This window comes from Cygnus atratus, chromosome Z (assembly GCF_013377495.2).
Source record: "Cygnus atratus isolate AKBS03 ecotype Queensland, Australia chromosome Z, CAtr_DNAZoo_HiC_assembly, whole genome shotgun sequence".
In the NCBI taxonomy this organism is placed as follows: domain Eukaryota; kingdom Metazoa; phylum Chordata; class Aves; order Anseriformes; family Anatidae; genus Cygnus; species Cygnus atratus.
Genome location: NC_066396.1, coordinates 67,377,864 through 67,666,221, shown reverse-complemented (window position 1 = coordinate 67,666,221; position 288,358 = coordinate 67,377,864). Strand labels below are relative to the sequence as shown.

The 288,358-nt window shown below is 39.0% G+C and overlaps 5 protein-coding genes across 7 annotated transcripts; 4 read left to right on the top strand and 1 right to left on the bottom strand.

The window, feature by feature from the left end:
- Positions 1 to 6,690: 6,690 nt before the first annotated feature.
- Positions 6,691 to 10,311, bottom strand: ATG12 (autophagy related 12). The gene is made up of 4 exons (XM_035569031.2): positions 10,146 to 10,311; positions 9,847 to 9,983; positions 8,277 to 8,339; positions 6,691 to 7,925 (listed from the first exon to the last, which is right to left on the bottom strand). Exons 1-4 carry the CDS (start codon positions 10,309 to 10,311, stop codon positions 7,866 to 7,868), a joined length of 426 nt encoding a protein of 141 aa, XP_035424924.1. The 3' UTR covers positions 6,691 to 7,865.
- Positions 10,312 to 10,419: 108 nt separating this feature from the next.
- AP3S1 (adaptor related protein complex 3 subunit sigma 1) lies at positions 10,420 to 44,906 on the top strand. The gene is made up of 6 exons (XM_035569030.2): positions 10,420 to 10,563; positions 13,629 to 13,720; positions 15,497 to 15,608; positions 23,617 to 23,688; positions 34,702 to 34,809; positions 44,261 to 44,906. Exons 1-6 carry the CDS (start codon positions 10,495 to 10,497, stop codon positions 44,387 to 44,389), a joined length of 582 nt encoding a protein of 193 aa, XP_035424923.1. The 5' UTR covers positions 10,420 to 10,494; the 3' UTR covers positions 44,390 to 44,906.
- A 32,474-nt stretch (positions 44,907 to 77,380) lies between these two features.
- Positions 77,381 to 118,782, top strand: LVRN (laeverin). The gene is given in 22 exon segments (XM_050716543.1): positions 77,381 to 78,015; positions 86,502 to 86,644; positions 87,874 to 88,013; positions 90,210 to 90,336; positions 92,287 to 92,441; positions 93,832 to 93,945; positions 96,153 to 96,296; positions 96,616 to 96,681; positions 96,817 to 96,882; positions 97,985 to 98,157; positions 99,622 to 99,698; positions 103,240 to 103,379; positions 104,927 to 104,982; positions 106,451 to 106,604; positions 107,413 to 107,507; positions 107,996 to 108,103; positions 112,283 to 112,453; positions 114,447 to 114,587; positions 117,119 to 117,194; positions 118,418 to 118,498; positions 118,500 to 118,564; positions 118,737 to 118,782. Coding segments are annotated over 22 exon segments (2,973 nt in total).
- Positions 118,783 to 128,562: 9,780 nt separating this feature from the next.
- Positions 128,563 to 132,904, top strand: ARL14EPL (ADP ribosylation factor like GTPase 14 effector protein like). The gene is made up of 5 exons (XM_035569051.1): positions 128,563 to 128,652; positions 129,751 to 129,861; positions 130,268 to 130,387; positions 131,813 to 131,952; positions 132,129 to 132,904. Exons 3-5 carry the CDS (start codon positions 130,277 to 130,279, stop codon positions 132,349 to 132,351), a joined length of 474 nt encoding a protein of 157 aa, XP_035424944.1. The 5' UTR covers positions 128,563 to 128,652; positions 129,751 to 129,861; positions 130,268 to 130,276; the 3' UTR covers positions 132,352 to 132,904.
- Positions 132,905 to 143,883: 10,979 nt separating this feature from the next.
- On the top strand, positions 143,884 to 247,319 carry COMMD10 (COMM domain containing 10). Of its 3 annotated transcripts, XM_035569046.2 has the most exons (7): positions 143,884 to 143,992; positions 144,101 to 144,191; positions 145,699 to 145,809; positions 147,387 to 147,542; positions 162,402 to 162,512; positions 246,077 to 246,136; positions 246,770 to 247,319. In XM_035569046.2, the coding sequence occupies exons 1-7, from the start codon at positions 143,961 to 143,963 to the stop codon at positions 246,806 to 246,808; spliced, it is 600 nt and encodes a 199-aa protein (XP_035424939.1). In that variant the 5' UTR covers positions 143,884 to 143,960; the 3' UTR covers positions 246,809 to 247,319. The 3 variants fall into 3 exon arrangements, with proteins under 3 accessions (XP_035424939.1, XP_035424941.1, XP_035424940.1); XM_035569048.2 differs by lacking the exons at positions 246,077 to 246,136; positions 246,770 to 247,319 and adding an exon at positions 227,249 to 227,680; XM_035569047.2 differs by lacking the exons at positions 246,077 to 246,136; positions 246,770 to 247,319 and adding an exon at positions 178,334 to 179,376.
- Positions 247,320 to 288,358: the final 41,039 nt, after the last annotated feature.

Here is a 288,358-nt window from a genome sequence, read left to right as displayed (position 1 = left end):
GCTTGGGGAAGAAGCATAAAGGTTTAAGGATTTTTTTCTGTATTTCACATTAGGTAGCCCTTGTGAAAAGCACAGAAACTTGGAGGGTTCACACAGAAAGTGAATCATTCTTGCCTTCATTACGACATGACTTCACTGGGAGGCAGAGAGGAAACAAATAAACCATTCCTGTTGATATCCTGACAGTTAAAACCCTATCTAGGAAAATGGGAGTTTGAAATACAACCACAGAAATGTTTCTTCATGGACAAACGCCCAACCACTCAAATCCTATCCAAGAGTCAAGTGCAGGCACTTCAAGCAATCACTGGACATGATGCCTAACTGGAAGAGAGATTTACACCAGCTTAAGTTCCAAGCAGGTGCTGGCACCTCATCTCCCATGGGGGTGTAGCTCACAGGTTTTTTTTTTTTTTCCTGACTCATTCAGGAAAATCTTCGATTAAGAATGATGGAACTGACTGAAGATTATACAGTGCATCTTGTTATTTCAAATGAAATTTGTGGTCAGTCTGAAAAGAAAGGATCCAAGGTGCCTGAATTCTCAGATCATTGTGACAAGCAACTATATTGTGCTTATTCCCTCTGGTCTGTTAGCCTGAAAAGATAATAGCACTTCAACCCAATAATGTGAGCTAACACTCTTCCTCCACATGTTATAACTACAACCATTTATTCACTGCTATTAAGTCTCTGTTCCCCTAAGTGCCTTTGAATCTGCAGAGGGGGCTTCTGTAAGAGAATGTTTGGAGCTACTGCTGTTGTGCATGTGAATTGTGCCTTGCAAGTTTTGGGACTACATGACTCAATGACAGTACCCCTGTAAGAAGGGCTAAGAGAACAGGATATTTTGACACAAGGTGGTCATAGAGATAGGTTTAATTACCTGCTCCATGGAAATTCACCTTACTGAAATATTTTGCTGCGCAGTCCCAAAGCTTTACAGTCCAGTTACTACCTTTTTCTTCAACCTTTGTATGATTTAAGAAGGACCGCAGCCTGCATCTGAAAACTCAAAGTGACTCGGTGATACCTAGAGCTCTGCACCTTCTATTTCACATGAAGATCTTTGAACTTTTGGGTGGATGCCATTTGCACAGAAGAGACCTTCTGAGTTACAATCAGGAGGAAACGTAAGTAAACATTTGTTGCAAACGTCACTCAGATTGCTATTTGGAAATACACAGCAATGCACCACCTGAAGTAGCAGTTCCCAAACTCTGATCTGGAAGATCAAGCTAAACAATCAGGGGGCCCTACATCCAGACAGGCTGACTCATTCTGGGGCTGTGGAAAAGCACTCGCAGCCTCCTCTCCGCCATATAACCTCGTGAGATCCAACCTTCAGCACCCAACAGACCTTGCATGAGAATCTGCTGCTTGAACTACAAAAAAAAACCAAAAAACAAAAAAACCTGCGAGAATAAATCGTATCAAACACAGATCATACAGTGAAACATAATCAGACTACAAAATACAGTAATGTGAGTGAAATGTGTGCAGTACATACCAAGTCACACCACACTTTAAAAACATTAACAACTACTAAGCAATGTATGTGCTGCTGAATGAAGCAAAGTGCACAAAGAGCTGGGTGGCATTAAACCACACAGCCTAGAAAAGACTCTTAAAATAATTTGATTCAGTTTTGGTGGAAGTTAGCATGCTGTGCAGAAAGTGCCTATGTTATAAATAAAATGTAAAATATTGACATCCATATGGTCTCTGTGAGAAAAATAAACTTTTTAAAAATATTATTTGCTGTATTCATTTGGGAAAGCTAAATAAAGTCCTGCCTAGACTTCTCTGCACTGACAATATTTGCTGTGTAGTTTTGTTTGGAGCCCCTCTCTTCTTTGAGGTTTCCTGTTTCAGAGTTGGAGAGCTCTTAATGCATTTTAATTCTGAAGAGTTGCCAAAGTTGTTAGTTCTGTTACCAAGCTGGGCTTGAGGGAAAGACATTTTTGTCTACTTTAACTTCATATACTGACTTCTGCAACTGGAACATCTAACTATAGCCTCTAACGTTTTTAATGCTAAAGCCCTCTAAAGAATGGTGTTTTAACACTTTGCACTCTGGTTGATACATACATATACATAAATAATACTCATGTGGAACAACTCCATGAGAAGATGTAGAGCAAGGACATAGACTCCTGCAATTTTTCTGAAATTTTACTATTTAATATTCATCATGTACCTCTAAGAAGGAGAAGTATGAGAAAATTATGATTGTGTAAGTAGCATTTTTGCACCATCTATAACCTGCATCTTTAACAAAAAATGTTACAGCATCTAGCTGTCTGCAGACATTTAGCACAAATATCTGTTACATGGGAGAGCTGGAGAACCATTTGAAAAACTTGTGAGACTACTTCTCAAGTTCAAAGAGCAACTTTTTTTTTTTTCCCTGAAGTTTAATTCTTCTCAATGTGGACACAAGGGATCAAATCTCACCTGAAATTGGGACTGTGTATCTACTAGCAAATAACCCAAGGACTACCCTCCAGCACAGAGGCCAGCTATCAAAGTGCAGCCTGCATCCATATTATTAACCTGTTAGCAACCAGAACAAGACAGTAACATACAAAGTACGTACCAGAAAAGGCACCTTGGTAACTCACTGATCGTGTGTATGCCAAAACCTATGCTAGCAACTGCTCTACCAATTAGCTGTACACATGACTGAGCTACAGTGCCTCAGAAAATTTCCTGGCACTACTGACTCTAATAACATAGATGTAGTGTGACTGGCTTAATGTTAAGCTTCTAACTTATTTTGGCTTCTCTTTGGTCAATAATGTGATTCATTCAACCTTTTTTAACCATCTATTTTAGGATAAAACAACCTCTAAATGTATTCTCATCTCTCTAGATAGTTAGGCATCAAATCAAAGTTTTCTGACAACTAAAAACTGGTGAGAAGTACCTGACATCTCATGGGCTTATGGTTATTGAAGCAAGAGCAAAGCAGGAGCAAGAAAAATACCTAGGATCTTATGATGTTTACTCTTGGGAGCCTATTAAGTATGATACTAGCAAAGCTGAAGTGTGATCTCAGAAAATCAGAATTAACATATTTAACTTGCTCTGTTATCAAATGTTTTTGTTCTCTTGATGATCCAATACAAAACAAAGCCAAAAATATTTTTTAATGCATATGGCATTTTATACAAAGTTGTAACAGAGTCATAATCATCATGCAAAACCCAGAGTTAAAGGCATTTCCCCCCATTTCTTTGTCTCATCTCTACATATGAAGATGTCGTAGTATGGCAATGCCTTGCATAGGCAATATTCCCCAAAGAGTAATGAAGACCTCATGATACTCAAGAACAGTGTAAGATAAAAGCTTGTGCAAGTAAAAACAGAGTTTGATCTGCAAAGTGACCACAAACTGCAGCAATGCATCAACAGAAACTGCTTGGGAGCTAAGGATGAGTTTAAAGAATTAAAAAGTGAAAAGTCTTCCTTCATTTTACTGTAGATCAGTACACTCAAGATTATGTTGAGGGGATAATTAACACAGACATCTTTTCTGTTAATAAGTTAGCAGTAATTCTTCAAGATTTAAAAGTTGGCATTTGCTCAATATGGCCATAGGCAACATAATTATGTGATTATTTCACTCCTGAGGCAACTTCAGTTACACTTAGCTCCTTTGTTTTCCACATGCTTTTAAGATTAGTTCAAGCTACAGATTAGAATTTTATAATTAATCTCCAAACCATGATCAGAATAATAAATCATAAACAATGCCTCCTGGTTTAGAGGGTTTGAACTCTGTCACTGTTACCTTGGAAACAGGATAACAATTTTGCATAGCACTATTTAGTATCAGAACACTGTGAAGCACTAAACCTTTCATGAAAACAGTGTAATCATCTTCCTTTTAAATATTTATCCTTACCTCTCAATATTTAAAAATAGTTTACTTTTTTTTTTCCCAACTTGCATATTCTGTTCATTCAATTACATAAAATCAAGTGAATAAATTACATTGCAAATATTGTTAGCTCAGTCCTATATGGAATAGTTGTGCAGCATCTTTAGATGGAAGACAATACTCTTCTAAATAAGTCTACACTGTTGCTCAAGGTATACCGTGTACAGGGGAGATGGTACGTCATGTTCTACTTAAGCTTCTGATGCTTTCAATTTAGTGGAAGTATTCTTTCTTAAAAAATAACTACAAACATTTTAAAGAATTTCAGGATCATCTATGCTTTTAGATGCTACATCTTCACATTTTAAAATATCAGATTTAAAATGTCTTTTACAAGATTTGTCTTTTGCAAATTCTACAAGCCATGGACTGCTAATCTGCTGTATTATGTATCTGAGACATCTGCTTTCTAGTCTGTTACTTAAGAATACACAAAAGGAAACGCTCCTGCCACTTACAACAGGGATGACCATACCCTGACTACAGAGAGAGGCTGTGGTCCCCAAAGGTACCAGACCGACACTAGATGACTAGCTCCCTGACATGAGACAGTAGAAAACTACAGGGAAAATTACAAAAAGGAGGAGTCACATTACATGAAGTACGGAAGCTACACTGGGGAATTAGCAGAATCAGAACTGGTAGTCATTAAAAAGAGAGGAACATAATAAAGGCAGCCACTCAGAGCATTCATTCACTCATCAGTCAGACAAGGCAATAGCTGGATCAGGTGAGCAGTTACTGTATACCGGTAAACTAGGAGCCAATATATAATACAGTTATGGTTGGAAAAAAATAAAAGGCAAAAACAGTTCAGCATCTTCCTTTCACTCCACAGAACACCGGGACTAATTACAAAAACAGATCTTGTCTAGGTGACACTTCAGCTAGGGTGCTATTACCTGCTTAGGCTACGGTACCTCAAGAAAGGTCACGGAGACGTGACAAACAGAAATGATCATGTATCAGGAAAAACACTGCATGTAAAACAAAACAGCAAACAACAACACAATACTGATGTTGCAAGTCATACATATATATTGGCAGCAGCAAGGCAGTAGGAAAAAACCCTCAAAAGTGATATAGTAGTACTAATTAGAAGACAGTGCCCACAGACTTGGTGAGTATTCACTGTTACTGATGTTTTTCTAATCAAACACGTGTCAGGAACAATTAAATACTATTAGCCCTTCCTATACGTAGGGAGAGAACTCCTTTTAGCTTTCTTTCCTGACTCTGTTTTTGGCTGTTCACCATACACATTAGGCAGTCCTTGCTTTGTCCATCAGGAGTGTATGCATGCACATGTATATGCTTCCGCTGGATACATCCAAAACCCACATCAAGGATTTTTTTTTTTTAAGGGTAACATTATGCCTTACGGCTTATTGTAGATAAAATGAATTCTGCAAGTAGTGTACTATTTTGACATAGATTCAATGTAGTCCTTCAACTGCTACAAGAAAGGGAGTTTAATGATTTCTGAGTCTTAGAATCTGACAAAAAATCAAAATAAACTGGAATTAAAGTCTCTGAGGAAGTTTCTTAAATTAATGAAATGACTAAATACCTGCTAATACCTGCATTAGAAATTGCATTAGAAAGAACAGTGGTGGAACAAGTAATGAGTATGGTACAAGGAACATGCTGAATCTTAAATAAATGCATAATTCAAACCTGTATGGTTAAGTTGTCCAAATTCAGAAATGAATGTGGTGAATAAAAGCAATACAAACCACTTCTGTGGGTTTTACTTTACTGGACTGTTACCTCTGAAGGAATTGAGGCAAACAACTTTTTTTTTAAAACTCAAACATAAAATTTATCTACAGATTCAACATGAAGGACAACCCTCTAACATTAGCTGGCAAGATAATGACCTACAGTCCTCCTTTTCTTCCAGATCCCAGTGGATTTTTATTTTATTAAAAAAAAAAAAAAAAACAAAAAAAAACTAAACACACACAAAACAAAGTTCTTGCATCAATCCTACAGAGCACATTTGCACTGCATCAAATAGTTTCATTTGTTAAGATCAAATAAGGTAAAAGGCACCAACAGACCTGCCAGACTATTGGCTTATCTTAGGCAAACATACTGCCACACAGGAGAACAAACTGCTTACACATTTCTAAGGTAGGCAAGTGGACATATTATGAAAATGATTTGAAAAAAAAAATCCAGTAAAAAATAAGCAAATATCTTTGTCCTTGTGTACCCTCTGGTGGCTGTACAAGGTTACACTGGCTTTACAGTAACCAGTCAGGCAATTTCTTCAGGAGGATGGAATCAGAGTGCTCACCTCTGCACTAGTTCTGTTAAATCAACAAAGATTCATGAGATCAGGGTTCTGAATGGGAAAAGGTACAAAATTCTGCATTGTTAGCTGAATCCAATGGATTCTTATGTAGGTTTTCCATCAAAAAAGTCACTATTCTCATAGCAACTACTACACATCCAAGGCACGTGCCACATGCTTGGCTGCATGGAAATAGCAGCAGCACCCCTAAGTTAAACCAAGCATTAGTTCTCCAGAATTCCTCTAAGGGTGGAAACAATTTGGCACAGTGGTTGCAGAGACCACATAAGAACCACTCACACTAGACACACAGGTTACATGAGACAGCAACAAGTAGCTCAGGCTATTGGACAGGCCTGCTTTAAACATGCAGAGGCTGCTCTGCCCGCACGTGCTGAAGAAGTGGATTGCATCAGGGACCAAAACTGCCAGCATAAGAACACTCTGCACGCAGACAGCTAACATTTAATTTAGTACAGATAAAATAAACATAGAAGATAGCACAACCAATTTAAAATAAATTCACAGAAATAACCCAAAACAAAAACAGCAAACGTAAAAGAAAAAAAACCACCAAACCCACAATACACCACCACACCTCCTAAACCCTCCAATAAATAAAAGGAGAGGTTGGCACCCTAGTCAAAGTACCAAGTCCCCTCTAAGGTGAAAAAAAAGAAAGAATCCTCATTACATTATGGCTTAGCTAAGGACATTAGGACATTAGGCTAACCATTAGGACATAAAGTGAATTCTATTTTGTTGATGGAATATGCAACTGGTGAAGCAGAAAAACAGCAGCAGCCAAAAGGACTAAATATAAAGCAAGTTTTTAGCATCTCATGTCTATTCCTTCATTAACACAAAGACGCAACAAGTTTTGCTACTCATTAAACAATGCCAGAAATTAAATATCCTGGCAACTGCTGAAGTGTTCAGCCTTGTACAAAGTTCTACGCAGTTTGGCAGAAGGACATATTTCTGAGGCATATTGTATCATTATGCTGTGCCATGTAAATAAGATACTTAGACTGCCAACGTGAAAAAGGCATAGAGCAAGGTTATTTACCAATTCCTGCATATTAACTAACAGAAAAAAAAACCAAAATATTTTCTTGAAGTGAAGTGAGATAACGTATGTTCAAGGTGAAGAGTTCATAACATACAGAATGTAAACAACAGATGTACAACATGCGAGAAGCAAACTGAATATCAGGCTGTATGTGCAATTTACATCCTTTTTTAATTAAAAGGAAACCTTATCTTCCACACACCATATACAGCGACAGTGCTGCCCAGTCCTTAAGACAACTTTGAAAAAGCTTCCCTTCATATACAGCAATTGGGAACTCAGAAGCAGGAGAGCTGGCTCCATTCTACAGACAGCAGATGCAGATTTTTTTTCTGTACCCAAAATGTACATTGGAAAAACGCTACAAGATTGGATAACCTTGGTAGCTCTTCTTTCATGCTATTCAACTGCTGCCATTTTTATAAGCATACAGTCACAAGCATAAATCCAAACCCCCTTTTCTTCTGTGCATTTACAGGTGTGTTTAAGAAAGTTAGTTCCTCTTCCATTTTTGAAGATGACACCTATGCAACTGTATTGCTTGTCTTTCACCCCCATGCCTGGGTTTTGCAATAATGCAGCACCAGCTTGCCATCACTTCCAAAACACTGCAATAAAATAAAAACAAGAGCTGTTAGGTTATTCACAGACTAGCATATGCACAAAGCAAAACAAAAACAAGCCAGATGAATGCATCATGAAATAGTGTTGTTCATAACAAAGGTCTCCACCACAACTGAAGGCATGACATACACAGGTGAAGGACTGCTCTTCCAGAGATTGTATGAAGTCATGTCTCTTCAAACCTTATTGATACAGATCTGTGAATGGCAACGCTATTACACTAAATTCAAGATATTACCAGCGTAGCTAGGAGCAATAACAGATTTAAAGTGCCAGAATCATATGACAGACTCTGTTAAGCACATTTGGAAAGAATATTTTAAAATGAAAGTCACCTCATAGAGGGTTCCAACTTCCTGGTCTGGAGATGGAGCAAAAGACTGGTTTACGTATATAAACTGCAAGAAAAGAAAACAGAAGATGGAGACTTGACAAGTAAGGTACACAGAAGAAATGTTCTTCAGCCCGGGATAGGTAAATCTGTCCTCTGTTCATTACTTATTTAATAATCTTTACAGTCTGCACCAAACTACAGCTAGTTAGCATCTTCACTGCAGGGTGGAGGGGCAGCATGACTTCCAAACGAGCCCCAGCAAGGTGCTGATCGCATTCTCCTGCGAGCTGACCCACTGCTCTCCCATACGGCAGCAGGAAGTGAACTCACTGGTTTAGTTCTTGATCTGATTTTGAGTATCCAAACCACTCCCACTAACCTAAATTTTCTCAATTAGAACAATGCTCACAGAAACAGATCTTTTTGTTTTTGTCGCCATTCTTACTTCCTGCTCCAAACGTAAGTACACAGTGTAGCTAGTCAACAGTGTCAAAGAGGCCCTTGGGCTCTGCAGCATAAAATGGCCATATAGGTATCACGCAGTTTCCAAAGAAAGCCCATACAGTTCCTAGGGTTTTGTTCCTGAAGCTAAGCTTTAAGTTGAAACTATGCTGGAAGAGTCCATGCCCCTTTATTTTCTTGTTGAGACAATGAGTTAATGAATTAAACTGTTGATAATGAATTGATAATTCATAGTTAATGAATTAAACTGTTGATAATACCCACCAGCAGTAAAAACTGTAACTATTACTCTTCGAGACATTATTAGAGTTACCTTATCTGATACTTCAGTTGCAGATTTCAGTATTGTAACGAGTCTAGCTTTTATTTTATATCTAAAAAGACAGCTTATATTAAAAAGTGTAGGATGTTGAAAGTAAACTGTTAATTTCAAGGTAGAATAACCTTATTTCTGCATCAGTTCCAACTTCTACATTATCAGAAGGACTTTTAGGCTTCAAGGGGATTAAGGAACAACATTGGCACTGTGCTGCCCAACTGCGAACATTCCCACACTAACCATTTTGAAAAAGGTATCAATCTTATGACAGTACCTTTAAACTGTCTGGAAGAGAAATTCTGAAGGAAACAAGTCACCAGTGTTCAGAAAGTCAATCCCAAACGCTTCAGAGTTTTTCCTATATGCTCCTTCTGTACACCTGGTTTTTAGACCTGTGCTGCATGTATGAATCTCTCAATGAAGGGCACTTTTGCACAGCATGCGCAGAGCTGTGTGAGGTGCACGCTGGGCTGTAGAATCATAGAGTCATTAGGATTGGAAGACTTTCAAGATCATCTGGTCCAACCATCCCCCTACCACCAATGTCACCCACTAAATCATGTCCCTAAGCACCACGTTCAACCTTTCCTTGAACACCCCCAGGGACGGTGACTCCACCACCTCCCTGGGCAACCCATCCCAATGCCTAACCACCCTTTCTGAGAAGAAATGTCTCCTCATTTCCAACCTGAACCTCCCCTGGCACAACTCGAAGCCATCCCCTCTAGCCCTACCACTGGTTACCTGCGAGCAGAGCCCACCCCCGGCCGCCACCGCCCCCCTCAGGTACCAGCTGCTCGGAGGCCATCAGCTTGAGGAACTTCTTGATGAAGTCGACGAGCCCCTGGATGGTGCGGGTGCGCTCCACGGCCCACTTCTTGGTCCTCATGATGGGGGTGTCGCCCACGGCCTTCAGCAGCACGTCAACTGGGGGGGGGGGGGGGCACCATTAGCAATCGACCGCGGGGTCCCGCCCCCGACGCGCCCTCATACGCTACCGCCGCCCGCTCTCTCGGCCGATTGGCCCTCCCGGCCGCCCATCACCGCCCCCCCCCCACCGTCTCCACAGCGGGCTAGCCGCCACCTTACTTTTCTTCTTGGCGTCGGCGGCGGGTTCCTCGGTGCCCGGCGAGCCGGCCGCGGGAGGCACCGGGTCGGCAGCGCCCGCTGCCGCCGCCGCAGCCCCGCTTTCCGCAGCCTCCTCCCCGGCTTCCCCCTGCGGCGACACCGCCGCCTGCTCCCCGTCCTCCGCCATGCTGCTGCGGGCCGGGCGGAAGCCACGCCCCGTCCTCGCAGTGCGGCGCCGCGAGGCGTATTGTCCCTCGCGGGACGCCGTCGTTCCCCCCGGTCCGGTCAGGCGCTGGGGGCGGGGCGGGGCCGGTTGGGTCGGCTAGCGGCTGCGGGTCGGTGGGGCCCGGCACGCGGGGGCGGCCGCACCATGATTAAGGCCATCCTCATCTTCAACAACCACGGCAAGCCGCGCCTCTCCAAGTTCTACCAGCGATACGTACGGGACGGGAACGGGAACGGGAACGGGGACGGGACAGGGCTGGGCTGGGCTGGGCCGGGCCCATCCTGGGGGGCAACACTGAGGGGGGTTTGGGGGGGAAAAACGGGGTTTGAGCTGTGTGTGGGGGCACCACCGGGCCCCTGGGGGCCCCTCCAGCCGCTCCCTGTCTCACCCCAACGTTTCCAGGTTTCAACAACAAAAGCCGTTTTCCCACCAACTTCCTTATTTATTTATATGTTTTTATTTAATAGCTCATTTCTCGGTGGTTCTAAAGACGAAGGGGAAAGCCCTGGTTCAAAGGCAGGCTGCATTCCCGGATTTTTATTTATTTATTTATTTATTTATTTATTTTTATTTTGGGAGCTTGCTCCCAATGCTGCAGTGGTTTTTTTGGCCTCACAGCGTTCCCTGATGTGGCGCTACTTGTCTCCATGCGCCGTGGCAGAGGTGCTGGAATGAGGAGGGTGTTCCCGTGACGAGCGTAACTAGTTAGCACTGCCTTTTCATTCGAAAGCTTTCAGAGTGTTAGAAAAATGCAGTTCATCCAGGAAAAATAGAAATCACTTGCAAAAGTATATTCTCTTACATGGGAGAGGGAAGGCTGAAGCAGCTCTGAAAATGCAGTGTGAGGACTTGATCTGAACAGAGGGAGAGTGCAGTCAGAGGGGTCCAAGAAACAACGTGACAACGCTTAATTCAAGGAGAAGAGATTTTAAGATGGCAACGCTTGACTTAATTCAGCGATAAGAGGTTTTAAGATAACACTAATTGTGTGTATGGCTTTTCCTAGCAAACAGGCTAAGCTCTGCTTTGGCTGACCTTGGACAATAAAATCCAAGAAAACAGCTGATGCTTCCCAGGATTATGTAAACAAATTATTCTTTTTAAGTAGTGCTACTATTTATCTGTATCTGTGGCCAGTTACTTAAAATTCTGCCCACTACGGAAGTCATATTTAGCTTTACTGGAAGGGATGTGTCTTGCTTCGCACACCTCAGAGCAAGAATTATGACTGTGAGGCTTCGGTTTGCACTGCAAGGCTTTTAATTAAAGGAGTGTAACTGATACAGGTCATTGCTGTGGGCAACTGAATTTGATCCTTTCTCATCAGAAAGTCGATACTGAAAAACTCTAATATATGTCAGTTAATCCCTTTTTCATCTATCTCATCAATTCTGTGCTACCAAGCTGTTGTCTTTATTTCACTGTTCCTAGTTTAAAAATTCAAATGAAGTATTCTCACCTACCTATATTGATAAGCATTCCCCTTGTGTACATCTGTGTTTCTTTTTGGATAACTCTCATTGCAGAGCTTCAGTAGCTTCTGAAAGATGTCTCTCCCTCATCCCTCCATGACGGTGGGGATATAACAATTAAATAGGTAGATGAAATATTTTGGCAAGGTGTGCATCTCCATCATCAGTGTGAAGAGCTTCAATTTCATTTTCATTTATATTCAAATGTAAATATCTTTTTGTATCTTTTGATACTGTTGTGCATTTGCAAATTTCTGTGTGGGAAAAGGAGGAACAGCGGAAGGAGAAGTAAATGAGAAGAGGATAACAGATTTCTCTTAGGAATTCCACTCAGCCCCTGTCAAAGGGAACAGATCCTTAATGCATAAAGTAGGATAATATGCCTATGTAAACATAACACTGCGTAGTGTTGAAAATGTAAATAGCGAATGGAAAATATGAAATGATGTCACTATTATTATTTTTAGTTGCCCGTTGTTTGCAACCTTGTCTTGATCATCCATTTCTGTGTAGCAGTTCTGTGTTTCACAGTGTAGACTTGTGGCCATAAATTCAAAGTTGAAAATAAGCTTCAGAACAACTTTGAGAATAAGGGCAGATTCTGAAAATGGAAGTTATTTTAAGTAGTCAAAGTACTTATCTCAGTTTCTTGAAAAAGACACATCCTCTCTTTCCTGATAACCACAAAAAAACACGGGAAGAAGCTGAGATTACTGCAGTGAAGGAAGGCGGGCACAATGTAAGAAACAGGCTATACAAGCAGAGGAGCCTGCACTTAACTTGTTCTGTGTTTTATAGAGCAATTTGTCTGCTGAAGATTTTTGTTAATATCTCTGTTGGTTGTGGAGGTTATTTGTAAAGTAACGCACAAATTTAAGGTGGTGAATGCAAACTGCACTGATGCCAGGATTTACTTGCTTAGCAGCCATGAAGGGGACTATACCCATTGCTAGTTGAAGTCACTTTTAACATGCATGCACCAGTATTTGTGGTGTAAAATGCTGACTTCCATCATTGTTCAGGGATTGTTGGGGCTACCTCTGCTTGCTGACTTCAGGGTTCAGTGCTTAAAATCAAATGCAAGAGTAGAAGAATTATTTGTAAATTTTTTGACTGCTGAAGTATAGACTTGTGAGGAATGAGTCTGCCCTTACAGAAGGGTAGCAGAAGCAAAGGTGCAGGAATGATGGACAGTCGCAGTGGGGACTCAAGAAGAATGCAGTGAACTCAAAGTTAGAAGCGATGTTTCTGATCAGTAAAAGACTGTCAGAAGGGAAGTTAATAGCTTAAGGGAATGCATGGCTCATGAAGCCATTGTATTTGAACCTACTTCTGAAAGAGTTGTTTTGTGGTATTTTTTTACACATCCTCACCATCCCCCTGTTAGAGCTTTGAGACTGTGTTTTCTGCCTGCTAATGGATGAAGGTAGTTACAAAGGATGTCTATAGCTGTTCAGGCTACAGTGGAGATGCAGCTCCTCCTGAATATTTCACAGTACTATTTATTGAATAAGCTAGTTTTAAATCATGGTACTTCTAGAATTTTATTAAAAGCTGTCACATTTTTCACATTTATTTCGCAGTAACGTGTTCTTCTGCAACTTAACTTTAAAAATGTCTTTTTTTTAACACAGGTGTTAAAATGACAAATAACAAATTGCATATTGGTTTGTGCAGATTTAAGGCATGAGAGGCAGATAGTTTGAGGATACTTGTATGCTTTGTGTTCTATTTAATTGCTGTGGGTGCTGTGCATTGTTAGTTAATCCATTTTAGCTTGATAGCAAAATATGTTTTCTTTTATAGAGTGAAGATACGCAGCAACAAATTATCAGAGAAACTTTCCATTTAGTATCCAAACGTGATGAAAACGTCTGTAATTTCCTGGAAGGAGGCTTGTAAGTATCAGGTTTAAAATAAACGTTCTGTACTTGCAAATACTTCTGCTGATAGTAGCATACTTGTTTTTACAGTTCTAATGTAAGTGCCATGTCACTTGACCTATTTAATACACCAGTAATGATATCATGCTGATGCCACGTGTATACATATTCCTTACTAACTGGAATATACACTTATGTGTGTGTGTGTATGTATCAAAATTACTTAGGCACTAAACCGGATTTTTTTTATAGTACTGTAATTGACACAGTGCTATATCTAGTCTTAAAAGTGATTCAGGCACAAGATGGGGAAGAAACAGGCAGATGATACCTAACCAGTTTCCCTATAATCCAGCTAAAAATTTCTGGTCTTGTTTGGAGATGCACTGGCTTTTGCCATACCCATTGAGAAAATTAAGATATTTCATAGCTGTTTAGGCTCAAGCTCCAAAAATTTGAGTGGACAGCTTCTGAGAGTAGGACTCCCCATACTTTTTGTCAGGGTTCAGACATGCTGTATGAAGTAGGAAGAAAAAAATATTTTAAAAAATACATTACTGCAGTTGTAACTAAGACTTTTTATTAACATAGGTAGAGTAGAGTAAGAGAAAAGCCAGACTTGAGTCCTGCATCTCTAGAAGACAGGTACAAAATATTATTTCTTGAATCATGTCAGTTGTTTTTTTTGATGCACTCTTACTTTAAATGAAGAGAAGAAATTCTGACATGGAAAAGTGTTTTGTTTTGAGATACTAGTCATCAAGATCGAATAGTTATGAAGGAAAGGAGTCATAGTTGATAGAGTAAGCTCATAATCTCCAGTATAAACGTAGATTGTCATAGTCTGGTAAACGTTTTAATAATGGAAATCTTCTGATTGATGAAAGCTAGTATGTTAATGCCTTAACTTTTTGTGTGCAGAGTCATAGCTAAATATCTAGCTGTACCATGTCAGTTATGATGTCTTTTTCTTAGTCAAGGTGATCCCTTATATATATACATGTATATATATTTAAAACAAAATGCTTCTCTATTAACTGCTCAACTTCTGGTCTTATCATGAGGTTCATGAAGATGGTTACAAGCTGGAAATATGCTGGCTTGAAATCTCAAAGCTCAAGAACTCATTAGGAGCCTTAAAAAATTACAGGGTACGACAGAAAAGCTAGACACAGAGGACACAAGTCTGGCTTCCTCTTACTGCTCGGTCTACAGTTGCCATTTCAATCTATATATTTTTTTCCAGGGCAGGTATGACTTTATAGTTTGCAGTTTGGCCAAAGGCCTCAGGATTGTATGGATACTAGCTTAGTATACTGAAATATTTGGAAGAATTTAGGTAGTTCAGTTCTGGTATAGAGTTAAAGGAGAATTGAGAGATTTATAGCCATGTAGGTCCAGGCTAATTTTATCTGAGCAGACATCCTCTTGCCCAAAGTGAACGTTAATAATCTGCCAAACATCTCTCTTCTTGATTTATGTATCTTATTCAGGAAGGCTATAGCAGAAGAGAAATACCAATTTAAATATTTTCTCTTCTTGTTGAAATAATTAATACCCATATAGATAACAATAACTGTGATTGTGTGTTAAATGTAATTTGTGCTGTCTTGGTGGTTTTTTTCTTCCATTATAATTATATCACAAAATAAAAGTTGTAACATAGTTGGGTTTGGGAAAGCTCCAGCCAGCCATTAATAACAGGCCTCCTATTAACTGAAATAACTTTGGGGAGTTGTCCAGCGTATCCTGAGATGCTAACTGAGCTTTCATGTTTTCTTTCCATTGTAGATTAATAGGTGGATCTGATAACAAACTTATTTACCGACACTATGCCACCTTGTATTTTGTGTTCTGTGTGGATTCCTCAGAAAGTGAGCTTGGCATTTTAGACCTAATACAAGTAAGTTAGTCTCATTGTTTTTTGTTTGTTTTTAAAGTGGAATTATAATTCTAAGTACCTTAGAAATTCAACTCAATATTTAGCCATGTCTTTCTCTGCAATACTCAGAAATGAAGCTAACTATGAATACACTCAAAGCGCATAGTATTATTTTTGGGTCACCTGCAGTTTTCTGGACTTTCTTTGAAAAAGTGAATTCCCAAGTTGATTGTAAAGAAGGGAACGGTTCATCTGGAGCAATCATCGGTTATTTTTAGTTGCAGCTTTGCAAGGCCTTGTTTTGGCTGCAGGTCAAAATGATGCAGTCCAACCATTTGCCAAGACGATTTTGGATGATAGAGCTTTGACACATAAAGCTGCTTGTGCATGTGTGTGTATATTTACTACAAACATGTAACAGATTAAAGCATCCAGAACCTCTTTGGATGAGAAGGTCCTTGTGGTTTAGGAGCTTTTATTCATATATGCCTTAAAAGTTATTGTTAGTGCTGTTGTTTACTGGGGTGGGGAGAGGAAATGAAGACAGAGGGAGCTGGTACAGGTTTCTTTGGGTCTCCATAGGAAAGCATTGACAACAAAGCAGCTTAATTAGATAACGGTTTAATAAAATAGAATAAGAAGAGGAATGCAGATGCTGAGTAAATCTATGTTCATTCAGTTGCAGTGCATATTGTGTTCATGCAGCATCAAGTGGAGCCCAGGTGGATTTTCTCATAGCACATTGTGCAGAGTAGATCCTGGCCATGGAGAGTTGTTCTCCCTTTTTTGGGACCTATTTTCAGATAATAGATAATTTCCTCACAAGAAAACAACTCTGTTCCTAAAGGATGATCTCATGAGAACTTCTTGCTGCAATTTTAGATAAAGACAATGCCATGCAGGTGGTGTAATTGCCGCTATCAAGCAGGTGCTGCCTACAAGCTTCTCTGCTATGATTAGCTGGCAGCATTTATCCTGTGGCCAAGAGATTTCTGCAGCACGACACTGTTCTGAAAGCCACAGGGTACGTGCAGTATGGCACATGCCTGGGGCTGCTTACGTGAAGCATTATTTTAGGATTGCTAATTCCTGTATGTTCAATGGTCTCTTGGTCCTTGATCAATACATTCCGCTCCTTGATCCATGTACAGTTTACCTTTCCCCACGTTGCTGTAAGTTATAGGTTACATTAATAACATATGGGCTTCTCAAGTCCAAAGTACAAAGCCCAATAGAGCATGTGGCCTGTTCAAGATCAGTTAACTCTTTGAATACAATGTCTTCCACAGGGCTTCTAGCACAGCATGTATGATTTAAATTGCTAAGTAGGTCTTTATCAACTCAGCAAGAAAAATCATGTCTGGTAATACAAACACTTGTATGTTAAGAGAACTCTGACTACACCAGTGATTTTGAACTTAAAATTTGTGCATGAACAATTTCACTGATGATTGTTAGTGTAGTCAGATGTGTTAAACAAAAAATCGTTTCACATCCTGAAGTGCTCTAGGTCATTACATAAAATTGGGTCTCAGCTCAGTGATTCACTTACGGTTAAGCATTTTAAAACTTGATTCAGTGCTAATAAATTTATTAATGTGCTTGAACTGTGTTTGCATTGTATACTTGTGTTAGGAATATTATTGCCCTTAAAAGTTTGTGTGTCGAGAAAATTGATTTTATTACATGATCACTGGTGTCCTGAGATGTGGGCCTGTATGTATTGACTATTGCATTGCAGAGAGCCCTGTGAGCCTTAAAAGCCTCATGGTTCCCTGCAGACCTTTCTTGGAGCTGAATAGCTTCTCATAGTTACCTACAAGTGTTCAGAACAGCTCTTAACAGGTGTGAAGTGCTTTTCTGGACTGTAGATCAAAATTATCTTTGCAGGTGGGTGTGTGGATAACAAGGAGGGAAACCATTTTTCTAGATTCTTGTATCGTTTTTGCTCATACAAACATTGTGCAATACCTGAATAATGCAAGTTGCTGAGGGCAGTGTATAATGGCCTTGCGTGTTTTTAGCATTTTGTTCTACATGGTTGCTTAGTTGCTTGTCGCTTAGTTAAGTCTTCTAAAGTACTTTCAAACTGAGAAAAGAAGCATGTTAATGTTTCATGTGACTTAGAGATATTTTGCAGATAAAGTGGTTATTTATAATACTTCCTGTTTAATCAGATAGTAAGAATAGGAAAGACTGTCTACGTAAGTGTCTGACCTGCTATATTTTACCAGGCCGTTGTCCAGATTCAACTAGCTTTTTATTTGTAATGTTATATTAAAAATGACACACCGGTAGCTTCCAATTATTTCCAGTTACATAGTGTGAACTAATTTTACTTTGAGGTTCTGCAGCTTCCTACTACATATATAGGGCCATCAAATTCTCTGAATTAGGCAGTGCTTAATCTTTCCTCTAAATTGTGTTGCTTCTTGTGCCAAAAGTTCTTCGATTTCCGTCTCCAGTTCTATGTATTTCACATCTTTTCCATTAAGCCCTAGTGTTTATTTACATGCCATTGTAACTACTTGAAGGAAGCAGAAATAATAAAAATGCTATTTCTATTTATAGCAATACTTGATTTTCTTTCCTGAACCATATGATTTTGTTTATAAATACAGTCTCACCACAGTACCTGCAGCTGCTTAGTGTTCCTGTTTCTCTAGATCAGTGTAATTAAACCATTTGATTATAGTAGAAACTATACAGAGATTAATTAAACATTTTTTGATTTCCAGTATGGCTGCCAGAAGGATCTGTTTAATCCTCTTACTAATAGCAATCATGGAGTTAAATGGATCTTACCCTGCAAAAACACCCTCAGAATGTTTATTATTACATCTCAATCCCATGTGCAGTGCATACTAACAGTATGTACATATACACATGCATATATACACTAGTAAATAAGCTTAGTTTTTGTGTTCAGAAATGTTGAACTTTTGCATATGTCTTTGTTTACTATATTTCAGAGACAACAAGCTAAGAGTAAACCATCTGGAGGTTGTTATGATTTATACATGTATTGAATTGTTAAAATAAGTACTTATGGAGAAGGCCAGTTTATTATTTCATGAATATAAAGTGGTGAAATGAACCTAAACCTTTGTGTAGCACTTAAGACTTACTCTGTTTTGTAAACTGAAAACACCATAGTAGATTAGATTGCACATAGTGGTCATCAGTTCTTCTCAGCACAACATTTTTGCTGTACCTAGTAATAGTTGAGATACTTCTGTGAAGGCCACTTAGGTCACCATTAGGTCTGAGCTGTTCCATGGGTAAGTCTTCCTGGCTCTGGTTTAGTGGATGCACTGTATGTGTTAAAAGCCACAAGCTCTACCCCAGTATTTATACTGAGTACAAACTAGAGACGTTTGAAGATAACAGTAGGAATTTGCTTGAGATATTAATTTTGGTCTTTCTTTTGTTTAACGTGGACACTAGCAAGATTTTTTTTTTGATTATTGGATAGTAGGTCAGCATCTGTACCATATTTTGCAGTCTTTTGGATTCAGTGTAAGTTAGATGGTAAGTTGTAGCTCTGATAGACTCTTCTTGTTGGTCTTTAAATGTAATGTTATAGCCCATGGAAATAAAGTACATAAAAATATAACAAGCTGTGGACTGGCATGAGAGTACAATTAGTGACATTTATAATGCAGCCTAATTATCCTAAGGACCTAAGTGTCTGTCAGCTCTAAGCATTTTTGAGGATTATAGCCCCCTGCTACATTCCCAAAGCATGTTGTCTCAGTAAGTAGCTAAATCTGTGAGATTGTAATCTTGCATGAAAAGTCTTATATAACCTTGCATGATACAATTGTTCAGTAAGATGTATATGGGAGATGTAGCGCAGTTCCTTTTGAGACACAGTTTTTTCAGTTCTTAAGGATAGGTAGATCATCCAGACCAGAGATTCTTTTATGCTAATTAAATAAGAAAGAGAGAGACATATGACTGAGAAACCTGTTTTGGAAAAAAAAAAAAAAAAAAAAAAAGGCCAACTAGTTCTCAGTTAGCACTATTAGTTTACTTTAGAGTTAGGTGGACAATTGAGAGCAGGAACGAAGACCAAAAAGAACATTTTGTTTGACATTTCTACCTAAAAACCCTTATTGGTAATGCATTAAGTTTATTGGCAGGTTTGCTTGAAAGCTAATGCACTTCTGTTTTGACTAATAGCAAGACTTCAACAGTCTTTCCCTTAGCTGTAATCTTGGTGTTCTCTGTAGAAGCTGTGAGTAACTGTTACTTAATTTATTGAAAGAAGGATGGGATGTCAGTGCTAGTGTGGGTAGTGTAGTGGCTTCAGATGCTTGCAGTGCTACATGAATGATGATTTACTACAGGCCACCCTCAAAGCAGAAGAGAAACCAGCTTTGTTTATAGAGGACTGGCTATATTGTGGGACTGTTATGTTCCAAAGTAGTTGGGAGTCTCAAGTAGCATTTGAACAGTAAAAAGCAGTGAAGGGGAGGACCCTTCATGGGCAGATGGAATTAATTGTGTATTAAAGTTTACCATTGCTGTTTAGCCTAGGAGGGATCCCTAGATGGGATCTTCTTGACATGAGTTATGCTTTTTGGTTTTGTTGCATTTCTGTACATACTGTTTTTTGTTGGTATTTGACTTTATCTACCTTCAGATAGTTGCATTTAAGTGATTAGGTATTCTGCTTTTTCTGCCATCTTTCGTATCTTCCCAATATTAACCTATATTTTTTTCCTTTGTCTTATTATTTGCCTGTTTAGGAAATAAGGTTTTCTTGGTAAAGGTGGTCTATGTTTTTGACATACTAATGATTATGGTGGGCTCCTGGATTCTGTTCTGTAAATATAAGCAGCAAATTCATACTATGATTCATATGTTTTACTCTCGAATTATGTACCTGGCTTTATTAAAGTGTACTTACTACAAAAGAGTTTTTTTTTTTCTATTTACTTTCATGGAGGTATGCATTCTTTTTTTTTCTTTGAATTGTAAAAGGGTGTAATTTCAAAATTGAAGCACTAGGGGGAGCTAGACAGTCATTGTGAATTCATTCTTAAATCCTTAATTTCCTGCTCTGTAGTTGACTCATTCATTTGTTTCTTTTCCCTTTTCTTTTCCAATAATATCACAAGGTAAATTTAAATTGGTGGATTTTTTGCTGCTTTGGTTTTTTTTGCTTCGCCTTTTTTTTCCCCATGAAACAATTGGTGTGTATTCTCTTCTGTTTATTTTGATCTGCAAGTCTGCAGTATCTGAGATATTTATTGAACATAAGTTCTGGCACTGCTTGTTATTATGTGCAGTTCATTCAACTCTCAATTAAAATTGCAATGAAAGAAAAGTGGCTGTAATTTTATCTACAACATCAATTATTTGAAGATGTCTTAAATCAAGAAATGTTAATGTAAAAAAATATCTAGTTTGCCGTGTAGATCAATGCTTTGATAGACCAGTAGTTTGTGATGGTTCTATGCCTTGTCAGTGCTGGCATTACTCTGAATGAACGTTTCATCATGAATGGAAAATTGAAGAAATTTCTAGGGCTTTCATCAGAAGTCATTAGTTGGTGAAAATACTCTCTGAAGAATACTCAGTTCCAGCTCATTTCTTTATAGAAAAAAAATGGTTAGTGTATCCCTGTGTTGTGGGCAGAGATTTATGAGTTCCTGCACAGTGTACTGTTGTCACTGTGCAATGGGTAGAGGTGTGAAAGCAACCACTGTAGATATGAATCAAGAGGGTACTTTTATGGGAGAAGCCCCAGTTACTGGAAGAAAAATAAAACTTCTATGTTTCTGATGTGTGGGCGTACATACTGCTATTAAATAAACATCTTTGGAGTCTTCTGAGTTTTTTTTTTTATGTGGAACATTGTTTCTCAAGTTACTAGATGGATGTCAAAGTCAGGATATATAAATTTATGTGTAAACTTGATGATGTATATGAGGAATATTTTCTTTCAAGAATGGTCTCAAAAGAATGGTCTCAAACTGTGAACTCTTATAACTAAAACCTTTAGGTAAGGGTTACATTTACACTCTATTTTCAATCTTCTTCCTGCAGCTGATCTCAAACAGCACTGTCCTTGTATTCACATTCTCCTAAGGTACAAGGAAAGTAAGAGAACGTCTGTGGTTATTTGTTTTGCTGCACATAGTTATGAGCTGTGTAGTTTGTTCTGCTTAATATATAATTTTATATTTGCTTGCCTCCCTTGTTTATAGAAGACTTTTATTATCACAACAAATTAACACCTACTTGAAGAAAAAATTCTGCTTTGCTTAGTTTCAATAAAATTTAACATAAACTTGTTCATTTAGGTAGTTAACTTGTTAATGATCCTCATTGTCTTGAGTCTGCCTGTGAAAATGCTCTGCGTTCCTGGTTTAAATTATTCACTGGTATTTTAGTATTTAAGGATAATCCTTGTTTTAAATGCATGGTACATCAGTTAGATGTAGTTGGACTTGAAAATGGGAATTAAAAATAAGTTACTAGCAACAGTGGTATGCAGTACTCTTCTATAGTATAAACAGGTTCTGAAATTGAGGGATTGGAAATAGTAGTAACCTGAGCTATTATGCAGGGTAGGCAACTGGAAATGACTGACATCAAACAGACATAAATATGTATATGTAAAGGCAGGCCTTTTGTCCACTTTTTTTTTTTTTGTCATTAGAAGGTGTCAGCAGAAATCTCAATTTCTCTGGGCCTAGGCATTTTGAAATCTGGTTTCTCTTGAAGACTAAGGTGGAATTAATAAACCACATTGAAAAGACAGAGAATCAAAAACAGGTGTTTCACTTCTTCCATATTCCTGCTTTTGGGTGTGAGTTTAGAGTTGGAAAAAGTAATTTACGTGCAGTGACAACTTAAGAAATAGTATTAAATGCATATTGTGACAAAATAGCCCTGAAATATAGAAAAACAAATTTTTTCACAGGTTGCAGTTTATTTATTAGTAATTAATGGATGATCTGTAAATTCTTACAGAAGTTCTTTCTAATTTTGAAAACCCTAAGCTCTCAAACCCAAGCATATGTTTCACTTTGAGGTCTTGCCACATCTCATGTAAGTCAAACAGGAGTTATCCCTTGCATAAAGGAAATTCTGCTTATATTTCTGTAAGACCGGAGTCTTTGTCAGCACACACCACAAACAGATGGTGATTGACACTCAGGAGTAGAAATGTAGTCATTTTTTCATTATGCGGCCTAAATGGGATCTTAGAGGCTTGGAACTGGCAAGTGTGCCTGCCAAGGGTTCTGTTTGGAAGTACCAGAGTGGGGTAACCTACAGCCCATAGCTGGCAGAGATCATCTGTGGTTGGACTTGAATTGGATTTTTCTGCCCTGCGCCCTTATGTTCTAGATTCAAGGAGGGGTTTTCTGCCTGGGTAGAAACTGCTGGACCTTTCTGAGTTTAGGTGGTGATATGCCTGAAAGGATCGAGAGGTGCAACATTAAGGCTGATACCTTTTACCTTGGTCTTTCCTGAATTCGGCAGGTTTGAACCATGTGATAGCTGCTATGTTGTTCCCTGAACTGTTCCCAGAAGCCATAACGCTGACATCTTGCTTTGGATGTGTATCTCTGTGTAGGAGAGTTGATTGTAGACTGATAACTGGGAGATGCCTGCAATGTAGTAATTGGTAAACATAACAATAATGGAAAAAACCAGATTTTTGCTTAATAATTGCATTTAAAGGAAATGGGAAGGAAAGCTTGGAATGACAGCTGAGAAAATTGTAGTGTAGATGGTGTTACTCTTTTTTCAAGATTCAACTATTTTCACAACTGTTTGTGATTTTTAGCAGTTACGACATAAAATGACTTGTGCATACAGTTTTTCCTCTACAAATAACATTCTATTAACATAATAATGATAACCACCTATTTTTTTGTGGATGCTTTTATTGTCTTAAAATCTGCCCATTGTTTATTTTCTGCATTTGCTTTTGTTGAACCTCAGACATAATAGGTCTATTGAGTTTATGTTAAAGCTTGACCTTTGTTTTTGTTTTTCCTCTATGCAGGTATTTGTGGAAACATTAGACAAATGTTTCGAAAATGTCTGTGAACTGGATTTAATTTTCCATGTGGACAAGGTACTGTGATGAGCTCCTGTACTATTTCTTGCCAATCGAAATGTTTGGTTCAGCCGATACTTGGTATTAAAATCTGCAGTGATTCTACTTTTATTGTAAGTGAAATCTAGACAGATTCTGTCAAGGTGTTATTTTTAAAACTTGAAACTACAGGGGAACCCACCTTTCTAAGAAAAAAAAATGTATTTGGGAGAAATTTTCAAGAAATAATTTGTTCTATTTTGTTTATGTTTAGGTGTTACATTACTGACAATTGGCAAACAATTGGCAATTTGGCAGTTTTCCTGTTAAGTCTGGCAGTTGCCTTTCAAATACGATGTTTACGTAACTTAAATGCTGTGTGGATCTTTCCTAAATCTCAGACGTTATGTCTTTCTTCAAGAATTTAAAAACAATCTTCTTTGAATATTCACAGCTATCAAGTATATCATTTACTAATTTAGTTTTGAGAAAACCTACTATTATAGTAATTTTTATTTAAGAAGACATTGCCACTTCTTAGTATAAGTAATACCTAAATTGCTGAGAAATGAATGTATAGAGATCATATTTATTCCTTCAGTTGCCTTTTCTGCCTGTGATTACTTTCTGTGCAACTGCCTTCCCCATCTCTGAACATCTTTTTGCATCAGCAGGAAAAGACATGAAAATAAGATGAATATTACTAGAAGTCATTTTCAAATAGTAACAAATATCTGAAATAACCCCTTCAACTGACTAAATTTATTTCAAAATTAGGAAATTCTTTGTGGAAGAAACAATTGTACCTTGACCAGACACTGAAATGCAAATGACCTTGAGTAAGTGTTTGAACTGATAACATATTCGTGACAAGTCATTAGGATTTCCAGCCTGCCTGGAACACCTTGGCTGTTTCCAAAATGACAGGCTAAAGTTCAAAAACACTTATAAAATGAGTGGCTTATATATTAGCTTCTGAGCTTAAGGAACCCAAATCTTGCAATACTTTTGTGGCAAGGAGTTTGATCTGTAGCTTAAGCTGCAAAATACTTTGTGGCTGCTGTGCAGTCCAAGCTTTAGCTCTGTAGCATGTTCTGTTCAGTGACATTCCTTAATGTAGGTAGACTTTTACATTGCACAGGAGAAACATCTCTCTAAGAAAATGTAGAAAATTTTTGGTGCTCCACCATGTTAAATTTCTGAAACTATATTTTACTTTGTGTTGTGTAAGTTACTAGCTGCAGAAGTTACTAATGATGAGATTATATTTTCTTGGTGAAAAATAATTGTCAAAGGGAAGCTAAAAGTGAAGTATTTAATTTGATTTAGTAAAAATAAAAGAAAATGCAGGAGAATCCTATTAAACGTTAAGGCTAGAATTTTAAATTGTTAGGAAAATGTGAACCCTCTATACCTAAGTAGATAATTTAGTAAGAGTAATCCATTTCAAAAATAAAAGATCAGTGGAACCTTGAGTTCAAAAGTTTTTGAAAATGACATTTACCAGCACAGTGATTTTTAACTTGAGCATAAGTCTGTAAGAGAATACAATACAGAAAGTTGAACTGCAGGTAATGCAAGGCTATCACCAACAATACAGTAACATTAGTTGTACAGTTCTGTTTAATCTGATGTCATTTCCATTCTTTTTTTTTTTCAGTGTTACTGGTTTGTAAGATTTACTGAATACCATTATGTAGGATCAAAAAAATGTTTCTGATACAGTTTAAGTTCATTAGTATTCTTGTAAATCTATATTAAAAAACAAAGGGGTAGATGAATCAGCAAGAGAATAACATTACAGATGAAATTTCTCTTTAGACTGCTGGTAAAGCCAGCTTGTCAAGAGACAAAATGCATTGAATCTTCTGAGTTATAACATGTTAACTTTTCTCTTGTCAGATATTTGCTCATAAATTATATATAGCTTGCTCATAAATTTCAAGGGTGCAATGGGAAAAAAACAGCAACTGTTGGTGGATGTTGGTTATAAATGGAGTCTTAATTATTGTATGTATTTGTTATGTGTGGGAGCTGTTTGGGGTGAAACATCAAATACTTGTTTTCCATGGTCTGGTGTTAAGAACAGTGAGGGTTAACTAATTACTTTGGGTAAAAGTTGATCTGTGTCTTCTGTGCTTGGGTTGTGGAAGGTGACTTCCAATCTCTTTGCTAGAACTGCATAAAAATACAAGAGCTACCTCTTATTGTAAGAAATGATGTAGCAAGTGGAAGACGTAAACCATGTAAACTCAGCAGCTTGACTGTTGATTCTTTAGCAACTGAACTTTTTAGGTGGCATTTTTACAAGGATATCCGTTTTCAGGACCCAATCATGACTTACAGTACTCTAGAGCCAAGAGAAATACTTATTCATGACAAGTATTGGTATAGTGCTAGAAATTCAGTTGGAGAATGGAATATAAGAGGGAATGAGTTTCCTTATGTAACATAGATGACTTGAAGGGGCTGGGGCAGAGTAATTTCTGTAGGAGACAGGCTTCTCTTTTTCATGTCAGCTGTATTAAAAAAAAAAAAAAAAAAGCTTGCTATAACTGGAGTGAAACTTTATACAGCAGTGGCAGTTTGTTTCAGTCCTGTACATACTGAGTCCAGGCGTGTAGCACTTTCTGATGGAAAAGACATCACAGAACACAGTCTTAAGCGTTTTTTACAACTGAAATACTAGAATACATTCAGGGAAGTAAGGAAACACTTCTATTTTTCCACGAGTTTTCTAGCACCTCTTGAAAAGTCCTCGAGAATACCATGATCTTGTTTGAGAGTATAGTATCTGGCCAGAACAGTGAAACCTCCAGAATCTGATTGTAATTTGAAGGCAAGAAAATATGTGCCTGGAAATACTGTTCTTTCGTGATGCTTTGCTTTTCCACACTTGTTAATGCACAAATTCATGCTTTTAGACTGAGCCTGGAACAAAAGTGGGAAGTGCTCTTGATTTTTTTTGTAAAAACACCTGAAAATTATTATTACAAAATAGCAATTTCAGATTTTGAAAAGTTGATGTTCTTAACAGTCTAACCTCCTTCAGAAATGTAAGATATGTATTCCATGTACCTTCAGTCTTTCATTTAAACAGGCAGTATTTTACACTTCATTGCCACTTAATGCTTTTTTAACTTAGAGCTTTTTTATTTCTGTAGAAAAAAATAACGAAATTTATAAGTAGAGTTGAGAAAAAAATTGTATTTGCTAACGTAAAGTGTATTTGTACGTTTGTGCAAAAAGTAGTTAATACTAAAAATGTTAGTCTTGCTACTGCTTGTATCTGGACAAATTTTTGCTAGTACTCTTTTATTTGTGCAATGTATTTAAGAGAAGGGAAGTAAGTGGATTACAATATTTGCATAGTATTACTTGTTATCACCATATTTTCCTTCCATTTCAGATCAACAACTAAAAACATCTGTATTCTGTTATTTAGAAAAGCATCCCTTTAAAATGGGGCAAGGAAAAAAGTCATCAATTACTGTGTCAATCCATGGTTTTTAAATACTGCATGTTAGAACTGCATATTGCATACTAAAAGTGGGAATGAAATTAGAGAGAAACATAGGAAGCATAATTAAAACCATGGAACTTTTTGTGGGAACTTCTTGAAGGAAGAGGTTAAATATTCAAGATACTGGAAGTAGAGAAGGAAAAACCATTAACAATAATAAAGTGTTGAAAGGTCTGAAGAAGATGAAAAACTGTCATTGGCAAAAAAAAAAAAAACAACCAAACAAACAGAACAATGGCATATCAGTTAAAAATTTGCAGGAAATAAGTTTGAAACAAAATAATGTATTTTTTATGATTTATAATTAAATTACGGAACTCCTATAAAATTGTCCCATTTTATTGGATTTACCAATAATACTGTAAATAGGTTCAAAAATGATAAGACATTAACAAAAGAAAAATCTGACAAGGGCTGTAATAATAATTCAGCAACAAACAACAAATCTGTGTTTCAGGAATCCTTACATAGGAGATATTTTGAAGGAGAGAGAATATATCAGGATAAAGAGTACTTTAAAGATTTCTTGCCTAATTTTTTTAAGTGTCAACTGATGAATTTTTAGAGCTAGATAAAGTGCTGGATGGATTTTGCATCTGATTAGTGTATTTAAAGCATCCATGAGCATAAGTAGTAGTTTTTGCTTTCCAATACGCAAATTGTTTTAAAAAATATGAAAGTTAAATGTTATGATGAACGTATTCTGTAATGTGAAACACCAAATGTGAAATACTGAATCATCTGTTCAGCAGTAATTCATGGTGCTTTAATCTGAACTGTGTATTCAATACTTTTTGAGATCATAATGATAATAGAGCAATCCTGTAAAGCACCAAAAGCTAGAATAAAGAAATAGTTTCTTTATGACTGTAAAGATTGAGGAGGGTGTTTTCTTAATGTTTTGATGCATTGTGGAATACTGAGGTTTCATCTGTATATTAGTCTGTTTTAGAAAAGAAATATGCCTGTTTTTCTGCCTGTCTTTAATGCTAATTGTATATTCAGATTTACAAACATTACAGTTTCAATTATGAGCTTCTGTGTGTGTGTGTGAAGATGTTGTATTCATTCTTTTTCACTGCATCCGTCATAAGAAGGATAAGGGCAGTATCCACCAAAGGCTGGATATTAACAACTGTCATACAAGTACATTGCTGTCCCTGCCCTATGCAGGCATACTGGTGTCCCACACAGTTATAGCATCAGTGCCATAACTGGTTAGATTCCTGAAGTTTGCCTTCTCTACCCTTTTCTATCTGCATGTAGTGCTACCTTTTCAATTATTTCTTTATCTGTACCTTACTTACATGTTGTGGACTTCTTTCAAAATTTATATAAAGGGCAATTGCACTGGGAATGCTTTGATGAGAGGCATTCGCCTAACCTTTTAAGTGAAATTCTTTCTCTGCGTCGTGCAGCAGTTGCCATGGTTTGTTGTTGCAGTTGGGCTGCATCTTTTTGTAAGTGGACTATGTGTTCAGGAAGCATTTTTTTTCTTTACAAGTTATAAAATAGAAAAATGGCTCAGCTTCTTCATTCTTAGAATTACATAATAATAATAATAATAGTAATAATAATAATTTGCTGAATTGACTCCAACTTAACTATGTCTTTCTTGCACTGGCTATTCCCTGAACTGGACACAGTATTCTAAATGTAGCCTAATGCATTGCTTATTTACCATGTCAGCGCTCTAGAAGAAAAAAAATGATTTTATTATTACTGACAGGACTACAATTGCTTACCGTTGTATTTTAGGAGGCAAAAATAGTCACCAAAACTGGCATAATTGAATTAAACTTTTTTTTAAAATATACTTTGTAATCTACTGCAGAGAAACCAGACCATTTGTGAAAGCAAGATCAGATACTCGCTGTCTTTGGTCATTTTGGAGATTTGATATGAAATTCAATCTGTTATCTCAGAGTTTGGCATCTCAGGATGTCATATCAGTAAGCTGTTTGAAACAAATTGTCTGAGAAAAAATATTTTTTAGTAATATCATGACTCACTTTTTTTTTTAAACAGCAATGAAAAATCTGAAAAGACCAAGACCTACTCGTTTGTGTTCTTGTTCTTTTCTGCTAGACTTCCATTGCTTGTTCTGTGAAGTTCTCTGCTGACTAGCAAAATAAGAGGTGTCATTTCTTCCCTCTTCTGTCAGAAATACATATAAGTTTTTCCCATGCTTTAGAAGAAAGGCCAAGTTCTAGAACTTACCAAAGATTTCAGGAATATTAAGAGGAAATTAAATTTCATTTCCTCACCAGGTTGTAGGCTGGAATTTAGTCTCTCATGTACTTACCAATGCAGTTTCAGGTGTCCACTACATTAAAATGTATTCTTCAATGATGAAAATATTGTTTTGCTTCCACCCTCCTTGGCTTTAAAGTGAATGGTGTCTGAATTTTAAGGATATTAGTTTGGGCTAAAGTTACAGTGGAATTTCTTTCTTGACATCACCAGCTCTGCCAAAGAGAGCAAAATGTATGGTACTCCTCTGAAATCTAAAGGTAGGGACTGTACTTGCTGTTTTAGAGCCAAGTACATTTTAAAAAAGAAAATACAATTCAGGTCTATAATATGCAATAGTAAGTGATGGTATTTACACTGTTATGCTGTATTTCTATTGAGAGAAGGAAAAGAACAATTTAATATATGGTTAACGGTTAAATGGTTAATGTTGGGCTTAGGTAAGACTAACCTGAAGATTTCTCCCTGACTTGTGTAGGGAGACATGAATTATGTATTAGTCCTACCGTAAGTCTGTACAATGCACATTCAGAAACTAGGAAAAAACCAACAACACTATTTACATAACATGAAAAATACTTGCTTAGTAAATGGTTGATGAAATGAAATATAACTAAATACATAGAATCATAGAATGGTTTGGGTTGGAAGGGACATTAAAGATCATCTAACTCCAACCCCCAGGCCTTATCTTGGTCTCATTGGCAAACTTGCTGAGGGTGCACTAGATCCCACTGTCCCTGTCACCAACAAAGATGTTAAACAATACCAGTCCCAAGACCAACCCCAGAGGAACACCACTCGTTACTGATCTCCACTTGGACATTGAGCCATTGACTGCAACTCTTTGGGTGCAACCATCCAGCCAATTCCTTACCCATTCAGTGGTCCAGCTATGTCCAGCCATGTCTTTCCAATTTCGAGATAAGGATGTCTTGGGGGATGTTGTGGGGGACAGTGCCAAACTGATTGACTTGATTTGTTGATTGACTTAGAACTCTGATTCTGTATCATTTTTTGCAAGACCACTTTCAAGTGGGCAGGCTTTATGACCACCACCAGCGGCACCGATGGTTTTCTAAACGTGGTCTGTTACTTGTTGTTGTTAACTTGTTAAGAAAAAAAAAAGCTCTATCTGTATCAATTTTAATATTATGTTTATAATGGTTTCCGAATTAATATCTTTGATATTCTTCATACCAACAATATCTTAAGTCAATATTTTGCATCATCAACTTGTATTATCAAGCTTTCTGTATGAGTAAAATTGAGAGTTGACTGAAAGAGCAGTTTCCTTTTCAGTTGATTCTGTTGAATGCACTGTATCTTCCATCAGTTGTCTATGAAATCATTCTTTGCAAATTTGTAGCCAAATGCAACTTCACGTAAGTGTTTAGTATTGCAGGTAGCCCATGCAATGTGTATGCTAACTCCTGTTTGTTTAGGGCAGTAAACTCTTTTTATACAATAAGTAAAAATGAGACTTCAATAAAAGGAAGTAGATATTGATGGCATTTTTCAATGCATTTAGATTGTCAGTGCAGAATATATTAATGCTAGATTACCATGTTTGTATCTTTTCTGATTGTGATGCTAGAAAACCTTTAAATTCACCTCATTGCAAACCAGAAGAATGGATTCTTTAGCATCACTTTTGTATTATACTTACCATTTTGGTATTTTGGGAGGAATATATACATACTAGGAGTGAAGCTAGTGCTTTATTAAGGATTTTTAATCTTTCTAATAAATATTTGATTCTTAAAGCTTTACTCAGCAGCAATAGACAGAAGAGAGCTGCTTCCTTCTGAAATGTACTGATGATTTGTTTTTGAGGTATGGCACAAAAGCAGGAAGTGTGGTAGTTTTTAATATATTACCCTCAACTCCTCTTTACATCTTTGATTTAGAGATTTACCTTTAATTCACAGGGAAACTTCATGCATATCCAAAATAATAGCACAGTTACGCTTTGAAGTATCAGGTACAATGTGTTTATCTCAGAAAAGTGATCATATGTTCATATGTTCCTGGTCTTCAGAAACACAGAATTATAGAATCATAGAATATCCTGAGCTGGAAGGGAGCCATAAGGATCATTGAGTCCAACTCCTGGCTCTGCACAGCCCCATGCAAAAATCAGACCCTATGTCTGAGAGCGTTGTCCAAACGCTTCTTCAACTCTGGCAGGCTTGGTTTTATGACCACTGCCCTGGGGAGCCTGTCGCAGTGCCCAACCACCATTTTGGTGCAGAACCTTTCCCTAACACCCAGCCTGACCCTCCCCTGTCCCAGCTCCACGCCGTTCCCTTGTGTTCTGTCACTGACCCCAGAAAGCAGAGCTCAGTGCCTGCCCCTCCGCTCCCCTTGTGAGGGAGCTGCAGGCTAACATGAGGCCTCCCCTCATCCTGCTCTGCTCTGGGCTGAACAAACCAAAGGACCTCAGCCACATCTCATACATCTTCCCCTCCACACCCTTCGTCACCTTTGTAGCCCTCCTTTGGGTACTCTCTAATAGTTTTATGTTCTTTTATACTGTGGTGCCCCAAACCTCACACAGTACTTGAGGTGGGGCTGTACTGGAACAGAGCGGAGCAGGACAATCCCTTCCTTCAACCAGCTGGCAGTGCTGGGCCTGATGCACCCCAGGGTATGGTTGGCCCTCTTGGCTGCTAGGGCACACTCCTCACTCATATTCAACTTGCTGTCAACCAGAGTGCCTAGATCCCTTTCCCCAGGGCTGCTCTCCAGCTTCTCATCCCCCAGGCCGTATGTATAGCCAGCATTGCCCCTTCGCCAGTGCAGAATCTGGCACTTGTTCTTACATTGTTGGTGATTGCCCAGCTCTCTAATTTGTCAAGATACGTCAAGCTGCAAGGCATGTCTGCTCTCAGTGGAGTCAAAAGCTCCTCCCAATTTAGTGACATCTGCAGACTTACTCAAAACACGTTCTAGTCCTACATTTGAGTCATTTGTGAAAACATTAAAGAGAACTGGCCCTAAAATGGAGCCCCAGGGAGCCACACTAGTGACTGGCTGCCAGCCTGGTGTAACCCCATTTAATATAACCCTTTGAGCCAAACCTGTCAGCTAATTGATCATCCATCATCATATATTATATTTCATCACACATTTCATCATCATATATTATGTTTTTATCTAAATGTATGCTGGACATTTTGTGCTGAAGGATACTGTGAGAAACAGTATCTAAAGCTTTGCTGAAATCCAAAAAGGTGACATCTGCTGGCTTCTCTTGATCAACTAGATGGGTGACCTTTTCATAAAGGAAGTTAAGGCTGTTAAGCAGAAATTTCTCCTCATGAACCCATGTTGGCTGTGGACAATGACCACATTGTCTTTCAGGCGTTTTTCAATAAGTCCCAAAATAATTTTCCCCATAATTTTACCAAGCACTGACGTGAGACTTACAGGCCTGTAATTACCAGGATCTTTCTTGCCCTTCTTGAAAATTGGAACAATATTTGCCAGCCTCCAGTTGACCAGGACCTTTCCAAATTCCCAAGATCATTGAAAAATAGTGGAGAGAGGTGTTGCAATGTCATCAGCCAGTTCCCTGTGTACCCTGGGATGAATCCCATCAGTCCCCATAGACTTACATGCATCCAGCAGGAGCAGCAAGTCCCGCACAAGTTTGGGCTTGGCTGGGAGTTTGTTGTTGCTGCAGTCACGGTCCTCCAGTTCAGGGCACTTGGGATCCCAGAGCCCATCACTGGTGTTGAAGACAGAGGTGAAGAAGGCAGTAAATGTTTGAGCTTTGTCTATACCTCTATTTGTGTGGTGACAGTCCTCATCAAGTAATGGAGCAATGTTTTCTCTGGTCCTCCTTTTGCTGTTAACATATTTAAAAAAAAAAAAAAGCAAAAAGCTTTTTATTGTTCCCCACAGTACTGGCCAGTTTCAACTCTAATTGAGCCTTGGCCACATGAATTTTCTTCGTTCAAAGGCAACAGCATCTTACTAGTCCTCCCATGTCGCCTGACCTAGCTTCCAGTGGCTGTACACTTCCTTCTTCTGCCTAAACCCTAGAAGATCCTTGCTCAGCCAGGTCAACCATGCCTGCTTGATTTCTGACAATTTGAAATTGCCTGTTCCTGTGCTCTTACTTAAAAATTGACCAGTATTAATGGACCCCAGTGCCTTCAAAAGCAGTTTCCAAAGGGACCTTATTAACTAGTTCTCTGAGCAGCCTGAAGTTTGCTCTCCCTATATCCAAGGTTGAAGTTTTGGTGACAATTTAGGTGAAGTTTTTGGGATTGCAATATTTTACATTATATATTTGCTCTCTGTAGGTACCTTAAAGGAGGCTGTAGCGAGGTGGGGATCGGTCTATTCTCCCACATGCCTGGTGACAGGACGAGGGGGAATGGGCTAAAGTTGCGCCAGGGGAGGTTTAGGTTGGATATTAGGAAGAACTTCTTTACTGAAAGGGTTGTTAGGCATTGGAATGGGCTGCCCAGGGAAGTGGTTGAGTCACCATCCCTGGAGGTCTTTAAAAGACGTTTAGGTTTAGAGCTTAGTGATATGGTGTAGTGGAGGACTTGTTAGTGTTAGGTCAGAGGTTGGACTAGATGATCTTGGAGGTCTCTTTCAACCTAGATGATTCTGTGATATGAACTCGAGTTTCAGTAGAAAGTATGCAAAAGCAAAGAAATTCAGAAATCAGGATTACAGGGAAGAGGAATTTTAGACATACCCATTTCATTAATGTCACCAATTGGCTTATTCAGTCTTTCAGTTTGAGTCCAGGCTGTCAATCCCCATCCTAGATGCCGACATCTCCATGTTTGTGGTATGTATGTTCAGTTGTGTTACAGCTGTGCCTGAACCTAGTCCTGGTAGCCATGGGTGAACATCACTCGGTCTCTTGTCCTTCATACGTGTAGCACAAAGTAGTTGTGAAGTGCTCACAACTGTGAGCAATTTAATATTGTAGAGCTTATGCTGCTAATTAGAACTCCTGTTCATAGTCCTTGGACAGAAGACACATACTGAAAGAAAGATGAATGACAGTTTCTTCTCCTAGCATTGGTAAGAAAGGTGGTTTAGATGATGAGATTGTAGAAGAACTATGAGCAAAGAGGATGTTGCAGAAACAAACAGCAGGTGATGAGCTTTTTATCCCAAATTGTGTTAAAGAAATTGATTATGTTAATTTACTTACAGAATATATGTGTTCCTGGATTGATAAATCTAGGCATCATCCGTCCAGATATGTATTGAGCATTTAAATTTTTTCTCATGTTCTCTTTTAGGTCCATAATATATTGGCTGAAATGGTCATGGGTGGAATGGTTCTGGAGACCAACATGAATGAAATTGTCACTCAGATTGATGCTCAAAATAAACTGGAGAAATCTGAGGTAAGAATCAAGCAGCACTGTGTAGTGTCTAAACTAAAAACATGATTGCAGTGAATGCATGTTATATAATGCTGCTTATTCTTCAGTAGCAAACTATATACAGCTGCTTGCTTATAATGCTAAAAGTTCACAGTGTAGCACTAAGTATATTGTACCTTTCATTGTAAGTAATAATTGCTTAGAAAAGTAGCTGTTTAGTTTTTGCTATTTGTATCTAACAGCAGTGCCTGTCATTGCTATTGGGATACATCTGTAGTTCTATAAGTTTCTCCTACAGAAAGCATTTTATTTCCAGTATATTTATTTTGTTGGAAACCACTGATGACTGTAACAGTTGAAATAAGAAGAACCAAAGTATGTAGACAATATATTCCTGTCTGCTGGTATGCTTCTGGCAGCTGAAATAAATGGAAGTATACTTAGTGTCACAAAAACACTGTAACATGAAATAATAAATTGGAGTTAAATGGACTTGATAGAAAGTAAAGCCCAGTTTTAGGCCCTTTGAAGTTAATATGAATTCTGTTATATTGGTAATCTGAACATTTGGTCATTGGTTGAGTAGATTCCAGTGAGAAGATGGAATTCTCTACATACCCATATTAGTCTGAGCAAGGGATATTTGCATAACTTGTGGAAATCTCTTTTCCACTTAGTAGTGGAAAAGATATACACTTGTGGAAGAGTGACAAGACATACCTGTAATTCCACATCCAGCTTTGGAGTGTGCAAATCTGGATATTAAAATGCTTGTCTTTAATACTGTTGAATGTTTAGGAGAGAAGTTTAGAAAGAGAAGGGAATTTAGAATTATTTTAGCCATGAGACAGAATTCTACTTTTTTAAACATCACCAGACTTGTCATGTAAGCTAAAATGCTAGTAGTAAGTCTATAATTCTTACTGATAAGAGAGAGAACATATCAGAAGAACATATCATCTGATTTTCAAAGCTTTTTCAAATTTGTAAACAAACTTCTGCTTGAATTGGAGACTCTTTCTAAAGCTGAGGTCAGCTGAGTGGATTGAAATATTACAGGTGGCATAAATATGAACTAAATGACATTTGCGGGGAAGACACAGAGAACTTCCTAGTTTTAAATCGAGTACATCTTGCAAAACAGAGAGAAATTAATTCTTCAGCTTTTTTGTGGTAAATGTATACTGTTCTCCTAATTCTGCAATCTCACACTGCATCATCTTGAGTGTTTTGATACATTTAATTGTCTGTTTTACACAACTTGCAAACTGTTCCCAAGAACAGGACAACACTGTGTGAAAAGCAGGAAAAAGCAGTTTGATAGGATATTGTGCATGGCAATACACATCCAGAAAGATTGTATTACAGATTATGAAGATGCTCAGTACATTCATTTTAACACTTTTTCAAACACTGAATGAGTTGTTGTTCATAGAGATGAATACTTGGATTTATTCTCATGAATTACTGCTATATTTGAATAATTTCTGTATACATATATTTTTCATATATTGATGGAAGAGTAGTGTAGTGTCCCAAAAGCTGAATTTACTAAGCAAGTGTGTTCTACTGTGTGTTATGCACAAAATCAGTTTCACCTAAAAGCATTTAATGAAGGAGTTTTTTCTTAATTATATTTGTTCTGTTACCAAATCCACTATAAACCAGTCTTTCACTAGGCGTCTGAAACACATAAATTCAGTGCAGCCAGCTGCAATTTTTGCTGTTTTCCATTATCCATCAGTAAGTCATTCTTTCCGTTAAGGTACTTTTAGAAGAAAATCAGATGGTAGAAGATAAAAACAAAACAAAACAAAAAAAAACACATGGAGAACTCAGAGCATAAGCAGGGAAAATAGCAGATAGCAATTTATTCTTTTACATTCGGCAATGAATTATGGAAGGTAAAGAAGTAGCAGTAATAAATTGAAACACTTGGTGACTGGGATGGAGTAGAACATTTCACAGTCTGCTCACCACAAATTAATTTTTTTTTTAGTTCAGTGACTGTCTCTTCTCGAATATAACAATTACTGAGATAGTTCACAATACCTGATAAATATTTCTGTAGATCATTAATTGGTTGTTTCATGTATATCCTCAGATGTTTCCTGATTGCTATTTCTTTTCCTTTTGTCTTTTTGATCAGGATTGTAAATCTTTCAATATGTCTTTCCTAAACATGTATTTAGATAGAAGAAAATCCATTTTGTGTAAATCAAAAATAGTAATACAATAATATTTTTATTGCTGGTCACTAAGAAATCAAAACTAGTGGATCCTCTTAGTTTTGTTTCATCAGAAAGAAAATTTATTTTAAAAACAAATTATTATTATATCAGCTGTAGTTCATAGGACTGCCACCTATGCCACAGCACTCAAGCTTTAGTCTGTTCCGCTTCTTCAGCCTCAGTCATGGTTGTGGCATCTATAGCTTAGCTGTGTTGAGGTTGAATTGCCTTTTGAATTTTGAATTGCCTTTTTGAATTGCCTGCTGAAATGATGAATCTAATGAAATTGTAACTGAGCTGCATTTACAGAAGCGTTCTAAATTCTGCAGTATGCCCATCCAACTTTCCCTTACTACACAAAATCCAGCCATTTGACATTGAGCATTTGATTAGTTTTATATTAGGTTTCTAAACAGGCTTTCAGTTGGAATTTAGCAAATGAGAAAAAAATGTGTTTAATTCACAAATATTTCAACAATGTTATCAGTTCAAAGTATTAATTAATCCTTTCAACAGAGGTTATTTATTTATATCATTGTGATTGAGTCCCTAGCTTTGATTTCTGATTCAGCTCTTAAGTTGCGTGGATGAGCTAAGAAGGAAATTGTATTTGTACCCTGCAAAATGTTGTCTTTACTGTATCTCCCGACCTTAAAGTTTAGTGTTTACCTGTGAATGGATTTCTGGTCAACCTTTCTAAAGCCAAAGGATCATTGTGATTAAGGGAGGGAATTGATGGGAGAGGGGTCACTGGGATTTTATCCAGAGCTTCTGGAAGTATTGTAGGTAAACCTGGGCTACCTTTTCTCTATTTGGAGTGTTCAGCTGCCTGTGATTTAGACTTTTAAGTTGGACCTCATTTTTTCCGAACCTCCTGATCTTTTCTAGCTCTTTCATTCTTCTCTCTTACAGACCTTTATCTTTCAGTCTCCCAGACAGGACAGGTAGACAAAGGTATTGCTGACTTTGAGAAAAAAATGTACTTTTAACAACAAGGGAAAGCAAAATGATGTCAAAGGCAATAAATTATGTAGGCCAGACTCAAAAATTATGTGTAAAAATACCCATACTAGTCCTTGTAGCCTACTTTTTGTGCTAGTTTCTTCTTGTAGCTCCCTCATCTTTTTATTGGCTATAGTGTATTTTACTAGCTTTCCATTGACATCATATTTTTTATTTTATTTCTCTTCCTGCATTTTAGAATTTAACTTTTCTTTGTATCATTGTTTAAGAAACAAAGAAGTATGAACTTGTATGATTTTTTTTTTAAAAAGTTGCAAAACTAATCTGAATAGAAATTGAACACACAGTTAGCAAAATAGAATGTGATGATATAGTCGATATAGCTTCCTGATTGGAAAAATCTAAAATAGGTAATAAATGTCTTGCTTAGTACCACTTAATGCTTCCAGATGAAAACAAACAACTTACCTGCTTGCAAAGAGAAGTGGAGTTTCAGAGTAAGTTTCTGGTAAGCAGAACTTAAAAAAACCCCAACAAATCCAAACAGTTTTATACATGTGAAATAAAATTTTCAGTATAGTTTATAAAAGTGATGTAGAAATACCAAAATTGTTCTTTCAATTACTAAGTGTAACAAACATAAAATGAAAAGGGCAGTAAGCTTGTACTAAACTTCAGATGTATGTTTGCAGTGCTGCCCTTGCCATGAATCACTGGATTTTGCTTTAAGATACCTTGGTAACCCCAGTCACTGAACATGAATATTAACAAGAGTTGAAAGAGGAGGAGGAAAATATATGTTTGAAGTTCAGTTTATGTTAATTGTCCCCCTGTCACTTGCTATTTGAAACATTCAGTTGAATTCAGCCGTTTGAATGTCAGTCAATGTTAATTACACTATTTCAAAATTCATTTCCATTCATTTTAAGTATGTATGTGTTTGAACTGTAGGTAGTTTAAGTAGCTAGACTCTTAAGGAGATGAAGTTTATTTAATTTATAAATAGCTTTGCTCTTGGCTTTTTACATGATTTTTCCATGAAAAAAAAAAGTAATATAATATCTTACTTTAAAACTTAGAAAATACAGTTCTGTAGTTGGTTTTACTAGCAGTAAGTTTTAAAGCATTAGCTAAAAATATTTTTGGGTAGTATGAAATATTTTACCTAAATTTGGAGTTGTTATGGCACATGAAGAAAATCAAGGAAATGACCTTCCTCTGCCTAATATGTCAACACTTGTAACATATAATCCGTATTTCATTGTAACAGTAGGGAGCTTGATTTCAGTTTTTTTTTAATTTGTGCAAAGCTACTTTTTTTTTTTTTCTCTGTTCTGCTCACCCATGTTCTGTTTTTATTTTTGGGTCTGGCAATGAAAAACAAACAAACAAATAATTAATCATTCCCATCCATTACTCTTTGTGATTCAAGTGCTTAAAATTTCTAAGAGTATGTCTTAAGTCTTCTTATCTGTTTGGCCTCATTTTGATATACTTGCAGACTTCATTTTGTTTTTTCTCTAATTATGTTCATTTATTTAACCTCATAAGCAGGGGACATGATCATTCCTTTATATTATGTATTGCATCTTTTCATTCTTTCATAACCCTGCTGCTTTGAAGTCATACTTGTTCTGGAAAGAAGCATTAGTATGAAACACCAGCAGCAGAGAGGTCCTTGTACCTCCAGTGTATCTGGAAAAGGGTGGCTTCTTTTGCAAAGCTTTAGCCTGAATTACTTTGTTTTCCAGTAGGCTGTATATTTTTACATGTTTGTTTTAGTGGTAGCTAGCTCTGCGTAGAGTTGCTTGGGATGGCAGTCTGAATCTTTTTTTTTTTCTTTTTGGTATATGCATATTAATTAAATTTGTGATATGTAATTTTCTAATCTTCTTTCCAAAGGATATGAATTTCTTTTTTTTTTTTTTTTTTGAATAAAACAATGTTTTTGGGATTACTTTCGTGTAATGTTACCACTGGGGTATTATAAGAAACGATGATAAGGAAATTGATTCGTACAGTAATAAAAAATGACCTAAGTAAACTAACAACAGTTCATATTTCTCACTTCATAGACTAGGACCATTAGAATAAGTTTTGTTATTAAATGCATCTACTTCAATTTTTAATATAGCATCATTGTTTTGCATTTATAGAATCGCTTTTTCACTCTAAAAGCGTATGAACATGTTTGCAATAATGTTTTGCAGTAACTGAACCTAAAATGATAATATAGAGTGTTTCAAGATTCAAGTACAACTTTGATAAGAAATGAAATTGAGAATACAAAGCAGCTGTGGCAAAAAATAATCTGGTGTATTGGCTCTTTGTAATACCAGCTGTATGCAATTCGTACTGTATTTCTGAAAATTCATTAATGTGTCTTAAGAAGTATCATTTTCACTTGCTTAAGTCATTTGCTGGCTGTGACAGACAATTCATCATTCACTGCATGTTTAAAGCTTGCGTGTTTTGATTTTTTTTCAAGTGAAACAGTTTTTTCTTTGCACCTCACCAAGTTACTTGCTGAATTATTTTATAATAAAGGCAGTTGAAACATGTCCAATGCAGTGTTACAATGATGGCTCTTTTTATCAGGTACCTCTATAAAACTGCTTAAAGCACACTGGTCTGGAAGTATTTCATGTACAACTGTTGTTTATAAATATAGTTCACTTTCTCTAAAAGATGATAAATGGCAGACTACATACTAATTCACTGTTTGACATGCTAAAAAGGAATGCAATCACATTTGAAATAATTTATTAGCTCTCCAGTTTTGAAGTTTAAGTACTTTTCAGTCATTTTATTAGATATTTTTTACAAACTGTTTGCTCTGACTTCAAAATACAGTATGACTCTCATGCTTTATATAATCAACATTAATTTTAATAAACAGCATTCTGCTGTGCATATTATATATACATTGAATTACAAAACCACTTAATATAGAGAATCATGGGAGAAGAGATTGTAATAGTTTGAAATTCTCTACTGCAGTATGTGGTAGTGAAAGACAATCTTGCTGGCAAAAAAAAAAAAAAAAGGTAAATTGAAATTCCTAGTACTTTCGTTAGGGATCTTTGTTGATCCTGATCCAAATGATCCTAATGAAATGTGACTGTTGGAAGTCATGACTATATAGGGGGGTGGAAGGGAAATGGTCATGTCAATTGTGGTATTTTGAATAATTCTCAATTGTGTCTCCATTGTGTCCTATGCCATTGGGGCGGGAGGCAGGGACTATAAATCTGTGTAAAGAGGATAGCTGCAGGTAGGTAAAAATAGTGACGAGTTATACTAAAATTTCTATTTGTCCATTAAGAATAATTAACTTTCATTAAAATAGGGTAAGGAATCTCCATCCTAGTCACCTAGAAGGCATCTCTCTTTTGAATTGCCAGTCATGCCTGTTTGTGTAGACCAAGTCCATCACTTATGGTATTTTTCTGGTTTCCCATTTTTTCAGTTACAAATTGTATATAATTCATTGCTTTTGTTACTACTTTATTATTATTTTCATCTTCTGTATGGAAAACAGTTTACATTGCCCCATTTTTGTTTTTTCTTCAAGATTTTTTCTTTGGTTACTGAATATAGAATTTAAAAGATAGAACCAAATAAAAAGGAAATGCATTTATTGGTTTATCTGGTAAAAATTCACTGGTACTTACTCTTCATTTAAAATGAATAACTCCAAGTTCTCAAACAGAAAAAAATAGTGACAAACATCAACATATCTTCTCCACTGTTTTTGAACATGTTAAATAACAAGAAATTGCAGTATCTAATGCTGCATCTTTAAGATATTGCAGATTAAGGGTTGTGCATTATGGACACTTACTTTTCTTAATACTACTAGTATTAGGTCCGTACATTCCCCTTCAAGAAGGGATTGGAATTGAAATGGCCTCCGAAGTGCATGACACTTGCTGACGTAAAGGGAAACCAAGGAAAAAGAGGCTTTAAAATGGCTTTTTTCCACCTTTTTAGTTGTAGTTAGCCATACAGTTGAGAAGTGATAATTTGGATTATGTGAGGGGCGAAAGCGAGAGCAAATTACTTGATTGCATTAAGAGACTGAAGATTTCTGGAGCTTTCTCCTCTACCCCCACCTGCCTTTCTAAACCTTGGCATGTATCACATAGGAGTCTTTGGCAGGGGGGATTTTGTAACAGATGACTCACAGCTTTCTGGTCTCTGTTCCTGGTACTGGGAATCCTCCTGTGGCTAACATCTAGGGATTTATGATGCTTAAGCCTTTCCACATAACGTAAGTGGGTTAGCTCAAAGTCAGAAACTTTAATAGGTTTTATTTTGACTATGGGTTATCTTTTTGGAAGGGAGAACAGACTATATACATATCTACAGCGGAATTGTAGGTAGGATTTAAGGTGGAAACCTTATGTTAATTTGACCGTACATTTGTTCCTTTATTAAGAGAGCAGTAAAAGGGGAAAGTAGTTTTGCATAGCCTTCAAAAAGTAGAGTTGTTCTCTGAGGAGTGTATGAGGTGTCTACCTCCTTTTGTGCATTAGTGCAGGTGGACACGTCAGAATTAAAATATTCTCCTCTGTCTAAATATACCCTGTAATTACAACGAATTTCAGCAAAAATTGAGAATATGAAAAGGTTATACTAAAAGCAGTAATCTACAAACACTAATTAATAATCAAATATGATATAAACTTTTTCCAGAAGTTTTCTCCTTTTGAAATGCTGTATTTCTTGCTCAGAATTATCTTATGCACAAATGCACTGATTTCTTCAGTCTTTGATTCCCTTAAGTAAAATCATTCTTAATGAAAGACCTTCAATTTCTACAGGTTTAGTTTTTTTTTTTTTTTAAACAGTTCTTAGCATGTTGCTTTGTTTCTTATAGATCTCCCCTTTTTTACTGGGCCTGTAAGATGCCACAGTGTAAAACCATAGTAGTTTTGAAGATCACTTCATTGTGTTTTTTATCTTTTGCAAATATTTTTAAGCCTACTTTTAAAACAAAAAGTCCTTTTTTTCCCCTACCTATTCACAGAATTTCTGCAACTAATTGCTTTGTTTTAAAAATCTTACAGGCTTTAACATTTTATTTTATTTTATTTTATTTTATTTTATTTTATTTCATTTTATTTTATTTTATTTATCTAGCAAGAACAAAAAAGACTTTTGCACTTCAGTGGCAAGTCTGAAATAAAGCCACACAGCTAATTCTATATATACTTAGTGAATTTGGATTTATAGGAGAAACAATTCCATATTTATAATGAGTGCTACCTTTTCTACACAGTATCAAATACAATAACAGTTATTGGTCTTTAACAGTCCTTAAACTAAGGACGTTTTGAAAGCTGTTCTTCAGAAGCAGTTGGGAATGATCATGTTCTGTATGTCTTCAGACTTACAAGTTGCAAATCATCTTTCTTAGTACTTCAGTAATAAGCTCTAGTGTGTAAACTGCACAGTTATTTTATCTAAAAGGCAGAACTGAATGGAAGTCAGTAATGAACTTACTTCTATATTGCTAAATTTTTATATTTATACAGTAGAACTATTGCTTTAAATGGAGAAACTGCAGTAGAGGAATTTATTACAAAGTAGCTAGTACAGTATTTAATTTGGCATAATCAGATTATATAATGTTCCCCTGTGCCTAAAGGCTGCAGATATGTTAGCAAATAATTAGATACTAGGGGTAACAGATCAAATCATTTGGTCTATAGAAATAATCTTTCTACATGCTCTTTATCACTCACAAATGCAAGGTTTTCACCCTTTTCATTTCAGGATAAGCCACCTTGAATTACCTCATACTTGTTTGCATTTTGATATGTAATATGGTTCAACTGGCTTTCAGTAACTTGCTACTTTGAGGTTACATATTCTGAACCTGTAGCCAATATTGGTCAACTCTGAACCACATGAACTCTTAGAATAGGCGAGAGACAAAGACAGTACGTTGAACTTAAGTGCCTCGACATTGTCTCTTCAATAACCTGCATATTACACACATGTGGATGAGCCTCTTATTCCTCTCTGCATACGTTTCCATCAAGTTGACATTACATGTTTTACCATATAAAAAGGAACGTGTGAACTGTTTTCTCTTTCTGGTTTAATATTTCCAAATAACCCATTTCATTCCAAACATAATTACCATCTGGTCTTTCTAATTGTGTAAAACCATGGAAATACTGGGAAAGTTAGTTGTCTGTGTATACTGCTGTTGAATCTTTTTGTAACCAACTTTGCCTGACTTACATTTTTCCTCACTTTGTACACAGGCTGGTTTAGCAGGAGCTCCAGCCCGGGCTGTTTCAGCTGTAAAGAATATGAATCTGCCAGAGATCCCAAGAAATATTAATATTGGCGACATCAGTATAAAAGTGCCAAACCTGCCCACTTTTAAATAACATGGCTACTCCAGGTAAAACCAAGCAAAAATGTAATAGAGGTTTACCTCATAATTGTTTACTAAATAAACAACATGTCTAACTTTTACTATTTGGATAAAACTCAAGGTACTGTATAGACATTATTTGAAAAATCATTGTGTGGAGTTGAATGTTGCTTTTGTCTTGTTTGTGAAATTAAAGGAAATGGGTAGTTCCCATGTGATTTCTAAATTACATTCCTATGCCCTTGTAAGGCATATCACTGTGTCTTGGCTGCTGCAGTATTTTGGGAAAGTATTTAAGATGTTCTTTACTTTGTATAACCTATAATGCTGAGTTTTTTGTATGTTCACTAAGGTCTATAGTTAGTGCACTCCTTAACTACTTCTGCTCTTTGTCATGATTATTTAAGTGCAAATATTGCATGAAAACATTAAACCTTTGTTTTGTTTAAATAAAATCGTAACAAACTGGACTTCTAAATACCTGTTTGTCTGATATCTACTCATTGCAATAAATCACTTTTATTTCCTATTCATTGAGCCTATTGACTACACGTAAATACTGTTGCAGCAAGCATTAATGTTGTTTTTTAATCTCTGAAGGTATTACACTGGAGTGTTGTATTGAACATACTGGCTCTTAACATTTCTCACAAAAGCTGTTCATTGTTGTCCTGAAGGAAAAACTGCCTTTACTGAAGGTCTGATGACTTCTGTTTACATATAGATGTTGAGAAGATACTTACACAATCTGATAGACTTTTCCTGATGGTCTGACAGAAGGGTCTCTGCAGTTGCCTGTGTGTGTTGTGGCAAGTACAGAACGGGCTGAAATGGTTGGGTAGCTCAGAACTGTAAATGTAAGTGTATCAAGAAATGTGAGAAGGAAAAGGACTCTGCAAAGATACTTACAAGGATACTTTAATAGGGCCTCTGTGTCTTGTGGAATTTGCAGTTCTCTACTTGGAGATTTATGAGATACTTAGTATTGTCAAGACCTCAGAAAATCTAAGTACTATCACGTCTGTGTAAGTTTCTCAGCTCTTCAGCTTTTCTGTGATTTAAAAAAAATAAAGGAGGATAGTGATTAGTTTTTATAGTCATGCTCTTAAGCTCTGTGTGATGTACAAAACTCTTCAAATGAATAATAAAATCATCATTCGCATATTTAAGAATGCCTGTAAAGTTTTCTTCTCCAAAAACATGTATGCAATTGTAAATATATATGAAAACACAATAATATTGCATCAAGGACAACACATTTCAGGGTTAGTCTGACTATGTTACTTTAGAAAGTTGTACGTTATGTAAGTGAAGCATTCCTGTGAGTTGAATGTTAGACATACCCTGTAGGATAAATGTGGAATCACATCGCATTCTCAGCTTGATCATTTGTAATTACCGTTGCTACTTTTTGAGAGCGTATGTGAGAGGGGAAAAAGAGAGACATTAATTTTGAAGTATAAAATCTGATACAATCTGAGGAATTTAGATGTGTTTTTTAAGAAAATAAAGGAACTTAATTTGTATTGTTCTTATGACATTTAATAAGCATCAAGGAACGCTTACTATTTCGTAAGTGCATTTGAAAGAAGAATTGCCCTCTCCATCTTTCTTGAATGTTTATTCTTCCAAGTTAACTTTCTTAGTTTTGAGTTCTCAGGAAATATCCGGGGGGGGGTAGGGGGGGGCGGGGTTAAATAGAAAATGGACACTTTGTCATTTCCACTTTAAAAAAAAAAGAGAATGAAGCATGCAGCATTTTTCATATGATGTAGAGTATCTTTAGTATTCCCAAGTTACACAGCTTAGCTAAAACAAATCTGGAACTGTTAGAGCTTCACCTGCTTTTGCCAACTTCTGTTTTTCTGCTTAATGCATAGACCATGTGACATTCAAAGTAAAGATGTTGAAAATTTTCCACATTGTTCCCTTCTGAGGGATTAGTCTGTGCTGCTGCTGCACAATAAATAGGAAACTTTGAAACATTTGGTACTCTGACCTAGAGATAGTTCTTCTTGCTATTTGTGAAAGAGTTCATAATTTCAGGAATTCTTTCAAGTCCTCCACTTCTTGTCTCACTTTTCTCCTTCAAGCTCATTTTCAGACTTATAAGTTCACATAGTTTAAAAAAAATAAAATAAATCATTCCCTACAGTGAGGTGTTTTCAGGTTGTGTTTGAATCAAACATTTTTCTAAATTTTCAGGGAAAATATGTCTGAGATGCATCTTGACGTGAAGCATATTTCAGTTGAATTTCTCAACTCTCAAGGGAGCCTAACTATTAACAAATTATTTTAGTGAACTAGAACTTAGCTATTAGCAATTATGTGACTGTCTTTTTTAAAGCTTTTTTTTTAGCTTGAGTATTGTTATTTATACCACCTCCCTCCTACCTGAAAATGTGGCTTCTGCAGGAAGGTATTCTTCTGTGGACAGCTTTTCTATAGACATCAGACTTTTCAAGAAGCTTCTCTGCTTGTGACTGGCTAGCAAATACTTAATGCAAGGATGTGACTAAAAGCCACAACTGGAGCTCCAGAAATCCTTGGATGGGAAGAAATTCTTGATTTTTGACATTAGAATTGCATTCCTTTCAAAGAGAATTTCTCTTTCTCATGCACAAAAGAGGTACACTGCAGGAAGCCTGAATGGTAATAGTTTTGTCTTCACAGATGACATGATAACATGGACTTTGTCAGCACAGCTGAAGCTAATTGCCACTCCTCTTCCGGAGGAGTGTCATTAGTTTACCGGGGGGATGTTACCCTCCTACCATGTCACTTGACTCTGCCAGGCATTAAAATAAAACCAGTCATGGGAAGATGGGATACTTGATTGACAGGAATGATGAGAATTTCATCATTGTTCTTGATCTTCTAGGTCTTGCCTTGTGTTGCAGGTAATCAAAGGTTTTCTGTGATGGTGACCTCCCTGCATTCATTGCCTTCATGAGAATGATGTGCCTTTTGAATTCTTTTTCCTAGTGTGTCCTCTTATTTGCTGCTTAGGATTTAAAATGGAAATAAGCTGGCAAAGTAAATGCGCTCTAAATATAAATTAAAAAAAATAAATTCTTTTGTAACTACAAAAAGGAAAGAGGAAAGGAAAGGAAAGAGGAAAGGAAAGGAGAGGAAAGGAAAGGAAAGGAAAGGAAAGGAAAGGAAAGGAAAGGAAAGGAAAGGAAAGGAAAGGAAAGGAAAGGAAAGGAAAAGGAATCTTAGTGAGTTTAAAATCAGTCTTTTGCACTAGCTTTTGTTTAGAAGGAGAAGAGGTCATCTTGAGTCATCCCTTAGCTGCTGAAGCCAGGTGACTAACTGGCAATACTCCACTCCAGAGGACTGCCTTTTAAGTGAAGTTCATCGGGATGCCAGCATGTTTAAATTAATACTCGAAAGCCATTTATTCTAAATGGGCATGGTGAATGGTGAAACGTTATTAAACAGTAGCTGAGACTGTTTGGTACTAGTGTTATCTGAGACAACACCTCGTGTGTTGATTTCCCATGTTAGATTTTCCTTCATACTCAATTGTGTTTTACTCTGCTACTGAAATTTTTAATTCAAGTGATGGGTTTTGGGGAGAAGCTTTTTCATATGATTGTAGCAACTGAACTGTAGTAAGTATTATTTGTGCTACTTTTTGGTAGCCCTCGGTAAGTCATGCACAGAGATAATTTTAAGAAGATTGTAACATTAATAATACAAATGAATAATCAAGCATTCAGGGTGCCTTAACTAATCCGTTTTCCTGCCTTTCCCCACACCTTCTCCTTTTTTTTTTTTTTTTTAAATGCAAAATTCCCTGTATCACAGGCCTCAGTATTCCAGAAGGTAAGCATGTTCCACATCTGTGTTCTGGGGATGCAAGGGGAAGTGCCTTAAGCAAGTTTGAGGCTGCTCAGGTTGCTTGTCTACAAACCATGGTTGATCATTCTTTTGTTACATGTTCAGAGATATTTATTGTAAAACATAGTAATTGGAAGGAGATTAAACCTGACTAGATGGCAAGAGTAAGTGCTAGCTGTGACAAGTGATTTTTTTTGGCTTGTTTGTTTTTGTCTTTGGGAAGGAAAATTCCTTTCTGTGCTAGAATCACAGAGCTGTAGAATGGCTTTGGTTGGAAGGGACCTCAAGGACCACCACCCAGTTTCAGCCTCCTGCCATGGGCAGGGACACCTCCCACCAGACCAGGTTGCTCAAAGCCCCATCTAGCCTGGCCTTGAACACTTCCAGGGATGGGGCATCCACAACTTCTCTGGGCAACCTGTGCCAGTGCCTCACCACCCTCTGAGTGAAGAATATTCTCCTAAAATGTGCAGACTACATCTCAAGTATTGAGAGGAAAGGATATTGAAGCATTTTCCTTTCAAAAGCCAAAGACTTTGTGTTAAGGACCCTGTGGAGCAGAGAGATTATTTTTCTTTGTTCTTGCAAGATGGATCCTTCTAAATAAATGGAGAAAGAGCAGAGAGGTTACAAGTACCATCAAGAAAGTGGGTGTTCCCAGTAAACTTGAAACAGTGAAACTAGTTTTCCCAGTGAGGCAGGGACATTAAGTACTGCTGGAAAACCTTTTGACTTTTTTCCCCAGAGGAGAAGCGTTATGTTGGAATCAGCTGAGAATGCTGCCTGCAGTAGCACAGATGGTACAGGTACTGTGTTAAATGTACTCCCCTCTTCTCCCTGAAGTCACTGTCTTGAGTATGTTTTGGGAAGAGGGAATATTTTACAACATTGAAAGTGTATAGAAAATTCCTCCTCTTAAGCAGATGTTGCTTCTCTGATTTATTCTTCCTGACAAGAATGGGTGGAGGAAAGGGTCACTCGTGTAAAAGGGAGAAACAGGTTCAAGCTGGAAACTCGAGTTCGCTCTGCCTTCCTGTGAGCACATTTGACCTTCTTTTTCTAGTAGCACATTCAAAAAAATGCTGAAATTAATCCTAAGCTTTACTTGTGCCTACTCTGACAGCTGAATGGGAGCTTGTTCTAAGAGTTACCTAATAAAAAAGCTCATTGATACTGTATTCTAGCATATGCAGGACATAAAATACTGAAGGAACTGGAAATTAAAATGTCAGAAATCAAATAATTGTCTGTCTGTAATTGTTAGAGAAAAACAGCCTAAGTCTTGCACAAAATGTATTTCTCAACTTCTGCACAGAGCACTTATAATTGTACCAAGAACAAGGAAAGCACCAAAGTACTGCCAAAAGCAACAAATGGTGAATAGTTAATTTCATAAAAGATACTATCTTTTGTTACTTATAATTATCATAATAGAAATTGTAAATCCTTCTTCATCTCATCATTTAAGGGAATGATCTATCCTGTTCATGAATACTTGAGTACTCTGCAATTTGTGACATTTATTGTTTAACCCCAAATGCTCATCAAGCGAAAGCTAATGACCACCTTCCATTCCATGGGTAGAAATGTGAAGGCAGGCACTTGGCTGTCACATTGGCTATCAGTTTTCTTGTCTGCATAGATTTGGGCCTTGTGGTACATCAGGAGTGTTGTGACCTTGTGGTCCAGCTCGGGAGGAACCTCTTTGCCTATGCCTGGAGTGCTCTATCTGAGCAGGACTATACAAAATTGCATCACCAGAGCTGGAGCTAAAAGCAGGCCTGTGATGGTGACTGTGAGCTGCTTAGGTGGACTGGTGCATAGTCTCCCTGTTTCCTTTTGGCTTTCACAGGCCAATCCACCAACTGTTCTGGTATGATTTTCAGTGTTCAGCCAGCAGAGTTGCTGCTCTGAGTGCTGAATTTCAGAATAAATTTCACAGCTTCAGCTGTTTGTAGGGTACCTGCATGAGCAGTACTCTGTGTGTGCACCAGAAAATTCTGGTTTCCTTGTAGCCCTGCTATGGCACCCACATCTCTCTACCTTCTCTACCTAAAACCCATCCCAACAAATTTGAGCAAACTGTCTGAAAGGGTGCATACAGAGAAGCAAAACTGGAGTGAACTCTACGCAAAATAGTCTTTAAATAATTTGTTATGCTGATGTGTGCAAAGACAGCAAATATCTTTCAAGGCTCAAGCAACGATCCCATTCACAAGTGAGGTGCTGTTTTTCGTGACAGGTCAAAAATTGGGTCACCCCAGGACAGAATTCATGGTTCTGTTCCTCCCTGAGACTCCCTGAAATCTCATGTGTCATGGTCTAGCCTGTCTGTGCAAAGTCTGCTTCCCAGGAAGGGCTGGCTACCTGTCATTCCATGTCTCTTCAGGACAGATATCATCACTGTACACAGAAGTATCTGGACTACCATCTCTCTGCGAGGTGTTGTGCACTCAGGCAATGTGCGACTGCCCTGGGAATACAGAGTATGTCACTATAGAAATAACTTAATATAGATGTATGCACCCTGGTTTAGGTTTCCCCAGCTTGCTTTGCACCATGGGCAGATAAACGCTGGGTAGGGGCAAGCCCATGTATAGACTTGCAAGCTGGAGTTGTGATACAGAAAAAGCAGGGGTAAAGTAAGTAAGAGAACCTCTTGACAGAGGGTAACGTAAATTTGTAGTATAGGACTGGTTGTCTGAGGAAGCCCCATGAGGTGTTAGAGCTCTTTTAGGTGATGCAAGGCCATCAGAATGGCCTGAACTGCAGCTCTCCAGCATGCAGTGCTATCTCTGAGATAATCTTCGGGACCAAGACAAGACAGCAGGTAGGAATAGCCTTTCACAGTTTGGAGTTACCCAGGAAGTTTGTAGCAAGGTAAATGGTTAGTGCTCTTTGTTTTCCTCCTGGCATCAGTGCAACAAACATCAGAAGTGTGTAAGTACCACCCCATTATGTGAGGCTCCTTGTCCCTGAAAGTTTCAGTTTGTAGGAATCAGTTATTGTATATTTTAGTAGCTTAATCCCCCTGTATTATTATTTTTAATTAGTTGGGTTACAATTTACTAAAATATTTGTATCTAAGAGTGTAAGGAGACTGCTAGGATGAGACAAGAGAAGGTATTACGGTTGTAAATGAAAGGAGCTGTGCATGATGCATGAAGTTATTATTTTAAATCTATTATTTCATAAGCATGTGGGATGAAGGGCTTCCTGCTACATCTCGGCTAGGTTTCCCAGCAGGAAAATATCCAGGAGAGAGCTGGGGTGAAAAGAAACTGGTAGTTTGAAAAGCAGCTTAGGAATAATGCTGCCTAGAAAAGGAAAAAGAAAAGCTAGAAGGGAGATGAAGGGTAAGGAAGGTTGTAAAAGAAGCAGCAGCTAAACAGGTTATTTTATAGTCTATGGATGAAAGCATGACAGAGATGTGAAGTAATTTATTAGATTCACTGATATATGTATATCTATAGGTATAACTCTATAAATGGACAAACCCATGAAAACCAGATCTTTTTCAGGTAAGGACAAAAGCAGCAAGCTTTAAACTGCTTCTAAATGTGTATGTTTTTTTCCGACTGTTGGTCAGAAAACTGTTGGTTGGTCTATTTTTACCTTTCTGACAAACATTTCCTTTGTCTAAAGTTGACATGAGTGATGAGGAAGCAGAGAAGGACAGAAGAAGAAAGCAAATGGATTTGAATACGAGAGAAGAGAAATCTTGCTGTTTCTTAGCAAGTGCTATGCAATATTTAAAGTGTTCCCAAACATAAGAAAATACACCATGGTTGTGTGTAATTTGACAAAACACAGCTAATAGTGCAGCTGGTGGGGTGGATATTCCAGGCGCATAGTAGTAAGAGGTGAGTTCCTTAGCCTTTCCCTTTCCCTAGCCCCCTCCTAGCAGTACAGCCTGTTAAGGCAATTACAGGCTGAAAGGAGAGGAAGATTGCATTACTTCAGCAAGTGTGTTAATTTCAGTGCCAGGAGTCTGAGATGCCCAAGTGATATTTACTTTGTAAGTAAATTTCTCTCCTGTCCACCAGAAGTATGAACAGTATTCCAAAGTCAGTAAGCTTGTTTTATATCTATTTTTTAAGGTTTTAGACATTAATCAGATTTCTAAGAACTGAAATATAAAAGCATACAAGCAACACAAAGTCTCTTGGTTGAAAACAAAAGTAAAAAAAATATATTTTTAAAATACTTTAGAGATGTATTTAGCAATTCCCACTGGCCTTTCCCAACATACCGCTCTTAGCAATGAATTCAAAGTATCAATTATGTGTTAGCAGAAATAAAGGCACAGAGGGGCTGATCTTCAAGAAGAGTGGCAGCTGGGTGTTTGAAATATCGAGACAGAAATTGAATATCAAATGGACCAGAAGAGCTAAGGAGGTGTCAGGAAGATTGAGCTGTTGATAGGCAAGCTTTTACTGTAAATATGACAAAACCAAACATGCAGTCAGCAGGATATATTGGGAAGACTGCTCCATTTGAAAGGCCTACAGTCAATCAGGGAGATGAGAATGGCTATAACAGTTTTGAAAAGGATAAGATGCATGCCTCCTCCTGGGATGATTCTGTGGGTTTTTTTCTCTGTTAGCTGGAGTTGGCACCATTAGACCCAAACACAGATGTATTAGAAGGACTAAGGTGACTGTAGCGTCCAACAAGCACAGCAATGTGCAGCATGTATGTGTCTTTCTTACGCTTTGGTCATGCAATTAGCCTTCCTTCCCCTTTCCTTCCAGTTTGGATGGGGGCTGTGTGCAGTCCCACAGCACTGATGGCCATACACGGTGGAGGCTTCAGGCTGCAGAGCCGCCCCGCTGTGGATGACAAAGACAGAGCTGTCCCCAAACAGCAGTGGGAGGCTGAATGTGGCATGTTTCAAGCCAGGGAAAACAGCAGAACAGCAAAGAAAAGAAAGACAGTCCATCACCAGAAGATGTGCTGCCAATGGCTTTCCACTTGGTCTTTTTATTACACTTAAACATCATGCCAAAGGTTTGGGAGCTTCGCTGGCTCATGACCAAACAGTAAGGCTTGTTTAGCGCACACAATTTCAGCATGAAACCAGTGCAAAAAGGGAATGGTGGTAGGAAGAGAGAAGAAAGTATGAGAGCTGTTCTGAGAAAGAAGATGGATTTGGGTGTAGCCACACAGAGTAGGCAAGAGTCCATTTTTGACAAATTCTGTAAGATTAATGGATTCGAATGAAAGAAATAGAAAACTTTGGGAGGGGAGTGGAAACTGAAAAGTGGAGTTTCCTGGAAAGGAGAGAATGGGAGTTGAGGAGAGTTTGGGAAAAGCAGAATCTGAGAGAGGGAGGTGGTGGATGAAGTCATGAGAAGGACAAGCACGCAAAAGGCATATGAAGAAACACCTGAAGAAAAACCAGAAAGGTGTCTCATGAATGTGGGAAGGGAGGGTGAGAATCAGTATTCTGCTGGGAGGCTCATCCACACAGGGTGAAGTTTGCTGCAGGATTTCCAGATGAAAAAATTGGGAAGGGCTGTGACTTCGCTGGAGCTGTTTGACCGGACAAACAATATGGGTCCTATCAAGCCACTGGAGAAGACAATGGGTGAAATTTTCAGACTGCTCCGGAATATCTTCTCTAGGTGGAGAGAATTTTCCACCATAAATGAAATCTTAATCACAGAACCACACTTATTCTATTTTGTGAACACAGTAATTGCTCCGGAATAAAATCAGTTTTATTCATGCTAGAGAATTTGCATGACTTATGCTAGTGCATTTGCCAAAGTACACAGGTCCAAATGAAGGCTATAAAACTTTGGGTCTTGGACTGAATACATTGAAGTTGTGTTGTTTTTATTAGCATATTGTTTTGGTACAATCTTACAGTTAAATGGTATTGCATGTTATGCTTGAGGGATGTGCCTGTCTGATTACGGACTTGTTTGGGTGGAGGGACTAGCAGAGAGAGGAATGTGACTCAAGGAAGGGATCTGGGGGTTACTGCTGATGCCTGCAGGAGAAAGTGGGATCAGAGATCTCCTGGAAATTTGTTAACTTGTGTAATGTCTTAGCTACTAAGCAGGAATGGGCTCAGGAGACAGATGAAAATGTAAAAATCTTTTCTCCTACTATTACTCTAAACTCTTTTACTAACCACGTAAATGTACTTTGTCCAAGATGGATAAACCACAGCCTTACTTACAGGGTACTTTTGCCAAGATGACTGTCACACATGGTCTGCCCTTACATGGCAATTGACGAATAGTCACAACTTTAATTATTAAACTTCAGTTATCCTGGTGTCTCTGTAGTTTAAAACACAAAATCAAAAAAATACCAAGATACCCCCATGCAACTTCTGATTTATGTAATTTCTGTTTTCTTTCCTGTGTTTTCTTAACGAGCAGAATCTTTCAGAAGTTAAGGACTTGGGAATTCGCAGTTACAGTACAGTAACTCTTTAAAATGCACTTCTAATATGAGAAAGTATACACCCATAACCAAGAAGTAATAGCAGTAATATTCTGCAAATCATTGATTCATAAGACTGTAATCCCTGTTTTGATGCTTGGGTTTTGTTTGAATGTGTTCACTTTTCTATCCCATTTGTTATGAGGATAGCCCCGAAAATCAGAATTTTCAAGTGCTTTTCAACTTCAGGAAGTCTGAGTAGTTGTGACTGGGAAGTGTGCATATCTGAAGAAGTAGCAGTACATTTTTTAACCTGCAGCACACAGCATTTGTACCACTTGGCACAAGCAGCAAAGAGGCTGCCATCCCCACATCTGCAGGCAGTGTTACTTCTTGTGTGGAGTGTACGTGGTCACAGTGTAAATGTCCCTGTATAAAGGACATTAGGGATTGTGATCTGAGCAGTCCTGGATGTGATAATGGACAAATGCTCCTTAGGGATTGATTGTGCATGGGGAAAGGGATGGGGATGAGCACAAGAGCTTTTCTTCTGGAGCTTTCACACCATGTAGAAGTCCTGCTCAGTGTCTATGTGAGGTTGGCTCTGTCACTTCACTGCTTTCAAATAAAGAAGCTGACAGACTTCAGGCACACAAAAGTATGATATTAATTTGTACTCTACTGTGACTCACTTATATAATTAGAAACACACTGTGTTTATTTGTCTCCCTAAAACTAATGAGCTTAACTTACTCTTCCTTTAGGAATATTGAGGTGCATCCCATGTTTCCATGGATCACAAGCAGAGGCTAGCATTTTCACACTCACCATCATTGTTTACTTAAAAATTTCAAAATTCCCTGCCACACATTAATTCCCAAATGCAACCACTCATAAATCAATACAGAGCAGCTTGTTTATCTTGGGAGTGAGGCATCAATTCAGCAGGTTAGGAATTTTGTAACAAAATCATTTTGGACAACGGTGATTAGCTGCAATCACAGCTGCTAATGAGCAACTCAGAGTTGACAGGACTTTTACTGAGGGTGCTCACTGCATGCAATTTTTGCTTAAAACCGAAGAAGCTCCCAAAGCAGCACCCTACAAGGAGTGCTGATGCCCTGCAGTGAAATAGTTGTTCCATGTCGGACTGAGGAGGGACTTCATCGAGTTTCTTACGTCTCAGAAGTGCTGTAGTGTGCCTGTCATGGGCAATGTTGGGGCTGTTCTATGCACTATGTTGAAATTGCTGGGAAAATGAGAACATGTGGTACCTGAGACCATAGGAATGGATGATTTTGTGGGTTGCAGGTGAATAGTCTGGTTATTTGCTCCAGCTGATGCTTGGATAGCTGTACAGGCTGTGCTGGCTCGAGCAAGAGTCTGACAGAAAGAGCCATGTTATGGTGTCCATATCCTCATGAAAATGACATTCAGCTGGCTTGGGGCAGACCCAGGAACCAAAATCCTGCCCTGTCAGAGGAGCCTTCCACATGGGTAATGTGATTGTCAGCTCTGAGTCTCTTGTCCTCAGTTTCTTCACAGGGAGTCTTGAAGGATTTGGTTCTCTCCCTGTGTGGAGCAGGAATAATTTTCAAAGTTAGAACACTTTCCAGGCATTCCTACTAACCTTTTCTGAATTGTAATTGTCTTAATATACAATATTCTTTAATTTTACTAGTAAAACTTATGAAATACCTGCCCAGTCATATTCAATAAGGGTAATGTACAATCTTTATTTTTATGGTATATTCAGTTACTGTAACAAAGGTATAGGAATTAAGGTAAAATAATGCATCATGAGGATCTGGATCGTGAGGAGGCTAGTAGGGTGTAGCAGGATGGGGTATTTAAATGTAGCCATTTCGAATAACCAGTCCACATCACAGTTGTATTAGAAAGTCAGATTTTCACTATTAGATCCTAGTGAGATGAAGGTTCACATCAGCATTCAGTGCAGGTTTTTCTCCTTCTTTGTATGTTATCATTTAGAAAATAAAAATGCCTTTTTTTTCCTTCAACTTTTCACTTTTCAGAATTGTTTCCAATTTTTATGATTAAGATTGATTATGTTGCATGTCAGTACGTTCCCTATTTTTATAATAATGTGATTTGAAATGCAATACATTACAGTGCTTGGTTTAGCGTAATATGACTACACCACCATAAAAACAGTTTGTTCCCCCAAAATCCAAACAAACAAAACATGTTCTGTATTTACTTGATGGGTTCAACCACAAGAAATTTGACCTTTACTGAATTTGCATGCTTTTTCTGCAGTTGAAAATGTACAACATCCAACACATTCATCTAATCTTGTATTAAAACTACTGTAAGAGATTATTGTTTCAATATGTAACATCTCAAAATAATACAAGTGGAGCATTTTTTATTTGCTATACAATGCAAGAGCAAACATTTAATACTTTAAAAGATAAAGACTCTTAATTTCAGGTGGCAGTTAATATTATAGAGGGAGAAAGCTGCCTGTGTTTGTGGATACCATTATTTGTTTATGTAAGACTTTATATCTTTATATCATTCTCTTTATCGCTCTGACCTCATCTAGTTTATGAAGGTTGTAGGGAGGGGTTGCAAATGCGACTTATTGACTTTGCTGGTTTATGCCATCTGCAGATTTGTCTTCCTTTGTCTTTGGTAACCAGAAGTTATGGGATCAGGAAACTTGGAGACCAGAGCACTGACGGTGGAGAATGTGGGTTCCAAAAAAAATCAGGCTAGTTTTTATAAAATACAGAGCTGAACTTCCCAGCAGTGCCAACCATCTGGGACTCCATGCAGAATCAGCAGAAGCCATCAGCCAGTGTAGCTGTACATTTGGAAAGAGGACAACAACCCTGCAATTTTTGTTTCTGGGTGTTAGAGAAGAACTGATCAAACCAGTTCCCTTGGAGCCCTTGCACTTCAGTGCATAGTGTTGAGATGGAATAAGGGAAACTGGAAGATGGTCTCGCTGTGAAGCTAAAGTAGCTTTATTTAACTATGTTAATAATGTTTAGTTAACAGGGCCAAGGGGTTATGCATGTTTCATAAAAAGTCTTGAAAGTAGGATGAGGGACTGGATGCTGTGACCAAATGTGCCAGTGTTGCTCCATGCATTTTGTACTCTTTTGTATTCTTTTGGGACCTCTGCAATTCTGGAAGCATCTTGAATGTCACAGTCTGCATAAACTCCTCCGAAGTGTGCAAAGATTAGCTAAGACTGGCAAAGAGTGATCTAAACAAATCTGACTGTTTCTCCAGGGTTATCTCAATAACAACAAGCTCAGCATCATTTTGAAACCACAGGCCATATCAAACCGCAAATCATAACATTCCTAAGTGGTTCAAAATATGGTTGTGTGTGCAAAGACAAGAAGGTCACATTTAAGAAAGCTGTGTTTAAGAGGCATTTGAACACCTAACTACTGTAGGCATAAGCCTAGGTTCATAAAGTAGCTCTGTGACTCTCTTTCTGACTTTTTTTTTCCTTTAGATATCAGTTTCTGTCTCCAAACAGTAAAGCCCTTAAAGAACCAGTCTCAATAAAAGTTCCCTCTTCACACAGAAGAAATCCCTGCCTAGAACAGAGACAAAACCACTGTCAGCCCCACTGCAGATGAATGTACTAATGAGAGGCTCTGCCTTACCACAAGGAGTTGCAGGGCTCTGTGTACCTATTTACTGAAGCTGGTTTCTGGAGCTTAGGAACAAAGAGCACGTCACAAAAGATATAAAATAAGAAAAAAAAAAAAAAAGGATTGGAGCACCTTCCTGTTGCCTGGATTTCACTGCCCAGCCTCTAATCCAGTGGGTTTTTAAGAGCTCGGCCTCTGAGTAAATCCACCAAAGGGCAATGCATGGGAAAATAATTGCTAGAGGAAAGAAACGATGGCAAAGTGTTAAAGAAAGCCCAAAAGCCTATGCCTTCCTGAGTGTATTGTGTTGTGACCGGGTGTACATGTATTAACCACTCAGTGCAAGATGCTGGCATACATGACACCGAAATATGTGATTCCAGAAGGTGCTGCATACCCTGGAGCTCCCTCTGACCTGGGGCTTGTCAGGGTTTGCTAAGCACCAGAGCATCCTGGTTTGGTCCATGGCCAAGCTGATTGATGAGCAGTTTGAGGGCAAGCAAAACATAGGTTGGTTATTGTTAGATTTGTGGAAGGAAAAAGGTGTACTAATATCTCTAGTCCTGAATTTATCTTAATAGATCTAAGCCAATCCACTGAAGCAGTAAGGAAAATGCAGACAGCTGCATGATATTCTCAGATGTCCCGTTAAGTAGAGGTAAATTAATGACAGCAAAAGGGAGAATTTTTATGTTCGGGTTTTTTTGAGGGTGGGGAGGTAATGAAATGTTGCAACACACATTTTTCCAGTTGAAGCCTTATCTGGAATTTGTAAATGCATTTGTCTCCTCCTTTCCACACAGCTGGACATGCAGGTTGTGTCCTGGAGCTGGAATGATCACCCCTTCTTATCCAGGCAGTGTTAGCCAAGCACTGCTTTTGAGTAGCAGCAACTCATGATACCTCCATCTAATGCATAACGACTAGAAAAAGAGAAACCGTGTTTGAAGAGAGTTCTTAGATATTTACTCAATTCAGAAGATGCTATTAAAATACTTCTATTCCATATGCTTGCTGAAACATAAGTAAACCAGAAGGGAGGATATTCCATGAGCAGTGGAACTAATGTAGCCTGATTTCCTCCAAATTTGTATGCTGTCACCCAATACTTCTTCCTGCAATAGGCCAGTTTCCGTTCCAGTCTCCCATGAGATCTGCATGTCAGTAACTTGAGATCTTCCTGTGCTGGCAGTATTTCCAGTCCAGCACTTGCCTCTATGATCCTGTTTATTTTTTTTCGCTGTGTTTCTGAGGTGAGAAACACAAACTAGAACCAGGAATGAGCTGATGAGCCAGGCAGCAACATGTGCTGAGGGGTCAGCCAATACACATGTACTGAACAGCCTGCCACATGATGCTAAAGGGAACTGGAAATAGCTTGTTCTCCAGATTTGACCTCTATAAGAATATATATATATATTTTAATAAAAAAAAAAACACAACCAGAAACGTAGAACCGTAGGGGTTCTGTGGGTTGGAAGGGACCTTAAAGATCATCTAGTTCCAACCCCTCTGACATGGGCAGGGATACCACAAATCCTCCTGTAGGTATTTAACAACTTAGTCATTAACTATCTTTGAGATGTCTAGTTGAGTCGCACAAGCTGAAAAGGTTCATCAAGTTCAAAAGTGAGAAGGAGAGACTGAAAAAGCTTTCTTCCCTGGACAGGTATGCTGAAAATATGTAAACTAGTAAGAATATCTGCCATTTAGGATTAATAGACATAGTGTAAGCTATCTGAGACATTTTGAATGCATGGAATGATTATCATATAAAAATTCAGATAAATAAAAAAATGGGTAATTTATTAATTGGGTAATTCAAAGTGTATAAAGTTTGGCATAAAAGCCAAAAGGCTGCCCTCTTGTGCCATTGAGCTGGAGGTGTCATTTGTAAACTAGTAAATGGGCTCAGTGCCTGCTCTTAGTTCTTTAGTCTTAATTATCTAGTTTATGAAGAACAGAATTTGTGCTGTACATATCCTTTTCTTGAAGTGCCATCCTTTTTAAAAGAAGAACCAAAAGTATCTCTGACTTTGTAGATTACTTATTGATTAAGATTGGGTAAATGTATGTAGGCTTTTGAAATTTTGTTTTCCATCACTCAGCTATGCCAGCTTTAGTCTACTAACTAAACATTGGTATATGCAGCCATCCAAAGAAATCTAATGAACTGAGTTTATGAGAACTGTGATGTCATATCCACATTGCATATATTATTTTCAAGATATCTTCACTTACTGAGTGCTTTAACCCTTACATGCACACAAATCCTATCCTTCTTGTATTAATCTATTTTCTCATCATTTTCGCTGTCTCTATAGATCTTCACATAAGAATATGGTTTATTTGAAGTTCTTTCTACTTTTCTAACATTTGGAAATAGTATATTTGAAGTTCTTTCTACTATTTTGTGCTAGCATTTAAAATTTTATTTCTGTGTTTTATATAATCCATACCACTGTATGTGGTGTAACTTGATTACTTCCAAGAGATTTCTAGCATTGGTCACACTGGGAGAGCTTTCTGCACGTGGCTCTAGCACTTACATTCAAGTCTCAAGAAATGAGACTGTATGCTTAAACTATATTCTTCCCTTCTCTTTCCTTATGGACCAGGTGGTATCTTTTTGGCAAGGTGACGGATCACCCACGTCCATCATGCCAATTGGGCAGCCTTTAGTAATTGCTGCCCCTGCTCATTACTACCTCAACTAAGCAGCCTGGAGAGGGGTGGCTGCTTGCTCTGCCACATAAGATGCCCTTCAGAACTGGAGAGACTTTACTGTAGGACATTACATTAATTTTTCAGAAGGGCTCCTTCTGTATTTTGTCAGATGTTCACTCCAGGTTGCTCATCCTTCTGAGGACCTGAGCTACCTAGTAGTCTCAGTGTTTCTCCTGCCTCCTTCCTCCAGTCTTCATAAGATTCAGTTGTAATAATCTGTTAAAGAGTGCAAGGGTAAGGCAGACATGCTTCAAGGAATAGTGGAATTGAAAAAGGGCTCATGAGAAGAGGTGCAGAGACAGGTGAAGTATAGAAAGCAAGAAAGGGTACTTCAAAAACCTTGAGCTGCTTCTAGGTGTTTGTATGGGATCTGGACCTTGCCAATGCATCCTCAAAGAGTACCTCTGCTTTTCCATGATCTCAGAGTATGAAAAAAGTCTCTGTCCTGTGAAATATAGTGTGCCCTATAACTGTATAGCTTAGTTATGTTTTGTGGGTTTTGACTTAGTTGGTTTCTGAGTAACAATAACAGAATGTAAATCTTAGCCTAAGCTTTCTCACCAAGACTCTCTCTTCTGATCATTTTCTGTCTGGAAAACCTCTTGCTGCCTTCTACCAGAGCCTTACTCTCATCTATCAAAACCAGATGAATTAACCACAGACTCCTTGAACCCAAAGGGACTTCTTGTCTTGCCTGGTTTTACAACTGAACAAATCTGATGATTATCTCTGACTGAGTAATTTATTTATTTATTTTTGAATCTTCACATCTTTCCTGTGACCTCCATTTTGACCTCCATTTTAAGCAAGATTAATTTTATATGTAGAGAACCAATTGATGAAACTTGTTGCACTGCTCCAGTGGCAGTGTATGCTGTATAACCTTTCTTGATAATTTGAAAGTACTGCTGGTTTATCTAAGTATATCTGAGAGTAGGATAATGCTCTCTATCTTAAACGGGCTAAAAGATGTTAAATGCTGAAGTAGTAAAATGCTGAAGTGAATAGGACTGGGACCAGGTGTCTCCAAACACATGGTGAAGTCAGACTTGTGGCTCTCCACTGTCTGATGTAGTTTTTTTTAACCATGTGTTGGAAAACAGTTCATGGCCATGTCAGCATATTCTGTCTCTTGATCAAAAGCTTGCTTTGGCCTACACTTTGTCCCAAAGTCCTCCCAACCATTTCATAAATCCTTTACATTTTCTCATAGGCAGATGGTTTACATTTTCCATTCTCTGTTAAAGCTGTTTTGGGATAAAGTCTTTTATCTTTCAATGACTTGAATCGAGAAATAAACACCCATCCATTATATTAATTTTCTTCAGCTGAGAAAGATTCTGCAAAATGCTCTTTAAGATTATTACCTTTGCATTAGAAGTCGTAGAACTATATAAAGGTGTTTTATTTGAAATACTTACTGTAGGGTTTATAACAATAAGTTACAAATCAGTCTTAATTTATGTTGAATTCATATAGTGCTTTCCAGACAAAGACCTCGAAATATTTTATAGAAAAACCCTAATTAAGCTCTAAAGCTGTTTCTGAGGCAGTGAAAAATGGATGAGAATGCCTAAAGCAGAAATATGGAGATGCTAAGTAGCCTGTGGTGATGCTGCTGCAGAAAGGAGACAGAACTAACCGAGACCCCAGGTTTCTAGGCTCCATCCGGTGCTTAGCCATGGGACGGTGCTTTTCTGCCTATCGGTCAAGGACAGTATTTTTTCCTGTCTCTTCTGGGCTCTAGAGAAATACCAGGATTGACTTGGTTCCTTTCTCATCTGCTCCTCTGAGAATGCATTCTTTGTTTTAATGTATTTTACCTGGAAACTGTGTTTTTCAACCAGTGCTGCCTAGAAGTGGGTGTAGCCTCCATGCAAGGCATTCGTTCACAAATTCCACAGTCCAAACACAAAGTTTAGAGGAAGCAAAGTCGTATCACTTGCAGTAAATTGTCTTTTTCTGATATCCTTAATAAGAATCCAACTGTGTTATGCTAACCATGAATTAGCTCTAGCTTGTCAGCCTTCAGACGTCTAGATTTTAGTTGGGAATAGCTACATGACATATGGTCACCCAGGGAGCGATACTCTACGTGCATTTATGGTATTTACCTGGACCTTAGAGATCCAAAAATTTGTTAAATATGAGTGGAAAGGGACAATCAACGCTTCACCATTTCTGTATTCCCTTCTTCTCTCTATTTTTTTCTTTTTAGAAGGATGGGGTGGTGGGGTGTGGGGGATAGAGGGGGGGTTCACATTCTTTCCCCTTGCTCTCACAGACAGTAACACAGCTCAGCACAGAAGGGGTGAATGGCTGCACGGGGCAGGAACAGAAAGTCAAGAGAGAAGGAGGATGGGAAAAAAACAGTGTTGCCACTAGACATATTGTGTAGTAAAACTGCACCCTCTCTGATACCACAGGGTCAAGATTTGGTAATATACCAAAGAGTCATGTGGTAATATTCTTGTCTGTATGCGTTGCATCACCAGAAAGCAGAGTTAGCTGAAGCAACAAATCCAGTTCTTGAAAAATTCCTGCATTTCTATGTGTTTTTCTTTTCACCTTAGTTGAAGATTTTTTTTTAATTTAAATGCTTCATTTTGAACTTAGATCCTTGTAGATATGTTGCTATTCCTTATTTTTATAGTTACCAGTTGATCATATATCTTTTTATAATTACCTTTTTGCTAGAATTGTAATTAGTATTTTGATAAGTATATCAAATGGTAATTGCTGCCATTAGTAAATGATATTCAGATATTTAACTGTTCACTGTTCATAACTGATTTTAAAAAAAGATGACACAATGTATAAAAATTAAATTAAAATGAACAAAGGTAATGAAAATAATTGTGAAAAAATCCAATCCAATCCAATCCAATCCAATCCATCCAATGTTTTATTTCATTGTACTTTTATTAATTTGTGTCATTTTCACATTTTTCACCAAAATTAATGCTTCCTGTTTGCTGTGAAAGATATCTACATATCTATATCTATATCTGCATCTATATCATTTATATCTATGCCATTTATATCATCTGTATCTATGTTGTCTATACATCCTACCACTGCTATATAGGAATATTTGTTTTAGCTAACACATGTACATACAACCTTTTTCTGTCCATTGTTGGCAAAAGAAAAGCTAAGGATTGAGTCTTGAATGTGATATCTCAGGTTTTCTGAGGCTTTTGAAGAGTATGCAAGAAACAATAGAAGAAATGTAAATTAAAAAAAAAAACAAACAACAAAATCTGCAATACAAGAATACCAAATGCAACCCACTAGTATTATTTCACTACTTAAAGCCTGTATTGCTAAGCTATTTTGCTCCTTATCTGTTTTGCTAGAACCTAACATTCTCTCCTAACAATAGCTTCTCTTCATTTCACAAGCTGGTCCCAGTGGATTGAATATTCAAGATCTGATTCCTGAAGCTATTGGAAAGGCTGGTCCTTGCCATGTGATTAGATGGTTCATGAGTTCTGTGTGTGCATTTTTTGATACTTCAGCTATTTTGTCGTGGTAATCATTTTTATGCAAAAGAGAAAAGATAAGAGAGCTTTGGAAACAACCACAAGGACTTTTAGGTATTTGAGAAAGGAGTGTGTTTGCATGAAGTTTTTAGCATATAAAGTGTAACATTAGATCTTCACTATTTTTTTTTGTTTGTATGTTTTGCAACAACAGTCTTTCACACCACTTTGCTTGAGCCCCCCTGACCGTCATGGGTCTTCTCCATAGGTCAGACCAGACGGCCTCCAGAGGTCTCTGCCATCCTCAACCTTTCTGTGATTCTGTGTTACACATATTAAAACAAACAATGTAAATAAATAAGCAGATGTCCAGAATTTCCCCTCTCAGTCTCTCTCTCTCTCTCTCTCTCTCTCTCTCTCTCTCTGTTCAAAACCTATTATTCCAGGTCTATGATTGTTTGGACCCACTCCTGGAATTCTTATTTTTAACTTAAATATTCCAGAAATGTTGTTTTGCTGTTTGTCTGCCTCATTCTTTTCCTGCAAACAAAACTGCTTTGCTGACAGTACTTACAATACAAAATAACAGAATCTTTAAATGTCTGTAATTCAGTTGTACATGTTCACACAAAATATTATAACAGAACCATAAAATGGTTTGGTTTGGTTTGGTTTGGTTTGGTTTGGTTTGGTTTGGTTTGGTTTGGTTTGGTTTGGTTTGAAGGAACCTTAAAGACCACACAGTTCCAACCCCCCTGCCATGGGTGGGGACACCTCCCACCAGATCAGGTTGTCCAGGGCCTCGTCCAACCTGACCTTGAACACTTCCAGGGATGGGGCATCCACAGCTTCTCTGGGCAACCAGTGCCAGTGCCTCACCACCCTCTGAGTGAAGGATTTCTTCCTTATATCTAATGTAAACCTACCTTCTTTTGGTTTAAAACCACTACTCTTTGTCCTGTCACTACACTCCCTGACAGAGAATTCCTCCCCAGCTTTCCTGTAGGCTCCCTTTAGGTACTGGAAGGCTGCTAGAAGGTCTCCCCAAAGCCTTCTCTTCTCCAGGCTGAACAACCCCAGCTCCCTCAGCCTGTCTTCACAGGAGAGGTGCTCCAGACCTCCCATCATCCCCATGACCCTCCTCTGGACTCGTTTAAATAATTCCATGTTCTTCTTTTTCTGGGGGCCCAAGACCTGAATGCCACACTCCAGGTGGGGTCTCACAAAAGCAGAGCAGAGCAGAGCAGAATCACCTCACTCACCCTGCGGCCACGCTTCTTTTGATGCAGCCCAGTATATGGTTGGCTTTCTTATCGGCCAACACCCCCAAGTCCTTCTCTTCAGAGCTGCTCTCAGTCATTCTCTGCCCAGCGTGTATTTGTGCTTGGGATTGCCCTGACCCAGGTGCAGGATCTTGCACTTGGCCTTGTAAAACTTCATGATGTTCACACAGGCCCACCTCTCAAGCCTGTCCAGGTCCCTCTGGATGGCATCACTTCCCTCCAGTGTGTCGACTGCACCACGCAGCTTGGTGTCATCGGCAAACTTGCTGAGGGTGCACTAGATCCGACTGTCCATGTCATCAACAAAGACGTTAAACAGTCCCAATACCAGCCCCTGAAGAACACCACTCATTGCTGGTCTCTACCTGAACATTGAGCCATTGACCACAACTCTTTGTGTGACCATCAAGCCAATTCCTTACCCACCAAGTGGTCCATCCATCAAGTCAATTTATCTTCATTTTGGAGACAAGAATGCTGTGGGGGACAGTGTCAAATGCTTTGCACAAGTCCAGGCAGATTATGTCACTTGCTCTTCCCTTATCCACCAATCCCATCGTAGAAGGCCACCAAATTTATCAGGCTTGATTCACCCTTAGTGAAGGCATGCTTTCTGTCACCAATCACCTCCTTATTTTCCATGTGCCTTAGCATAGTTTCTAGGAGGATCTGCTCCATCATCTAGCCAGGCACAGAGGTGAGACTGACTGGCCTGTAGTTCCCCAGGTCTTCCTTCTTTCCCTTTTTAAAAATGGGGGCTATTTTCCCCCTCTGGGGGCTATTTTCCCCCCTTTTCCTTCTGAAGTCAGTGGGAACTTCATCAGACTGCCACAGCTTCTCAAATGTGATGGAACATGCTTAGCAACTTCATCGGCCAGTTCCCTCAGGACCCTTGAATATATCTATCTCATCAGGTCCCATGGACTTGTGCACCTTCAGGTTCCTCAGATGGTCTTGAACTTGATCTCCCACAATGGGTAGTACATCATTCTTCCAGTCCCTGGATTTGGATTCTGTGAATTAGGCAGTGATAGAAGTAAGGGAAAAAGCATGGCATCAGAGGTGGCAATAACAATAAACACAGTCGGTGGACAAGAGTCAGCTTAATCCCGGTTTCAGAGGGACAGACATAATGTTAAAATGAAATCACCATTCCCCATTGTGAAGTCTTTAGTTCTTGCCTATTATGATCACACCACTTTTTTTTTTTTTTTTTTTTTTTTTTTATGGATGACACAATGAATTTGGGGAGAGTACTGAGATAATCTTTGGGATGTACTCCAGTCACCATTGTTTCTGCTACATGCTGCACACAAAAAGGAACCATTAAGATATTTTGTTTGATCCCAGATTGTCATTTTATGATACAATAAAATATGTTTATATAACTGAAGTATCTATTATGTGAGTGAAGGAGAAAATGATTAAGTAGTAAAAGTAGCATGGTGGCAGAAATTTAGCTTTTTTTTTTTTTTTTTTTTTAAATATAACAATTGTGTTAACTATATTTTGAAAAGAATCCCAGTTTGAAAAGTAAAAGTAATCAAAGTGAATAAGTTCTGTTGTTCTATTCAGAGAGAAAATTCTGTATTGCTGCATTTGGTCCAACAAGTTGGTTTGGGATATTTTCCCTAAAATTTTTAAAAGAAAGTACTCATTATCTGAGCAAATTCTCCAGCAATAGGATTGATTCCATAATTTAAAGAATGAAAATAGAAGGAAGTAATGAAACTGAGAGTGGGGTAAAACAATGTAACTTGGTGTGCTTTAACACTGGTATAGAGTTATTTAAGGGTGACTTAATTACCAAGGGACAGTAGAGTGATGTATGTCTGGAGAGGTAGCTCCTGAAGGTGTAATACAATGGGCAGATGTATCTTTAGATGAGGGCAGATATATCTTCAGAAAGTATATCATACACTGTACTCAGTGTATTTTTTTTTTTTTTTCATTTCACAACATCTTTCTGGCCCAGACAAGCAGCAGTTAAATACTGTACACCAAATAATGCCATATTAATGGCACTGCTGTGCTATATATATATATATATATATATATATAATATATATATATATTATATCCTATGCTATACTCATTTCCTGAATAGGCTGCACCTACCCTGTATCTTATTACAGCATTGACCAACAATTACAATCCAGAGACTTGTGGAAAGAGCTCAGCTGCTGTGAAGTCTGTGTTTTGCCCTCTGTGATTCCCAAATCTAAATGGAGAGACGATGTTAGAATTCAACACTTGAGATTTCCAGGTCTTTTGAAATGAGATTTGAAAGAGTAATGTGAAGTGCTGGGGTTTAATGTACTCTTGTCTCTATACCAATGTTAAGAAAGAAAATACTCACAGCCCTAAGAGCAAAAATATGAAAAGGGAAATAAGGATGAAGGAGATCAGAGTCAGATTTGGCAGAAGGGTCAAAGGCTGCACTTGGGGTTATTAATGTTTTGCAAAGTCAGCCATCTTGGGAGATGAAACATCTGTAATGGCAAGCCCACATCAAATAAATGTGATGCCAGTAAACAAACCCAAGGAAAAGAAACTGGAGGTTCTCAGGTCATGACTCTGCATGTTAAACATGATTCTTCAGGTGCACCTACGAATTTTGTGAATCCCAAAGACCTCCATGCACAAACATGGAGTTAATGATGCCTCTGAGGAAATCACAACCAGCTGTCTGCCTAAACAAGTTCTCAGGGCCCAACCCAAGGCCTAGCAACATGCTAAATTGTGCAGAGAAAGATGATCAGTGGACAAAAAGAATGAAAAAAATTACAAGTGATCATTTTTTAGCAGCGATATTTCTTCCTTTACAGATTCTATACAGTTCTGGCACACCAGCATATAGCAGAAATTAATCTGATGGAGTAAATGGGATACATATGTGAAAGTGAATATGAGACAAGAAAGTAATCCTTTGTTTAATGTCAGTGAGATGTCTCAGCATTTGCCTATGGTAATGATGGAGGTAAATGCTTGCTGAATATGCTTTTATGTATAAACTCATGTTGTGTAATCCATGAAAAATACGAGTGTCCATATGGATGACCATTAAACTATTTGAATACAAACATCTGCATGTTGTGGGTAATATTCACCTTGAAATATGTTATCTCTGTTTTTATCAAGGTGAAGAAAAGCTGATGAATGTATCAGTAAAATATAAGTAATGTAATTCTATGCAGTGGTCTCCAAAAATATGTTGCCATAGAGGGTCAGCACTGGTATCATTTTTAAATAGCCCTTGAATGATTTTCTTGCCTTTTATGATTCATGACCAAGTCATTCTTCAATTTTATACTTTCCCTGTTAGTCATTTATCTGTGTTTTGAAATGTCTTGATTTGTGGAACAATGTTCTACTGCAGCTCAAGGTAGCTACAAAATCAAGGTATTACTGAGATGTAAAGACATGCACCACTCGTGCTGAGATTCATCTTTGTGTATCAACCACTGCAGTAAAAAAGCCTTTGCTGTGAAGTGTCTGTTTATAACCTCTGAGATGCCATCAGCTGAAGTAAAGTATGGAACAGTAGCCATCTGAAAGGGAAAGAGAACACTTTGTTATAGTACAGAAATAAACACTTTGGAGTTCACATTTTATTGGCACAAGAACTACTGTGAGCACATGGTAAGGAACGAAGTCATGCAACAAGGGACTGAGGGAATATTAAATGAGTAGATGGATTGAGGGGGTGCTTGAAAGGGGTAATCAAAACCAGGAGGAGTTGATACTTCAGAAAAGGAAACACTACAAAGCATAGACTGTTCATCCTGGACATAACTTGGAGTGTCCACAAGATGGGTGTGGGGTTGGTAATAACGGCTGAGCTTGCTTGAAAAACATCCAGTATCATCCCATGAGATCCCCAGAACAAAAGTTATTTTAAAATTCCTTTTTGTAAGTGAGCCTATCATAATCGTGGTATAGCTATGTTGGACATCTGCTTGGGCTTTGAGGATTATCTCTTCATCAGGCTCAGCTTCAGGGTGTAGGACATGGATCTTGTGGGATGAAATTTTTCAGTTCTGGTCAAAATTGCTGTTGTGACTGCAGGGTTACTTCATTCCCATTGGGAGGGTCTGCAGGGAAGGAAATAAGATCTATTCATAATGTTAGGGTCAAGAACTGTAAGTATCTGATTCTGTACATTATTGTTCTTATGAAAAAGCCCTTTTCTATGTCACAGCATTGGAGCCTCCCTAGAAAAGGCCTCCATCCATTCTTTTCATTCTGCCATGTACTTATTTAGATACAGGCATTAAGTGATGCTGTTCAGACTTGTGATTCTTTCCTTTGCCCAGACCGAAAGTAAATTCATGATCTCTGCACCGGTCCGTTATGACTAGGTGTGACTGGCATAAGGCCAAGAATAGTGTGTGATGCTAGCAATGCATCCTACAAAAAAAAAGGGAGATCTAGAAGCATGCTGGTATTTAAGGATGGATGTGACACAGAGTCAGTATGAGCAGAGCAGCAAAGGAAGCATGGTGAACCAAAGAAGTCCACCGAGATAAGAATGAAACCAATTTGAAACAGCAGTAGGGAATATGTCCTAGGTAGTAAAGTTCATCAAAAACACTCCAAACATTTTTCTCTCCGAGTCACTGAGTGTTTTACCCAATTTCCCAGAAGTGGCTGGCTGACAATTCAAAAAATAATAGGGGTATGTGATGTAGACAAGCCTTAAGAGAAAGACAGGTGACTTATCTGTTTTGCCATTGATTAGATTCCCTTTTCTCACCCTGAGTCCAAGGATGCAGTTTTTTAAAATGGGTGTAGATGGCTCACCGAGCCTGGTTCAGATGTCACAGCAGATCTCCCCAAAGGCTCACTGGGCAGTGGGGTGGGATGAACCCCAGGGCCACCCTGCTCCCGAGTGGCCAGTGCAACAACTCAGTCCTCTTCCCCTGTGTTCAACATCAAGATCACAAGATGCAACCACATTCTGCGAAGCAGAAAAAAGCACTGGTCCCAAGACAGACCACTGAGGGACACTGCTCATCACCAGCCTCCACCTGGACATAGAGCCATTGACCACCACTCTCTGGGTGCAGCCATCGAGCCAATTCCTTATCCACCGGTTGGTCGACCCTACAAATCCATATCTTTCCAATTTAGAGATTTTGGTTTAATTTAATAGAAAGGAATCCAGTTTGTGCACCCTGAAACATCTCTGCAGTGTGAACCAAAACCCAGTAATAGAAATGACTGGGAGACTGGCCTCAGAAGTGAAGAAGGACTGAGCGCTGCCCACCGATCTGGACAGCCACGCTGGCTGGCACCTGCCGCGTGAGGATAAAATGTTTATTTCCAAAAGGAGCAGTCATGACTCACTCTTCTGCTATCTTCCTCATAGCAAAGGGAGAGCAAGACTGATGCTCCAAGTTTATTTATTTATTTTTTATTATTATTATTTCTCTTTTGGTTCCTTGTGTAGCTCTAGGCTGAAGTATGCTTTGCGAAGCATTTCCTGTATTGGGCTGTTGCAATCTCAGGCTTGCATACCATACAAGAGCCCTGCTTGCAAGAAAACCAGATGAAATGAGAGGAGACACATGTGTCCTTGGTCCAATGTTGTTGGTCTATCTCCATGGGTGAGGAATAGTCTATGGTATCTCAATATGTCATTTCCTCAATTTGCTATTCCTTCTGGAGAGCTGGTAAATCTTAGCACGCCTAGCACTCAGGGGACAAATACCACATTGCTGGTTCTTTCAGTGAAGTTGACAGAAAAATACAAGGCATCTGAAAACTGAATAAAAAAGCACTTGATAAAAAAGGCCAAAAACTCTGAAAATGCCACCATTCATCATATTAAGCAATATCAATCTACTGACATTCAATGCCATTTTAAAAAAAAATAAATCCATTTATAAGTGATTCTGGTCAAATGTTTGCTTGTTTTCATGCAGTCTCACAAGGCACAAGCCCAACAATGTTGGCACATTTGGAGAAAAGTTGATATCTGTTCAAGTTGTTTCTAAACACACTGACAATCAGAAAACATTAAACATCACACACACACATAAAAATTAGATTCCATTTGGTAGAGAGCTTCACATGCTGCAAATGATTCATGCATTCACTCATCCTTTTCTTATTAAAGCCTTAAAAGATGTTCAAAACTTCATTCTAATTAACAGTGCATTGTTAATTTTTTTATTTATTTTCCTGCTAAGCAAACTGGTAAGAAAATGATACACTTCTTTCCTGTATATATATCCTCAGTTGAAAGATTTGGTTTTATCAGTCTTACTGATTGCCTGCAACAGCTTAGAAGCCAGCTGATAGGTAGAGTTACCAACTATACAAAGAAGTTACTGATAAAACTGTGGCCTCCTAAATTCCAGCTAGGACAGCCTCTTGTAATTTTCATCTCCTGTTCATATTCTGGATAGTGGCTTTCAGATCTGCTGTTGTTACTTCTTCGTTACTTTCTGTTTTGTTCACTGGAGCTCCTTGTGTTCTCTGGAGATGGTTTTGTAGCCATCCTCAGGGGATGTGACTCTTACAAGTATCATAACTGCAGACAGGGCTGCAGGCCCCTCTTGCACGTTTGAGCACCCTGAGGTGTTTGGAGGGAGCCTTCTCCAGCTCTGAGTGAAATTTCACCCAACTGACACAATCATTTTGCTGATACTCTGCTTTATGGTTCAACGCTGTGGTTTTACCCATGCCATTTTGGTATTACTATATTGTCCTCCACAAGCAGAAGTACCCAGTGAAATTAAAACAGAATCACAGATCCATAAAATGGTTTGTGTTGGAAGGGACCTTTCTGGGTCACCTCCCACCAGACCAGGTTGCCCAAAGCCCCATACAGCCTGGCCTTGAACACTTCCACGGATGGGGCATTCACAGCTTCTCTGGGCAGCCTGTGCCAGTGCCTCACCACCCTCTGAGTGAAGGATTTCTTCCCTATATCTAATATAAACCTACCTTCTTTTGGTTTAAAACCATTACTCTTTGTCCTATCACTGCACTCCCTGACAAGGAGTCCCTTCCCAGCTTTCCTGTAGGCCCCCTTGGGGCTTGAAGTTCGCAATGAGGTCTCCCCAAAACCTTCTCTTCTCCATACTGAAGAGCACCAGCTCTCTCAGTATTTCTTCATTGGAGAGGTGCTCCAGCCCTCTGATCATCTTTGTAGCACAAGTGCTTGATTTTGCCCTCTTGCTCACTTTTCTGTAGCAGTGTTTACTTGAGATTGTTGCTGCTGCCTCCTGTTTGCTCTGGAAGACCCAAACCAATATGTTGATACATAGCTCCAAAGAGGCAGTCAGCAAGGTAAAAAATTAATGGCTGTTCCCTTGAACAAGAATAAAATTTAAAAACAAATTTTTGCAAGGTTTGGTAGTCTGTGAGACAGCCAGAGGATTTTAAGTGGCCTGTTGTTCAAAATACTGAGGAACAGATTTTGGTGTTTTCTTTTTTCCTTATTAGGGAAAGGAGACCCCCTTCTATCAACTCTAATCCCAATTTCTTGCTAATTAGGAACACCTATGTTGACCTTGATATTGAAGATACATTCACCTTGAAAGAGGACAAAAAGTAGTCATCCTAAGCCTCCAGGAAAACTGGGTACTTCTTTGAAATGCCTGGTAAGAAGTTATGATCCTCAACAGCTCATGCTTGGCTCACTGTGCTTATTTACAGTGAATATTGCCCACCTGTATGTCACACTTCTTCAGATGTCTGGGAATCTTGAAATATCCACTAAATCAAACATTCAGAGCAATAGCAAATGTCTACAACTTCAGCATCTCCCATGGAATAGCTCCTGCCAAAGATACTACCAGGCATTACAACATTTTCAGCTCTGATACATTATTGGATCAGTTAGAGGAGGAAAATAAACAGTGCACAGGAAATTATAGCCCATAAAACAAACAGCTCAAATTAAAAAAAAAAAAGAGATTTCATGGACATGAGTGTACATGGTACACATGAATCCCTCATGCCTAGGAGAAGTATTGTTCTAGCTTCGTAAATATAGCAAAAATGAGGCATCTCCATAAAACCTGAAGAGAAAACAAGATCTACAATTCTGTTGAAAACAAAGACAAAGTTGATCAGGACCAGTGCCACTGCTGGAACTGCTAAGCTCTTGGAAACTCTTAAGTCAGGTTGAACAAAACACTAACAATATGACATAGGGAATCATCTTTCAGCCTAACAACTATGTCACTATACTTAAACACATGATTATCCTTTTTCTTATCATCTGGTGTATGATTTGCAATGATGGCACAGTATTTCTTTATGAAAACAGTACTAACAACCTGAAAATCTTGATGAAGTACAAGCATGGGCAATTGCAATATTTTGCTAATTGGAATTTCATGCAAAATTTCCTGGCCAACTGGCATGTGAAGCGTAGTTTACCTTTCTGTGTTTTAGTGGATAGGAGAACCCGTGCTGCCGTATGTGACCTTTTCCTCTTGTTTAAAATTCAGGGAACATCAATGGGACTTTGAACAGCCAGCGAGCATGGCACAGACCCTTTTGGCTGGAATGAGATAGTTAAGTTTGTCAGGTGCTTTGGTGTCCTTCAGAGTGACAGAGCTGTCTGAGTCCTTTTATAACAGGTGATTTGTTTCTATCTCCAGGTGTGTACTAGAGGCTTCGGCTGACTTAAACACAAGTCTCCTGTTTCCACCGAAGGTCAGGATTTGGGCTGAGCTGTGGCCCGACATGGAATTGTGTCCGAGATGTCATGGCCACAGTACCTGTCCCCAGCCCATGACTGCCACAGCTTTGACTTCAGGAACACATTGCTCAGACACCTTAACTCTGTAAATGCACTCAGCAGGATGGGAAACTGTAATATTTGCAGCAGAATCTACTTGCATGTATTGCACTGCACCAAAAGTGTTTCAAACAAGTGAGCATCTGTGTTACCAGTGGGGGGGAATCCACAGACATGGGTTAATAAAAGCCTTCACCCATCAGTTGCTTTGTAGGGTAACTGTTCTAAATTATTTGGGAGAAGAGGTTAAACAACACTTTTAAAAATACGTATTGTAGGTCATTACTATCATGTTTTTATTACATGCTAACTTAGGAAAGGAATAGGTTTGAATTCTCCACTGGAAACAAGAGAAAATAAAGTATGTTTAATGAGTATTATTTGTAAACATTAAAACAGATCCTGCACCATTAAGAAGGGCAAACTCCCCCTGGGATCTGTACAATTTTCAGGCTTATTGCTGAGCAGTCCTGCTTGTTTTTACAGACATGGAATGAAATGGCTCACAATTTTGATTTCGCCTGTGCCTTGTTTTGGGGGGTGAGTGGGTAAGCACATTTTTACTGAACAATGTTGAAGCTGTATTTGGAATGCAGGACATTAAAATCCTCTATAATTTTCTACAGTGTGTGGGCTTTTGCCTTAGAAATGCTGGTGCCCTTCTACAATTTCTTCTCCCTGTCAGCTCCTCCTTTGCAGCACTGTCCTTTCTTTCCTGACCTTTTGGGAGCTCTTGACCACTCATCCTACCCAGGCTCCACAGAGTGTCAGCACTTGCACTGATCAGCCCTGCAGGCTGTCCTTGGGCTTCCTGCAGGCACCATTGCAGAAGAGACCCACGGACAGCAAACAGTTTCCTGGCAGTGAGAGGGAGAAGATGCCTTCTTGTGAAACCCTGAGAACGTTTTCTATGCAGTCATTCCAGTGACAAGTGGTGGGTCACACAGGTGTGAGGTCTGTTAGTGCAGGGCTGCGGGTCTGGGGACCTCCAAGGAACGCCCCATCCTGCGGCGATGTTGCAGTTTGTTGGAGCTTGTTGTGAAGCCTTACAGCAAAATAACAGATGTTGCCAGGCGTGCTGGAAGAAAAGGGAGAAGTTGTCGATATGCAGGGTGAAGAGCAGAGGTGTGCGAGGCATGTGGAAGGAGAGGAGGGTGATAGGATGGAGGGTGGAGTGGAAAGAGCACAGGCCAGAAACAGAGACACAGAAAGAGATCCCAGGCATAGTGGAAGGGAAGACTGGGTTAAATGGCTAGTAAATGAGAACAAAATGAGCAGAGAAGCACAGAAACAGAAATAAGCACACACAAAGTCACCTGAAAGACAGCAGAAGCAGGTGGGGCAGTGCAGGAAGCCAGCCTGTTGGGAAGCCAACGAGTAATGGTAGCACAGGCACGGGGACAGGAGGACAAAGAGGCAAGCCCTCAGCCAGCGGGACGGGCTGGCAGAGGGGGTCCCCACCATCCCTCCAGCAACAGGCAAATGGCAGGTGCTGGGACCAGAAGCTTTCTTTGTTTGGTGGCACAGAGCTATCCCCGAGACACACAGTAGCCAGCCCTGCTGTGCTCAGTGGGAGGAAAGCGATAGCTGCCTTCTGTGCACGACCACGGGAAGGGCATCTCTCTCAATTAACAGGATTATTAATATTATCAGGAGGGCTGGCCTTCAGTGAGGTCATGGGTGATGGTCTTTAGCTGTCTCGGCTTTAGCTGTGGTGGCAGAACAGAGCTCAATACCTAACCCAAACGCCTCAGTTTTGCAGGCATTGGGGGCAGATTTGGTGTCTGGGGGTGGCTGTTGTGCAAACCACCAGCCCAAGGAAATGGGCTTGGTTTGAAGAACAACCGCAAAGAGGAAAAAAAAAAGTGAAAAAGAAAGAGGAAAAGGAGAGGAGGGAAAAACTGCCTGCCATCCAGATTTGGGAGTGCCCTAGGCTCTGGCACGCAAGGGCCGCTGCTCCTGGCTGCTGCCCCGGCTGCTTTGGGGCTCGCGGTGTTTTAGGGGATGAGCTGCAACCGAGCAAAACCAGCGGGCAGGGCTGCGGGAAACGACCGCGACTGAAGCTTGCGCTCATCTGCCGCCCCGTTTAGGTACCGCTCCGGGTCAGCAGCACCGCACGGGTCCCCCCGACCCATTTCGGGGCAGTCGGCGTGCGTGGAGCGACGGGGACGTCCGTGATGTGGGCAGAGGGGGCGCAGAGAGAAGCGAGGGACCACCCCCTACCTCCCATCCCCACCCTCACCCCCCCTATCCCCATCCCCACCGCTGTCCCCATCCCCATCCCTATCACCATACCCGTCCCTATCACCATACCCGTCCCTATCCCTATCCCTATCCCTATCCCTATCCCTATCCCTATCCCTATCCCTATCCCTATCCCTATCCCCATCCCTATCCCTATCCCCATCCCCATCCCTATCCCTATCCCTATCCCTATCCCTATCCCTATCCCTATCCCTATCCCTATCCCTATCCCTATCCCCATCCCTATCCCTATCCCCATCCCTATCCCTATCCCTATCCCTATCCCTATCCCTATCCCTATCCCTATCCCTATCCCTATCCCTACCCCATCCCTATCCCTACCCCTACCCCTACCCCTACCCCTACCCCTATCCCTATCCCTATCCCTATCCCTATCCCTATCCCTATCCCTATCCCTATCCCTATCCCTATCCCTATCCCTATCCCTATCCCTATCCCTATCCCTATCCCTATCCCTATCCCTATGCCTGTTCCCGTCCCCGTCCCCATCCCCGTCCCCATCCCACCCCCTCCAGCCGCAGGTGCCACCGCCCCCCGCACCGCCCCCCCGGTTCCGCCGCCCCGTAAGTACCGGGCGCTCCGGGCGGCCGAGCAGCCGCGATGGGCGCCCGCGGCGGCTCGGGGCTCTACGTGGGGCGCCGTGCGGCCGCCCTGGTGGCCGCGGTGCTTCTGGCCCTTCTGGCCGCCCTGCTGGCCCTCGCCGCCCTCTACGTGCGCTGCCGCGGGGAGGAGGCACCCCTGGCGCCCCACTCGCCCCCCGACGGGACGGCCGGAGGAGCCAGTGTCCCCGGGGGTCCGCCGGGGGTCCCGTCGTGGCGGCGGCTGCCCCGGCACCTGCTACCGCTGCACTACGACCTGGAGCTGTGGCCGCGGGTGCGGCCGGGTCAGGCGGGACCCTTCTCTTTCGTCGGGCAGGTGAACATCACGGTGCGCTGCCGGCAGGACACGCGGGCCGTGGTGCTGCACAGCGCTGGGCTGCGCAGCCGGGGAGCAGCCGTCCGGGGACCCCTGCCCGAGCCGGGAGACGCCTTCCGGGGGTCCCTGCCCGATCCCGGCGCCGCCGTGGAGGTGGCGGGGCTGCGGCAGGAGGCGGCGGGAGAGGTGGCGGTGCTGGAGCTCCGCGGGCGGCTGCGGGCCGGGCGGCGCTACATGCTGCAGTTCGGCTTCCAGGGCCGCCTGGAGGAGGACCTGGACGGGCTCTTCCTCACCCGCTACACCGACCAGGGCCGCAGCAGGTAGGCGGCATAGGCGGCGGATGTGCGGAGACGCGGGTTCCCGGCTCCACGCCTGACCGCGAGGGGTTGCGGGTTGCGCGGTGAGGAAAGATGTGTCACCCCAACACCGTCCCCAACCCCGTCACGAACCCCAACCCCATCCTTGTCCCCGTCCCCAACCCCGTCCCCATTCCTGTCCCCACCCCCGTCCCCAACCCTGTACCCATCCTCGTCTCCAAATCCGTCCCCATCCTTGCCCCCATCCTCATCCCCAATCCTGTCTCCATCCCCATCCCCATCTCCATCTCCGTCCCCATTCTCAACCCCGTCCCCAAACCCATCTCCAACCCCATCCCCAACCTCGTCCCCATCTCCAAACCCAACTCCAACCCCATCCCCGTCACCAACCCCAACCTGCTGGGAACACTGCCCAGCACCTCCCTCTCCCCCCCATCCCCAGTCCTCTGCCTCTTGCCCTGTGGGAGTGGGAGGGGGGCAGTGTGAGCCTGCCGGAAAGGCCATCACTCAAATCAGGTTTTTGTCCTCGAAGCAAGGCTTATTTGCTTATTTGTTTATTTTAGTTGGGAATCTTCTCAGGGTGCTTTTCATTCTGAATGTGAAATTTCCTGCAGACAAGTGAAGCTTAAGATTTTGATTTCAATAGTTCTGGTTGCAGGCAAGTTTCTCAAAATAGGCACTTAATGTAGGGGCAGGAAAAGTGCTTATTTTAAAGGTACTTCTAGGTACTTATACATAAAGGTACTTTATAATAATTAATGACATGGTGAATTGCTGCAGGACATGAAGCAAGTCAGAAAGGAAGCTAGAGTTAAAATTCAAGTGTTCTTGGCTCTCAACCCACTGATGAGTTCACTGAAGTAAACTCCCTCAAGCAGTTTGTGGAGCTCTGAACCCACCAAGTAACGCTCAGTTACCTGCAGGATCCATACGTGCATGTCACTGTATCAGTACTAATAATCACAAGCCATGAAATAAATAGTTTTTATTGAAACAGAACAGAACTGTGTGACTTCTCTGTTGCAAGTAGTAGCCTTTTTTATTTTAAGGAGATAAGTTGATTATCCTTAGAGAAAAGCATAGTATGTTACTAAGGGATTTTAGGAAATAGATTTCTATTCATTTATTCATTTACTTATTTATTTATTTTTTTTCAGTTGCTATCTCTTTGTTCACTGATTGTCATTTACAGGTATATTTGTGCAAATTTTCATTTAAGGAAAATCCCAAATGCTTTGCCTAACTTTCATAATTAAAAAGAAAAAAATCTAAGAAAGAATGAAACAATCATTTAATCGTTTAATACTGTGTCAGTGTACTTTATGGTGCCATATTAATTCAGTCAAAAACTATTTAAGAAACAGTGAATTAGACTGACATTTTTCAATTCATACTGTGTACAATTCAGAGAATCCAAAACAAACAAATATTTTTAGCTATTGTCAGCTTTGCTGCCACAGTAGAAAATAAGAAAAAGTATTTTAATATCACTAAAATAATGTGTACCATTTGATTTCAAGTTGTTTAAAGGATTTGTGGCAATTGTTCCATTTAAGTCTTATCTTATCATGAAGCACTAAGGAAATGTGAGACTGCAGTCTAGTTTAAAGAGATGCCAGTGGTGTTCAGACACTGAAATAAATCAAAGGAAATCCACTGATTGCAGATAAAACATATTGTTTTGGTTACTTGTTCCTGCCTGCATTCCTGATGTTCTTGAATGGATTTTGCATATCTTTCTGCTTTAAAAGGGCTTTCTCTGAATCAAGAGTATGCAACACTACCTTGTTATTTTTTTTTCCTTTGCAAAGAATGGAATCATCACTTTACCAGCAGTTTCCTAATCTGATGGGGTCCAGTTACACTGAAGGGGTTTTGCCATCCCCATTTTGGAGGAGGTGCATTGTAAGGAACATATTTTGTAAGCTCTAGCAAGCTGTTAATGATGGAATAAGCTGTATTCCAATGGGTTACGTAGATCAGGAATGATTTACAAACATTCAGCGTCTTTCCACTCCAGGATGCAGTACAAAGCCCATTACTATTCTGCAAGGAAACCACTACCTCCTGTGGACAGCCCTGTAGCTCTTCCGCAGGGACTTGTACCTGGCTCCGTCAGACCTTCGGGATCTAATTCCTGCACAGGCTTCTGACTTCAGTTTGTAACTGAAACCATCAGCTGCAGCAGACAATGTGCTGTTTATTTGCGGTCAAACAGATTCATGTATTTCTTGCATGCGCTAGAAGTTTTAGTGGTTTTGTAATTTGTGCTTCTGGAACCACTAGGGACCTCTCATTTCAGAAGAGTTTGGGCACAGAAGGGCAAGTTTTCAGTAGACAGCTAGATCCTAAAGAGAAGTGAAGTCCCTGAAATCTGTGCCTGAGCTTTGGCACCTCCTGCTTTCTTGCTCAGATGCCCACATTGCTCTTGGTGGGCTGGTAGAATTAGCTGTTTGACACGAAGAGCTGTTTGTTCCCTGTCCTTCCAAGTCAGAGCAGAAGTGCACTGATGAGGCTGTGAGGAAAAGCCATTTGCAATGAGAACTCCCTGCTGTTTTCAGAAATGCTAGCCTCACCTCTATGGAAGGCAGAATAAACCAAAACCCAAACTTCACTGAATTTCCAGAAATTCACAGAAACACAGGAACTGTTCACAATCAGCTTGATAATTGGAGGCTGTGCATTTTTACTGTTATTGACAATTTGTACTACCCACTCAATCAAGTCTTACACATGAAAGAAAATTCTTGAAAAATGGAAGCACTATGTATTAATGCCGCACCGTCCATGTCTACAGTGACTGCAACAGCAAAGGAAGTGAAAAAGGAAGATGCCCTTACTTCACCAGCACTAACTTCACCCATTGTTGAAATGGGAATCTGTGTTCTGCAAATAGCTGGGAGAGTCATGCCAGGGTCAGGGTAGGCAGAAAGACCATCTTTGACCTTCTTCTTTAGCAGCACTGATGCAAACATAAATAGTGCAGGATGTTAGACCGAACATCATCCTACATGCTGATACTGCACTGCTGTGATCAAGCTCATTGCATGCTGCTCCAGGCTTAGCAGGATAACTGTGAGTGTGCTGTAAAGTGTGGGCTGTATGTGTGCTGGGCTTATGTGGCAAGGGTTTGCTAGCAGGTGGGCTGCAGGGGTGGCCTCTGTGAGCAGAGCCCAGCAGCTGCCCCATGTCAGAGCAGAGCCAGCTCCAGCTGCTCCAAAAGGGATTTGCAGCTGGCCAGAGCTAAGCCATGAGAGACACTGGTTGGGCCTTTGGGAGAGCAGAGTTAAGGAAGGGAAAGAAGTGCTGGGCAACAGCAGCTGGGAGAGAGGGGTGAGAGCCAGCCCTGCAGCCCCAAGGGCAGTGCAGCAGGAGGGCAGGAGGTGCTCCAGGCACGCAGCAGCAGTTCCCCTGCGGCCTGTGGAGAGGCCCCTGGTGGAGCAGGCTGTCCCCCTGCAGCCCATGGGTCCCACATGGAGCAGATCTCCATGCTGCAGCCCGTGGACGAGCCCCCGGTGGAGCAGGTGGATGTGGCCTGCGGGAGGCTGTGGCCCGTGGAGAGCCCCTGCAGGAGCAGGCCCCGGGCCAGAGCTGCAGCCTGTGGAGAGGAGCCCATGCAGGAGCAGGGGGTCTGGGGGGAGCTGCCGCCCGTGGGGGACCCGTGCTGGAGCAGTTTGCTCCTGGGGGATGGATGGACCCCATGGTACGGAGCCATGTGGGAGCAGTTCTTGAAGAGCTGCTGCCTGTGGGCAGCCCCTGCAGGATCAGTTTGGGAAGGATGGCATCCCATGGGAGGGACCCCATGTGGAGCAGGGGCAGAGAGTGACCGTGAAGGAGCGGCAGAAGTGAAGTGCTATAGATTGACCACAGTCCCCATCCCCTGTGTTTCCCGGTGCTGCTCAGGGGTAGGAGGTGGAAAAGAGTGGGTGGAGGGAAGGTGTTTTTAGGTTGCTTTTATTTCTGGCTGCTCTAGTCTAGTATTAATTGTCAACAAATTAGATAAGTCTTCCCCAGCCAAGTCTGTTTTGCCCATGATGATAATTAGTGAGTGATCTCCCTGTCCTTGACCCATGCATTCTTCATGTTTTCTTCCCTGCCCTCCTGGGGGGTTCCCCACCTGGTGGGGGGTGAGAGAGCAGCTGGGTGGGTGCCTGGCTGCCAGCTGAGGTCAACTCTGCAAATGCAGTCTTATGCAACTTCTGTACAAATACATGGCTCGGTATGGCTGGTGTTAAAAGGAATTCAGAAATGTGATCAAATGCAGTGTTTGTGCTGATTTTTAGCAGTTGCTGATGCACCAGCTACCAGAATGATGGAGAAGGGGGGTTAGAACAGCATTGACACAGTTATTTGGGCTTTACAGCAGGGAACCTGAATGTTTTAGTTCTGTTTCATATGAATAATCGAATAAGACCATCAAATTCATGCAACAGAAATCAGAGCAAACAACAGGTTTGGTGTTTTCTTGGGTTGTGTGTTAGCACTGAATGCCATTTGCCTGAGAAAAGGACTAGTGGGTCAGCCATTGCACAGAACAGGATTCTGCTCACTGTAATACCCTTGTACTTTGAGCCACTTCAGGGTTTGCTAAATTATTTAGTTCTTACATATTTTTAAAGTGAAAGAAATCAGATCTAATATATGTTAGCACAGAAAAATATCATACTATTGTATTGTAATATTATCAATATTACAAATAACATCACCTGAGTGAGAAAGCATTTTTACAAGAACAACTTCTTTTGCATCAACATGACACGTTTATTTTACAATGATGCTGTTTTTTTTTTAACAGGTGAAGCAGTGTTCATGAGGTATTTATAAACTATGCATGAATCATGCTTCATTTTTCCCTTTCTTGTTATTTTCACTGACTGAAAATAATAATAATAAAAGAGTATAGTATAAATTGTCAAAGCTTTAGTCTAAGAGATCCTGTTATGTTTGCTTCTCTTTATTTAAAAGTAGCATGTCTTTGATCTTGTTTTATAAGAAGAAGGAGGCATTATAGGATAATTAAGGAAGAAAAAGAAAACTATGCACAAAGGTACAGGAGCAAGACAGGAACTTTTTTTTGTCTGCTTATGCAATGTTAAGCATTGTTGAAAATGAAATTCCTTTTGGGTAATTTGCTTTGTGATACAATTATAACGTAGAATACAGTTTGGTATTAATTCAGTTCATGATAATACCTTCACCATTTTTTTTTTAAAACAAGGAAAAAAGATCCCCAATGATGACTCATTCTGACAAATGATATGAGGTACTGCGTGTTTGAAATGCCAATTATTTGTGTAACATGCATGAAACATTCCCATTTATCTTTTCTATTGGGAGACCTGCTGAAAAATAACATTTAAACTGTCCTCAGATTTCTTTTTTAATGTTGATGCTTTAGCCCACTGTCTGATGTTTTGTGCTCCTGAATAAGAATTTCTTATGGGCAAAATTTGCCATGTGTCTGTGTTAGTTTCTGCTGGCATGGTGCCTGTAGAGGCAGTGGTGTCTCTGGCGCTGTGGAGTTTGCAGTCATGAGGTTGCTCCATCTTTTCTAGAATGACAATCAAATGCATAACAGCATACTCTCCTGCATGGGAAGACAGTGATTAGGGAAAGAGTATTTCTGTGACTGCTTCCCTTGATGAAGGCAGGGGATAGCCACTTTTGCTGCTTGCACAACCCCAGCAGAAAGTAAAGTCATGTTGTGTCACAAGGCACCACAGAGGGGAGGTGACACAGCAAGGCAGCTGGTGGCTGGCACAGCAAATGCATGACTGCAGGGAGCCAGGTCCATCAAGGACACCTGCACCAATAGGCAAAAAGTAAAATATATCATGCTGCTTTCTCACTTTAAAGGGGGCATTGTGGTCCTAGCAGTCACCTGGTGACTGCACATGTTCCACGTGGGTTCTTTTATAGGACATAAATTGTATTGTGGTACAGCATCACAGCATGTCTGCTAAATGCAAAAGGTACCATGTTTTGAGAGTACAGTTGCTTTGAGCAGGGTTAGGCAGCACAGCTGTGAAAAAGGCAGCAGCCAGACATCTTTTAAAATACATAGATTTAGCAAGGGCTGATCTTGGGAATGGGGCGAAAAGAATTGCTGGGTTTTGCCAATGGAAACAGGAAGCTGATGGCATGGCTCCTTGGGTCAACTTGCACACAATGCAGTACGTATTCTGTGAAGTGGTGTACATGTAAATGGAAAGCTAAGCCATTCATTTCAGGTACTGAAAAAGGGAATCTCAAAACATGGAACCTTAGGTTCATGTCCTCATGTCTTGGACATGGTTCAGTGCTGTATTTCACAACCAGCTGCAGTCATGGTGTGCACATAGTGTGGATCTGCACTGCAGGGCTGACTTGTTATATATTGTTACTGTATAAATACTTTCCTGCTGGCTTCTGTCTTGTTTGGGATGACTGTGCTAAGTGTGAACCTCTGTGAACCTAGTGTTAGGGAACATCTCCGCTACAGCTGAAAAATACTGGCCCTGTGATAGCGTCCGGGTCGCTGGCACAAGAGGACCATGCCATCCATGTATCCTCTCCTGGGACTACTTGGCTCAGTTTTGAAGTTTTCAGAACTTTCTGGAATGTTTAATAGTTGAAGTTTATGTGTTTGCCTGCCTGTTCTGCTCAGTTTTAGCACGTGCATCACTGCTCCCTTCATTCATGTGTGTAGAAGTATGATTCCTATGGAGTCTTCCTTGTTGCCTTTGGGTTGATAGGTATGGGGCTTTGAGAAACATTATAGTCATATTCTAACACCCAGTGAAGATGCCTTGACATGAACAGCCCATATCTATAGCTCTTTATGGAAACTTTGGCCACTAGGCATGGTGATTCCATCATCATAGCCACTGGACATCTTGATTCCAGCCACTATGTCACAAAAACTTGCCCCAAATGGGTCAAAGCTGCACAGTGTAAGGTAGAAAATGATCTTGTATATTTTCCTGTGTTTGACAGTGCAGTGGGACATTCTTCTCTGTGTGGTTTGATAGAATTGTGCAAGTGCATCTATTCACGGTTACCTGAAATATACTATGTGTACAATTTTTTATTAAAATGCACCATTAAAATAGGACAGCATGCATTAGGTAAGCAGATGTATAGAGAGATTGTAATTAGAATCATAGAATCATTGGCTGGAAAACACCTTCAAAATCATATAGTCCAACCATGCCCCTACCACCCCTATCACCCACTAAACCATGTCCCTAAGCACCACCTCCAACTTTTCCTTGAACACCTCCAGGGACAGTGATGCCAACACCTCCCCGGGCAACCTGTTCCAGTGCCTGACTGCTCTTTCTGAGAAGAAATGTCTCCTCATTTCCAACCTGAACCTCCCCTGGCACAACTTGAGGCCATTCCCTCTAGTCCTATCACTAGTTATCTGCAAGAAGAGGCTGACCCCCAGCTCCCCACAACTTCCTTTCAGGTAGAGAGCAATAAGGTCTCCCCTGAGCCTCCTTTTCTCCAGACTAAACCCCAGTTCCCTCAGCTGCTCCTCACAGGACTTGTGTTCCAGGCCCTTCACCAGCTTTGTAGCCCTTCTCTGTACACACTCCAGCACCTCCGTGTCCTTCTTGCAGTGGGGAACCCAAAGCTGAACACAGTACTCAAGGTGCGGCCTCACCAGAGCCGAGCACAGGGGGACAATCACCTCCATGGTCCTGCTGACCACACTGTTTCTTATACAAGCCAGGATGCTGTTGGCCTTCTTGGCCACCTGGGCACACTGCTGGCTCATGTTCAGGTGAGCATCGACCAACACCTCCAGATCCTTTTTCTCTGCACAGCTTTCCAGCCACTCCACCCCAAGCCTGTAGCACTGCATGGGGTTGTTGTGCCCCAAGTGCAGGACCTGGCACTTAGCCATGTTGAACCTCATCCCCTTGGCCTCTGCCCATCGATCCAACCTGTCCTGGTCCCTCTGCAGGGCCTTCCTACCCTCCGGCAGATCAGCACTTCCCCCCAGCTTGGTGTCATCTGCAAGCTTACTGAGGGTGCACTCAATTCCCTTGTCCAAGTCATCAATAAAGATATTAAAGAGGATGGGCCCCAACACCGACCCCTGGAGAACAAATTATGACAGTTGGCACTGTATCACTTTTGAGCACTTGCCTGCTATGTGCAAAACTTTAATCAACTCTGTCTTAATAACCAAACTAAAAAGCTTAAATATTGAAAATTGGGAGCTTTTTCCAGATATTTAAAAAAAATAAACAAACAAAAAAAACCCAACCCCAAACCATAAACTAATTAAAAAAGACTTGTTTTCTCTAGAAGCATCCAAGCTGAGCCGTCTGCTAGGTGTGGGGATTTGATCAAGACTTGAAATAATAACCAGACCTTTTCAAAACCTCCGTATCCATGTGATTAACTTTGTGCTTTGTATTTGGCATTTTATTGCACAATATATTGATTTTGATCAACTGTAGCATGCTGGATTTATCCTATTTGTATTTTCAATATAGCATGCTGATTGCTTCCCAACTGGAACCAACATATGCCAGGACAGTTTATCCATGTTTTGATGAACCTGCCATGAAGGCCACATTTAATATCAGAATTATCCACGACCCAAGCTATGTGGCTCTTTCTAACATGCCTGCTATTGGTAGGTAAACAACGGTAGACTTATGTTTGTTTGTTCTTTGAATTACCTTTAAAAGGGTGAAATATATCTGAACAGACTATAGCTTTATCATCTGATATAAGAGCATTCTTTTGCCTGTGGGCTAATACCTTGAAAATGTGAAGAAAATCTGTGTCTATGAACTTAAATATTTGGAGAGAGTTATTCACAATTAGTGTCTTTGATGGCAATAACTCCATGCTTCCAGTTGTGATGTGCTCTTCTCTGGTTGCTGGAGGCCATGCAGGGCTTCATTCTTACCATTTACTGCTGTGTCAGCATGTCTGTCTTACTGCATGACATCTGCTTAAAGCAAAACAGCAGCTCCAGTATGCAAAGCCTGTAATTGTGGTATTAAAGGACTGCATTTCATTCTAAGCTGCTTTTAAGATGTATTTACATCATATGAAAAAGTGTTTTAGCATGCAGAGAGACTGCAGCCTACTGTGTGTGTGCAGAATAAGGATAACAGGACTATAATGCTCTGGAAATGCTCCTTCTGCCCCTTGCTGGGATCTCATGTGAAATTCATGTTGGGTATAAGATTCCAAGCAAATTCCATAAATTACTGTTCTTACTGGACTCTGTGGGATCTCTCACCCCCTTTTTAATGGCTTTTTTTTTTTTTTTCCTGCATTTCAGTGCCATGATTTTAATTTCACCTAAATAAATTTCAGCCATAAAAAGGAGAGTTTGAGATTTGCACAGAAGCAAAGTAATTTAGGAATTATAATGGATGCGATGTCTATGAGAATTGCTTGGAAGAATTTTTTTCCCCTAAGAATCTTGTCCATTTTACCCCACATTTAGAAGGAAGGTATGTGAATAAGTACTTCATAGTTCTCAGGCACACATAATCTATATTTGAATTGTAATATATTATACATTTTAGAGATATGCAGCATGGGATAAATTGTCCACAGTTCGTCCACATTCTAAAACTGACGCAGTTTGATATGCTTCCAAGACTTTAGTAAAGAAGTTCAAGAGTGGATTTTGGATGTTTGCATGAAAGCTAATGACTGATATATGGTGGTAGCAAGAAGTTTGGCTGCTTGCCTTTTACCAGAAGCATATGCAGTTAGTGCAGAAATAAAGCATATCAAGAGAGGTGTAAAAACAACAATAACAACAGACATGCAGAAAAGACTAATTCCTTGTTTGTTTTGGAAGAACAATAGATTGACTATTTCTTTAATTTGTTTTTCTAGACACATCTGAGATGAAGGACGAAAATGGAAGCCTGTGGACTGTTACTACCTTTAACACTTCGTTGAAAATGTCAACTTATATAACTGCTTTTGTGATTTGTGATTTTGATTATGTCACCAGAACTGAGCGGGGAAATGAGGTAAATATTAGGCTGCATAACACATTATAGCAGTTTACGACAGAAGTTGGCTCTGTGGTGCATCATGTGCTTTAGAAGATATCAGAGACATTAACTGTGCTTTCCATTCCAAAAAGTATTTGCTTATGTGGCAAAACTGCTAACATTTATCTTGCAGATATTTCTGCAGAAAGCTTTCCTTTGGAGCAATTAGGTTACTATCCTGAGCTGATCATTTCATATGTGCCTACAGTTACAAATCCAAAAGTAGGTATGTGTTCCATATGTTAAGACTTTAGGGGCAGCTACTCTGCAGAGGGTGATGTTCAAAATTCAGAATCTTGTTATCTTCTTAACTCTCTTGGTTGGAAAAAATATCAGTTTCCACTGCTGTGACAAATCATTGAAGTGCAGTGCATTGTTGTTCAAAGCCATTTGGTGATGTCTGTCATGAATTCAGTACAAGCAATACTCTGCTCCAAGCCTTTTTTTATACTTCTGTTTTAACTGTTTTATTTATTTATTTATTTATTTATTTTCCCTGCAATGAGCACATTTTTTAACCTTTAAAAGTGTCTGTTTTGTGTTTGAAGATTTTTCGTCACTGAGGATTCTGTTTTCCTCTTCGACTACAAGGGCCACATCTTCTTGATGGAAGCTGTAAAAAAAATAATACAATGGCACGAGGTGTTTGGCTTTCCTTCTTTTGTTGAAAGTGAACAGGGGAGAGATGTAAAAAGTTGTCCCAAAACAAAGGGCGAAGTCAAGCATAAAGCCCTACACTTGCTACCCTTCATAAATGAGATCTTGGTGCCAGCTCTATGATTAGTTCACTGTCATCCTACTACAGAAAGGCAGGACAAGGTGAGAGGACAGTGCAGAGGTATAGCAGGAAGCACAATATAAGCTTCTTTTTAAAGCGAAGATTGGACATATATGTCATATCTGCTGTCCCCTGCATAAACCCTGTTGGGTGCTTTTGTCTCTGGCTGGTAAACTTGTCTTGGACAGATGTCTCCTGACAATAGTGGGCAAAACAAAACCTTAAAACTAGTGTTCTTTCAGAGCAAAAAGGCACCACCCATGCTGTTAGGGGTAAGAGGGTATTTTGACCCCAGGTTTCAGAGGTGCTCAGTTTATGCCTCCACAATGTTTGTGTAAGCATGTTCATTGTGTCTGTTTTATTATTTCCAGTAAGTGAATTACAACCCAAAACATGCGTATTATATTTCAAAACTCATACTGGGATTAGGGTTTTAAGTCTGCCCATTATGTTTAGGTTTTGTAAAATGAAGAGATCTGGTCTTTGAAACCCCTCTGAAGCCTTGGCTGAAAAGAGGGGCTCAGAGGCTGAGAATACTTCATGGACTGAATATGCTTTATTTTTTCCCTTGTAAATTAAATCCTGATGGTTCCCCAACTGTGCTATTAGGGTTTGGCTCTGCAACTCCTTGTGAAAACCTGTATTGAGTTTAGGTGCAAGAAATGTTGAGCTTTTGAGCTGCTAGGCACCTGGGGTCCTTGTATCCAGAGGTACATGATGGCGACATAAACCTCTTCTCAGTCTGCTCCATCACTTTGGGCAAACAGCTGCCTTCTTCAGTTCCATGACATAGCAAATGGGCACTGGAAGGGAAAGCTTGCATCTGCTGTCTCCGTTATTCAGAGGTACAGGGGTCTTCTGCTCAGTGGTTTCTCTCTCTCTAGCAGCAATGGGAAACCAGTTTTCTGTTTCAGGCAGTAAGAAAGCTCAAGAGGAGTGTAGTATGTTCAGATAGCAAAAACTCTCTGAACTTCCATTTCTCTCTCTTTGGGAAAATAGTGGAAGGTCTGCCACCCATGCCCACTGGCTGGAATACATTGGCTTAAGATGCGTGGATCTGAGTAGTTTTACAGCATCTTGTATTTAATAAAAGAATAATTAGGAATCCAATTGCTCCAATCATCTATAGTTGGATTCAAGTCTTGGCCCTTCTGAAGTGCTGGAACTCTCCATGATTTTTAGCAGGATTAGGCTCTGGGCCATATTTTGTCAGGTCCAGCAATATGTGGTCTGGGATTTTTTTTTTTTTCATGAGAAGCTCATTACATGATCTGGTGTGGACAGACAGCATTTTCAAACAACGATTCATAGAAGAGAACCAAAGAAAATGAAAATATTAGGGTTGCCTGAAATAATGCTTCCTTTTTTTTTTTTTTTTTTTTTTTTGATTGCAGATACGTATTTGGGCTCGGAAAGAGGCAGTTAAAAATGGGTATGTTGACTATGCTTTAAATATCACAGGCCCAATATTTTCATTTCTGGAAGATTTACTTAACATCAGCTACCCGCTGCCAAAGACAGGTGAGATTCATTATTTTCTTAAGTGGACCAGAAATAGCTGTTGATGGTATAACATTTATAGAAACAATGGGTTCTCTTGCAATATTCTCTTCTTATAACTTACTGGTACAAAACCCTTAAGCTTTAACTCACTGAATTCTCCTTTCCGCACCATGACTCTTCTTAACCTGTCATTCAGCAGCCTTGTCTTCACACCAAGCTCATTCTTTAAAGTAGCATTTCCTAATAAAGTGGCAGATAGGGCTACAAAGTGGAAAAGGAGTTGTTCAGTCATTTAGTCTATGCATCCCAGAAAGAGCCATACCAAACAAGGATGCTGGAGTCCCTGAGTGTGCCTAATAAAACCTTGCTTACTGTAACACACGCTTCCCCAAAACATTCCTTGCTTTCTTCAGTATGTCCTTACCCGACTGTTGAGCTGGCTGTATGTTCATGCACATTTCTCCCTGGAAAAAGATTCCCATAGGAAACATAATTTCTGTTTAAAATCAACATCAAGTTAAGTCACTTCAGTCAAGAAAGAATGGTGCCATCATGTGGTCCCACTGTGCAGTTTGCTGCTCGTATTTGGACTCACAGAGGCTTCATTCTGCATAGATGTCATGAGGGAACTTGCTCTGTTATACAAATTGCTAGGACATTGAAAGCACAGAAGGTAGAGCTTATCTGATGTGAGTTGTGGACCTGCCCATGATCTTGGCAGATCATAGAACTGGGAGAGAATAATTTCCTCCCTTTCTTGATTAGATAGTGTGCTTATTTGTCAAATCTGTATTTTGGCACTTGAAAGAAAGAAATTTTCATCTGGGTAAATGTAATATATGTGTTTAGAATAATATACAGAATTACTCACTGCACTTCCTACATAGAATGTAATATATGCAGTTGTTGCTCTTTTAAAACTTTATTATTTTAGTAATCATGCAAGGTAACCAAGGACTGTAAACAATTATTTTTCACTGGTGAATTCCTCTGTTTAGCAGCAACGTCAATATGTTGATTAATTGCTATAAAAATATTACAAAAGTGATGTAGAGGAGCGGTATCCCTGATTTCCTGTTAGGTAGTATTACAATTTCAGAGAATGCTGTTAATACTGTTACAGTCCCCGCAGTAATGCAATACTGCATTTCAGCTGCTTTTCCCACTGACTTTCCTTGAAGTTCTGCTTAAAAATCAATAGGATTAGATCTAACAAGAATAGCTTCTTATAAATGCTAGAGATTTCTGTTGCAAATTAAAAATGCAAACCAAAACATAAACACATTTAAATTTGGGAATATTTATGGATTTGTTTTCAGCTGCTTTTAACCCAGTTACAAGTGAGCTCTTTCACCCCAAGCTGGCTTCGTTGTAAGCCTGCAGTGATAAGCCTGGCTGAGATACAGTCTACTTCACTTCGATTCAGTGTCATGCACATGTTAACTGAGTAGATTTTGGATTGGAAATGGCCTGTGGTCTGCTGAATTCCAGTACAAGATTTAGTCTACTACAAAAACCCTCCATGTACCTTTTGCAAAGTTTGTTCTCTGCTACTGAGTTCAAGCACTATATCCTTCTCTGAGATCCTTGATGTTCATCCAGGGCACATCTCCGTTTCCTCCAGCTCCCACATTTGAACTGGAAAACTGCTCCCTGCATAGGTAGAATACAGCCTTCATTTTTGTTCAGAAATGTTCTGTGTACAAGATACCGGACAGATGTGGGCTTTGCGGGTATTTATTATACAGCTCCCTGAAATAGTGGCAATCATAGATGAAGAATGACAGAGGGAAATTTTGCAAAGTATTTTCAAGGGTGTTGCCAAAATATATCAAAGAAAGGATAAAAATGTACTATCTTTTAACTGCACACTGAGTACTTGTCCAGTGTGATCATAAAATCATGTGAGCATTTAACTTCCAAAAATTTTTAAGATACATTTTTTTTTTTCTGTTTGAATCAATTTAGATCTGGTTGCACTGCCTGATTTTGGAGCAGGTGCTATGGAAAACTGGGGGCTAATGACTTTCCAAGAATCATCACTGATGTACCTCCCAAGTGATAAATTCACAAGCAGAAAGGCAATGATTGCCATAATTGTGTCACATGAGCTAGGACACCAGGCATGTGGTAAAAAATTCTGTATATTTATTTGTCTATAAATTTTTTTCCTTCTGTTACTGATGATGCAGTCACTGATTATTGACAAAAAATAGTGACTTAACAGTAGGGGTTTTTCACCAGAGGGTTGAAAGACTATTCGTGTGATCTTTTGTTCTACTGATAGATCAATATTAAAAGCAGATTTTGTCATATTCTGTCATAGTATAGTCTACATACCAACTGCATATGACTCATTGATACAAAACTGTTAATGGACTACTTATATTTTTATCTTACACAGTAACTGAATGCCATACTAGAAGATACTGTAGGGAAGTAGGGATGACATTACTGTCTATATACTGTATACTTGGTACCTCAGTGGGAGAATGAATGGGCTTCTTAAGGGCTACCTCATAGTGGGATTGCATGTACATATTACAAAAGGAATTTGTTTTTCTGTAAGAAAGCCCATGATATCATACAGCAAATGAAACATGAACATATTTTACACTTTCATGGAGATTTTCAGAGTTGTTTCTATTTGATTTGGAATGTCAATGCAACTTCACTTTTTTTTTTTTTAATTAACTACATTTAATTTAGTGTTCTTTGCCAGAAGAAAGCACCTAGTCAACAAAGTTAGCACAGGAGTTTAACTTGGCTAGTACACTTATATGCCCTTCTGACAAGGTCTGTAACTTTTCAGACCTTCAGATGAGCAGATTGTCTTTATTGCAGGCCAATAAAATAAATGGCAGCACTTAATTAAACTTTACTTTAAAGTAAAGCTATAGTCCAAGCTTTTAAGAATTAACAAATAAAGTACAAATCTTCAAATGATCATTTTTTTCTTAAATATGAACTGCCAAATATGAGTACATAGCAGCTGTTGTGGAAGTTTTATTGCTCACCAGGATAGGGATTTGCTGATTTTGGAAATGGTTATTTCCCCAGTTCTGTTTATTATCCCCTTGACAATTTCCTTTTGTTAAGAACATGGAAAAACAAAAGTTATTATTTTATTTATGAGTGACTCTTTGGAAAATGTTTTTATAATTGTTTGATAAATGTCCTATTTTTAATTGTAGCCTGATATGATCTTTTAGATCTTTAAACTTTATTGGGAAGTATTTAAAATTAAATATAGTAGAAGGCTGACATAATGCACTGATGTGCTCATGGCATGAAATTGTAGGTGAAGCAATTAAAAATAACTGACTTTTGACTTTTTCTGAGATGCATCTTTTTTCTACTGAATTTTCACTATCTGCAGGAATATCCCGCATTATATTCGGTTGACATGTACATTTTAAATAAAGTTCCTTCAGTGATAGTGCGTGTTTAACCTACAGGAATGAAAAGAGCAATCAATGAGATATTAAGATATTTTTTTTCTTTCTATTTAAGTGGTTTGGAAATCTGGTTACAATGAACTGGTGGAATGATCTGTGGCTTAATGAGGGGCTGGCGTCTTACTTTGAGTACCTGGGAGCTACCTTTGTTGAACCCAAGCTTTCACTGGTAAGTGCTAGCAGTTACTGAATTAAGTAAGCTAAGGCACTAAAGTTTCAGCATGTAGGAAGAAAAGGAAAATGCAGAAGATGGGATTTAATTAAGCCATGGGATTAGCAGCTTCACTCCCTTGGGAATGAACAGCAGCTCTTCATTCTTCCCTTGAGAGTTTCCATCAGCTGAGGGCTGTGATCATGCCCAGCTCTCTTACACCTGGCACAGAGGACCGCTAGAGAGCTGCGTCTCTGTGGTGACAAGGATATAAAGAACTGGGCTGGTGTTTTACCCCAGATCTGTGATTTAACAAACCTGTCTGTTTTTTCCTGGATTCTGAAGCTGACGGTTTCCCTCCCTGTGCTTCCAAGCTCTGTGTGCAAGAGCTGGGCACCCCATATCTCAGGTACGTTCACTGGGCAGTGTCTAAGCTGGGACATTCTACTTCATCAAATCCATGGATGTTTGGTTGTGGATAAGGCAAATTGTAGTGCACGTAGCCCTAGCTAATCTGATGGGAGGGTAAAAGCTCCTTCTTTCTGCCCAAATGGGAATAAGCATAAATCCCACTCTGTGTTGGAAAACTGCATCCATCATTAATCTCTGCAGCAGGAGCATGGGTGCCACTGATGGTAGCCATCAGTTGAGGTGCACTTGCCTGTACACTCAGAAATGTCTCTGCACAGTGCCCTCAGCCTCTGAAGGAAGAAGAAGCCCTTAGTTTGGGCCTGAGACTGTAGATAATCCAGTGTGCTTTTCATTTGGCTCAGATGGAATACCATTCATCCCTTTCCTCCTCCAATTTGCCAAAGTACTTAATTACATGCTTAATTGAAAACTAATACAAGCATGTCCAACAAATTATTTCAGAAGGATTTTTAGGTCATGGGATGTGCTAACCTCTTCCTCTGAACTTCAACAACAGCTCACTTTATTCTCTGTAGTGCAATTATTTTAATATCATTGAAAAGTATAAAAGCAGCTGAATTTTAAATTGGAAGTAAGTCCTTGTCTCCTTTTTATTTTAATTTTCTTATTTTGAAGCTTACTTTTCAAAAACCAGTGGTTGCCATTTTATTTATGCCTGTAAAGTAAATTTTAATACTGGTATTGGCTCCTGCTCCAACCCCTGCTCAGGTAGGGCCACCCAGAACAGGTTGCCCAGGACCATGTCCAGACACCTTCTGAGGATGGAGAGCCCAGGACACCATTAGCCTTCTTAGCAGCAAGGGCACAATGCAGGCTCATGTTGAACTTGGTGTCCACCAGGACCCCAGGTCCTTTTCTGTCAAGGTGCTTTCCAGACAGACAGTCCCCAGCATGTACTGGTGCTGTGGCTGCACTCTGCCCCATCATTCAAACCATTAATGAAGATGCTAAGCAGGACTAGACTCCTGGGGTACACTGCTAGTTACTGGCCTTAAACTATACTTTGTGCCACTGATAACCACCCTGCTGCAAAGTGAACCTGGAAAACTATATTCACTGACTCTTAAAGAGAAAAACTGGTCAACAAATTTGATCCCTTTAATTAAAAGCCTGTGTCCTTCTCCTTGAGAAGAGGAAGTGCTCGAAGCTGCCTGCAGTGTTTTAAAAATTTATTAGTTTTCTTTAACTAACTATGTCATTCAACATTCAGTCATAGGATGGATAATCAACTGTGAGAAAATAAATAATCATTTGTCAGAAAGAGAACTTCACTGATTTACACCAAAGGAGCAGTTTTCCTTCTGTATTTTTTGCTGGGTGACAGCCAAAATGCTGTACAGTTAAGCCTTGCTATAATCAAGTGTTTAGTTTTTGGATTATTTTTCAGGGTTGCAGCAGGAGAAATACAGAATTTAAGATGGAAATGTGGCATACTAATGACATACCAATGTAGACGAGATATATGTTTTCAGTATTCAGTTTTAGTTTATTTGCTGTTTTATGTAGCTGACTTCTTCTTCCCTGAGGATTAGAGTGTAATCATCTTTGTCAGGCCCAAGCCCAATGTCATCACAGATTTAAAATTTTCACTGCCAAAAGCAGTAGCATGTGGAAAATGTTAGGATTGGGTGTAAAGTCCTTTTTACCTCAAGGGGAAGTTATGGAGAGGGAAAAGGATCATCCCTTGTTTATTGACAGGCTATTTCTATTAGTGCTAATACCATAATCCACAGTATCTACCTAAGAATACATATTTTCTGTTCAGCTCACTTAGATTTGTCTTTTCTTTGCAGGATAAAATCTTCTATGATCACGTTGTACAACCTGTCTTAAGGGAAGACAATGAAGTAGGAGTTCGATCACTGTCAGAGAACGAAGACAAGATCAAAGGATCATTTTCATTAATTTCTCTGTTTGACAGCATCACGTACAACAAGGTGAAAAAATACAAAATTCTTCCTGTTTCTTGCATATTGTGAACTAACATGATACAAAGTATGTTTGAGAAGTAGAGTGGAATATCCTCTTGAATTACAATGCTCTGTAGTTTTGTCATTCACGATTTGTTTCTGCTGCACACGCAAACATATTGGGTGTTGCAAATCTTTCTCTGAAAGAAACTGTGAAAACATTTTTAATCACCATGAACTACGAAGCATGGGAGTAAACTAACTTTTCTGAAATAGTTTGAAAAAATACTGCAATAATAATTGCAACAATAACTGAAATTTTATCATAGCTTGTTTTGTACTTCAGGGGGCTGCTATTACCTGGATGCTTTCTGGTTTTCTGACTGAGAAGTTGTTTATCAAAGCTCTTAATGTAAGTTTGAAAAACTAACATCATCATCTTGATTTATAAACTTGAAAATGGCAAGTGTACAAAGTACTGTCTGCCCTTCTGATGTTTTTTATTGAACTCTCATGAATTCTGATGCTTCTGCTTGTTTTCCTGCAGTCATATCTGAAAGAATTTTCCTTTTCAAATGCTAACCAAGATGATCTCTGGACCCACATACAGATGGTACTCATTTTATCTTCAGTATTTTGCTCTGGGGTTTGGTGTAGATCAAATGTAGGGTACATACTACTTGCAGAAGACTGCACTGGATTTGGCTATCCCTAGTGCAGTCTTTCCCTCAAAAAAAAAAAAAAAATTGCTTTGCCGGCTCTTTTGGCTTAGGTCTTCAGAAATGTTTTTTTGGCTACTTAACGGCACTTGAGATCAGTGCAGCCAAGTACAAGGAGCAGAGAAATAAGATGGAAAATTAGGGTCAAGTGGAGTTTTCAGGCTCATGGATCACCTTAGCCTACATGAATTTGGATAGCCTGTTTTTTTTTTTTTTTCTGGAGCTTATGTTTTGCCAGATCAAAGAGTGTGATGTTTTGGGCTTGATGATTAAGGATGCTGATATCTCACAGATCCAGCAAAGTCTATAGTCTTACAGTTCAGCAAAGTCCATGGCAATAGCTCAGCATTTCATCCTTTGCTGATTTTGGCAGAAGTCTGAGTAAGAAAAAAGGTGCTAATGATAGGTTTATTTAAAAAAAAACAAACAAGCATTTCCCTATTCCTCTAAAAAAGGCTTTCACTGTGTTACAGAAAAAAGTCTTAGGTTAAGAACAAGAGTGCCACAATTTCAGATATGCAAGTCTGTCACATCTTCTATGCCAACAGATACCAATTCACACTGGTTGGAACTCTAGCTTAGTATGTTTTTCGGTATGTCTTTGCTGTTCAGTTTGTATATTAGGCTGTCACTTAAAAATCTCTTGTCTTCTGGTAGCTTTATTTCAGTAAAATTAATAAATTAAGTCTGTCACAGCCATACAGGGGTGTAAGTATATTAACACTAAAAAGAGAAAGGTTAGCAGTCAGGTTATAAGAATGAGAAACATCTTCTCCAAATGTCATAATTCCTGTAAAGGCTCATGCTCTCAGTATAATAATGTCAATAGCATTCTTTACACATTGATACATTGATTTTGTGCATGATTCAAAGACCAGCAAACTGCTAAGCAATTATTTTCTCTAATGCGTTAGAACAACCCCTAGATTGTTGCTGAAGCAGAATCAGTAAGTACCTGTTTGTCCTAAATCTTTCTAATTCCTGTTTCTCTTAAAGGTTGTAGATGCAAAGGATGAAGTTCAGTTGCCAGCATCTGTAAAAAAAATAATGGATTCCTGGACATGCCAAAATGGGTTTCCAGTTTTAACATTAAACATAACCGCTGGCACAATCAGTCAGGAACAATTTCTTCATAAAAAGAATGAAAACACCAGTACTGATTCTTACAAGTATGTTTAGTTTGTGTCCTTATCCTATGTTTATTCCCTGTTTGTTGCAGGGAACTCTTCATTATGTTTTGACGATCTGATTTCTTAACTTTTTTTTTCCTTTTTTTTTTTCCTTGTAGCATGAACTGTAAAGTAAATTTTGTTTAAAACTGGAGTTTGTGATAGTTTTTCAAGTTGCTTGTTTCACTGAAGGTTGCGTTCCTCTGCAGTAGTGACTTTTCTAGCCACGTAATGTCTTTGTAAGGAAGGACGTACAGGCCATGAATATGTTTCAGGGCAGTAGTTTTGCCCAGCATTTTCTTCATTCTTCATCTCAGTTGTCCAGACTGGGGACTGGGGACCTGCCTGAACCATGTGGCAGCTTCTTTCCAGTTGACATATTTCCAGTATCATCATTGTAGAAAAGACAAAGGGGTTGTTGTAGATGACTCCTTACTCAGAAAGCGCTGAGTACCTGACATGCAGCTCTAAAGCTCCTGACTGTTAGTGAGCATTGCTGAGTTCCTGGTACTTTTGCAGGCTGTGCTGCATATTTAGATACCTAAAAACAATGATAGAAGGAGCTGTCTTTGGTCATCCACTTGGGAAACTCATGACCAGAGTTTGAACTTCTGTGAAATTCAGCACTTGTCATGAGCTTTGGGATGTATGGAGAAAGTCCATGAGATGAGTTATCACCTAGGGAAGTATAAAGGGGAGCATAACCCAAAGCATTTTTTTCCTGGCTGCTGTTGCTAGTCATGCAGAGAGCCAAAAGCAAAATTTTGATGAGAACCATAGAGTTTCCTTTGCTTCCAAGCTCCAGGAAATGTAGAAAACTAGTCCAATCAATGTCTTTGGCTATCTTAGATACGGAGTTCCAAGTTACAAACATCACGTCTGTTACTCTAGTTACAGCAGGAGGCAATACCATGTGAATTTAAGCAAATCCAGGACAAGTATTACAGAATTTTTCATTTTCATTAACAACTTCAGGCTGTCATAGTTTATCTGTTTTCACTGGGAGATTTAGATTCCCTCAGAAGGGAAATTAAAGTCATCAGAATTACAGTTGTATTGCTTGCCTGGAGCCTGTTTTAGTAGGTGCACTTCTGAAAAGAATATTTACAGTCTCCAGAAATAAGGCGAAGTGTAACAAGTGGGGAAAATAAAATTATCACCTGGAGAAGGACAGCCAGAGCACAGGGATGCAGTGATATAAAAAAGGTCTAGCACAGAACAGTCTAAATATGAGTGCCTGTTTAAATCCTGGCTAAAAGTCCTTTATCATCAATGAACCTAAGTGCTGATCCAGCATAAGTACCACCACCTGACACTGTTTTGTGTATCAGAGAGGAGAGATGGTAGATGGAAATTCTTGTAAGAACTCATTTGCATTTAGTTTAGCAACATCAGAGAAGTTTTTTGTTTGTTTCTTTTGTTTTTTAAGCAAAATAATTAATTATATTATCTCTTTTTGTTAAGCAACACATGGATTGTTCCTATTTCTTGGATGAGAAATGGATCATCACAACCTCTAATATGGCTAGATAAAAGCAGCAGTAAGTAACGTATTTGTTCACACATGCTAAAACCAACATGATAAAAACATGCTTAATACTCCTTTAAAGAAAATACATATTTGAATTGGTTAGGGAGATAAATCTTTATTCCACTAAAGTCTACATCTAACTGTTGTGTTAATTTTATATTAAAATAGCAATACATTTTCGAATAAGTTAACACATTTTTCTCTATGTTGCATCAAACTTCAGTTTGTTTTTAATAATATGATAGAATCTCTATTCCTGTTATGAACCTAGATTTCCACAGTAATTTTAATTTTGTCATTTTGTACACAAATCCAAACTTCAAGCTCCTCATGCTTCTGTATTAGTTTTACTTCAGCAGATCCTACTAACATTAAAGAGAGATTCTGAATATAGGTAGCATCTCAGACTTAGTCTGTGATACATCAGAAAATGATCAAGCTCAAGAAGTAGATGTGAAATCTGAAAAAGATTAAAACCAGCTGTGTGAAGAGAAAAAACATTGTTAAGCACGGATATCTGTAAAACCGGAAAATGAGCTTTTTCAACACTGTGTAATTTGTTTATGCAAATTTAATGCAAAAATAATCTTATCAACAGCATAGAATTCCAAAAGGTTTTTAAGAGTTTATAATAAAAAAGTGAGTTTATAGGCATCTCCACTCAAATACAAAATCCAGTTTTCTCATTCTAGTGCTTTCCAATAAACAGCTGTATTTTTTGAGAAAGAAGAAAAGTAATAATTAGGATGGGTTAACTAGTTTTCTTTGGTAAGTCACCCCTCAACTCTATCAGACCTTGAATCAGTTACAAGTAGGTGCACAGACTGTAGTGTTCATTGAATGCTTAAGAGCAAAACTACAATACAGTGTGTGTGTTTTGTCACTCTCTGCCCTCTGTTTGCAATGGTCTTACCCTATTTATTAGGCAATAAGATAGCTTGAGTGATTATTTCACAGCATATGGGCAAATAAATAAGCAATCAGTGGATGTTCCAGTGAGGTGAAAAATCAGAAAATTTATAGGAAAGAAGTGTTAAGCACTGCTTGCTTGGAAGGACTAGTGTTACATGCTAGGCTTATTATTATTATTGAAATGACAGCAATTCCATTTCCTCAGCCATTATGTGATTTAAGAGCTACAGAAGAATTTATGAAATAAACATTGTGTTGCATCTGCCTGAAGGAACTACAATAAAGTAGAAATTCAGTCTTTAAAATGCATTCCACTAGTATTTGAAAGCCATGTATGAAACTTCCCAGACGCTAGACTTCAGCCAAGTGACTTGCTTTCAAGCTTGAAGATTAAAAAAAAAAAATTCTGATATCTTTTTTAGACTTTTTGATGTGGAGATAAACCAGATGGTTCCTTACAAGAGTAAAAATGTTGAGATATTTAGCTACCATTTTGCTCCTGTGAGACTGAAATGGCTTCTGGTTGAGAACTTCTGTTACTGTTGTGAATCAGAAGTGTTCATGAGCATGGTTTGGGTAAATGAAAATGAGGGATTTGGTATGAAGTACTGGTTTGCCTAAAATTTTGGAATAGCTTCTGCAGTGATATAACAACACAAAAAAGGAAAAATTCAGAAGTGATGCCGTGTATTTTTATTTTTGCTGAAAAGAGCTCCATGGGAGCTGATTTCTTTTACTTCTGAACAGGTTAAATTGAGTTGTGAGCTCCAAGCTATCAGTAACCAACACGTTCTTTCACAGCTGTGCTGTACAGTGTTAACAGCCTGTCCTGTTGTTTTAAGGCTTCTCTGGCAATGTCTAGATACTTATCTTCTGCTAATATGATTGTGTTGGTCTCTGGCAGGTAAAGACACAATCCCTGAGTGATGCACATCTGTTCAGTGAATGTACGAAACACAAGCAAACCATGCTGCTGTGGTAGAACATGTTTCACTTGGCCTGGGGGTGTAGCTTAGGAATGGGCAGCATCTCTGAGCATAAGTTTGCTATTTTAAATGCATCTAAAAGTCCTTCTGATGATTAGCAGAGCATCGAAATAGTATATGGAAAACACTGCTAGTGCCATATCCTAGCCATCCACAGTCTTTTAAATGCTTAAGTTAGTAACTGTCATGTGTGACATTTTCCTTTTGTTTTATTTGTGAGAATGACTCAGGATGAATCCTGTACTACTTGCTCTGTCAAAACACACTGTAGTCCCTGCCTTCTCACCAATACTGATTTATTGTCTTATGAGAGTTTGCCATCTTCTTAAGCCAAGCTGATCATACCCAGTTGAAGCAGAGTCTGAATCCCCTTAAAGCCTTCAAGGCTGCTCTGTTCCCTCACAGTGACCTGTAAGCTATCAGGAGCAAGTAATCAGACAAACACCTAATGTAGGCAGTAGTGAAATGAAACAACTGAAAAAAGGAGACTTTAGGATGTGATGTAACTCAGCAGGACTACAAGACTTTAAATAAAAGTAAACTTTTTCAGTTGTTTGCCTCTCATATAAACCTAGCTGTTTTGTTTTTCTTGATCACCTTTTATATAAATTCTAGTAGGCAGCTGTTCTGTTGGGTACTGAAGGTTGTGTTTTGGAGGAACACTGGGAGCAGCGGGTGTGTCAAAGGTGCATGTCTTGGTATGTGGAGGTATTGAATCATAGAATGAATCATAGAATGACTCAGATTGGAAGGGACCTTAAAGATCATATAGTCCCAAGCTGTTTACTTTTAGATGACTTTACTGAACTCTCCAAACTGATTGTCCCACTCTACTCTGCACTGGTGTGGCCTCACCTCGAGGACTGTGTGTGGTTCTGGGCAACACAGTGTAAAAAGGACATAAAACTATTAGGGAGTGACCAAAGAAGGGCTATGAAAATGGTGAAGGTTCTGGAGGGGAAGACATATGAGGAACAGCTGAGGTCCCTTGGTTTGTTCAGCCCAGAGCCAAGCAGGCTGAGGGGAGGTCTCATGGCAGCCTGCAGCTCCCTCACGAGGGGAGCAGAGGGGCAGGCGCTGAGCTCTGCTCTCTGAGGACAGTGACAGGACCCGAGGGAATGGCATGGGGCTGGGACAGGGGAGGGTCAGGCTGGGTGTTAGGGAAAGGTTCTGCACCCAGAGGGTGGTCAGGCACTGGGACAGGCTCCCCAGGGATGTGGTTACAGCACTGAGCATGCCGGAGTTCAAGAAGTGTTTGGACAATGCTCTCAGACGTAGGGTCTGGTTTTTGGGTGGTGCTGTGTAGAGTCAGGAGCTGGACTCAACAATCCTTGCAGATCCCTTCTGACTCAGCATATTCTGTGATTCTGTGATTCTGTGGACTGCCTACTAGCCAGTGGTTTAGGAGAAGCATGGGTCTTCAGCCTGCCTTTTGCCATCTTCAGGGTGCTCAGTTCCTGAGGGGTCAGGTGGTTGTTGAAGTTATTCTTTTGTGCAGAGCATAGATCACAAATGCACCTGCTTTTGTTGATTCTCATTGTGTCCAGCCTCAGACCTCTGTCACAGGGGATCGTTGAGTCCACTGTTCATAAATGCAAGAGAATTTATCAGGGTGCATAAAATAAAATAATACTTTTAAATATCATTTTACAGAATTTTTTCCTGAAATGCAAGTGTCAGAATCAGAATATGACTGGATCCTGCTAAATGTAAATTTAAGTGGATACTACAGAGTGAACTATGATCAGTTAAACTTAAAAAGATTAGTACACTTGCTTGAAAATGATCCAAAGGTAAGATCATATTTGTTTTTTTAAAACTTATAAATTGGCTTCTTTCCATGTATTTCTTCTTGCAGTTCTTACCAGTAATCACTTTGATGAAAACCTGGAACAACAAGAATTCATATATATCACATAAGAACAAATGATCCACCATGGCATGACTAAAGTCACTGGCAGACTTCCATAGTGGAATAGGAACAGGCCCAAGTAGTTTCACATAAGCATTAAGTTGAAAAATAGCATACATAAGATGGTATTCTGTCTTCAAAGTTGTCTTAACGACTTGTGGTTCTTCCAATATCTTAAATTTGGCTTGAAGAATTATCAGTGTGAATGTATGACTAAGCTTTATCTGCTGTTAGGTAAACACGGAGAGGAAAGTTAGGAGAAAGTTTTTATTTCCACATTTCCTCAAAGCACAGTATTTCTGCCAATGAAACAGCAACAACAAAAAATGCATCTGATGGAGTTTTTGGGTGTTTTGGGCTTTGTATGTGTGTGTTGTGTGAAGAATGTTCTGAGAGGTTCCAGTCAGTTCTACCAGGGCTCTTTTAGTCCTCTGTAGACTATACAACAATAGTCTGTAGACTATACAACACAGAGGACTGTCACACAGTGACAGTCAGTGTGACACTGACAGTGACACAGTCAGACAGTGACACAGTGTGGCTGACTTGCCACAGCATGGGCTGGACGTAAATGAGGCATAGAGCAACCCATCCATACTGCCGTATATAGGGTTGCATAGTATTTAATGTTTCCAAGACCTAGAGTGAGAGAGAGGCTCTGGTAATAATATTGGTTCATTGGTTTTGATAACAAAGCTGAGAAAGTTTAAGCTTTCTGAGTCTGGGGCACACACTAATGATGTGCAGTCAGATGACTTATCTGGGAGGTCTGAATACGAGGCTAATCAGAACACGCAGGTGTGACCAAGCCTCTCTGTGGCACACTGGCTTCTTTTTTCTAAGCTTTTCTTTCCCAGCAAATCTAAGTCAGAACAAACTGCTGACTTGGGGCTGTGCTTTGGTACTGGTTGGTGCTAAGGCTGGCGAGATCAGCAGCCAAGCCTTACTATTATGGAAACAGGGAGGAGATGAAGAGGGATCAGCATGAGCTGTAGGCAGAGACTCACCCACAGTCCTTCCTCAGTAAGGTAGTTAGTGACAGTTGTCAGACACTCCAGTCTGGACTAATGTGAGTATGTATTCTGAACTGAAGCCTCAAAAGGAATAAAATGTGCCAGAATGATATAACAAGGCTATTTTTAGGGAATGTACAGTTTCTTTATTTTAATTTCAGCATGCAAAGAAGAAGGTCTTGAAGTTCCACACATAGTGTTATGCAGTTGTATATTTATATATATAAATGCTCCTAAAATCACATAAACAACTTCATCTTAAAATACAGGATATGTTTTAATATGTTTTGTAGAAGATTTTGGCTTAGGAAAGATGTTAGGGACATGTATTACACATATGAAACCTAGTACAGTTTTTTTTTAATTCTTAATGATGTGTTTAGATCTATTAACACTGTATTGATGCTTTCTGCAGGCTATTCCTGCTGTCAGCAGGTTCCAGCTCCTAGACGATGTTTTTGCATTGACACAGTAAGTATGTTTTGCATATGTCAAAGAAACTAATTAAAGTACATGATTTCATTTAGCATTCCTGTTTCTGCTTCTTTCATTCCTATCCATATGTGCCTCATAAGAACAACAGATGGTTCAACAAAATGGGAGGGTGTGAAGTATTCACTACATTCATCTGTCATTGTTGAGTGATTTTCAAAATTTCTTTTAAAGTGTTCCATCTCTTAGCAAGTATTTTGAATGATGGCACCGTCATGAATGTTTTAGGGACTAACCTAGATGTGTTGTAATAGAAAAAAAAAATCTGAATGAAGATAGTGAATTTTCCTTTCCTTAGTTTAGTCTGGGGAATATCAGCTGTGCTGTCCTGTGTCTCTCCTAGTACCTCTTTCATTTCCTCTGCTGGTGGATGAGTTCGTCACTCACATCTTGGCAGAAAAAGATCACATGGTACTTGCACTGTGGGTGCTACAGTTCTGTAGAAAATCACTTTAAGATAACTCAATTTTATATCAGTTTTCCTGTCACTCTTCCCTCCTTCTGAAAGGTGGGCAGTTCTTAGAGGAGGTTCATGTTAAGAGGCTGCAGGACCATGCTACTGGAGAGCTCAACAGTACTGTGGGAAGCCAAAGCCGTAATAGTCCTGTGTCTCAGTCATACCAGAAATGCCCAAAGCATCAGGCACCTACGATGTGGGAGGTCACCTAGGGAGGAGGTGGCCAAAGCACACTGCCACCCTTTGAAGCCTGTGGAGGTGGATCTGGGAGCAGGAAGTCAAAATTACCTTTATTCCTCTTGTAAAAGTGTCCTTTCTCATAAGAGAGCTCAAGCCTGGCACATAATAAGGGGAGTAACTGTGAAGTATTGAACTGTGGTCCTGTATAGGCATGCTAGAAGTGTTTCTGTTCTGGTGGATTGGGGCTTGATTTTTTTTTTTTTTTTTTGTGGGAAAGAACGGTTTCCATGCTAGCTTCATGCTAAGGTACAGAAATGCCATGCTGAAATTGCTAATCCCTGGGATAGTGTGCATGTGATTTAAATTGTTTGACTTTTATAATGATGTTTATTCCATGAAAGAACCTGTAATGCAAATCTGTTGTCTAGCAGTAAAAAGATAAATGTGTTAAAAGTGAAAACTGTGTTTTTTTTTTTCCCTGCATTTTTTATCTAGTGAGAATGACACGTGCTGTAAATGTGCTTAGACCTAATCCTACAGACACAGCCACAACTGAGTCTGCATGCGGCTGTGCTTACTGCCATGATTGCCCCATTATTTGGATAGTGGCATTGTGCTCTGCAATAAATGGGTGGAGAGTTAAGCTCTTAGAAGATGAACCATTGTTTTACATTTATTTTAATTTTCCAGTGTCTTCTACAGTTCACTCCCCACCCTGTATCATCAGTTTCATAAATAAACAGATATTCATGATAGATAGTTAATGTGAATAAGTATGCTCAAATATGAATGTTTTTTATCTTCAAATAGGTTTGGATATATTCAGATTGAAACAGCACTTGAACTAACAAAGTACCTTGCCAGAGAAGATGAACTCTTCATATGGAATGTGGTATTGTTAAATCTAGTGCCAGAGAATTTGGAAAGTACTCTGAAAAACTATGAAGTATATCCACTTTTAAAGGTATCACATTTTTTGTTAGCAAAGATACTAGCGCATTTAAATAAAACAGACTAAACTGAGTGCTTTATAAATTCTCATGAAAGTAACAAGTATGATGGGTCATAGTTCTTATAATTCCCTTTGCATTACTTTGCCAACTTCTTTAAATATGAGGTTCTTATTTGTACATACTAGTAAATGATGAACATCACTACATTATGAATAATTCTTACTATAAAACAGAAATATGTTCACATTCTTAATATTAACTTTGATCTTAGGGTTTTGTTTTGTGCTGTTTTTGTAAAACTGAGGATTAGGAAAATCTACATGGAAAGTAGGAACTGGCTTAGGAAACTAAATGAGATGATTCTTTCCCATATTTGTTACATGAGATGGTATTTTCTTATTTATCTATTTGACTGCTATTTGACTGTACATTTGTTTTAAGTGCAATACCACAACAGTGATTCTCTTAAGTTCTTAAAGTGTAGGCATGTTTAAAATATGTGAGAAGAATATTTTTCTTTTGAGAACTTTTTTTTTACCATTTTTTTTCCCTGGCTTATTCTTTGAGAATGAACGTTTATTTTGTTTGTACCGAGATCAAAGGTGTTTGTGATGTGAAATAGTAACTTCCCACTTTGAATAGTACAAGTGTGTTGAATTTTATATAGATTATTTTATATACTTCATTTTAATGTGCTATATTGCCAAGAAATTAATAGTGGTAAATTTTTAGGATAAATCTGAGTAAGTAGAGACAAACACAGTGTAATAAAAATATACATCTACATGAAAATAATTTTTCTTTCCCTTCTTTTAAAAGAAATACCTTTTAAAGAGAATGTTGCCAATATACCATTATTATGCAGGTTTTATTCGTCAAAATGTTGATGCTTTGGAACATGACTATTTTGCACAGTAAGTATTCCATTTTTCTCAAAAGTTTGGACTGATATGATTGGATCTGATACACTGTAGTTCACTTTTATAAATTTGAATAGAAGATAGAGAAAAATGGTCTAATTTGAATGCAACTGAATTGTTATTCTTACTGTCCTTATGTGTGTGTTACTTATGATGATACTTCTAATGAAAATGCAGTATCAGGGTTGCTTTGAGATTGAGACTAGGTGCAACTAGAGCAACAGTGCTATAAAGCACACAGAAAGCTAATAAATTTTAGACTACATGAGTAGCCTCACTAATATCCATGACTGCTGATGTCAGGAATCCATTATTAGCAATTTCTTTTTTTTTATTTTTTATTAAACTTCAAGTACCTTTCTTTAGTAGAGGTTCTCCTGGGTTAACAGCACCATGTGCAAAAACTGTGGTCAAGCACAGTTTGAGTACTCCAAATGTGGAATACCTATCTTTTATTCTTGCTATTTTGGCTTCTCTTCAAGAGTGTATTTGGAAAAACTTTTTGCAACAGCATGCTGGTTGGGTCTCCAAGACTGTTTGGACCTGTCATCTGAACTGTATACTAAATGGATGGACAACCCTCAGTACAAGTAAGAACAATAATGAGGTGTGCATGTGTAAGTGAGGTGGGAAGTTAGTGGGCTATTACATGTGGCAGGCAGAATGAGAAAGAACACTGCTCATTCTCCACAGACCTACAGAATTTGAGAAAAACAAACAAACAAAAAACCACGTCAAGACAAGAAAACGAACATAAAGCCTCACCACTTCCCCAAATCCCAACTTTATATTGATTTCATAATTACTGCTTTTTGCATACAATTTACAGACCATAGTCTGTTTAGCCTCATAAGAGATGAAGCTCAGATTAGGGCTTAAATCCCATACTGTCCAATCCCTTTTTCACAGTACAGCCTTTGGGGCATCACATATACTGACTCAATTTCTAGGCTTCTCTAAGTAGTAGAGAGTGAAGCTATGTTTGTATGATATGGGTTCATACCCATATCATTTGATGGGTGAACCCATCACATCATTTTGCATGTTCTGTATTTGCATGAACAGGTGCTGGGAGGGGCTGTCAGCTCTTGTGCTGTGACTGGAGCTTAGTGGCTAGGTTTCTGCTTTGTGAGAATGGAGTCTGGGCTCTAGCAGGATCAGACTTTCTGTATTAGGGTATTGCATTGTTAAAGAAATATTACAATGTATTGAAATTCTTATTCTCTTTTCCTTCCTTTTCCTTTTGATTTTTTTCTATGCAATAATCATATAGTATTGGCACTGGTGAGTGAATATTTAAAGTTTATTTCTTCTTTTTATTTGTTATAGTGGTAAAAGGTTAATGTTTTGGTTGTTAGTCCTGCCTCTGTTGATACGTGTGACTGGCTAATTGAACTGAACTTGTATTTGTATTTTTTATTAGCCTTTTAGTGACCACCCTCATTTAAAAAAAAAAAAAAGTGCTTTGGAGATGAAGCAAAAAGTTTAAATGGGCTAAACACATTCTGGTATGTTCCAGAAAGAACATTTGTAGTATCCCACACTAACAGCAAGAATACTATTCTGAGCTCTGAGACTATTTTCAAAATAGTCACCCATTTTCCCCTATTAAGAATACTCAAAATTAGTTTTTGCTGATGGAATTCTATATACCTCATCTGAGTTCAAGAGCTGACAAGTCTAAGAAATATTAGCTGATCTGGTTTTGAATTACATGGAGAAAATTAATTTTGCTATCTTTTTTAGAACTAAGATAAGTTCAAAGAGACTTGACAGCATTGAACTTAGCATGGCTAAAAATGTGGGGAAATAATGCGATTATGTGTTTTATTAAGTGAAAGAAATCGCACTTTAAGGAAAAAATCATATGAGATAGGAAACTTCTTAGGTTTCAAACGACAAATTGCAGTTCCTGTTCAGTTAAAGAGGAAGCTCTTCATATGCTGGATAGAAGGGGAATAGGGCACAATACACTTTTGGCTCATACTTCACAGAAAAGGTCCCTTTATGTTACTTTATGCTACGCTTGTATGTTCTCCATTCCGAGAGCAAAAGTCCTAATAGCACACACGTGAGCACCAGGTGTGTTACCATACCCTGTAGGATCCCCACATCCGTGTAAGTCAGTAGGCTTCTCCTTTTTACATAAGGTAATTAGCTTTCAGCTGAACATTTCCAAAGAGTTCCTGGCCTTGCAGAACTTAACTGGACTTGATATGGTGCATTTTTATCTGTGTGTGTGTGTGTGTGTGTGCGTAGGTAAGTAGGTAGGTAACAGGCCAAGAGCCATGATTCCCATCCAGTTTCTCAGTTTAGCTAATTTTTTGCTTATAGGACTGAAGTAGACCTATCTAAAGTAGTGTTGTAAAGTAGTGTTCTCTGTTGCACTCAAAGGTTATGAAACCACAATGTCACCTCTGCAGAAGCTCCAGGAAAATGGCATCACCTAATGCACCTTCCTTCCAGAAGTTTTTTTGCATCTTCCCCAAGAAGTACAAATTAGAGAATCCTGGAAGGCCAGTAATCTCAAACCACACAGCTATTCTCAGAAAAAAATACCAAGATTAATAAACCCGACCCTCAGCAAGCATAACCCCAAACTCCAAATTTCCCTCGTGCCACAACGGGCTTCCTCTGTGAACTATACAACATAAGTGACTTCAGGGCCACCTTAGTTGTCACCAGCCAGTAGACCAGTGTCCCATAGTGCGCTGCCTGTACAGCCTGCCTTCAATAGCTAACATCAGAGCTGCAGCCAAAAGATATACAAAGCTTATCTGTTTTATGTTCACCCTCAATGGCTTTACACTCAATAACCAATGTATTCTTCAAACTAAGAAAACAGCTGCAGATATCAGAATAGCGGTATTTTAGCCAAGGCTGTTTTCCATGAAGCATCTTGAAAAGAATAGTTTAGCTAACCATATACCCTATTATCACACATCAACCTACTGTGGCCTCTTTCTGCAAGATTATGAAATGGTTATTAAAAACATTGCTAGACTCTGTAACTCAAATAAGATCCAGAAGAATTCCTCATAAAAACATCCCTTATCTTAACATAACCACTCAGTTCCAGCAAGTATCAATGTTAGCGGCAAATTCCCTATGCTCCAGCACATATCCAGATAAAACATTCCAACACTTTCTATTATGCCAGTAAAATCTCCAACTCCCAGCAGGGCTATCAAAATCCCTGCAGCTTGCATTTTCACTTCTCAACAAGTGATGTCTATCATCCAGAACACCCGTCTCTCTCCCTAACTCTCAATAGACCTTCATAGTTTACAAAATTTATAAATTATTTGTGTCTGCATTTTCCTTTGAATATTGCTGTCATATAGCCTTTTCTCTGACTAATACTGTCTCTGTTTTTGCTGGTATTGACTCCATTTTCTCTATGATTGCCTAGTGAAACTCAGAGGATTTTTTCTTAAATCATATTTAAATTTGAATTTTCTGCTTCTGGTTTTGTGCCTGAAGAATGGCTATTGTTACCAGAAACTTGTTTTCTTTTCCAAGTCTACCTTCTGATGTAATGGAAAATAGTTTTATAGCTCTACTTACCACCTTGGTCTTATCTAATACTATGCAGATTAACAGTATGCTATTGGGAGGTTAAAAGTTTGGTTTGTAGCAGTGAGACACATTCTGCTACAGGGAATTAGTTCAAAATAGCATTAAAGAGTTTTTAGATAGCTTGCAATAGTAGAGTAGTAGACATGTTGCTAATACTGGAAAGGGTTGATGTGTTGTAGTGTTAGTGACATGTCATTGCCACAGGAGAAATTTTCTATTCAGCCTTTGCACCTGAAGTGCAGTGTTACGCTCAAAATGCTTGCATTTAGTTTCTTTTATGAATGGCATTGCCATTGTGAGGGTTCTCCCCTGAAGTCTGAGTAATGGGAAGGTGCTTGTTGCATGGAGAAATGTCCCTTCTGTTTCCATTTGTGGTACCCATGGCTCTTCTTCCTGGATGCACTCACTGAAGACACTTTCAAAAGGCTTGTCTGGACTGATTCTTAGAGAGTCATAGAAGTACAGAATCATTTAAGTGGGAAAATACCCTTAAGAAGATCACCAAGTCCAACCATCATCTAACACTAAGAAGTCCATCAATAAATCATATCCCTAAGCGCCACATCCACACATCTCTTGAATAACTCCAGAGATGGAGACTCCACCACCTCCCTGGGCAGCCTGTTCCAATGCCCAACCACCACCTTTTCTGTGATAAATAATTTCTAATAATTTCATAAATTCTTCCTGACGTATAATCTAATCTTCCCCTCGTGCAATCTGAGGCCATTTCTGCATGTTCTATCACTTGTCTCTTGAGAAAAGGGACTAACACCCTCCTTGCTGCAACCTCCTTTCAGGCAACTGTAGGGAGAGATGAGGTCTCTTCTCAGCCTCCTTTTCTCCAGACTAAACAACCCCAGTTATATGCAGCTGTACCCTCTTTAATGGTGTGATCGATATACTAGCTGAGATGTGCAGGAGTGGCATCGACATGGTCTGTACAGAAACTGACTTGACCCAACTGCCTAAAATGAATAGTTTTTGTTTTGCCTTTAAACTGCATTTTTTGTTAATATTTAAATCATGAATAAAGCAATCAAATTTAACAGTTTTGTTTAGATTGCTAATTTATATTTCTCTTATTGTGCATCTTTTAACTGTAATAAACATTTTTTTCAGTTATGTATCAATTGCTTGTTTTGACTTCATAACAATACAGTACCTTTTAACCATATTTTGCTTTGCAGAATTCCCTTTTTAATTAGAAGAACGCTCAGTTGCTATGGTGTTGCACTGGGAAGTGATAAAGAATGGAATTTTGCATGGGAAATGTATAACCATACTGACTCCACAAAGGAAGATAAAGACATCCTCCTCTCTGCCATGAGCTGTGCCAAAGAGTCATGGTTGCTTCACAGGTGACCTTGATCAAAGTATATCTTTGTGGGTAGAAATCACAAGAAAAAAAGGACACCATACAAGCCTGGCAGAGGTTTACCTGCTGCAGAGCCATGTGTCTTAATACACACCCGTGTCAGAATCTTAAGAGTTTTCTTACAGGGAAAATATGATAAACAGTGCATATACAAATGGTTATTCTGCAGGTATAACATCCTCGATGCCATTAATGACTGAGGAAAGGACTTCCCAAGCTGGTAACTAGTGTGCCATATCTAACACTACCAATGGACATGTCAATATATCTAAATCTCCTTTTGAACTAAAAATATTTCTTCAGGTGCTACAGCAGATTGTGACAACACATTCTGTAACATTGCATGCTGTATGCACCTTTTGTATATATTGTATGTAACTTTTGGTTTGTTTCCTGTCATTTTTTAACTTTGAATCCATTGGCTGCCCTTGCTCTCTGCACTGTAAAAACAGTATTTATAATTTGCCTTGACATTTTTCTTCACCATTTAAGATTTTATATCATTTTCCCATAACGCTTCTCCCCTGATTATTTTATTTTCAAGCTGAAGTTTCAAAGCCTATTTAGCCTTTGCATGGAAGCCGAATCGTCCATTCCTAGGTGAAGGATGAAAATGAAAGTAGACTAGTACACTGTTCACTACTTGAAGTGTAGACTGCCACAGGGAAATCATTTATTTAAATTTCCAGTTTGGAATACTGTATTTATCATCTTTCAGTGACATTCATGTAAAATCTTTTCACTTTATCAATAAAAAGGTGTTGAAGCTGAGTTCTGTAATATATCGTGTCCACGTTGCCTGAAGAATATCTCATAGGACAGAAGTTTGCCAGTGCTGATGGCCTAAAGAATGATCATCCAAGCATTGGCGTAAACACAGTGTGTCTAAAGCTCTGAGAGTAGTAGAGGTGTTTCTCCTGCCAACCACCTGCCCCTGTGATGGTGGTCATTTGAGAAGGCAGAAGAGATATGTCTGAGAAGATGGCCAGATGGATGGGGAAGACATGTCTGAGTGGAGCTATGCTATTTTCCACCTAACCTATGGCCCTTTGGTGACTTTATTATTGGCACAAGCTAGCAGTGGTCCCTGACAAGCTGTAAGATATACTGTACTCTATACAAAAAGAAAACACCATTTCAGGAAGTTGTGATGACCTTCTTTCTTCCTGTGCTGTAGTAGCTGACAAGGCAATCTATATTTCTAAATGCCACCCTGAATGTCTTTTGGGTTGAGGAACGTTCAGCTGGGCTTTTCCTGGTCCTCATTACAGATTTTCCATTTGGTTAAGCATACTGGTGGCATGCAAATGGGAGAAACCCAGCTCATCTCCTCTACCAGTGAAGTTTTTGATACTCTTTGAGAAGATTTTTTTTTTAAAATAACAAAAACCCATTGAAAGCAGGAGACTGTAAAGTAATGCTTTTATGCAATAAAAAGAAGAGTTATTTACTTTTCAAAGATGATCAGTCACCCACTACCATTGACATCAGTGGCAGGTAGTTAAATATTTCTGAAGTCATGGCTTAGTCTGCCTGAGAGTATCTTAGATGCCTTGTTAACCACAGCCAGTCCCCTCTGCACAACAGTGTAAGTTACTGCTACCTCACTTTTTAGGCTCTGTCTGTTTGGAGATTTTTCCAGAAACGTGGGAGCAGTTTCTCCTTCCACAGGGTTGTCTGGTGGGAGTTGTTCTCTGTGTTCTTTCTGTAATATATACAAAAAAGGCAAATGTATATGCTGGTTGTGCTACACCCTCATTTTACTGAGAAGTGGACAGCCAGTGTGCAAGACCAGGGAATTTTACCAACACAAGGACAAAACTCAAGCTGAATACATGGCTCAGAGTGACACCAAGTTTGATATAACTTTCCACATTCTGGTATTTGGAAAGGCAAGAATTGTCCTGAACTGGTACATATTTCTATGTTATGACTGTTGAACAGCAACTGATAGTTATAAACTTCTTTTCTAACAGATACTTGCAATATGGACTCAGTGATACATTATTTTCTTCTAACTGTACTTCAACCATCATTTCATACGTGGTAACGAAGGACATTGGGCACCGAATAGCCTGGGACTTTGTTACAGAAAATTGGCCACTTTTAAGTGAAAGGTATGGTAAGCAACCAAACCTTTGGTTTCTCTTTATTTCTGTGGTTCTTTTTACTCCTTCCTTCATCTTGCTGTTTGAGATGTAAAATCCAGATACAGATTTTTCTTTCAGAGATGATTTTTTTTGGTAATGATTGATGCAATTCCTTATGTACACAGACTAAGGTTTTCAGATCATCAGGTCTTAATGTCAAAAAAGAACTCACATCAGATACAGAATGCTTTAAAATGAGCCTGTTTGTGACTGTCTCAGTGCTTTTAAGTGTAAAAATTTCTAGAAAATCTGACCCTTACTTACCTACTTAAATGGTAAGCTTTCCCAGTTATGAGACATTGGAAGATAAAAATCCATCTCTCAGAGTACGCTTAATATGTGCTTTGTAAACACTGGTAAAGGGAACAAGTAAGCAAGATATAAGTGAAAGTATGACTTACTATCTGTATGACTAGCTGCCATGAAATCTGTAGTTCCCTGCTTCTTGCTATCCAGGCAGCATTTCACATTGAACAGAACAAACTTTCAAAACAGGAATATCCTCACGCTTTTACTGGTTTGGAAGAGCAGAAGAGTGCATGGTTGAAGTACGGTGATGGCTCTCTGTCACAGGTCCTTTGGATGCTGGATGATAGAATGCCAAGAGACCATGGACAGAGTTTGATGGGTTTTATTGTAATTATACGCATTGTCTACCAATATAATTAAGCTTGAGAGGAATATGAGCAGTATAAGCATAAGCAAAAAGAAAAGAGATAAGCCACATGCTGTGTAGGCAAAGCACAGTACCGTTAATGAATACTCTTACCTGCTGATAGGCAACAGTTAGAAAAGTTGTTGAACTGTCATGTCCTCCATCATGACGTTGGACATCTGGACCAGCCAGTGAGAGCTACCCCAAGTTGGGGCACTTTATTTATGGGATGAAGACTCAGTGCCAATTGCCTGATTGACAGGATGACATGAGTTATATCTTTCACATAAGGGGCTAAGAACAAAACTAGGCATGCTTTGGGTAGCTAGTGATCTGTAAATATGATAGCCTTTTGATGTCCCCAAGGAGAACATTGTTTAGACTATCACGCGATTGATCACAGGTGCCTTTGTAAAAGCTGGTTATGCAAACACATTATACAAGTGTTCCCACTGACCCATGCTCTATCTGTGGTCAGGAGCGTCTCGCCCCGTACACTGGCCCTGTAGACAAATGGTTTAAGGAGCTGTAAAAGGAGCAAAGTGATGGTGGAAAACTAGAAGCCAAGAAAATGAGTAAGAGTTTTGAAAATGAATAGACCTGATGGAAAGTGATGGAACAGGATTAGCCTCAGTGCTAGGAGCATAGCATTGGACATCACAGATGAAACCATCATTGACCTGACTTTTGTTTGTGTTTTTATTCAGGCTGCTTGTAATATAATGTGAGGCAACATAGGCTTCCTGTAGGCAACTCGAGAATCTTTCTAGTTTATCTTTTTCACTGCATAAATAGAAAGGTAAATTTCTTGCTACACATTCAACCAGACAGTTCCACCATCAGGAGAAAAATGCATAGCTTGGAAAAAAAAAAAGTGTTGCCCCATATACTATAGAAATGGGTTTATCCACTAACATTTCATAAGCACAAGTGTAAATTACAAAAGTAAGATTGCAACCTCTTTTCCAAAGAGAGCCCCCTCTCTCTTTTTAGAGATGGTGGATTGGATCATACAGGTTTATGAGGGCTTCATGGACTAGTAATACTATTAATCACTGTCTTAAGTCCTAACCCATCTCCAGCCTACCTGCACTGATGCAGGTGAATTGCACATGGGCTTGGGCTATCTGCAAATATCTTTAATGCCTGCTAGAAGACTCCTTCTCTCCTTGGCATTTTTAAATACAAGCACAGCTGTGACATCCATCTATCCTGCTATCTTTGGTGGCACAGGAGTCCCTCAGGACCCATTTGAGGCAACAAAACTAAGACCAGCCATCTGTGAGCATTGAAATGTGTAGCTGTATTGCTAGTTCTAGTAAAGGCAAATTATAGCAGGTTTGTGTCACACCAGCTTGTTCCCTTATAGAGCTTTTAGCTGTTCCATACTGTTGAGAAATATGCTGAGAAACTGACACGTCATTTTCAAACAGAAAGAACAGTGTGGATATTAGCTTTATACGCTGTCCTCAAGACATGAACAGAAACACCAAGCTGTTAGAATCATTATTGCGCAGCCTTTCTGGATGGTTTGTCTGCATGGGTTCACAAAAGTTATCTTTTTTAAGCCAAAAATTCACGTTACCAGAGTAGAAATACCAGATCTTACAGGAAAATGAAAATGAAGAGTAATTGGTGTGTATCATCATGTTCAAATGTCTAAACTGAACTTTAATTGTGCTGCTTTAAAAGGGGGGAGGGAGTATACAACTGCAAATTTCAGCTTAGTTGGTATTTTCAAGATGATAAATAACAAACAAATAGTAGGAGTATTTTCAAGTGAGATGAAGTTTAGTGTTTTTGCAAACATGCTCATGGAAGGGTCTTTATCTCAACTTTACAGGTATGGAAAGGAATTACTGCATGATGTATTAAAAGTCATGGGAAGATTTGTCAATACAGATGTACAGATCCAAGAGGTAAATGAGAAAAGCAATTAGTTTCAACTTTATCTTCAGTCTGAAAATACAGCTTTTTAAATCTCATTTCTTAAAGACATTCAGGACATGTATTGTATAATGTTGTGTTGAAATGCTGAGAAAAATAATACCTCCTCATGAGAAATAAATCTACAGACATGCACCCACAGCTCTGAATCTTTGCATGCAGTCGGTTATTCACCATGGCATTAAAATGAGCTTTTGCACAGGGATGGTTGTTGTCCGGCTCTGTGTGGGTGCAACATATGAAGTTGTCTGCCCATGTGCTGAACAGATGGCCTGAACACGTGTGATACAGTTCTTTCCCTTTGTCTGCATGGCAGCTCAGATGAGCCTGTGAACAACAGATTCTAACTGGGCTGATCTATGTTTGTAAAAAGGGGATAGATTGGGTTTGGGATACCTGCTGGTGGGTAGAAATCTGTGGAATATGGTTGTAGCTTCTCTTTAGGCTATTCCCCACAATAAGACCTCCACATATTAGTGTCTGTGACGAATGGATAACCATCACTCATTGTTTCATTCTCTTTTTCTTGTTCTTTCCTCTCCACTCTGACTGCCTAGATTCTTTCCCAAGGTACTCTTTATTTTTCCTGAAGAGTTCAGTTTTTGTGCTGTCTGCAGGTGATCAGCACACCTGTGCCAGCCTTGAACTACAGTTCAAGTAGCACATTTTTTTCTGTAATGAGAGATTCTCATGAGTATCTGTCATTACAGGAAAAAACGTGCTTTCCTTTTTCAGCCATTGATTGATGCATGCATATATACAGAAAGTAACTGAGAATGGATGGTTAATTAGAAGAACAATTCAGTCAGTTAGCTCCTAAAATAAAAGAAATCTCTCCTAAAAATGCACGAACTAAAAGTTTTTCATCTTTTGTACCTCAGGGAAAAGTTAACTACCTGTGATGACAAAAACAATAGTCCAGTGTCAGCCTTTCAGTTAACTTTCAGATTTGGAATAGAGACCCAGTAAATATCATCAAAGCTGCCTCATTTTAACCTTTAAAATCTGTCTGTAAAGATAACTTTCTCCATAACGTCCATAGGCAACTTAACAAAAGTTAGGCTGCTGGCATGTTAGGTTGTCATCTGTGAGGCAGACAGCTGCCTCATTTCTCTCACTGTGCACCCCCCCCCCCTCAATATCTGTGTACATTTCTTTGTTATTCTTAAGTCCTGGCTTGTCTTCTGCTCTTTAGATTGATGGGAGAGACTTTTTGCACTGTGATTGTAGATGAGGCAGCACAAGAGTATTCTGCTCCCCAACTAGTTCCAGACACCAGTAGTAGTGAAGCTGGCTACATTTGGAAGGATCTTTAGAAGGAATGCAAAAAGGCACATTCCTGGTGTGCAAGGAGCTTTCCCACCTAGTGTAATCCGTATCCTTGCCTTGTCCACTCTTTACTCTTAGCAGTCTTTCCCTGTTTTATGTACTTCTATGTCTAAAGTGTCTGTCAGATACATGGTTGTTTGCTTCAAGTGAAATTACATGGACTAACCTCATGTTTATTTATTCAGTTGCAGGTTTTCTATAATACTACACTGGAAGAGGATGAGAGAGTGACTGCTACTCTACTACTGGAGTTTTCAAAAATTGAAAATATGGAAAGGAGACAACTTCTAACTAAAGTTGCTGACTGGTTACATAAAAATGTAGATGATTGACTTGGGAAAACAATTTCCAGTATATTTTAGTGTGTGATTCACTAGCATTTTGGTATTCATTTTAAGATGTAATTAAAGGTAAAGCATATTTTTATGAGTCCTGTGGTTGTCTTCCCAACTGGAAAGTTGGGCAAAACCAATTCACAAAGAAAGATTCTGATTTCAGATCAGAAATAAGTATTTTCATATTATATCTAAATTAATTCCTTACTAGATGAGTTGTTTGTAGGGATGCGTTGCTAATAATAACCTAACACACAGATACAGCCCTAAATCCTTTTTTTTTTTTTTTTTTTTTTCCTGTCTGAATATCAGAACAAAGGGTGTGGCACAATTTTTTGGCAAAAACACATAAGGAAGCTGGAAAAGCTTCATATTTTGTTTTGCTTATGATCTGCACTGTGGCCTTGGGCAAGTCATTTCATCTGTTGCTCTCCAATTCTGTGTTTGTAAGATGCAAAGGGGATAGTAATTTAGAACAGTGTCATGAAACATAAACTTGTGAATGGCTTCAGAGCTGTGGACAGAAAAGGAATAAAGAAATATCATATTTTAATTATAATAAATGGATACGTTGTCATTAAAACTTTATTTTTCCTGAGCAGATCTGTAAAGGTTTGTACTGAAAGTGTTTACATTCACATTCATGTTTGATTAGGAATGGGCTTTTGAAGAGCCCTCCCTGTTGTCTCTGTTCTCATGCTTTAACCCCCAGGACAGTCTTAGGGTACATGAACCAGATTCTTTTTGGAAGAAATTAAACGAGGAAATGATGAGATCTTGGGGTGCAACCAAGAGGCTCCACCATCTGATGGTCATTTTTTTTTCATGGCCCTCGGGTACAACTAGTCCAAACTAAGCCCTCTGAAACATCGCCAAGGGTTTCCATTCCTATGGCACAGATCTGTATGCTAATTTAGACACGGGTTTAATCATCTTGCTTACTCAGTGTTTCAGACATGACGGACAGAATTCAGGTCTCTAGAGTACTAATACTAGCAAAACATATTAGCTTGTGGTTAAAGAATTATGGGCTCCTCAGTTCAAGCAATTTATTTATTTGTGTGGTAATAGCATTATGACAAAGCTATCTGTACTGATGCTCTGGTTAACACAGAAAACAGTGTTACATAGAAATGTAGGAAACCCAAGAAGTTCAGTACCACATGGCCAGGAGACAAGGAATGAAACAACAGGCTTGTTGATACAAAGAATTTTTCACTGGTACCCTCTAAATGCACTTAAGGAAAATGTTGCCATACTGGCTGCAATGAATATTCTTTGCTTCTCTGTGGTGCAGAACAAACCCTGTCGCCATTGTGACACTACCCAAGGATCCCTTTAACATTTGGGTGTTACCAGCTGGTGCAGCCAGGTTTGTCCTGAAACTATTTGATCTCTTTAGCAGTTGATCCAGTTAAAGGTAGTGCCAAAGAAAATTGTGTGCAGTCTTGAGGGTTTTCATCACACTGATTCAGACAGCAGACCCAGTCAGCTAGGCTATGATAAGTTGGAGGGGTTTTACCTCAGTATGTCCCCTGACTCCCATTAGTCATTCACTAGTTTTGCCTTATTAGCCATCAGATGGGCTAAGCAAAGCATGAGAAACTCATTGCTCTAAGATTTATGGACTAAAGTTTCTGTAACATTTAGCCTGTAAGAGCAGCATGTTCAAACCATTTCCTTCCAGCTGTGAGCAACCACTCATCCTCCCTAACCACTCTCCCCTTATTATTCTTTTATGATCTTTTCTTCTTTCTACTGAAGAAAAATCTTAATTGAAACAAACAAACAAACAAACAAAAAAAAAACACAATATGTAAATAAGGATTAAAACAATTTTAAAATAGAAGTTATTTTCAAAGTGGCACTCCTGACTGATGTGTGCCTTTTGGCTGACATTCTGTCTTTCAGACTGCAGCTGAACAGTTTTCATGACAGAGCAAAATGGTGAAGGTGATTTCTGAGCAAGCTGGCTGTGTAGGAGCAGACCTGCATCTCTCTTGCTTCCAGAGTCCACACATTTGTACATGGTGGCATCAGTATCTGTATCATGGCAGTTCATGCAGCCATTGAGTACAAGTTGAGCATAGATATTTGGGAGTGGCAAATGGGAGCTGCAGCAAGGGAGGGTGAGGTGGATGAGAGGAATCCAGGATGAGCTGGAAAGCTGCTCTATTGCAAAGGGAGTTGAGGTGAAAGGAAGTTCATTGAAAATGATTATGAGGACATGGATAGGAAATGAGCTTTTATAGTACTTACACAGGCTGTGTAGGTGTTATGGGGCAAGCAGTTGTGAAGATGTGGAGGTGTGTGGGGAAATTTCCAGAGAGAGGAGGTGTCATTAATAGGGAGAATGTATTCAGTAGACCCTTAGGCAAAAAACACAGATATGATGGTGAAGGATTAGCCTTTTGGCTTATGTCCTGCTTTCTGCCACGAGAGAGTGTAAGTCAAAAAGTTAAGCTTGTTTTGACGTCATGGCACACATGCATGACTGGCCAGGAGTCTCAAGGGGAATTGGCAAGGATGTGGAAGAGAGTGTGCAGTGGAAGGAGTATGGGACCTGACAGAATATTTGGGAAGGGAGGATGAAAAGAGGCGAGAGGACTATGGGTCCAAAGAGGAGACATGATGAAGAAGTGAGGGAAGCTGCAGCAAGATCCAAGGGGAATGAGAAGGATGTGGTAAAGGTGGAGATGCTCAAGCTCTTCTTGAGTGTGTTGGATGCTCTGCTTCCTCGCCCCAAAGTAACTCAACCTGAGGTATTTCAAAGGATTATGTTGTGTTCTCTCTTGTTTATTTAGATCTGGGTTAATAATCCCAACAAAGGTACCCCTGTCCCAGTGTGCGTCACCCACAGCTCCTCAGCAGTGTCCCTCCCCTGGCCTGAGTTGCCCACAGGCCACAGTCCCCTCACAGGCATTCATCCTCCAGCACCAAGCAGTGCCAGACATCTTCTACCCTGTGCCACCTGTTAAATCTGTCCCACCAGCTCATCCCCCCTTCCTCTCTGGCACCCTGAGGAGCTCTTGGGGCAGGTGAGGAGAAAGAAATCAGCTGTGGAACCTGGGCAGTGAGGCACAGGACCCACGCCATCTGGCTATGTAAATAGTGTGTGTGGACAGGGCAGGAGGACCAGCCTGATCCTTTCAGGGTTGTTGTGAGTCCCAGAAAAGGTGGGTAGGGGGTGGGGGAAAAGGGGACACAGGCTAAGGTGTCATGAATGAACAGTGATGTGGCCTCGCCACACTCACATTGTGTAGAGAGACTCTCAGAGCACAAAAAGAGCTGTCACATCCACACGCCCTGGCCCAGAGGTGCAGGGGCTCTTCTGTAGTGAGGACAACAGGCTCTGATCTTTCAGGCGACATTTTCTGTATTTCTTTGCAACGTGATGTTATCTGAGGGAAGGACCTGAGAAAGTATGGTGGGCTGGGGTGTGGTGGGCTGGCCTGGACCAGCTGCCATATGCCCAACCTGATCTGTTTCACTTCCCCCGTACAAGAGGACCAGGGGAGAAATGACGTGAAAAATCTTATGGGTCAAGACAAAGGCAGGGTGATCAGTTAGTGTTGTGGGCAAAAACAGACTTGACTTCGGGAAGATGAGTTTAATTCATTGCCAGGTAGGTGGCTGAGAAACGAAAGTAAAAAAGTAAAAATAAAAGCAACCTCCCCCCCTCCCCCTTCCTCCCAGACTGAACAAATTAACTCCCTCCTCCTCCTCCCTGGGCGATGCAGGGGAATGGGGAGCAGCAGTTGTGTTTGGTCTGTAATGGCTCCTCTTTGCAGCCCCTTCCTCCTCATGCTCTTCTCTGCTCCTGTGTGGGTCCTCTCCAAGCACTGCAGTCCCTCACAGAATATGTGCCTGCTAGGAGCACCTCCTCCACCCCTTCTTCGCTGACCTTGGTGCCCTTGTGGCTGTTCTTGCTTTTGTAAATTTTAATTTCCTCACTCTTCACTTTGCCTGACTTTTTCACCCTCTCCGAAATGCTTTCCCAAAGCTCCACTTGTCCTGCTGTGGGGCTGTTGGAGCCAGTTGGAACCAGCCATGACCAGCAGCGCGGGGATGTGCCGGCCACCACCCACCGAGCTCCCCACAGCTCCCGCTGCCAGCATCCGGACATGTGTGGGTGGTAAAGGGAAGAGATAACCATACAGGAGGGTGGTAAAAGCTTGGCAAAAGTGGCATGGCCTGGGGTGGCATGGCATGGCATAGTATGGCCGTGAGGGAGGAGCAGCCATGCTGGCAGTTGTGGAGGCCATGGGCCAGAGGAAGGAAGCAGGATCACCCTCTTCCAGCAGCAACGCAGGGCTGGTGAGGGCTGTGAGGAAAGGCAATGAAGCCTGGCCAAGGCAGCCTGCCTGAGCTAGGGGCTTGTTATGGAAAACAAGAAAACGGTTAAGCCATGTCTCTGCCTTTGGGCTGGAAACAGCACTGGCTGGGAGGAAGCAGTCTCTTTTGCTGCCATGAGGCCAGTCAGTGGTGGGGTTGTGGACAAAACTTGTTGGTGCCAAGCTGGTCTGGAGGCAGGATTCACGGCTCCTTTCCTGGGGAGAAAGGTGTTTTGTTCTCCCCTGGTATCTCACACAAACCTTTCATGACCTCTTCTCATTGACACCTCAGCCACTAAATGATCTCCCAGCCCTTCATATACTTCTTTTCTGTCAGGTGTTCTACCCACCCCTCACACCTGGTGACTGTTGCTGATTTGGACATCCAAAGGATAGAAAAGAGACACAAATATCTGACAACCAGTTTATAAAAAATGGATGTGGGGTAGCTGGAGAGATGAAACATCATTTTTCAGTCATAAAAATGAGTTTGTAGTGATCTTGTCCCAGCACTTTTTTTTTTCTCTTTTTTCCCCACTGAACTCCTCACCTGTAATTACATTTAAACAATGAAACCACAGAGCTCCAAGAAACTATTTACAAAAAGGGTAAGGTCATTACACAGTCATTTTTAATGCTTTTAAATCCAGTTTCTCCTTTCCAGCTTCCCCTTTCCTGCTAGCTGCAGGATACAGAGGCACTCAGGTGCATGAGAAGTACCAGCAGAGGCAGTATTCAGTCTGCTTATCTGATGCTGTTCTGAAAAACTACCAGCAGCAATCTGTTCCCAATCAGTTGCAAATTTTTTATTGCCGTTTAATGGTGGAGGAAATTTGCACTGAGGAAAGCTGACAGTGAAATGAATAATTCAGTTTGCCTGCAGAATAAAACCTGTCCAGTGTTGGCCTGGCCACTGAGATACTTGCATAATACTCTTACTTTTTGGGTGATGAAACAGAAATCTGTTTATATATCAGCCAATAAGTTTATATCGCAGATCTCAGTGGCATGGTTGGAAGGTACACTGGTTTTGGCTGGGTTAGTTAATTTTCTCCATAGCAGCTTGTATGGTGCTGTGTTTTAGATTTGGAACCAAAACACTGCTGATAACACACCAATGTTTCAGCCCTTGCTGAGCAGTGCTTGCACACAGCCAAAGGCTTTTCAGCTTCTTATGCTGCCCTGCCAGCAAGGAGGCTGGGGGTGCACAAGGACCTGAGATAGAACAGGGCTGACTCCAGCTGACCAAAGGGATGCCCCATAGTACATGACATCATGGTCAGCAATAAAACTGAGGGTAAAGAAGGAGGAAAGAGGGGATGTTTAGAGTGATGGTATTTGTCTTCCCAAGAAACTGTTAGGTATGGTGAACCCTGCTTTCCTGGAAGTGGCTGAACACTGAATGAATTCCTTGCTTTGACTTACTTGCATGTGCTGCTTCTGATTTACCTATTCAGCTGTCTTTACCTCAACACATGATTTTTCTTACTTCTACCTTTTCAATTCTCTCCCCCATACCACTGTTGGGGGAGTTAGCAGGTGGCTGTGTGGGGCTTGGCTGCCTGCCAGGGTTAAACCACAACAGACAGATATCCCAGAGTGTAAAGGAAATAAACAGTGGATGTCTTCAGACTGAGTCTAGTGCAGTAAACCTGGTGTCTGCTCTCAGTGAAGTAGCCCTATCTGGCATAGGTCATGGGTCCCCTACAAAAAGAAAGAGCTGAGCTAGTGACTGCACTTTTGGAGGACTTTGTAACACATCAGATAAGTGTCATCCAGTAGCTGTTAGTGCTATACGAAGAATGAATCTGTTGCAAAGCAACCTACTTAACATTGGACGGACAATGGTCAGGAAGCATATAAGAAATTTAATGTATTTGGATATCTGTAATTGGTTCCCTCCCCTGCCCTGCCCTCCCCTGCCTGCCCTGCCCTCCCCTGCTACCTCCCCTGCCATGCCCTCCCCTCCCCTCCCCTGCCCTGCCGTCCCCTGCCCTGCCCTCCCCTCCCCTCCCCTCCTTCAAATAATAGGGATATTTGCGTCACATCTCCCAATACATATTTGCAGTCACTTGCTCATAGTGGGGAAGACTTGGCTCTGTAGGAACTACTGGGAGTTTTGCCACCAGTATCATCCCTCTAAATGTCACCAAAAGCTTTAATGTATGTGTATACCCTCACTCATAGCCTAACACACTCAGTACCAAACTATTCTGAGTAGATTTCAGGCTGCTAGTTACTATCTGCCATGATTAAAAAACAAACAGACAAACAAACAAAAACTTGGTAACTCATGAACAAAAAGAAAATTCAGAAGTTCATATAGATATATAAGTATTAGGAGGACACCAAACTGAAGAAAATGAGTTATTAAACATAGGGTGGTTTAATAATACATTTTGTGTTTGTAGAGATATTAATTCCTCTTTTCTGCATTATATGGAGAAATCAGAACAATACTGAAAAATATGCAGGAAAATAAAACAGGTGGTATTTTTTGTTTGTTTCTTGTTGTTGCAGGAGTACCTTGGAGGTTTTGATTTTTCTTTTCCCCTGAGGGATTTCTGTTTTATTTTTCAGGACAAGGAAAACAGTCTGTGAAACAAAACAAGTGTATGTGTAGTATCATTTAAATCACCTAGCTAAGGTATGCTGCTAGAATGTTTTTTTTTTTTTTTTGGTTTTAAAAGTGTTTGGAGCGAAAGAAAAGAAAATATTAAATAATAAATTAACTTGCCCTCAGACTGGTTTGTGAAATGCCTCAGAGAATGGATGGATGCAGCTGATGAAGTTAAAAGGACGTTCTGGACTATTTGTCTAAGCACAACAGCAGAATTTATAAGACTTGACAGCTTTGGATGTTCTTTAGGTTTTAGTAGCGTTCCAGGGAAGAGCAATGAAAGCCATCAATGATTGTGGCATGCTGGCAATTGGTATCTGGAGGTAACAGGAGGAGCCTGAATTGTCTCCACTGGGAAAATAAACAATCGTGAAAGGCAGCAAGCTGAACTGTGAGGTTGTGATGTCAGTGTAGCTATTATGGAGAGTATTTATTTGGTGACTTTTGATTATTGGGGATGGAAACAGAATCCAAACATTTTGTCTAAAAGGTATATGGTACAATATTTCTTTGCTGCATCCTTGTCCTGAAAAAAAAAATCTCAATTTTTGTAAAATGCAGTGGTTATTACAGTTTTGTCATTTAGTTATTCTTTGAGATAAAAAGCTTATACATTTTCTCTGTGAAGATACAACAGATGGAAGTAACACATGAGGACTCTCATTCCAGTTTTTATTGTTTCTCTATTTCCACTCTTTGTGAAAAGTACTACTTAAAAGCCATAATTAATGAGACAGGAAGTGTGAGGTTCTTTAAGATAGTTACCTGGCACTGTCTTCAGTCTGCTTCTCTGGGGAACGTTATTTTGATTATTTGTCTTCTGTTTCAGTCACTGTGGGGTTGACATCATACTCTCACTGTCAGAGGAATCGTGCAGCAGGAAACCTGTGCTGTGACAGCCTCCTTCTCTGGTAAGTACAACATAAGATTCTGGAGAAGCTCCTTTCTCTCTTGTGGTCTACTCTGAACTGAGCATATCCCCTTCAGAACTGCAGTTTTTCAGAAGGTGAGTCTGGCAGATCTCTTCTGCCTATTGCATGACCACCTGCAGGTGCACATGATTTTTAAATTCTCTCTTAGGGTTCTGCTAAAGGACCACTTCCAGGTATGGCAGAAAGGTTCTTGAACTGGAAGGGAAAACTCATGACGATTAGTTTTATTTTACTGGGAGAGGGTGGGATTTGCTCCACCAGACTCTTGTCACAGAATGGGCCACTCTGTCACCACGGAGCAATCTCTGTCACTGCAAGAGCAATCTCTTGCTGAGCTGCAGGAGATGAGACCTATTTCTTCATCTGGTCTATGTTTCCTTGCTGCCTTAAAGGCCATCTTCTGAACACAGATGCACATTTGGGGGTATGAGAGAAGGTGTACACTAGTTGGTAAGTGGCCTTGCCACATCAGGGCAGCTCAGCCCACAGCTGATTCTGAGGAAGATGAATTTATTCTCATCCTTAATTAGGCTGTCACCAGATTTCCTATAGAGATTTCAAGATGCATATGAAAATGTACCACAAACCTGACTGCTGGTCTCAGACCACAGACATCTCTGCAGAACTACCTTATGAAGAAGATGTGACCATTGAAATGTCTCAGTCTAGTCCATGAGGGTATAGGGTTGGACCATGGGGACAGCACTTCATTTCGCCCTGGTGAAGGTGAGGAACATGGTTACAGATCCAAGCCATAGGCTCCCTGGAGTGAACAAATGCAGCTTGAAAACAATGTGCATTCACCCTGGCAAGCCCTGCAGAGATACTAGCTGTAGGCTGCTGAGGTATCTGGAATGGTGGCCATAACATTTCACCAGCTGAAATATTTAGACAGTGCAATCTGCAAGGATCATAAATAGGAATATTAAATTCTTGAAAGAGCAATACAGGAAAATATTTCCCTTATGAAAATCATAAACAAATGCAGTTCCTTCCAAATCCCAACATCTTCTGAAACTGTTCTCTGAACAGAAACATCTGTCACTTGAATAAGACCAAGTCTCTTTTAATATAACACAGCCTCTGATTTTCTTCCTCCCCTAATCTGCTTTTAGCTTTGCTTTTAGCTGTGCCAAGGACCTGTGTTGAAATTGCCATTTCTCAGCCATATGCTGCAGTCACAGTGGTATTTGGAGATGTGGATGATCACCCCCAGGAAGATCTTGCTCTGTTCAAGAGGTTTTGGAGAGCAGTTTTTTGGGGAGGAAAACTGCAACTAGTGGCTTTCCTCTAAAGACATCAGAGTTGAAATCTGAATGAAAATGACTAGAGTTGAATGCATTGTCCCTGGATTATCACTACAGCCAGACACAGTAGACCAAAATCTTCCTTTCGTTAGATGGATAAACAGTGCTTCAGGAAAAACAATCCTTTCCTCTGGATAATAAGGTTTTGCAGACTTGAGAGTGGATGTCTGAGTTTCATAGTCTCCCTCTTTTCCCCATCCTTTCCCTCCCGTCAGGACATGATCTGGAGGAAAATGAGTCCTGTGGGTCTCACCAGTTTCTACATCTTGCACAGTTTCCTAGTCCCTTAGTGTCTTTCCTGGAGACCAAAATTTAACACTTTATATTTACAATTATATGGAGACAGAAATGTGCTACATTTTCTCTGCAGAATATATTCACTGAGCAGCTGTGAGGGTATTTGAAGTACATTGTTTGGAAAAAGACATGGCCTTGTTCCTTTTCTGCCAAGATTTTAGAAGTGGCTTCTGATACGGGATATTTGGCTCCAGATAAATGCTAGGACCTAGTTTCCGAAGGGGTCAAGTATTTACAACACTGAAAGACACTGGGGAATTCTGCACGCTTACAGTGGTAAGTGCTGATGGCTGTCCTGCTCCTGACCCCTCCACAGCGTAATAAAGCAGACAAGGATGATGCTCATGCATACTGACAAAGTGCTTTGACAATGTTACGTGCATGGTTGGGCATAAGATTGGATGTAGGAAGAAAATCCTTATCAGGACCCAGGATGAGTGCAAACAAAGACCAGCGTTCACTTTCTGTGGAGCGATGGCCTTCATTCTTGTTTTATTTGTGGATCCCTAGCAAATTTCCAGGGAAGAAGGCTCTCCCATACAGCAAATGCAAGTTGCCTGTTAATAGCTTTTCTTTTCTAAGCCTGTAAAGATACCTGAGTGCCGTGACTGAAACTTGATCCAGAGCATCGTGTTGTGAAGAGTGTCACTGAATAAGATAAAGGGAAACTCTCTCTGAAACAATTTGAAGGCTGTTCTTTTGCCTCTCAAAGAAAGTGTCACCTCCTGCTACTACAAGCTCACTTCTTTCTTATTGCTAATCCTACTTTGGCTGTGGAGAGGTACTAAAGTCCTGGACTCCTCTCCTGCTTCCCACAGAGAGATGCTGGCCCTTTGGTAATGGTTAAGCAAAGATCTCTGGAGCAGGGCTTGGGCAACGATCCTAATGCACAGGGTAACCTGGCAAAGACCCCTGTGCTAATTGGCAGAGGCAATGGGAGTGACTGGGCAGCAGCTGGGGAAGGGTTAGAGGAACTCCAAAAAGAAGGTTAAATACTCTTGGTGCTGCCTGTGGTTAATGCAGAGGCACTCGAGTTACATACATTGTAGCAAGCTGTAAGCAAGTGGCTTCATAAGCTGAGTAAAAAGAAGTAGTTAACATCCATCCCGAACAGTTGTCACCACCGTTCCTGTGTGAGAGGGAGGAAGGAGATGGATGGTGTTTGTAAGGCAGACTCACAGAACCCATAGTCCTCGTGGGTGCTTTGTTGGCAGACTGAGTGATGCACTTTTTTTCCTTTAAACCTAAAAAGCTAGGTATTATTACTATTATTAGTTATTATTAATATTATTAATATTATTATGCTTTATTTATAAGCAAAATCTCTTGCAAATCTAATGGCTGAGATATAAATGTCAAGAAGTTTTCTTCTAGATAATCGGCTGAAAGCCTTCAGAAACACCCTCCCCACTCCAATCAGCCCGCCCGCTCATTTTTGGAGCATTACAAAAAGAACTGCAGCTAGAACCACAGTGTCACCTTCTGGTAAGTGAAGCGACTGCTCATACCTTCTGTTGACTTCAACTCCACTGGACACCACGGATGGCTTGTGTGCTTTCAGTGAGAATACCGCTCCTCACTTTTACATTAAAGGTGACAATGCGGTGATGTGGAGTTAGTAGTAGATTCAGAGATGACAGAATTTCTTTGAGTTTTGCTTAATGACGAATAATAGAATGGCTTTGGTGATACAGCTCTATATTATATTATTTTAATGCAGTTTTAAAATCGGGGCAGATACTCAGCCGCATTTTGTTATGCATTTGGTGTTGGTTAATAACACATAAAAGTCTAATGTGGATATCACCTACTAACCTTAAAATGTTCACTTAGAATTCTGAGATTCTCACACTTTTGTATATGTCTAACATGTATGTATGTATTTCATAAGAGTAACCAAATGAGTGATCACATGGAAGCAAATGACAAGAAAAGCAACTCTGGCCAGGAAACATCTGCAGAAGGAAATGTCTCTCCTGCTAAGGGCTCCACAATAACCCAAAAACAATTGGTATGATTTCTCTAGTCCCATTTTGTTGTCAAGATCCTTGCCATTTGCCTTCAATTTCTTCCATGATTATAAAAATAAAAAGCTGGACTCACTAGGAAAATATCAGTAACAACAACAGTAAAATAGTCAAGTTTTCAGGGCAGTAAGGTAGAGGGCTAGGAGTACTTCAGAGCTCTAAGTAAATGTGAAAGAAAAAAAAAGGTATTCTTAGAGGGATAGCTTATGATTTGTTTCCAACTTGAAATCACATTCTTTATGATCACAGGCTGTGATGATACTGGAATATATCTTCTGCACCAAAAATCTACCCCACACTCCAAAGCAGAAATGTCTGAACAATGTAGGTGCATGAGATTGCACAGTTGGTTTACATGAGAATTCAACTGAAGATGCGCAGCACCAATGACCTGTAGTAAATAAGTGCATTCAAGTGCATGTATATTTCTAAATCAGTAGATTGGACTGAACTGCCACTGTTTTCTCCATGAGAAACAATGAAGGAACTCAGCTGATTGTGAAAATCACTGTGGATTCTGAAAGGATCAACACCCTCCACAAAAGCCGAGGGGTGGCTACTCACCTCCATTTTTAAGATAGAATATCAATTTGTATGTACATTTATGCCTGTGCATAATGAATTATAACTGAATATATAATGTCCACAGTCATTGTCTAAAGAGAAACTGACACAAAGCCCACATCTGCGATGACTTTAGAAATGACTGTCAACATACGTGGGCTATGTGGAATCACTGGAAACAGCTGAAGTTTTAACCTCCAGAACTATTCAGCAGTTTTAGATAAGTGCAAACCTGAATTCCATAAAACATGCAAGAAAATACTCCCTCCTATATCTCAGAAAATGTGTCTCTACTAAAGGTGTTTAGTTTAGCTTCTTTACTTTTGTCTGTGCTTTTCTCTTAGTCACTTGCCAAATGCTTTCTTCCTGCACTAGCTGCTCATCCACACATTTCCCTTGCCCCCAGACTGTTTGAACAAAGCAGTTATAGGCACCTCAGTGAAGATAAGGGCTAATCCAGTTGAGATATTTATAATTATATTACTTGTTTTTACATAATCGATGAAGTTGAAGAAAAAATATGTGATTTCTGCCTCCCACAAGACAACTTTCAAACCATGCCACTGTACCTGAGCAAGAATCTCTATTCAGTCCTGACTGTTCCCTTTCCTGTTAGGTTCTACATTCAGTCAATGGAATAATCAATTAACAGCTAGACAAGCAAAGATTTAAAACAATGTTATCTTAATTTATGTTTTTTGCCTCACCTTCCTACCTGTGTTTTTTTGAGTTATCAAGAATACTTTTTTTGTCATTTGGAAGACAGTGAGGGCATTTGGTAACTAGTAAATGTTTGTACTACCTACAAAAATTTTTGTAACTTTGCTCTTGTTTGTTTTTCTTAGCAACAAATTGAGAGACAACTAAAATGCTTAGCTTTCCAAAATCCAGGACCTCAGGTAGCTGACTTCAATCCTGAAACTAGAGAGCAGAAAAAAAAAGCGCGCATGTCACAGATGAAACAAGATTTTTTTTATAAGCCCAAGTAAGATATAATTTATTACATATTTTTCTTTTAAAACCGGCTAGCATGCTGTTTACTGAATATAAATGGAATTAATAAAAGCATTAATATTTTTCAGAGAGATTTCTTATTACACATGAAAGCAGTTCTGGGAAAACAAGCAGTCTCTAATAATTACTTTTTCTTTGCTGTTGCAGAATTATGAAGAAGTATGACAAACATGGCCGGCTCCTTTGTAATAACATTGATTTGTGTGACTGCCTGGAGAAGAACTGCCTGGGTTGCTTCTATCCTTGCCCCAAATGCAATTCAAATAAATGTGGACCAGAATGTCGCTGCAATAGGAAATGGGTTTATGATACAATTGAGACTGAAGCTGGGAATGTGATCAGTGCTTTCCCATTTTTTATCAATGACTGATTTTGTTCTGATAGCTTTTGTGCCTGAGCAAAGTTCTCATTTCTTCACATTCTATTAAAGTATATCTTGACTTTTTGAATTGTCTCTAGTGAAATATCTGGCAGTGGTGTTTGTGCTTCTTTATTGCTGCCTACCCATCATACTTTAACCTTTCACATTAAATAAAAATATGCATTTCATTCTTCCACAGCCATGTGAGCTTTACTGAGGCACCTAGTGAGTTCTTTCTGAATCCTGACTCTTAAAATGAAGGTGTGTGGACTGCTGTGGGCAGACAATTTTCTTACCCTGGGGAGCAGAACAACATTTCTTGTAACCATTTTTTTTTTCTTGCCGATCTCTCTGCTTGTGCATTTACTCAGATACGTGACACATCCTTTTGTGAACACTTATCCAGGTGCCTTTCCCTTCTGATGCATTCATGTCTTGTATAGATGAAGTGGGAGTTATTTGAGCTAACACTGTCTTCTAAAACTAGGTCACCACCTTCTGTGTCACCCAGTTTATAAAGAGGAGGAGAGTGGAAACTACTTTGCAGCTGTTTCTTGCTGTGTCCGGGCTACAAGACTGAAACCAACATGTTTGGTCAGCATTTTTTCCCCTCACCAGCATATGGTGCACTCTCCTCGATCAGTCATTAATTATAGCTCACACTGGAAGTAAATGGATTAGATATTTTTGCCTCTGGGCAGAAAAAGCCTCTTCAGTTGCAGGAGTCTTCTCCTTGCTACAAGACATTACAGATTTCAAATACCACAACAGACACCCTGTCTTCTTAGGAGGTAGCTATTTTCATTCATAATGGGCACTCAGGGTCTCTTTCACCATTTTTAAGGAGTGAGGATCCGTCGCTTAAGGAGTGAGGATCTTGAATGATGCAGGTTGCCCCAGGCCATCTCAAATCGCATACTGCTAGGTGGGGGAATCATTCTCTGGGCCCACTGCTTGTTTTTCCTGAAGCTGCTCTCTAAATTCTGGATTTGGTAACATCTTTCTTCCCTAAAAGAGGCTGTTGTCTGTGGACAGAGGCCTCCTGCTCCAAGGTACAGGTATCTCCCTGTAGAAGAAAATTCCTGGATCAGACCCCAAAAATACCTTAACATCAGAGCCTACTTCTGAGTTGATACCTCAGAAAGATTTTTTGTCCCTTGCAGATAACGACACTTTAATACTTAAGCTTGTAGCATAAAAAGACACAGTACCAAGAAACTTAATAGTTATATCTGCTATGGTGGTTAAAACACTCTATATTTGGCATTCAAATCTGATCCTGTTACCTCAGATACCTCCCTGGTCCCAAAGTATCCTTTGAGCTGTACTAGGAGTCCAAGAAGTCCATGACTACCTCTGAACTATATTCCTTTATGGTAGGTGGAAATCTTGCCAATATATTCAGGTATGTCAATGATTTCTTGTTCTAGGTGTGCCAAAAAGTCCTTCTGAACTTGACAGAAGAAGCAGCTGAAGAACATAAAGATGACAGGAAGATGTCAGACTTTCTTTAAAATAATATGGACAAATTTGAATGAGCTTTTAATTCTTTCCAGTTAGAGGCAAAACAAAACAAAACAAAACGTTTCTCAAGTGAATTCCTGTGGTAAAGTTACATTTTAAATTATATGTGTAATGTGATTAAACCCCACATGTAAGTATTCAGAATCCCGTTATTAAATTAATTGGTGTTGCTTTATGTTTTTCACACTCCATCAGAATCATAGCCAAATGCAAAGGGTGAGAACTCTGTCACTAACACATTCAATGCAACCTTGAAAATACTGAAAAACAAACAAATAAACAAAAACAAGAACAAAAACCTGCAAAAAACAGAAGTGAGAGCCAGGACAAGGACAATGGAAATAAGAGAACGTTGCAGAGGCACCTCTGCTGAGGTTTGGGAGTGACTCCATATTGTTGCAAGGAATGGCCCTACTAACTTTTCCCCTATTTTCAAGTGGACAGCTGATTGTGAACAAATATAACCACTATTAGGACATTCAGCCACAGGGAGGATAAGGAAGGAAGAAAGGGAGGAAGGAAGGGAGGAAGGGAGGAGGAGAGAAAGACCAGTGTCACTGTTGTGATTTAGCCCTGGCATGCAACTGAGCTCCACGCAGCCACTTGCTCACTCCCATCCAATGGCATGGAGGAAGACAACTAGAAAGGTAAATGTGAAAAAAAACTCATGGGTTGAGACAAAGCCAGTTCAACAGGTATAGCAGAAGCTGTGCAAATGAAGCAAACCAAGGAATCCAATCACTGCTTCCCATCAGCAGGCAGGTGTCAGCCACTGCCAGAGAGCAGGGCCCATCACACACAGCAGTTCCTTGGGTAGAAAAACACCATCGCTTCACATGTCCCCCCTTCCTCCTTCTTTACCCCAGTTTTATTGCTGACCATGACACCACGTGGCACGGGACATCCTTGTGGTCCATTTGGGCCAGCTGTCCTGGTTGTGTCCCCTCCCAGCTCCTGGTGCACCCACAGTGTCCTCGCTGGTGGGGCAGCACCAGAAGCTGAAAGGCCCTGTGTAAGTGCTGTTCTGCAACAACTGAAGCATTGGTGTGTTATCAACTGTATTTTCACCACAAACACAAGGCACAGCACCGCACTTTATGAAGAAAATTAACTCCATCCCAGCCAACATCAGGACAGTCACGCATATGCTTATACTGATTGTGAAATGCAGTGGTAGATGCATGTATATAAAAATAACAGAGTTCCCATGTCCAATAGGTTTCATTAGGCAATTACCTAATGCCACACTGGAGGACACTGTGGTTACAAATAAAATCCACTAGCAGAAAAGGCAAAGAACATTTCTTAGCCTCTCATGAAAATGTCTGCTCTCCAGATGACACTAGATCATCCTTTTACTTTGTAAGATGGCAGTCTAAACAGAATGTTTTTCTTTAAGGAATAGGTTTGTTTTAGAAAGCTAGTGTTTAAAATGATAAGGGAAGGCAGGTCAATGAACTGTTCCATAAGGTCTGTCATTCCTTCTCTCTCTAGATTATGCAGGTTAAACAGTTTGTAACACTGTCAGTTTACTTAGCATATCTGCTCTTTGTCCATGTGGCTGCTTTTGCTCACCAGTGATCCCACAGTGGCTTAAGGAAAGATGAAAGCACAGGTACATATTAAAGTATAGCCTAGCTAAGATACCATCTGTTTGTCTCATGCCTAAAAATTGATTCAATTTAATTTGAATTCATTGTAGCTAGCCTCCAGTTTATTTCTCTTGACTGACAGTCAGTGTGCATCTGGAAGTAGATACTCACCTTCTGCTTTCTTAGTTGTTATCACTATGGTGAAGTATATGTCATATAAATGAATAATGTGCTCCTGTACAATTTTTGTGAAGGTAGAGATGTTCTTTCTCCACTAACCTCCCACATGCTTGAGCATTGTGTTATTGAGATGCTTTTGATTCCAAAGACTCCACTGCACATCCTCTGCCATTTACAAACTTGAAAATTCAGATAAAAAGACAGAGCTATAGAGCTATGAACATAACCTTGCTGTTTTGCCTCATTTTCCTGTCAGACTTTAAGCTAGACAGACACTGAAGACAAGCAGCATTCAACAATTTCTCTATACTTTTAGTTATAAGAAGTTGTCACAGCTGTGAGGAAAAAAAAACAAACAAAACCAACCAACCAAAAAAAAAAAAAAGCAGCTCTCCTTGCATATTGCAAGGAATACTTAGAGCTGCTTCCAAAACAACGGCCAATCTAAACAAAATGTTAATAAAATTATTATTATATGGCTCAAAGTGGCCACAATGAAAGCCAAGGCCGTTAAGTATTATGCCTTTGGATGTGAAGGTGTGCTAAAGAGAAAGACCCCTTGAGATTTTATCAGGTGAGTTAGAAGATGGGAGTTTTGAATAAGTCAGCCTATCCCCTGTATCACAACAATCTCCATCAAGAGAAAAAGAAAGATTTCTGTCATAGAGGAGTCTCTTCTGAGGGGAACAGAGGGCCCAATATGCTGTCTGGACCCAACCCATAGGGAAGTCTTCTGCTTCCCTCAGGCCTGGGTCAGAGTAAATAAAGGGGATGTTGTTGTGGAGTCTACTATAGACCACCCAGCCAGGATGATGACACTGATGAATCATTTTTAAGAAACTCAGAGATACCTATAGACCAGCCACCCTTGTCCTTAGGGGTCACTTCAACTTGCCAGATGTTAACTGGGAATACCACACAGCTGATACAAACGGGTCCAGGAGGCTCCCAAAACACCAGGATGATAACTTCTTGGTACAAGTACTTAGGGAGACAAGTAGGAAAGGTGCCCTCCTAGATCTGTTGCTTGTGAACAGAGAAGGTTTCATGGGCAAAGTGGCGATTGGTGGCTATCTTGGCCACAGTGACCATGAAGTAGTCAAGTTTAAAATCTCTGGTGATAGGAGGAAAACTGCCACCAAAACTTCAACCCTGGATATGGGGAGAGCAGACTTCAGGCTGCTCAAGGAACAGTTAATAAGGTCCTCTGGGAAACTGCGTTTGAAGGCCTTGGGGTCCATCAGTGCTGGTCAGTTTTTAAGTACTACCTCTTAAGAGCACAGGAACAGGCAATTGCAAAATGCTGAAAGTCAAGCAGGCAGGGCAGAAGGTTGGTCAGGCTGAGCAGGGATCTTCTAGAGCTTAGGTAGAAAAAAAAGTGTACAGCCCCTGGAAGTGAGGTCAGGTGACATGGGAGGACTAGTAAGATGCTGTTTGCCTCTGTAGGTGACAGATAAGGGTGAGAAAATTTGTATGGCCAAGGCTCAATTAGAGTTGAAACTGGCCAGTACTGTGGGGAACAATAAAAAGTTTTTTTTTTTTTTTAATATATGTTAACAGCAAAAGGAGGACCAGAGAAAACATTGCTCCATTACTTGATGAGGACTGTCACCACACAAATAGAGGTATAGACAAAACAGAGACCTTTGCCTTCTTCACCTTCTTTGCCTTCTTCACCTCTGTCTTCAACCAACACCAATGGTGCTCTGGGATCCCAAGTGCCCTGAACTGGAGGACCGTGACTGCAGCAACAACAAACTCCCAGCCAAGCCCAAACTTGTGTGGGACTTGCTGCTCCTGCTGGATGCATGTAAGTCTATGGGGACTGATGGGATTCATCCCAGGGTACACAGGGAACTGGCTGATGATATTGCAACACCTCTCTCCACTATTTTTCAATGATCTTGGGAATCTGGAAAGGTCCTGGTTGTCTGGAGGCTGGCAGATATTGTTCCAATTTTCAAGAAGGGCAAGAAAGATCCTGGTAATTACAGGCCTGTAAGTCTCACGTCAGTGCTTGGTAAAATTATGGGGAAAATTATTTTGGGACTTATTGAAAAACACCTGAAAGACAATGTGGTCATTATCCACAGCCAACATGGGTTCACGAGGAGAAATTTCTGCTTAACAGCCTTAACTTCCTTTATGAAAAGGTCACCCATCTAGTTGATCAAGAGAAGCCAGCAGATGTCACCTTTTTGGATTTCAGCAAAGCTTTAGATACTGTTTCTCACAGTATCCTTCTGGACAAGATGCCCTGCATACAGCTATACAAATACATAATATGATGGGTAAACAATTGGCTGATGGGTCAGGCTTGAAGGGTTATAGTAAATGGGGTTACATCAGGCTAGCGGCCAGCCCATGTGTTCCCCAGGGCTCCATTCCAGGGCCAGTTCTCCTTAATGTTTTCATGAATGACTTGGATGTAGGACTTGAAGGTATACTGAGTGAAGTTTGCAGGTGTCACTAAATTGGGAGGAGCTGTTGACTCCATCAAGGATAGAAAGGCCTTCTAGAGGTATCTTGACAAATCAGAGAGCTGGGCAATCACCAGCAATACCAAGTGTAACAAGAGCAAGTACCAGATGATGCACCTGGGACAGCACAAACCTGGCTGTAAGTACAGACTGGGGGATGAGAGACTGGGGAAGGATCTGGGTGTTTTGATCAAAAGCAAGTTGAATATGAGTAAGCAGTGTGCCCTGAGAGCCAAAAGAGATAACCATACCCTGGGGTGCAACAAGCATGACATTGCTAGCCAGTCAAGGGAAGGGATTTTCCTGTTCTGCTCTGTGCTGGTGCAGCCTCACCTTGAGCACTGTGTGTGTTTTTGGGCACCACAGTATAAAAAGGTCATAAAACTATTAGAGAGTGTCCAAAGGAGGGCTACAAAGACAGTGACAGGTCTGGAGGGGAAGACGTATGAGGAACAGCTGAGGTCCCTTGTTTTGTTCAGCCCAGAGCAGAGCAGGCTGAGGGGAGGCAGGGGTGGCCTGCAGCTCCCTCACGAGGGGAGCAGAGGGGCAGGTGCTGAGCTCTGCTCTCTGGGGACAGCGACGGGACCTGAGGGAATGGCATGGGGCTGGGACAGGGGAGGGTCAGGCTGAGTGTTAGGGAAAGGTTCTGCACCCAGAGGGTGGTCGTACACTGGGACAGGCTCCCCAGGGATGTGGTTACAGCACCGAGCATGCCAGAGTTCAAGGAACATTTGGACAATGCTCTCAGACATACAGTCTGATTTCTGGGTGGTCCTGTGCAGAGACAGGAGTTGGACTTCCATGATCCTTGTGGGTCCCTTCCAACTCAGGATATTCTATGATTCTGTGATAAGAAGGCAGACTAAAACTGTCTCTCAAATCAAAGGACAAAGTCACCACTAAGTACTGGGACACAAGGCTTTACAGCTAGACAGCTGTAGGAAGGCCATTACTTCTGTGTGTTCATCTGTTTCCATACTGATACATGGCAAAATAATGCTGGCTTTTCCTTGTACAATGCTTGCAAATCCTTCATGCAGAATTGCACGCTCAAAACCAACTTCTATTTTTTATTTATATATAACTCCTCTGATTTAAAGACTCCATGAGTATTCATCTGCAGTTATATATGTATACTAGCATGAAATGAAATGAACACTAGGAATGGAACAGATTTTACCACAGATTTAAAACAACAGGCAGAAAATGGAGGTTATTTTTTTTTCCCCAAAGCAAGCTCCCAAATCTTGTATGAAGTGCTACAGGATTCCCGCCTGCATTGAGACCTGATACTAGGTAACTGCAGTAAAGTGAATGGTACTCGGATTACCTTTAGTGCTTTAAAATGATGGACAGTTAGTCCTGGGAGATGTCAGATCAGTGGCTGCAGAAAATCTAGATACTTCAGTCACAACCTCAGACCACTAAACTATTCCTCCTGCCTTCAAATGAACTTCTGCATATTGGCACAGTGCCATTCAATTCTATTGCATTATTTAGAGAAAAATGAGTCCATGCCATTATTGAACTTACATTAGTATGTGCCAGCATTTGTTGAAGTAACTCTATAATTTGCCAGCCTCTGATTCATGCAAACACAGAAACCCATAAAAAATTTAAAAAAAGTACTTTGAAATCTTTTCCAGATAGTTTCCATGATCTTTTTAATACCTCCTATAAGAGCACAACAGAACTTTATATACATCCAAATGAAAGTAGAATATAGAGTTGATTGACTTCAGTGGGAAAACCAGAAGAACTTGACTGAAGAAATATAGATTGATACTTTCTAGATATTTAAATATGCCTTAAATAAATATTTGCACCAAATTGATTACAGTTGCTGCAGCTCTGCTGAATTTCTTAGCTAGTAATAGCAATACTGATTGTAGCTTCTCCTTTAACATGCTTTTCATAATCTTATAACATTTTAAAATAAATTATACATGTTTCAGTGGATGATTTTGTTTGATTCCATTCTGTTAGAGAAAAGGATACATCAAGTCTGAGCTAACAATTTTAAATATGCTAGAAGGCCATAGTTACATTTCATTAACTCTAATTTATAATCTTGGCATGAACCATGGAAAGATTTTCCATCCTATTATTTGTAGAGGGCAATATATATTTTACCCACTAGCCTGACCATGCCAAGTACTGACCTGCTTTCACCTCCACTCAGGTGCAAATGTATGAATGCTGTTCCCTTACAGCATCATGTCTGTTCATGTTATAATGGAATAAATTAAAGTCCATTGTCCATGACCAAATCTCCTGTGTGCTCACAGTTGCATTTCATTAAAAAGTAGACTGTGCAGCTCTGCTTTCTGTTGTGAATAACGACATGATCCAAATAATTTTACTCCCTTCACATGACTAGATGTGAGTGTTCACATATAAGCATAAAAATAGCATATAATAAACTGACACATAGGACTGATAAAGTGAGAGTCCTCCACCCTTATTCAATTTGAGCAGAACCCTGTTGATTTTAATGAGATTACTCACTCAGTGGAACTCAAATAATGGCATAGAAAGAATGGCACATTGTTTCTTAATGGTAACAGTCATAGCCAGCAACAGGGAAGTATTTACTTCTGACAGACATGATCTAACTGAAACATTTAAAATACATTTATTTTTTTTTCTCCAACAAGATTTGTAGAATTGCGCTATTTAATATTAGGTAAAAGTCCACATTCAATTCCTGCCACACAATTTTATAGTTTGCTAACTGAAATTATTTAAGCCACCTGTGAGATAATCAGTAGCAAACAAAAATTGATGTGAAACATTACTATTTTATTTTCACTGAGTTGTAGGACAATTATTTAGTCTGAAGTGTCAGGGACATTGTACAAATCATAACCTGAAGGAGTTCCAAACACTTTTGTAAAGAACCTTTAGAACTGTGGAAATAAGGAAAAATAACTGAGGTAACTGAAAATGAACAGAATGACACTGAAAATAACAGGCTGTGGAACTAAAAGTGCACCAAAAGGACACAATAAAACAGAGAAAATTATACACTCAAAGAAAAGAGGTACTGGTAGGCTCTCAAGAGCCTGTTATCCTCAATACTGGATAACCTTTACTCACTTTCTACATATTTACTGCCCACCTTTCTTGACAGGTTATTTGTCTTTCTATGCTTTAAAACCTCTAATGAAAGAACTTTTAAAGCTACCATACGCAATACATTACAATGCTTAAATAACCTAGCGTAGAAAGTATTCTGTAATTCCTAACTTTACATCCTTTTCATGGTCTATATAGTCTGTTACCTCTGATAGTCATACAAGTATTTTAAAAAGAGATCATGTCAGAAAGAGATACCTAAATGAATTCTAGCTTAACAGTTAGGTGATGAGAAAAGTCTGTAAAATAAACCATAGGAAAGTAACACAAAGGTTTGTTCAATATTTGTGAAAAAATAGAACACACATCTCAATTTCTGGAAATGCAAAGCAGGTGAGCCTGAGGTTTTCAAGACAGTTTTATTACAGTAAGATTCCTAACTTTGATTGGCAGTTAAATGCTCTGAAATCTCAGTCACTGTGCCTAAGATTTTGTCATAGGATCTGAGCAGATGAATCTAATAGCCCTACAACATTCAATTGCATGTCTAAATGGAACATTTGGAGTCAAAATTTGTCTTAACTGTATGGATAGTTAAGGAAACTCTAAAAATATGTTAAATTGGGTAATTTCACTAGCTCAGTGAAAAAAAATATTATTCACATTGAAAAATGTATCACAGATGTGTGCAAAGCAACAAGAAACGAATGGATCATTCATTTCATCATGTCATCATAACTTTTTATAATTTATTTTTATGAATAAATAATGCCTTTCTGGCAGGAAGGTAGTAGCCTGTAGTACTCATTGCTGTGTGTTACTTACTTTCTACACATTTACTACCCATTTACCCTATCAGAAAAAAAGGCATGAAGAAAAAAACATTTAATTGTGCACTTGAGAGTACCACATCAGGTTCGCTTCATTATTTATTATTTCCAATCAAGTCATCTTATTCCCGTCGGTGAGGCTTTGATCACAGAATCACATCAGCCTCCAGAGGTCTCTAGTCAAACCTCCTGTGTGAAGCAGGTCCAGGTTGCACAGGTTGCTCAGGATCCTGTCCAGATAACTTTTTAATGCTTATTGGTTTGGCTACTCATTTTGAACATTCATTTGATGCAGCAAAGCGTGAAAGAGAGCACTTTAAAATATTACAACTTATATATACATTTATAAAAGCAGAGAACTGGCAGCAAACCTGAATAGCACATACCATACCTGCATCAACTAGAACTTTTTTAAATAAGTAAGCAATTGTCTAGACTTGCAGTCGCCCTTGCTCGTTTTGACTGAACAATGTTCATAAAATTCTGCTCTCCAGGGAGACTTCCTAGAACACAAACTTACGTTATTTCAGTATGGAATGAAATACTCATTTTTAATTTCCAGCCAAACAAATTTATCGCAAGAATAGTGCCTTTTCAGTGCTCTGTAAAGAAAAACAGATGAAATAGTTGACTGTAATTACATTTCACCCCAGAACAATAGCATGACAAATGTTGCTGCCTTTACTAAGAGCCTGCGGGTCCACCTTCTGGTAAGAGTTAGGACACAAGGCCTCAGCTAGGAGCTCTCTCTCCAAAGCTCCAGCTGGGTACAACCAGGGCTGCCGCTCCTCTCGTCCTGATGATGGTTTAAGGAGGCCTCTATCTGCACAGGCCCTGGCTGAAATGTCGGCTGACCTTCTGCAGGAGGGTAGGAAGGCCCTGCAGAGAGACCTGGAGGGGATGGGTTGATGGGCAGAGGCCAGCGGGATGAGGTTCAACATGGCTAAGTGCTGGGTCCTGCACTTTGGCCACAACAACCACATGCAATGCTATAGGCTTGGGGTGGAGTGGCTGGAAAGCTGTGCAGAGGAAAAGGATCTGGGGGTGTTGGTTGATGCTCACCAGAACATGAGCCAGCAGTGTGCCCAGGTGGCCAAGAAGGCCAATGGCATCCTGGCTTGTATCAGGAATAGTGCAGCCAGCAGGAGCAGGGAGGTGATCGTCCCCCTGTACTCTGCTCTGGTGAGGCTGCACCTTGAGTACTGTGTTCAGCTTTGGGCCCCCCAGTACAAGAAGGATATCAAGCCCCCGGAGTGTGCCCAGGCTGAGGGACCTGGGGTTGTTTAGTCTGGAGAAGAGGAGGCTCAGGTGAGACCTTATTGCTCTCTACAGCTACCTGAAAGGAAGCTGTGGGGAGCTGGGGATCGGCCTCTTCTCGCAGATTACTAGTGATAGGACTAGAGGGAGTGGCCTCAAGTTGCACCAGGGGAGGTTCAGGTTGAAAATGAGGAGACATTTCTTCTCAGAAAGGGCAGCCAGGCACTGGAACGGGTTGCCTGGGGAGGTGGTGGAGTCACTGTCCCTGGGGGTGTTCAAGGAAAGATTGGATCTGGTGCTCAAGGACATGGTTTAGTGGGTGACATTGGTAGCAGGGTGATGGTTGAACCAGATGGTCTTGAAGGTCTTTTCTAACCTTATGATCCTATGACTCTATGATCTATCACTAAAATCCCCTCACTTTACAGGGCCAGGGGTCCAGCGGGCACATCTGTAAAACATTTCTCAAAGCTCCTCCATTATTTCCAGACTTGTCCCGCCTGCCATAATTTACTCCCTTTGTGCCCCGTCGCCTTATCCACCTCCACACCGCCCACCCCATCCCGCCTTCAGCCATTTTCCATCGGCGGGGCCCGCGAAGCCCCGGCAGGGCACCGCCCCGGGCGGCGCTTGGCCCCACCGCGCTGCCGTCGTGGGGCGGGGCCGCAGCGGCAGCCATGGCGGCGCCCGTCGTGCCGGAGACCGACAGGTAGCGGCGGGACCGGGACCGGGACCGGGACCGGGACCGGGACCGGGACCGGGACCGGGACCGGGACCGGGACCTCCTCTCACCTCCTCCTCCTCTCCTTCCCCGCAGCATCCGCCGGGCCGTGTCGCTACTGAACGCCGTGGACCCGGGCCGCTTCCCGCGGCTGCTGTCCCGCCTGCTGCAGAAGCTGCACCTGAAGGTCGGGGCGGGCGGGCGGGCTCCTGATGGCCGGGCCGGGGCCGGGGCCGGGGCTGTGCCCCCAGGAGGGGCCGCTCCGGTGGAGAGCCGCTCCCCCGGGCCTTGCTGCGAGTGCCCGCCCTCATCCCGTGCTGCTGTGGCCGTGGGCCAGAGCTTGGGGGGGGTTCAGGTCGAAAAGAAACTGTACACGGGCGTTTTTGTCACTTTTTCCTGTCAGGTTTTGTTTTATTTTACTGATTTCATTTACTTCTTTAATGGCGTGACAGAAGGAACATCAGGAGTCTGTTTCACCCCATAGTCAAAAAGTCAAGTGGAGTTTAAATCTAATTTTGGCACAAAATATTGCAGGGGGAACCGTAAGCAACATGTTAAAACAGAAATAATTTTGTTGAGGATTTCTTCCAAATATATATATATATATATATATATATATATATATATTTCAGTATCATGTTTTGCATATTCCCTATTTTTTGTTTAGAAATAAATAAGAAAACAAACACAATTAGGGTTTGCATCCACATAAACACTAAAACGTTTCAGGTTAGGAGTAGCGTTGACAGAAAATAAAACCTTATTAAAGGTTATAGCTCTGAGGCTGTAAGGACTATTTGGATTATTTGATTCATTTCCTAATTTCTCCCTACCGAAATTACTAGCTTGGATGCTGCTGATATTGCAGTGAGGTTTCTAATGATTCAGATAACATTTCCATTTTGATATTCTTGCTACAAACTCTGTAATCACTGAAGTTTTTCTGTAATTGCCTCATTTTGCTTATTCTGACAGCTCAATTGCTTTTTTTGTTGAGCTTTGCAGTTTTGGCTTATTAAGTGGTCTAAATATGGTGTTTTGATGTTTGTAGCATCAACTATTAGTAATTACATTTGAAAAGATGACAATATCTGCATTTAAATTACTGTTTAATTTACTGTAGTATAATAAACATAACTGCTGCATTTAAAAGTACAGCACATTCTTAGTAATCTTCAGTAATATGGTGTGCTATATATTGTAAAAATCTGACTTTCAAAACAGCTTACATTAGGGCTTCATTTTCTCTATAACAGCGTAGGCATTTTTCAAAAGGAGTGTCTGGAGTGGAAGAAGCCTGCATAAGTAACTGCAAAACAGCTTTGCCTTCAGTTTTCTTTGGAATAGTGCACTTCTTACTTTTCTTATTTTCACTTGTAAAAGTTTATTGGAGACAATCTGATGTAGTCAAAAGATATGTGTTTCCTTAGTAGCTCTCAAGTGTAAGTAGAAAGCATTTTCTTGTGGTGTTTTTAAATTGATCGTGATAAAAGCACACAATATTGTGTAAGTTAAGTCTGATATTCAGTGAGATGAAACATTGTATTTTTCTGCTGGAAAAGGGCTTTGCTTTGTCCATTTAGAAAAACAGGACAAATACTATGCTTATAAAAATGGGGAGAAAGCTTTTCTTTTGGCAAATGTGTTTATGGCAGCCAAATAGAATGTCAGCAGTAACTATTTTTGTGCTTCAGGCTGAAAGTAGCTTCAGTGAAGAGGAAGAAGAAAAACTTCAAATAGCTTTTTCGTTGGAAAAGCAGGATCTTCATCTAGTTCTTGAAACTATATCATTCATTTTGGAACAGGTACATCATTTTTATCATTGTGAATTGTTAAATATATATTTTTTTATCAGATTGTGGTTTTAAAAATATAGTTGTGAAGCTAAAAAGTAATTTGTGAAAACATGTATCTATAGTAAATTATGTATGTCTTGTGGGCATGATTTTACAGCTTTAATTTGCACACTTTGCTAATCTGAATTGGACTCATTGCATTTGTGGCTTGAATTTCTAAACAAAGTAAATACAGGTGATGGAAACCACCTCTGTATGACTATGAGGGAAGTACTGGTAATTAGGTGTAGTCTTTCCTCTTATTCGTAGGTGAGCAGACAAACTGCTGTAGCTTTAGTGTCTGTATGAGTAGGTGACTGCATGCTGTACAGCTAGGTGACTTGTACACAGAGGAGGTTCTCTGTTTCTGCTGTGCTTTGGCACTCAGCTACCACTCAGGTGGGATGCCAAGATATGACACGTTAAATAGGTAACTTTATCTTAGAGGTTGTGACAGCTCCAGTGTTGTTGATACAATTCCATGCAAGTACAGTGAGTGCAGTCTGCGTTGGGCATGCATACTGATGGCAATCAGGTGTGCCATGAGATGGGAATCGTCCTTTCCTGCACGTGTCAGTTTAATGTGAGTTAGCTTAGTTAACATATTCCACAGTATTAAAAAGAGAACAGACAGACAGTGAATCCATGAGAAGTTAAAAGAAACACTGGTCACATCCAGACTGGAATTTTGAAATTTCTTCTCAACCAGACAGGAGCTTACCTGTATTATTCTCTGGTCTTAATTTAATTTGACTGCTTTAGTATGATAATTATTGCAGATGGATAGAAAAGGTAGTTGTGTATCCCAGGACTTAACTTTTTTTGCATTTAAAAAAAAAAAAGTACTGATCAGTCCAAAGAAGATTCCCAGGTGTAATACTTGTTACATGAGGACTCTTCTGTGTTCCAACTGATTGCTGCTCTTTTTTTTTTTTTTTTTTTTTTTTAGAATAGCTGCTTGTCCTGTCAAAGCATAAATTTTTTAATAGCCTTTTGATCTGTGGACAGATAGAAATAAGGCTGCTGCATGGTTTTTGCTGTATGTGTTGTGTTTTTTTTTTTTTTTTTTGGGGGGGGGAGGGTGATTGGGAGGATAGTGGAGTCCTGTTTTTAAAGTGGAGGCCAGTCAGTGATATAGAATGTTTATCACTAAAATCGATGCTAATATGGGTGTAATTTGGAAAAGCTGTCCTTTTTTCCTGGTCATAATTGACTTTAAAGCCAAGATTTGTTTCAGTGATAGCTGCTTTAGCATATTTACAATGGAGAAATATAGGGGTGTACCGAGATCTGGTCTACATATGCATTTTTCATAGTTTGTCTATCTCATTTGGAATACTGCACTTTGAGATATAATTGGGATAGTTACACTTCTCTGTCTGCTCAGTGAAAGGGTTAATATGAACAGGAAAGTTGCTAGTTAATATCAACAGTAGAGTTGCTAGTAAAAATCTTGGGTGGATGTGATGGCCATCTGTGGTAGAATTTTGCTGGCACAACTTGTAGAACAGCACTTCAACAATAGCAGTTATTTTTCCTTTAAACAGGCAGTTTATCACAATCTGAAGCCTGCTTCACTGAAACAACAGCTGCAAAGTATTCACCTGGATCAAGACAAAGCTGAAGCATTTGCCAGTGCATGGGCAGCTGCAGGTCAAGATACGATTGAAAAGTTCAGGCAGAGGGTTTTGACCCCTCAGAAGGTAATTTTTTTTTTTTATATAAGAGAGTAAAGCTATATAGCTGTGTTTTAAAGCAAGAAGTCTAAGATACAAAATTCATGACAAGACAAGGTGCTGAAAAACAAAACAAGCTTATTAGGTAGTGGATAAACGTGGTCAGGGCACTGAAGTTCCATTGTATCTTTAGGCATAAATGTACACATCTATGAGCAGGTATAACATCCTGTGATTCTTAATAAGCCTTCAGCTGCATTAGCAGGTGTGTATACAGAATGTATCAGTGTCAGACAGGATCAAATAGTTCCACAAAACTGTTGAACAGTGACTTAATTATTCTTGCTTTACTTTCATTATTGCTATATATCTTGCTAGTATAAGATTCAGTTTGTTACTCTATGATTTGTTTAGTGAAAAGTACATAGAAAATAAATTTGATAGATAAGGAATACACGGTACACTGACAAAATTAGAACATAGTGTATACCAGCAGCTTTTACACTTTTGGGTGTAAAATGCACATTTTGAGAAGACAAGACACGTCAGTGACAAAGTCTAAAGATATACGTGATTGCATTAGAGTTGATTTTTTTCCAAGTACTTAAACTTGATCATTTGGAAAACTGGGTAATTTTAGACACACAACTTGTAGTGCGGAATTCTACTAATTCATGAACCTAAATAAGAAAATGGCTGATACTGTAAGTACACACACACACACACACACAAAGAAGAGTTACACATAATATTCTTGGCTTCTGTTTTTTTTGAAATGATATTTACCAATGCCAAGCATACAAGTCCCAGAGGTTAAATGATTAGAGGTACACTGATTATATAGGTAAGTATGACTTTCCATTTGAGGGAAGTGAGCAATTTGAAAACAAAGTGAAATTATAAGAGCTTATAAGGTTAATTTTTCAGAATACAACATGTGCACGCAGAATGGAAGGTAATTCTGAAAGTACTGTACCAAGCTGCTGTCCAAGAATTTTCTTGAGACAAACTGCGCAGTGATCTATATTTTGCTGTTGGGTTTTCAAAATGAAAGAATCTAGCACAAACAGCTTTGATCATAATTTATTTGCAATTCTAGGTATGCTAGAACTTGTACCCTTTGCACCTGTGGTCCTCCTGTGACCACCTTTGGGGGTGACATTTGTGTGTGTATGTCTGTAGTTTAGTGTGAGGCCTGCAACATACAATACTTCTGGTGTGTGTTATGGCTTTGGAGACTCTTTGTGCCTTCACCACCATCTCATGTAATGGAATTACACTTTGCTAGTGCTTTATATCCCATATAAAGTAGTTTTAAACTGTCATTTGTAATTATGCCTGCACAAAAGCAACTATAAAAATATAGTGTCATTTACTTTCTTTTTTTTAAGCATGAAAGCAGGTTTAAATCTATGTGTCTGCCTCTACATATGCTTAAAACATCATTTTCACCTTTTTCCTTTCTTTTCCTAGCTTGGATGGCAAGTTGAGTATCAGTTCAATTATGAATGTATGCCCTAAGGTATAGTTTATTTGAACTGCTTGAATTTACTTTCTCAGCATGTTTTGGAAAACCTGTGAAGTCTTTATTCTGTAGACTGCAGTTTAGTGAAAAATGATGAAGTTCAAGAGAGCATTTCCATAGCCAAAGGATTAAATTCACAGAACTAATTGCTAAAACACAGTATTTTTTTTTTTGCTAACAAGGCATGTAAAGAGAAAATATTTAGGGATAATGGAAGAAGAACTTGTGATCTCCCTGTAAGACACTACAAGGTGATTCATAAGATTATGAGTGTAGTAGATGGCTGCGCGAGTCTTTCATTTATTTCCTTCTGTATTCTGTAAGTAATTGTATATTAGCATGTATTTGCTGTATTATCTTGGTGCACATTGAGAAATAGTAGGCTAAGTATTGTCTTAAGATATATTGTAGTAGCAAACACTATAAATTTTCATCAGTACCTCTTGAATTACTTTTAGAAAAGTGGGAATACTGGAAAACACTTGGGGTTTGATTGTTTTTTAGATTGGTTTTACAATTTAGAGTTTTAGATTGATTTAGAGATCATACTAGCTTCTTGAAAGAGGTGTATCTAATTATTAATATTCTCTGGAATGTATATATGGTTAAAACATAATTTAAAAGACCTGGTCCCATAAATGCGCCCTCCATATATAAGTACTTTACAAACTTGTTTACGTGGCTGTGTGCAAATTCCCAATTTGCTCACTTCTCCCGCAGAAGGAATATGTATATAAGGCAAAAGGAAGTGACAGTTCTCTTGTCATACTTGTCAGCAACGTAATCGCAAAATAGTTGAGGCTGGCAGGGACCTCTGGAGGCCATCTGGTCCAGGTCCTCAGGCAGGGCCACCCAGAGCAGCATGCCCAGGACCATGACCAGGTGGCTTTTGATGATCCCAAGGAGGGAGACTCCACAACCCTTCTGGGCAACCTGTGCCAGTCAGTGCTCAGGCACCCTCGCAGTAAAAAAGTGTATCCTGATGGTCAGAGGGAACCTCTCGTGTTTTGGTTTGTGCCCATTGATTCTTGTCTGGGCACTGGGCATCACTGAAAAGAGCCTTGCTCTTGCAAAGAGGAGGGTCTTTGCACCCCCCATTTCAGGTCTTTATATACGTTGATAAGATCTCCCTAAGCCTTCTCTTCTCCAGGCTGAACAATTCCACCTCTTTCAGACTTTCCTCACAGGAGAGGTGCTCCAGTCTCTTCATCATCTTCATGGCCCTTTGCTAGATTCTCTCCAGTATGTCCATGTCTCTTATGTGCTGGGGAACTCAGAACTGGAGCCAGCACTCCTGGGTGTGGATTCACCAGTGCTGAGTAGAGGAGAAGGATCATCTGCATTCACCTGCTGGCAATGCTTTGCCTGATGCAGGTTCAGGACACCACTGGCCCTCTTTGCAGGAAGGGTGTGTAGCAGGCTCATGCTCAACATGGTGACCACTAGAACCTCCAAGTCATTTTCTGCCAAGCTGCTTTCCAGCTGGTTAGCCCCCCAGCCTGTACCGGTGCCTGGGGTTGTTCCTCCCCGGGTATAAGACTTGTTACTTCCCCTTGTTGAATGTCAAGAGGTTTCTGCCAGCTCACCTCTCCAGCCTGTCCAGGTCCCTCTGTATGGCAGCCTGACCCTCTGGCATCTCAACCATTCCTCCCAGTTTTTTGTCATCTGCTGACTTGCTGCAGGTATGTTCCTCCCCATCATCTGGATCATTATCAAAGAAGTTAAAGTGGGACTGGATCCGGTATTGATCCCCCAGGTACACCATTAGTTGCTGACCTCCAGCTAGACATCATGTTACTGATCACCACCCTCAAAGTCTGGCCATTCAGGCATGTTTTGGTCCATCTTACTGTCTCCTCATCCAGCCTGTACTTCATTAACTTCTCTGTTAGAGTGTTAGGGGAGATGTTGTTGAAAGCCTTTCTGAAGTCAAAGTAAACAATATAACTGCTTTTACCTTGTCTGCCAAGCCAGGTGTTTCATCATAGAGGCTTATCAGGTTGCTCAAACATCAATTCCCCATTGTGGACCCATGCTGGCTACTCCAGGTCACCCTTTTTGTTCTTTATGCACCTGGTAATGGTTTCCAGGATTAGCTGTTCCATCACTTTGTCAAGGATTGAGTTGCAGTTTGCTAGCCTGTAGTTCCCTGATTCTTTCTTCTTGAGGATAGCACTGATGTTTGTTTTTCTCAGGAATTTTGAAAGTTGTTTTTATTTCTTTGGTTTTTAGACTCAGATTTATTCATGTTCTGTTTATGGCTGAAGTTGGATTCATAATGATGCTTTTTTTGGTCAAATGTAGCGCCTTGTAGTTTTATTGTTGATTCAGATTCTAGGAGTTTAGGAGTTACTGTATGGAATAAGAATATCTGTTCATTGTGTCTCCTGCCTTTGGCACCTTAGATGGAAGTGTAGCAGTAGAATACTGAAGTTAAGCTGTTTGATGGAAAATTGTCTCATTTCATGACTTAGCTCTTTTACATCCCTAACACTGATTGTTTACCACTTGTGAAATATCCTGCCGAATAAACACAGAAGTTTCAGTTTGTGTACTTGCCTGATTTCTGATTTTTTTACCACTTGAGTGCAATTTTGCTGAAGTGATATGTATTCATTTAAAAAAAAAAAAAAAAACAATATACCTGTTAGCTTTTGATTTCATTGATACTGCTTTTTTATTATGAGAAATAGTAAAGAATAATTTTTTTTTAAATCTACACAGTTTGATTTCTTACTCTCTCATTCTGTGGAATTCTACTTGAAATCCTTTCTGATATGTGTCTCTGACATTTCTGCTATATTTTGAAAGAAACTAATATGAATACAATATGATATGGGCTTACATTGAATATTAATGATGTTTTATGTAGTGGCTTTATAATATACATTTTTTCTTTTATACTATTAAATATAGGCTTTCTGGTTGTCACTGCATGTTTGGGAGGGACTTTTACTCACCTGTACAGGTGATGTGCAGGACTACATATTAATTTAGAATTCAGAATATATGTGTATAGCGTACAGAAGGAGGTCCGGACACTAATCATTCATTTCTACTTTTCATTCCTTTCTACTTTTCTTTTCCATTCATTTCTACTCTTAGGCAACATAAAATGGTTATCAGTTTTTTATTTGGAGGTATGCTTTGCACTTCAATCAAATGTTGGAACTTTCAGATAAACTGAAGGAATAGCTGTGGATTGATTAATTTATGGCCAAAACTAGTGGGTAGCTTACTGTCCAGTATTATTATTTCATAATACTAATAATTAGTTTGGCTCACCACTCTTCTGGGAGAGTAGGCTTGCATCATTTGACTTGCAGCAGTGCTTAGCTTTGGACTTCAGACCACTAGCTATTAGGGGAAGTAACTTCTTACAGATATTTCACTTGTATCTGTGTGCTTATAGTGTTTCTCTTAAACCAAAATCCCTTCTTGCCTGCAAGGTACAGTAGTCTTCTGCTTTCTGGGTCTGAGAGTTCTGTGTAATAGACGTATGTGGTAGTGTACTGGCTGATAGCTTCATTAAGATGACAAGCCAAACTGAGTTTGTTAATACAACAGAACAATTATTTACCAGAATACTGATCAGGTGAAGAATACCAGTCTTTCCTATGACATACTGAACACTGCTTCTAATTGTTAGAAAAAATGTTATTTTTTGAACATAAGTCTTTGAATCTTTCGGTGTATACCACTCAGTTGATAGGAGGCTGTTGTCCTGAGAGATGAATTCAAACTGCAGAGTTAAACTAAAGCTGTACTGTTTAATAGTATTTATTTTCTCACTTGATCTTTTCATTTTTATTCACTGAACTATAGTCAATCTTCAGCTGTCCAGGGTTATTAATTATGTATATTCTCCTATTGTGTTAACTGATTCTTTGAATGTTTACTCATACGGTAGTCCCTTTATCATGTTATTTCTGCTGGGTAATGCAATCCCAATCAGTTAGAATAATATTATTTATATCCATTTTTTGTTTGAAGGCATTCTTAATTTGGCCCTTAGAATGAGAGGTCAGTGATAAATCTGATGCAAGTCTGATCTGGTTTTTAAATCTTTGGTAATGTATCGGTTCAGAAATCAGGGCACGTGGATCAGGTTAAAATGTATTTTTTCCTCTCTGTGAAAAAGAGCTAGCTTTTTAGTTGGGTTCACTCTAAATTCTCATGGCAATTTTTCATTGATTCTTTTCCTTTTCTCCAAAAAGCAAAACAAAACAACCCCCCCAGCCAAATAACAACAACAACAAAAAAACCACCACCACCACCAAACTCACTAAAGCCCCAAAATCACTTACGTTCTGTATAATTTTTTTTGTTACTCTGTAAATCTATCTGATTTAAAAGCTAAGTCGACCTAAATTCCTTATAGGCTTGTTGTTTTGGGACACTGTTCATGGTATCTTTAAAATATGCATAATAAAAAATATAGTCCTATGTTGCCAAGCAGGAGAAGTTTTTTATAGTATTCAGACAGCATTACTTAATATAATGATGTGTGGGAATGCAACTAGTGAAATTACATTCCTAAAACTCTTGACAGAGCTGTCAGTTCTGTAGCTTGACTGACTGTTTGAAGCCATATGGGAAAAATTCTGAAAGCAGTATTCTCAGAAACTGGTCTTGCTAAGGGGCGTATTTGTAGTGCGAATATACAAAATTCCCTCTGTTTAAACGGCAGCAAGTCTATAGAAGTATTTCTCTGAAACACATGCATCCTAAGGTTGTTATGACAAAGAATAGGAGAATTGGGGCTGTGTGCTGTGTTTTGGGAAAAAATACTTTTTGATATTGGAAGAAATGCAGAATAAGGAGGAATACAGCTTAAGCAGAAAGAAAATGTATTTCAGGTTCTGTTTAGTTCTTGTTTCACTAATTATTCTTACAGTGACAAAGGTCACAAGAGAGTGTTGTTCCTATGAGCATTGACACAATGAATTGTGAGCCAACTTGTGTTATACAATGCCATTACAGACAGTGGCAAAGAAACACAAATGTGGAAAGATGCGGTGAAGACACAATTCTGTGCCTACTGAGATTCATTTCAATAGCCAGCTACAGCACAACGGAGTTGCTTTTATTATTCATAATAAAATATGGATATTCATAATTTATTATTTATATTCCACTCAAACATTATTTTTAATAGTTTACAGTTTTTAGGTACTATTTCTTCAGGATTTTTTAGTGAGTATCTTCCTATCCTCCATACCCCTTCCATTCTCTACCAAGTAAGTGTAAACGGTAAAGTTTAGAACGTACATTTTGAGAATGTTTACTGAAACGTTTCTGTTTTTACAGGAAAAATAGCTCTTTTAAGGTTAGAATCATGTGCTATGCAAATCTCATTTAGCTTTTTGTGTAATACAAACTGTAATTTTTTTCTTTAATATGTAAAAGAGCTTTAGAAATGGGGGGTTGATTCTGGTTTCCAGGCTTGAAATGACAGGTAATTACTAGCATATTTTTTGTGGCTAATAAGAATATGTATCATATCTCTAAAATCTGCCTGACTTCATCTTCCCACCAATGGATCTTGCTGTGTGTTCTTCCGCTAGGTAAAAGAGCCAATCAGCTATCTTTTTCCATATGGGTGCTCATAGACTGGTGTACTTTTTTACTGCCTATCTGTGTTCACAAGTTCTCAGAGCCAGACAGAGTACAACAATACTTTAATTTTTTCCACAAAGCTAATCTCTAAATACTATGGATTTGGAAGCTGTTTCTAATGTTTGTCATGTACTCCCTTTCTGTTTGCTTTTAAGCTAGGTACTTATCAGGTAAAATATAGGTAAAGATGAAAACCTCCAGTAACCTAAATTAGGGAAAGGTCTTTCGAAGTTGTTGCTGCTTACCACTAGACTTGTACCGATTTCGTGTCATATTATTTCTTTTGTTTCTTTTCTTTTGAAGTTTACTGGTATATTTGGTGTGTATCTTTTACTTTTTAAAATTCAAAGATTAAAGAAGTGAGGGAGGGTTATTTTGGATATTGAACTCAGAATTCTGAAGACTGTCACTTTTTCTGCCATGTGTGCTACATGAGGATTGCTGAAGAGAAACAAGACTTGATCCTTTCAGGAAAAAAGAAAAAATGAAATCAGAAGAAATTAACACCAGTAACCATCTAGGAGAGAGCCAATCTTGGATGAAGAATCCAGTTCATTTTACAAACTCAACAATTTTTTTTTCCTTTTAAAATTAAATCTCAGTTTATTTTTCTGTTTTTAATATGGTAAAATCTTAATCGTCAAATTCTTATCAGCAGTAGTTCAGCCAGTAGGGTGATGAATTTATAAATACTGTACATCATTATTTTTTTTTTATTGCTGTTTGAAATGTGGTAGAAGACTATAGTCAGAAACTTTATGAAACTTAAGTGAAAAGCCATGAACTCGTATGAAAAGCCATTAAAGCACACTTTGGCTTTGTCCTTCTGGTGTCTCCTCTGCACTAACATTCTTTTCTTAAATGTACTGGAAGAACTTTAAAGGAGTTTATAGTTGAGTGCACATCATTTACTTCACATTCTGAATTTGCCAGGTACCGCTTTAAAATGTCTAGTTGTTTTTGCCCACATTGGTACTATAAGACGCTGTTTCTTGAATCTTATTTCTCTAGTTACCCTATATCTACTTTTTGAAGCATCTCTTAAAGGTGGGTTTTCCTTTCCAAGTTGCTCATTTCTGTTATATAAATCAATTTGTTCTATTGTGTTCTCTCCTATAGCATTAGTTACTTAACTACTACAATAATAGAAGCTTAGAATTTAGAATGTTAAATTATCAATATTTACTTTGGACTTTATTAAAATAGCCTTTAAGCTAAGTGAACATTCCAGTATTAATGTAATGAAGTTGTTGTATGTAAACTGATATAATACTGTTTTAGATGTACATTTGGTAGAAATAGATGAGGAAAGTGTAACTCTGAGAAATAATGATATTGCACTTGTGTATTATTTTGTTTTCATGTGGAAAAAGCTGTATAAAAACGAGTGTGTAGACCTTTTTCTTCGGGATATAAAAGGCATAATCTCCTGTTAAGTAATATTTAAGTTTTCACAACTATATCATTTTGAACTGAAATGCTTCTCAAAATAAGGATTACAGTATTAGAAAATGAATTGGGTGGGTCTATATACCAGTGGAGCATGAAGCTAATTTCTGTATTACTACAGCCTTCCCACTTTTTCTGAAATAGTTTGGGCCTCTGTGTTTTCCACAGAAGACTGGTATTTTCTGTGATACCTCTAGAGAATGAGTCAATAATAAGTTCTTCTTGGCTTTCCATTCCTATTACATGTTTAAAAAGAAAAAGAAGTAACTCAGATGAAGTCGATTACACTCCTTCATCCTGCCCTCAAATTAATCAGCCTGTCTTTGAAGGAAAGTAATTACAGATGCATGTAAACTACCTTGAAAGGGCTCTCTCAGGTTTGACTCAGTGGAAAGAGGCTTGAATGTTGGTTCTCATCTATGGAAATCTAAAGCGTTATTCTGTGCCATAGGATGCTGCCTGTAACCAAGAGCAGGAATGTCGTTATTAATCAAGTCCTTCAGCACCACTAATACCGCAGAAGAAGAAGTACTATTAGAAGTACTCAGATCTGTGCCAAGACTTGAATTTTTGGAAGGAGTGTTAAGATTTATTTTGAGTTCTGCTCAAATTAGTAATTGTGTCACTAGAGGCCAATTCAACTGAACTGATAGGTGCTTTATGAACTGGATGAGTAAGATTTAGTGTCATACCTTAATTATGTTAGTACACTTTCTTCTCAATCACAACTCTGTAATCTAGTTATTTTAAAGGGTGTTCTTACTGGCTCTTAATTCTGAGTGTGGGCTACAAGCCCAGTTTGCTTTAAAATTCTCATCAAGCCATATCACTCATGTTGAAAAGCTTCTGCAAGCCCTTAGCAACTTCAGGCTAATGAAGACCTTTTGCTGTCTGAAAAGGCATATGTTGTTGGGTATTTTTGTTGCGTTTTTTTAGAAAAACAAAATCTAAACCAAAACCAACTGACAGTGAAAAACTTCCTGTCATATAGCAGTGGAAAACAACATTAAATAGGGATCCTTCAAATACCAAGAAAATTATTGAACAATTGTGTTATTTTTTTGATTTTTCAAGCATTACCAAACACAATGAGAGGAACCCTTTGGCAATTCTGAAAAATGCATGTAGTAGACTCCAAAAATTGCATATGCTGGTTTGTTTATGTTGTGTTCCTTTCCTATGCTGAGCTTTCATGAGCCCCATAAACATAAAATTACAGAACAGTGCTACAAATTCAGAATTATTTCCACATTCCCTGTGCAAATGACTTGTTAACAAATGTTAAATTTGAAAGTCTGTTTTTCTCACTTTTTAAAAACTGTTTAGATATAACTCATAATTTTGAGATGTCTTTATTGCTCTTTGCTAAATGCTATTAAGCATTTCTGTCTCTCCCTTTAGAAATGCATACACTCATTTGTTTATTTGAAAGTCTAATAATAGATATGCCAGAAACTTTAACACACATAATCTTTCCTGTAGAAAGTTTATCTACAGTTGCTTGTTAAATCATGTTTAATATATAACGCTGATAAATTTTAGTTAGCTGTATGTTCTGAAATTATGTATGTGTTTTGAATATATTGCTTCTAGTCTAACTGAAAACAATGAATGTATGTTTCACTATTATGCAGAAGTAAAGTACATATTCTGTGAAGGGACACCCCAGCGTTCTGAAAGCAGCAAATACAGCCAAGTGAATGGAGTGCATGTCTTCATAATATGTTAAACTTCAGTTGTAGCGTGTTTGGCTCTTTTGTAACAATCTGAATTTCTGGCCATCTTAAAAACTGTGATCCTGTTGGTATTATGTGTCCAAGCAGCATTTCCAGGCTGTAAGTCTTGCAGATTCAGTGTTTTGTTTACTCATTGTTGCTACTGTTTTCTCTAAAGTCAGTGCCTACAAGGCTTTCTGTGAGACAAACAGATGCCAAATCATGGATTACGCATGAAGGAAAAACAGTGGTTTGCATGGCATTATGACATCCTGTTTGCACTGTGCTGAGAAGTAAGCTGTTTGTTGCCACATCAGTGAGTTTTGATGGCAGTACTACTGATTTTCTGTAGTTCCTGTAATGATCTGTTATGATATTGGATGACCTTCTGAAAGCTTTACCTTCTAGAAGCAAGTAATTTCCCATTTCCAGTTTTCCATTTAAAATTAAAACAAAGTCCTTGTGTGTGCAGGGAATGCGTTATCAATATACTTCAAAAGCCCCACATTGAAAAATATCCGTATTTTTCCCTGCTGGGGTATCTACTGAGCATTTAAACAACTTTTCCCTCTCCACCCTTAAAAATACTAGGCCCTGATCCAGAAGTTTAGAACAGCTAAAATGGAAAGTATTGGGAAGGATGTTTCAGGTGCTTATCTATTGTCTGAAATTCTATTTCCGCTTTAAGTTCTCCCTTTTTTTCCTCAATTCTTCCACCTAGTTTCTTTTCTCAAATTAAGGTCCATACTTTTTTTTTTTTTTTTTTTAATTTCAATGTGAGTTTGTTTCTCAGTCACTCTTGGTTGTGTTCTCAGTCCTGAAGTTGCAGCCTTACAGCATGCCTCTTCTGGACATCCAGCCTGCCCTTGCTCTCAAAGCCATTAACTCTGATAGACTGGTTCGTGTATAGTTAAGATGGTTGTTTTGTCCTTGATGTTCTTAGCCTAAAATCTTTTGCCAGAGAACACTTAACTTGTTTCCTCATTAAGTAGTATAAGATAAATATCCTTTCATCATTGAGAAAGGAAGAGTATTTTCATTTTTGATAACCAGTGTAGAAACATGTCATATTTATCTGATTACTTGAATTTCTCCTTGTTTTCATTTTAACCTGCTGTAATGTATGTGGGCAGTCAAAAGTGAAAGTGGGCGAATGTGGTGAAAATATGTGGGAGAGTAATAATAGTATGTAAAGACATAAAGGTCCTTACGTGATGAGGGAAATGGCGGATTCTGTTGATGTTTTTCTTGGCTTTGCAAAATTATCTTTTGGCTGGAGATCGTATTAAAGTTCGCATCAGGGAAGCTCTGAAAAGATCAGATCATCTTATATTAGGAGAACCGATGGCTTGGTGGTGTGAATCTGCCTCCAGGGCAGGTATACATGGCCACAGAGAAGCGATATGTTTGTAGGGAGTGCACGGTTTATTTAGCAGTGTAACATCTTTTTTTGGGGCTACTGGGCACTGGAAGGAAGAGAGTTGTGCATAGGTTCAGAAGCCCAGGCAGAACAAAATGGATATGAAGGCAGCCTCATGTTTTTGTTGCTCTGAATGATTTGCAGTAGGGTTCATAGAGCAGATATTAAGGACTTTCATATGTGTTTACTATTGGTTTTATTTACTATCTACATTTTTTCCTTTTCTTGTTTTCCAGCCTGCACCTGTTTTTTTGTTTTCTAAACGTAACCCTAAGCTTAAATAAGTGTCAGTGAAAACCTACAGAGCTAAACAGTACATTTTCAACAGTGTTTATTGTTGCAGTGGCAAGGTAGCTTGAATATATCCGAACTGCTGATAAGAAAATGTAAAAAGAAGCTAAAGGACTGCAGTAATGAGAACCGTAGCTTTATTTTTGTGCTAGTTCTGGCGAAGTACTTCTCTTCCAATAAATGCTTCTCACATAACGTAAATGTCGATGTTATCAAAGGTTCTGGCACTATATAGTCTCTTCCAATGTTTTATTTTCTGTAGCAAGTATCATGTTAGAAGTGAAAATAATTTACAGTCCTTTAACCTTTTGAAGAACTTGGCCCTAAAATATTTACCACCTCATGTCTTCCAAATGCTGTGCCTTGACACAAATACCATGCAGCAACATGTCACCACTCTCAAAAGGTTAATTGATATTTCAGAATGTTGAATGTCTGTGTAAACATGACCACAGCCAAATACATATTCTGTTTTTCTTTCAAGAACATAAATAGGCAGACTATTTTGAAGCCCTAGGCAGCATGTTATCCATTAATCAAAACTCATTCTCATACAACTATATTTAGAACAGAAAAGACACATGGAACACGCAAAAAAAGTAATTTTAAGGTAAAGCAATAATGAAAAAAGAGCTATTGCTGCTATACAGCTATGAACTCCTACCGCAATGCTGCCACATATCTTGTGTTTGTTCTGAGCTTTCTACAATATTCCTTGATAGATGTGTATTAAAAGTGAAATGGAAGACATAAATTTGAATTTCCTTACTACTGATGGCATGTTTTTCATGCTACATACAGTACACTGTTTAACAGCTTTAAAAAAGTCTTAAAAATCAGTCTTCCTAGGATATTGTCCTTGTCTCTAGTGGCAATGTTTTATAATCCTGGATAAGCTACTTGCCTCTCTAAGCCTTGGTTTCTGTATTACTATAATAAAGTGTTTAAGTAAGTGATAGAAGGTCCTTTCTAAATAGCGGAGTGCTAGGCTTGAACTTCAGTGACTAGCTATCACATTCCAGAGCTTGCTCGCTCTCTCCATGTTTGGCTGTAGTGGTTTGATGGATGCAAGTGTTTTATCAAAATAGCTGGTATTTTTTTCTGTTGCCTGCTTTTGACTGCTCCCATAGTTCATTTGTGTCCTTCTCTGTTAACCGTTATCAATATTGATAGGGTTCCTGAACTGAATTTTTCCTTCCACTTGATACTAAAACTTAGAGTAAGGCAAGATGCTGAGGTCTTTTTGTTCCTGAGAGAACCAGAGGTTATTTCTTTATTTACTTCGTTGAAGTTTGTGGTGAGAAAAAGGTTTTCCATCTGTGTCATTCTAGCATAATTTCCTGGTATATTTAGGAAAATTCCAAATGCTGGCTAGCTCAGGGTCCTTGTGTATTTGTCAGTGCTTTGTATGACTGACATAAGCACTTCCTCAGATATAACCATGCTTTTGGATTGAGCTGTACTTTTGAGTGGGATGGGTAGTGCCTTTATTATTTTGATCAACCAATAGAAGATCAGAAGAAATCAAAGCAGAAAATTGGAATAGAAAACTGATCTGCTTTTAGGATTTACAAAGTTTATCTTGTAAAGCATCATTACTTCATAGGCTGTGGGTATAGTTACTAAAGCTCCACCTACCACAAAATGACCTAGACCAGATTTACAGCGTTTTAACTATGCCTGTATGTGTTATAAGCATGGTTTTCCTTGATTAAATTATTATTATTTTTTAACCACAGAATGAAGGCTGAATAGGCAACGCACAATGGTGGAAATATAAGTGGTATAGTTACAGTAAGTTTGGGAAGTTCTGTCTTTGGGCCGTTCCCATGAAAGATGCTTCCACTATCCACTCCCTGTCCCATCTTTCACCTAGGGATTACTGTCACTGCAGGAGAACAGGACATGTATTGGCTTCTCTGTTGTGTTCCCACTGCAGTGCCTCTGGGGTGGCTTTATGCTGTTGACTTTAGCTGAAGTGTTGGACTGGAAAGAGATTAACTGAGACATGGCAAGCTTGCATTTTTACTCAGTCAGCCACAATATTTACTAGCAGAGGGCGGAGAGTAGACTGAAAAACACTTGTATGGAGATTAACTTGCCAGATGGTGAGACTTTATATTTCTACTTATCTTTATTCAGGAAGGCTAGGTAGGTTATTTCTTGAAAGGCCTGTAGTTCTGTTCTTATGTGCTTTGTTTTTCTGTGAGGTATAGCTTGATAGTGTTTGAATATCATTTTAGATTAATGATTCAAAAGCAGTTTGAAATGTATTTTTAATACATTTGAAATGCATTAAGAATTCTTTAGCACACATTATATATATATAGTATATATATATATATAGTATACTTAACTAGTTTTTGGCTTTTCAGTAATAACTTTTTAAAAAGCAAGCCAGAATTATTTTTGTTGTAAACATCTATATACGGTAGAATACACAAGTAGATCTGTTGGTTAAGAAATTACAATTTTTAGGTAGATTAACATTTACTGGTTATTTATTTATTTATTTCCTAAAATAAATAAAATAAAAATAGAATCCTCTACTTTAATCGACTTTTGCAAGAAGGGGGAATCCAACCTAGTTTGGATATTTAATTTTGTCTTACAGATTAGTTCCAAGCACAAGTTACTTTTATTTTTGATGGTCACAGGCAGTTTGAACTGATAATAAATTTGGCAAGAGTTAGAAGCAAATCTGTCTTGGAGTCCAGGAGAATTTGCAGGATATGCATTGTATAAGAATGGTTAACACTTGTGGAGCACGGCATTGTGTTCGCTGACAGGCCATTCCTAGATACTGAAAGTTGACCTCCCCAGTGTATCTACACCATCTGATTGTAATCTAAATTTGTGTTTTATAGCTCGAAACAATTGGATGGCAGCTTAATCTTCAAATGGCTGAGTCCATGCAAGCAAAGCTGAAATCTCCTCGAGCTGTGCTAGAGCTGGGTGTTAGCAATGAAGATTCAAAGGTAAGAAAAACATACTTGGCAGAGTTGGAATAAATTGTGGTAATGGTCTTATGTTTGAAGATTTGATGCATTAGTTGGAGCTTTTGATCATCTTTAGTCTCTCACCAGTGTTTTTCATATTTATATTTTGTAAAACTACATTATTAAATGACTAAGCAATTGGAATTGTGAAGTACTGATGTAATGGTATATACTTTATATACTAAGTAGATTGTGGAGCTGACAGCTGTGTTAATCAGCTCCAGGCTATGATGTAATGGAGAAATATCAGGAAATATGGCTATTTGGGGTCTATAAAATGTCTTTATATATATATTTTATTTTTAGCGTATAATTTGTGATTGGTACTTCGACTTACGATGCCTAGTTCCTTTCTGCCTTCTACCACGTTTGTAGTTACATAAGATATTACTCGTCACTTGCAGCCTTTCTGTGCTAATGATGCATCTGTATGAATACAGTGTGCAAAGCCACAGAAAGCCAATATTTGGAGATTTTAAGGTAAAGCCTTATATTCAAGGATTTTATTGACTGATGGTGCTTCAGTGCCAAAACACACAAATGAAGGTCATTTTGATTCATGAAAGCTGTGTCTTAGGTTAGTTAGCATGTTCTAAGTTAAGCACATAAATGCTTGTTCACCTTATCTTGGTAATGTAAATTGGAGTCTTTGCTGCTGTGATACCTGTCAGACTGTTTAGCAATGAAGGAGTCAATATAAGGTTTGAGAGGAAAAATCAGAACTCAGTTCTGCTTTTGTGTCGCATTTAATTTGCATCTTACTAATACAAGTGGAGTTTCTGATATGTGGTAGAATAAAAGAATACACGGCTTGTGTTTGTGCTTCTCACGAACACCTGCAGTGGAGTTATATTTTTTTAAGCAGTTCACTGCTATCTATCTTATCGAAAGGTAAATAGAGAAACCAGATATTTTATGCCAAACTGCATTGAACAGCACTGCACACAGATTCAAATCTATGACAGAATAATTATAAGAAAACATGAGAAAAACAGGATGTTCTCACGTGACAAAGAAAGTTTGCCTATTTTCTTTGCGAACAGAATTCAGCAAGTGGATTTTTTTGATTGTTTCCTCTTGATTTTTGTGGATATAGTTGAATATCCCTATAAGAATTAATTTGCAATAGTTACAAGCCTAGAAACAAGAAAAACATACTGATGTGCTCACGTTTCAGACACTAAAATTTAAAAATTCAGGTTCGTCTGAATATTATTATTAGTATTATAATAATTTTTTAATTGAATGATTATTATTACATCTTGGTAAAGAATCGGTTTGAGATTGGATAATACTTCCCCATAAACCGACTGAAAAGATCAAAGTTAATTAGTTTTTGTGCAATATTTTGCATCATCGTGATGTTTTTGTAGAGTAAGTATTAAATTACCTGAAAATCCTAAATACTAGGTGGTACTTCTCTTTTTTTTTCTCCCTTGACTTACGTATGTGGCTTTTGCACAGAAATCTGGCATGAGTTTAGTGCATGTGTTCGTAGTGATTAGTTGTATTCATTTGTCACTTAACCTTTTTAATTTTTGTTTATTTTCTTTTTGTCTTCCTTTTTTTCCTTTTTTTTTCCAAAATAACTTGTGGAGGGAACTGGTGATTTTTTTTCAAGAAAAACAGCAAAACGCTGTTATAGGAGAGCTTTTGTGGTTTGCTCACTAGGGGACAGTAGTGCTCTTTGTCACACATCGCTATCTCTGCTTTTTTGAGGTAATATTCAGAATCAATTCTGAAGTCAGTAGTTGTGGGAAGCACTAAGTGTTTACATTTCTAGTCAGTAAACAATAGAAGTTTGTCTTGTCCATCTGCATAACTAGAGCCTATTATTAAAAAATGTACTGAGCAAGGTAAATGAAATTTGCCATTATTTCCACTTTCACTAACTGAAAGTAATTTGTACTAATACATTAATGTTTACTACAAGTCACTACAATTAAGGACCAATTTAAACATTTTTTTCTCAGAAGCTGACATTTAAAATTACTACTTAAATTACTTCTCTAGCAGAGGTGGTCAGAAAAATGTGGATATATGAAAGATACTTCTGCTTCATGAACTAAAATGAGTTAGAAGATCCACTATTTGAGATATATACATAGAGTGTTTTGTCAGCTTCATATGAAATGCGGAGTAGTGTAGGTATTATACCTTCAAAATTCAAAAGCAAGGTGCTCTGTATTTTTTTGTCAGGAGATTTAAGCTATTAAGTTTGCATTGCCTGGGAAATATTCTGCTTGTGATTAGTAGTAATTGCGATCAGATCACATGATTTTTGGTGACTACTTCTTGTTTGTTAAATTTTGCTGTTTGTTTATAATCCAGACTTTGAATTAGGTTTGTTGTGTATCTAACAGGTATTTTACATATGTTGTGAAAAGCTTTTCACTGTGGGGGTGGTTAACCACTGTAATGAGTTACCCAGAGGCGCTGCAGGGCTGCCTGCATTGGCGATGTGCAGGAGTCAACTGGAGAATGCTTTGAGGGATCTGACCTAAGTGGGGAGCTAGCCCTGCTGCAGAACAGGGTTTGGGCCAGGTGGTCTGCCAAATGCTGCTTCCCAGATCAAGGTCTGTGGTTCTAAGCTGCTTTGCAACTTGGTGGCTGATGGGGTTTTGTATGAGGACGGGGGGAAAAAAAAGGTTTCAGTTAAAAATCCAATTAACAGCTCTTATTACAATGATTCAGAATTTGAAATGTTTAATTGCATTTCTCAATCTGAGGTAAATGAAATTTCTGTGAAGTAGACACGCTAAACAAGCTAATATGGTAAGAAACATATTTTTGAACTGCATGCTCCTTTTGCTTCCATTCTGACAGTTTAACAACCTGAGGAAACATTTAGAAAGAACCATTTACAAACCGATGTGTATTGATGTCAGATGTGTATGGATACTGTCTTTAACAGGATAATTTGTTTTCAAGTTTGTTGTGTTGATGAGTTGCAACAACAGTTTGGAGACTTTTTACAGACCTAGTAGTATTATTTTTTGGCTATAGAGTGAGTTAGCCAGTAGAGGGAGTACAAATTAATAATCCTGATAATGTGTGCCAATTATAATGCTGATTTGCAAACAAAGACTGATCCTATAATGTAAGTGCTATGTATATTTAATATCTCTGTTTCCTTCAGTAGTTTATTTAATAATTATCCATATAGGCATACACTCGCACATTCTTTCCCACTGTTAATAACAGTAGTTCCTTAGGCTATTTAGAAAAGAGCTTTCTAAACAACTGGGATAATTCTCCATAACCACAGGAGCCATACACAAAAAATCTTTTGTAGTGGAGGTTGTTGAAAAGGTCTGTGGGCTTCAGAAATGTCACATCATCTGTGCTGAGTATCTCACCAGAGGAATGTGAGAAGTAAGACTGTGTTCTTAGAATTTCTGCTGTGCTTCTTTGCTAGCAAGATTCAGTAAGACACTTTAACAAAGAAGATATTTAGTATTGTGTATTTTTTCTACGTAATCTACAGTCAGCATTTATCCTTGAAAATCGTCAGGATAAATTAACTATTATTGCCCAGAATTGTCTCTCAATATTTATGCAACATTTTTGTGAATTCATTCTACGGATTTCATGAAGTTCTCTAATTTAATTTTTTTTTCCTGTGCAAGGTATTGTTTTTTTTTTTCTCTCTCCTTTATTTCACATACAATTTTCTTTTTAAACTGCTAAGGACTTCTTGATGGCCTTTTTTTGAGGGAGTGATTTTTTTTTTCTTAAGTGAGTGAGAATCCTGTGAATAGGATTCCTACTTAGAGTTCATTAGTCTGTTTATTTTGTTTCTTCTTTATACTTGTATTTGAAGAATTTTGCTGTAGGATTTTGTCTGTCAATGTAATACAAATAAATTTATAAAAGTTATAAAAGTGCTGGTTTATTTAAGCTACTAATGTAATACTTGTGACAGGAGGTAGGTGATATTAAACTGTTACTGTAATAATTTAATTTTATTTAATTTTAATTAATTTCCCTTGAATCTCTAGATGCTTTAAGAGGAGAAAATAACAGTGGAAATATTTTAAATTATTTCTTCTGCAGCTGTTTGTTCAAAGTCAAAGTAGAGCATGCATTTGAAACTGAGATCATAATACATATTCATCGTTCTACAGAGGATACAGTTTATTATTTTTTCTACTCCTAGTTTTAACAGACTTTCTACTCATTCAGGGCTGTGAATGAATCTCAGTCTTAGATGGATTGCTCTGTTTACTTCAGAAAGTATGCCACTCAGCTTTCTAAGTTAGTTGTTGTGAATGTTTTCCCCATCTTTAACAGCAAAGCAGAGTAGATGGAAAACAAAAGCTTTTCTTTTAGTCGAGCTAGATAAGTCAATCATTTCAGGATTCTGTGGAGCCTGTACAGCACACGGGCAGGACCTGCACTCCATATTATCTAAGGATATCTAAGGAAGTATGGTGGTGCTTCCAGTTCCCCCTCAGTTTAGCCCTTTTTTTCATTCTGAAATGGAGTCATGTTTGCAGAGTGGTGTAACAGTGGGATTTGGTGGATGCTCTTGGTATGTTTTTGCTCAGAGGGAGGATGTGGCAGCATTGAGCATCTACACGTTGATGTATCCCCTTCATTTGCCTTCCTAGTCCTCTGCTTTTGGGGTCATGTGTTTAGGTGCTTCATTTATTTATTTATTTTCAAAATAGAAGAGTAATTTGTGTCAGTGTCTGGAAAAAAGAGGGCAATTAAAAGACTCAGTGATGTTGGTGGAACAGTGATGAGATGCAAACACTAAATAATTGTAAATTGCTTCTCATGTTCATTGACCACTTCTCAGCCATTTTCTCCTCTGATGGGGACATCGCCCTTTTCTTTCTCAGAAAACAGAGAAGCTTACATGTACATACTTGAATCGAGTTGAGTGTTCACATCAAGCAGATTTGTAAGTCTCCAGCAATTGCCAAAATATAAGCGTGACAGGCCATCGAACAAAAGTGAAAATGTTTACAAATGACATTAAGAGAAAAAGTTATTTTCATTCCAATTCAGAGGAGGTAACTGGAGGCCTGGATGGTCTTCTGAACTCCTGTGTACAAGCGAGATTGGTTTCATACTCTACCTTGCCAAAAGCAGCAATTTTGTTCTGAGAATTGAAATCTAGTAAATAGTACTGCTGATAAGAAAGCAGAAACTTCCCTAAGACAAGGTTTCAGAATACCAGGAAAAGTCTTCATATTTGTAGGAGCTGTAGTAATAATGGCTATATAATCTTTAGCATGTGGAACAGCTCAGAAAAATGAGCTTGAAATTTATAATTTGCTTCCAGGCTGTCACATTGCTGCAGAAAGCTGTTAGAAATTTCTTTGTTCAGCCCTTAGAGCCAGATATTCCAGACTTGCCATGCACAGCAATTCTTGCATTAGACTCTGCTTCTGATCTATCTATCTATTATCCTTGATTAAATCCATTTAATTAGAAGGAAAAACTGAAGATGCAGTCCAGAATTGTCAAGATGCTGAGAAGGCTTTTGTTTTCTTACCAGCATAGAAATGGGAGGCTGAGTAACCCATGTCCTGTAAACTGTGGGTAGTTTGACATTTTACTTAGAAACCATCTACCAGATGGTGTGACTCCAGGAGTATGTGCTCACCTCTGGCAATTGTACTGCAGAGTGTAGTTAATTATCTGGCTCCATTTGTGATCTTATATGATTCAATTATCCAGCTTATAGTAAAGATCCCTTTACAGGGAATTTTTACAGTATTCTTATGTTTCACCTGGCAATATACACAATTTATGAATAAAATCTGTAACACATGAATTTAGGAACCCTGTAATTGGCTACAGTCTCTGCACATGCTCTGCTCTCTCTAAAATGCTCTTACAACTCAGTTCGTGTGTCTTTGTGTCATGGAGTTAAAGAAAGAACTCAGTCCCTGTTGACACTTAGTTGCAGGGTTTATGAAAACTCAACTTATGGTTAATACTGGTACTCTTGTTTACTTGATAGAGAAGTATCTGGAATTGTGTGTAACTTGTAGTTTTACCACTGTCAATCCAAGTAAAGAGTTGAAAAGTAGCTGAAATGTTTAACTTCAAGTTTAAACCCCATGACCCACTGCATTGTCAGGCAAAGCTAAAATTTAAGGCCTTGAGAACATTTGAAAAACATAAAGATCTGATAAACTTTCCTCATTTAATGCATTTGTGTATGCCACATTTTTCCTTACAAAATCTGTTTTTTATTTGCCTCAAACTAATTTCATAAACTTGATCCTTCAGTCTTTTCAGATAAAGAAGAAATATTTATGGGTTTCATCACAAATTCTCAGGAAACTTTTTAATACTTTTTTTTTTGTCTTCTCTCCTTAGGAATTATGCAGTAGTAGCAAATGAATTGTTGTCCTTGTCTGCCTGTAGCATTGAGAAATAACCATATTTTCCTCTGCACTTTTGCAGTGCTTTTGCAGTACTTTCAGTATTGATCCCCCCCCTGCCCCTTTGCTTTAGCTAACAAGCTCTGTTTTCCTTTTGCAAATCTAGAAATGGGCGACCCCTCTGTGTCTGGTTCTTCTGCATCTTAGGCAGAAAGATAAGGAAACATAAGAGTTGTACTTTCTCTATCAGCAAGGCTGTGTCTTATGAACATTGCCCTTCTGCTCTTGTCCCCTGCTACAGCGATGTTAACTGCTGCCTTCAAGAAGGGAGGTGAGGGCAGAGGAAGATGACATGTAAGCTTTAAGTCATCAGCTTTCTAACATGGATGTTTAAAAACAGATAATTCTTCTGTGTACAGGTGTAGAAAAATCAGAATTTCTAATGAGTTAAGAAGATACAAACTTCAGGTTGTCATAAAGCATTTAGATATTAATAAATTAAATGAGTAGCATTTTGTGGCATTTAAATCAGGTAGGAGTAGTTGTCTCTTGTACTATTTGACAATTAGTCAAGCAGAAAAGAGGTAGAATATGTTCTTTATGAAAGTAGGAGGTTATTTTTTTAATTTAATTTAGTGCTGGGGACGCTCTCCAAACCTACCTCTAAACATGTCTGTATGTTTTCTGGGTATGACTGGAAACGCTCCTCAGTTCTCCCGTCTTTAAAATGGTAACTTGTTACTGTCCAACAGTTGTGACTTAGAGAGACTTGCTTATGCAAAGTATTGCTGTCTCTTAATCCTTTATCTTTCCTTTGAAGGGCTCTAAAGGAGAAAACTTATGAGAGACATGGATTTTCTTTTTTTAATTAGAAAAAAATATTTTGATGTATGTTTTCTCCTTGGGCTGATGCTTCAGAATACTTCACATCTTTAAGAGCCAACAGTGTTTTATTTTCCTGTAGCTGGTACATCTGTGAAAGGGATATCTTCAGAGCTAGTTGGAAGAGGTAGATAATAATCGTGACTGTACAAGACAGTCCTGTTTTTTTACTGCCCTGACACCTAGAACCAGCTGCCTTGCTTCTCGTTACTGTAGTGGTAGCTTGGGAGACATCTGTGCTTTGCTGTGCACTTCTTGGGTGGGAATGGAAGAGATGTTCGCCTTAATTCCTTGTCTTCTAGTAGTGTGTACTGTGTTTAAGGTACTCTCTGAATATGGGAGGAGCTTTACTCAAAAGCAAAATACAAAATGAGGGAGTTAAAAGTAAGATCTAGATATATACAGAATGTCTTCATTAAAGATGTGAACTAGAACTTGACTATAAATATGTCTAACTTCTGTTGATTCTCACCACTGCATTTTGCTTCAGCAGCTGTGGCAAGATGCGTAGGAAATATACTTAGGACTTGACAGGAAAATATTCTGCTTTTCATTTTTGTCTTAAACAGTGCTGTTTACTGAAGTACTGGTACATATGGCCTGGGGATCTTGTGACAAGCACTGATAGACATAAAGTTCTTCAATTGTAAGCAGAAGAAACAAAATTATAAATGTGAAGAAACAGTGAAAGCAGATCTGCAGTTTTTGTATAGCTTTGTATTCCAACTTCTTCACAGAGTAAACGATGATACTGACTTTAATGAACTTGAGCTGCAGAGAAAAACAGGCAGGAGTTTTTATTTTCTTGTCTTCCCCAGTATTTCATCTGCCTCTTCTTTGATCAGTTTACAAAAAAGCATACCTCCACAAACTTCTTAGCTGTTGTCATCTTACAGCATGTCATGGATACATCTTGACCTTTCTGAGATTTTTTTTTTGAAAGGTATACTTGTCAGTTTTGTCCTGATGTATTTTTTCACTTTTGAATGTTAAGCGGGTGGATGAGCTTGGAAACTGATATTTCTGTTGTTGTTTTTGTGAAAGATGATTTTCCAGCTTATCCTAAGAGGAAGGGTAATGTGCAGAAAGGTACAACAGGCATAGTTGCTTAGCCTGTGCGTCTGTCTTCTGTTGGTTCTCTGTGCAGCTTCTGAAAAGTCTAGCTGCAATCTGATGCATTTTAACTGGAGTCAGACACTGATCTCACTATTCTCCTGTGATAGCTCTTCATTATCTTCATAAAAAATCTTGTAGAGTAGAAGTCCACTATAGCTAATTTCTGATTTGTAACATCTAGTGTTTTCAATCCATTTTAAGTACTGTTGTAGGGAAGGTTTTTATTGGCTAATTGTATCAACTTATTAAAGAAGTGAACATTTTAATAAGTGCCTTAATATTTGGGGTGTTTGTTTGCTTGTTGAGTGCCATGTTGCCTAAGTAACTTTTGCTTTGTCGTATCTTTATGCAAGTCAAATGGATCATTTTAATCAGTTTCTACTTTTTCTTTTTTCTTCTTCTGGCAGTATCAAACAACTTACTTGATCTTCAGTTGGGGCTAACCTAGTTATTCTGTTTCTTTTATTTGTAAAGCTTTTTCTTTTGCCTGTTGAAGCTGAATATTAATTGTTTTTCCTTGAAAACAGTTACGCTGTGTGCCCTGACAAAATAATGCGTGCTTCAACATCAAATCCAGTTAAGACTTAAATATTTCTAAGACAGTCCTCACATTAAGGTTGTGTATAATGTCTGCTTTGCACAGGCTGCAATTGACATTTAAAATTACAAATTTCATTGTATATTTGTAAACAGTATGCTGCAAGCCTGAGTATAATCACATGCTTTTGAAATCTTTTTGACCACCTGTAGGTGCTATAAGATGTCTGTCTTAATAGACAGAAGGGTTTAAAACAAATGAAATTACAAGTATGACTTTGTTTCATAAAGTTTCTAACGTGTAAAAAGAAAGTTGGGCCAAATCGGTTAAAATCTCATGGATAATTCACATTTTTTAAATAGGTTTTAAGATCTGGGAATGCTTAGCAAAGTTAACTTCTATTGTTTCTTAATTTTATCATGACAAATCTAGAATTTGTTTCTTCGTTTTTAATTTGTTTTCTGCTCTCACCAACAAATTCTTTAACTCCCATACCAGATTACGGGTTCTGGAATGGACATGTAGAGCTACATTTGAGTAGCTAATATTTTTGTATGGAGAAGGACCAACATCCCAGAACCAGGGCTGGAGGGTCAGCAGTGTGTTGCTAGAGTGCAGAACATGAGGTGAGCTGTCCTCTGCAGCTGAAGCGTGTGCTGACCCGTGAAAGAGCTACCAGAGAAGTCCCGGGAACAGGCGAACTCACCTGAGAGTAGCTGCCTGCTTTCTCTTGACTGCTGCATTCAGAACTCTGTCCCCTGCACTGTAAGGGGGAGAGAAATTGGTTGAGTGAGATTACAGGTTTCCAGTCAAAGTATCTGCACAGGCTTTGAGAGGCTTTGTCGTGTCCTGGCAGTGTTTGGATTGGGGCAGTTTTCCTTTCTTCCAGGAGAACCGCAGCAGGGTTTTTGAGTGCAAATGGTCTTGATAAATGTACAGGCATGGGCTTTAATTGTGCAGTGCCTTGAGTACTCTGGTCAGTTTGAAGCTAAGTAACTGTGAGATTCTGCTTTAAAATATAAATGCTTGGCAGTATTTCCCTGTCACAATTTTTCTTTCAGCCTTTTAAGCATAGGGTTAGCTACAGAAAACAAAAGTTAACTGTTTTAAGCATTTGAACAAAGTGTCTATATTACACTAGTAAAAAGTGAGGGCATCACATGTGAGACTTTTAATTTTGGCTAGGAAATTACAAATTCTATTATGATATTTTTACTGTGCAGCTCAAAGAAGAATAGCTGATTTGTGTAAGAGCATTTGCCATTTTCTGGGGTCACACGCTCTGGTTTCTGGTCACCTTTCTTCTTTCTCCGCTGTTTCTACACACAAACTATCATGTCTTGTTGAACAACACACATGCATATTTTTTCTTCTTAACTGTGTGAACACCAATATCAGAAAGGGCTATTTGGCAGTGAAAGGGTGGCGAGCAGCATCTGCCAGACAAATTCACTTCATTTTCCCTTTTGGCAAAATCACTGGGTTTACTTTCCTGTTACTTTTGATAGTTTTTTTTTTTTCTCTGTGTGTCAATGTGCAAACTTCTGAAATTGCCAGATTGTGCTTTCTTGAGAAGTAATATACATATTCTTGAAAGAGTACAAAGTGAGCATCTCCCGCATTGCTAACATCTGTCCTGCTTGAGGCAATAAATATACAGTACATGCTGTCAAACAGGATGAACACTGTGCCTTTGACATTGCACAGGTGTCTTTAACAATGCTGTGACACCCTTTCCAGTCGTGCTTTGGGTGGAAGAGAGTAGGTCATCACCTCGATCATATGCGAGGACAGCAATTTTCACTCATCGTGTTTCCTGTTGTTTACAAATGAGAGGAGTCTGGTATCTGGAACTATGTGGCATCTAAACTTGTGCCTTTTGGCTTTCTATGAACATGTAGCTAACTTCAAAAGCTGTTATGACAAGTGACCTTTTTCACTAGTTAAAATACATGAAATACGACCTCTTTTACAGGAAAACCACAACCCACAGCATGGCCTACAGCCTCTGAGCAAATCTTGTTCGGTGTGATTGCATAAAATCATTACTAATGAAATAACAGATATGTGTTTCTAGGGATGCACATTTGCTGGCAATGCAGTAGTAGAGATTTTAAAGGGAAAAGGATTTTTTTTTTCCATAATGAGACAGATCTTGTTACTAAGAATTAATTTTGAAGCCTTGTCATAATGAAAGGGCAATACAAAAACAAAAATATAGCCCAAACCAATAAACATCATTGTCTAGCTGAAATGTATACATGGGGGATATATATATATATGCATGTATGTATACGTGTATATACTTGAGCAACATTTTTGAACTTGTAAATATGTAATCAGAGTAACTAAGCTGTCCAGTCACCTTGTGAGACAGAACCATACCAGTGGCTCAAACTGAAATGAAAATTGCAGTCTGATGCTTTTTAAATTGAGTTTATTGCTGTTTCAGTGTAAGGGGATGAATCTCTCAGCTGTGACCATAAGGAAAATATTTTGAGAATTGCTTTGTAGTCGTGTTTCTAAATGCTTTTTTTCCTTAACAGTGTCAGGATTAGGCACTGGGTTTTTCAGTTACAGCTGATTGAAGAGCTTTAGCATTATTTCTTGTGCATAGATGCAGGCAGCAAAGTCTTAAAGAAGACTGAAAAAGCTTGATTATTTTTCTATCTTCTTTCCCGGCACCAACAGACATAAAGAGAGCTGGGAGATGCTTATGCTTGGGAATAAGTCATGTTACAAGATTCAGGATTTGAGAGAAAAGCAAGTTGCCAAGGGCCAGATTTGTAGGCAGCTGGTCCGTGTGTAGTTCTTTGATTAGGTACTGTAACACTAAAAGGTGCACTTCTCTCTTTCATGAGATAGAGAGATGTATTCTTCACTGTGTTGTCATAGGAGAGTCCTAAACTTAAGCTTTCTGGAGGAGCACTGATGCTGTGCATTAGCGGGCTGCCCATTGGTGTGTGTCCTCATACCTAGCAGTCCTAATTTTTTTTTCATCATATAACTGAGTATAGAATTTATAGCTGCACAGAGGAGTTCTAATGTGTGTTGTCTTCCTGGTCCCCTTCTCTGAATCCTAAACAAAGGAATTTCAAAACCTAACTGAACATAAAAAATATGTCTTTGTTCAAAAACAAGTACATAAGCATTGCAAATACTGCATGCACATATCAGAAGTCATTACTGGAAAGGAGATGTGTAATACTAGAAGATCGTAGAGTACTTAGGAGGGGAAGGTTCATTGGAAGATGCACTTCGAAGGCAGGAAGAATGGCATCTGTAGATTCAGAGGAGTCCTTGTGACAGCAGGCAAACAATTCATGAGCTGTTTTCTATTATTCTCATTTCTAGATCACTTTGCCTCTTCACGTTCCCATTACATCTCCCTTCTTCCTTTCTGTCACCCCATCTTCACAGAAACAAGCACATAGTGTTCCTATCAAAGACATCCTACAGATTCCAAAATATCTTTGAAAATCCTCAGACAGCAGAGCCATCATCAAAGCGAGACAGAATTCCTGGGGTTGGTTCTGTCTAAGAAGTTCTAATTCACATTTTCAAACGCTTCCTTCGTATAACTAGTATCATTATTTTTTCATTGTCACTTCTGTTCTTTTCTTTTTGAACAATAGTTGATTAAATAATATATCGTTATAATTCTTTATTGGATTATTTTTCTTTTTTTTTTTCAGGCTTCTTGTGCTGTAGGGTATCTTCTGCTCTGAAATGGATAGTGTGGAATGATATATGCAAGAAAGATGTTTAAGCAGTTAGACAGTTTCAGAGTTTCTGGATGACAGTATATTCCCATCACTTATACTTTTGGAGGCTGACATTTATTAAGTTCTTGAGTGAGACTTTTTGTATGCTTTTTCCAAATGCGTGCCAGGTTTACAGAAACGGACTGTCTGATGAGAACCAAGCTGGCTTGTATAGTATGATGAGATCTAGAATAGTCAGGTTTTAGTATTGAAACTGGTGCTATTTGATTTCTTTCCAAATCCATGTTTATTTGGGACACTATACAGGCAGAATACATTAAAGACTAAACCTTTTCAGGAGAACTGCTTTGCTGCAGCAGCTGTGGCCAAAGGAGATTCCCTGCTGGAATGCACTGACCTTGCCAAGGTAGTGTAGCCAGGCAGACTCATTTAAGCCGGTACAATGGTGTTTTGTGGAAAATGGTATAACAAAGAGCATAAGTGCATGAAACAAATATGGAGGGGTGGGAGCAGTAAGCGCAATTAGCATCAACAGAGGAGCAGTGAAGAGTTATGCACTGAGAGCTATAGCAGAAGTTGAGTTGAACCAGTAGAGATTTTTTTTTTTGGTGTGGCTGAGAATGATTAACATGCAGGAAGGCAGTGCACTATGAGAAGTGCTATGACACATGATGTAGTGCTTTGTTCTCAACCTGGTATCAGAAAAAGTCATTTTGAAAAGCTCTTGAAAATTCACCTATAGCATAATTTGATATATATAATATATATACGTATGTACTATTTAGTGGAGTTGCTTTAAAATTCACATTACCATTTTAAACCACAATTGTACTCTCCTATGGCCTTGAGGGAGTCACAAAGAACTTGGAGCCATCCTTGACTTTAAGATTCAGGCATGTGACATCCGTCTAAAACAGAGTGCACTTGTTTTTTCTGCTTTTTGAAGAGAAGACCCTGACACTGAGGGAATGTGATTGAAGGTGAGCCACAGACCAACAGCATATACTTCAAAGATGTATGGAAATAGGAAGGCAGAAGAAGGATTTAACAAAAACAAACCAAAAAAACCTTAAGATTTAAAAAAAAATGTATTTAGCAAATCTGTTCTGGATGGATAAACTGATGAAAGACATTTGTCAGCACTAAACATGAGACGTACAGTATTACAACTTAAGTACCATAACAAGGAATTTGGTTGTAAATAAAAACGTGTTTTTACTCATTCGAAACCCTTTCCCCCATTTAAAATATGGCTTGTTTTCAAAATATTCCAATCCGACCTGAGATAGCTTTGAATTTGTTGAAGTAACTTGAATGATTTTGTTAATGTGACTATTTTTAAGATACTCAAAACACATACAAATGAGAGACACTACCATCTTTTTATAGCAATATGGCTTGAGATAACTGAAAAGAATCAACATTCTGTTTTTCCCACTGTTTACTGAAGCAACATAGTAATATACTTCAGGAATAACTTTTTTTTAACTAAAGAAGGAAGTTAGATAAAGTTGTGATCTAAACATGAGTTAGCTTATAAAACAGCAAAAAGCTTTGCAGCTCAAAAGCAAAACACTATTATCTGAATATGTGTCTTTAAACAAAAATAAACATTTCACGTCTTCTGAACGATGTGGAGGTGGCACGTGTTTAATTCTTTCACAAAGTACTGTAATAGGAAGGAGAGTTTGAGTATTACAGAGACTGCAGGTTAGGATTGCCACTGGAAACAATATCCATAATGCAGTGATCCACCAACAGGTCTAGAACAGGTGTAGAAATTGATCTTCTGCTATTGTATATGTACAACATATGTTAATACCTTCATATTACCTCACAGCTTGAGAAAATTAAATTATTCTTTGGCTTTTTGGAAATAACATTTTTAAAAAATGTAGTATGTAGTTACATGGAGTCTCTGTTTTTTTATGATTTGCATCCAATTCTTATACTTTAATTAAAATCCTTTTGCAGATTGTTTTTCTGGGGAGGGTTTGTTAAAGAATTCTAACATTTTAACAGAATTTAGGACACTGAATTTGGAATATGTTACGGAGAAAGCCTTTATCTAGAAAAGTGTCTTGCTTTGTTCCGCAAAATTCCTTTCATGTTTAATTGACTTAAACTATTTTAAAAAGAGTAGTTTTACTTTTGATGATTGTTTCTCATGCATTCTTGCCCAAACATTAATTGATTCTGAACATTAAGATTTAAGGTCAGGCCTTGCTGTCATTAAACAAGAAGGAGATGCAATGCTCTTGGGAGCTGTGGAGAACAGACAGTCCAATTACTGAAATAATACATGTAAGTGGAGGAGAGTTCTTGGTTGGGCTTCTGTGTATCCCTGAGTCTGGTACAAGGACTCAACTGTGTGTTCTCCCTTTCTGAAGGTGGTATATAAAATAATGGAGAAGGTGGTGACTGAGTCTCACACCCTGTTCACCACTCTACCCTCCACCAAGGTAGATGAATACTCTGGGGAATACCACTTCCGGAGAGTACAAGCTAGAATACAGTTGTGTACTGGCAGAAAAATGGATGAGATGGCCAAAAGTTTTTTTTCCCGGAACTTTTTCTGATTGTAATAAAAACCCTATTTAAACTTGTAAACTTGTAAACTATTTAAACTTGTAAATTAAAAAAAATATATATAGACATTGTGAAGTACTGCAGTTGTGTGAATGACAGTAAAATCTGGTTTGCGTACAGTTCTGTTACTCTGTCTGCTGTCTGTGTGAAGCCTGAAAATCAGTTCAGAAAGGAACAGGAAAAAACAAAGAAGGAGAGCACAAAAAAGGCTGGAAACCAGCCTTTGGAATGGGCTTCATCAACAGGGACCAATAGCACAGCAAGGCATTGAACTTTGTTGTTAAAATATCAGAATGTTAGAGATGGTTTTATCCTGAAGTTATTGTTATAGACTCTAAACCTTACTGTTAACTTGGGTATCTATTTACATGAAAAAAAATCCAAAACATTTATGTCAACAGTTGTTGAGGGTCCTTCAAAGCACACACAGAAGTAGTAGAACTAACTACAGAGATCATAAAAACATTAAAAACAAAAAAAGTGCCCAACCTACCAAACAAACAAAAACCCGACAACAAACCCTTCCTCCTGTTACCTGTTGAGAAATGTATTGATTCTTCCTTTTAATACATCAAAACCCCAGGCATGTATTTTCATCTGCTCTAGGTGTCCCTGCTTGATCTGAGGGGTTGGACCAGATGACCTCCAGAAGTCCCTGCTAAGTCCCTGCCAACCTCAACCATTCTTTGATTATGTAGTGAGCAGAAGAAAGGCTCTGGAATAAAGTTCACCACTCCTTCAGCTGTGCCAATATAATGTTTATGAAGCTATAGCACTTACCGTATAACTGAAATGAATTAGGAAATGAAACAAAATCAAAGTTCTTGAAGGTTTACTGGAAATCTTGATTTCTCCCAACAAAAGATTGCACTGACAAAAGGAACTGAACTATGGTATGCAGGTAGTTGTGAGTTGTTAGCTTGAGGTGAGACGTACCAGAGAAAATACAAGTGTGGTCTGTCTCTTTCTTAACTGTTACACTTCTATTTCATAGTCACTGGAATCATACTTTCCAAAATGGATGTCCTTTCCAAGATCTTAGAAGACAATTTATGACTAGTATTGTCATTTACAGATGCATATGAATGTGAGACTCTTGTATGTATGCTTGCATCTTTTGAGAAGGACCAGTGCTTATTGTACAAAGATTAGGAAGATTGTTAGTAATACCATAAAACATGTTGTTCTTAGAAGGAGAAGAGAGAAATGACTTGCATGGAATTTATTAAGATTGATGAATTTGAATTTCTTGTTAATTCTCTTAATCTCACTGGTTTCATTAAGTGTTTCAGGAATTCCTACAGATTTAAAAACCGTGAAATTGCTAATTATTTTTGTACATGTTTGTCTGAAGTGTATTTGATTAGATCCCTTTTCTGTTATTAGTTGTGTCATTCATATACTCAACCTTAAAATAATATAATCTACACTCCAAGTAATTCACAGTCTCGAAGAGCTTTATGTATGAAGTTTGCATATAAAATTTTACAGATGTTAAGTTTATCTCATGGAACTCCAGCTGTTTTAAAAATCTCTTTTTGTGTGTGTACAAATATAAACTGAAGAATGCAGTACAAAGAATTTGATTTGTAAGTAATGTACGGACAGCTAAAAGGTATCAGGTATGAAACACCAATAAGAAAGTTACCTGATCAAAATCAGCATGTATTGTTGTTGTTTGGCTGCCAGCCGGGCTAAACCACACCACACAGCCGTTCGCTCACCCTCCCCCCTCCCTCTCCGGGATGGGGGAGAAAAACGGGAAAGTGAAGTCTGTGAGTTGAGATAAAGACAGTTTATTAAGACAGGGAAAAGAATAATAATAATAATAATAATAATAGTATTAATAGTAATAATGTGTATGAAATAAGTGATGCACAATGCAATTGCTCACCACCCGTTGACCGATGCCCAGCCTATCCCCGAGCAGCCGCCCCCCCCCCCCCCCCCCCGGCTAGCCACCCCTATATATTGTTCAGCATGACGTCAGATGGTATGGAATACCCCTTTGGCCAGTTTGGGTCAGCTGTCCTGGGTCTATCCCCTCCCAGCTCCTGCTGCATCCCTAGCCTGCTCGCTAGCAGGACAGAGCGAGAAGCTGAAAAGTCCTTGGCTTGGTGTAAGCATTGCTCTACAACAATTAAAACATCAGCATGTTATCAGCGCTCTTCTCATCCTAATCCAAAACATAGCACCCTGCCAGCTACTAGGAGGAAAATTAACTCTGTCCTACCTGAAACCAGGACAATTATGAGACAGTAAGTAGGAGAAAGAGAAGAATAGAAATTACGGAAATATCAATATGGAACACATTTAAAGCAGATATTATGCACATTAGTAACAGATAAGATAAAATTGCCAAAATAGTTTCTTTTACAGATTCAAGAGTGGCATGGAATGTATGGAATTGACTGAGGCAGGAAATGAAAGACTAAGGAGCAAAACCCAATTTGAGCTGCAGGAATTAGCCTATCACTTTTTTTTTCCCAACTAATGATTTATGTGTAGCTAGCTAAGGAAATCATAGCAATAAAGGATGTTGCTTGAAACATAGAAAAAAAAAAAAAAAGTTATGAAGAAAAGATAAAAAGGAATATGATGATTAAGGCAACCACAACTGAAACTCAAGAGATACTTGCCTAAGATGACAGTGATTATTATCAAAAGGATTTCAATATATTCAATTAATATTTTAAATAAAGTTTTCAAGTTGCAGGGGAGAAAGCCAAGAACATCACTGATGGCTATGTTAAATTTGGAATGGACAGTTTATGTGGTTCTATAGTTGGAAAGTTTGAAAAAGATTTAAGTTTTCACACAGAGCTCTCCTTGAATAAGATATTAGAAGCGGACATTTCCAGGGAAGCTACTAAAGCAAAACAGTTGGACTTTCACAGTTACCCCTGCCTTGAGCCAGAAGGGTTGGTGATGGTTGGGCTGGATGACCTCCTGAAGCCTGTTTCAAGGTAGAGAGATTTCAGTGAATAAGGTGTAACTAGACTCTTCCTGAAAACGAAGTTGAATAAAGTCATGAGTAATTCAGTATTTAATCTGTTCTGTTTTGTTTAAACAAGAAAAGTGAACAAGAATGTGTAGGGTCCAGAAAGAGTCAAGGGTGGGACCACCCTTTTAGACGAAGAAAGCAACGGAAACATTAGATCCGCCAATCAAAAGATCTCATTCCTAAACAGAATTGCATTTAGCTTTTGTGAAAGGCTCCTAATTTGTTTCATTTTTTTCTGAAAAACAGATGATTCTAGTTGGTTTGTCACATTTTCCATTCTGGGTATTGTGTTAAACTGTCCAACTGAATTTTCATTAGCAATGCTACTTAACTGGGGATGTACAAAAGTGCTATAGTATTGCACATCAGTCTTTCAATGAAATTGATTCCCATTAAAATTACTCAGTCTCTACTAGAAAATGGAAAATAATGAGTTGTTCATAACCTGGCAGACTTGGACCCTGTGTCAAGCATTACAGGTATTGCTGTAGTTAGTGTAACTTGCCATTATCTTCATTATGTGAAACATGCACAATAAGGAGCTGTTTGATGAGAATGGAACTACTGAAACAGGATAAAACCAGTGAACAGAATAAAGGACGAAAGGCAATGGGAACTCTGTGCCTGGAGTGCAAATTTGGTTTTGTTCCATGTTTAAAACTATATCAAAATAGCACATGGGCATATATTTGTGCTTGCTTTGGGCAGAGTTTGCAGAACAGGAAACAAACAGTTTGGGACTTGGATTATGAACTCTTGTCACTTTTTATGATTATTGACTTTTTTTTTTTTTGAGAGTAATACAAGTCATTTAAGCTTGTTTGAGGCCAGGAAGCAGAGGAGCTTTTCAAATAAACTCTTTTCTATTTTTTTTTTCTCTCACTCTGTAATCTGTCTCCACATTCTACAGTGTAAAATTTGATCAGTGGGACATGAAGGTTATATCTTAAAATCAATTAATAGTGTATCTCTGTGAAAAGCTTCAATGTTTCACATGATGACTTTAATTTGCTGCAAATGACTTTCTAAAATCTGCAGTGTTCTACATGCAGAAATTAAGTAATCATGACAGGTAGCTTTCATGAACAATTTCCCTAAGAAGGTCTGAAACTCATATTGTTTTAACTTGTTGCTTTGTGCTTGAGTAAGGTACATAATTATAAATTCCTTGCAGCCATAATCCATTTTTACTGTAAGTAAAAATAGCAGTTTCTTGCCACAACTGCAATATATTCCTTCAAACTGTTGACAAATTCAGTTGTTTTTTTTTTTTATTTTGATCTTGAACATATAGTCTTCCTCCTATTAGTATTCTAATCTGTTAGCTGATCTGACTTGTAATTCTGCAGTGCTCTCTTTAGATAGTAATTTCAATACTGTGGTAATGCTCTGCACAAAAAGCTGTGGAAGTGCTGTGGAATATTTGGAATCTGTGTAGCGTTGTCCTTCCAGTTCACAACTAGAAAACAAAAATATATTTTATTTTAATGTACTGCGTGTTGAAATTGTGTGTTCCCTCTAACTCAGTGTGACAAACTGTGTGCTTAGGTGCACATATGCCTCGGCTACTGGTGGCACAGGAGCATCCATGGATCCGTGGTCTGTCGCCAGCCCACACCGACTTTGCAAGCAGGTCTGCAGGCAGCTGGCCTGGGTGTTGCTGTCGGTGTGCTAGGCCAGGAGCAGGACACACGGTCCACAGCACTTTGAGATGTGCCATCTTGACGTGCGTGGGTGTTCACAGTGCCTGTCCAAGGGAGCCGGATGTGAGGGGTGCTGCTGGTGGGGTTTGTCCTCCAGACGTAGTCAAAGCACTCGGCTCCTTTCCATCCACTGCCAACACTAAAACGAAAATGGTGAATGAGAGGGAAGAAGCTGGACAGCTTGCTAGGGAAGGCTTAATAGTGGGTGGATGCATTTCTGTGGCGCTGCGGTCTTGTGTACGTATGGTTGGGTTTTATACCTGCTAGAATATAAAGGGTTTTTAAACCAAAACATACAAGCCAATTATTAGACCTAATTCTTGTTTACCCTTCATAAAGTGAGAGATGTAAAAAGAAGATTGTAAAATGTTATTCTGATAAATTTAATAAGTGGAAAAGGCTTACAGAAAGCATCTTTTCTAAATATAATTTTGTGATAATTATTGTCAGGCTAAGCCTGGAAGCAGGGGCACTTTTTCAGTAGCAGCATTCTACCAGTGTAAGTTACTGCTCAATTTCACATGAAACTGCATCCTAACCTGCAGTGCTCGCTGGTGATAAAATATGTTGTGGTTATTGTAGAACACAGCAGGAATAATAACACAGTTGATTTCCTCACTTGCTTCATGTAAAAAATATGCTTTATTTAAAGGAAAAAAATCACGCACTGGAATGTCCTACCATTTGCTTCTTATGGGTCTTGTCTATTTTATTGATTCGCTTCTTAAATTAGACTTCAGAAAGTTTTTGGAAATGCAAAATTATCCCTTTTTTTTATTGTAATGTAACACAGTCTTTGCAGAGAAGTAGGGTTCTGGACATCTTTTTTCCCCTCTATCAGCGCTCTCAAAGGCAAGACAGATCTTTTCAGTGCAATAACCTAGCCAGTAACAGGCAACTGTGAGTTAGCAATGCAGTTGCATTTTTAAAAGAATGCATTTTTGAATAAAGGCTGGAATTCTCACATGCTGTGTTTAATATGGAATTTCTATTACTAAATTACCAAAAGCTTTACAACAAAAGAGAAATATTTTATTATTTTTAACCTGAAACAGACTAATGCATATGGAGGTAAAGTGTAAGCAAAAGGTCACACAGGAAATTGACATTAAATTCAGGAACAGAATCCAAGCACTGTCTACTGGGATGCAGGATTATCTTAATTCTTCTCAGCAGCGGGGAGCAAGGATATTCATAACGTGTGTTGCAACAGTTGACGCAATCTGAACTATTCTTATGCTATCAGATACTCTGAAATAAAAAAGTAAGTATGTCTGAGACACTGCCAAAAACTCAAAGCGAGAAATCCACACATCCTTTTACTGTCTTTAATTTTGTGCTGTAACCATTATGCAGGTCTGGACTGCATTATTGCAGTTTACTCCTTTGTTTTTTATTTGGCAATACAGAGATGGTACACACAGCAGACTGGTGGGTGAGTGGATGAGTGGGTTTTGACAATTATGGTGTTTATGGCACAGTTAAAAACAGTGTAAGTGAAACTTCAGATTTGCATCCCAGTATGGCCATATTATGTAAAATCAGGTTTTATGGAAAGAGTACCTTAGAAACGAGGGAAGAGGTGGGCAGAGGATGAAGCTGGGCTAGTCTTGATATTGCTAGTTTGTGTTAACTTTCCTTTCTCTTAACAGCTGGTGTCATGCTGCACATTTGTGCCTGCAGCAGTTTGACAAATGTACCGGTGTTGTTTGAGCTTCATGTGGCACAGGAGTTCTGGTCTGACATCAGTGAACAACTGGGCATCGATTTTAGAGTGGACTTAACCTAATACATAATCCTGCTTTTCGTGTCTTTGCATTCCAGGCAGACTTCTTTATTATTTGAATCATTTATTACCTAACACTCTTTTCAGAATAACAAAGATATAGAAGATACTTCACATGGAGGAAGATTCTTTATGTAGTGGGAATCTTCATGCATTATTGTTCATTGTACATCTGTAGTTTGGCTGTTTAATGTCATCATAGGATATACAACTTGCTTGTTGAAAGCAAAGGGCTTGTTTATATTTTTAGGCTTTATTTGTATTTTCTTAATTATTATTTTTTTCTTATGATCAGGGGATTACTTCATTCCTTGTGTTCCGTCAGCCCAGTAGTGGTCTGGGTTATTAAATCACGTCTGTGATACTCCTGACCTTGGAAAAGTCATAAAAATTTCAAATGCCCTCTGCTCTTCTCCCATGTCACTTTAAAGGGCTGACCTAATGGGGCAAACGACAGGGAGCAGAAAGAAATATGCTTCATGGATAATTAAAATATATATTTTTTTTCCTTCTTGGTGTTACATTTAGTTTAGAATAATTCATTTGCATTTTGAGAAGCCAGGTTTTGTAATTCAAATAACCTAGGTAACCCAAATTCTGCATTTGGAATGTTGGTTTTAATAATTGACATTTATATTCATTCCCGGAACACGTTTTGGCCCTTTTACAGAAGTGACACAGAGAAATAAGGCTTCCTCAGTGCCACAGTTATTAAGAACACAGTACAAAATCAAAATGTTTTTGTGGAGGTGATGCAATAGCTGTCTGTTGAGGAATACTGTTTTATGCTGTCCTGGAAGATAGTTTTTAATTGGTGCTTAGAGGGAGTAAGCCCTTGTTTCATGAAGTTTGAGTATTTGAAAAGAGGATACGTGGTTAAGGGAAGCTATGAACGCTGTGGCAGACTGTTAGGTTAAATTAACAGTTTTCTGAGAGGAAGAATATTTTTTAATACCCTTTCATTATCAAGGAACCATAAAACAGAGGGAAGTCAGAGCAAAATTTGTGTGCGCAATGGAGATACCCAAATATAACTACTTCCCTGGAAAATCATATGAGTACTCCATTGAGTGGGATAATTGCATGCAGCACTGGCTCAAAAGAAAACAGTTGTCTCTTGTTTACCCCTTTACTCTGGCCTCTTCTTTTAAGCTGCAATTACCTAATGTGTTAAAATCAACTGAAGTGCATTACTGGAGGACACATGCGGAGACTTTTTTTCCTTAATCAAATACTACAGTTTAACAGCAAAGACTGCATAAAATATTTTAGCATGGTACTGCTTCAGTTTAACGTTCTAGTTCTTGCTGGTATACATGCACCCGCCTTTGCACACCTTTTGTTTTTTTCTAGTAGTGGTAATGTAAAAGGTTAAGGAACATTTTCACCTAGAACTGTGTGTTTCTGATGAACTCCCATTTTCCCATAGCAATTTTAGTAACCACACGCTGTTTTACTGGAAGAGTGGCTTGAGGATATTGCCTGATCTCTCTACCTCCCATGGTAAACCTTCTGTTTGTTTTGTGAATTTAGTAGTCAGAGGTGCGTGATAAAACTTGCCATCTCTTACTTAATGACACTTCACAGCCAGTAAGACTGCCAAACTGCTGTACAACTTTGCTTTTTACTACATTAAACAACACGGAGGAACAGATCACAACAATTATTTTCTGTCCTAATCCCTCGTATTGACTGAAGCATTTAAGTCTATAAATAGATATGTACAATAAAATAAAAGGCTTAAATGGAGGAAAGAACATCTTCACAGCTCCAAATGGGTCTAAAGAGAGGAAAAAGTGCAGAAAGACCCTAGTCAAGAAAATGGAGGTTTTCAGCTGAGTGAAACATGAGTTACATAGGGGCAGGAAAGGTTAAGCTGTATTTATCATAGTAGGTTTTACTGGAAATAATCTTTTTTCCTGGCAAAATCACACCAGGGGAACAAGCTGAAACTAAATGTTTCTGTTTTCTCTAGTGATAATAGTTAAAAAGTAGAGACACTTAAAATAATCTGTGTGCTGTTTTGCAGAGAACAGTTGTTTGTCGAAGGTTTATAACCTTTAATAACTGGCTGACCCACCTGCATCTTTGATGCTTTAAGGGTAAGGGGGCAGTAGTCTTCCTCAGATACCAAAATCACTTGCAGTATCAATGGTTTTCTTTTTGTTATGGAGTTTATGATTTCCCCCATGTCTTTTGGTTTTCAGGAGATGTATTTCAGAGCGTAGAAACACTGTTTGAAATACCTTCCTACCCCTACACCTCCTTCACAAAATTAGTCAGGCGTTGAGGACTAAGGTGTAACACTTGCTTTTGTGTCCCTTTGCTTCTGTTTAGGTTTGGAAACTTTTCCAAAAAAACATCATCACATCAGAGAATCCCAGAACATGGTGCTCTAATTTCAGATTCCTGCATGGAGCCTGTATACCTTGCCATGAAAGCAGTGCACAGCTCAGTGGAACTTGGAGTTACAAAAGCAGATGTGCTTTTGGGGGAGAGAAATGCAACAGATGTGTGAAGTGCTTATAGTGCAGCAGGTTTCAGTATGTTTTAATGTGAATTTTTCAATTTGCTTTTTTCTCCTAGGGTTTCAGATGAGAATCTTAGGTTTCATTTCTTTTAACAAGATGTGAGCTCTTTTTGAACTGAGACCGAAGTGCCTCTTCTTGTTGTCCAAAAGGACAGCCTTCACCATGGTTACCAGATAGAAATATGAGAACTTGCACACTTGTTTGCAGTGCTTCTTTTGAGTGCTGATACCCACATTGCTGTTACTGGATTACTCATAAGGATTAATTCATTGTTGGAAAACAGAGGATCTTTTCTTGAATGAAGAAAATGGTGGGTAAAAAGAAATACATAAAATTAAAATAATTCTGACCTACAAAAATTGAAGCTTTCAGATCTGAGATTCTGACTGCAGGTTACCACTGATTCACTTCAAGAAAGAGAAGAAATTATTAGAATATGTTTATAAAGTATGTTAATAAATGTTTGAAGATTTGAGCATTGTGATGCCTGGGAGTTCATTAAAATACGAAAACCTAGCTGGACAGCTACTCAAATGTTGTGCAGGTCCAGGTTTTATATAACTATCTGTTATTTTCATTTCCAATTTTAAATGATCATAAGTATTTTAAAGTGTAAATCTATACAAGAAAATCTGTTCCACTGGCATAGGGTAGTCATTTTGAAAGAAATATCTGCATTGTAATCTGTCAAGATGGTATTGAAAAAATAGTCCCCAATGCTCTTAAACCCTCACTGAAAAATAAACAACAAATCACTCAGTATTAGTGTTTTTTAAAAAGGGAAGATAAAAAGTGTCTTAAAAATGCAAATATTTGTGTCAAAGTATGGATAAATGTTGCATGGAGCTTTCATAATCTAACAAAAATCCATGCTCTATTTTCTTCTGCCCGTTAGAGTTTCTTCTACTTGTATTTTATGTTTAATTAGGATTAATCTTGTGAAGTGTAAAACTGTATCTTGGGGTTTAGGTGCTGTGCGTGGAAAGTACTGAACAATACATAAGGAAAACTGCACGTACCATTCACTCATTTCAGTGCAGCTATTTGCAGTTAGGGACCAGTTTTATTCTGGAGGGCACTTGTCATGCTTTCAGCTTTGTGTAGCAGAGAACTCTTTTCTGTTTCATTAATGCCTGTTACAGCCGTTTTCTCCTTGTTTGAGCCATTGCTGTCACTACCCTACAGGCCATAAAGCATTAGAAAGCAAACTTTATCATCCCACACCTTAAAAAATAGGGAAGAGAGAATATTGTATTTAAAATGTTCCTGTTTAAAATATGTTCGGCACAATTAAAAGTTGGTTGCTAATCAGAGTGTAAGGCTTCAGTGCACAGAAAATAAAATTGACTCCAGAAAAAAAGCAACACACGCAGCAAAGCCACTTTCAGGCAGTCTTATCAACACACCTAAGCTGCTTATCTTGGTGTCCGCCTTTTGTGTACAGCTGTCTCTTACTTACTTCTTCCAATTACTGTAATGATTTTCTAAATGCCTGTAAGCATTGGTTGCTGTATGTTAAAAAATTATGCTGCTACAGTGTACCGAGCTGAAATACAGTTATAGGTTCATAAGCTTTTTTCTATTGTAGCATGTTCTACAGTATTTCAACTTAATTAGTTTCAGAACTCTGTTTAAAAGGACACAGCTATATTCTGTGTCCATTGAAGCCTTTTCATTGCTTTGAAGTTTTCAGTATCTAAAGAATGGAAAGGAAAATGCTTTGTAAAGTTCTGCAACAAAAATAGAATAATAAACATACTTTATAAACTCTATAGTGAAAGAAGAAAGGGTGTTTTTGCAAGTTATTTCAGTTTCATGAGTATTTTTTAGGGTTAAATTTTTGAATTCTACATTACTCTTGTTAACAGTGAATAATAAAATAATCTTGTCAAATACAGTGGACAATTCAGTGTTCCAATACAACAATGATTGTGATTTGGGTTTTTAATGTTCTTTTTGTGGATCTTACTCTAGGTTAATTTACTATCAGTTATGCATTTGTTGGAATATGATTGCATGCTATATTTTTATAGGAAACACAGCAGCAGCTCAAACACTTTTGATTTTACGTTGTTTTTTTGTTTCTTATATATCTAAGCAATATCTCCATGTTCCTAGAAAAATCTCATAGCTTCCAACTCAAATTTTATATTATGTGTAAGGAGGAAAGATCATTGAAGCTTATGCTTTGAAAAGAGGTATCCTGAAGAGTGAGGCTTTTCTTAATAACATCCATAAAGCGGGGGGTATTGAGTATACTTGTTTTTTATTTTTCTTTTTATTGTGCAATTTACCTTTGCACCAAGCTACTTGTTACCAAATAGCTGTCATCTCCATCAAGGGTTGTAGTGTAGGATTACTAAAGTCTGGATGCTGTTTGCAACTCATCATTCATCTCTGTTCTTTATCTCTAAAGCATCCCACAAGTCTTCAGGCCAGACGGTTAGGCCTTGACAGAAGTTTTAGGGTGCATCATGCAGTCCAGTCAACTCCCTCATCAGAGTGAGGTCACTTTTCTGGAGCTTCCTGTGGCTTGGGTGGTGTGCTGGAGGGTTCTTCTGGGTGGTTGTTGTCTGTGCTTTTAAACAGTGCTCTTTGCTGCAGCTTTCCTGCTCCTGGGATGAGTTTTCTTCCCTCTTCATTCTATCTTGAGAAGAAGGAGTAGTAAGAAGGAAGTGTAGCAGTAATATATGTTTTACTTATGGCTAAGTACTGGAACCATGACATTCGTAGTACTTGAGTACTTGCCATGTTGGTCTTGGAGAAAAAGGACATACTGATTTTTTTCTGGGTATGTGATATGTGAAAGTTATTAAAAGACTCCTTCAGGTGGAGTAGTGGGAGAACATGGTGCTTTACTGTACATTCCTACAGCTTGTCACAAACTAACATTTCATTTATGCTGTAGCTTTATCTGGAGATAAGTAATTTATTTTCCTGAAGTTGGGTAGTGAAATAGTGTATGTGAGGGACTATGGGAAGGCAGGAACCTTGCAAATTACAATGGAGTTGCATGCTGTAGGCAGCTCGTCACAGTTTCTTGATGGTCTGCTTCAAATCAGAATTTTGGGCAGAACAAATTACTTCTACAAAAGAGAACCCCTGACTGACAAGTTGCCGAAAGGGTGCCAGTTTAATGGTCATCTTGGGATGTCAACATCTATCTTTAGGGAGCCAGTCCGAGACTACCTGTTACATATCCACTAATAGTTGTTGACTATTAATGACTTTGGGCAATGTTAACATGTTACAGAAGTCTTGAATCCCTGAGAAAATGAGGCAAATGGAATAAAACATGAGAGAGTGGAGCTCACTCCTGGAACTCTGCAGATCCATGCTCTAATTTAACTCACAGTAAATTCCTACTTTGATTTCCACAAGATAGAACATACACATAGCAGGAGTTTTAACCTTGTGGTTGTTTTTTTATAAGGTCTAATATTAAACAATGTATTTTCTTCTAGTACTGTCTTTATTTCTGTCACTTGCTAAAAATGCCTTGTATTTTCTTGGAATTTCAGGAGTTACACAAAGAATTACTACATTTTCAATGTCACATTTGATTTAGAAGTTTGCTGTATTGTTTTTCTCAGTCTTCTTTTTTTGAAAGACTTTGATATTAAAATAAAAACTCCTATCTTGATCTTTCAAAACTAATGAGCAAACCCTACTGGGAAGATAATACATGGTCTTTACACCAACAAGAATTTTATTCCCAGGTCAGCAGCAGGAAAAATTACAGTGAAAAATGAAATCAGTAGCATTACTCTTTTTTTTTTAAAAGATGATTTTGAAGTGGCAATTTTTAGGAAAACAAGATCATTAAAATTATCATTATTTCTTCATTTGTTGCCACAAGATCCTTAATAATGCTAATTAGTGAGCCAACTACATGAAATAATCATGTAATTTTTGTAAATGAGTGATTTTTAGAGAACCAGTAAAAATATTGGTGCCTGCTGAGATTATTTTGTACTTTAAAAGATGACTAAAATATATTTAAGCAAACAATACCATTTAGCCTCATATAACAAATCACAAACTGAAAGAGAGAGGTCAATGCTGAAGACACTTAATATGCCTGTTATATGTGAAGGGCTGTGTGCCCGTAGAATTGAAAAGGAATCCAGCACGTATGCTGCTCAATCTAATTATAACGTTACAGATGGCCATTACATAAGGAGTGCTTCTAAATCAATATCGTCCATGCAGAGAGACTTCTAAGTATACCCGATCCTGAAAGAGCAGCAGCTCTCTATTTCTCTCCAGGAACACAGCTCTCAAAGCAGCAAGGTGCATATTCCCTTCCAAGTTACATTACACCATCATCGTCTTTCTTATACTGACTGGTATGAGGGTTGATTTTTTACAGTTGATTTTCTCTCCCTGACCACCATGCTGTTTCCCTTAACATATATATTTTTTATTTTTATTTAGTTTTTATTTTCTTGATTTTTACTGTATGCATGCATCAGGACTGGGCTGCATAATAGACGGAAGCAGCTGCACTTTATTGAAAATGAACGACATGCCCTACTTAAGGTCGTCTTGTTAGAAGTGAGAATACAATGATGCAAAGACCATGATGTGACTGAATTCAGCTGAAAGGAAATAAATCTAGCCAGAAAGAGAATAACATACAGAAGCCATAACTGCCTGAGTGAAATTTGGCTCTAACTGCTTTTGAGAACTGGCACTGAGTTTTCAATAACAGAAATAATGAGGATCAGTGTGTTAGTGCAATATCTCCAAGTGTATGCTTTAGCAAACTGGAAGGAAACGCAACCTCTTAACTGTTAACATGATCAATACGACAGTGGTAGAAATTGGTGAGAATAATACAATTTAAGTGAAGTCGAGGGCTGATACAAGATTAGACGTGAACTGAATCTATCCTATTTTCAAACTGAATGAAAATGCCCCCACTCCATCCATAGACCTTTCATATCTGGCAGGAAAGAGTCTAAGGAAGAGGTTTGCTGTTCTGTCAGTGCAGTTCATGTGTTAAACTAAGGTTGCACAGTAGTGTCCAAACCCCATTACTATCCACATATAAAACACAAAAACACATGCTAGTTTGCAATCTGAATCTGAATGCCGGGTTTGTCTTCTACTGGGCTTTCCACCATTTTAGGCTGTGCATGTGCTTTCCTACAGATGGCTCTGTAAGAATTGTGGAGGATTTGAACACAAGGTATTTCGGACATGGCTGTAGTCTGATTTGCTGGATGCGCATTCATAATCTAGCCAGACTGATATAAATAACTAGTGTGCCAGATACCTCTGAATTATTGCCAAGGAATGCCACTGCTAATGTGTTCTGGATTTCTGGCTGTGAATCTTTCATAACATATGGCTTCTCACAGCATTATGCTCTTCCTTAAGAAACATACAACTTTTGGGTAGGACAAACAGTATTTTGGAGTTCACTGCCCGTGTTTGGAAATAATAGCTGTTCTGCTGGAGTGCTGACTGTAGGTTCATATAAATATTGCATATTTAGTATATAGATTAGACTGGCTGGATTTAGGTATTAAATGGATTGTGGTAGAGCTTATCAAGCTACTATGTGATCTTTATTCACGTGCATGATTGTAACTGGTTCTGATTAATGGTGAGAAAGGTACTAAGTAAATTGAAGGAAACTTGCTCTTTTCAGGTGTTAACTTTTAAGCAACCCTTTATTTATTTTCAAGTGGGGGCCTTATTTTAAAAATTCATTGACTTTTAGTGTTTAAATACTAAAATTCATCATTGGTAAAATATAGTTTCTGTGTTGGCAGTTAGTGACATGACAAAGTTACGTGTTTCAGTAATGACTGAACACTTAGGTTGATCAGGTTACTGGGAGCTTGCTTACATTGAACATTGTGGTTAGAGTGGTTGACTAGTTGATTTAGTTTGCTCTATAGTGCAGCACAGAACAGATGTTAGCTTATTACCAGCTTTCTGTGGAGACTGCAATGTAAGGATGGAGAAAAGAAACAAGAAGGGGCAGACTGGTTAATTCCGTAAAACAGCATGATCTATAAAGTTGCTCTTTCACGTTGCTGTATTGGGATGTACTGCAGATGTTAAAATATTCTAGCTTTTTGCTTAAGGCTGACAAAACTGCTTTTACACCTTTAAGTATACTAGTGGTTATGTCAGAAAACATCAGTGTTTTAGTGTTTGGGTAGAGTCCCAGAGCTGAGGAGTACATCAGAGTGAAGAGGTTTTATAGGAAAGTGCCTGCACATAGACTTGTGCCTCTGCTCTATACATAGAAAAGGAGAAAATGTAAAAGGAATGACAGTCATAAAAATGGTCTCTTAGCTTGGAATACTGATAAGGTACAAGCCTGTAGAAAATAGGACTGCCAGGGATATTCTGGCCTTCCCTGACAGTGCCCATAGATCCTGTACATTATAATTCTTATTATAGATTAAAGATTAGATTTCTGTAGACTATAATGCTGTGGAATACCCTACAAAAATGCCTCTTGCTGCTCTGGTGTTTCTTATCCCTACTGCTTCTGGTGAAAACAGCTTCAGGATTTTGTTCACCTGATGATGAGTAGTTCAGTTTCTAACTGTGCTTGTTAATATCCACTTTGTGTGCCTGCGTTGTCTGTAGCTTTAGAATTTTTTCCTTCCCCTTTCTTACATCCCTGATTTATTTATAGAGAGCACTCTTATTGCCTCTCAGCCTTCGTTTTACTAGGCTAATTAAGCCAGGCTCTGTTAGTATTCTCTTTGTACTAGCTTCTCTTTGCTTCCCTGGTCGTCCTAATAGTTTTTCCCTGCACCTGCTTCAACTTGAAGTCATGTTTTTTTGAAGATAGTGACCGTAAAAGTTCGCAGAATTCCAGTTTAAATCTTACCAGTTCCTTGTAAAATGGCTTTACTATGTTCCTTTCTCTACTGAAAATGCCTCCCTTGATACAGCCACAAATTACAGTTGCCTTTTTCACACTGCATCTCTCTGACAGTTTGTATTCATCCTGATTGATTAATACATCCAAGTCATTCTCCTCCTTTGTTATTTCCAGCTGATGATCCTCCAGCTTACAGTAGAAATTCTTGCCGTTCCCAGAGTGCTTGACCTTGACTTTGTGCTATTGCATTTTGTCATTACTATCACTTTGGTCCTCCAAGGCGATTCAGTTCTTGCAATGTGATGTTCTGTTCTTCCTCTGTATTGACAGAGGTTCCAATTTTGCTTTTAACCAGCATCAAGTTTCATTACTGTGATCCAATTTTTTGTTCCATTTTTGTTATAAGGTCAGTTCTCAGAATGGTTTGTAAGGATTTCTTCTCTTAATCTCATTCTAGCCCAATAGTTTCTTTCCACAGTGCAGCCCCACTTCGTCTCAGTAAAGCCCTCAATGTTTTGCACTAAACTTGATCTTCTCTGTCTTAGTTACTAGTGTCCACGAAGTTCGGTGTTGCAGCACTTGGAGAAGTCCCATTGTTAAGACGTTAATTTCAGTGATCTAAAATGCTAGTTGCCTCCACAGTATAGGATGCTAGCCTGGACTAGCTAAATGCAGCCTTTCTTGTTTGGTGTAGAGTCTGCCCATTAAAACACCGTGTGACTTGGTGAGAATGCCAAATGAAGAAAATGAAGTTCTTCAGTGTCAAAGGAACCATTAGTGGCTCCTAGCAGTCTCTCTGAATATCTTTTGAACTTTCTTGAATGTAAAAAGTGCTTGCTTATAAGCACAGGCTTACTGTCTAGGCCTGCTTTTAAAAAATGTATTAGGCGAGTAATTGAGGACCCTGGTGATACTTCGTTTTTGGATTCTAAAAATTAATGTATGGACTAAGAACTACATTGAATTCTGTTTGTGCTTGCTGCATGCTGTGAGAAAGAGGTGAAGGATTTTATCAAATTTTTGTGAGATGCTAAGTTTTCTTCTTTATGATGAAAAAGAATTTCAAAGGTATTACCAGAAAAAGAATGAAGTGATACTTTTCTAACAGGCTAGTCTTGGGATCACAGGGTATCTTAATGAAGTAGAGTACTCGAACCTGCTTTTCTTGCACAAAAGCATCCTCTACAAATTTGCTCGAGAAAGTCTGAAGCGATGTCTGGCTTCCTTACCCGACGTGATTGTTAGACATAAATCCTATCTGTGTCAATCTCGCTAGCCTTCATCTTGATAGTACCTGACTACCTCCTTTGTATTTAAAAATAGAAATGACAGATTCTCTCCCCCTCCCTTTTTAGCTTGATTAGTTCATAGCTGCAAGTGTGAGGCACTTGAGGGAAAAGCTAAATTGAAGGGTTGAGGCTCCAGCTCTGAACATAGTTAGGATCCATTGTTCTTCCCCCAGGAGCGAGCGCTGCCGTCCTTTGTTGAAGCCCCATGAAAGTCTCGTGGCCGAGCTCCGTGTGGGCCGTCAGCTCACCGGTGCAGAGGATCAGAGGATCAGAGGGTGGTTGTGGCTGTGGTCACAGCGCTGTGAGCAGCACAGGGGGAAGGAGACCCCAGGGCCAGAGTCGTGGAGGATGCTTAGAGCTGCCCTCAGAGTGCACTGAAGCATCTGTCAGAGCAGGACACAATGGGTGCCCTCACATCCAGGCTTTCTAGGTGGCAGGCTCACTTGTTTGTGGGATGGGTTTTTGTTAATAATTTTGTTAGCATTTGCTTTCCACTGTGACGACTGAAGTAATTGATGGTGGAGGTCAGAGATATGTCACACAGCGTGTTTGTGCTCCGCTTCTGGATAAGGATGTGTGTGAAAGCATGTTGGTTAGAGATAGGTGCGAGTGACTTTCTGCTGTTTCTGTTGTAGCGTTCAGTGACACCACTGAAAATGTGTGATGCTCTGCAGCAGTGAAGAATTCATTCTTTTTTTGTTCTGGAGAATATACACGCACCTATGAAACACCCATTTCTGTGATTATTTAACAGGAACTGGTGGTATCATTTTTTGATAAGAAAAAAGACTCGGATTTTGGTGGGACTTAATATTATATAAAGGGAAAAATGTAGGAATTCCTAGTGGCATGCAAATGTCTCTTCTTTCTATAGACTGCCTTGATCCTATCCGTAGTAAACAAAATGTGTGATTTGTCCTTTTCCATTATTCCTCACTCTTATTTTTTAACACTGAAAATAGCACTTAATATTACAGTCTGGCTTTACTCAACCTTATTATTTCTTCACTTTTTTTTTTAATGATCTTAAGATTTTTTATTGGGGAATAGTGCTGTGATTTAACATAAGAATGCTAGTAATTTGTGATCTAAGAGAAGAAATATGCAAACTGTTGATAAACTTGCTCATAAACCTCACTAATACTCTGAATTCTGTATGTTACCAAAAAAAAGTTAATGCAAGGTTTTGTTTTTTTTTTGAATAACTGAAGCTATGTAAAAAGATGTATTTTAATCTTGATACCATCAGTGTGTGCAAATGCAGTATGTTGAGCTTAAGGTCTTTGAGGAATCTTATATATAAGTATAGGAGGGAAGTGTTTAAAAAGAAGACAGATCTGATAAAGAAATAATGCATCTTTCTCTGTAAGTGTATACACACATACAAAGTCTGTGTCTGTTCCCCACGCCCCGTGCAAGTACACTGTTTTCTTGTGGCATCAGAAAGTCTTTAAGTAGCTGTGTATCGCTGCACCTCTATATTGAGAATTCTTCTACTCAGAGCAGAGTGTGATGCTTCAGCGCTGTGTTAGCAATTATGAAATGCAATCCAAAGAGAGAGGAGATAAAAGAAAAGAACTTGTAAATTTTCTCATGGGAGATAGGGCCCAGAGCACAATGGGGAAGGCATTACAGTGATGCCAAACAAACTTCTCGGGCATTCAAGCTCAATTTAACCTCCAATAGTAACCCTGCCTTTGTGAAAACACTCCCAAGTGTAGCAGGGAGTGAGCCTGGCCAACCGTGTCTTCAGACAAGTTTGTTTTAGCCAGTGGAATTGAATGTTAATAGATTAATTTGGAAATCTACTCAACCTGAAATTTCATTTAATAGAAAAAATGCAGAACTGTAATATGACTTAGGCTGGAAGTATTTATTTTGATAAACTCTTATGATGCTGCACCTTAATAACCCTCTCAAAATGGTTTGTCTAAGCCTTTGTATATCTAGGTTTCAGACTGACAAAGGCATTTAAGTAATCGGGTGATCCAGTGTTACAGAAACACTCCTGTGCTGTTCAAAACCCAAGGTAAAAAGTAGAGTTCTGGAGCCCATACTATCAGTGAGTCGTCACTACATTTCATAGGCATAGATAGGCTTTATTTTTTAGTGTTTCAGATGCACTGGTAATTAAGGCACAAGTATGTAAATGTGGGGTTGCTTTTTTTTTTCCTCTCTTGCAGCTGTGAAATTTGACATCTGTTTCAGTTTCTCTTTTTTTTTTTTCCCAGCTGAGAAGGCAGTAGTGACATTAGACCTGAGCACCCAAAGATCTCTTAAATTACTTTTAAGAGATTAACTTCCTCTTTGCTGTGATGTGCTTGAAGGTGATTATTTTGTATTGTTATTTAGTTATGCTCGAGCGAGGGGAGCTGAATTCATCCTGTTTGGTAGTCACCACTGTTTGCAGTGAAAAACAGGATGCACCAGTATCCCTTTTTAATATAGTAATGTCTTAAGTCCTAATAAATTGCGTCTAGATCATAAAACGAAACTCAGGAGAATCATGGATAATGAAGAAGACAACTTGCAAATCAAGTGCTTTGAAAAAAAAAAGAGTAAAGTTACAGTTTAAAAGTTAAAAATAGTGGGTGCACAGAAGACAGTTTCTCATCAGTAGGGGGGAAATGGATGAGGGACTGCTGCAAGAAGATTTATTTCTACTCAAAACCCATATGCTGAGGAAAAACCCAGCTGAGTGGGTAGCTTGCAAAATTCGGGAGCTTAGTTTGGTCCTTTAAGAAATGTGAAAGGTATTTTAATTCCCATGAGAGTTTGAGATTACAAAACACAACTAACTTCCTAGAGTTATTGTTGTGGGAAATTTATACTGTTCTAGCTCAGAAGGGGAGGCCAACTGTGTTTTTTTGGGACTGTTAGAAAACCTAAGTGCTATCACTCTTTAGGTAGCTGGGGGAGGTTATCTTTCTGTCTAATCCTAGACAGAGAGAAGAACCTAGTATTTAAAATATTAACCATCATAACTCTATTCAAAAAATCCACAGGAAAAAAAAGCTCTACAGCATGTACATACATTTTTATTCTTCATTTGGCAGGTCTCTTAATCTGTACTGGCCTTGGTCTTATTTTCCAATGATTATGCCAGTTGACATTTCATAGATTATTTACATAAATATTTGGTAAAGAGAAATATGTTTCAGTGAAATTGCTGAAATGACCTCTTCAAAGTTAACAAGCCTTATGAATAGATCATGATTGTAGGTTTGTATGTTTTAATTTCATCTAAGTTCAATTCATTGTAAATTCAATATGCAGACAAAAAGTCCCCGCTTATACAAAAAGAGTTAATAAGAGTCAGTCTAGCACCAATGTATTCATTTTTAGATGTGTTATAGGTATATTTTTTGTATGCGTTCTGGGCTGACCATATGGCTAAAGTATTCATTAGTACTTTAGATATTTAAACACTTGGTACTTGTAGACACTGTTAAACATTCCTATATAAACATCCTGCTTTTAAATACTGAAAGAAAAAAAGACTAGCTTCCAAGTTGCTCACTAAATTATTGAAATTAATCTAGTTATGTGTTACTTACTGATTCTGCAATGCACTATAAACTTAGTGTCATGATTACTGTCTGCCATTCAGTTGCTGCAACTGGAAGTGATGTAATTTCATCTTTCTATCACAGAATTAGATGCAACTACTTATTTTAATTGAGTTCATTACTTGACATAGCTGAAAAGAGCTTCTAGTTTGATTGCAGGGCATTAACTACTTTTTAAGGTTTTATTTTAATTCACTAATTTCAACGTTCATATGTTACTTGAGGACTGAGTTATGCAGAGTCAAATTGCACTGATGTTTTTTCACAAAGCCTTTAGAAGCTTATGTCTTAGCCATGATTTGCAGAAGTTAGAGGAGCTGCTCTAGTGTTACTGATACTTTGCAATTGTCTCTTAGTGAAAGATTCCTTTAAAAACAACCAACCTCAAAATTTGTTTTGAGCCTTCAGGACTTTAAAAACTGCTTTAAAATTTATAAAAGCGTCTCTGTAAATCATGACTAAGGCATATCTTTATGCATTGCCTATATGTGACATTGGAAGAAGAGAGATAATTTTTTATTGGTATCATTTATATAACATAATATAATTCTGAGTACAAAAATACTGATAAATTGACTTTTGGAGAGCATCAGCAGCTTTTAGGTGTTAATTGCAACTTTAGATACGTAATTTCAGACTCAAAGCACCCTTAGAGAATCCTTAGGTTAATAGGATAATAGACTGGTTATCAACAAGATGTGACTGACCTAAAGGTGAAAGGGATTTATCATTTTAAATGAATGAATGCAAACCAATTGTCCAGTGTTTTCTGGTCTCATCTGTGACATTTGTTTCAGCATTATGTATTCTTAGTGTAACATGCTAGCAAATTTAAATAAGTTGATCAGTGTTATGTAGGCTTTTCTGCTACTGTCAGTTTTTTGGGGGGTTCAGAAAAAAATATTTTGTTTTGCAGTATCAGATTTCTTTCCTCCTTTCCCCTCATAACCAACAAAAATTCAGAAGAAATAAGGGTCTTTATAATTCAGATTCATCAGTATGTGCAAAACAATAGACACCAGACTTTTGTGTCGGGGCAAAATTGCTGGTGAAACTCAAGGTACTTACTTTCCGTGGTCATTTGATCCAAACCACAGCCTTTGTAAATGTCAGCAAAACAAAGGCAGAAGTAAAATGCAACTTGCATGATGCACGTGCTTGAGAAACTGCTGTAGGTAATGACTGTGGGTTGTTTTTTTTTGTTTTTGTTTTTTTCCCCTCAAATGGATGCTCAACCTTGAGAGACAGTGCACCTGTTTCAAAGTGCTGCTGTTGTAAGAAAGAAGATTCAGCTGTCATTTTGATGAATATCTAATTATGGATTGATGGGGGAGCAGTTTGCAGAATTGATGTGTGTTTAATAAGTGATCCTGAATTAATTATTCACATAGCATTATAGACTTTAAGGCTACAAATTTGAGCACGCAAGTTAAGAGACTGTGTCTGCTTATAAATATCATAATCCCACAACCCATTGACTACAGGACAATGGGCTGTTTTTTTTTTTGTTTGCTTGTTTGTAGTGTTTATCTTTTTTGTTGTAGAAGCTGTATAGTGAATGAGGCAAAAGGTAACAAGAAGAGAAGGATCAGCTTCATGACTAAGAAATTGGGATGTTCCCTGTGAATTCGTGGGAAAAGCTGAATCATTTTTGCCAAAAAATAGTTAAGAAAATTAAAAACAAAACCCGATGCAGATATCTGCATGAAAAGTTTTAGCCCAAGTGTTGTTACTTTTGGCAATGTTGCCAAAACTCTCCTGCAAGTAAGTAAAAATAAAATTATGTGTATGTTGAGAAAACTGGTATTGGACAATGTGATGCAGAGAACGTGGAGAATGTAAGGTATAGGTAGTTTGAATGTATATTGTATAGTCTTACAGGAAGTTTGTTTATTTATTTCAAAAGCTCAGCATATCCCAAGACATTTTTTAACAATAATATTTTGGAATTTTGTCTTAAGTTGTATGTAGGATCTTAAATCTTAAACAGAAACTGTTACATTCTGTTCTGATTCTCTTGAATGTCTGTGCTTAAACTCGATATATGTCAGTCTGGCCATTTTTGTTAGTTAGTATCTCAGTACTTCTACTACAGGAATTTTATTTGTATAGATGACACTAATGGTTACTCAGAACTTTTGAAAATGAAAGTACCATCTATACCTATATATGTAAATTCTGAATTTTAAGTGCAAATGCGATGTGTCTTTTTGAAAACTCTTTTTTGAGTATGTTCTTTATTGTTTACACCTTTCTCAAAGTTCACCTATAAGAAAAAATCTGCAAACTAACAATGATTATCAGTCCTGGACAATGAATACATTTCTAGAACAACCAAACCTTGAGGTGAAGGATTGGTAAGTGAGAAATGACACGACTATTCATTGTAAACTGTGGCAAGAATCCTGCCCCATAACTTATTCATTTAAACCTTGTATGAACACGGAAAAAAGCTTTCTAAGAGAATTTACTGGATTCTTCTCTAGAGTTTACTGTAATTTGACCAAATATGTAGCTTAGAGTGAGAAACTGTTACCCACTGGGTTGCCAAAGTAACCTGTTGGGGAAAATGCATCGTGTTCTACTGAGGTATAATGTTTTGTAGCTAGTGACTAAATTTATAGCACTTCTAAACAGCTTCAGAAGAAGTTTCAGAAATATCTGAATACCGTTTTTAACACTTCAAACATGGTTTAAAAAGTAAAAAGCACAAGACTCCTGTTTTTAACTTGCAGAAATGTTTTATTTTTCTTTTGTTTTTAGAATGACAGGATTTAAAAAAATCTAATTAGGACATCTTTTTATTTTTATTTTTTTTCTTTTCATATATTTGTGTGTGTTTTGCTAATCAGAAATAATTGTAGGGACTAAATAGAATCTCAGGTTTTATAAATCGACTCTGTAGAGAGGAGTTTCCATTTTTTAGTTTATATTTTGATTTGTGAGATGTGGGATTTTAATGTGGTAGTTGTGGAGTATGTATTTTAAATACAAGTCTGTAATGGATTGGAAGTTGATAGTAGTAAAATATTGCCTGATTATTAAAACACTTCTTAATAGATACGTATAAATATAGTTGTCTTTCATTTGTTATTTCATAACTGTTGCACCACATCTTTCATTTTTATTACTTTTATGGAACAATAAATAACAAAGTTTACAGCTGAAGCAAGATCTTCCTCTGAAACTCTACTCTCTCTCTGCAGACTTTGAGATAATTTAATCTTCATTCATGTCCTCTTCAGTCTTCTGTTATATTTGTTTTCATTGCACCATTTGTTACATTGTTTTAGAGAAAGACTGAAGCTAAATAAAAAAAAGGTTTTGAGGTTTCTCCCTACAGAATTAAAAACCCAAATAAATTACAGATAATATACTGAATAGAAGAAAATTAGTGATGCCGTTCTAATCTATACATTGGCATTTTCAGCTGCCCTACCTTTTTTATTTTGGACTCCAGGACAGTGTTTAGACTTAAATTGTATGACATTGCTTTTCATAATTTTTCAATTATATTTTGCTTACAGAGATATCCAAAATACAGGCTGGCTAACAAAATTCAACATGTGTTGAATCAGACAAAAATAGTCTTTCTTGTATATAAGATGAATTTTGTAGTGATACCTGACTGCAGTGGCCTTATTGTAGTAACCATACAGCTCTTAGATGCCTAGAGGCACTGTACAGCTATTTAAATTAACAAAAAAAATAGATAAATTTGGTGGTAATAGGCTTAAAAGTCACACAAAGACAACAGATAGATAATGGGACATAGAAGCGTGCATTAGAGGAGAGAGAGGAAAATAGAAGGAGACAGCACTGGATAGCAGAGTATTATAGGAAAATGAAAAATAGAAGCTGAGTAAATGAAAAGGCAGCTCAGCCATAGTACAATTTATATGATGATCTTATAGAAATCCAAGCTATGTTTTTGGTCTCTAACTGGTGCAGTCTTGATGCTTGCAATATCTTTGTTTTGAGCAGATCTACAAAACAGTTGTGTAGACTTTGTTCATTATGCCTTTGTAAACCATTCTTTCAAAATTAAGATTGTTTTTTCTCCAGGAGCAGAGGCTCCATTATTTAGGACAATTCGTTGTATGTATGTTTAATGTTTTTCTTTTACTACATGGTCGTGACAGTATGGCTTTTATTTTTCTTCTTGCTACTGGTAGTTCAATTACTCATGTAGTCTGAAATTATGGTATGTATGAAAATAGATATTCATTTGGGGACGAGAAGGAAATTTCTCTTAATTTTTCATAGGCCGTGTTAATAAATTACTTATGATTTATTTATGAGACCCTTGGCTTATTAATCAAACTCTTGTTTGCTACTCCTTGATAGCAGATCCAGACCTTCATTTAGAATGGGTTGGGAATGGCTGAACTTGTTGAACTCAGATGAATCAATTTTCAACAGACTGAAGGGAGAAGCTTTGAGCAGGGAGGTTGGACTATATCATCTCCAGAGGTTCCAACCAACCTTGTCCATTTTATGACTCTCTGAAGACTTGTTGCATTGCCTGCTTAGATGAAGAAGCCTAAGGATGAGCAAAATGGGATCAGTATTGCCAGATTTGTACATTACTGCAGAAATGCTTCTGGTGATTGTTTCTCTAGACAGAGGCATAGGTGGCTGCGGCCATTTTGGGGAGGCAATGTGGAATGGTCTGGCCTTGAATGCTTCAAACATCCTGCAAACAGCAAAGCAGAGGCACTGGGCTGGGTATAAAAATACCTATGCTGACTGTCCTAATCGTGCTGGAGGTTGGCTGTGATACCCTGCTTTCTCACACTGATCTCAGTGGAGCTAGAGGAGGTGGCAAGTGTAAGGGAGTATCTGTTCTCACTAGCTGTGTTTGTTCTTTTTAACTTACAGTGTAAGTGACAGGTTGGAAAAGAAATTCAAATTGATGCAAAGATGAATTGTGCTTAAGCCTTCCCTGGGAGATATTTCTTAACTGTACTTTAACACTTCCTGGTGGCAGAAATTCTGTAAGTTTCATACACATTATCTACTGGGGTAAGTTATCTGTAAAGCTGGAAAGATTTCCTTTCCAGATATAAATATTGGCTCTAAATCTCCCTTACTGCAAAGTATTCTATTTGCTAGGTTTTACTATATGAACTGGCCATGGGATATAGATCTTTTTTGTAACAGTCTTCTGCATATATCAGACATATGAACTTGATCATCTCTTTTATTCTAAACAAATGCATATTTTCAAATTTTTAATGTCATGTTCCTTCTCTTTTTTATAACTTCATGCTGCTGCTTTTACCTGAACTCTCTTTGTTTGCTTACATTAGAAGTAAGTAAATGAAACTGGGCACAGTGTGCTGGCTGATACCTCACTTCTACAAAAATAAAAAAATAAGAAGAAATGTACCTCCGTGTGCTGTCAATGCACTAGAGAGGGCAGCAGCATCCCATTGTTGATGCAGCTTGTGATCCTCAGTAAGTTCATAATCCTTTTTCACAGATTTAGAGCAGTTACTAGGATCCTCTCGACAGAACATTTCAGGATTTAATTTATATCAGTACTACATACAGAAGAAGGCATGGTGGCATGGTTCCTTTGGTGGCAGTGTTTTTTTTTGTTTTGTTTTTCTCCTCAAAATCTGGAACCATGTTTCATTTTGTAGTAAAGGCAGGGGAGAGGGAAACTATCTATATTTGAAATGCTTAGTATCAGAATTCTGAGAGACTGATCTTTTTGTTTGTTTTTTTCATCCTTTTTTCACTCTTCTCCATGCCCTTCTCTCTGCCCCCAAATCCGTGACACTGAAAAAGAGGAGATTAAAGACCAGCATAAAGAGCTCTGCAGAGACTGACTGCAGAGGTCACTCTTCCATAGAGAAAAAAAGTTCTAAGACTCGTTTTTTTCCTTGGAGAAAACAAAAAACAAACAGGAGTTTCAGGAAAGAATGCCATAATACAAATCTCTCCATTGGAAATTCTCTGAAAAGAACAAAAACTGGTTTAGGAAGATCAAAGAATTCTTGGTTGTTATCGTGGGAGCAAGGATGCATATTTAGTCTTGGGGTCAGAGCTTATGAAGGAGAACCAAGCATTCTTGTTTTTCTAGGACCATTTTGAATGTATTTATTGTATTTTGTTTCAGATCACATTTTCCAAATAAACTTACAGAAATAAATGAATACTTATATAAGTTAATCTACCATGTCTGTAAGGAAACTCTCATTAAAAAATAAGCAGAGCCACCACTAGAGTTTCCAGAGCAACTAGTATTTTCTACATCTTACACAGATTTCATCTGCTATGAGTAAATGATCTTCTATGGCAAGAATCTCAGAAAAACAAAAGCGATAACATGTCTGTGTGTTATTTGGATCAGAGAGGGAAAAAACAAGGGAGAATAGAAATTGTGAGTGTAAATATCTTTTCTGGATTATGCTTCAAATGTCATGTAACTCTAAAGTCAATGTAGTGATTTGTTAGCCCCAGTAAAAGCCTTATGCAATTAATTGTACTTGTGTGTGTTGTTGTATTACCTTTCCCAGAAAATTTTCCAGTGAGGACAGATACTCAGGAATCAGTGGCTGCAAGATACATAATTTGTCATCCATTCAGATTTGCACCAACCAAATGGCTGGGACATGTCACTGTAAGTGGAGCTCTGGGTCCTCTTTAGAAGTGTGTGAAGAAAAAGCTCACTTTAGAACCAAGTCTATATAAACAAGACTCAAATATAGAGTGGTCAACTTGATCTGCATAAAAATGAAGTGTAGTCGTATTTGGAGTTTTCACCCAATAAGGCAGTACCTCTCCTAGTGTTTAGCTTGATGTCTTCTCTGTGGTCACAAGCATAGAATTGTCCCAATGAAGGCATAAGATTGTCTAAGATTGCCTCACTTCTCATTTTTTAAATGAAAAAGGTCTTTGTGTTTGAATCCAGGCCTGTTACTGAACAGCCAAGTAGCCTTATTTTTGTTTTGCTGTTATGAACTGTTTGAATTTCCTATCCTTTAAAGCTTGTTATCTAGCTATAATCACTGTAGAGACTAGTGTTTAGGAGGATAAGGAAACAAAAGCATTGTTATTCTTATGAGTGTAAAATTGTACTAAGAATCAGAGTAGTATTTATTGCAAAAATAAACTCAGTTACAGGAAATTCTGTCTCCCCTCCCCCGCCAAAGAGTTTGCCCATGTCCAAATAGATTTAAAATAAGTAAATTAATTAATTACAATATAAAGCAAACAAACAAACTGACATATGTTTCTGGCATACTTTGAGTTTCAGGTGAGTTCTGAAATTGCAGATTGAAGGCAGCTTCTTTTCCAGAAAACCTTAAACTATGCTGGTTTATAACTCATAATTTATCATAAGTAGAAGCTGCCAAGGTCTGTATTTTCATATGCCCTGAAAGGTGCATTTTAGGTTTTTGAAGGCTAATAAAAGGTGTTTTTCTCTTCAGTCTTCTTGTTCATTCATTAACAGCTATAAGAACACAGTTATCCTGAAAGGCCATATGGAACATATTTGAAACAATGGTGAACAGACTTTTGCTCATGTTACTGTTCTGCATTTTTAAGTTGCAAAGTGAATCTCACTAGCCTGTCTCCCTGAGAGCAGTATCTATTTTAAAAATCAGATCTTTGTCTTAGTCCTTTGCTCTCTGTGGTGATAAAGTGCTGTTGGACATTCCATCAGGATAGAGTTAAACACTTTCTCTACAAAATGGAAGAGAGATACCATCTTTCTTTACCTAAGAATCCTTAATAGATAAAATATACAGATCCATCTTGTTCAGCACAGTGGGCTAATTCTGAGGCAGACTTGAATTGTAACTTTTGGGCTAAGCAATACTTTTCTCCATTTCTTCTGTTTTCCACGATTCTTTTTATTCTTCTTATTTGTCATCAAAGTCATTTGATGTTGAAGAACAGCATTCTCATTAATTCTTCTCTTTCAACTTGAGTTCATTGTCTGATCTTAACTTCCTATTCCGATATCACAATAGCTTCTGTTACTATTTCTGAAAACACGGTGTTCTTGTACTGAATCAGTAATGCACAGCTTCGTGCCTTACGAGGAGCTGTCTCACTTAGTGCGCTTGTCTTCGACAATAGATTGCTGTGGGCAGTAAAGTCATCATGACCTTGCTGTGTACTTTGCCAGTGCCCGTGTAGCCGAGTTCTGCTGCTGCCTGGTCGGTTGGCTTCTGCTGGCACAATAGTTGGTGGGAATATTTGCTCTCAGCTGGAGTAGATGCTGTTGCAGTCCCTTGTATCACTTCGAGAGGCAGTGCGTGGATTAAACGAAGGACCTAAACCATGCAAGATAGAAAAAGCTGCATGTGTTTCATAAATTACTAGTAATTGGGTTATAAAGATTTTTATCTCTTTCAAAGGCAGGTTGAAATAAGCTCTTTTCTTTAGAAATTGGCTGAACATTACAAATTCAGAACATGTATGATGGTCCCAGTAATGCAGTGATTCCAATGATAACTCAAACTCCTGATGTATAGAAATTATTTGTGTTACCAGCTACTGTGTATACAAGTGTGAGAAAAAGAATAATACCTTTGTTACAGTGCAGGGAAATATACCCAGAAATTTGAGTAAAGGGAATGCTTAAGAGGTTCCATGAGGTTATTATCCAAATGTTGTCCTTGAAAGTTTGTATTTCTTCACAGAAACCGACAGCAAAGAGATTTCATATGGGTTTCTATTATGACAGCTGCTATGCTTGTGGTTTCGTTTTGTGAAGCTTTGCCATTTTGAACAATACCTTATTTTTTCAGTTCCCAAAGTTTTACTCAATAGTGGATTTTTAAGGAGTTGTTCAGCTTTTTGTATGAACTGTGCTATTCCCAGAGGAGAAGAATGGGCTGGTGTATCAATGCTTTATGTATTATTCCTGCTGATTCATTAGATCTAAAACCGTTCAGATGTTGGAGTAACACATTTCATTGCTAATGGGTATATGTTCCGGATCTTAGCTTGAAAGAGAATCATGTGGAAACATCGATATGTATAATTTTGGGGGTTGCTTAGTAGCATCCTGTAATACTTTCCCATTTTCTACTTTTAAAAAGCAAGCCACATACTTTTAAAAATTCATTACCAAAGTCAGACACCCCCCCCAGTTATTCAATTCCTGTTATTTTTGCTAATGTAATTGTGTTTTAGCAATCAGATTCAAGAGTTGCTAAATCATCTATTGAAATTGAAATAAATTCTTTTCTATTCATCCTGGGGTTTAGTAGCATGACATTTAATTGTTTTCACAGCAGAGTAACAAACTGTAGAAACTAAGACTAAGGCCATGGTATTTTATTGTATGTACCACTGCAACATTTATAGCCACACATTTGAATGTTTGTGCTGGTTTTGTGATATGCTTTGGCACATAGGTAATGTGTCTCCTAAGGCAAAAATAGGTATGTTTAGAACAAAACTGGAAGACATCTCCTAGATGTGTGATGCAGTTACATGTATAGTCACCAAAGAGTGCCTTTACTCTAGTTAGGTGGTTTACCTTTGCTCTTGTTAGTAGGTGGTTCTCCAGAATCTATACCCTGAAGACTTACGCCCTGTTTTCAAACTCTGCCTACCTTTTCTGTAAGAGTCATGTTTTGTCCAAAGTTTTTTTGTTTGTTTGTTTTATAACACTTCCTCTGACTTTTAAAGAGCAAACTTAATCCGTAATTGTTTTTGTATTGCAATCCTTATGTAAGCCAAGCAGGTTTAGTTGCTGATACAAATAAGCTTTCAGTTCCCTGAAATTCCAAGCATCCTTTTCCTGTTTTTGTGCCAACTTGAATCATATTTCTTGCAATTGGATTACCAGATTTGCATGCAGCAGTTCTGATGAGGTCTTACCAGTACCTGATGCTGTGACTTGCAAAATGTTCAAGCAGTTTAATAGCTGGACTTCTTCTCTTGTTCTGATTAGTTGTTTTCTGTAAAATAGTAAATCTTGCATCATTTCTGTAGTAGTTGGTGTTTGTGTTCTTGTTCATTACCAGATTGAATCTGTTATTTGTTTTCTTCTAAGTTTGAGAAAGAGTAGAGGTACTGAAGATAATTGCTTTGCTGCTTATTTCAAATGTAGAATGTGCTATACTACTCCCTGAAAATCCCTGACTAAATGAAAAGCTGCAAAATGAGCTCACACAGTATCTGACAGAAAGAGTCTGTATAAGAAAGAGAAATTATAAATGCAGTAGTCTTACATGGACAACACAATTGTGTACACACAGACATACACATAAACAATCCACTGACAATGATAATTAGTATCAATTTATTATTTTTTCAAGTTTTTGTTTCTCTGCTCATTAAGAAAATTATTTATTCACTCAACAGTAGGAAAGAACTCCAGATCTGTTTTCCTCTTTTGGCTGGGATTCAGGTTTTCAGATTTTTTGGTTGTTGTCCTGATCCGTCTTCAAGAAATGTTAGGCTTTGCCATTCAAGTCCTGATCCAGTAAGATCTCATTGTTGTCTTATATGTAAACATGTGAGAGCCCAGTCTAGCAAAGTATATATGTGTGCTTAACATTACACCTGTGATACTTCTGTCTTCAATGGGATTAGTAACATATTTATAATTGATCAAATTTTATACTCTTTGTTGGAGTGAAGCAGCTAGGATTAGAAGATAGAATTGATGTTCACTATTAACTAGCAAAGTTAATCCATTGATCACCTCACTGGAATAATGGTTTATGCTTTCTTTTTCTCTCTTTTTTTTTTTTTTTTTTTTTCTGGTGATGTATGTTGGTACATACGGTGGTAGTATTACTTCTATACTTGAGAACAAGAGAGACTTGGATGTTCAAAGTATCTAATTCAGAGCAGTTTAGGGTCAGCCAAATTGTTAGTCTAAACAAATGACAATATTAAACAGATACTTAAAAAAATAATTTACTAGCTGTTCAGTTAGAAGTGAAGCTGTAGTTAATATACAGTAGTAGTGCTGCAACGGAAATGGTATCTGGTGAGTTGCTGCACATTCTTGCATCTTCAAAATGATCTTTTGAAAGTACACTAAGAGTACAGTAAGCCTTGGTGTATTTCCAAAGATCTGTATTTGAGCTACATCTCTATAGATAAATTTCCAGTTTGGTGTGAGACTGCATTGCCAGACCAGCCCCGCAGACACTCAGTTTCTTGCCACTGAAACTTCTGAGTGAACAAAGAACAAGGATGACTTTATTTTTCTTTTGCTCTGCCAAAAGAAATCAGTATGTGAAGTCCACTTTAAATATATTGGAAATGCAGTCTAATTAAAGAAGTCAAGCTATTTACTAAAATATGATTGAAGCTGTTTCCTTGCAGAACAGACAAAAGAAGTTATTTTTGGTCTTAGGAAAACAAGCAGTGCACGAGGCTGGCAGTTTTACAGAAGTGAAGTTTGCGAACAATAGTATTATAAGTATTCCTCTTACAGCGTAAGCATTATGACATGTTAGTGCATATGTTTTTCATGGATATTGCATTGCAAAGGGAACGTTGAAGCACAAAAGTAAGATTGGTATTTTAGATTTGCCATACTGATAATAGTATCACAAGATCTGTGCTTTAGTGTTGGGGAAATTGACGACAAATATAGCCCAGTTTCTGATTTTTTTTTTCAAGTTTTAAAAATATATACCATGTTGTCTAAATGATTATTCTTGTTGTTCTTTAGTTTTTGGAATTCTTTATTCTTAGCATTTTGTGTATTTAAATAAAGATATTAAAAGGTGGGTTGTTGAGTAACATAAATGTACCTTAACTTTGTGAAGCTTTTATGATCAGAAATTCAGCTTTTCTTTAATAACAGTGTAAATCTAGATAATTTTTTTCCTAATTTCTAGCACTTAACTTGTCTTTCACTCTGCTCTTCAGCATGCTGTAGGTCCCTTGACTCTCTTGAGATACTTTGTTGTGTTTAAGTCTGAACTGAGGTTAGAAGGCAAAACTATAATTTAACTTTATTGTGTAATATGAAGCTGAAGCAGACTGAAGAGTGAATAAAGTACTATTGTTAATTGTTGCTGAAAAATATACCTCTTTGATTCTCAAGAGAAAGATACAAGTGGTTGCAAAACCAGAGAAATTCACCTGTATAGAAGGAATGGTATGAATGACTGGTATCAAGTATCATTTAACTTTTTTCTGGATGCTGACTGCCTTTCCAAGGATGTTGTGTGAGAAGGACCACGAGTGAAATGATTGACAAAATAAAAATGGAGGAGAACCAGGAACTCCTACGAGAAAGTGTCCCCTGTGCAAGCGTGGAAATGCTTGTTTTTCTGTTCAGCCTGAATTCCTGTGGAATCCCCTTTGTGATTCTCCTGAGCAGAGAGAGTTGGGGTACAGGGTTGATGGCAACATGCTTCAGCTTCAATCCTGCTGCCTAGGAGACTGTCCAAGTTCATGGGAGTTTCTGTTTTACAAGAGGAACAATATTTCATAAATGTGATGCTATTCCTACCTCAGTAAGCCTGAATGGTCCCTTGTGTAAGAAATTATAATTCCTTAGTCTTCCTTGTCACTCAGAAACTCCCAAACCTCCTCTGAATAAACTGACACAATAGGATTTCATCTTGAAATTGTGCCTTTCTCTGAGCCACATGGTGCTGTGTACATTGTTATAATGGATTAAAAAAACAAAAAACAAAACAAAACAAAAAAACCTGCAAATCAAATTCTTTTGCATGGAAGTTTTTTAAAGAAGTTGAATTTTAGATCATTATTGTCAAGCAGGAGTGAAATGACTTAGTCTCCTGAGGATCACAGGAAACTGAGTGATATGGGAATGTAGACAGGAAAGCAGGGATGGCTATAAATAAACAAAAGAAATACATTCTGTTAGATTGTAAGAAAATAGTGTCATGCAAGCAAAAGAGAAAGTACTCTTGGAGCAGGAAATTTCCCCCAAATTTGATGAAAGAACAAGGGAGTGAGAAAAATAATAATGTCCTTAATGAATTATGTGAAATCTTGCATTTTCATCAGTGTGGCTGTTATGATTTATCAAAGGGCAGTAACGTGTGTGAGAGATATGATTCAGTAGATGCCTCGACGTATAATTATTTGTTCTAGAATTGTGCCCCTTGTGTTGACCAGTTGGAATACTGCTTCTCATAATGCCATTTTATAATGGTAATTATAAAACTTTTCTGGAAACTGTACAAGTTATAGTTTGCAATAAAGTGCCATATTTCATATTTTACAGGAATTATTATTTCTTATAAATCTCATTTGAAAGTTCAAGGATGCTACATCCTGCTGAGCCATTGGGTGTTTCTATTTTCAGTACTTTGTGTGCTACTCGAGTCATATTGATTTCCAAATACTATAAATCTGTACAAAACAGGAAGAGTGTAATAGCCTTATACAGTAGCTGAGCTGTTTCTTTTTCTAATTAGAGTATTTATTAAAATTGAACAAGAATAGCATAATATAATAAGAAGGCGCATTTTCTCTGTTTGCAACCCAAGCTACTGTTTGAACTGATTCCAGTTGTTTCTTGTCATTGTTAAATTGTAAGCTTTATCTACTGTGAAAGCAAAGTAATGGAGAAACTTTCTTTTAATGTCCCCTCAAAAGCTGGGAACATACAATATGAGTAGGGCAGAAGAGAATAAATCTTAACAACAGCAAATAGTTGAATAAGGAATTGTTGTCCTTGTGTCTGTGTTATCTGTGTGATCTAGTTATCTGTATTTCATTACAATAACCGATATTCTGGGACACCAACTTGCTATAATTAAGCTGCTTTTTGTTTTGGCTGCCCACATGTTCTTAAATACAGGACTTTGATAAACTTGTGGTTGTGAAATACTGCTGGCAGTTCATACTTACGTGTTGTGTGAGCAAGGATGCCTGCAATATTTTGACTTACAGAGTAAATTAAGAAATGAAGCAACAGTGTTTTGTTATGATATGCATGGATACTACAGTACTTCCCTTTTTCTTAGGCAGAAACCCAGCGGTACCTGCTTTGTTCCCCTCTGGAGGTTTTAAGTTCTGAGACTTGATGGTTCCAAGTAGCTGTTCATTTCCTACGAGTGATCAACAGTCTGCCAGATTTCCTGCTCAGACATTAACTATTCTGGTGGAAGTGGTCCAATAGGGTTTATTTTTGTGCTGTTACGAGATTTTATTCACTTCTCCTCAAGCACGTCTGTGCTGTTACACGAAGGACAGCAACAAATGTCAGCACTGCTGTGCCGCAGGAGGCTGGAGCCAGCACCGTCCCTGTGCACCGTGCTCCTGTAAGGCAGGGATGGCTCTCCTCCTGCCGACTGAGAGATTCCCACCCTGGGAGAGAGAAATGAGTGCAGACTCAGTGCTCTGTGTTTTGGCTAACAGCATTTTGCAAATGTCCACCTGGCTTCTAGTATTCGTACGTGTACTGGGTCGCATGGGATTGGGTACTCCTTTGGGACACAAAGAGGTGCACCTGAAGGCATTGGCTGACAGCTGTTTATATCCCACAGGCTTATCCTTTACTATTAATTAATGGAATTCTTTTAGTTTAAAGAAGGAAGAAATCAGCAGGTTATACTTATTAATATAAAGGGTTTATTAATCAGGGTGGTGCTGGATGGTTTGGACCTTGTCCAAGCTGTGAAAAGCTAACTGGGCTATTTCTGTAGTTCCTAATGAACTTTAACTGTAGTAGTTGCTTATGTACAGGCAAATCTCAGTATACATTCAAACACAGGTCAGTGTTAAGTCCGAAGATGCATAATAAACTTGTAACAACAGAATGTTAAATCAGAATTTGCCTAGGCACATGTCCTACCACTATCTGTCTTCATCTCATACAGCTGGTTCCTGCTCTTTAATAATCTTTAAAATACAGTCTTGTTCCAAATCGGTCCTTCACTGTTCTTGCATCCTCTGCTCTGCAGTTTGGTGTAGCTGATGCTAAGGTCTGCCTCTGGGAGGATACGTCAGGAGTGTGGACTGCGCTGTGCTGAACAAAAAAAATGGGAGAATGATGTAAGGGCAACAAGTAATTAGTGCATTCTGTATTCAGAAGCCTCTCCTCAAAGAATCCAAGTACGGGGATAGAAGGATTAGGCCTGTGAATTAAGGGCCTACCAGGAAATTTGTTGTGTTGAAGACCAAGGATATAAATGAATAAAAGCTACACTAACTTGGGGTTAAAATTATTCACTGGTGAATACCTGGTGTACCTTTTGAAGATGTATAGAGTAGCTAATACAAAAAGGCTCTAGAAACCAGAAAGTGCATGATTTAATGTGCTCAGTTTCCACTGAAGGATTTTCATTCTGCTTTTCTGCAGTGATGCTTCGCTGCATCTTCACTGCCTCTGCAGATGCCCTGCCAGCTCTGGGCACAGAACACCTAGGCTCCGTGGGGCAAAGTGGTGACACATCCTCCCCTCCCTGGCAAAGTATGGATTTTAAGTAGGTATGACAAGTTGGGGCTTTTCCCAGCACTGGGCTTACTCTTTATGAATTACACCAGACTTGCCTGGGGTTTCATTCTGAGATGCTCCTTTCACTTACCCCTTGCTATACTTTCTGAATTCATTGTCATATATGCCAGTAGGCTATTAGTAATTCCATGACACGAAGGCATTTTTGTTCATCTCTAGGGAACCTTTGTAGCTGAATCATTCCCACACAATCAATTCAGTTCAGCCCTGAAAGGAGGCATTCTTGATTCCTTGGGATAAATATATACTCTTTTCAAATCACAAGATGCAGCTCTTCCAGACTCCTCTTACTAATAACTCCACTAGTTACCACACTGAAAGTTAACGGAGTGAATGCAGCTGGGGTGTTTGCAAATATGTGCTGGAATGTAAATGTGTGAATGCAGCATAGACAATAACGGATTGTTCTAGTTCATTCACATCTCTATTCATATATCTTGTAGCAATTTTCAGGCCCCTGAGAACCATCTTCTAGTCCAGCCTCCTGGCTATCACTCCCGTATGGTTTTGTCAGGCTGCGGCTTTCTTCAGGAGTTCATCTCCAAGCTCCAAAGAAATCAAAAGATGGACAACCTCTGCTAATTGCAGAGGTTTTCCTATATGTGAACCCTTGTTGCTGACCCACTCCCAGGGACTGTTGGCAGATCCCTGACTTCATAACCGAGGCCACATTACAGGGGTGACAAGTACATTATTTTTCATCGCCTGACTGTCGGAGGCACGATCTGAAAACATCCGAGACACTACTGACACGCTTGAACTCCATTAACTAAGCTTTGGGACATTAAAAAAGTATCAGACTTAAAAGTGTATTTTTATACTTTTTTTTCTCTCTTCACTTCTCATAGGAAAACCTGAAAGAAAGCACTAGGAATCTCTGAATAAAGCTTTTAGTTTCAAGTGTAAAACTGCTGAAGTTCTCGTGTTTCATTTGTGTGTGCATGGCTCAGCAAGTCTTTACAGGCTGTAATTCAGATGGAGGAGAGCCTAGGAAGAAGGAGTTAGCACATGAGGTGCCGTAAGGGGAAATCTTAAGGGCGGCCAATTCAGGAAGAATGCTTTCGTTGAACTTGAGTTTTCATTACTCAGTTAATGCCAAACCATAACAAGGGTTTGAATATTAACTCCTGTACTGCGTTTTCCCAGAGTGTTATATATGCCCTTCCTCTGTTTGTTTTCTGTATGTGATTGAGTTGTGTTTTGGTGAGCCAGAGTCTCTGAAGACTTAATATTTTGAGTTACGTTATCCATGGTATTTTGCTGGCTTATTATGAGTACAATGCTTGCCAATGCTCGCTGTTAACTTTCATAGTTATCCTCACAAACGGTAATTGATCTTTTGGTGAATTTAAATATCCTTTCTTCAAAGGCACGCTGAGAGATTTTTTTCTTCTGTGGCTGAGTGATAATCTTCTTTATTATATTTACTACTTTTAACAAAGCTCTGGTTTCTCAGCTAATTAAATTGTGTGGGTTTTTTTCTTTTTTTTTTAATTTCATAGAAGTATTTTAATCTTCAGCTTTTTTTCACTTCTTGAGATATTTTGAAAATTAAAATGATAATATGGAAAAGCCACAAGAAATATGTTATCCAGTCTTGGTTTAGACATTTGTAATAGATTCTTGAGCCTCAAGTGAGAACACATCAAGAAAAGTTTAATTCACTTAACCAGAATGACGAAGGAAGTTTGTTCAGCATTATACTTCATTTTGACACAATTCTATTCACATTTTAATTGAATTAACTCATGATCTATGTATCCATGAGTTAAGATTGTATTAATTTCCATTTCTTTATTCCATTCGATGCGTTTCAAATACAACATTTTAAGAGCAGCTGTTGAGGGGTTGTACATCATGCTCCTATTCTGTTATCCCCCGAATGCTGGCATATAGATTGCATTAATAGAACACATTCCAGTTGAAATACTGTCTGAATAGATTATTTTTAGTACTATATATATGTTACAGAACTTAAAATTTAAACATTCTTTTAAATTATTGTAATGATCTATACTGTCAAGCCAGGTTAAGTCAGCAGAAATTGTGTCAAACTTATTCAGGGATCCCCAAAGAAAAACATGCCATATTTCCTTCTTGAGCAGACAGATATTTTTGTGTCTTTATTATAAAAAAAAATAAAATATGTAGGAAACACTGTTTTTCCTATGCAAACATGAGTTCTTCTGTCTTGCTAACTGCAATATTATAATGGTCTGTTCTACATGGATTCACTACTCTGAAGGCTTTGTTCAACAAAACAAACCACAGCATTTTAATTAAGGGCCTTTAGGTCTTCTTCCGTATTCTGTCCTCAAAGTTGTAAAATAAAAGGATTTTGCTATTTTATTTTTAATTAGGAAAAAAAATTTCTTCTTAATCTTAGAGCACATTTCTCTTGTGAGATGCTGTGCTATGCTGTTTTGTTTTGTTGACAAATGAAGTATTCTGGATATTTGTTAGTTAGAGTTACTAGTTTTGTCAAGCTTTGAACATGTTGGTGTGCTTTTCCTCGTCCTTGGCATTCAGTGTTTGAGGAGAGTCATGGCAACTAAGCTCATAGTGAGCTTCACCAATCAGAGACATATTTTTCTAGGGATTTTCCATTTCAGGAAGGGCATCAAGGTTTTGGGGTAATAACAGGAAGAAATGGATAGCAAATGGAATGCCTGAATTTTGAGGGGTGAATATTTTATTTTATTTTATTTTATTTTATTTATTTATTTATTTATTTATTTTTCGATGAGTTCCTACTGGAAACTGGCTAAACAATAAAAATGGTGAAGGGATTCATTTTGTGGAAGCTGTGTAACAGAAAATTATGGGGATGGTGGGAGCTTGGTAGGTTGGAGCCGTGTCAGCTTTTGCTGGAACTTGGGAAATAAGATATTTCTGATGAGCAGCATTGCTGACAGACAGCAAAGAGCTGCAGCATATTATAGACAGGGAGCCAGCATATGGACTTTTATGTAAATGGCCAAAGGCGTATTGGTGAAGGCTAGACTTCATCAAGAAGAAATAGAAAAGAAGGGACCTCATATTTCAAGGTTTGAGATAAGTTGTTCTTTATCACTGCATTCAAGGTAACTATGCTTGCTAAGGACAAAAATCCATATGGTATGAATGTAAAAGTGCCTTGTAATTGAGAGGCAGAAGGTTCTTTGTGATGGCCGTGGACAGTTCGTAGTAATAAATACACTGCTCCTAATCATAAGATATGGTATAAAAGTTTTTCAGACCTCTCTTACAGAGTGAGTTCTTTTGGAATTAGTAGGAATTTATTTATTTATTCTTCTGCAACAGTTCTTCTCTCCAATGAGGCTAGGACCTTCAAATGTCAAACCGAAAGAAATGAGTCTGAATTCAGTATCTGAATTTCTTCTAAAAGGAGCCCAAAGATTCCTTTTCAGTTTCTAAAGAGTATGGAAAGGTGGAACATGTGGTGAAGAAACTACTGCTGCTGGTGTTTTCATTGTTTATTTGTTTCATTTTCATTTATTTATTTTTTTATTTTTAAATTATGGGTGGTTAGTGTGTGAATATTGTGTTATGATACAGGTTCTGCCTAGGCTGCTGGATTGGGAGCAGGAGGCTATATGGCTTATGAGATAAAGAAGTGTACCTGAGTCTCAGGCATTGAGCACGCTGCATAAAGCGTATAGAAATCTGGCAGTTCAGAGTATGCTGTGTCAGTGTTACTGCACGTGATGCTTTACTACTTGCATTTTTCCTATTTTTTTTTTTTTACCTTAGAGAAATTAGACAATCTTCATCCATTTTTATGGTCTTTATTCAGGAATATTTTTAATAAAACAGATACCCTACAATCAGCTGTCATCTAGGCAGCATAAAGGAATGTTCTTATTCATTTTATGGATTTAGAAGAAAAGGAATGGAAAGTGAGGGAGACTGAGCTTTAACACAGCAAAAATATTCAGCAGTTTATAGCCAGTGTGGGCTTTTGAGATGCTTTACTCAATTTGATAAATTATTCACAGATGACTGCAAATTCTAGCCAAATTGCTTATTTAAATGCATCATTACTGGACACCTCACCAGCTTCTCATCCATTTCAGCACAGTTTACTTCTACTTCATTTCAAGGCTTACTTAAGAAAACCACTTTATTTTTCTTGGTTTACTGGCTGTGCTCAGAAAATGACTTTACTACTCTTTTAAAGCCATTTATGTGTTGTTCACATTGCAACAGATAAGTTGTTTATGAGACTTTTTTCCTACTTACCTAGGCCTCTTTATATGAGAATGCCTGAAGTAGTCTATTGTTTTACAAAGGGTTGTTTATTCATTGATTCTTAGATTTTACCCTAAACATTTGGTTACTTGGGTATTTCAGGCAGAATGGCTAAGGATTTCTGGATACAACATATAGTACGTGTAAGGTCTTTTCGTGCTTAAGTGTTTTAACTGCAGTGTAAGTAAAAATAGCTTGGATTTTGTGTTCACAACCCAGTTTTAATTGGCATGTTGGGAATGCCACAGTTGTGGTCCAACCCTCCACTTTGGAGAGTAGGAAATCAATTTCCAATAGGAAAAAAAAAAAGACAACTTTATTACATCTTCTTTCATATTAATTTTATACGCTTACAAAACCCACCAACAGTGAGAAATAACAGCTACTTACTGTGCTTTGTCCTTTGCAACAAAAGGCAGTTGTCTTTATCTTCCCCTTTGTCTTTATCAAGAAGGCTGAGGACTGTAACAACTACAAAGCCTTGTTCTTGTCTAATACAAGGTATGGGAAAATAGCATGCAGATAGGGATCTTGGTTTCTTGCCCAGGAACATGTCAAACTCCGAGATAACCTGCACGACTTTGTACCTTGCCCTGTATGACAAAGCAGCAAATGTTTGGCCAGCTGCCACCCAGAAGTGCTGGTAGCCTGGAGGCGTTGGCTAGCCATCAGGCAGCCTGTTGGCAGCATCTGGGAAGCCAAAGCTCCCCACAGCCCCGATAGTGCTGTGATATACCTGGAGTTCAGAAACCCCAATGTCTTCAGAGTTCACCAGCCAGGGATATCATTGGTTGGGAAGTCCCAAAATGTGGGTGTCCTGGTACTTGGGCTCTGCAGCAGCCTTCTGGACAGATTGGTGGAAAATCTGGGCTGGGAAACCCCAGTAGCCTTGTTTCTCTGATGGTGTTCATGCCCAGAGAGGTGGCAGAAGAGCTGCCAGAAAAGCAGAAAGGTTTTTAGCTAAGCTTTTTTCAGAATCAAAATTTTCAGCAGGAAATGTCAAATCAGCACTTTTTAGCAGAAGGTTGCTATACTGAAACAATCTTAGCCAGCCTTATTAAAAGTTTACAGCCTTTCAGCCTGGAGAAGAAAAGAGAATTGAGGCAGGTAGAAGTCGATGATACCCCCTTTTCATCTGCGTGGTTACAATACTGTTCTGGTGAAGTCTAGGGTAGGTCTGGAAACCAAAACATTCACAAGAAACTCAGGGCTTGGGTGTTTGGTTCCTTAGAAGGAACTTGAAACTGCATAAAAAGTTTTGCAGTTCATTTTGGATTTTTTTGAAAATGTGAAGGACAAGGAAGGAGAATATACATAATTCTTAGCCTCCTCATAGTTTAATCCTAATTTATCCTGTTGCAGGTGACAGCAATGGTTTTGCAAGGTCTTGCGTCACCCAAGTTGTTATGCTCATATACAGCAGTTGAAATCTGAAGCATTTCTCATGCTTACACTACTGTTCTGAATATTTCTTCCACTTCTAAGCTCTTGGTTCAAGGTGGTTTTTGTTTTCAATTACAGTTTAATAATAATAACTTAATTTCAATTAATTATTTGTTTTTTAATTACCAGCATACCAGAGAAAGGCAGAATGGTTTGTGCTGGGTCCATGTATGTTGTAAAGATATGGCTGATGAGACCTCTTTGCAACCTAAACAAGATCCCTATGCATATTCTTGACTGATTTTTCACAAAGGTTACCTTGAGCACAACTGTTATCTTTGTGTAATATCAATTAAATAATATATCCCAAAGTGCATCAACAGTGAACAAATAAAAACAAGCAGATTGCTACGCTTATTAAATTATCTCCCTCTCTTTCTCCTCATGTCTGCCTAGGATTGATATTTTATTTGGAAATGCCAGATCCCAAAGTGGATGTTTTGAAAAGCGAATGCTGTAATGTGGGAAGGCAGATTTAACTCGAAAGAAGGAAGGATGGCATGATAGGAGGCACAAGTGGCAGGAAGCCAGAGGGCAGAGGCCTGCTTCCCGCGCTGCTTCTTTCTATTTGAACATCTCTATGCAAGTCCCTTAACTTTTACTTCTAAGAACATGCTGGGGTCTAGTGCTGTTATAGTTCATTGTCCTGTGAGTTGAAGTTGAGGTGAGAGTATAAACATCCACATCAAGCAATCTATGATATAGTAAATGTGGATTTAGAATGGATGACAATATTGAAAAGTCAACTAGATAAGAGTAAAAAAAAAAAAAGTTAGAAATTATCTTGTAAATCTTTCACCAACAACTGCAAGTAGTATACAGTACAGAGTAAAATATCCTTACCATTTCAAGATGTGTTGAGATGTTTGAAACTTTAGATTGTTGTCACGTGCTGCTACAGTTCTCATCTTCTGTATTAAATCTATATTTTACACGTGCTGCTTCTTTTTCTTCTCTTTTTCTCAATATAAGTTATCTGCAAAGTTACTTTTAATGGTTCTATGTAGTGTTAACTCATTTTGGCCTAGGGAGCACTGTTTCTTTCCAAATATTTCTGAAAGCACAGTCTCCCTGTTATTTTTCATCTTTAAATATAATTTATTCAAGCTTGATCCTAAGCTGTCACTTCCATAAACTGCTTCACTTGAATTTGCATCGTGCCTTTTATCTCATTTTTCTTAGTGCTTCTCCTCATTAATATGTGAATTTACTACTTACTGCATGGTTTTTCATACAAACATACACTCTAAAAGAAATCTGAAGCAAGCTTTGTTACTGTTTGGCATATAGCTCTTCTTTCTTAAAAAAAAAAGAAAAGTTACAGATTTGTACACCTTTTTTTTTTCTTTTTGAAGTTTGCTTGTTAGAAATCAGAACGTGCCCCAGTCAAGTCCTCAGTTTGTGATTTCTGAGGAATGGCAGAGTTTTCTTACTTAGTTATGAAAACTTACTTACTTATGAAAGCAAACTTTCATTAAAAACAATGAAACTTGTTTTCAATCAAGTGCAGATTGTTTAGTTATATACAATTACTGAAGTGTGAAAGGATCCTTCTCCTGCAAAATCTCCTAAATTAGGCAATACAGTTTAAGTGTTCTTCAAATATCCGTTTGCAGAGTGAAGGCACAAGAAGTAAACTAAAATTAGTTTCTGGTGTGTATCTGAAAGAAGCATCAGAAGACTTCATTTAAAGAAAAATTTGAATAAAGTAAGCTTCAGGGGGTTTTGATATGCAGGCAGTAGGAGGTAAGAGATGAGATTATGGAAACAGATATGAGGCCTGCAGATTTTGCATTAGGACAAGATCTGACAGTGCATATTTTTCTATTGTATGGAAATCAGTCCTGTGGTGGTACCAAAATTAAATATTCTGCCTGTGTTCATTTAGCTGCAGATTGGTCCTTTTGGGACAATGCAGAAATAAGAACAAAACTGCTTCTCAGAGGTTTTAAGACTTTTTTCCCTTTGTACCCAAAAGAATTAAAAGAAAAAGTAAAACATGGATCAGTGAACTCATTTTTTTCAATTATTTTACAAAACAATACAAATTGTAAGGAATGAATCATCTCATGATATTTCACTTCTTAAAAATTTAATGAAAGAGATTATTCAGTGAAGTAACCTGCTGTGCCTGTTTCACAGCGACAATATACAATATTCTCTGAAGCTATTTCTGACATCATTGTATCTAACATGGTTTAGGATGTTTGGTGGAAAATAAGGTGTAGGAGAGATGCTGGCTAGAGTACCCAGTAATCTAGGGTACACCAGAGGGTGCACTAAAATCTCAAATCTAGGGTACACTAAACTGATTCTGGACAGAGTAAATTTTTATCTTACCTGCTGTCAAAAATAGTAAAGCAAAATTAACAAATGGATGGTGTGACCATCTGATACACTACAGTGTTGATCCGCAACAGTACAAAGCTGCTTCTAAGATTTTGTAGGTTTCATGAAGTTAAGGAGCGTGTTGCTGTTAATGCTGTACTGGAAGTAGAGCTGAAAGCTGTGTGGAGTTTTGGGCGTATTATCAACAATGCTGCAAACAATATGCAGGGAGCAAGACACATGGGAGACATTTGCTTGTTAAGTCTTGAGCTGCATGATTTCAAGATACATGGGAGATTTTTGGTACTAGCTAGCCTTCACTGCCAATGGACTTTTGGCTTATTTTTTTATGTTAATGTTTAGCATGCTTTGAGAAACTAGTAGTCTCTAATACTTCTGAAGATTGCTTTGTTGTAATATATCCATTGATAACGTGCTCAGAAGTGAATTCTGGTTTTGGGTGCATCGCTCTTCAGATCACAGTTAAGAATCTGGAACTAAGTGATACCTTGGGCTATTGATTATTTCCTCGTTTCCATTACATTGTTACATCACACAGCTCCTTCATAAATTCTGTGATCTTCATTATAAAATTAGTTACGAGTTTTGGCTCCATTACTTTGATGAGAAGACTATTCCAGGCTTCACTGTCATAGTGTTCAGGAACCTTCCTTTGAGTCTGAGTTGAATATTTGGCTTATTCATATCTTATTTGTTTTAGTTCAAATGTTCTTTTAACCTAACAGCTTTCTGTCTCATTGATGTTTAAAATGCTCCTGTATTTCTGCTCTGTAAGAAACTTCAAGAATCCTGAAGTGTAAAAGAATACGTAGGTCAGATATAAACCATCTTCAAGCACCCAAATCATTAATTGCTTTTAATTTCTCCCTGTTTTTATACCCACTACTGATCTGTATACTTGGTGTACAAAGAATGCAAGCTTTAGTGGGATTACCCCAGAGATGTGGTGTTAAACACAGAGCGCTCAGTGCTCCTTAGAATCTGTATTCTATTTCTTTTTTCTAGACACACTGCACAGCTTTATTCTTGAGTATATGGAAGTCTAAATATAGTATTTCTCAGCATATATGGGCACAAGATTTGCAAAGACTATCTATGAGCACTGGACTTTTTAAACATTCACAGCAGTTATTGCAGTAGAATTCTAAGCGATACTTGGAGCAGTGGTAAAATTACTTTACTTTTGAGGTGATACTAAATTCTCCAGCTAAGATGATGTCCATGTCATCATCACAGATTGGTGTTAGTTCAATTTCTTTTATTTGGATGAATCTCAGAAAAAATGTATTATGCATGAACTCTTCAGACACACTATGAAATCGTAAACCATCCAAATGTTGAGCTGTTCTTTATAACACAAAAACCAATAAATTTGTGGAGTTAGCAAATACTCAACTGCTTTTGAAGACAAGGACTAAGGCAATATGTGCAGTCAGCAAGTTCTTTGTTTTCTTCATTGCTGCAAAGAAAGGATGAAAAAACAAAAACAAAAACAAAAAAACAACCACCCAAAGCTGTCAGTGAAGAAAAGTTTAAGAGAAGAGTGAAGATAGTCTCAGCAATCTGTGTTTAGGACTGTTACATAGGCAGCTGAAGAGATGTGGCAAAGTCTTTGACTAGAACTGTGCTAAATTCAACTGTGTTGAATTTTATAAGCATAGGAGGCATGAGCCAGGATAAATTTAGGGAACTGTTACTGCTAACATAAACAAATGAATAAGTATAGATACTGTTTCTGAAAATGCTGTAACATAGGGAGAAAAAATAATTTTCATCGTGTTCAAGTGTTTCCCTATATGTAGTATATGTCTCTTGTAGACTTTATTCCTCTATGTCTCTTTTCTCTCCTGCCACACACAGCTTTACTGCAGAACATCAAACTTAAATATTGAATATTATTTTGTGACTCAAGATTCATGAAGGCACTCATTAGAGCATGCTATGTTTTTATAGTGCTCCTGTCATATCTTTTTTTTTTTTTTTCATAATAGGACAATTATGATCTTGCCTATTGTTTATTAATATCAAAAATCAGTAGACATAATTCAAATATATACATTTTCTAAATAGTGTGCTGTTAGTTGGAGTGGTGTTAGTTGTAGTGTAATAAAACTGCAGACTGAAATCGGAGAATTCTATTAAAGGCAATGAAAATATGTCATTGTTCTTAAATAAGTAGATTTTTTACATAACTGTAATGATGCACATAATATTGCTGGTGATGGGAAAAAAAGATAGAGCTGTAGAAAGTAAATAAATCTGGATTTAAACAGTTAACTTATGTTGACGATTAAATGTTGCTCTTGTTTTATCTTACTTATCTTACTATAAACTCCAAATAAGATTAAGAAATTTAAGTACACTACTCAGTTGTGCTTAGATAAAATTTGAGGTGCTCAGGTCCTATTTAAATAGGAAAAAAAAGCCAGCAGTAAAGTTTCCTTGATCACGTTGAAGAAGGTAAGGTAATTTGGTGGATATTAAGGCTCTATGTGCTATAAGCATTATTTCAGATTAAGTACTTTTGGTTTCAATAAATAAGAATTTACTTGCTAAATTCAGAGGAGAAGTTACTGCTTTGTTATAGAAAAAAAATTCTCCAAAGTTTTGGTGGAGGACAGAAAAATAATTTATAGTACGTTCAGTTCAGGGATGTCTAGGTGACCGTACTTTCTACTGCATGGTATTAGATCAACTTTGTACTGATTAGGTAGAACTAAGCTATTGTGAGAACGTAACATCTAAATTCTACCAAAGAGCCAGCATTCTTCATGCATTGGAGAAGTTTAGTTATATTACCCAGTTTACTCTTATGAATAATATTAATTAATATGTCAGCTGAACTGCTTCCAGTTGTGCGGATCTAACCTGTAGCATATACAAAGAAATACAAAGAAATGTAGCATATACAAACAAACAGCTGTTTGTTTAACATAAGCTCTTAAGTAGTTGGCAGCTATTGCAAGTCATTACAAGATTTGATTGAATTGAAATTGCTTTTACCTTAATATAGTGTGCTGACACCTGAAGACGTACAGACCTTTGAAGTATATACAGATATGTTTAGGCAGAATCTATCTTTTTGTAGCAGGTTGCTGGGAGGTTTCTACAGTAGAGCATCAAACCACATTTTTATTAAATAGGAGGCTGAGCAGATGCACTAAAGCGATAACCTTGCACAAGGTTTTGCATAAGGAAGGAAGAATATTTTGCAGTCTAGAAATGGAGAAGGCACTTTGCGGGCAAGAAAAAAAATCAATTACATCATTTTTGCAGTCTGACTGATGTTCAGTAGTTAGTCCTGCTGCTACTTAAATTTATTTTTACTATAAATGAGAATGTTACACATCTATTAAAAATTAGTAATTGATAAATTATTAACAGTTAATTAATAGAAAAGGAGTTACTGGGTTCTTATTTACATTTGCAAAGTGGTGCAATAGTACATACTCTGAAGAAACTGTAATTGAATCAATTACTATATTTTGTAATTATCTGTAATTCAATTCAGATAGTGTTCTGAGATCCCTAAATGAAAGGGACAACACCTTTTTACAAAAGAAGAGTTTCTCAGCTTTGGGAATGAGAATGCAAAATTGAAATAATTATGCATATGTTGGAAAAAAAGAAAGATAAAGAAAAAAAAAGAAAGTATGGATGTTTGCAGGATGATTGATGGCAAGCAGGAATTCTTTTTCATTACTAATGTTAATTTCATAATAATCAAATACAAATTTATTATTTTTGAAGAATCAACATCTGATTCTTACTTTAAATAATTGTATATTGATCACAACTAAAAGGCAGAAAATCGTGCTTTTTTAAAGATCATTTCCATTTCATATCATGCTTAACTCCAACAGATTACAGTATCTTCTTCTTTCTGAAAGAAAGTAAAAGACTCCCAAAGGATGATGTCTCCATTTAAAGAGAAAACTTGTTTTTTCAGTAAAGAGAAGCTGGACTAGACATGGAGAAAAACTGAACTAACGGACAAGATGCCTTGGTAGTTAAAGAAAATCCCTTATTACTGCATTATAAAATACGTATTTTTTTAATTGGAGTGGATGAAATGTAGTATAACCTTTAAATAGCGCATTAATGTATTCCACTCAATTTGACAATAGCATGACAATTAACAGATGGAGGGAAGACATTTACTGAGATTAGGAATACAACTGTCATTGACTCATACTAACTTTTTAAAGGAGGTTGATATGTCAGGATATACATATTTTTAATCAAAACTGAAGTGTCGATATATTCACATAAGAAGTAATAGTCCTCTGGAAAGCCTTGCCAAAAAATATGGGTGCAAAAATTTTATGTGAGTATAAAGAAATATGGGACAAACTTGTGCAAAGATGCCCAGTGAAGGTTATTAAATAGATAAATCCAAATGAGGCACAAGATACCCAGTTGGAGTCCGGGGGAGTGTTTGATGGGAATGAATGTACAGAACAAATCTGAAAAAGAATGTTTTTTTTTTTTTTTTAGTGTTCAGATTTCAATATATAATTATCTGCTTAATTTCGCTTCTCTTCTTTCTTCTATTCATGTAAGAGGAATGGCACCTACACAGGATTTAGTCTGCTGCTGCAGCCCATAACATTTATCTGAATTGATGTGGATATGAACTGGAACACTGGGGGCTGGAAAGCTAATTATATTTTAAAGGAAACTGTAAAATATACTAATTTCTACTACCTTTCATGTCCCAGATCTTTGTTCCATAATTACTTGTGTTTCATCCATTATCTGATTTTCTCGAATTCGTCAGGTTTTGTGTTAAAATGAAGAGCCAGTTGAGGCTATTACTTTAATTCTAAACAAAAAATGTAATGGCAAAGTGTAAATTTTCACCATTATTTATTTATTTATTTATTTATTCAGTAATACAGGCACACATGTATGGATTCTTTCTGTACTCTATTTACACTTTTAAAAAATTAATAATAAATGATAATTTCTGAAAGCTAGACCTCCTGTTTCAAGAAGCGGTTTCAGGTATCATTGACAACACTCCCAGATCATTTCAAAGAGAGTGCTTAAAGTACTTGCCTGCAAACAGACAAAAAGAGAAGAGGAAGTCTGAAGAAAGGTTACTAATTGAAATTGATGGAATATGTATGGAATATATATAAAGTTATGGGTAGCAGAGTGTGACAACAGGTGCTTTTTTTCTGGAGGGTCTAGGTGCTTTCAAGTTCGAGAAGTAAGTTTTTAAGGGGAATTTGATTGTGGCTTTGGGACCTCCTTGGGTTTGGAGTGAAGTATAGGATTAAATTTGCCTCCATTTTCCAGATCCTTTGATTTGTGGTATTGCAGCAGAAGATGGCTTCCTTCTCCAAGATTGCATCTCAGAGTCACATGGCAATACCAGATATTCCTGTGGGATGCTCCGATTCTCTTAAAGTCTTGTGAAGTTGTTTGTAACACATGAAATTGCATTTTGTATCCCAAATTTCCTTAATCATCACCTTTCCCCGTTTAATTTATTTTTTTGGCATCTGTCACTTGTTCTTAGGTAAAAACAGGTACGTGTTTTTTTTAAAATAATATCACTTATTTGCATTCTTATGTCTGCATAAAATATGTGCATCAGTGTTGCCATGAATGTAGTTTGGGACAAAAGGTTTGCATATTGAGAAAATTCATATTGTCAGTCAACTAGCTGTACAGACATGTGTTCTACTCATGTTAAGACTAGCATTCTGATTCCATGCTAATAACCTAATTGCTATTAATATATTCTGCCTGGTTCTGACCTGTTTTGTTTAGAATGCACATTGGTTTTTAATGTGTGTGACATCTAAGGGTTATGGATTAAAAAATTAAATTTTCCAAAATAAAAAATACCTCATGCATTTTTAATAGAGTTTACAAAAGTGCTGCTCTATATTTTCCCTCTAGCAAGATGGTACAGCATTGAATTAAGTTTCAGTACTTCTGTGGCCATGTAAGATTTAATATTCTGGGCAAAGATATTAATTGTCTTTTGGAACGGACGGATGGATTTGCTTAAAACCTACTTGTTAATTAATTGGATTTTTTTGAAAAATGAATAATATTTTAAAATGAGATTTCAGACTTAATTCTTTGATGGAAACATCTTTATATTGTAGAAGAGTCTTTTTTTTTTTCCAGAAGTGTATATAGAGGGCCAGAAGAAAACATTACTTTGTGATTTATACATTTTCTTTTGGAGTGTGAAAGTAGAACCTAGGTAGTGTAGAAAGTCAAATTATCTCTCAAGTAAAAAGCATCCGACCTTGGCTTAAAAATAAATAAAAATATCCTGAGAGTCAAGCTGATACTCCCGTATCAGGACCATTACTGTTTAAATGACATAGATGGTGGGATCAAACGCACCCTCAGCAAGTTTGCAGATGACACCAAGCTGAATGGTGGAGTTTACATGATAGAAGGAAGGGATGCCATCCAGAGGATCTGTACAGGCCTGAGAGACAGGCTCACATGCACTTCAAGGTCAAGTGCATGAACCAAGCAGGCCAAGTGCGAAGTCCTGAACCTGGGTCAGGACAGTCACCAAGACCTGTACAACCTGGGGGATGAATTAATTGAGAGCAGCCCTGTGGGGAAGAACTTGGGTTTACTGGTAGACAAAAAACTGAATATGAGTCGGCAGTGTGCCCAGAAGACCAATCATATCCTGGGCTGCATCAAAAGCAGCATGACCAGCAGGTCAAGGGAGGTGATTGTCCCCCTCTGCTCTGCTCTTGTGAGACCCCACCTGGAGTGCTGCATTCAGCTCTGGGGACCCCAGCACAAGAAGGATGTGGAGCTGTTAGAATGAGTCCAGGGGAGGGCCATGAGGATGATCAAAGGACTGGAGCACCTCTCCTGTGAAGAAAGGCTGAGAGAGTTGGGGATGTTCAGCCTGGAGAAGAGAAGGCTCCAGGGAGACCTTACCGTGGCCTTCCAGTACCTAAGGAGGGCCTACAGGAAAGCTGGGGAGGGACTCTTTGTCAGGGAGTACAGTGATAGGGCAAGGGGTGACAGTTTTAAACTAAAAGAGGGTAGTTTTAGATTAGGTATAAGGAATAAATTCTTCACTCAGAGGGTGGTGAGGCACTGGAACAGGTTGCCCAGAGAAGCTGTGGCTGCTCCATCCCTGGAGGTTCAAGGCCAGGCTGGATGGGGCTTTGAGCAACCTGGTCTGGTGGGAGGTGTCCCTGTCCATGGCAGGGGGTTGGAACTGGAGGATCTTTAAGGTCCCTTTCAATCCAACCCAAAGCATTCTAAGATTCTAATTAAAACAAGAACAAGAACAACAACAACAACAAAAAACAAACATAAATTGCAGTTATGAAATTATGTGTGGGGTAAGTTACTACTCTTACAATCTCCTTAGCTTTTTCAAAAATGACACTTTTAAGACTTCAGCCTTTAGTATTGAGAATCAAGGGGTAACAGTCAACAAAAGTGTTTGCAAGCCATTTCATCTTTCAGGGAAAGGAAGAACTAAACATAGGAACTGTGGTTAGGTAAATGTTATGAAGAAAATATTAGGCTGTATAGCTAATTTAACCTCATGCTATGCTGTAGGTGATGCACAAACCTACAAACAATACTAGTATATATTTGGTAAATTCTTAGACATTCTGGGAAGCTTGAATATATATATACAGAGAGAGAGAGAGAGAGAGAGAGAGACTGTTTTTTTCATTTACTCTTGTAGCTCTTTTAATCTACAGTGCTGTAGGATTCATTCAACATGTACATTAAAAACTCTTACTTTCCTCCCTTTCCCCTTCGATCCACCGAAGTATATCTTAACCATAATAAATTTGCTTTGGGCTAAGCATTTACATAAAGTGTGTATGCCCACAAGAATATTTCATTTTTATTAAAAAGAAAACTCTTAACAAACAGGTTACTTATTACTGGATTGCTCCCATAAGATCATTCAGAACAGCTTGAATTGACAAAAATGTTTAAAAGGACACAATACAAGAATTTGAACAGATGCTGCAAGTATGCACCTAATATTTATCCACAGGTTTTAGGATCAGTTTTTACCTTTAATAATGGATTTTCTAAACACATGATGGTAGTGGGTGTTTCTGAAATTGTGTGAATAGCCTCCCTGATAAAGCAACAAGAAATGTTCATGGTAAATAGCTATACTGGTGAGAATATTGGGCACAGTTTGAGACTTAAAACAAGTGAATGAGAGATCCACTAATTCTTTCAATTTGTTTATTTAGTGGAAGCTTAAAAAAATATTGGAGTGTTTTTATCACTGTAAAACATATGTATTTTAGTTTTTTGAAAATTTAATTTTTTTTTACATTTCTCTGCATTACAAATGAACCACTTTGGTCAAACCCTTGTTCAGTAGGAATAAAGTGATTGTGGTGTGCTATTTTTTTTTTTTTGCTGTACCAACTCTACTCTACATTGGTCTTTCACCATACTCCATCAAAATTCCTTTTGATAGCATTAGAAGATTAGAAGTCTGCTAGTAGAATTGCTGTCTTTGTCAGTCTCTTGTAATAATGAAAGCAGTAAACTGTCCTTGCTATAAGAAGGTTCTCTGTTCTGCCTTCCTGTACCATACGTTGTTGTTTTACGGTTCTGTTCCTAAGACATAACAACAGTGCCCTTCTCTTCATGCCCTGCTCTTCAAATATGCATATGGAAAAACAGTGTTTGTTTACAGTACTAAGACTCTCTTGGCCACCTATCTGGATAAGCGAAAAGTTCATTTCTTAAAGATTACATATTCAGGCTGACAAAATATGCAAACTTAAGTTGTTTTTTTCCCTGAATTCTGTGGGTTGACTGAAACCCCTGCAGCTGCTAGTGTAGTACTTTAGAAATACAGGAACAAACCATCATTGAAGCCCAGGTACCACCTAGTTGAGAATTACAGGGATTATGAAAGAAGGACTGTCTTTTCTTCTCATCTCCTCTATCACAGAGTGACAGCAGGGCTGATCAGCAGCTGCTGTTACAGGCTCTTGATCCTGATGTCTTTCTTTTCCAAGGTATCCATTGACTTCTGGATAGATTTGTGTGAACAAATTGTTTTCTTTGTAATCCTGTCACAGTTGATCCTCCTGCTTTTTATAGGCTATGAAACCATGACACGTTTAAACCACAGTGCTCAGGGTAGAAAAGAGGGGGTTTATGACAAAGTTATATTTTGTTCTAAAATTATTGCAGTATGTTGTATTGTCAACTGCAGTCATTCAGCCAAAAAGAATTTAAGAGCTGCTTGTAGTCAGCAACCAAGAACTCAAAGAAGTTTGGGAACCTGGGATTTTATGAAGCAACGAAGGTAAATTGTCTTAAAGTTTCATTAATTTATGTAGGTAGCATGAAATATCATAATCTAACTGCAGTTTCTGCAGAATTTTATTTTTATTATGTAAGTTTTAAATATTCACCTCTGTCAGTGTTTAACATGTCATGTTTTCTGAAAACATATTATTAGTAAAATGCAGTAAAATTATATGGGAAAAAGCAACTGCTTAGGAGATGATGGTAAGGTTCCATTGAACAGAATTGTGGAAAATGCAGTATTTTCTAGTAGAGTTTATTACTACCATCAGAATAATGGTCTCAGATTCCTTCTGGTATAGCTTCATAGTGGTAAAATATTCCAGGGAACATTTGGGTAAGAGCTTTCAGCAAGGCGATTTATAGATCCATTTTGATATTTATCTTCAGTCTTCGTTCTCTTGCTTGCTTGGAAATATTGCCAAATACTGGCCTGCAATTAATGTTTTCGGTTCATATATAAAGAATTCATAGTCAGTCAGCACCTGAAGAAGAAATTAAGTCTAATGAACGGCATGGTTTCACTTTTAAGTTTATGCCATGGCGTCTAGGCATCATTTCACAGTCATTAATACTGTATCTCTGCTCTACTGGATTGCTCACAGAAGAATTGTGACGTGGGGTATATGGTTGCAGTTCTGTCACGTTATGTAGGATATATACAACTAATACAGAGTTCATGCAAGCCTTTTGCTTTTATGCTGGCTTTATTCTGAAATAATAGACTGTGCAACCACTAGTGCGAAAGTAACCTGTTGACTTTCTTTTAAACAGTTTAACAGTTGAAGTGAATCTAGCACCTTGTGTTACATGACTACAGCATTTTGATCCTACACCAAGAGTCCTGAGGATAGGTGATGCTCTGAATGGTGTCTAGAGTCATAACTGACTAATAACAGCATTATTTTTTATCCAAGAGCTCTTGGCATTTGGGGTATTCAGCCCTGTCTTGCCATTTATGGATGTTCTGTACTCTTGAACTCATTAAAACAAGTGATTTGCAATTTCAGTAATTCATTTCTCTGCATAGGGCTACAGAATTATTCTGTGTTCAGCAGTCACAAAGCTTTTCTCATTCTTGGAATCTCGTGGCATCACCCTTTGAGTACATGTTTACCTGTTAATTCTGTTATTCACTAGTAGGAAAGTGCAGTTCCTCTTAATATGCTTTTTCATAAGAATGCTGTCACCTGAGGTCTCAGCCAATGTACCCAACAAGATTAAGCAGCATATGTCTGGGTCATCAGTTTATCTGTCAAACTTTTGTTTCCATGGTTCATTTTCCTTCCAGTCAGTACAGTTTTACACAATGAATGCAACTAGAGCATTGCCTTGGTACTAAAACAGGAGGAAATCAACTATAGTCTAAACAAGACTTGTTATGAAGAACAGAGGGGTGGACTGATGTTCTTATGAAGGTGATCTGTGGAAGCAGAAAGTCTTAATTAAGCCTATGTTTTAGCAAGGAAACATCTTCTTGGACACACTAGGTTTCATTGAATTCTAACTTTATTTCCCATTGCTACCTCTTTGAACAGCACACATTCACTGCTTGTTGCTAGCAACAAAGATTTCAGTCGTATTTTCCAAGTCTTTGCCGTGTCCCATTCTTTTATTTTGATTGTGGCCTTTGAAAGACCAAGTTTTTGTTAGCTAGAATTTCTTACTTACCTCCAAGGCTAGCAGTGTTTGTCACAGAAATGTAATCTCTGTAGACAGTTGCTCAAAGGAGAAAGTAAGTTTTTCACTTTCAGGATGTACTTTGCACATAGGCAGAGGTCAAGCTGCAGCATCCAATGTTTATGTGAAGTCCTGATACCTGGAACTTCACTGTCAGAGCAGCTAAGAGAGGTGCTGTGAATGACTTTGCAGTCTCAACTCAACACTGTGACTCCAGAAGACATTGTAGTTGTAAAGAATCCATCTTAACATACCTGTGATGTTGTAGACTAGCAGAGGAATATGTAGGTACACAACTGGAAGAGTTGCAATTGCAGTATGAGAAATACCTCCTTTTTGAGGTATTTGAGGGTACAAAGGATCTAATAAATTATAAAAGGATTCTCCCTCTCTCTTCCTCCTACTTTCTCTACCACGCAGCAGATACACTATATCAAAATTCTGACTGCGGTACTCTAGTTTGTCTGAATTTGCTCTGTGTGACCAGTATGATAAGGTATAGTTGCTTTTAGATGGAAGGCTGATGATACCTGACTGACAAAGTAAAGGGATCACTTACCTTGAAAATGACTTTTTAGTGCATCGTACTAAGTGAAGGGGAAGAATTTTAGCTTTTCAGTCTCTTTTTTGTCTCTGATGAATGCCTGAAGTGAACTTGAACTAGTTCAGTCCCCCCTGCTTTCTCATTTTTCTTAGGAAAATGTGCAAAAAACATAGAAACTTGCTTTAGAGAAAAAAAAAAAGTGAATTATGAAGATTAAAGACAAAACAATTTACTGGGCATGGAAATGCATACCCTGAAGAGGTGTAGCAATCCAGAATATGGGAGGACTTACAGCAGGGTCAAGATAGCTAAGTTTTCCCTGACATTGATGGGAAAAAAAATCTGTTGTGTAAAAGGAAGCCAGCCTTAAGAGTTGCCATTTAGCCAGTGCAGAAGCAGCTGTTATCTGTTCCCTGGTAGTACTGTCTTTACCATCATACTCTTCTTCCTCTGTTTCAGCTGAACTCCCCAATGTATGTAAAAACTGTCCTTACATGTATAAGATCATATGTGTCATTATTTTAGGATAGAAGTTAATTTTATTTTGAACTACCATACCTGCATATAGTTCTTGTTCCTTTTTCCCTTTACTGGCACCTTACATATGCCTTAAAAAGAAAAAATGTGGCTGTTTTAGACTTGAACATATTGAAAGTCAGTATTAAAAACAAACTATTTCAGTATTAACTGGCGTCATTTTAATCTGTCAGAATATTGTAGCACAAGCATTGTAATATATTTTTCTTTGTAAAATTGTGATGTTAAGACGTATATGTTAAAAACATTCTCATGACTAAAAAGATGAGAAAAGTTATCTTTCAATAATAGCACTTAAATATTATTTCAAGAACATATTTTAAACCATTTCATTTCTTTTATATTTTTCTTCTAAATTTAAAACCTTTGGTAGTCAGCAAATATATTCTTAGCATTCTTTCTATGTCTAAAAGGACAGGTATAAAACATATGGAAACATGCTAGGTTATTTTCAAAGTTTCATAAGTTCTTAGATTACAAAATTAAATATTAATGAATAACCCATATATTATACTTTAACCTGTGTTGTAATCAGCATACACAAGATATTAACCAAGTCATAAGCTTTCAGTGTTTTTGAATACTGCGAGGTAGTATCTTAAACATAGGTTTAAACATCAATTTATGAAATCCTTCATGTAGACAAAATAACCTTTGCAAACTGACTTGTAACACCTTTGTGACCTTTTTTTCCCCATTTTTTCCCCTTGAAAAACTTGTGTGTTAAAAAGCATAGTTTAAATACTAATCTCATATGTTTATGAAATCTATGTTTATGAAAAGATTATACCATATAATATCACTTTTTATTTCTTGCCTTACCATTTCAGTTTGGCATTATGCAATGTGTTTTTGACAGAGAAAAATGTAATTAATTGGGAGTTAAATGGATTTGGTTTGAGAGAAAACCATGAAAAGTATCCTGGTTTTATATTCACTGAAACCTTTGTAGCCAGCGTGAGTATTGTACTCCAGCCATCTGTAGAATAATCCAAATCTTGTACTATCACACTGCTCAGCACCTTTTAAATCAATCTCTATGAACTGTAATTCAATAGCACAGAGCTTGTGGAAAATAAAAAAAAGGATTTAATACCCTCTTTCAAATTGCTAATGTTAGCCAAAACGTTTTTTTCGCCTTCTCTGAGAGGGTACTGCCTATATTTATATTCATATTTTGGCTTTGAAGAAAACCTTTAGTGGTTTGATTTCATCTTCCCTACATGTAAGCACTTGGAGTACCTTCTGTCTTTACCAGTCTGTCCATTTTTTTTTTGGTAAGCAGTAAGAGTTCACACCACACCACTGTATCAAGCTGCAAATCATTTTTCAGCAAAAGTAACAAAGCAAAAGTAATGAAATTTAATTGCCTAAAATCCAAACAGCTAATTTTGCATCATTAGACCATTCATAACCTTTACTGACAAACTGAGAAACAAAAGTTGTTGGTGGATTGTTTCATGCTGAAGTGGTTGTTTCCTCATTGTTTAATGGAACCATTGCCTTTTGGTCTGTTATGCTGCAGGTGATTCATTAACAACAACAACAAAGAAGTTTCTTGTTTCTGGTTTGCAGTCAATAAAAAGTGAGTCTTCATTTTGCAGTCATAATCAGAAAAGACCATTCCATCATTCCTTTTTTTTTTTTTAATAACTTTTGTAAAAAGGAGAAACTTTTATGTTGAATTTGAGAAACTTTGCTTTTAAAGACCTCTTCCAGTTTTTCATCTCTTCTGTGTTGCCTGAGAAATGCGCATGTTCGCTTGTGTCATCTGCTGGTGATGGCGATGTCTTTTTGACTACACTGATGTCAGCATGTCCGTGAGCAAAACAGGTAGCCCAGGTTCAAGCCTTGCTCTGCTGCTTTTGGTGAGGAACAGATACTTTTGAGGAGTCAGGTATTTATTTTAAATTGTGAGTACGATAGCAAAAAACTGTACATCTTGTGGTGGTTTCACCCTGCTGGGCAGCTAAACTTCACCACAGCTGCCCTCTCTTTCTCCCTCCTCAAAGGAAGATGAAGAGAAAATATGATGGAAGAACATTCAAGGTTTGAGATAAGGACAGGGAGATTGCTTATGAATAACTGCCGTGGGCAAAACGGACTCAGCATAGGGAGATTAATTTAATTTATTGCCTATTACTAACAGACTAGAGAGAGAAAACTAAGAGCAAACTAAAACCACCTTCCCCCCATCCACCCTCTTCTACCTCCTCCCCCACAAGCAGCACAGGGGAACAGAGAATGGGGTCTGTGGTCAGTCCATGATACTTCGTCTCCTCCGCTCCATCACGGTCACTCTCTGCCCCTGCTCCAGGTGGGGTCCCTCCCACGGGATGCCGTCCTTCCCAAACTGAGCCTGCAGGGGCTGCCCACAGGCAGCAGCTCTTCAAGAACTGCTCCCACATGGCTCCGTACCACGGGGTCCATCCGTCCCCCAGGAGCAAACTGCTCCAGCACGGGTCCCCCACGGGCGGCAGCTCTCCCCAGATCCCCTGTTCCTGCATGGGCTCCTCTCCACAGGCTGCAGGGGAACTGCTGCTGCGTGCCTGGAGCACCTCGTGCCCTCCTGCTGCACTGCCCTTGGGGCACCCCTCTCTCCCAGCTGCTGTTGCCCAGCACTTCTTTCCCTTCCTTAACTCTGCTCTCCCAAAGGCCCAACCAGTGTCCCTCATGGCTCAGCTCTGGCCAGCAGCAGGTCCCTTTTGGAGCAGCTGGAGCCGGCCCTGCTCTGACATGGGGCAGCTGCTGGGCTCTGCACACAGAGCCACCCTTGCTGCCTGCATGCTACCAAAACCTGGCTACATAGACCCAATACACTGCTCTATTTCTCAGAGTACAGTAAAACTAATATGTGACTTCCTTCCTAATACAGAAAATATATGCATATATGGATCACTTTTTAAGCAGTCTCATTCCCTGAGAGGTCTGTCTGTGAATCCCTGCGGGATGAGGCTGGTATTTAGCATCCCTCGCTCTTCACAGCTTTCCACCCCCGTCAAGCAGCTGAGGTTTGTGTGCGGGCACCCAGCTGCTCATGGCAAGAATGGCTTGCCCACAAATCAGAGACATGCTTGCTGACAGCCATGAACACGCTTTTAGCACAACAGCAACAACAAAAAAGTGTTTTATCTTTGCCTTACTGTCCAACAAAATCCAAATTGTTGATACTCTTAGTGACCCATCTGAAACAAAATAACTAATTTACAAATAATCTAATTTTCACATTTTGTAAATATTTAAGCAGTTTTTTTTTTGTTTTTTTTTTTTTTTATTTGGGCTGGGGGTGGAAGGGTATTTTCATCAGTTAAACTGATTTCACATTGATTTGTATTTCCTTAGATCTTTCCTCTTGCTGCTGGTGTCTTTTATCTGGCCTCTTTTCATGTGCCTCAGTAGAAACAATAGATACTTTTATATTTTCTGGTGGTGAAAAAAGGCTTTTGTGGTAAGACAATACAATGTTTCAGTATCTTACAGAACCAGGTAGGCTTAGAAGCTAACACTTTAAAAAGATGCCAGCTTCCTCCATTCATCTGAAGCCTTCTTAAAGTGTTATTCATTTGTGTGATTATACCATGTAAAATCCCTGTCAGAATGGTTGCTGTAGATGTAGAGGCAGACCACAGTAATCCAAGTTTCTTCTCGCTGACACAGGAGGTTTTGTCCAGCTTTTCATGGAGACCAATGGGGCAGGTTACTGAACAGTTTGGATCACAATTTGAGCTTTTGCTAAGTCTGGCTTTCTTCAGACCCATCAGATGCATGTCTGATTCAAACATAAAGGATTAGTAACTCACTGTTAATCGTGTTAGCCATGAGCAAGCTTTCTGAGAAGGTCTCTAAACACTCTGCATCATTGAGCTGCTCTCCTCAAGGGAAGAAATTTTGGCCATTGTGTATATATGATCAAACCTATCTCAATCTGCATGTGATGCTCTAGGGCTGAGCTTTGTTGTCCCAACACACTTTTCTAGGTCTTAGTGTTTGCTGCTTGAGCCCATAATCTAAGTTTTCAGTTGCCAATGCTAGGCTAGCATTGTACTTTATACTCAGTTCTGTTAGCATCCTGGAACTGGATTATTTTCTGAGTACAATAATGGAAATATTTCACAACCATGCCTACATGACATCTTCTTCATGTATACTGTGTCAAAAATGAATTTGGCTGCATTCAAATCCGGTGAACAGGTAAGGTCAGAAAAGCTGTAAAGCATATCTGGAGCCAGTATGCTGACTGATGAGATCTGTCTGTTTCTTCAGCAGTAGTTCTCTACAAGCACAGGAAGAAAAGTAAGTTCCTAATCAATCAAAGTTAAGTGTAAGACTCTTGTGTCGGACTTGATGCGAGATATCTTTAGAATGAAAGTGTGAACTCACTGGTCTTCCTTGGCATTTGAAGACTTACATGATAGCCCTGGTGGAAGTAAACACAAAGTTGCAGCTCCCTGTTTTCCTTGCAGTGTTCATGAACATAATTTTTATATACTGTAATTTGTGTGCTAAATAACTTGTACCATAACAATAAAGATAAGTAATTTAATTTCTTCTCAGGAATAAAAGGAGTCAAATCAGAGTTTCAAATAAATAAGGAAGTTACATTCTGATGGTTACAAACTGCATGCTATATAAGCAATACACAGCAGTTTTGTCTTCCCAAAGACCATTTTTTCCATATCAGATACAGTGAAATTTAATACAAAGATTTAAGAGAACAACAACAAAAAGCTTCTACTGAAGTTGCTTCTTCAGACAGCTTTCTACAGTATTATTACAGTAGAATTTGCAAAATTAGGTGAGACATGAAATCAGAAAGTTGTCATGTCTAGAACTTGTGTTCCTTATGTTAATCATTGGCATTCTTAGTAATTGTGTGAAGGCCCATTAGTGAAAGAAAATAACAATTTTAAAATATATCTTGTAGATACTATATTTGGCAATTATACCTACGCATTTTCGTACTGAATCCTGAAATTACAATGACACATTTGTGCAAACAAATACTTTATGCTGCTAATCATTAATTCTGGGTGGAGACTACTGAGGAATCAGTAATGAACTTACACTGTGTATAAATATAGATATATATATGCTGTCTTCAAAAAAAGGGAATAACATCTGAGAGTATATATGAAATACAGAACAGGCATAGAAGGAAGTCAGACTTCTGACAGATCTTCTATGAGCCATTTTTCATACCTAGAACATACGAGGTATCAGTTAAAAAAAAAAGTGCTTTTAAATATTTTATTGTGATAGGATTGCAGTGATACATATATCACCTATTTTCCCCCCAAAATGTAGGAGTTCACTGTGATGCTTTTGTAGAAGAATTTCTTGTAGAAGGATTTAACATAATCTTTGCACAGAAATGACAACCCTACAACTCTAGATTTCTGTTTTTAAGAGATTTTCCATGCAAAGAATATTTTAAAAAACAGCCAGCCTAACTGGATGTTATTTATAGGAATGTAAATTCCTAGTGCATTCAAGGCAAAGTAACCCTCTGCCTGGATACCGCTGTTTGGAAAAAAAAAAAAAAAAAAAAAAAACACTTTGCTGTCCCCCTTTTCTTTAACAGGATGGTATTTATTCTAACTATGCATATTGAGGTGAAAATTCTAGTTCTTTGTTTCTCACAGTTTACCTCAAGGTAACTGTCTTGATTTTAAAAGCGTTTTTCTCCCATACTGTGAAAAAAGAGTTTTGTCTGTCTCTGGTGTTCTGTGATCTCCCCAGCCTGTGTGGTCTTTTTGGTAATTGTACCCCATTTGTCCTCTGTAGCTAGCTGTGCACCAGTTCAGCCAGCCATTAATGAATATTTGTGTGAGGGTGGGAGGAGAAAATGGGAATGACTGACATTTCTTGTTTGTTTAGATGTCTGTAAGGTCTCCTGCACATCTCCAAATTCATGCACTTGTTGGCTCAGTAGCAGACTGTGCAATAAGTATATTCTAGGTGCTTTCCATGAATGCAAGGTTAGATCCTGGGTCTGCTGGAGTAAGGTTATCTGTGTCTGTCTCCAAACCATCCAATTCCGGTAACACTTGATTAGCTAACAAATTAGCTAGGGAGCTAACAAATACATTGACAATGGAGGGAAGGACATCCATAGTAGGATGCCTCAGCTGCTGATTTTGACCTTCTTAAATACCGTGAGGAATCTGAGTTCCTTATGCTTATTTGAAAAAGAAATACTACTTTAAGGGGAGAATGCAGTACGTGTACAAACTAATGTTCAGGAAGAGAGGGGGTTAGTATGAAGCATGTTCTGTTTTACAGCATTTGCGCGCCAAGGACTTCAAAATGCATGTAATTCAGTCCTAAGGCATGTTTGTGGGTCGTTTTTATTTCACTACAAAAAAAAATAATTATTTGGTATTGCAGATGGAAATAAGCTTGGAATAAGAATAAAGTTCAAATATCACATTTTTTGATGATTATGAAATAAATGCAATTTGGAATATGTAAGCTGGTATTTAACTCCCTGTATCCTGCTGAATTACATCCATCCAGTGCTGTAAGAACATAAAGAAGTTTTAATTGCTGTTCCTTATGTGCAGAGAGTTAAGGAACAGGTGTGCTTTTAAGTGGTGCTGGTCTGTTTTAACACATCTGCTTTTCTTACCATGCTACAATTCATCTTTCTGACCAAGTAGCTTAAACTCACTGATAAATTCTGTGAGATACAACTTACGACCCTCTTCCCATCTGTATGTGCCTAAGCAAATGCATCATTCTCCAGAGTCCAAGGAAATTTACGGGAATTCTGAACTGATGTAGTACAGATGCTGATAGATCCACAGGGAAATGCAGACTACTAAGAATCAACTGGGGTCTATTTAGGAATGCATCTGAATTTGGCTGTTAATTGATTAATTATCTATATCCTTCCACTGTATCTGGTATTTTAAGGATTTCTAATAGAGATAAATCAGAGAATGAAAAGCAAATGTGAAGACAGTAATTTGTTGAATGTAAGTTATAAGTGACTGCAGATAGTATTGAATGTTATATTAGATGTGGAGATGGGTATATGTGTTGTTTCAACTAGTTACTATTAACAAACTTGAGTATACTGTATTTTTTTTGTGTGTGCTCAGTCATAGAGCATTATCATTATCAGTAGACATTTAGATATACAAACCAGCCTGTCCCTCCATCTGTTTGCTTCAGAATACTTGGCATTTATTTTGCAATGTTGTAAACGTAGTTACAGCTTTGCAGTTGAGAACTATGATAGCAATATCAATTTTTCATATTCAAGTTAGCTTTCAAACCAGAAGTTTGCCTGTTATTTATAACTCCTTGTGCCCTGTTCTATGTGTGTGCCTGAGGTAGGGGAGTTAAGTGTGTGGAATATGGCTGGGCAATAAATAAGATTGCAAAACTCTGTCATTGGTAATAAAGCCTTTTAAGTAGTATATTAAATATAAATATCAAGAGCATTAGATTTAAACAAACAGAAACAACAACAACAACAAAAACCACTTTAATTATAACCAGGAATTTGCCTTTGCTTTCTGAAGTATTCTAAGGAGAATTATTTTTGTGTGGTTTCCACTGAAAGACTGCATTGAGAAGATACGTATGTTTGAAATAAATTGTTAGCCAAGGCAATGAGAAATTGGAGAGTCTGTTTTACATCTTGTGCAGTGGAATCTTCATCCTTTAATGCTGGTGATTACGTTCAGCTGAAAATTTACCTAGTTTTCTGCTGATGGCGGTTATAAACTGAGTATATATTAAACACTGCGGTTATTTTGTAGAATTATCCATACATTCAGAATGGCTGTTCTGGATAGGGTAGCATATCACTGTTCACTGGGAGCTGGAAGTTTTTGTCTTCCTTTTCCTTCTGCTTCTCATCCACTTCCTCCACTCCCCCTCACTCCTTTCTCTCCTCTATTCCCCCACCCAACAAGGAAATTTGGTTTTGAACAGCTGTTTAGAGACCGGGGAAAATGTTGCAAAATGTTTGTAAGGATACCAGACAATAAACGAGAAGATAGTTTAGAGGGGAAAACAACCCTATCAATTACACTGATTAGAATTGTAGAGAAATTCTCAGTAGGCTGTAAATTGATAAATCCCTGGGATGAGAGAAGAGGTAGAATGAAATAAGATTCCATCTAGATGTAAAAAGGCAAAATGGCACTAAAATTTAATTTTAACACTTAAAAATACATTCAGTAGTGATACATGGCCAAATATGTTAAATCATACATTTCAGAAAACTTATTACCATATTCCCTACAGTGGATTCAGAGTGGTGTAAAGATTTGTCTTGGGCAATGTCTGCAATTCGTGCAGCCTTTGCCAGTAGTAAATGCAATGTTCTGTTATGTTGAACAGCAGATGAGCACATGGAACTTAGCAGCAACTTTATTTAGTCGAAGATGCTGCAAATCAACTCTCTAGCTCTGCCAGCTGAGCATATCACTCCAGTGCTGTCCCCACACCACTCTTCTTAGACATTGACTCAGACAAAAAGCCCATCCTGACATTTGCAAGGGTATCCACAGAATTAACATTTGATATTTATTTTAGTCATACAATTAACATCTCTGTTCAGCTATGTTTCTCTGATGCTATGAAGCTGTCACCCTCAAGGGTGAAACTCAGAAGTAAGAGATGAAACTTTTACTGCCACAGGGACAAAATTTTTTATCTAGTTACAAAAAAACATTGGAGTGACTGAGTGTGACAATAGGAATAAACTATTCCAAACTATTTAGTATTCTGGTTACTCTGTTACTTTTCTTTCACGTGAAGATAACAACAGTTAAAAGAAAATGAGATGGCAGAAATGAGGGAAAAAGTAGGGTGAAGGTGAAGAATAAGGGGGTGGGGAAACAGAGAAATTTATCAGGAAAGAAGGAAGGAGAATGATATACTTGGTAGAATGAGAAGTTAGACATCCAGCAAATTACTGTTTTCTTATTTATGTTCTGAGAAACGCATACTAGGTCAGGCAGCATCTGAAAACTTGTATGTGTAGATAAAAGAAGGCAGCTTAACTGCACTTTCCATAAATAGGCTGAGTCTCCTCTGCACACAGTGACATTTAATTAAGTCAGTAAGCTGAAAGTGATTTTTTTATCCTATGTTTTAGTTATGGATGAAAAAAGATTGCAGTGGGTAGTTCTGTATCAGAGCAAAAGAGTTCTCTTATCAGAGCAAAATTGCTTAAAGTAGATTAGGAATTTGCCTACTCTTGGGTCTTTAGCAATATTTTAGATACGTAGTCATTTTTAATACTCTTCTACTGAAAAATTAAAGAACCGGATTATAACCTAGTCCACATTATGTTTTAATTACAGCTATTTGTGTTCACTGATTAAGGGCAGTGAGTGAATAATGGACGTCTCAGCTAAAATGTGGGGCCATCAGCCTGTTCTGACATGGGTTTTACTTGTAAGAACCTATTTGTGATATGTTGGTTTTGTGGTTTAGGTGGGAACTCCTGATCATGTAACAATGATCGTTTGGCACCTTCCTCAAGGGACTAATGCTAGTAAGAAATACAAGACAGTGAAAAGAACATTTTCAGCTGGTGCCACATTTCTGCACTGTTCTTTGTGACACTGCTGTCTGTCGAAGTGGTATTTATTGTAGATATACTAAGTTTTTTACATACAGAAACAATTCTATTTTAGCAGAGAATTAGGTGCACTTGCACAACATGTTTCGTAAAAGATTGTTATATCCTCTGTCCCACTGAACCACCCAAAACGAGAAACAGACTGGCACAAAATTATAGACTTCATGCTGTCTTTTAGATCTCCACAGACGTTTGCCTGCCACAATGCAATGTGAATTTTGTCTCAATTAGCAGACCATGACTATTAAATAATGAGGAGATCGCAGTCTGTTCATAAAGAATACTGATTTATTTCTAAGTATCAAAAGAACCTCAATTAAAATGAGCATACTTTTTTTCATTTGCCTACCCTAACCAGTGACTTATGGTACTGGAGCATGCTTAGAGAAAAAGAGGAAAGACAAACTTATGAACACTTTTTATTGTGTGTGAGAAGTTGATCTTGCTTTCTGATCTGACGTAGTACCAGAAGACACCAGCCTTGATGGATATGTGAAGCTTGGAGAAAAGAGATCTGGTAGATCACACTGTTCTTGGTTGGAGGTGTCACATACCCAACCTGCCCCTTGCAGAAGACATTGTGAAACTGTTGTATTGAAATTTACCAGACTCTTCTGACAGAAACCATTCAAGAGATGACTCTGACTTCATTCGTTGTGACTGATAAATTTTAAGTTATATATCTTCCTTTTATCCTGAACCTTCTCTTTTCAGTTTTACTTCCTTCCATTCAAACACCAAAATCCTTCAGGAAATGCAAATGCCAAACATCCAGGCTGATCCATTTGCTAATTGCGTATCTTTTCTTCTTTCCTCTACCCCTTTTCCTTTCTGAAGAAACCACTTGTTTGCTTTCTCTTTGTTTCTGAGCTGGTAGAATGCATTTAAAAATGCTTTTACTTCCCTGTCACTGCATTATGCTGTTTGGAGGGGGAATCAGCTGGAATCATGGCAAAGAGAACTGCTGTTCTAGTAGTTTTATTTCGTATTCACCATACGATTCCCAGAATTGCATTGTTCCTTCCCAGAGGGGGAAGATTGGTCTCTCATGCAAATTACTGGTCCTTTTCTAGGCTTTTGTAGCCTTCCTGAAATTGTTGGAAAGGATCCTTCTTTCTGCAGAGTGAGGAGGAGGAATTGCACCAGACAGTCTGGCCCCAGTCATTTTATCCCTTTCCTGTGTCTTACAGTTTGTTTTTGGAACAGGCATCAGGCAATACCTATCCTGAGTTCCCAGGGCTTCTGCTGCTTTTGTGAACTTGGTGTGCCAAATTCAGCAGCTTTATTTGGCTTAAATCGAGACTTGCATCAGTATTAGAATATACAGAATCTGGCCCACAGCCCTGTCCATATGCAGAAGTACCCTTGCTAATTTAAGCTGAATTGTTGAACAAGCATTTTTCTACTTATTTAAGGGGTGCAGCAGATTGGTACCAGTTTAACAAAACTAGTGTGTATACGTCGTTTCAACTAATAATGTTTTGTGAGTAGACATGTCCACAGATTCAGTTTTCAGAGAGCCCTGTTAGTGTTAATGGAAGTGCAACTGTGATCCTCAGGAATGCCTCCAAGCATTGGAAAATCTAGCAGCAAAACACAGAATGTGCAGTAATAGTTACATATTAATTTTAAAAGGAGGAAAGTGACAAAGCAAACTAGAAGGGATAAGACTAGAAACAGTCTGGATAGATTGGTGCTATGATTGAAAGTAGCAGGCATTAAACTACCTGTTTCATGCAAGCAAGTTAAGCAGGATAGAGATTTTAATTTAACCCCCATCTCCACAGACATCAGCACACACATGCAGGGGATTATTACCACCATCTGTTTTATTCACAGTCATTTCCATCAGTTGTGTTATTTTCCTTTTTTTTTTTCCCTTTCCTTTCCTTTCCTTTCTTTTTTTTTTTTTTTTTACTACTGTTAAAGGACTGCTTTGAAGCTGTTGTGTTAATTGTTAACTTTGTCTGAATCTGTGTGTAGATGCCTATAGCAATGTCAGCATACTAACATCATAACCATTAGATTAATGAATGGAAGTTATTATTAGCTCTTATTGTGCTAACACACAGTACATTAATAGCTGTGCAGGTTCAGTCAAATACACTGCTGACTTTGTATGATGTTATTTACCAGATCTTAGATGGACTGCTGAGCAAGATGAATGTAATCTTTCATTTTTGTCTCTGACTTATAAATAAGGTAACAAAATCGTGTTTATAGAATATTTTATTATTATTCTCTACAGCAGGAGAACAGTTGTACCTGTGGACTTGAATTCATCACTAAAGTGGAATATGCATATATGAAGGATGCTGTAGTGAATGGAAAGAAAATTAACTATTGCAAATGTTATCTTTCATATAGCTTAAACCTGCACTGTGAATTATTGGAATGAATACTAAAAGGGAAAAAAAGTTTGCATATTCCTTTATTTTTTTTTCTTTTTCTTTCACAGAACCTGAAGAAAGTGTTTGTAGAATTTAGCCATCAGGAGCTGTTTGAGTTCTATAACAAGGTCTGTAGATTTTACAATACTGTAGTTCCTTTGTAAACACCTTATGCTGCACAGCAGGAAGTATTGCCTATATGAATTAAATCTAATGAAATTGGAAGGAAAATGGATCCAATTTTAATTAAAGCTGTTGGATTTGTTTGATCACATAAAGCATTTTCAAGAAGAGTCTGTGCTTTCAAATTTGGAATAGGCAGGTCTTGGAGTCATTGTAATCATACCTGGTGGCTAGGTCTAGAGGAGCAGCTGATGATTAACAATGAGGAGCTCTCTGGAAAGAGCATCTTTGTGTTATGTCAAAATGCCAGGCTCATAATCCAGTCAAAATGAACTCTGTTATTTTTTTACCTTGTTATTATGCATTGGAAATTCACAGCAACACATCTGTGCATGTAAAAAGGCAGTATTTAGACAACTGTTTCTTTAAAATTTGAATATTTAAACTGCATCAATGAATTCTAATAGCTTCACGTAAAAACAAATATTCATGAGTACAAATTTTTTTATTGCTATATGAATAGATTTAGTATGCATAGTTGAAGACATTGGAATGTTGGTCTTTTTTCTGTTTGCATGTTTCTAAACGATATCTTATGTGAGTGGAGTTTTTTTTTTTCTTTGTGTTCCTTTAAATAGCTGGAAACTATACAAGCACAGCTGGATTCCCTTACGTGATGTTTTTGAAGACTTATTTCTCCATCACACTCCTGCCACCTCATTATTTTGAATCGAAGATAGATTGCCAAGCTGTGTTTGCTGGAGGATTCAGTGGTTTGCTTCCTGTAAAATTATACGGCTTATCTCCTTTTAGAGCAGTAACATTAACCAAGAGAAATCATTGTTAAGAGTCTGAAGATTCTAATGGACTTTCTCTTGTTTTCTGAGCAGTTGTAAAGAGTAGCTTTACTTGCAGAAAAAAAGAGAATGCTATCCTGCCTCAGAGTTTGTTGTTTTTTCTTTTTTTTGTCTTTTTAGCTATGACACTTGATTTGATATAAATTTGCATACTAGTGAGATACCAGGAATAAAATCTATTTTTATGCATAAAAGCAAAATAAAACTTTAGTAGTAACAGTAGTAAGAAAACACACAGCAAATGAAATATCTATCCTTTTGAATTGTTAATTACACAATTAATAATGCTTATTGCAAATTTGTCAAAATAAATTCAAAATTTATAAACAGATTCCCTGACTTTTTTCTGTTTTAATTTTATTTCATTATCTTTCTTATTTTTAATTAAAAACATTTTTTTCTTGTAAATAATCAACAGTGTCACTGATTTCAGTGTTTACTTTTGGCACTGAGAATAAATACAGCTTCTTAGCATTGCATGCATACCAATGAATCATAAGTAGTATGGTGTATAACTGGGAGGAGAGAGCTTGGAGTATATAACAAAGAACACTGAAGTAGTCTGACAGCCAGATTTCTGAAAGCTATTTGTTGATCCTTCCTAATGTTGTCCACCACTGTTTTTACAGCTAACAGGAAGAAATAAAGTACAGTGACTTAAGAAATAAAGTACAGTGACTTAAAGGCCAAGTTAGTATATTTACACATTAGTTCCAGATGAATGGAAGTTCATGAACAGTATGAGAAGGTAAAAGTCATCTTAGTTCTTGTTTGTTGCCAGCCATTGCCAGTCAGTTCATTGTTGCACCTTAATAATGGGCACAGTATGTGACTTCTACTCGGGGCTAACAAAAGGTGAAAGGATGTGAAAATCTTCAGTATTAGCATGTCTCTCTTTCTCCTTAAGGCATTCACTGAACAAGGCTTTTTTTCTTTCAGATGCCTAAGACAGGGATGTTTAATACCCAAGCAGCCAGTTTTCTTTTGAGAGTTGTTTGATTGTGACACTAGATATAAGTATAACCAAAAGGTATGTTTCGAATTGCTGGGTTTTAGGTCCTCTTGTGCCACAGTTCTTTTTTGTTTGTTTTGTTTTTGTTTTTGTTTTTTTTGGAGGGTTGTTTTGAGCTTTTTGTGTTGCTTTATTAGGGATTGTGCTGTCAGCTCAATACAGGAGGAGTTTGGACCACTTACCTGTGCTGAGGGATATTAGAAAAGATTAAGAAGGTAAGATCAACAGCCTACATGTTAGTAAAGGGCACCAAAGAGAAAAGAAGAGATTTATCATAGTTCTTAACTGAAATACCATATGATACCATACCATTCCTGTAAGGTAACACTGTTAACCTATTGGAAAGAAGAAATCACTGACCATTGCATGGTAGATTCTTACTCTGTATGCCTTATAAAGTTTGCTGCCAAAATCAAGCCTCCTATCAAGCCAGGGGCAACATGCCTTATCTTCTAAGGTTATGACACTACGACTTGCAGATGTCTCTTCCTCTGTCTCTCTATTCAGCAGCAACTTGCTGCCTTGCTCATTTCATGCAGCGTTGGTCAGTGTGTATCTGCAGGTGAGCCACAACCCCACTGTATCCTCCTCAGGACTCACCTCTGCTGTACCAGCATTAGCAATGCTTCACAGTTAGCATAGGTAGGAAAATCACCTTTGCATCTAAGTCCTGGCTTCTCTGATTGTACTGTGGGGCAATCAGATGTGTGCTAGGAGGCTGCTCTTGAGTGCTTTCTTCAAGTGCTCTGGGATCCAGGGCTTAAGTTCTGGAAGTCATGCTTGAAGTGGAGTAAGGACTTCTCTGTGTGCATGTAGGACATGCTGAGGCAGTTGTTCAAGTGTGAGAGAGGTATTATCTGTGTAAATATAGGCAGCCACTGATGAATCTTAGAGGAAGGGAGGGAAGCAGGACCAGTTGGTAGAGTGAGAAGCATTGGACAAACTGGGAGGCGTATCTGAGAAGAAAATAACAAGAAACCATAGTCGGAGTAAGAAGAAACTGGGTGTTGAGCGTGGGAAAAAGGAAGGAATGGACAGAATAATGGATATGCCCAAGGGTGAAATCTGGGAGTGAGAAGCCTACAAGGAAGAGAGGAGGAACACTGGAAAAGACAGCAAAAGTGTATATAGAAAGAAAATGTAGGCAAAGGCAGAGAAAACATGGAGCAGGTTAGAGAGAAAAACCTTGCATAGCAGGGGAATGGGAAATGAATTGGGGGAAAAAGTAAACCAGAGTTAACTATGAAATCTATGGCCAATTTTGTAACTGTACCTAGTATTTTGAACTAATCCATAAATGTCACGCTGTTCAGATTTGACCAAAATCAATTAAAGTGTGGGGTAACAAAAAGAGAATTTTTAATCTAGAGTTAATAGAAAATATTTTAAAAGTAAAATAATGTGTAAGGGAAAAATAGAAAAAAGCAAAGCCCAAGATTATAATGTCTGTAAAATTTATTTAGAGTTCATCTTTGTTGGCAGATGGATAAAGAGATTTATGGTTCCTTAAGAACTGCTTTTTTGCTAAATGTACTCAATTTCTTACTGTTAGAAGCCATAATAAAAGCCACAGTACACCTAATGGTAAGAAGCACACTTGTTATCTTTTGTCAAGGAGCACTCAAAAATAAATGCCTTTATTAGAAAAACTTCTCTATATGTAATATGAAGCTTTGGGGTTGTACACTATTAAGTAATGATGGTACAACTAGTATCATCTTAGAGAAGAGCACTGTCAGTCATTTAAGTGCTCCTGAATTAAGGACAGAAAACTGACTAATATGAGTGGACTGCAGAAAGGAAAGCTTTTATTCAGGTTCCTGCTCTCTGGTCTTGATTGGACCTTGAAAGGAAAAGGAAGATTAGTCTTTCCCTGAGAGCAGCTGCCCCTGCTTAGTTTGGATAAAGTCCCAGCAGTGTTGGAATAAGAGAAAAAACACCAGTGCAGACTGGGGGATGCCTAGGCAGAATGGGAGATCTGTCCTGCAGCAGGGACTGGATCCAAAGCCATACCTCAGAGGAGGTGGGAAGAAAAGCATGTTCCTAGGCAGAAGAAGGGATTTAGCTGATTTGGAACTGAATATTCTAGGTTGGGGTGGGATCACATGAAAGAAGGTCACATGTGCATGCTGAAGGTTTTCAAGCTGTTGTTTATTATAGTTTTCATACTGTTAAAACACTGAGGGGGCAATTTTGAGTTTTTACTCCAGGAATAGAATATGTCCCAGGCTTTTTTCAGTTCAGGGTGCTAGAAAAGCATTGGTCTGTACTACCTATTGGGCATGTTACAGAACTTAAATTATTGAGGTAATGTTGAGTAGAGATAGTTGCAGAGACTTTTTGAGCTCTAGAACAAGAAATATGAATGAATAAAAATTACTAAATCTACTTTTATATATCTATTTTAAAAACGTTTGACTCATCTTTGTTCAGATATTAAAGACAGCATTTTCCCTGACTCTACTTTTCTCAAAGATGTAACATCAAAATCTGCCTCAGATGGACCATTGGCAAAAGCAGGAAATCTTTTGTCTTCAGTTTGGGTATAAACAATCATCAATATTATTATGACATGAAGACTGGGAGTTCTAGGCCTAAAATGAAAAACAATGTGAGGACTGCATTGAAAATACTGACCTACTGGGAAAGAACAACAATTTATACATCTCTTAGCAGAAACAATACTAATAACGTTGTTGAATCCAAGTTGGATTATCTTTGCCCAGTTCAGTCTTAGGCATATATTTCTTTTTTCTCAACAAAGTATGAATCATCTCCAAGTTTCTGCATTAAGATTGTTTAAATAAATTATTTAGGAAGATAGAAAAATGCAAGTTAACTATCTCATATTTTGACTAAACTCCAAACCTGCTTTGGTTCACTAGAGCAGGCTTTAAAATGCCACTTTAACTCCTGGGTTTATTGACACATCAACTTTGAGTTCTGGCTTGCAGCTTCATTTCCCTCGCCTTACAGTATGTGATTTTAAAGACTCTGAAGTCACATTCTTTCAAAGCATAAGGAATTTACTGAAACATTAAATCCTAAGTTGGTCAAGAGAAAAATGTTTATTGTGATGAAAAGCTCCTCTTTACATTTTCACTGATTCCACCAGTATCTGTAACATTTCATTGTTTGGGTTTATGGACATATAGCTTCAAAGATTATGAATTCACTCATGTTTTAGTAAAGAAATGACAGATCTTAATAATGCCCAGTGAATAAATCACATCGTTTTGTAACCATTGTTCCCATATTCAACTAATGAACAACATTCTAAACCATTGTGAGAAAGTTTGTTTTCTATGGATCAATCAAATTGCCCTTCTGAGTAACGGTGATTTCATCTAGGTGGATGAACTAAGGTGCTTCTGTCTGATACGCTGTTGGTGATATCTCATAAAGATAAACTATTAAGATGCCTTTATCTGCAAGTCTTGCATAAAGTGATTTCTAATTTCCATAATAATGAATCAATTTTCTTGGATTTTCCCTTGGCCTTTGTAATTGTGTTGATCAGACAAAGTTATATGCTGTAATTTTAACTGAATTAAAGTGTTTAGATGATCTCTTCGTTCCTTCGTTATTTTGTTTCTCAAGCGATAGGAGACAATATTGGGCTGTTACAAGTCAGATGCCGTCCAGCTGTGTTGGAGCTATGCATCCGGGAAGCATTTGTCCCTCTCACTGACAAGATTAGTTCCTTCTCTACTGAGACTAAAATATCTTCCATGGTTTACCAAAGTTTTCTCTATTCACTGGGAAGGGCTATATGGAGCTCTACATGTGTTGGAAGCGTAACTGTTTTGAGTGGCTGCTAAATCAAATGAACACCTTGTTAGAGCAAATTCCTCTTCCAGTGGGACATTTTTTCTTTTACCTTCTTGTCATCACTGTTAACTGGACTGTCCCTATATGGTAATATACAACATATTTTCAAGGAAATTTGGAAGAATGTAATACATGTCTTTGAGACAGACTTTGATTCACAATCCCAGGCAGCTGGCCTCTTCTGGAGAACTAGTTAGAGGAATGGACATGGTGGAGCCCAAGACCATCCTTTTTGAAATTCAGCTTCTGGTCATTCAGGACTATCAAAAGGAGGAGAAGCAGCACGCATTGGTCAGTGCGAACAAGACTCCTCGCATCTGTGCTCTATTGGAAGGTTCTTCCCATGAGGGCTAGTAGGAAGAGACTGGTTCACAGGTGAGATGACTTTGTGTCTTCTAATTCCAATCCACAGGTTCAGTACTGGCCAACTTAAATAAATTGCATTTCACAGGCAGAGCTGAGAGTATTAGTCGTTGGCAGTGTGAGAATGCTGCACTTTTTCCATCATCACCCTGTTTGTTTTTCTGCCTTCAGACTTGTAAACAGTGTGGCTTTGGGGGGAAAAAAAAAAAGCAGTTTGATTAATAAAAACAATTGTTTCTATCCTTGCAGGCAGCAGAGAATTAATCTGAGCAATGCCCAGGTGAGTGAGGAAGGACCATGTCACCTGCTCCACCCCTGCTCACTGTTGAGCATTGAAATGCAACTGTGCAGTCAGTGAGTCTTAGTTTCAGCCTCAGACTGCCAGTTAGGTGAGCTCTGCCTCCTTCCTCAACACCGGTGAATCAGGAAAAGGTTAGAGAAGCTGACTGTGCTGGGCCAGTCTGAAAATGTATCCCAGGCAGACAGTTATTAATTTAGCTCTTTGCTCCAGAAGGGATTAAAAATTCTTCTTCATGGCAAGCTGTGCTTTTATCCTGATCTCTATGTGAGGAATAAGTCCAAGGAGTAGTGCTTTGCATCCCAGGTGAATCCTTGATGTCTCAGTCAGGAGCTACACCTTGTGATGCTGGATCTCTGCCATCTTCTCCTCTTATGATTCGTAACAAATTCCTGCTATTTACAACTCATACACAGCCTGGAGATAGGCAGCACGGACACAGAGAGCAAAAAGGGACCTTTCTCATCCTCTGCTTCATCTCTGCTCCCTAGAGAATCCCATCTCCTGTCTAGGGCCAGTATTGCTCCATGTGGGATAAAGCTTCAAAGGAGGTTGTCCTAGCACCCCAAGTTCGAAACTCACTTCGAGAGAGAGAAAATATCTGTATGAGAAGGGAAGAAAAATAAGTGCAGCCTTTCAAGACATGGGGATTATTAACCATTTGGCCTATTTCTTGGTCGAACCTGTTAGATGTCCAGTTCATCTTTGCAGCTAAACTCTCTACGTGAATAAAGTCATACCTGTTTCCCCACATAATTCTTGTGGATGGCAACAAGCTAAAAAGTCTTTAGAGCCTGAATTAGGACAACAGGAGTGAAATTCATCAGATCAATGCAGAAAAAAGAAGACCATAAACATGAGCTGATCCCTTTGGAGCTGTGTTCATTCACTGTTTCTTATAGGATGAATGGCAGTCATCCAAGTTTCTTTAAAAATTGTGTACTAAAGCATAATCTAAAAAAATCAGTAATAAAGAGTCAAAAGAAAAAATGAGTAGTTTTTGTTTTTTTTTTTTTTTAAGCAGGAGAGCTCAGTATATCACTGAAGGGAATTGCAGTGAAATGGTTCTGATTTAGGCAGCATATAGTGCATGTACTCTTCATTGCAACACCCAATAACCAACTCGGCTTCCTTTGGATTTCCTTCTACAGCTGAACTGCAGGCTCCCATACCCTTTCAACTGTCATCCCTACATCTGCTTATCAAACGTCTGCTTGGTAGCCTACTGATGGATTTCTTCGTGTCTGCAGGCAGTAACAGAAGTACTCTGAAGCCCTTCTGCATGTCAGACCATACAAGGTCCTCTAAGTGACCTTGTGAACACCTGTGCAATGATTCTCTTACTTGCTGCAATGAACAGCTCCAAACTGGGAATGCAGAAGCACCTCAGATAATTTTAATGTCTCTCTGGCTGAACAGTTGATATTAAAAAAAAAAAAAAAGGGGGGGGGGTTAGTTTTAGATTACTGAATATCTTTTTCATCATTGAAATTTGTAAGTTTTGAGATCAGCCTTCCACCTGGGACCAGACAGGTTTTAAATGAATATTTAGTTGAAATGGTCGATATGAAAGAGAAGCCAAAGGTGGAGTTTGCTCCAGTGCCTGGAGCAAAGTTCATGGTTTAACTGCTATGTTAGATGAATAAAATCTACCCTTGAGGTCCTTGCAGGAGGGCCTGAATATGAATGTGTAAGGGTATCTGAGCAAAAAGGTCATATCCCTATGGTATAATGATTTCAACATGTTGCAAGAAAGGAAATTTCCTATTAATCAATCTTATTCCACTGTGCAAGGTCAGAAAGCATGAACTTGGAACCTCATTCTACATTTCATAGCTCTTCCTAAATCAAACCCAGGCTGAAGATATGACTGTGCTTCTTATTTGTCAGAGTAGCCCTTCATCATAGCCATCTTCAGTCAAGTGAGTTCAGGGGTTTCAAATCAGATAGTGCCTTCAACTGCAGTATTAGCCTACTTCTGCGTTAGCTAAAAAATAATAGTTCCTTCCTTGAAAATCCAGCACATCAGAGCTCTGTCAGTGTCTGGATAAACTAGTGATGTCTCTTCCGTAAAGAGATACAAGAGACCTTCATATCACTTGTACAGCAATCTGCTCTACCTCTTGAATGTCAATACATACATTCAACAAATACCCTGTACTGGCATTGGTAAAAAGCATTTGATAATCTCCTTTGGTTTGATGGAGTCTTTCTGATGACTTGGTGACCAGGCACAGATGTAAGATTTTTTTGCATCATTCTTTGCATCATCCTTTTTCCCTTGAAATGTCCATGTTTGAAAGCTGATCTTTTTCCCAATTTGGGAACAAAGTTCTGTGGTAAATCAACTGTAACCTTTTGGTAGGTATGAGCACGAGAAAGAACAGGAAAATGTGACTGTGACAACCTGTAATACTTCAAGGAACATGTTGAGTGGAGAAAAATCAGTTAGAAATTGATTTCCAAAGATGAGATTAACCAATTTGAAATTGAATATATCATAATACGCAGGAAGAAAACATGCTTTTCTTTAATTCCAAAATAGAGATTATCACTCTGTAATGTAGGGAAATATATTGGAGACTGTCTGCTTGGGGAAGTCAACTGGGCCAGCCTTTGGAGAGCTAGTATTCCTCCAGTCCCAGTGACTGACAGGACTGTGGCTCCCCCAAAGATACAAGTTGTTATGCATAACCTGAAAAATGCACCTGCTTTCCCCTAACCTCTAGTCTTCAGGCCATCAGATTTTTATGAACATGATCTCCGAGGATTTTTCTAAAACCCCCGTAAGAAGGATGTGTCAGGCTAAATTATGAACTAGAGTTCTGGTGCTCCCTGGGGTTTCTTGAAAACCTTCCAAATTTGCTGGCTTCTCCTTTGTTCTGTTTGTTGACAGATTCTACCTTTTATTGCTTTTGCCCTGGCTCACTCTGCATCTTGACCTAACTATTTTTGCACGCAAACTGCCCTACACTGTTGAGTTGTAATTAACATTTTATTGTGTTGTTTCCTTATTTGTAAGATGTACCCTCTCCATTTTTTTAAGAGGATCAGAAGATAATTTTTCTGGCAAAGATTCTGAAAGGGGAGAACGGGAGTTCTCTGTTGGTGTGCACTTCCGAAGGACTCAGTAAGGATCTTAAAGCCAGTAAAACACCATTCTCAAACAGATTACAGTGTTTAAAATTGCCCTGTTCATCACGATGACATCCAGGGTCAGAACTGTTGGTATGGGGAAGTGACTAAATAAACCAGCCAAATAATAGAGAAGACCAGGCACCAGTAAAATACAGAAAAGCCTGTTCAGTAATAAAAATAGTATCTTACTATTACTATTATTATTTAATTATATATCATTTAATAATAATAATAATAATGATGATGATGATGATGATGATGATAACAAATAGTCAGCTTTCTAGCATGAGAAAACATTGATGAAATGTCCCTGGACATATTAAGTTCATTTCTAATCAACCTTCGTTAGAAAATCATTCCTCTTAAGAAATGGATGTTTTCCTTGTTTCTTTAAATGATCACTTACACTTTTTCTTTATAGAGGTTTCACTGTACTAGCTAGCAGAAAAAAAAAATAAATCTTTCCATTAACTGCAAATACAGTCTGTTTATTTGGGTATTAATATGCAGTAGTTTTCAGTCACTTCACTGAAAAGCAAATACATGTGAGGTTATCCTAAAGGATGTGGAACAGTCCTATAGATTAATTTGCCTATAAGGATTGACACAAGCATCATGTCCAAAGGAACAGGAATATAATAGTTGGAAGGGTCATTCAAAGATCATTGAATCAAGCTGCCTGACCACTTCAGGGCTACCCAAAAGTTAAAGCATGTTATCGAGGGCATTATCCAAACGTCTCTTGAACACTGACAGGCTTGGGGCACCAACCAACCCTCTAGGAAGCCTGTTCCAGTGTCTGACCACCCTCATGGTACAGAAATGTTTCCTCATGCCCTACCTGAACCTTCCCTGGTGCAGCTGTGTGCCTTTGTCATGTCCTCTCATCACTCACCAGGGAGCAGAGACGAGCACCTCCCACACTGCCTCCCCTCCTCAGGAAGCTGCAGGGAGCAGTGAGATTGCTTCTTGGTCACCTTTTCTTCAGAGCAGACGAGCCTCAGCCTCTCCTCACTGACCATGCCCTCCAGCCTTTTGTCAGCTTTGTTGCCCTTAAGGCGTGTTGAAGGGCCTTAACATCCTTTTTGTACTGCAGAAACCAGCCCTGCACACAATATTCAAGGTGAGGCCGCACCAACACTCAGTACAGCGGGAGGATTACCTCTTTGGACCAGCTGGCTGTGCTGTGTTTAACGCACCCCACAGTGGGGTTTGCCCTCCAGGCTGCCAGGGCACGCTATCGGCTCACGCTGAGCCTGCTGCCAGCAGCACCCCCAGGCCCCTTTCTGCAGGGCTGCTCCCCAGCCACTTGGCTCCCAGTCTGTGGCTATACCCAGCATTGCTCCATCCCACTGCAGCACCTGGCATTTTCCCTTGTTGAACTTCATGCCATTGTTAATCGCCCAGTGCTTCACTGCTCCAGTCTGTCTGCATCCCCATGCAAGGCCTCCTGTCCCTCTGCGGAGTCAGCAGCACCTCCCTGTTTAGTGTCATCAGCAAACTTGCAAGGGATGCACTCCAGTCCTGCATCCACATTACTGGTAAAAATGTCAAACAGAACTGGCCCTAGAATTGAAGTTGAAAACATGGTGCTTAAGAAGCTGCATATATTTGAACAAGATTTTTATAAGCAGAAGAAAAAGGCCAGGATGTAACACAGGATAGCAAAAACCACTCAGAGTCTTGTCTGCAACTTCTGTGAGATTTATGATCCATAGTCCTGGCCTGGGCATTTTTGCAATGCTGAAAAAGCAAACAGAAGGTAATGGAGAACAATTATGAGTCATTCCTTTACCTCAGAGGTGATTAATGTGACACAGTCAAGTTAAATCCTCTGAAGAGACATCAGCAATGCTTTTCACTGATGTGTTTTGTAAGCATAGATTGATACTGTTCCACAAGGGATTTTAATTTCCTGCTAAAAGATATGGTTCATGATCAAAACTGAGATAAATGTAAATGCTAGCTGCTGAGCTTGCAAGACCGATACGTTTTTTATCAGCAAAAGATAAGAGTACAGATCATCTTCAGTTTTATGATACAAATAATTCCATATTATCAAAAACATGCAGAACTGAAGAGAAATACTCTCATGGAATATGCTGTGAAAGATCTGATAGCAGTATAGCAGACTAACAAGTAGCCTCTGCACATATTCCAGAGAGTCTGTCTATTCCAAATTTAAAACCTGAGAATATTTACTTGCTGCTTTGAATGAAACAAAGAGTGTCACTCAGAAATTTGAATGACTTAATTTTCCAGAGGGAATTTTCTAGAGCCGAGACAGTTATGAGAGAAATTCTGATATAATAGCTATAATTCTGATATAATAGGAGAATTATTGAGAAATCAGTACATTCTAGTGCTTCAGACATCACAGTTACCTTAACTGAACAATGCACTGGGATAATCCTTTTGACTGCACATTCCCTACAATAGGGCCTTCAACTTTTCAGAAAAATGTACGTTTTAATACTGGTGTTCCCATGCTGTACTATGTTTGTTTGGCTTGTAAGACAGTGAAGACTGATGCCCTGCTGAAACGTTTGCCCTAAGTATCTCCAGATGCTTACTCTTTTGTATCCACTGATTGATGGATATCAGGTTCTTCCCTAGATGTCCTGCTTGCAATGTGAGTACTTCAAGTATTATGCAAAGTGCTTTGCTCCCTGTTGTGCGTTAGGTAATATGTAGCATTCAATGACAGAGGGCTTCACACTGTTCTGCTTCAGGATCAAAACAATCTCAGTAATGTAGGCAACAACAAGGATGAGTTGAAAAATACAAGGGTTCTTTCAAAAGTTGACAAAACTGTAAAGACCTGGTATGTACACCTGGATTACCTCTTTTACTACCGTGCCGTCAAGCAGTATAGAACCCTGGTCTGGCCCAGTCCATATTTACATACCTACTGGTGTAGCTGTGCACGTGACAAATTTACAGGTAGTCCCTCAGTAATTTGCCTTGACGCATATTACACTGCCAGTCCAAGAGCTCAATGTTTCATGCAGTTCATCTCCAGTTTCTAAAGGGGAGCATGTCCTTGCTCCCACACAGGGATGCTTTGCCATCACTTCCAGCTAGCTGCCCACAACCCAGCACTTCAGGCCTTAACTCCTCCATTCAGACCTTTTATTCCAGTTTTGTATGTGCTGGGTTAGCTCAGATCTTTTATTGCCTTCCTCAGCTTTAGAAATCATTGGTTGGTGTCATCTCTTGTTAGGATGTCCGCTGAACCCAGAGATTGCTCTCATTGTTCCTCCCTCCAAAAACAAGAGTTGGTTTTGTGAGTACAGTGGATGGAAGTGTTTTGTAGGAGCTACCTCAAACCTTGTCTTTACCTGCCACCAAAATGTCAAATGTGAGCTTATTCACATCCTGATTCCTTGCTCAGGAGAGCTAAGGATTGGTCATACTAAACTCATTTTTTTCCAGTTATATTCCCTTAAAGTCCCAAACAGGTAGCATTTTACAGTCCTGCTACTCAAAGCTTAAAGTAGATATTTTCCTTGGGGCACTGAACATCACCCAGACAGAGCCTGTTCACTCTTTATCTCCCTCCATTTCAACAATATCAGAGCTGGGTGAACTCTGGGCTATGGCCAGCCACACACACACAGATGCATCCTGGTACTTTGTCTTTCTCCAGTGAGATGCATCTGTATTGAATTAACCACTGGCGGAAGAATTTAGCACATTTACGGTCAGTTTGTTCCTATGAGAATGTTAGAAAAGCTTAGTGATCTCAATGTTTACCTGACACTTAATGAACTGATTTTTGGACACAGCCGTTTTGGTATTTGGAAATGGATGACTCATTCAATGACAAATTTTTCAGAGCACTTCAGTAGTTTGTTCCCCATCCGGTCAGGTCTGACTTTATCATTTTTTTCCCTCTTAGCCTGCTCTACTCTTCATAGTTAATCTCCCCTTCCATATTTCTTTGTGGATTTCACTCTGTAAATGCCAGTTCCCATATTCACCATATAGATACCTGTAACAGGAAGGGTAACTACAGCTTCAAAGGGCAATATGCTGCCCCATGCTGTGTGGTGGATGAGCTCTTTCTGGTGCTTCAGGAGCTGGTTTGGGGGTTTGGCTGCCCTGAAAAGGAGTGAGCTTAGCAAGTGGATGACATCCTAGCTCCTTCCAGTATCATTCTGTCATGTAAATGGACTGCAGTACAACCCTGGCTAAAACCCTTTGTTTACCTGGTAGGTGGATTTGTTTTCAGAGTTACCATTTCTCAGATCCATCTGTGACACCTGCTAGTTCTCTGTTCTCACAAAGGGCTGCCGGCACTTCATTTCTCTCACTCAAGAAATATCATTTAGTACATTCTGTATGACAGGCCTGAGTTTATTGTATCTTCACCTTGTCTTGTTCTCACATTACTCATTTACATAGATAGTTCTTATTTTCTATCAGAATTATTTTTCAGGAAAGCGCAGTGTGACAGATTTCTGGGTATAAAAATTATAGGCTGTCCTTCTCCATGTTTTCCCAGTTATCCACTTCTGTATTGTAAATAAGCATCAACATGCTAATCAGGAGACAGTGCTTTACCTGAGGTACGCATTAATCTCAGCTCTTGGAGTTCTTTCCTTGTCTGGGGAGCAGCACAGGAGGGGGGAAGCACGCGTTTATTCACAAAACTATTTCTCCTATCTGTTGTTTTCAGCCATCTAGGCATCATAACTGGCACTTTTTAAGCATTAGTATTTACCCAACATTCATTCTTAACTTTTAATCTGATTGCTGAGAAAGTTGCTCTTGTTCTGCAAGATTGCAAGTATCAGGCATTAGACCATAGCCATTGCCCTACTACATCTCTCTTATATTGGAGTTCTATTAAAGATGAATGCCTTTAAATGTGCTGCCTACTAAAAATAAAAATACCTCTTAATTCACCTTTTCCCCGAGAGACATCTTCAGGTTATAAAAGTTATAAAATGTTATAAAGTGTTAGGTAGTTTCTCATAAAAAAAGACACCACAGGCTGCTCGAAGTCAAGTTTCAGTCTCAAAGATTTTTGATACTCCTTGCAGGAGTCTGAAACAAAATCAAAAGATGAAGGTGAATGTAGCTCAATTTGAGCTGAACTTATAACCATAACCTAGTTACTCAGAGCTCACAAATGTATAGAAACTGGCCTTGTTGATGAAGTTGCATAGGATATGCAAGAAGCATCCATCTGGTGGGATGTTCAAGAGGGATAACTTTTATACATAAAGGGGGTTTGAAAGTACTTTGGAACAGATCTAAGTTTTTATTATTCAAGGGCAGATATTTTCTTCAGATGATCACTTAAATAGTTTTTTACTTATTTTCTAATGATAGGTATTCAAAACATTAGTCCCTAGGGTCTGCTGCTGATTTGGAGTTAAGCGTAGAGTTGGAGGCTGGAGGACAGAGAACTTCTATTTGAGAGGACCTCACCATCACTGAGGTGCTATCAAATTATTTTTCAGGTGTTGTGCATATAAAGCATAGAGAAAAGAATTGTAGTGTTGCAGTAGTCTTGCCATCTCTAAAATGGTGACAGAAAGCTAATAAATTGGACAGAGAACGAAACTATTACAGGATTTTACTTCCTAACTCTTTTAACATTCATTTTAAAGGCATTACGTCAGTTTAAATAGAGGTAGTACTCACTCACATCCCTTGTTGGATCAAGAAAGTCAAATGGTCAGCAGAGGAAAGAAGCAGATGAAAAATTATTTCCTACTTTGAATTCCATCAAGCTTCAACTGTGGGCCTATCTTAACACATTGTAAAAACCTTTAAAGTCGGTATGTGACAGTGGTGTCTAGTAATATAAGCAAAAAAGAACAAGAGAAACTGTTCCCTGACAGTAATAAAATCCGCATGCTAGGCAATATTTGTTCTTTGATCCATAAAAGCCAGATATGCAAAGTACAGCTTCAGTGTCTGCCTCATTAGATAAAATAGAGTAAATTGAAAGGGAAACAAAGCGTTTGTTTGCTTTCTTGCATTTTATTTTTTTAATGTAGATATTTTTTTCAAAGGAAATTGACCTAGCAGGTTGGCTTCTGAATATTGAGCTTGATAGAAGACTAGAATAGAATAATTAATTTGGAAGGGACCTTCACAGAACATCAGGTTTAACCACCTGACCTTTTGAGGGCTAACCAAATGCTAAAGCATGTTATCGAGATCATTCTCCAAATGTCTCTTGAACACTGACAAGCATGGGGCACAACCCCCCTCTCTAAGAAGCCTGTTCCTGTGTCTGACCACCTTCATGGTACAGATTTTTTTCCTAATGCCCAGTCTGAAATTTCCTAAGACTTTTGTTCTATAATCATGCCTCTTCTTGAATAGCATCTAGTGGTATTTAAAAAATAAAATAAAATAAATCAAACCTGAGAATTTACATAGTTACAATATGAATCCTAAGAGCATGACGCTTAAATTCAGTTTTGGTTCAGATTTGTTCCATTGAATTTAGAAGGATCTATTTTTCTAGCATTGATTATGCCATTTGCATCCATTCTTATCCCAATGAGGTGAGCTGGGTTGCTGTCACACCAGGACTTCCTGAGGAAAGGAATCCAAAGAAAAGTTCCCTGGCAAATCAAAGAGGAAAATGGGAACTCAGGCATCTCGAAGCAATGATGTGTAGAGAGTTGTGGGCTAGCTGAGATGCTGAAGTAGCTGTAAGAGCAGCCTACTACTCAGGCAGGTATGTTTTGCTTCTCAGCAGTTATTTAGCCTAGACAGAGCAAAATAGAAACACTATTGAGGCAGGTGAAGGTAGCTCTGCATAGCGCTGCAGTGGGCCATGAAGATGTGGTCCATTAATTGCACCTACTAAAACCCTTTTGTGAAGTTGTTTCCTGTGCTGTGGTCAGGTAGTCTGTTTAGTCTTGGCAGACTGGAAGATATTGTCATTGAACCTCAAATACTGTTTTATCAAAAAGAATGGTTTGTGATCACCATTTTTGGTGACCGTTGGTGACAAATGGTTCACCATTTAAAACTTAGCAAAAGTTACTTGCATTCCTCTCCTTCCCGCTGCTGTATTCATTGTCCAAGGCACATATAACCCTCCTCCAAGTATTTTTTAAAGCATTTTAAAATCATTTCTATTTCCTTTTCTTATAAAGCTCACTTAAACAGGATTCAGGGTGGAGCAGTTTTTATTTGCACTTGACTTTATCTTATCTTTCTCAGTTTATGTATGGGACTTGCTTTCCTAACTTTTGGGGTAGGATTGCTTGTACAACAGAGCAAAGCAGTCCTGATTCTGAAAGGGGCCTATGGGTACTACTGTCTTGTGAGCAATGCTGAAATAATTGTGTTTTGCACTTCGATCACTTTCTCATTTGTCACACTTCCCAAAGTGGCAGAAGGAGGGACTCTGACTACTAAACTTCAGCTGAGCACCATTCATCAAGACAATGCTGTGCTAGGAGCTGCCACGAAACTCACTGTTAAGGTGAGTCCTATATCCATTAATCTCTAGAACTAGCACTGTCATCATTTCTTGTCCAGATCCTACACATACAGCAAAGAAAAACTAAGGTGTATGTTGGCCATCTGCGGATGTACTTGGAGCAGAAAGCTTGAGATTTCAGACTTACACTGGCTGTGCTTCTATATCTATCTGCACGCTAGATGTGGCCCACACTATATAGTGACTTAAAAACTGTGTATCTGAAACCTTTATGTCCAAAGAGAAATATCTAGTAGAAGTGATCAAAGGGCCCACCAGAAGTTAATTTTCAGCCTCATGGGCTGACAGAACAAGCTCTTCTACAGAGGGAAACAGAAAGGCAGTTACCTGCTTTAATTGCCTGACTTTTTATAAACTATTGTAAGGTAAGACTGCTATGTTCAGCAGATGTGATATTTGGAAGTGAAGACTCCATGCTGTGATATCTAGTTAGTCACTGTACATTTAACCAGCGATCTTTATAAAGTGCTCGCTTAAGTATTTATGCTTATCTTTAATGGGAGAAACAACAGCTCAGTTTCTTGTCGCTCTTATCTGACTGTTAGCTGTGTCTAAAACTACAGACTGTTACGAGGACAGAAGCTAAGTTAGGAATGGAAATGAAAAAGTGCCTGAATTCTTCTTAAATGCAGTTTTTCTTCAGTCTATTAAAAAAAAAAAATCAAAAACTCCAAACCTACAATTTTTCCTGGAAAGAGGCTGATGTGCATTGTCATTAATATTGCAACCCTCAGCACTGAACAGGAACACGGAGGAGGCTCATCTGTCATCTCCGTCACACATCACAGTGAAAAGATGATGTACAGCTGCCTTGGCCATCAAGGGGAAGGGATGCTCTTCATGCTGTATAAGTCATGGGCAGCTGACAAGGTTAAAAACATGGTTTCAAGTCTGCTAAATTACAGTACAGATTTGATAGTCAGTTAGTAGGTTTTAATCCAAAGCTTTAGGGGAAATTTCATGGGTAACTTTGCTATGAATGTCCTTTGGTTTTGTTATGTGGACTGGCAACTTAAATGAGACACTACTCTGTCACTTGAGGTAATGGGCAGGTTAGGTGGAGAAATGCAATGAAGGGATAAATACATTTTTTTGTCTGTATTTACTTTGTTGCTGTATTTGCATTCTGTTCTGTAAGTATTCTTTTGACCCAGACTCAGGTGCATTTTCTTGTATAATATGAAGATCTGAAAGTTGACTTTTACTCGGATTCCTTGCTGGAACCAGATTACCCAGGTTATTTCAGAATTTCCAGAAATTAGACGCACTCCATTTGTTTCTTTTCAGAACAGATGGTGGAGTAGAATTTGAATCACTGAAGTGATAGTGGGAGAGAAGATACAGTGGGAAAAAAAAAAAGGAAGTGAAGTGAAACTTTTCACACTTTTCAGCTTTTTGCTGATTCCCAGCTTTTGTTTTTATATGAAGAGTTTAATAGATACAGCTTTCAGATTTGTCTCCATTACTTGGGTATCTATAAAATCAGACGGATAAAATCTGGAATGCTCTGCATTTTTACTAGGTACTTAATGGATACTCATAAAGCATTAGACTTTCACCTCTCCGACTTGAGTTCAAGTCTATTTTAATGGGCTGATTCCTCCTTGGTGTACGTTCTCTGAAGTGACGGTGCTAAAATAAGGATTAATTTTCTCACTCTCTAAAATGAGATGACTGTATGAATTTAGCACAGTGCCTGAAGAAGGCACATCAAAGCCACTATCACTGGCAAAACTGAAGTCCTGGGTGAGAACTCGATCTATTTTTAGATCATCCCTTTAAATGATTTCTGTGGAGGTGTTTTTGATTTATGCCACTGTATTGTCTGCTCTTGTGGGATCACAGACCTGGCTAACCTAGAAAAACTGCTGGCACAGAGCAGTCGTGGGTACAGAGAGCTTTACTCCTGCTCCCAGGAGGAAAGGCAAAATTGAACCCTACATTCCTCTTTGCTGGGCTTAATTTCCTTTTAACAGCGGCTCTTGTACTCGATGCGGGGTGTCCCAAAAGGGTAGAGGAACATGAATTAGTGCACCTTGGGCTGTTCTGAGCTAGCAGTTCTCTCACTGACACTAACAAAAAGCCAGAAATGCCTTGCTGCAGATTAGATGGATGAAAGATTTCCCCATCCCCCTGGCCATAAAGCAGTAAATGTTTTTTTTGTTGTTGGTGGTGGTGGTGTGTTTTTTTTTTCTTTCTTTTATTATTTCTGCTGTACTGAATTGCTCCTCTTAATGTACCATGCACGGAGGATGCAGAAGGCTGAGCACAGGGCATGTGTTCCCCGGTGCAGGAGGTTATGAGCTCAGTCATGCTGCTTTTCTATGGGCTTCTGTTAAATCTGTCACAGGTGGGCTCTCTAGTTTGGGCTGTGCCAGACTTTCGTTGCTTGCTTACTGTTTTCCTCATTTTGTGTTTTCACATCTTGCTGTGCTCTTTGCTGCTAAGTGCTGAACTCCAATACCCCAATTCCCACTAGTATCACCTTGCTCCTCCAAGGGTCTCATGGAAGCCAATCGGGCTACTCATGGCATAAGCATTTGATACAAGGTTATCTGACTTTCATCCTTTGGGAGCTTTTATCTTTATTTACTTGATCTGTCTTTGCTTCCATCTGTGCTTTAAACTGTGCTTCTGGGTCACGTAAGTGGCGGTGGGGTTGTTAATTAGACTTTGGCAAACTGTTGTGTGGGGTAAGCAGTCTAAACACAGCTAAAAAAAAAAAAAAAAAGTCAATAAGCTCCCAGGGACAGATTCAGCAAAGTACTTACAGGAAATGCCTAAACAGAGAGATGTGAATAGCCCTGCAGATTTCAGTGAGATTACTGACATGCTTAAAACCACACCTGTGATAAAATGCCTGGCTGCACTGGAGTCTAGTCGGGGGATTGTCAGAGCTCTGCCGGGCTTGCTGAAGCCCTAATCTTGCTGTGGTTCCCAGGGGCTGGTCTGCAGCTCCAGCACGGTGCAAATGCCCACAGCTGTGCTGTGCCACAGACCTCTCTGCAGCAAGATTTCCTTTCAGAAACTGTAGATCTGGGGGGGCTTCAGCACCAGGTTAGAAAAAGAGGAAAGGTGAGAGCACAGTTTTGCATGTCACTGTTGTTCTGGTGGATGAGCAACACGGTGAGGCTCTCTGGCTTTGTGACCTGTGACATGCTGGCAGATGCAGCGTTAGGGCTTAAGATCTGAGTCAACTCTGCTTGTCCCTTGCCACTCTTCCCGATGATTTCCTGGCAGTGAAGCCAAGCTGAGTTAGAACGGGAAACTTTTCGGCAGCGTGTATGGCAGCTTTGGGAAACACGGTTGTGGTCAGTTTTATGTTGGTGCCATCTGGTACACAGAATGGCATAAAGAAAGAGGAAAGAAAAAGTGCGTTTGGAAAAATGCGTAATGGCAAGAGAAAAATGTAATAACAAAATATACGGATATAAAAGGAAAGGCATCATGTTTCATAACTGTGAGGGCAGAAAGACTGTGTTACTTAGTTTAACCCATTGTATCATACACACATGGTTTGCCACCTCCCAGATCCCCTAGATAGCTTTCCAGCCTATTTTTAAGCACTTCTTATGATACAGTATCAATTACAAGGCTATTGTCAGATTGCCCTTACAGTTAAGAAACTTTCTTACTGTGCTATCTGAAAGCTTCAGCATACCACTGTCACCTAAAATACCAACCGTGCATTAAGCTGTAGGTGTTTGTGGGATCTTGTAAATGTCTCTGCAAATGTAAGCTCCAATGGCTTTCTGTTGATTCCCTAATTTAGTTTGCAGGAACCCTTGCTGCCTCCTCTCATCCATGGTCCCTCTGATCCACACAGCCTGCTTTGCTACTAACCTTTAAAGGCTACCACCACCCGCCTGGGTCCAGACCGCTTTCTGCTGAAAGAGGCGGAGCACGAGATTGGAAGCATTTTGCAAGGGGTGACATTTCATCTTTACCTTCATTTCCACTTATAAAGCCCAGCCCAAAGACACCGAAGTAAGTCACGGGGGATCTTCCCATAAGCTCAGGCGCCCATGGGTGTCCCTTCAATGGCCATTTAGGCTTGGCTTTTCGGCTGAGCAAAGCCATATTGCTGCTGCTGTCTGCCATGTCTTTCAGAATGGCGAGTCCTCTCCGAGGAGACTGATGTGATACCCCTGGTTCATCGGTGTTTCCTCAATATCTAAGGCAGGGAGCCAGTCCCACTTGATATTTTTTAAATCAATATTTCATTAAGCAATGCTTTTATGGCATTTCAGTATTCATCTATAATAGCTAATATAAACCTTTTATCTGTGTATATCAAAGCACTTTGTGAAAGTCGAAAGCACAAAAACTCCGTACTAAAGACAAAGAAAAATGAAGTATGCAGAGGGATTATGTTCTTTGCCCAATTGCCCAGCCAATTAGCGGATTAATTCTTAATCCATTTCCATATCCACTTGGCCACACTGCCAGATTTTATCTCCCAAATATAAAATATTCTACATCTGAAAATATCTAATCAAGTTAATGACATAGCAACTCTGCAACTGAATTAATACTCAATTTTTAATTAACTTTAAAATAAAATAAAATAAAAGTGTTTTATTGGGGTGTTTTTCTGAAAATATGTGGGCATTTCACTTCAGCATAAGATTTCCAGTTAATGACATATTTAACACTCAGCTCTTTGGCAGCATGTTTAATTTTCTTTCTTTTAATGTTTCACTCTGGTCGTCTGGAAATACAACTGGGAGAGAAGCCTGTGTCACACAGAGGCATTATTTCTAGGTTGTTTTATCACTAATACTTAAATGAAGAATACAAGTGGAAAGCAGTGTTTATGCAAACTTGATGTTTTCTGACTCCCTTGTATTTTTTCAAGGGGTTAGCAGCTTTCTATTTCATAGCAGGAAAGCAACCAAACCAGAGGGACCTCACCTACACAAACACATTTTGTGAGATAATTATTCGACTGACATTACAGAGCTTAAAAACAGTCAGACTCCGTGATCTCTGAAGAATGAATTCATTATGTCTTAAACAAGACAAGATTTTCCTTTGGGAATTTTACGTCTGTCTGTTTTTTGTATATATACATCTATAGTTTACCTGTTCAGGAATGAGACAGGGAGAATAGATCATCTCTGCTTAAGTTCATACTTTTGACACTCCATTTTTTTTTCTTCTGAAGGAAAAAAAAAAAAGTATCTTGCTATTCCAAACATAACCTACTTCTCTTTATGTAGGCAGGCACACGCTTCTCCCCTCAGCTGAGACATGAGGCCCTATTCTTAGCTCCACTTTCATTTACGTTGTGCCTTAAGGCAAGATGCGCAGGATATAACAGCTCTGTACTTATGACTGTTTTAAACTATGCAAAATTATAGCTATCTGTAACGTTACGAGCCATTTTGAGGATATGCGAAAGGATGTTAGAAACCTATTATAGAAAGCCTATCCGAGGAAATGTAACCCTGACAAACGAGAAAGGAACATTAAAATTGTTTGGAAATATTTGGAAACAGTCATCCAGGAGGGTATATAACCAGTCTGCTCTTTTGTCCACTGGCAGCCACGGGCTGGGAGAGCTCTATAGTGAAAGGGTCCACTCCCCAGCTAATGCAGCTCACACTGTTTCACTGACATTGACCTATACAAACCGACAAACTAGCCCTCACACTTTTCACCACATTATTGCTCCAGCACTGCTTCAGTGCTATCTTTCTCCAGTTTCTGTCAGTTCTGCACCTTACCTCTCCCACCTGCCTCTGCATGAGGATGAAAGGAGAGCAGAATGAGTGCTCTCCCGGAGATATGACCTTCATTATCCTAAAAAAAAAGAAATGAATTCACAAACATCACAGAGAACCTGACTCTTTGTAAAGCAGTCAAAAAAACAGTAAAGCTTCCCAGTGAAAATTCTGTCCATGCAGAGTTTTATTTCAAATGCCCTTGAATAAGTCCACGGTATGTTGAGGAAAAGGAACACTTTGGGAACAGTTCTCTCCAAATCTCAAAAACTAGGTGTCAGCATCAGTGGCTGTGGTTTGGTGTTCAGTCTGCAACATCCGGAACAGTGGTTTGTTCTGCAGGAGCTCAGCTGGTTGCTGATCATGTCTAGCAAATACATAAGTGTCCTTGGGAGGCCATGGACCACTTCTCAGACCCTCTGACCTGGAACAGGTCATGGGCAGGGGACATGTCACACTGCTGGCAGTACTGTGGAAATACAACTCACTGAATGGATTTACTGGAAGTCACTGGTTGCTTTTCCACTGGAAAGAGGGCAGGGGGAGCCCTCCCTGAGGCCTGTGCAGGTGCAGCACCCCACAGAGGTGCTGGGTTGCATATGAGGATATCAGTTCATCAGGGTTCATCAGGGCTCATTTTGTCATCTGCCTCCTTTCTCTCTGCTTTCAAGGTGCGTAGCCAGGAGAGAGCAAAGCAGTAGTGAGAGGATGATTGGTTTCTCTTTCACCCTCCCCACCAAGTACCTCAGGGCACCACAGGGAAGCTGGCTGGCAGTGGACTGCAGTCAGCCTCATCAAGCACAAGGCCTGACAAAGGGCTGGGAGCAGGAGCCAGCTCAGCTTATTCTGCTGTGCTGGTTCAACCCTGGTGCCAGCAGCAGCTATGCTGATTCCTAGTTTGGGGATTTGGAAGTAATTTCCCCTAGGTCATGAGGCTGGAAGAAAAAGCTGTAATGTTTTTTGTGACAGATTTTACGCCTTTAGATGACTAGAGTCTGAAGTTTGAGTTCTGGGCATTTGAGGAGCTGGAGGGGACCTATCTTAGACCCATATTAATCAGGGGGCTGACTGAGTAATCTGATTTCCTTCAATGGCACATGTCTCCATGAGGATGAAGGTTCTGGCTTCAAATCAGTATCCCTGGCTGTCCCTGAAGGTGAAGAGAAAGCACAGATTTCAGCACCACAACAAGGTTTTCAGTAATTAGAGCTATTGGCATGCCTTGCAGCTAGTGCTGGAGCAAAACTGCCAGCTAGCTGGATGTCCCTCCTCTGGGTAGTAATGGTAGATAGAGATGTAGCTTCATAATTGACCAGGCAGGGATTTATATGCTCACTGGGCTTTCTTCACAATACTTCTTTGCACAGCACAAAATTATCTTCTGTCGCCTACCTGCTTTTTCCGTTGTTATACCACACAAATACAAGCAGCAAACAGAGTGTAGTGTTTCTGCAGCCAGGGCACGTACACTGAACCCAGAGCATCTACATGGATGTAGAAGGTGCCTTAACACTGCTGTGTAACAACAGTGACATTCTGGTACCTCAGTTCCCCAGGACTTCTTTTCTTCCTCTGTTGTGTGAAAGCTCCTGAATCAAAAGCTGGATGCGGTGGTATCTGTTATTCCATAAATAGCTCTCTTCCTTCAATATAGGTCTGATCCAAGATTCCTGAATGGTAGGAAGGAACCATGCTACTAAAAATTATTTGAGATATTCCCCAGCAGATTGCAAAAATGAAAAGATCCCTTGGTAGCCCGAGTGCAGAGGCAACATCTGGAGTACCTGGTGCGATGGTTTTCATGTACCTCACAGCATTTTTTTCAGATGGTGGTTCCAGAGTCTGCTTCGGATGCTAAAAATACCTGTGCTGCTGCAAAAATGCAATCTTCAGAAAGTAATTTTATAATATGTTAGAGTACAGCTCAGCTCTGAAAAATAACCTTGGAAAAAAAAATTAAGTCCATGAGTCCCTATTTACTGTGTTTCATAATCACTTGGGGTCTGTATGTGAAGCTGTGATTTCTCATTGTTCTTGCATTGTCCCTGGTAAAGAAAATGTTGTGAAAGCTGATGAAATGAGGAAAATATTCCACTTTTGTTAATGCTGTTTTTGTTTGTCTTTTTTGTTTGTTTGTTTGTTTTGTTTTGTTTTCCTCTCTCAGTGGTGCTGGTTTTATGAGGCTAACAAGTAAAAGGTAGTAAGAATCTATTTCGGTCACCTGAAGTCAGCAGATGTGACAATTCACAGAGTGAGCAGCGTGGCTATGTGAGAAGGTGCTGCATATGCAGTCAATTTTCAATGCAGAGGTTCACTGTAATTTCTCACCCCCAGAAACAGATGACTGTTTTGAGGAAAGGCGAGCATTTTCTCCCCCAGGAGTAACAGCTGTCCAGATATGGGAAGCCAAGGACCTGACTGCTAATCTCTGGTGTTTTTAAGGTAAGGACCATTTACCATTTGCTAACCCTTCCAAACTGGAAGTCAATCCTCAAACACAACTGGTTAGTCTACGCGGGGCAGACATTGCCTCTGGTACAAGTGTTCCCTGATGGCTGTGAGACAGATGTCACCGGAGCACTGTAAACATCTTCCCCTCATGACCCATCCCTGCATGTCCCTGATCGGGATGAACCTACATCTTTGTGTGCTTTCTCTCAAATGTGAATTTGCTCGCACGGAGGATCCTTTCAGTTGTTCAAAGAGGGAGACTGAGACTGTTTGTGACTTCGGGGCAGCCTGAGAGAGTGGAAGGGGTCTGTCCTGGGAATGAGCAGCTGTGATCAGCCTGGACCACAAGCTGAAACAAAGCTGGACTCGTTACCCCAGTCCAGACAGTACAGCCTCACTGGCATGTGTTCAGTGTGCCCACTGAAAAGCACAGGTTGCTGTTAAAAGTATTGTTGCAACTTCTGTGATGCACACAGGAGAAGTTTTATTGCTATCTTTTGTAGCATGTGTTCTGGTAAGACAATCAGCTCTCCTCACCAGTTTCTGCCATCCATTCACATGCTGATAGCACTTCGTTGCAGCAGCAGTCCCTCACCTTTGGGCAACCTCCCTTAAGACTCAAAGTGCTCCAGACGGGAGTTATGGGAGGCAGGAAAGTCATTAGCGGTGTCAGGCAAAATTCAGCCAGCTCAGGCTGGGTGTAGATGTCCTGATCCATGCTGCTGGCGAATCTCCTGGTGGCACAAACTCACTCACAGCAGCTGGGCACCAGTCCTGTTGGAGGAGACCTCAGCGCCATTCGGGCAGAGCTGGGCTGTGGAGCTCCTGGTTGACCACGTCTGAACATGGCCCAGACAGGGCCACAGCAGGTGGCTGAGTGGTGCCTGCAAAATGCTCGTGCCTGGAAGGCAGAGTTGGAGGTGCAATGCCAGTGCTGGGTTAGTTCTTGTACTTCCAGGCTCCCCCGTCCCACCAGCCTTGGCCCACGGCATCTGGCCCAGGCTGTAGGGCCCAGACCGCAGCTGGGCCATGGCAGTCTGGGCCCCCTACTGGCTCAGCGCAGGTCTCGTTTCCCCAGCTAAAATCCATCCTGCAACACCTGGCTTTGTTTTGGGGGGGTTGGCACAAGTGTACCATTATTTCTGTGGGATGCTCCAGGAAAAAAAGAAATCATGGACTGGTGCCCTGTGGAATTTTTCCAAATTAGGCCACAAAGCAGGATGGGGCAGGGCCGGTGGTAATGGCAACTGGAAAAAAAAGGTGTTCTGCTTCCTTGTAGGCATAGCTCAAAGTGCTGCCTTTTGGATGGGAATTATATCTATCCAGGGGTTTTAACTGTTCCTCAGAAGAAATATTAAAACTTCTTTAACATATGTTTTGTACACTAATCTGGCAATGTGGCTTACCTGAAAAGAGGAAGCCAGGAAGCCAGCTCCAACTTCCTGTGATGACCAAACAAAATGAAATACCAAATAAACAGATAAATAAATACTTAAAAAAAAATAAAAATAAAAAAAGGTCAGTCCCTGGAATTATTTACTGATATTGGTCTTGACTACGCATTTTATTAAGCCTAATTAAATATTCATACCATTAGGTCACTTGTAACTGTGATTTTGTCATTGGTAAAGACATTAAGGTTTAGTAAGTGATTTTTTATTTTTATTTTTATAAACTGTTTCATGCAAGTGCTTCTGTCAAAAGCTAATTGTATTTTTTCCTGGCAGATTATCTTCAGAGATCTCCATAGGGCTGAATATTACATCTGAATTGACCACTCTCTATATTTGCTCTTATTATTCTTGATAGGTGCTATTATACCTCAATAATGAGCCTGGTGGCAAAGCCTGGTGAATATGAAATAAACACATCATATTTGTATGGGCAAAACTGAAGCTGAGAAATAGCTCATTAGGCTTTTATTTCTTTGCTAAAAATGCTGTAAAATTATTGCTTTATCCTCGACAATAATTGGTGCTCTTCTCAAAAAACCATGCCAGTTGAACTTAATGCATTATGTCTCAGTGAAAAAATAAAATACAGGGTGTGTTTGAGAGAAAAACTACCAAAACCTGAAGCAGTCTTCAGCTTGAAAGAAAAGTGAAGGGCTGCACAATTTTAAGTACCACAGTGACTATGCTCCATTGCTGCTTCATTGATAAATACCTATATTTAATGTATTTTTCAAGCAAGAAAATCTTTACATTACTGAGAGCTCATTGGTCTGGCAGCCCTATTCAAATTAACTTCTGAGTTCTCAGACCAAAAATAAATACCTTTTGAAAGGAAGCTGAGGCAAATGTGCCACTTATTACTGCACAGCAGCTTGACACCACTTCAGTCCAAATTTCAAGCCGACTATCCACTCAGCAGGAGATATATTCATTTTAAATTAAACATGCCAGGAATCAGACTTCAAAGGGAACAAGATGAATTTGTTGTTTCCACACTGGAAATCTCTATGTGTGCATCAGTGAATGTTGGCTCTGTATTTTTCCTACTAAAATTAATTGCTATCCATGCTAAACTAGGGCAATTAGGGCCTGAAAGCTCTCGCACAGTAGGTCTTGGTGGGGAAACCAAAGCGGGGGATGGGGGGAGAAGGGTGACCAGCAGTGAGCCAATCTTTATCAGGCATGGAGAAATAACAGGACCGCAAGGGAGCTTAGGGAAAGAAGGTCTGCTGTTTTAGTGAGCTGCTGTTAGGCTAGGATACAAAACAGTTTACTGCTTGTGAAAACCTGGGATTATGTTGTGGGATCAGGGAGACGAGCCTTGATCCAGGGTGCCTCTAGCAGCTGTAGTGAACATTGTTGCTGGAGATGTATCCACCAGGATGGTATCTGTCGTGTCCATGTTTACAACAGGATTAGGAGCATGCATTTTAAGGGGTCTGCAAATCAATGGAAAAAATTGGCTCAGATCAGGATGCTGGCTGACAAATTTATTCTCTTAGAGCAATTTTAAAAGAGCAGACCACCTGCTTTTCGAATTGTAGCAGGAGAGCAAACAAGTCGGCCTGTTTTCTGTGTCTTTTTTTTGATTTCTATTATAGTTGCAGAACGCAGGATATTGCTTATATTTGAAGTGAAGGCATTGGTTGCTCTTAATGAGAATTTAAGATGTGTGAGAAAGAAGTGTGAAAGTATTAGTAAAAAATAAATTGATACTACAGAGTAAGCTTTCATAAATAAGGAAATGTATTTTGCTTCTCTTGCAAATTGCATTATGGTATCAAGGTCAACATCGTTTCCAAACGCATAAACAAATCTGGTGCAGGAATTACTGGGTGAAGTGCAATTCCCAGGAGTATTTGGAGGATCACACTAGATGATAAGAGTGGTCTCTTCTGGCTTTAAAATCCACACTTCTCCAAAATTCCCATTCCTTTGCAGAGCCCTGCAGGCCTGGCAGACAGGCCTCGCCACCCTCACTTTCTCCTTCTCCCTCTCTTTCCCTGTATTTCTCCTCTCCGGCAAACATCTTAGGTCCATGTACAAAACTGTTCTTCCAGTGCAATGGATAGCAGTATTTGGGTTGGTTTTGAATGTGTAATCTCTCACTGGTCTTCATTATTTTTGTGTGTGAGATCTCAGGTGGGCCCCTGTAAGATGCCTGGCTTCAAGCATGGTCTCAGGATGTGACTTTGGGCTACGTGCCTGTGGATGGACGTGTTTTTGAGAGAAAGCTTCTGGTTGGGTGGATTGTCCTGTCAAAGCTGGCAGATTGCTCAGCTCTCTGATTTGGTTTGGTTTGGTTCAGTTGCCTTTGTCATGGCAGCAGGCAGGGAGGCTGCAGCTCGCTCTGCAGCAAGAGTAAGGAAGTCTCAGAGGGCCACACACCTGTGAACTCAGCATAGCTTGCACAATTAATAACACAATTAAAATCTGGGACTTTGAAACAAAGCCAGTCATTTCTCCCGATTGTTGGCTGAGGCCTATTTGTACAGGGAGAAGAATGGCAGCATGAAATGAGAAGGATTACTGGGGGAGAAAACATAGCAACAGCACAGCCTCGTCACTTAGTAACAGGGAAGAATTGTGATGAAGAAGGAATGAATGTATATAAATAAAATATTCAAGAATATACATATTCATTAGAGTGATATCCAGAAAACAGAGAGGTGAAAGGCAATAGCTAAGCATCTAAAAATGTTCTTTAATGAAAAAGAATTTTAAATAGCTGTCTCCGCCCTTCAAAGCTGTGTGATGGCATTATCTTCCCATGTGAAGCTATGCTGTTTCATGTCCTCTTATGTTCCTCCCCCCGTCCCTTCACCCTGAGTGCCAGGGAAGTCTGACAGATGAACCTTCCAGGATTGCTTTATGTTCCCAGACATGAGTTGCTGGTTTATTATCCTAACCACGTCTATGTGAGTAATGTTCCTTATGTGTCGTCATGCCCAGTGCTGATGAATACACAGTGATATATTTCAGCTCCAAAGAGCATCCCAATTAATTTACCTGTTATGGTCTTTTGCCCCAGGACCAAGAACATGTTCTTTACCATTATGATTGCTTTCCTTGCCCCCTGAACCAGAAGAAGAGGAGAAGACAGAGAAGCAATGCTGGTTAGTAAATGAAACTCTGTCCACACCTTCACACACATATTTATTCCAGAGACGTCAGCTTTAATTTAGGGGAAAAAAAACAAACAAACAAAATCAAAACCTCAATAATCTGAAATTCAAATCAGTTTCGGGGAAGAAAGAATGAGAGCTTGGAAGCAATTGCAAAACAAGATTTTACGTTATTAGATGTTGTTCTCCTACCTTGGATATTTAATCAAATGCCCAGGCCTGTTCCCACATAAAGTGAAAGATTAATCATCACACTTATAAATCATTCTTCTCGTCTCCCTCTCATTTATACCAGAGCCGCTCTCTTCTCTTTCAATGGTCTGGAAACTACTGCCCCTTATCTTCTGGTTCTCTTTTTCTGAGGGCTTAACTTGGGTTTGTAAGTAAATGTTAGGCATTCACCTTTCTCGCTTATTTTGTCTATGACAAATTGATCACAGGGATGAGCTTTTCTCTTCAATCCACTGTTTTTAATAAATATTTTACCTTGCAGTACTGAAACACTAGTTATGAATTTTCATGAGCAACTTCACATAAATCTTCTTAACAACTCTTCACAGAAACTGGGGCTGTAAAAACACTATGCCTGGCTAGGCACAGGTCATCTGGTATTTTGTTTCTCTTTCTGCTGTTGAGTACTTTTGGGGATTGAATGGAACATTTAGTACAGTGAAAGGTGCTATCCTGCATTCCTCTCAGCCAGTGCAAAAATTTGATGTGACTGGAGGCTATACAGTGTGCTTGTGGGCTGGATATCAGTTACTGTTGGTAGATCCCTAAGATAAAAATTGCTCCTCTTTGGGAAATACTCAAAAGAATTCACATTTGTGTTTGGATGTGTACCAAGATCACATTTGGTGTTTTCCATCTGAAATTTTCATAGTAAACTTAGCAGCATGTATTTAAAATGAAAATGCATTTAAAATTTATCTTGATGCATAAATATTAACGGGATTAGTTTTGCTGTGCAGCATGAGCCCACAGTCCACAGAGCCTGATCAGGAGCTGGATGGGGCCAGTAAATGAGCCCTATTTGAAAAGATCCACTGGTGGAGTGCGAAGACACTGCAGAAGAGCTGAGCGAAGGCTTTGCCGTGGTGTTCACTGCAGAGATGCTGTGAGCAGTGAGTGAGCCTAAGGAGCCACCTCCAATGGAGGTGTCAGGAAAAGGCATGTTAGAACAAATTGATAAAACCAAACATTAACAAATTCTCAGCACCAGATGGTGTTTACCCGGGAGTCCTGAAAAAACAACACACACCACAAATAAGAAATTTCTGAATTACAAACTGTGTGTAATCTGGCGCTAAAATCAGCTCTGGTTTCAGAGGGATGGAAATGGAAATGCTACACCAGGCTTTGAACAGGGCTTCAGGGGAGATCCTGGGAGCTCATGGTCAGTCAAGGCTTTCCTTTGTTGTGGTCACAGACTTGGCTGGAGTTCTGAGAAGGAGTACAGGTGTTGGGAGGAGGATCAGAATCAGACCTGACAGCCACAATGACTCTTTGAAGAATTTAATGATTTTATTTATCTGGGCTATGTGGCTTTCAAGACAGCCTTCAAAAAGCAAGAAAGGCTCCTAAAGAACCACATTTATTACGGAACAGGAGAGATTACTCTCTAGTAGATTAACCCCAGAAAAGATAGGGTTGGAAGGAATGGTCACCTTGTATGACAGGAGGAGGTCCCACAAGCACCGGTCCTGGGCCTGATGTTCAGCATCTTCCTCCGTGTCCAGGAGAAGGTGCTACAAGCAAACGGTGGCAATGTTTACAACCATGCTATTCAAGATAACCACAGCTCGTGCTGACTGTGAAGAGATGCTGAAATTGCTCACCGCACCAAAATGAAATGCTGTATTGGGGCTGCCATGGGAGAAGTGACTACATATACAAACTTTCAATCTCTTAGCTCAGCAATGAAAAATGAAAGACAGCTTGAGTCATTGCAGAGAGTTTGCTAAAAGCACCCCACTGTGACTCAGTGGGCAAGCTGGCGGTCAGATCTGAAGCAGGGAGGATGCGCTTCTCCCCACACTGCCCCCATGCATCGAGGATGCCCAAGTAGAAGCGGGCTCAGGGAGCCAGCTGCACACTGCTTTTACACTCAGGAGAATGGAAGCAAGCTGGTGGGGGGCAATGTCCTGTCTTAGCTTCCTCCCTTCCCTGTCTGAAAACATTACTGCTTCTGTCCTTGAAGAAGGGAGACTCAGCTCTCTGCTGTCCTTGTACTATCCATGTGAAAAAAAAAAAAAAGGCCAAGATTAACAATGAATGTAGCCGCTTTTTCCAATTATTCTGTATATGATTTATTGCCTTATTATCTGAGACATGAAGAATGCTGTTAATGAGAATATATTGGTTGCAACAGCTTATTGTTTTTATCCTGGTGACTTTCCCTTTTTTATCATGAGAGCAAGCAGTGTATTTGCATCTATTTGACATTTGAAATGTTTTGCCTGTAGTTGATCTGCAGCTCTGTGCAGCGTGATGCAGGCTAAGAAAAGCCCATTTCAGTTCTTAGGACAGGTGTAAGATTAAGCATCAAGCATCTCACTTCTAAAATTGCTTGTGATTGTTTTCTCCTCCATGAATGTCTGCGTAGTTAGCAACTAACTGCATCCAGAGATCAAAAGCTAAATTGTCTCAGACAGGAATTGCTATATCAGAGCCTAGTGCTACTTGTACTGTACTTTAAGCAATCAGGCACTTCCACTCATCTTTCTTTGCTGGAGGTGAGGCAGCAGGCTGGGCTTGCTCTGCAGCTAGAGACAAAAGAAAGGGGAAGGACCACGTGGCGAGCAGCTGCACCTCAGAACTGGGGAGAAGCACAGGTTTCATGGTGCAACACCACCCTAAAGCATTGCTCTCTCTTCTGCTGGGCTGGAACAGCAAGCAGAGGATCATTGACAGAAATACAGGATACGCTTTAGGGTAGTGCTAGCCTGGCAGAAATGCTGTGCCCATAAATGCCCCCTGCACTGCTCTGCGCCTGCAGGTGGGTGTCCCCTCACAAGGTGGGGATCCAGGAACTTGTCTGCCCCACTGGGGAGGGATGCTCATGGGGACAGATCCCAACTCGCGCGGCGGCAGCACAGGCACAGGGGTGGTGTCTGTGCGGCTTTCGCACAGTGATTTGGAGGGAAGCCCCCCATGCCTTCACCCGTAATTGCCTTAATTAGTCCATTACTCTCCTCTAGGGGAATTTTCTCCAGAAAGAGAAGACGTCATCCCTTGGAACATTTGACTGGTAGAACAGAAACTCTACTGTCAGCTTTTTTCCTTTTTTTTTTTTTTTAATATATTCTAAATTGAACTATCATATTGACAAATTAGCATTTAATTCTATTGCTCTAATTCAATCATTTGCCTGTGCATTAGGATAAGAATGATTTGCATAATATTCTTCAGTCTTCTGTTTAGAAACAAAATATTTTGATATTTGCTTGTGCTAAGTGGGATCAAACTGCGAACAGGCGGCGAGCAATCCCACGGGAGCTGTGCTGGCGCTGGCTCTGCTGGGTAGCTGCTGATGCTCCCTTCCCTGCAGGCAGCCTCGCCTGGTGTAAATGTCCTTCCTTGGGAAATCTGAGGAAAAAAAAAAAGAGTAAAATCGCGTGCTTGCTCCGTTGAGAAGTGGTTAGGCTCCACTTGCCTGAGTTCATCGCAGACTGCGCCACGGGTGATTGTTGTAGCAAGCCAGCTCTTGTGAGCGGTGTTTTCCTTCCTCAGAGCAGGGTAGGTCTGTCAAAGGGTTGTACACCTTTCATTAGGCCAGAAGGACAGGCAGCTCACAGGGATGGTAACCAAAGAGATTGCTGCGCCAGATTTTCCTGGGGAGAGCTGAAAGTGTTCAATCCCTATGCGAAGACTGGAGGGCTTGCAGGGACCCGGTGTGCTGCAGGCCCCACGGCAGCCTGTTGCTGAGCTGTGGGTTGGACCAACATCTTCAGGGAGTGTGCCCTGCCCTGCTGCCCAAAAACACTTCTCTCACAAGAAGCTGTGTTAAGAGGTAAGATAAAATGTGTCTCTTATCTCACCATTGCACTGGCGCTCTGTGGATGCCCTTCGTCCACTTCACCTCCTTTTCAGTTCCCTCTGCTAGGCATTTTCATTTTTGTTTTGTAGCTGGTTTTTATGCATTATATGGAATACTCCATGAAAATTTTACATTTAGTTCCTGTAGCTAGTGGATAACGTTTTCTGAATTGAGTTAGTATCCAGATTCTTACAAAGGTAGAGCTGCCATGTCCACGTGCCATGTATGACTTCAGGCACCTGCGAAGCTGCAGCCCCTTGTGCCAGATCAGTAACTTCAGATCAATAGGAAAATCACTTTTTCTCCTCGCTTTTTGTTATACCTTCATTTTCCAGTGTCCAGATGCTACTCAGGGAGACGTTATCAGGGATCTGTCATTCCTCTAGCACAAACTGGTATTATCAAAACAGTTCTGTAAGTAGTACTATCAAAATACTTTAATCAAAAGCAATTCTAAAGAATATAGACAACTGTCTTAATAACTCATTGTACATTTCTTCAAGCTTTACTTTTTCAATTGCATTCTTTATTTTATTTTATTTTATTTATTTATTTATTTTCCCTAGGAAATAATACAGAGATAAAGGAATATTTCTACAAAGAGGCTGTTTTCATAAATCTCCTTTGAATTTGGTACATACGCTGAGCAGGCTGGTGAGATCACAACATTTGCAGATGTCCACGATGTGTCATGTTCTCCACTATATTTTAATATGTATCTTTTTATTAGGATGTATTTAATTCAAATTAATACTCTTTGAAGAAAAAGCCTTTGTGGATGTTTTAATTTTCCAGCAGCTGTCAATAGCCTGGGGTTTGCTTGTTGGAAGAACACATTTTAGCATTTTCTCTTCTCCACTGCTAAATTGTATGCAAACACTGCCTCTGAAGCCATGTAAACTCCATTTTACATTTTGGAAATGATAGTGATGGAGTGTCTCTGTCTGCCTGTGATACCTTCCATGAATTCCCCCACGCTGCTCTCCCAGCAGGGCAGAAAGGCAAAGGCTCTCTTCTTGAAGCCCTGGCTTTTTCCAGCACGTGTTGTGTTTAACACCTCTGTCTCGCTGCCTTACACAAGGTGGGCCATGTCCCCTGCCCAGGAGAAGCACCATCCCTCTCTCCATCTCCTCTGCATCCTCTGTGTCACTCCAGCCCCCACCCTGCTGCTCCAGCCCTGCGCCATGTTCAAATACATTAAAAAAGAAAATCTGAAAATCTCTCTCCTTCATACTGTGGAAACTCAGCAGCTCTCTTACCCATTGTCTTATATGTGAATAAAAGCTGTAATGGTGTGTTTAAATAACAACAGCAGATGCTTTTCTCCTTCGGGAATCACTGTGCCTTGAGATCCTCATAACACACCAGCCTCAGGCTTTGGTTGCGTTACATAAACAGATCCCTGTGCACGATTGCGTAGTTTTTCCTCTGCACTAGGAACCCGTACAGAAATGCAAAGTGGTCCTCTGGCTCATAAGGAGTTAATTAATTAATTAATTAATTTATTTATTTATTTATTTTTGTTCCAGGCCCTTTGTTTTATTTTCACAGCCATAGCCAATACTATAAAGCCCCCAAAACACTGGTAGTCCTTGGCGAGATAAGTGCACAATGGGCCTATCTCCGTACCGGGCAAAGCTGGCAGATGAAGTACAAGCACTCCGTGGGACGTCGGGCCTCACTGCTGATAACCAGCGCTGGCACCTAGCAGGAGCTGCGCACTTCTGCCTGCTTTATTTTCTTTTCCAGATAACAGCTCACTGTGGGAAAAGGCAAGGACTGTTGCCCTGTTGCCGGGGTGGACTCGACGCCCTTGAAAGCACATCTGTACTCTCTCAGCTTTTCTTCCCAGTTTAGTCTCCTCTGGTGTTTGTTCCTCTCTCTCTTTGTCTGCCCTCTCTTGTCTCAGCCAGACCATTTCACAACTTCTTTGTGGGCCACAGATAATTTCTGTTGAAACCAGTTGAGTTGCACCAATTGTGGGATGTTCTCCATGGCTCTCCAAGTTTAATCTGCATTGATGTTAAGATCCACATCTGCGCTGAATGAGCGTGCTGGGGTGTGAAGTGTCTGCTTAGCTGTTATGTAAAGCAATACATATTCAGGTGGTTAGCCTAATCACATCATCTTGAGAGACATCCGTGGCACAGCCACAGCTCCACATTTTGCGGCGCTGAAGGGTGCGTGAACAGGCACACAGCAAAGGCAAGGTGAACATGGTCCTGGTGCTAAGGGACGTGCTGTCCAAAGCAGGTTTTTGGAAGCAGACACGTGCTATCCCTGAGCAAAATGACACGGGAGACAGCTCTGTGCTGCCCTCCAACCACTTTTGGGGCAGGATCTGGCAGGGGATTAGGGTCTGCATTGGCATTTTGGAGCATCCCTTTGGGGGAGCTGGGCACAGCAGGTGTGTATCTGTCTGTCCATCTGTCTGTGTGCACCAGTGCCCTGGGGCAGGAAGGAGGCACTTCTGGTGCTGGTGCTGCTGCACCCATGGCAGAATCAATGCCAAGCACATGCCAGGCATGATGAACAACCTGTGGGCATTGATGGGTGAGCGATCACTGTCCATATCTCTTCCATGAGGGAGGAAATCTGAGCAATTTGGGCTAATGGAGGCCCTTCCTCAGATCCTGCCAATGCAAAGCGCAGCCCAAGGCTGCCGGCTGGCTTTGTTTGCCCCCATACGTGCAGGGCTGATGCTGCTGCCCCTTCCCCCCGCTCCCTGGATGCACTCTGCCCGTGGAGACGCAAGCCCAGCGACGGGGATAATTTGCATTTGTGGGAGAGGTGCCGGCTAGAAATCTCTCTAAGCATTTCAGTCATGCAAAACTGCCACCTTTGATTTTCAGAAAGCTGCTACCCCCTTACCATCTGCTCCTGGTGCCACTTCCCTCCCTGGAGATACCCAACAAAATAATAATATGGATTTCTGTGTGTGAGGATGGAGACGATCAATAGCAATCCTTCCCACAGCAGTGGCACAGTACGAGCGGCACAGCCTGTAACAGCAGGGTACTGAGGGCTTGAGAGAGGCGGGAGCCATGGCCTGAGCTTCCTTGCTGCCCTGGTTGTCCTGGGATAAATCCCAGCACACCGACAAACCCAGCACCCCTCCCTGCTGTGCTCACAGTGCATCAGCTATGCTGATGCAAAGTGGGAACAGGAAAGGCTGAGCTACCTGCCTGCTCTGTAAAAAAAAAGTGCTTGCTTATGTTGAATACTCTGGAGATGTATTTCTTCTTCTTTTCTATTTCTTAATGACCTCTGCTACAGTGTCAAGGTCTGCAGTGATCCACTCTCTGAGTGGCAGTGAGGCAAGCTAAATCTATTGACTGCTGTATTTTACCAGTCCAGGATGTTTTCTGCCCATAAAGGATGCAGAAAATTTGTTTAATACAAGTATGAGCAACTTCTTTTGGCCAATTCCTTTATTTAGGTTTCTGCTTCACTCGAACCCCCAGTCTACCTTGCCAACATTTCTGAGATTTCTGGAAGGGCTAACATCAGCATTGAATAATTACAGTGAGAAGCCCGGTGTGTCTATATATTTTATCTAAATTATTCAAGAACGTACGGGTGTGTTGTGCAGCATGAGCGAGCTCTCAGTCTGTTCATACGTGAGCCCGCCGGCGTGATGGAGTAGCGGTGCGCAGAGCTTTTGGAGGAGTTGCTCCTATTTGCCTTAAGCTGTCACTGTTGACGACAAGAAGGCAAAAATATTTGTAATTTCTTTTTCACTTTGCTGGTGGTATAAAACAAGCCAACCCACCACCCCAGGATGCTTTTTCTGTGCTACCCTGTCACAACAGAGGAATGAAAGTGAAATGCCTCAAACGGCTGTATGAAGTAGTCTCTCTCCCTCTCCCTCTCCCTCCTGTCAGAAGGCAGTCTGAGATAGCATCCAATTCTTTCCTCACACACACAATATTAAGCTCTTTTTGCATTTGGACTTAATTGTGATAAGCTGACAGAGCTCCAGAGATTCCTGAAAAATAAATCAAACGTCAGTTTGCTCTGAGTTTTCCACACCTCCCCAGTGAATATTGAAGCAAAGATCTTTTAAGTACATTGTAATCTGGTATATCAGACGTTTCTCAAATTATCATTTTCTGCAGCATCATGTAGGAATTAAAATTTTGTTGATTTTTTATAACTAAGCTGGTTATGTGTTACTTTTAGCTGTATGCCATTATGTTCACTTGCACGGATTTATTTTCAGCAAGTAAAATAAGTACAGGATATTAATGGATTTTGCTAGCTGGCGACATGTACTGTGGCATGCACAGACATGTAGTGGGGAAGGTGTCTTCTCATTTAAATATATTACCCTTCGGATAGGTCTTAATTTACCAGGGCTTCGCTCTGTATACAGGGTTTAAATGCATCTCAAAGTAATTCTCTCACCAATCAAATCCTCTTCACAGCACAAAACCACATAATGAAATAATAGCAGTTTCAGCAAATTTATGTTAAAATTAGCATTAGCATTTTTAGAATGCCTTAATATTTCTGCTATGTGTAGGTGTCACACTTTGTGCCTGTATTTTCCATACTCTCTCTCCCCCTTCCACACGTTATTGATTTAGGGAACTTTACACAACTGCCACAACAGGATCCATACACTCAGCTCACGTACCCCATGCTGGGTAGTAACATGAAAACAGCCTGTGCTCATGAAAGTAAACTGACTTTATGCAGAGAGCAATATTTACAGAGATGTGAGAGCTGCAGCCAGCACTCCTGCTGTGTGCGTGAGGATGGGCCTCCTGCTGCCTGCAGCTCCTTCCCTTGGCACTTTCTGCTCCGCCCCCTGAGCTTCACCCCCAGCTCCACCTTGGAAAAAGCGGGGTTTAGGCTCTCTGAGCCTCCTGTCCGGTGATGCTGTGGAGGCACAGCCACTCATTCATGCTTCTGCCTCAGTGTGGCCCGAACGAGCTGCCGTGAGCTGAACTGCTCACGCTGATCACAGCTGCAGAGGGCTGAAAGCATTGTGCCTCACACATCCATCCCATGCGGATGCTGGTGCTCTGACTGCACTTGCTGGTGTATGGATTGGTTTCAAATTCATAGTGCAAGTGGAGGGAGAGGCCTCCTTCTTTACCTCCAGGAATAGCTGATGAACTGGCAAAGCCCAGGAGAAAGCACTTGGTCTCACAAAGCAGGATTTGCCCTCTGAAGAGCTGAACCAGGTTTGTTTTGGTTAGCAAGTGGCAGGACTATCTCAGGGACATCTTTTGGGGGAGGAAGAAAGGAGCACAGGCATATCAAAGGAAAGATTAACCCCCTTCGGAAGAGATTAACCACAGAAGCTCTCATGCTCTACCAAGGCCAGGAGCTATCTAGCCAGAAGTAGAGGAAGGCCAGGAAAGGGGAACAAACAGAGAGACCTTTCATATTTTACTGGCTGTATGCTAAGCAAATTCTCCCTTCATTTCTTCACCCATGTCTTCCAAAAAATGAATTGTCCCATCTGGTTTGAATGTTGTGATTAAATGTTTCTGTAACGATGCAGCTTGATTTAAGGGCAATTGGAGAGTAATTGGACAACAAAGTGTCCTCCACCAATGGACAGCCAAGTCCATACTGGGACGCAGTAGCCAGCATTCAACTCCTCTGCATGTGGCTTTTGGTTGGTACCCTGCATGTTAGCAGGACTCAAGAAAGAAGATCTCCCCCGCAACTCCAGCTATGTCTGTGTGCACATCCATGCCCCATCATGGTTTCAGTGGCCTATGGGCCCTTTCCTCAAGCCAGAAACTGTGAGTTTCCTTGGCTGGCAGCCCCAGAGCAGCCAAGCCTAGCAGACATCTCAGCTTGTGTCATGCCTGTGTCTCCCACAGGCTGTGGGAAACCTAAAGCACACCCTCACTGCAGGGATGCCTGCCTTCTTATTTGGCTCTCCCCAGGGATGTGCACAGGCCCTTGTGAGGCTCCAGTGGTCATGTTGGGAGCTGGGAAGCAGGTGTTGTTCATGGTGGAGTAACAGGGCTGGTCAGTGCACTTCTTGTGGGTATATGTGTGCACAGGGTGAGAGGTGGCTGCGGGATGCTGACCATGGTCACAAGGCTGTGCAGAGGCCACCAGGTAGGGTGCACAATCTGCTGGTGGGCATGAGCCTGACAAGCCAGCACGTCAGGTGAAGGCAGACGGGTGTCAGAGAGACTGTAGGTCTGGGCCAGCTGCAACAGAAAGGAGCTGGGCTGGGGCTGTGCTCAGGGCTTGTAGGGCAATCAGAGAGACTGGGGATCTGGGAGCATCTGATGCAGAGACTGCCTGTCCAAGGCCACTCACTGGAACGAGAGAAGGACCAGGACCAGGCCATCCACATGCTTCCCATTTGGGCTAGTGCTGTGTGCTTACTGGGAATACATGCTCAGCCTTGCTGCTGGCTGGACTGGGGGACAGGGAGCGGCAGCAGCCTCGCATCTGCCAAGCCACCGGTTCAGCAGCTCCTAACACTGGGACTATTCAGTAAGTCACTAATTACCTGAATATGAGGGTAGCGATCGTGCTTATCAGTGTTAGTACAAGAAGGTTGGAAGCCTGGATTAGCATTCCACATAACGTTGAAAATTAGAGTTATGGACTGAAAAAAACAGCGTGCAACTCAACAGGTATAAATGTGAGGTGTAACACATGAGGAATACACCAGCTGCACAAGCAAGGGCAAGGGAAAATCTGGCTTTGTATGACTTCGAATAGAAATAAGCAGCTGTATGCAGACACAAGGCAAGCAGCAGCCCACCTGTCCATGGTACGTGCACAGGACTGTGAAGAGACAAGGCACAAGGTGAACACCTTCTGCTTTACCCAGTAAGCAAGTCCGTGAGCTATGGGGTCCATTTCTGGAGACTGCACCTCAAAAACAGGGCAGCTGACTTGATTAGAGCCAGGTTGGCCGTGGGAGTAGTACAATAGACAAGAAAACATGAGACAAGTCATACAAACTGTGCTTCCTCAGCCTGGGAAGAAAAGCCCAGCTGGAGATAGGAGAGCCTTGAAAGGCAAAACAAGTTGTGGAGGGACCATATGCACAGGATGTTCTGGGACAAGCAGGAAGGACTTGATGGCCACGAGGCCTTGAGGGGAGCGTGATGTGGCCGTAGGGCAGCCTACAAGGGCAGGGGGATCTGTGGTGCCCCAGGCCAGCATCTCCTAGCAGTGGCTCCCCCATGCCCAGTGTACCCTGGCCCATGGTCCTCCATAGGCCTCGCAGCAGGCCTGAGCCTCCTGCCATTGCTCCTGCCTCTGCTGCTGAAAATTGGCCTCACGGGGCATGGGCAGCATGGGCCTGGCGTCCCTGCCTTTACCAACAGCAACATACAAACCATGGCAAGACTGCTGTGGGAAAGCACCAGCACCCCTGGCACACATGGCCTGTGGTTTCCACCAGCTGAAAGTCATGCCTGCCCTCCAAGGCTTCCTGCTGGGAAAGATGGAGCTTTGAGGGCAGCCACTAGCAAGAGGTGAGTGTGCAAAATATTTGTCACCTCCAGGTGCAGTACATATGTCGGGTAGAAAGTGCAGAGTTACAAACCCCTTGTAAATAAGTAATTAGGGCACTTTATGTAATTGAATAGCATAATGAATAGTAGTAATAGAAATGAATTGCAAAATATTCCTGTCCTTCAGAGAAATGCATAGGTATGCAAAAAGCATCTACTCGTGTATGTTACCACGTTTGTGAGTGAGTGTAGATATCAGAGAGACAGAAGGAAATCTTAGGCTTTCCACTCTGGTGTCCTGCTGAGGCAGATTTTGTTCCAGCAATGCACTTTGCAGTATTTTGTTACAAGGACTATCAAAGGTAGATGAAATATATACTTTTTAGACATAGGGCCAAGAGCTGTGGTGGGTGTAGGCTGACAGTGCTGTTGCAGCCAGCAGAGGTGTGCCAAGTGCCATCAGCTGCATTACCTAATGCACACGTGGGTTAGATCCTGCTCCATCCCGTGTCTCTGCAAGCTCAGCAGGTTTCATCAGCAGTAGGAAAACCCGATGCTCTGCCTGCAGCCTCTCCAGCACTGCTGATCCTTTCGGCTTCTCCTGAGCTGTACGATAGGCCAGGACATTCCTGCTTTAGAGGCTGTTGGTAAGGGTCAGTCTGTTAGAATAACCATGAAGTGATCGGGTAACATGAAGGAAGAAACCATTTAATTTTCCGACATGAACCTGTTGGAGGTCATTGCTGGGTATCAGAGGGTGAGTTGTAACTTGGCTTCCGCAGGGTGAGGTGTAAAGACATGGCTCATGGTATGTAATTAATATTTATAGAAGTGTCACACACATAGCTCACAAATTACTATGGGAACCAAATATTTGTGAAGTATAACCCTAAGGAAAGCAGAGCATCTGGATAATTAGCCACTCTACCTTTTTCTTTAATTAAAAAAATACTTTTTTTTTCCCCATTAATGTTTTGTCTGCTGTCTGCTGAAGGCATAATTCAG

Coding starts and splice junctions, on each gene's coding strand:
- ATG12 (XM_035569031.2), bottom strand. CDS start 10,311: ATGGCGGAGGACGGGGAGCAGGCGGCGGTGTCGCCGCAGGGGGAAGCC. Junction 9,984..10,145: donor CGCCGACGCCAAGAAGAAAA/GTAAGGTGGCGG, acceptor CCCCCCCCCCAG/TTGACGTGCTGCTGAAGGCC. Junction 7,926..8,276: donor AAGTTGGAACCCTCTATGAG/GTGACTTTCATT, acceptor ATTTTATTGCAG/TGTTTTGGAAGTGATGGCAA.
- COMMD10 (XM_035569046.2), top strand. CDS start 143,961: ATGGCGGCGCCCGTCGTGCCGGAGACCGACAG. Junction 143,993..144,100: donor GTCGTGCCGGAGACCGACAG/GTAGCGGCGGGA, acceptor CCTTCCCCGCAG/CATCCGCCGGGCCGTGTCGC. Junction 145,810..147,386: donor TATCATTCATTTTGGAACAG/GTACATCATTTT, acceptor TCCTTTAAACAG/GCAGTTTATCACAATCTGAA.
- ARL14EPL (XM_035569051.1), top strand. CDS start 130,277: ATGAGTGATCACATGGAAGCAAATGACAAGAAAAGCAACTCTGGCCAG. Junction 130,388..131,812: donor CAATAACCCAAAAACAATTG/GTATGATTTCTC, acceptor TGTTTTTCTTAG/CAACAAATTGAGAGACAACT. Junction 131,953..132,128: donor GATTTTTTTTATAAGCCCAA/GTAAGATATAAT, acceptor TTGCTGTTGCAG/AATTATGAAGAAGTATGACA.
- AP3S1 (XM_035569030.2), top strand. CDS start 10,495: ATGATTAAGGCCATCCTCATCTTCAACAACCACGGCAAGCCGCGCCTC. Junction 15,609..23,616: donor GCATTTTAGACCTAATACAA/GTAAGTTAGTCT, acceptor TCCTCTATGCAG/GTATTTGTGGAAACATTAGA. Junction 23,689..34,701: donor TAATTTTCCATGTGGACAAG/GTACTGTGATGA, acceptor GTTCTCTTTTAG/GTCCATAATATATTGGCTGA.